At 47.5% G+C, this 288,358-nt stretch overlaps 3 protein-coding genes across 3 annotated transcripts; 2 read left to right on the forward strand and 1 right to left on the reverse strand.

Annotated features, from left to right (window-relative positions):
• Nucleotides 1–8,536: 8,536 nt before the first annotated feature.
• MTOR (mechanistic target of rapamycin kinase) lies at nt 8,537–183,465 on the reverse strand. Its single transcript, XM_038746139.1, has 57 exons — nt 183,304–183,465; nt 181,962–182,070; nt 180,942–181,174; nt 178,728–178,928; nt 177,342–177,476; nt 174,407–174,685; nt 174,175–174,283; nt 169,089–169,275; nt 164,521–164,649; nt 161,498–161,742; nt 158,155–158,370; nt 156,062–156,267; nt 154,928–155,050; nt 150,244–150,333; nt 149,948–150,040; nt 147,625–147,759; nt 146,952–147,081; nt 143,006–143,256; nt 138,461–138,547; nt 133,269–133,436; nt 132,949–133,061; nt 130,925–131,087; nt 127,178–127,270; nt 126,141–126,287; nt 118,682–118,824; nt 114,901–115,063; nt 114,641–114,786; nt 73,406–73,481; nt 64,573–64,712; nt 56,738–56,838; nt 53,697–53,812; nt 50,527–50,604; nt 49,213–49,320; nt 43,419–43,544; nt 42,518–42,649; nt 34,194–34,309; nt 32,368–32,485; nt 29,604–29,810; nt 28,975–29,075; nt 28,099–28,195; nt 27,487–27,585; nt 26,508–26,630; nt 26,119–26,301; nt 25,108–25,242; nt 24,544–24,718; nt 23,385–23,520; nt 22,155–22,302; nt 21,505–21,627; nt 21,075–21,157; nt 19,071–19,143; nt 17,436–17,510; nt 17,002–17,137; nt 16,149–16,214; nt 14,757–14,837; nt 13,902–13,982; nt 12,212–12,317; nt 8,537–9,500 (listed from the first exon to the last, which is right to left on the reverse strand). Exons 1-57 carry the CDS (start codon nt 183,421–183,423, stop codon nt 9,485–9,487), a joined length of 7,569 nt encoding a protein of 2,522 aa, XP_038602067.1. The 5' UTR covers nt 183,424–183,465; the 3' UTR covers nt 8,537–9,484.
• On the forward strand, nt 95,645–105,065 carry ANGPTL7 (angiopoietin like 7). The gene is made up of 5 exons (XM_038746140.1): nt 95,645–96,017; nt 101,380–101,480; nt 102,535–102,729; nt 103,539–103,737; nt 104,893–105,065. The coding sequence occupies exons 1-5, from the start codon at nt 95,645–95,647 to the stop codon at nt 105,060–105,062; spliced, it is 1,038 nt and encodes a 345-aa protein (XP_038602068.1). The 3' UTR covers nt 105,063–105,065.
• A 17,190-nt stretch (nt 183,466–200,655) lies between the features above and the next one.
• On the forward strand, nt 200,656–210,510 carry UBIAD1 (UbiA prenyltransferase domain containing 1). The gene is given in 4 exon segments (XM_038747239.1): nt 200,656–200,734; nt 202,823–202,898; nt 202,900–203,333; nt 209,952–210,510. Coding segments are annotated over 3 exon segments (978 nt in total). The 5' UTR covers nt 200,656–200,734; nt 202,823–202,842; the 3' UTR covers nt 210,440–210,510.
• The last annotated feature ends 77,848 nt before the right edge of the window (nt 210,511–288,358 follow it).

The following is a 288,358-nucleotide window of genomic DNA, read 5'->3' on the forward strand; positions in this document are numbered from 1 at the left end:
CTACCATCCATCCATCCATCCATCCATCCATCCATCCATCCATCTACTCATTCATTCATTATTCATTCATTCATTCATTCTATCGTATTTACTGAGCACTTACTGTGTGCAGAGCACTGGACTAAGCGCTTGGGAGGTACAAGTTGGCAACAGAGAGAGACGGTCCCTACCATCCATCCATCCATCCATCCATCTACTCATTCATTCATTATTCATTCATTCATTCATTCTATCGTATTTATTGAGCACTTACTGTGTGCAGAGCACTGGACTAAGCGCTTGGGAGGTACAAGTTGGCAACATAGTGAGATGGTCCCTACCATCCATCTATCCACCCATTCATTCATTCATTCTATCATATTTATTGAGCGCTTACTGTGTGCAGAGCACTGGACTAAGCGCTTGGGAGGTACAAGATGGTAACATAGAGAGACGGTCCCTACCATCCATCCATCCACCCATCCATTCATTCATTCATTCAGTCGTATTTATTGAGTGCTTACTGTGTGCAGAGCACTGGACTAAGCGCTTGGGAGGTACAAGTTGGCAACATAGACAGTCCCTACCATCCATCCATCCACCCACCCACCCATACATTCATTCATTCATTCATTCATTCATTCAATCGTATTTACTGAGTGCTTCCCGTGTGCAGAGCACTGGACTAAGCGCTTGGGAGGTACAAGTCGGCAACATAGAGAGACGGTCCCTACCATCCATCCATCCATCCATCCACCCATCCATCCATCCATTCATTCATTCATTCATTCTATCATATTTATTGATCGCTTACCATGTGCAGAGCACTGGACTAAGCGCTTGGGAGGTACAAGTTGGCAACATAGAGAGACGGTTCCTACCATCCATCCATCCATCCACCCATCCATCCATTCATTCATTCATTCATTCTATCATATTTATTGATCGCTTACCATGTGCAGAGCACTGGACTAAGCGCTTGGGAGGTACAAGTTGGCAACATAGAGAGACGGTCCCTACCATCCATCCATCCACCCATTCATTCATTCATTCATTCTATCGTATTTATTGAGCGCTTACTGTGTGCAGAGCACTGGACTAAGCGCTTGGGAGGTACAAGTTGGCAACATAGAGAGACGGTCCCTATCATCCATCTATCCACCCATTCATTCATTCATTCAATCATATTTATTGAGCACTTACTGTGTGCAGAGCACTGGACTAAGCGCTTGGGAGGTACAAGTTGGCAACATAGAGAGACGGTCCCTACCATCCATCCACCCACCCATCCATTCATTCATTCGTTCTATCGTATTTATTGAGCACCTACTGTGTGCAGAGCACTGGACTAAGCATTTGGGAGGTGCAAGTTGGTAACATATAGAGACGGTCCCTACCATCCATCCACCCACCCATTCATTCATTCAATCGTATTTATCGAGTGCTTACTGTGTGCAGAGCACTGTACTAAGCGGTTGGGATTTATGGAGCGCTTACTGTGTGCAGAGCACTATACTAAGCAGTTGGGATTTATGAAGCGCTAACTGTGTGCAGAGCACTGGACTAAGCGCTTGGGAGGTACAAGTTGGCAACATAGAGAGATTGTCCCTACCATCCATCCACTCATTCATCCATTCATTCATTCATTCATTCAATCATATTTATTGAGCGCTTACTGTGTGCAGAGCACTGCACTAAGTGCTTGGGAGATACAAGTTGGCAACATAAAGAGGCGGTCCCTACCATCCATCCATCCATCCATCCACCCACCCACCCATCCACCCATTCATTCATTCATTCAATCGTATTTATTGAGCGCTTACTGTGTGCAGAGCACTGGACTAAAGCGCTTGGGAGGTACAAGTTGGTAACATAGAGAGACGGTCCCTACCCAACAGCGGGCTCATTCATTCATTCACTCACTCACATTCATTCATTCGTATTCATTCGATCGTATTTATTGAGCACTTACTGTGTGCAGAGCACTGTTGAGCGCTTACTGTGTACTAAGCGCAGAAGCAGCATGGCTCAGTCGAAAGAGCCCGGGCTGTGGAGTCATGGGTTCAAATCCCGCTCCGCTGCTTGTCAGCTGTGTGACTTTGGGGAAGTCACTTCACTTCTCTGGGCCTCAGTTCCCTCATCTGGAAAATGGGGATGAAGACTGTGAGCCCCCCGGGGGACAACTTGATCACCCGTTAACCTCCCCAGTGCTTAGAACAGTGCTTTGCACATAGTAAGCGCTTAATAAATGCCATTATTATTATTATTATTATTGCAATTCAGCAACGGATAAAGATGGTCCCTACCCAACAGCAGGCTCACAGTCTAGAAGAGGGGAGACAGACAACAAAACAGAACAGGGGATGGCTCCAGCCCCTTTCAATCAATCGTATTTAATCAATCGTATTTATTGAGCGCTTACTGTGTGCAGAGCACTGTACTAAGCGCTTTCGGGTGGCTAATAATAATAATGATGGCATTTGTTAAGCGCTTAACAAATGTGCCAAGCACAATTCCAAGCGCCGGGGGAGATACAAGGTGATCAGGTTGTCCCACGTGGGCCTCACAGTCTTCATCCCCATTTTACAGATGAGGGAACTGAGGCCCGGAGAATTCATTCATTCATTCAATCCTACTTATTGAGTGCTTACTGTGTGCAGAGCACTGTACTAAGAGAAGCAGCGAGGCTTCGTGTAAAGAGCCCGGGCTTGGGAGTCACAGGTCATGGGTTCAAATCCCGGCTCCGCCACTTGTCTGCTGTGTGACTTTGGGCAAGTCACTTCACTTCTCTGGGCCTAAGTTACCTCATCTGTAAAATGGGGATTTAAGACTGTGAGCCCTACGTGGGAAAACCTGATAACACTGTATCTACCTCAGCGCTTAGAATAGAGCTTGGCACATAGTAAGCACTTAACAAATACCATTATTATTATTATTATTAAGCACTTGGAAAGTACAATTTGACAACAGAAGCAGCGTGGCTCAGTGGAAAGAGCACGGGCTTTGGAGTCAGAGGTCGTGGGTTCAAATCCCAGCTCCTCCAACTGTCAGCTGTGTGACTTCGGGCAAGTCACTTCACTTCTCTGTGCCTCAGTTACCTCATCTGTAAAATGGGGATTAAGACTGTGAGCCCCCTGTGGGACCACCTGATTACTTTGTAACTTCCCCAGTGCTTAGCACATAGTAAGCGCTTAATAAATGCCATCTTTATTATTATTATTGAGACAACCCCTACCCAACAACAGGCTCACAGTCTATTAGGGGGAGACAGACAACAAAACAAGTAGGGAAGTGAAGTGACTTGCCCAATGTCACACAGCTGATAAGTGATGGAGCCAGGATTAGAACCCACGACCTCTGACTCCCAAGCTTGTGTTCTTTCCACTAAGCCATGCCGCTTCTCATAATTATCGAGCTTGTTATGTGTCAAGCACTATTCTAGGCGCTGGGGAAGATACAAATTAATAAGGTTGGACACAGTCCCTGCCCCACATAATAATAACAATGATATTTGTTAAGCGTTTACTATGTACCAAGCACAGTTCCAAGCACTGGGGGAGATACAAGGTGATCAGGTTGTCCCACACGGGGCTCACAGTCTTAATCCCCATTTTACAGACGAGGCAACTGAGGCACAGAGAAGTTAAGTGACTTGCCCAAAGTCATACAGCTGGCAGGTGGCGGCGGCTGGACTAGAACCCACGACCTCTGACTCCCATTTTACAACTGAGGGAACTGAGGGACAGAGAAGCGATTTGCCCAAGGTTACCCAGCAGGCGGGCGGAGCTGGGATTAGTTGTTGTTATATGTTGCCAACTTGTACTTCCCAAGCGCTTAGTACAGTGCTTTGCACACAGTAAGCGCTCAATAAATACGATTGATTGATTGATTGATTGATAGTTCACTACATCAGCCTTCTTTCTGACCTCCCAACCGCCTGCCTCTTCCCAGTTCAGTCCATACTTCGCTACCTGGATTATCTTTCTACAGAAACGTTCAGGGCGTGCCACCCTCGCTCCTCAAAAATCTCCAGTGGTTGCCTATCAAGCTCCGTATTAAACAAAAACTCCTCACGATTGGCTTCAAGGCTCTCCATCTCCTTGCCCCCTCCTTCCTCACCTCCCTTTTCTCCTTTTCTCCGCACTCGGCTCCTCTGGTACCGCAGACCTTCTCACCGGGCCTCGTTCTCTCCTGTCCCACCTTCGACCCCTGGCCCACGTCCTACCGCTGGCCTGGAACGCCCTCCCTCCCTCATTCATTCGTATTTATTGAGCGCTTACCATGTGCAGAGCACTGGACTAAGCACTTGGGAATAAGTTGGCAACATAGAGAGACGGTCCCTACCCAACAGCGGGCTCACAGTCTAGAAGGGAGAGACAGACAACAAGACAATACATAGTAACAAAACAAAATAAATAGAATAGTAAATATGTACAAGTAAAATAGAGTAATAAATGTGTACAAACGTATTTGTACAAAATCCGCCAATCACTCTTCCCCTCTTCAAAGCCCTACTGAAGGCTCACCTCTTCCAAGAGGCCTTCCCAGATTAAGCCCCCTTTTCCTCTGCTCCCCTTCCCCTCCATGTCACCTTGACTCGCTCCCTTATAGCTTTTCCCCCCTCTCTCCCCACCCCACAGCACTTATGTATCTACGTATATAATTCTACTTATATTTATGTCTGTTTACTTGTTTTGATGTCTGTCTCCCTCCTTCTAAACTGGAAACCCAGTGAGGGCAGGGATTGTCTCTCTTTATTGCTGATTTGTATTTTCCAAGTACTTAGTATAGTGCTCTGCACACAGTAAGCGATCAATAAATATGATTGAATGAAAGAGTCTCACCAATCTCTTCTCAAACAGCTCTCCCTGATTTTTTAGGGAGAGATCTTCCCCTCTTCAAAGCCTTATTGAAGGCACATCTCCTCCAAGAGGTCTTCCTAGACTAAACCCCACTTTTCCTCATCTCCCACTTCCTTTTGCACGTCCCTTACTCCTTTTGCTTTCCCTCCCCTCCACCATCCCCACAGCACTTATATATATATATCTGTAATTTTATTTATTTGTATTGATGTCTATCTCCCCCCTCCCTAGACTGTATGCTCATTGTGGACAGGGAATGCCACTGTTTATTCATTCATTCAATCATATTTATTGAGCGCTTACTGTGTGCAGAGCACTGTACTAAGTGCTTGGGAAGTACAAGTTGGCAACATATAGAGACAGTCCCTACCCAACAACGGGCTCACAGTCTATTGTTGTATAACACTTTCCCAAGTACTTAGTACAGAGCTTAATATAGTAAGCACTTAATAAATATGCTTGAATGAATGAATATTAATTGATTACCGTGTGCTGAGCATTGTACTAAGCCCTTGGGAGAGTGCATTACAACAGCACTGGGAGGCACATTCCCTGCCCACAAGGGGCTTACAGTCTAGGGGGAAAGACAGACAATAAAATAAATTACTGATAGGTACGCATACATGCTGTGGGACTGAGGAAGGGGTGAATAATCACTGATCCAAATGCACAGGCAACGCAGAAGGGAGAGGGAATAAGGGAAATGAGGGCTTAGTTGGAGAAGGCCTCTTGGAAATGGGATTATACTAAGGCTTTGAAGGTGGGGAGAGTGGTGGTCTGTCATACAAGCGCTTAGTACAGTGCTCTGCACATAGTAAGCGCTCAATAAATACGATTGATGATGATACACGAAGGGGGAAAACGGACAAGGAGTCGGCGGCAAAATAGATGAGACTGAGGTATAGTGAGTAAGCTGGCAATAAAAGGAGCAAATTGTACGGGCTGGACTGTAATAAGAAATCAGTGGGTAAGGTAGGAGGGAGCGAATTGATTCAGTGTTTCAAAGCTGATGGAAAGGAGTTTTGGGGTTGCGGAGATGAATGGAGGCTCTTGAGTCAGGGGATGTGGACTGAGCTCTTTCCAGAAAAACGATCTGGGTAGCAGAGTGATGTAAAGGCTGGAGTGGGGAGAGAAGGAAGGCAGGGAGGTCAGCGAGGAGGCGGATGCAGTACTCAAGGCGAGATATAAGTGCTTAGATAATAATAATAATAATAATGATGGTATTTGTTAAGTGCTTACTATGTGCAAAGCACTGTGGAGGTTACAAGGTGATCAGGTTGTCCCACGGGGGGGCTCACAGTCGTCATCCCCATTTTACAGATGAGGGAACTGAGGCCCAGAGAAGTGAAGTGACTTGCCCAAAGTCACACAGCAGACAAGTGGCGGGGCCGGGATTCAAACCCATGACCTCTGACTCCAAAGCCCGGGCTCTTTCCACTGAGCCATGCTGCTTCTCCTTAGATCAGTTTGGTAGCAAGTTTGGATGGAGAGGAAAGGACTTTGGTCCTCAATCAATCAATGGTATTTATTGTGCGCTTACTGTATGCACTCTCCCTGGCATTCTGGGAAGACAACACTTAACTCCCTTCTCTCCTCAACTTTTACATCCAAATAATAATAATAATAATAATATTGATAGTATTTATTGGGTAGTTACTAGGTGCCAGGCACCATTCTAAGTGCTGGGATAGATACGAGGTAATCAGGTTGTCCCATGTGGGGCTCACGGTCTTAATCCCCATTTTACAGATGAGGGAACTGAGGCACAGAGAAGTGACTTGCCCAAAGTCACACAGCTGACAGGTGGCGGAGCAGGATTAAAACCCACAACCTCTGACACCCAAGCCCGGGTTCTTGTCACTAAGCCACGCTGCTTGGCTCTGCACGCAGTAAGCGCTCAATAAATACGATTGAATCAGTGGAACCTGAAACCTTTGCACTGAATGGGCCATTTTAAGTGGATTTGACAGTAGAATCACAGGGATCGATCAATCGTATTTATTGAATGCTTACTGTGAGCAGAGCACTGTATTAAGTACTTGGGAGAGTACACTATAATAATAATGGCTTTATTAAGCGCTTACTATGTGCAAAGCACTGTTCTAAGTGCTGGGGAGGTTACAAGGAGGTCAGGTTGTCTCAAGGGGCTCACAGTCTTAATCCCCATTTTACAGATGAGGTAACTGAGGCCCAGAGAAGTGAATTGACTTGCCCAAAGTCACACAGCTGACAAGTGGCGGAGCCGGGATTTGAACCCCTGACCTCTGACTCCAAAGCCCGGGCTCTTTCCACTGAGCCACGCTGCTTCTCCGCAGAGTCGGCAGACACGTTCCCTGCCCACAACGAGTTTACAGTCCAATTCATCCCCCCTGGTTTTGGGTTCAGAAGCAGCGTGGCTCAGTGGAAAGAGCCCGGAATTGGGAGTCAGGTCCTGGGTTCTAATCCCTGCTCTGTCACATATCTGCTGTGTGACTCTGGGCAAGTCACTTCACTTCTCTGTGCCCCCTTAATGGGGATTAAGGCTGTGAGCACCACTTGGGACAAACTGATTACCCTCTATCTACCCCAGCGCTTAGAAAAGTGCTTGGCACATAGTAAGCGTTTAAACACCAACATTATTATTATTATTTGGGTTCAGCCTGGAATGCCCTCCCTCTGCCCATCCGCCAATCTAGCTCTCTTCCTCCCTTCAAGGCCCTGCTGAGAGCTCACCTCCTCCAGGAGGCCTTCCCAGACGGAGCCCCTTCCTTCCTCTCCCCCTCGTCCCCCTCTCCATCCCCCCCATCTTACCTCCTTCCCTTCCCCACAGCACCTGTATATATGTATATATGTTTGTACATATTTATTACTCTATTTTATTTGTACATATCTATTCTATTTATTTTATTTTGTTAGTACGTTTGGTTTTGTTCTCTGTCTCCCCCTTTTAGACTGTGAGCCCACTGTTGGGTAGGGACTGTCTCTGTGTGTTGCCAATTTGTACTTCCCAAGCGCTTAGTACAGTGCTCTGCACATAGTAAGCACTCAATAAATATGATTGATGATGATGACTACCTCAGATTGATAGGTAGCTAAATCTTTTTAAAGCAACCCACACATTAATAGTATTCAAGAAGTTCCGCCTTTTGTCTACCAACACTCATTCTGCCTCTGCAGGATCCCAAGACTCACAGACTAGTCAACCAGTTTCAGGAACATCCGAGCTACACTGCGGGAATCAATATGGAAGTTTTTGACTCAATTCCCCAGCAATTTCTTTTTAATGCACCGAGGAAGGGAGTCACACCTTTTGGTCACCGCGATTTAATTAAACCAAGATGCTTAAATGTACACTAAATTAGGTCCGATAGGGGTTTGGGGATTTGCTCATTTACAAGGCTAAAATGCTCTCGGTATCACTGGTTGACATTTAAGCCCATCCCCGTTTTTAGTAAAGGGTCCTTACAGATGACAAAATCCTGGAACGGATTCCACTTTTCCTGTACAGCTGTAGCAACAAGAGTCCTGCAACTGAAAAACCAACTGAAATGCCCAAAAGGAAGGGAACAATTTGGAGGTCTCGAAAGCATCTTGTAGCTCTGATATTCCCCACAAAGCTGTGCTATTTACCCGCCTCACGTCTTCTCTGCGGTTTCTTCAGTTTCCAAAATGATCCTGATACGCAGGAGTAAGAAGCCATTCAGAGATGAATTTTCTTGAACTTTTGGTGTCATTTATTGGCACAGAATTATTGTTCAGCTACAACATGGCAATCTAGACATGGTTACATTTCATACCTTTTGTGCATTTAGTTGAATATTGGTTTTATTCATAAATCACCACTTTGTAGCAGGCCGTCTCTCCTCGAGTTTAACCTCCCCTTCTGGCGCTTACGACCCAGAGCGACCGCCTCTTGCTCTTTTACCTACTTGCCAATACTGCTCATTAGATCGTGCGGCAGTCACCAGGTCACGAGCGGACTCCAGCACGAACCCTCGTTGTCCTTGTCCCGGCATCCACAGGCCAGTGCCCCGGATGCCCTCTGCTCCTGATGGCCCAGGGCCTCGGGCCGGATTTGGATCGCGGGGGGCCAGCTGCGTCTTCCCTGGGGCGGGTCAGGAGGCAAACCTTTCCCTCCTTCTCTGACCTATTTGGTGCTATTTGGTGACCAGGGACCAACTGAGGTAATGGGATGAGCCAAGGTGATGATCTCTCCCTCTCCCTTAAAGGCCGGCATCCCGAATTTCTCTCCCGCCCTCCCGAGACCTCCTGGTTCAACCGAATTGGCGGAATCCACGGGTCCAGAGCCGGCGGAATCGCCCTTCCGTCAGCAGACATATTCGCGCTGACCGAGTCACGACAAACCCGTATTTCTCAATTTATGGATCGTCCGTCCCCAGAGACCAAGTGCTCTGTTTTACGTGGTATAGTTACCCTTCGCTGTCCCGGGAACCAAATCGAGTCTTATATTTCGTGTATGTTCTTCAACAGCAGCTATGAAGTTGGCTCAGACCAACTCTTAATATACAGTAGTTCTTTTCATTTACATTTCAAAACATTTGACAAAAAGTTCACGTTCGGTCCAGGGTTTTCAATCTAGCGGAAGTATACCGTGGAAGTGAAAAGCCTCCGGAGAAAAGCTCTGGGTATTTCAGGACCGTCTGTTACCAGAATGGGCACCTAAGAAAAAGGGAGAAAAAAAGGAGCTATTACTTTTCTGAACCAGAGTCATTAAGCCGGGAACCACCATGGTCTGAGGCAGCACCGATCGTCTTCCACGAGAAACCCATGTCCGTTCAAAAAACGAGCCTTGCTTGGTTTCCCAGAAGGATGTTCAGTTGTCAGTTCAGCCCGCCTTTGATCAATCATTGGTATCTATCATCATCAATCGTATTTACTGAGCGCTTACTGTGTGCAGAGCACTGTACTAAGCGCTTCAAGCAAGGCTGGGGCAAACAGAAGGAACAGGGCTGTCACTGTGACTCCAAAGACCTCAAACACTGACGAGGGGTTGGCTCTCGCCCCAACTTCTCCTGGTACTCTTCTGTTTCGGCTCTGCTCCCATTACAAATCAATATCAGTGGAAATCAATCAATCAGCAGTATATACTGAGCCTTTAACTGTGTGCAGAGCACTGTAATAAGCAATCCCCTTTCCGAAACTCTCCCCTAAAAATCCCTTTCAGTCAAAACTTGGTTACTCAAGGTACAATAATAATAATAATAATGGGATTTATTAAGCGCTATGTGCAAAGCACTGTTCTAAGCGCTGGAGAGGTTACAAGGTGATCAAGTTGTCCCACAGGGGGCTCACAGTCTTAATCCCCATTTCACAGATGAGGGAACTGAGGCACAGAGAAGTTAAGTGACCTGCCCAAAGTCACACAGCTGACATTTGGCGGAGCTGGGATTCGAACCCATGACCTCTGACTCCAAAGCCTGGGCTCTTTCCGCTGAGCCATGCTGCTTCTCTATGTGCCAAGGTCCATTAGAAGCTCCGAACCGATCTCTTTCTAGCATCTGTTACTCTTGTTACAGATTACTTCTTTCACTATTGAGAATGACAGAACTTAAATTTGAGAAGTTGAATTTTTCTCCCCTTAATTTAAAGTCTGGACTGGAATTGTTCCTCTTCTTTTACAGTTTCCTGAGTGCTTATTTCAATGCTCTGCCCTAAGAGAGTGCTCAACAAACACTTGTGAACAGGATATCAAGGATGCCTCTATTTTGCCACAGTAAACATGTACATCGCATAATAATGATAACAACAACAAGAACGGTAATAATAACAATATTTAAGCACTTTCCGTATGCAAAGCGCTGGGGTAGATACAAGATAATCCGAATGAACACAGTCCTCATCCCACAAGGGGCTCACAGTCGAAGTAGGAAGAAGAACAGGTATTGCATCCCCATTTTACAGATGAGCAGCACGGCCTATTGGGAAAAGCTCAGGCCTGGGAGTTGGAGGACCGGAGTTCTAATAATAATAATAATAATAATAATAATAATAATAATAATAATAATAATAATAATAGCATTTATTAAGCACTTACTATGTGCAAAGCACTGTTCTAAGCGCTGGGGAGGTTACAAGATGTTCAGGTAGCCCCCCGGGGGGCTCACAGTCTTCATCCCCATTTGACAGATGAGGGAACTGGGGCCCAGAGAAGTGAAGTGACTTGCCCAAAGTCACACAGATGACAACTGGCGGAACCGGGATTTGAACCCATGACCTCTGACTCCAAAGCCCGGGCTCTTTCCATTGAGCCACGCTGCTTCTAATCCCGGCTCCACCACTTGGCTGCTGTGTGACCTTGGGCAAATCCCTTAGTTTTTCTGTGCTTCATTTTCCTCCACTATAAAATGTGGATGAAACACCTGTTGTCTCTCATTCGTTCATTCACTCCATCGTATTTATTGAGCGCTTATTGTGTGCAGAGCACTGTACTAAGCGCTTGTGAAGTACAAGTCGGCAACATACAGAGACGGTCCCCACCCAACAACGGGCTCACAGTATCCTATTTATAATAATAATGGCATTTTATTAAGCGCTTACTATTCATTCATTCATTCAATCGTATTTATTGAGCGCTTACTGTGTGCAGATCACTGTACTAAGCGCTTGGGAAGTACAAGTTGCACATAGTAAGCGCTTAATAAATGCTATTGTACAAGTTGGCAACAACTTTACTATGTGCAAAGCACTGATGTAAGCCCTGTGTTGCACAGGGGCTGCGTCCGACCCGATAAACTTGTATCTACCCCAGCGCTTAGAAGAGTGCCGGACACATAGAAAGCGCTTACCAAACAGCATAAAAAAGGAGGAAACTGAGGCACATGCTCAAGAGCAACGGCAGTCAATGGCAGAGTCAAGATTAGAACCCAAGTCCTCTGGTTCCCAGGCTCGGGTTCTTTCCACCACACTTCTTCTCCAAAATAAAAAAAAAAAAGACTACTTAAGGCAGACGGCAGTATTAAGAAAGCAACCCTTGGGGTGCCTCAAGGGAATTTCTCCCTTCACTTGTCCCAGAGAAGCAGCGTGGCTCAGTGGAAAGAGCACGGGCTTTGGAGTCAGAAGTCATGGGTTCGAATCCCGGCTCCCCCACATGTCTGCTGTGTGACCTTGGCCAAGTCACCTAACTTCTCGGAGCCTCAGTTACCTCATCTGTAAAATGGGGATGATGACTGTGAGCCCCACGCGGGACAAGCTGGTCACCTTGTATCCCCCCCCAGTGCTTAGAACAGTGCTTTGCACATAGTAAGCGCTTAACAAATGCCATCATTATTATTATTATCATTATCTTTGCGCCCGCTGCAGTTTCTGTGTTTCCCAGCTCTAGCCTGAGTGTTTGTCTTTGAGAAGGAGCCCTTCCATGGGCGCCCACTTACCAGCCAATGTAGCACTGGCACAGGTTCTCGTGGGACGTCGCCTGCTTGATCAACAGCTCGACTTGGGTGGGAACATCCAGGGTTTCGTCGTGAGAGAAATCCCGACCTGTGAGAGTTGCATCAGTCATCATCATCATCAATCGTATTTATTGAGCGCTTACTGTGTGCAGAGCACTGTACTAAGCGCTTGGGAAGTACAAATTGGCTACATATAGAGACGGTCCCTACCCAACAGTGGGCTCACAGTCTAAAAGGGGGGGACAGACAACAAAACCAGTCAGACATTTAGACTGGGGCCATATTCATTCATTCATTCAATCGTGTTTATCGAGCGCTTACTGTGTGCAGAGCACTGGACTAAGCGCTTGGGAAGTACAAGTTGGCAGCATAAGGTCATATAAGGTCAGTAAAGAATTCCTGGGCGGCTCCCCGGTGTCACTTTGAGAAGGAGCGTGGCTCAGTGGAAAGAGTCAGAGGTCACATGGGTTCGAACCCCGGCTCCGCCACTTGTCAGCTGTGTGACCTTGGGCAAGCCACTTAACTTCTCTGGGCCTCAATTCCCTCATCTGGAAAATGGGGATTAAGACTGTGAGCCCCCTGTGGGACAACCTGATCACCTTGTACCCTCCCCAGCGCTTAGAACAGTGCTTTGCACATAGTAAGCGCTTAATAAATGCCATCATTATTATTATTATTAAAATGGGGATTAAGACTGTGAGCCCCAAGTGGGACAACCTGATCACCTTGCATCCCCCCCTGCGCTTAGAACAGTGCTTTGCACACAGTAAGCGCTTAACAAATACCACCATTATTATTACTATTATTATTATTACTTTTGGGGGCACTGATGACAAAAAAAATCCTCATTTTGGTTCAAAGTACAAGACTGCAGGATAGTTGCTGGTTAGGGAGTTTTGAACTCCCTTAAGTGTCTTGGATTATGTGACGGTACATAATCTGCACATACAGTGTGACGGTACAGTGCTCTGCACATAGTAAGCGCTCAATAAATACGATTGATTGATTGATTGACGGTAATGTATTTTGAAGCTACAAAGAGATGCGAATCTTCCCACCACCTGCCTTAGGCTTCTTCTTTGGGTTCAATTCTGTGGTGAGTCCACTGTTGGGTAGGGACCGTCTCTATATGTTGCCAACTTCCCAAGCGCTTAGTACAGTGCTCTGCACACAGTAAGCGCTCAATAAATACGATTGAATGAATGAATGAATGAATGGTGGTGTTTATTTTGTTCATTTGTGGCTCCCAGAAGTATCTTGGTTAATTTGCTTCCGGGGATAGTATCTCTTACCTTCCCCCTTCCCTTCTACCCCTCCAAAAGCACACAAACCTCCACCTGAATTAAGCTGAGGAAGGAAACAATATGGCCATGATTCAGTGTTTAAGGAACACCTTTTCTGTATTTGATAAAATATCAAAGGGGCCAAACCGCAGACAAGTTGTCCAAATATTATTGGGCACTATTGTTGTTTCAGGTTTGCGGTTGGCAAAAAAGGCCAGAGAAGATTCTCAAGCGCTAACCCCAGGGAAACAGGATAGGGCTGCCAATTAGATCGGTCGTAAAAGTCTAAGTCCCATCAGCGAGGTTGAAGATGGAGCCAGCCGCCTACTTGAAAATATTCTATTTACTCTGCAAAGTTTATATTTCCCGGAACACGCACAAGTACTCACCGGTGAGTTTATCTCGAACCCTATTAATAATCTGAATGGCTTTCTTATTCAGAGCTTCTGGTTTCACCAAACCGTCACCAACTGGAAAAGAAAATGGAACGTAACTCTTATATGCCTAATAATCACTGCGGGTTCCACTGATTCTTTTCTGTTCTTCCTAAAAGGATACAGCGTCAACCAATGCTTAATAGCTGTATGCAGCAGGACAGCAGAGCGGAGGGTGGGTTAGTTTGACCCAAGACCATCAGGAATGGGCTTGCTTTTTGTGAATCGAAGAGGCAGAGCTGAAAGAAGTACCCAAGTGCTGGCAATGGTGACTACAATCAGAAACCCAAGCGTGTTCCCCCCAGGGACAGGGGACTGTGTCTAATTCCCTCCCAGCTCTACCACTTGTCTGCTGTGTGACCTTGGGCAAGTCGCTTTACTTCTCTGTGCCTCAGTTAACTCATCTGTCAAATGGTGATTAAGACTGGGAGCCCCATGTGGGACGGGGACTGTGTCCAACCCGATTAGCTTGTATCGATCCCAGCGCTTAGTACAGTGCTTGGCACATAGTAAACGCTTAACAAACAACACCGTTGTGATCTTTACATGAACTCAGGGTTGGTCACACACCTGTCTTAAGCCGTACCCATATGGCTTAGTGAGCTCAATAATCTTTTCTTCTAAAAACGAGTAGTTGGCATTTTGGAGGGTCATTTATCTTGGATACTTTTGTCACTAGAAGGTGAAGACAAACTCATGGGATGTTTCTGTTCCAAGTGGACGGGTGACTCACCCTGGCCGCTGCCCACAGGATGACTGATGCTGTTTGTGGGATTTCCCACAGTGAAACATTTTAAGGGCTGGACTTACTGAAAGAATGGATGGATTCAGGCACTGTGGTCCCAGTTTTCTTGTGGGAGGTTTCGCCAAGCTCCACACTATCCAACATTTCTAAAGGGAAATGAAATAGCATGAATAGAGTCGGACAATAAGAACACAGTGGGGGCATAAGAGTTTCATCTCCTGCTGCTCTGTTCCTAATCCTGAAGAACGGGCCTTCTTCTCACTGGGGTGGGGGAAAATCTTATCATATTCTCAGCCCCCCCTGTTAATGACCCAACTGGGGTGGAACAACAAAGAAGATTTTTTGGCTGAGGATGAAAAAAGTGAGTGGCTTTGCCTGATCAGGCAATTCTCTTTAGCTTGCTCCAGGGGTGTCTCTCTGGAAGGAAGCACAACACTCTGAAGGGCCCAAGGTTTTCACCAAAATCACCCCAAATGAGAGTAAGAAGATCAGGTTAAGGCCACAACTGCCCTTTTCCATTTAGAAAGAAGCGGTGACCTCAATGTCTCATTCAAATAATAAGGGAATTTGGCAGATGAGGGGAGAATACACAGAATTCCATAAAAGGTGTTAAAAGCCATAACCTTTGCTATTACACCGTGTCAAACAGCATCATCAAAAACTCTCCGGTTCCCTGACGCGCCGATTCAGTATTATTACTACTGCTGAACGGCAAAATCTTCTGAACTGTGTCACACAAAAGAACACTAGTCTGGAAGACTGAGGACCGTGACAAGATTCATCGAAGAGTGATTGATATTAAGACTTAATTAGATGAGTATGCTCTTCCCCTGACAGCTGAAATAAACTGGCCTGAATGGGCTCTACACAGAGTGGGCACTCAAACACTGGTGGCTAGGACAATGGCGAAGTCACAGTTTTAATTGGTTTTTAAAATTAAAGAGGTGCAGGTTCCCTTTGGGAGGGAGAACAGAAATGACAGATGATTTCTGAGACTTGGAGTTTTCAATATCATGAGAAGCCCTAAGACGTGTACGTCTGAGTACCCCCACCAAGAGCCACCAGAATCATCTTTTGGTAATGATTCAGCACAGATGTTACCTAGGAAGAACCAAAATCTCAACTGCTTTCTGGAAAACTCTGGGCAGTACTTTAAAATTCAATTTTGATGCAGTTTCTGATTAGACTAAGCTCGTGGTAGTTATAGTGTACTTTCCCAAACGCTTACTACAGTCCAACGCTTAAAGTGCCTGGCACATAGTAAGCGCTTAACAAATACCATAATTATTATTATTATTACAGTGCACTGCACACAGAAAGCACTCAATAAATATGACTGATTGATTGATACAGGGCTGACAAAGGATTCCAAACTATTTAAATGGCTATGAAAATGCTTGCCCTTCTTCAGAAATGCCGAAGAATGAAATCCAAATCTTCTCGTACGATACACTCACCTACAGACTGGCCAGCTGAGTAGGAGTCTGTCCTTGTTCGTGATCGCTTATTGCCTTTTGTGTTTGCTGAAGAAAGAAATAAACTAGAGTTAAAGAGAGTTTAGAGCTCTGTCGAGGCTACGGAAACTCTGGTGTATGTTCTCTCAGAATTGGGAGGACATTAAGCCTTCAGAGAGCAATTGTGGTACTTAGGACGAGGGGGGCATCCAATTTCAAAGAATTTCATTCTTAATAGACTGGCATTCCACAGTCTGGGCAAAACTTAGAAACAGAGGAAAGGGTTGATGCTTGTCTACTGGTTTTGTTTTGTTGTCTGTCTTTCCTTTCTAGATTGTGAGCCCATTATTGGGTAGGGACCATCTCTGTTGCTGAACTGTACTTTCCAAGTGCTTAGTACAGTGCTCTGCACACAGTAAGTGGTCAATAAATACAACTGAATGAATGAATCGAATCCCCTATCTTTGGGAGGTACATGGAATCGAAAAAGTGGTGCTTTTTTTCCTTTTCTTTCTTTTAGTGCTGTCCAGGGTTGAAAAAGCCCTCCAACTTTCTCAAAGGTTTACGTGGAGAGTCACCGAGTAACTTACCGATAGTCATTAGTATTAATAAAACAAACCACGCAAATGTTTTTGGTGGTGATTAATAACTGATGAACAGCAGTTCCAGTTGCGTTCAGTGCTTTCACTCTGGTCAAAGACACATACGAGACCTTGAGATACACAGCATAGGGCTGTACCTTTGAAAGTACTCCTTTCAGCCGGGTGAACCCGTTTGACGGAACGGACAGGCTTGAGGTGTGAGGATAGTGAGACCAAGTCAGGCCTCTTGGTTCCAAGCACTGTCTCATACTCACTATCCATCAGCCTCCAGTTCAATAAGGGATCGTAAACGAAGGCTTCCAGCACTGCCATCACACTGTCTTTGTGCTCGCGGAGAACCTCCATTACGGTGTGACAGGTGATTCTGTAGTTTCCGTCGAGGCCAGTCACCTTGAGAAAAGATAAAGAACCGGGTCGGCAGGGGTAATGAAGACACCAGGTTCAAACTTTCTCCAGAACAGAAGCTCCTCCAAAATACCTCTGGCCACATCACTGGTGCTTGGGGGACACAGAGTGTTGGGAGGCGAGGAATCAGGACCCCACCTACCCAAACAAGGAGCATCTGGGTGAGTATTTCCTTCCCCACAGTAAGAAATGCATCGGACAGCAACGAGAGAGATGCTTCACTTTTCCAAGTTCTTTCCCAGTAAATCCCAGTCTGACCAGTAAATCAGCATCAACTCCTTACCTCCATTGCATTGGTCAACATTCTCGTCAGTCTAAATGGAATCTTCTCTGGGAACTTCTCTCTGGTCATCGCGACCTATGAAGTAATGGGGAGAAACATACTTGACTCCCTCCTTTTAAGGCAGAAATCAGGTCCTGAGGGGTAGCTTTCTTGGGCTTATTCTGAAATGAGGCCATAAATCTCCATTAGGCCAGAAGCAACCTGGATTTAGTGAGGGAGACACCGTAGGAGATTAGGACAGGAATTCAGATTGGATTTGTAAATCTTCTTGCAAGTTGCCAGGGATCAACCAACAGAGATAGGTAAAGGCACAGAGCCTCAACTCCCTTTTCTCAGTACTTTAAAACAGGCTGGCAAATAGCCACTCGTCCACGGCAAGTCATAATTAATTCCAACTGAGTGACAGAGAATGTGAATTCCATCAATCTTTTCATTTATGTAGCTTCTTTAATGATAGGGGTGGAGGGGACTAGTTAAAATAAAAAAAAATGGACTGTCCGGTCAACTCTTGGTTTAAGGGCTTTGACAGATTTAACAGCTAGAGGAGAGTTGGCAAGAATGAAAACACTACTGCATAAACCGTGAGGGCGTTCCACATCTGTATGACAGAAATAGGAAGCTGAATAATAACAGTAATGATAATTGTGGTGTTTTCTAAGTGCAAAGTATATGGCGGGCTCTGTACTAAGTATGGGAGTAGATACAAGATAATTGGGTTGGATAATTAGAGAAGCGGTGTGGTCTTCTCTTCTCTAGTGATTAGCGTATAGGTCAGGAGTCAGAAGGACCTGAGTTCTAATCCCAGCTCTGCCACTTGTCTGCTGTGTGGCCTTGTGCAAATCACTTCACTATTCTGGACCTCAGTTACCCCATCTGTAAAATGGGGATGAAGACAGGGAGCTCTATGTGGGACAGGGACCGATTAACTTGAATCTATGCCAGAGCTTAGTATAGCGCCTGGCACACAGTAAGCACGTAACAAATACCATAATAATAATAATAATATAATAATAATAATAATAGTCTTACAGCCCTTGTCCCATATGGGACTCACAGTCTTAATCTTCATTTTACAGGTGAGGAAACTGAAGCCCAGGGAAGTTAAATGACTTGCCCAAGGTCATACAGCAGACAAGTGGCGGAGCCAGGATTAGAACCCAGGTCCTTCTGACTCCCAAGCCCATGCTCTTTCCACTAGGCCATGCTTCTCTAATAATATTTGATCGCTTCTTTAATTCTGGGGTGGGAGGACAGAGGAAAAACGGTGCTTTTCTGCCTAATCTCACAGGGTAAGAATCACCCTCCTGGAGGGGCTCTGTGGGGGAGGGCAATGGGCTTCAAGGGTCTGGATCATTCAGACTGAAAATTCCTCCAGGAACTATACTTCTCTCCCACGGGGCTTCTGCTCGGAGTTCTGTGGGGCTCAGAACAAGGAGAAGAAGGGAGATGGAGGAAGGGAGAAGAGAAGGAGCCCCACTTGCAACTGAACCCAGGGTTATTCCAACCAATCCGGCCCCAGGATCTCGGGAAGGAAATGGAAAACTGATGTCCTGTCAGTTTGTCGGACAGCTCTATCCCCCTGAGGTGAGATTAAGGAAGAGAGCACTGGAGATGTATTTCCATCTGGGGGCTCACCTCAAAACAGTCTCCAAAGTCAATGTGCAGGATCTTTCCGCTGAGCCTGTCCAGCATCAGGTTGGATGGGTGCCTTTAGTCACAGGGCAGAGGAGAAAGCCCGAGAGACAGGTGATTAGAGTGGCCCAGGTAAATGAATCAACAAGTACATGACAGCTAAGAACTGAAATGAGCATTTATCTCAGAGAGCCAGGAGGCACCCAGTAGTAATCTGCTTTCCAGAGGTCTTTGGTCTCATAATAAACAGCCTTCCAGCGGGGCTTCCATCTTGGAGTGACAAGGCCCTGTAATTGCTGGTAGGCAGTTACTCACGAGGGCTCCTTATCCTCGGGCCTGAGGCCTCTCATATCAGCTCTGTGTAAACAGGCACTTGCTAATTTTTTTGGCAGGTGAAAAGAGAATTAATCGCTTACTCCAGGAAAAGATTATTTTTCAGCCTGGGAGAAAAATGCCCATGGAATTCAGAGTGAGGAGGTAAGACACTAGGAAGAGAAACAAATGAGGTATCTCTGCTTCTGTTTATCTACTCAGGCAATCCTAAAAAAAACTATAAATTCTCATTTTGGGTGAAATTTATCAAAGTGACTGGAAAATCCAGGATGACTAGTTTTAATTCTAGATGGTTAGAATTAAAGATGGGGGGGAAAAAGGAAACAATTACTTTTAAATGTGATTTTCAGTGAGCTTTACCAGCTGACTTGAGTGGTTCATAAGTCACCTGCAAATTTCTTTCTCTGGAAGACTCTGTGGCATGTACTCTTTTTGAAGTTACTTCACTCACCAAGGAAGTTTAAGAGTCTGTGGATATCCACTGAACTCGAGTAATTGTGATTAGACCTAGGATCTGCAACTTAATATCCCCTGTCATCCCTGACTCTGAGCAAAACTTAGCATTTATTTGTGTCTACAGGAGGCCCGTTATTTTGTTGCTATGCTGCTATGTATACCTTTTTAACATTTACAGCAAGGAAAAAAAAATCCTTTGGATTTTTTTAAAGCATTTGTTAAGTGTTGACTACGTGTCAAGAACTAAGCCCTGGGGAATATACAAGTTGTTCCTCAGATTGGACACAGTCCCTGGCTCACAGTCAAAGTAGGAAACAGAATCCCCATTTTACAGTTGAGGAAACTGGGGCCCAGAGGAGTGAAGTGACTTGCCCACGGTCACACAGTAAGCAAACTGGCAGACTCCCGGGTCTGGGTTCTTTCCATTAGGCCATGCTGCTTCCCTTTAGGCCTGAATTTTGTGAGATCATGCTGCGAGATTCATTTCAGTGGGACAACTCCAAGCTAAGGAGGCTGTCTTGTAAAGCTGGGAACAGCAAACCAATCACAACTAATTATGAAGCAGTACGACATAGAGGAAAGGGCACAGGATGGGAATAGGGAAACCTGGGTTCTAGTCAGGGCTCCACCACCTACCTGTTGGAGAGTTTGGGCAAGTCAATTCACTTCTCTGTGCTTCAGCTTCCTCACTGTAAAATGGGGATTAAATACACGTTCTCTTTCTCCCATAGCCTGCGAGCCCTCTGTGGGACACAGATTTGTGTCTGAACTTATTATCCTATACCTGCCTCAGCACTTAGTCCAGTGCTTGGTACTTAATGCTTAACAAACATAATTCTTCTTCTCACTATGATTACTATTACTTTTATCCAATCACAAATGCCCTCAGGGGAGTCAAAGGAGATGTATTCAGTCTCAAACTGGGATGGAAAAAGTATGGCGTTGACAACACAGCGGGGCTCAGAGAAGCCGCGTGGCTTGGTGGAAAGAGCCCGGGCTTTGGAGTCAGAGGTCGTGGGTCCAAATCCTGGCTCCGCCAATTGTTCAGCTGTGTGACTTTGGGCAAGTCAGTTCACTTCTCTGGGCCTCAGTTCCCTCATCTGTAAAATGGGGATGAAGACTGTGAGCCCCCCGCGGGACAACCTGATCACCTTGTAACCGCTTAATAATAATAATGATGGCATTTATGAATACAGGAAACAAAATTGATTCACTCACCTGTCTCCCAAGCCCAAAATATACCCAACCATCGACATGACAGCTAAAGAACGGGTGTAATTAGTTCTTCGGTCAAACCACACCTAAAAACAATACAGAGAGTCAGTGAACCAAAGCCCTCAGAGAGGTGCAGCCTCCTTTTTAAACCCACTCAGGATGGCAGGGGAAGCTTAGAACCCAAACTTCCAAGTAAGCCCAAAGAAGGAGGCCCCTCTTACTTCTCCCCACTGAGCCCAAACACTATCTTCACGGAAGCGCAGGGATGGGGCGAAAAACAGGAAAGTGCTAATGGAAGTTCCTTTCTTTGGAAGACCCAAACTAGGCAAATCCATAACCTAGCACATACACACACACAAACCTATTCAGAGAAAAACAGGGATCAGAGAGGGAGAGAAAAGGGCAGCTCAATCCCCAAAGCAGCCTGATGTACCTCAGAGCTGGGGCTTTTTAGCCAGAGCAGTTTGGCTAGATCATCTCCTGCAGTGTTATTGACGGCATGTTCAAATACCTCCACCTTCTGCATCAGAGTCAAGTGGTCGTAATCTGGAGCCATCTAAATCAAGACACACATGCCATTCAGTGGGGGCCGAGCTTCTTGACCCATATTCCACGAGACCTATTCAAAATGAACCCCCTCGGGAGAATTCCATTTTGGTGAAATGTATATCCCATGGGGGCAAAACACAAGACCCCATCTGAAATGGAAGATTGGTCTCAGAAGACTTCTGATGTAACAGCATAGACCATTTTACGCTACAGTCAACCAAGCAAACACGATCCTAAATGTTAGCCTTTATTACTCATCCTTGGGAGTGGAAAGTCATTTTTTGATCTCACTCAAAGCAAATCAAGAGGATCTTTGCGGCCGTAGGTTTCCTGAGGGTTTTTTTTTCCCCCTTTTGTTTTAGTTTTCATTAGGCAGATTACACTTCACTAATATTTCTTCAACTGCTAATAACAGCAAGGTAGGTTTTCAAGACACAGAAGCGCAAGGTGAGTTGAAAAGGACTTTGCCTACTCCCTGGCTTTTAAGTTCTGTCTATTATAACCCCAAATAGGATTGGTGGTCGGATCCTTTACCCGCAACATGATGCGATGCTCGATGTTAAGAAGGATCTTCTTCTTCTCCCTGTAATCCCGGATGAGAGCGTGCAAAGTGTCGCAGTGGGGGACCCAGCCAATTAGTCCTGAATTGGTCGATAAGGGAATGACGGCATATCTCTGGATGCTAAAAAGACAAACAGAGATGGGAAGGGCCACAGCAGAGCAGAGCATAGCAGCCTCCCACCCCCACAAAAAATGCAATCCAAACAATTATTTTGTTTCTGGCCTGCTCTTTCCCAGGAGATGCTCTCGAAACAAAATGAATGGAAGTAGCAGATGCTTCTACCTGCCCAGTGTATACTGTTACCTGGCTTGGAGAAATAGGTGAGTAGCAAGTTGCTGAGTTGCTATAGCAACCAGGCGACAGATAATATCCAAAATTAGGAGATTTTTTTTAAATGGCATTTATTAAACGCTTACTAATGTGCAAAGCACTGTTCCAAGCGCTGAGATTAGTGAGGGTGAACTGAGTCTTAATTTAGCAGGGGAAGAAATGAAAAAATGTTCTAATAATAATTATGGCATTTGTTTAGCACTTACTATGTGCCAGGCACTCCTCTAAGCGCTGGACTAGATACAAGATAATCAAGTTGGACGCAGTCCCTGTCCCACATAGGGCTCACAGTCTTAATCCCCATTTTACAGATAAGGGAACTGAGGCCTAGAGAAGTGAAGTGACTTGCCCAAGGTCACACAGTAGACTAGTGGGGGAGCCAGTATTAGAACCCATGACCTTCTGGCTCCTGGGACTGTGTTCTATCCACTAGGCCATGTTGCTTACCGTTATGTTATGTTCCCTCAAGGGGTTTCTACTTTTCAGGTCTGGAGGACATACTCTGTGTAGAGCACTAAGATCTTGGGACTCTATAATAGAGTTGGTAGACATGATTCCTCCCCTCGAGGAGTTTACAGTCTAATGTGGAAGACAGGCATTAAGGTAAGTTATAGGTCAGGGAAGCAAATGAGTACAAGGAAATGTACGGAAGTGCTGCAGGGGTGGGCTGGACACTCCAAGGATTGGTAGAGACAGCCCGCCCATGGGATTCCATCACACTAACGATGTTTGGCGAGTTTATACTCACCACACTATGTCAACAACTCCACCTGTTTATTCTGAGCACTTAATGCCTGCCCAGAAATGGGGGCTGACTGGAAACTCTCTCAGTTTTTTTGCTATTTTCCACCCCCTTCTCTTGACCCAGGTACCTCAGATTTTTCCGCAGAGAGGTCGGGTCGTTGGCCAGAAGGGTGTTGACCAGACCAAACAGCTGCATCACCCGTTCATCCTGTCGGAGGTCCTCGTGGCCCTTCAGAAGGAAGACAAACTCATGGCCGTTGCTGCCTGTAATGGAAAGGAGGGAAGGGGGAGGTTTGGAAGTAGGATCTGGTTATGTGGGCAACGGACGATATGAGCACGATGGGCAGGGACAGCATCACGGGTCTGGGAAGGGGCACCTAGTCCAGTTCCCAGCTTCTACAGAGGGCCACGCTCAATCCATTTCACTCAGATAAAAGTCTACAAAACATATCCAGAGAAGAACTCACAGCCACCTTTGGCCACCCATTCCAGCATTTAACTACCTTCACTGCCAAGACATTTCCCTTTGTGTCAAATCAAAAGCTGCCATCGTAAAGCTTACATTTATTTTTCAGGGGAATTTCCAGAGAGAAACAAAAAACATATATGAAGACTTACTAGAGCCTGGAAATTTTGAGAGCACCTCAGGTACTTAATAATAATTATGATGGCATTTATTAAGCACTTACTATGTGCAAATCACTGTTCTAAGGACTGGGGAGGTTACAAGGTGATCAGGTTGTCCCACAGGGGGCTCACAGTCAATCCCCATTTTACAGATGAGGTAACTGAGGCACAGAAAAGTGAAGTGACTTGCCCAAAGTCACACAGCTGACAACTGTCGGAGCCGGGATTTGAACCCATGATCTCTGACTCCAAAGCCCGTGCTCTTGCCACTGAGCCACGCTGTACTTCTCTGTGGCTTTCTCACCCTCCCTCCCTTCTGGCCCATAAGTCTTACCCCTCCCCTATCCCATTAGGTGATTCTCCTCCACTCTCATTTCTCCATTTTGACTGTTCTTCCTGTACTTCCAGATCCAAAACTGAGTGGGTTAATGAACTGAGACCAGGAGGAGACTCGGGCCTCGGGCTCATAATAAGGCACAATGGGGTGATGAGGGGTGAGAGTGTTTGGGAAGAGGTTCCTTCTCGGCTTCCCAATAGCCATTTTCCAGTGAGCTCATTAATCTTCCCTGAAGGAAGCAGAGGAGGGGCACATCAGGATGTTTTTGCACCTGAATCATCTTGAGTCAGCAGGCGAGGGGATCCGCTTACAATGATTCTTACCCATTAGTGTCAACTTCCTGGGCCTTTGTTTGGATGTGATGACCTGTAACGACGGTGCTATGGACTGAATGCGGATGATGGGCTGGTTGGGATCGTAGGTTCCTGGAACAGCTAATTCAAGGTCCCGGCACATCAGAAGTTTGGGGGACACGTACTGCAACTCCAAGGAAGTAAGCTGAGGAGGAACACAGAAGAAGATTTCGTTTCATCCCTGCCCAGAAGAAATTCACATGGCCAGTGGAAAGTCCACTATCTGAATTAACTGGGACTCAGGCCAGTCTAGATAATTGAAAGTTTGGATGGCAGAAGAAAATGGCTTGACTTGGGTCGGAAGTACCTGGCCAGTTTTGTTGAGTTATTTGACCTTGGTCGTTTGATGACCTGTACTAGCCTCAATTTGGATAATTTGTCATTTGGATGATTCATTTTTACTGTAATTAAAATAAAGGTCTGTGTTCACTTCCCAGTTACCGGTCAGTACTTGCACTGGGGCTAATTAAATGTCTCCGGAATGCTGCCAGCTCACTCTAGTAGATTCCCTGGCAAAGCTCGAGCTCCTTTTACCTGAGGTAGCTGTTTTGAGATCCTCCTGAACACGTGATAATAGAGATCCCACGCCTGGGTTAGGTCCTTGACGTTCCCAGATTTCATGTACTTCCGGCACCACTCTTGAGCCTCCATCAAATCCCGACCATATGCCTGGGAGAAAGTTGAGGGAAAATAATGTCCTGCCAATCATCTGGGGACTTTCCAAAGCAATTTGCAGACCCACAGACTCTCCCCAGGTATTAGAGTGATATTGTCTGATGGACAGATGGTATTAAGATGGACAGATTCTCTCCCCGTTCTAGACTGTGGGCCCGTTGTTGGGTAGGGACCATCTCTATGTGTTGCCAAATGGCACGTCCCAAGCCCTTAGTATAGTGCTCTGCACACAGTAAGTGCTCAATAAATACGACTGAATGAATGAATGAATATTATTAAAGCACAGAATGGATCAAGAAGGGAAATTAATGAATCCCCATTCCTGAAGAGCTTCAAGAACCATAAACCAACCCAACTGCTTGGATTTCTTAGGTTAAATAGACCTAGAGGCGGGGGATGGATTACATCAATTAGTTTATTCATTCAGTCATATTTACTGAGCGCTTACTATCTGCAGAACACCGTACTAGGCGGTTGGGAGAGTAAAATACAACAATAAACAGTGACATTCATTGCCCATAACAAGCTTACAGCTTACAGTGGGGAAGGCAGACATCGATCAGTGGTATTTCTTGAGCGTTTAACTAGTGCAAAGCACTTTATTAAGTGCTTTGAAGAGTACAGTGCAACAGAATTGGTACATATGTTTCCTACTCACTGGGTGGCTTACGGGCTAGATGGTCCTTATGGGCTAGATGACCCTGTGATTTGGACAACGAGTAGCTCAAGAACAAGAACAGCGATGAATCTACGTTTGGTGAGATAGACTCCTTGAGCTCAGTCTGAGACCGTTTTAACGAATCGGGGATCAGAGCAGAGAAACTACGGGACGGCTCCGGTTAGCTCCCTCCATTCCCTCCGGGCCCGTACCTGATTGAATGACGTTTCCTTCAGGGTCTGGGGTCCCCGCTCCATCATAGCGTGCAGTGGCTCCAGCACCTCAAACATCCCTTTCACGTTCCTCTCCCCGAAGTATAAGCGGGAAGCCTCTTCCAGGCCTTCGTGCCACATTTCGTGCCACAGGATGGCCACCCGGATCAGCTCCTCACTCACCTGGGTCAAAAGAAGGGGGGCTATGGATGCTTAATGGGAAGGGACACGCTTACCAGCTCTCCGAGGCAAATATATCCAGTTTGTCAAACACTCCACTCTTTCTGCAGAGAGAGGCAACCCCTTCTGTGGCTGCTGGACGGAGCACGTGGCCCTTAGCGAGGGAAGCAGTCCCTTCCTGGGAGCTCCAGAAATCCCCTAGGACTCACCATCATGGCCTGCTGGACTAGGGTGTTGCTGTGTTCACACATGTTTTTCAGGATCTTGTTGGCCGCATTGTGACGGGCAGTGGTGGTGGACTTGGATGCCACGGTCAGTGGATAGATCAGAGCCTAGGGCAGATGAAGAGGAACGGACCGTGACCAGATGCCGGCAGACAGGCTATCGGTACAGTTGGAATGGGGGAAGAATAACTGGAAGATCAAAACCACTTTAGTCCACCCTTATGGGTGGGGGGAAAACGGGGAGGAGGAAGAGTGGGTGAAAGAGCGGGCCCTTGAAGGAAAGAGACCATATTTAATTCCTATCTGTGTGTTCTTTCCCAGCGCTTGGCACAGGGAACATGTAAGAAATGTTATTGCTACTATCACTACTAAAATTAAGCCTCTCACAATTCCCGGGAAAGGGGGCTGAAGTTCAGAGCCTCTCTGTTTTGGATTGTTGCTCTCTGAAGAGGAGTCAGAGCACTTTCTCCTAATCTATCCACATCTTTGCCTTCCAAGCAGGGAGGGGTCACTGACTGTGCTCCTCTAATGCCAGTCTATTCACTGTACCTCAGTCTTGCTTATCACGCCGCCAACCCCTTGCCCACATCTTTCCTCTGGCCTGGAATTCCAGGCCATAACTCTTCCTACCTTAAAAGTCTTAATAAAATCACATTTCCTGCAAGATACCTTCCCCAACTAAGCCCTTGTTTCCCCTTCTCCCTCTTCCTACTTTGTTGCTTATGTGCTTGGATCTGTTTCCTTCAAACATTCAATAATCACTCCACCTTCAGCCCCACAGCACTTATGTCCACACCTGTACCTGGTTTTAATGTCTGCCTCCACCTCTCGACTGTAAGCTTCTTGTGGACAGGGAACATAGCTACCAACTGTCCCAAGTGCTTAATATAGTGCTCTTCTTGATCACTCACTACACCACTTACAAAGTCAACAGGCCAAGAGCTCTCAAAAGGACCCAACTTACCTGTGGATGGTATCGGCCAATATCCGTGAGGAGTTGATGAATTAGGCGTCCCACCAAGGGCCGGGGAGTATCGATTCTTGCAATGAGCTGGGGGATAACCTGGCATTGAAATGGGAAACACAGAATCGGCTGCAGTTATTCTTTTGGGCTACGACGGTGGGGCTCTTAATGCTGACTGCTTAGGCTTCGTCTTCAGATCTTTCACCACTTTCTTCTCTAGGAGCCGTCGGGTCAAGTTTAATAATAATAATAATGGCATTTGTTAAGCGCTTACTTTGTGCAAAGCACTGTTCTAAACGCTGGGGAGGTTACAAGGTGATCAGGTTGTCCCATGGGGGGCTCACAGTTTTAATCCCCATTTTACAGATGAGGTAACTGAGGCCCAAAGAAGTGAAGTGACTTGCTGAAAGTCACACAGCTGACAAGTGGTGGAGCCGGGATTTGAACCCCTGACCTCTGACTCCAAAGCCCGGGCTCTTTCCACTGAGCCACGCTGCTTCTCCAAGCTTAGCCTGAGACTCAGAGAACCGAGGCCTGTCTCGATTGTGAGCACACTCCGTTGGATGATTCCGAGAAGACCCACAAGAGACCGACGATTCGACCCACCCTTACCTGTAACCAAGTGTCGATCTGGATTGCCTTCACGCCTTCTACCAGGGCTTCATTGACATCTGGCCAGTGACCATAGTCAAACCACAAGGTGAGGACTCTGAAGGAAAAATGGGATGAGATGTTGGCTCAGAAGCCACATAAGTCTTCCCTTTCCTCAAGGATGTAGGGAAGGTCGGGGCCTGGGCTCATCGGACATAAGATGGAAGGGACCTCTGTTCTGACCAGGAGAAACAGGAAAACCCCATCTTTTCCTGGAATGGGAAATTTAAACTTGAAAGCAGATGGTGGGGGGCAGACAGGCGTCTCTGTCAATTTTAACCACTTCGGGGGGAGGGAACCTTCTTTAACTAGATCTCAGTCTTGCCTCTGTTGTCAAAGACAAAGGGATTCCTACAAGCCCCTGGGAAAGAAAGGGAAGGCTATCACTAATTAACTCTCTCCCCAGGGGGGTAAAAGCTTTTGTCTACCTCTCCCTTCTTTCTGGCAGCAGCCTGTATAGACAGATGGAATTAGATCAATTGTAACTTCCCATATGCCTCAGGACCTGACCTCGTGATCCCAGGGACGTGGCTACACACCGAACTTGGGTGGCTAACAGAAAAATGGAGACTTTCATTTGTAGTTCTCTCCCACTATTAATCTACATATCTGCAATTCATTTATATTAATGTCTATCTCCCCATTTAGGCTGTCATCTCACTGTGGGCAGGGAATGTGACTATTATAGTGTACTCTCCCAAGCGCTTAGTATAGTGCTCTGCTCACAGAAAGAGCTAAATGACAGAATGCTGACTGACCGACTAATCTGGCAAACTATGGTTTGATGGTTCCACGCCCCATTTTGTCACCACTTCAGAGGCTAGGATTATTGGGTACCTGAGTGTGTCCTGGAGATTGTTGCCCCGAGACAGAGAGATGGAGCGGAAGAAACCCTGGACGGCAGGAACGGTGTATAGCAACAGCGTCTTGGACAGATCCTGCTGGGACACAAGCGCGTTAGGAGGGTCTCAGGCTGAAGATGGGGCCTTAGCTGAGGGGACGGGGAGCCAGAAGTGGAGCTGTGAAAATACAGCACTCACAGCCCTCTGGATGCCTTGATGTGTTCTGAACAGACAGCGAGAGGAAAGGGGGGAGGCGGGGAAGGCCCCGCGGTTCGCATCACCCCACACTCCCAAAGTCCCGGAATTTCAGACCTGTGTTCCCACCCAATGTAGGTGCACTCCAAGAAAATGCTCATTCATCCGGGAAGGCCCAGGGGGCCAGAGGGAAGGGACGAGAGCTGATTTTTCAGTTCGGGGGCTGGGTTGCTTCCCAAAGCACATACGCAAACCTTTTTCGGGTAAATTACGGGCTCCCGAATGAGTGACACCCAGACCTTCTGGTTCAGGAGGGACTTCAGAACAAAGATTAGTTGGCGTTATCTTTGGCTGGAGTGTTACCTCCCTTCCCCACAGAGCTCGGTGACTAGGTTGGGCTCCACTGGGTTGAGACTGTGTCCTGGGTACCTCAGTGACTTTCTTTTGCACAGGAGATGGAATGGGGCTGTTCTCGGCGCTTTCTGCCTCGCTCTCGCTGTTACTCCCCTCCGTGTTGGCACTGGTGATGCTGGCTCCGCTGGCGTGGCGCAGTTTCTTCTTTTCATCTCGGGCCTGGTTTTGATGTTTGTAGTGCAGCACGGCCTCAAAGTTCATCACTGCCCATGCGTGCCAGGCCTGGGATTGGACGGGGGAGAGAGAAAGAGAAGGGAAAGAGGCGGAGAGGGAGAAAGAGAGAGAGAGAAACAGACAGACATGCTGAGCAGAGCCATCTGACAAACATACACCTCAGGCTTTGAGGGATTAAAGGATTCCGGCAGCAACACTGAACAGAGATCCTTTGTCTTGCCTCTTCTAACTGAGCAAGATACACATTTTTTGCTTAGTTGAGATATAAAGAAAATATTATGCATTTCTAAGCACTTTTATAATCACACCACTGCTCTTACGTAAATATCCTTATACTTTGTTGCTTCCCCTACTTTTTTTTAATGCTATTTGTTAAGCACTCACTCTGTTTCTGGCACCATACTAAGTGCTGGGGTAGATAAGAGCTAATAATAATAATAATAATAATGGCATTTGTTAAGCACTTACTGCGTGCAAAGCACTGTTCTAAGTATTGGGGAGGTTACAAGGTTATGAGGTTGTCCCAAGGGGGGCTCACAGTCTTAATCCAATTTAACACTTGTCAGCTGTGTGACTCTGGGCAAGTCACTTAACTTCTCTGTGCCTCAGTTACCTCATTTGTAAAATGGGGATTAAGACTGTGAGCCCCACGTGGGACAACCTGATAAGCTTGTATCTATCCCAGTGTCTAGAACAGTGCTCGGCACACAGTAAGCGCTTAACAGATACCATCATTAAGCCGACCAACTGTCAGATATGTGACTTTGGGCAAGTCACTTCTCTGTGCCTCAGTTACCTCATCTGGAAAAGGGGATTAAAACTGGGAGCCCCCCGTGGGACAACCTGATCACTTTGTAACCTCCCCAGCGCTTAGAACAGTGTTTTGCACATACTAAGTGCTCAATAAATGCTATTATTATTTGAATCCATGACCTCTGACTCCAAAACCCAGGCTCTTTCCACTGAGCCACGCTGCTTTTCACACGTTGGACATGGTCTCTCAAGTTGGACATGGTCCATGTCCCACATGGGGCTCACAGTCTTAATCCCCACTGTACAAATGTGGTAACTGAGGCACAGAGAAGTTAAATGACTTAGCCAAGTTCACATAGCAGACAAGTGGATTAGAACCCAGGTCCTCTGACTCCTAAACCCGTGTTTTTAACCTCTTGGCCGAGCGGTTACCTGCAATTTGCTTTAGTGCCTGTCTCCCCGTTTAGACTGTAAACTCCTTGAGGGCAGGGATCGTGCCTATAGACTCTAGTGCACTCCCCAAAGTGCTTACTACAGTGCCCTGCAAAGAGTAGCAGAGAAGCAGCATGGCTTAGTGGAAAGAGCATGGGCTTGGGAGTCAGAGGTTGTGAGTTCTAATCCCGGCTCCGCCACTTGTCAGCTGTGTGACTCTGGGCAAGTCACTTAACTTCTCTGTGCCTCAGTTACCTCATTTGTAAAATGGGGATTAAGACTGTGAGCCCCATGTGGGACAACCTGATAAGGTTGTATCTATCCCAGTGTCTAGAACAGTGCTTGGCGCATAGTAAGCGCTTAACAAATACCATCATTATTATTAGAGCAAGAGCGCAATAAATGCCATTGATTAACTGACTGATTGATCCAAGAGTGAATGTGGCTGCTAACATGTTTTTCTGACTTGAGGCCAGGCCGAGTAACAATCATTATCCTCGGTCTTCTTTGGCACCTTTTGAACTAGTAGCAAAGCATTTAGTATGTTCAGAACAATCTGGAAAGAGCACATGATCATCACCCTACTTTCTGCTCCTATAACTGCTATTTCTTCATCGAGATGGACTCCAGATGGATTTATAAACAAGAAATCAGCCTCCAGCTAAAGACAGAGAGACCACCCCCCACACACATTTTCTCCTATCACTCAGTGAATAACATCTCACACAGGTGCTCTGCCTCATTATTTCTCTTTTGAAAATATTTCCTGTGACACAACAGTTCGTTTCCCAGGCTCTTCCAAAACAAATACAGCAAGCTCAACTCTGAGACTGCAGGAGAGCGGGCGGGCCTGAGAATCAGAAAGGGGTAGGGGGAGGGAGAAGAACTGAAGGTTCTGGGGAAATGAAGTTCCAGAGGCTAAATGTGGAATTCATTCCAGCTCTTTGAGAGGGGACAGCTGCAACTCGGGAAAGCAAGTGTTTTAGATCAGACCAGACCCAATTCAGCCTCCTCTTTCACGTCCCCCAAGCCGGACAAGAGACACCTTCTCGTCCCTGATACGGAAGCCCATAAACTGGCCTTCGGAGCTCGGCAAAAATGAGCCACAAAAGCCAGCTGTGCTACTGCTCCGACATGAGTTCCTGGCACATTTGTATCAGAGGGCTCCATCACTTTGGTTCACACTGGCCTACTTTCGATCCACTCTGCCCAAGCAGTGTCAAGTCAGGGGACATGGTCCCATCCACTCCGCTGGACTTCTGGTTTTGAGGGAAAGTTGAGAGTGGGAGCCCCAGGTGCGACAGGGACTCTATCTAACCTGATTAACATATATCTACCCCAACACTTAGAAAAATGCTTAGCTCGTACTAAGCACTAGACAAGCACAATCATTTTTTTTTTTTGCTCTCGCGTTCGCTACCTTATACCAGTTGCGGTCATGCTCGGTGGAGGCACTGTAATACTGGAGGACTTTAGGGATTGTGCTTTCGTTGATGCCTTGCAGGTTCAGCTGCCATTCTCCCAGTTTCAGGAAACAGCTAGGAAAGCAGAAACAAGTAGAAAGTTATCCCCTCCCCACAGTAGGCCACTCAATGGGAGAGATGATTAATGTTGGGAAAAGATCAAAATCTTTCCAGCGAACTCCTCTGCATTCAAGAAATAAAAGAACTCTGCAATTAAAGCACTTATTCATCCACACATCCTTCTTTCCAATCTCTTTTCCCCCCATTCTTTAATTTTTTTGCATCTGTCTTCCCCACTAGATTATAAGCACTTTGAGGGCAGGGTTTACATCTAACTCGACTGTAGTGCGCTGGGCACACAGTATAATTCTCTGCACACAGCAGGCATTCACTAAACACTACTGATTTACTGACTGACTTGCAGGAGCTTCAGAAACTCAGGAAGGAAAGAGACATGCTTGCTGGAGGGAATTTTAATGCTCCTCTCTTCCTCCTTTTCTGCCCCCTTTAAATGACAGTGCAAGCCGGGTGCCCGGCTGCTGGAGTGAATTCAAATCCAACTGCCAAATGTCCAGCAGTAGTTTGAGGTGAGGAAGAAAATGCTGATTCCTGCAGACATCCCATTCAGAAACAGGCACTCTCCCCTTCCCTTAAGAAGCAGGACTTGAATCGGGCTTTCGGATTTCTCCATCCAAGGCAACTGGACACTTGAGAGATGCAAGAACAAGCAGCCTGGCATAGTAATAATAATAATAACAATAATAATAGTATTTGTTAAGAGCTTACTATGTGCAAAGCACAGTTCTAAGCGCTGGGGAGGTTACAAGGTGATCAGGTTGTCCCACACGGGGCTCCCAGTTTTAATCCCCATTTTCCAGATGAGGTAACTGAGCCCTACTGAGAGCTCACCTCCTCTAGGAGGCCTTCCCAGAGTGAGCCCCCTCCCCATCCCCCCTGCCTTACCTCCTTCCCCTCCCCACATCACCTGTATATATATATATATATATATATATATATACACACATATATGTATACATATATTTGTACATATTACTCTATTTATTTATTTATTTTACTTGTACATATTTATTCTATTTATTTTATTTTGTTAATATGTGTTGTTTTGTTGTCTGTCTCCCCCTTCTAGACTGCGAGCCCGCTGTTGGGTAGGGACCGTCTCTAGATGTTGCCAACTTGCACTTCCCAAGTGCTTAGTACGGTGCTCTGCACACAGTAAGTGCTCAATAAATACGACTGAATGAATGAATAACTGAGGCCCAGAGAAGTTAAGTGACTTGCCCAAAGTCACACAACTGACAGTTGGCGGAGTCGGAATTTGAACCCATGACCTCTGACTCCAAAGCCCGGGCTCTTTCCACTGAGCCACGCTGCTTCTCTTAAGCACAGAACTGGGAGTCAGAAGGACCCGGGTTCAAATCCCGGCTCCGCCAATTGTCAGCTGTGTGACTTCGGGCAAGTCACTTCACTTCTCTGGGCCTCAGTCACCTCATCCGCAAAATGGGGACCGTGACCGGGAGTCCCACGTGGGACGTAGACTGTGTCCAACCTGATTCGCTGGCTGCTACCCCAGCGCTTGGGGTATAGTGCTTCGCACACAGTAAGCGCTCAACAAATACCATTAGAATAAAAAACGTAGCCGCTAGTGAGGAACTGCCTTTGAGTTGCCTGCGGGGAGGAGCTCTGCAGAGCGTCGGGGAGGGTGGACGGCGGCGGCTCCTGCAGCCTCAAACGGGCCAGCGGGCCCTCGGACCCACTAACTCACCGGGCCATGAGCTTGTGGAGCTCCTGCTTGTGCTGCTGGTCCTCGGCGGCGATGGCGTGCTGGGCCTGCTGCTGCATCGTCTGGACAAAGTGCTGCATGTGCTGGAAGGCGTCGATCTGCAGGGTGAAGGAGTGGGGCCGCGTCGGCCTTTCAACGTCCCGGCGCTTACAATCGTCTATTCGTCAGCCGACCTCGCCCTCAAAGTTACTGCCCTAGAGCCCGGCCCGTGGAACGCCCAAACAGAAGGCTTGAGCCTCGAGTCTAGCAAGCATTATGATTTTCCAGAAGGTGAAGAATTACGCGAAATCCCTGCCATGTGGTTAACGGCGCTTAGAAGTTTAACCCAGCCTTGTAAACTGCCAGGGGGCCTAGTTATCCAGTAAATCTATGCCAGCATGCAGAAAAATAATAATGATAGCATTTATTAAGCGCTATGTGCAAAGCACTGTTCTAAGCGCTGGGGAGGTTACAAGGTGATCAGGTTGTCCCACGGGGGGCTCACAGTCTTTATCCCCATTTTACAGTTGAGGGAACTGAGGCCCAGAGAAGTTAAGTGACTTGCCCAAAGTCACACAGCTGACAAGTGGCGGAGCCGGGATTCAAACCCATGACCTCCGACTCCAAAGCCCGGGCTCTTTCCACTGAGCCACACTGCTTCATTTCATTCCCTTGGTCCTCAGTGATGCTGCTAAGGGGAGGGGGCTGCTAAGGGCTTTGTCCTTGTTAATAAGGTCACCCTGCCCACTCCTGAGCACTACCCCAGACACTCAAATGAAACGGGGACCATGGACTTTACAATCATGGAGACTTGTGTCAGGGTCCAAATGAAAGCTGAGGGGCTGAAGCCTCTAGACCACAAGCTCCTTGGGGGCAGGAGACGCATAATAATAATGATGGCATTTGTTAAGCACTTACTATGTGCAAAGCACTGTTCTAAGCACTGGGGAGAATACAAGGTGATCAGGTTGTCCCATGCGAGGCTCACAGTTTTAATCCCCATTTTACAGATGAGGTAACTGAGGCACGGAGAATTTAAGTGACGTGCCCAAAGACACACAGCTGACAAGCGGCGGAGCCGGGATTTGAACCCATGACCTCTGACTCCCAAGCAGGTGCTCTTTCCACTCAGCCACACTGCTGCATCTTCCAACTCTGTTACACTGTCCTTTCCGAAAAGCTCAGTACAGTGCTCTGCACACACTAAGTACTCAAGAACCGATGACTTACTGAAGTCCCGCCAAGGTCGTAATTCAATTGGAGTAGAGAGGCTGTGTGGCTTAGTGGAACTGGGAGTCAGAGGATCTGGGTTCTAATCCCAGCTCTGCTACTGGCCAGCTGTGGGACCTTGGGCAAGTCGTCCACCTCCGTGCTTCGGCCTCCTTAGCTGAAAAATGAAGGTACCAGGTCTGTCCTTCCTCTCCCGTAGATTGTGAGCCCTTTGTGGGTTGGGGGACTGTTTCCAATCTGACTATAATGTTCTTACTCTTAATGTCGTGCTTAGCCTAGTTCTTGGCACTCAAGAGCTTAATAGACACAATAGCTAGCTACTTGTAAGAACGGAGTAGGGGAGAGAGTCTAGCCAAGAAGCTCTGCCTCTTGGAATGAAGATTTCTAAGGTTTTCCGAGATATCTTCCCCACAGCACCTGTATATATGTTTGTACGTATTTTTTTTTACTCTATTTACTTATTTAATTTATTTGTACATATCTATTATATTTATTTTATTTTGTTAGTATGTTTGGTTTTGTTCTCTGTCTCCCCCTTTTAGACTGTGAGCCCACTGTTGGGTAGGGACTGTCTCTATATGTTGCCAATTTATACTTCCCAAGTGCTTAGTACAGTGCTCTGCACATAGTAAGCGCTCAATAAATACGATTGATGATGATGATGATGATATCTAACCTCACGACAAAATTCCATCGTAAGACTCGCCAAATCCTTTTTGGGAGGAGAGAGAGTGGGCGTCAGAGACACCTGCTCTACAGGAGGCAAGCACAGAACAGGGGAGGAAAAAAATGATGCCACTGGTGGGTAGGGACTGTCTCTATATGTTGTCAACTTGTACTTCCCAAGCGCTTAGTACAGTGCTCTGCACACAGTAAGCGTTCAATAAATACGATTGATGATGATGATGCTAAACGAGGAAAAGAGGGGGCTTCACTGGAAGAGGAAGTATCGGCTTCAGAAATATTGCATACTCTCCCAGCTCTGGACCATGGAGCCAAAAAGTGGCCAATTTGTTTACATCCTATGGGGACCCAAGCTCACCTCACTAATGAAGGTCTTAAGGAGAGAGAAAAGGGGATCACGTGCTTGGGAATAACTCCCCGGCACGGGGGGCAAACATCAATTACTTTCCGACATGATGAATTAATTAGCAACGGGAGACGGGGCTTTAAACCCAGAGCCGGATCGACGACGTGGCATCCGATTCATCACGCGGCTAATCCGTGCCCGAGGGCAGGGCAGAGACCCAGATGTTTCAACGACTAACAAGGCACCTGTCTCCCTTCATCCATTTGCCTTCAAGACCAGAATCCCACCGTTTGCAACCCGCACCTGCCGTGAGCGTTGGCAAGGCGGCTTTGAAAAATGGTTGCCATTAGCATCCTATACCTGGGTGGCTGACAAACATTTCTCTGGGCTCTCCAACGTGAAGGGCCCTGGGACAGCTCAAATCGGAGGTGACTGATACGAACTGAGACCCAAAGCACGTGAAATGCTGAAGGAGTTGAGCTCCAAATCGTTGAATTTGTAAATTAACTTGTACTTCTAGCAAAGCCGCTAATGCCAAATGGTCTTCAGGGCTTATTTCGGGGCTGGGGAAGACCTGTGATTCTAACTTTCTGGGAAGAGCTCTTAAGCTATAGTACTTTCTTCTCAGTAATCCGGACGAGGTAACAGAGGAGAAATAGATGCTAATGGGAAGAGACGGGTGTGGGTTTGGCTGGGTTTGGTTCTTAAGATGAAACTTTTCTGGTGCAAATGCAATTTCTCCCTTAAGAAGTCTGCACTCAAGATAAAAGACACTAGTACTTAGCTCAAAGGTTCCAATTGTTTATCTGAGCGCTGCGACTTGTTACCTGGACTTGCAGCCTGTGTGATCAATGAAGGGAGAAGGAAAAGCTGCACCTTTAAAGACTAACAAATTCAGATTGAAAAATGATAGACTTATTATTACATATTTCATGGGGTTACTGCGTAGATGGTTTTTTCCCCCCCAAGGAACTCACAACATTCCTAGAGTTATTCTCGATTTACATTTTCATCATTGCCCACTGGGAAAATGAGACCAAGGGCAAGTGCTTTCTCCAAGATTCCTAGCCGTCTGCGGTGGAGTTGGGTTTAGCTTTCTCCCTAAAGACCTGGAGGAAATAGGAGATTACTTATTGGAGGTGCTGTTTACATTGGAGATGGTCATTGGTTTGTAAACAATTTAAGGGCAGGGTTTGGCTAATCTTTAGTCCTATAACAAGCCCGATTCAAGGCCTTGTACAGGAGGAGCCTCTCTTTATATTACTACATCTGGCCAGTTCTCCCTTGTTAACATTGTTTTTTCATTCAATCGTATTTACTAACCAATACTAGCACTAATACTAATCGTATTTGTTTTTTCTGTCCTTATCCCATTATTTTTCTCCCTGGGTGTTTGTACTTTCAGCCTTCTGGGGGTCGGAGACCTGAGGCTGATTCAGTGTCCTTATAACCTCTCCCCCATGCTTAGGGTAGGTGTTTTCCCAAGGTCGGCACTCAATACATATCATCAGTAACTACAGTGACAACCGTTATCTGTGCCCCAAGGAAATGCACAGCAGCTCCTGGCTCCGGGAAAGAGCTCTTGCAGTGGGCATGGGAGTCAAAAGGAGCTGAATTCTAATTCCGGCTCCGCCATCCGTCCGCTGTGTGATCCGGGGTAAGTCATTTTACTTCTCCTCTGTGCCTGTTACCTCATCTGTAAAATGAACCCAATGTCCAACCCAACTACTCTGAACCTACCCCAGCGCTTAGTACAGTGCCTGACACACAGTAAGCGCTTTACAAATACCACAATTATTATTATTACGTTAATTCACTGGAGACTTGGATGCACATTTAGGTTCCCCAGTGGTTTACTCAAAGTGAGGAGTGAGTGGGTCCCCAGCAGCCTGCATATTAAATCCAAGCACCCAGTCTTAGGCCGCTTCGATGGAGGTGGGTGATTTCAGACTCATTCACTCATTCAATCGTATTTACTGAGCGCTTACTGTGTGCAGAGCACTGTACTAAGTGCTGAGACTTGCACCCATGAGAAACCCAGCAGGGCGGTGCTGGCCTCTTTTTGGATGAGATCTTCACCACAAAACCCCCCGCTCGCTCCCCAGAGAGAAGTCCAAGCGCTCACTCGGCACGGTGGGATAAAAAAAAATAATCACGTGGCAGATTTTGCCCAAACACGACCCCGCGCTGTAATAATGTATTTATTACTCTATTTATTTATTTTACTTGTACATATCTATTCTATTTAATTTTGCTAATATGTTTCGTTTTGTTCTCTGTCTCCCCCTTCTAGACTGTGAGCCCACTGCTGGGTAGGGACAGTCTCTATATGTTGCCAACTTGGACTTCCCAAGCACTTAGTACAGTGCTCTGCACACAGTAAGCGCTCAATAAATACGATTGATTGATAACGTTGAGTCTGGCCACGGCCTGTTGGCAGCTCCCTCTGTTTTTTCCATCCAGCTGGGACGGCAGGCTCCCAATCCCAACAGCCCAGGGCTGGCACGCCCAGCGGAGGGTGAAAACAAAAGACCGGATTCCTAAGCAGGAATCCCGGAGCTCTGGCGACTGCAAACCCAGACAAGTGGCCAGGGGCTTCTGGGGTGGAGCGGTCAGGTCCCGCCTTGGGGCCGGCTGGGCAATCCTGATTCAAACGCCCACGGGCATCTCCCGGCGGGCCCTGGGGACTTACCAGTCGCACCTCCTTGGGTGGACGGCGAGGATCGGTGACGCCCCATAACACTTATTCTTGCCCTTTTACAAGCCCATGGGCAACCGAGCCCACTGTCGGGTAGGGACTGTCTCTATACGTTGCCAATTTGCACTTCCCAAGTGCTTAGTACAGTGCTCTGCACATAGTAAGCGCTCAATAAATACAACTGATTGATGATGATGATGTCTCCATTCCTCTGTGTCACCACTCAGGGAATCCGGGCAGGGATGGAGAGGGGGTGGCCCGCGGGTGACAACACGAGTCCTCCTCTCCCACGTCCTCACCAAACAGCCAACAGGATGGCTGGGCGTGCCAGGGCAGAGGCCGAAGCGCGCCAGAGGAAAAGCTGATCTCACACTGGGCTATTTTTCGTCAACCGTGTGCTCATCACCTAATGAAAGCTTAAAGTAAACCCGAGGCTGCATTTTTTCCAGAAGGCCTCTCTCTGAAGGGAGCCGGAGGAATTCCAGCCTGCATCCGGAAATGCTTTCCTGCCCTGGTTTCTGAATTACTACAGACTGGGTGGTACTGCCTTAGAATTCCAGCTTGAGAAGGGAAAGGAGCATGAGGTCCTGAGAAACGGTTGTTGGGTAGGGACTGTCTCTATCTGTTGCCGAACTGTACTTTCCAAGTGCTTAGTACAGTGCTCTGCACACAGTAAGCGCTCAATAAATACGACTGATTGAATAAATGAATGTAGAAACCAAATCCAACCTTTTGGAAAGCAGCTTAGTATAATGGATAAAGCCTGGGCCTAGGAGTAAGAAGGACCTGGGTTATAATAATAATAATGGCATCTATTAAGCGCTCACTATGTGTAAAGCACTATTCTAACTGCTGGGGAGATTACAAGGTGATCAGGTTGTCCCACAAGGGGCTCACAGTCTTCATTCCCATTTTACAGATGAGAACTGAGGCCCAGAGAAGTTAAGTGACTTGCCCAAAGTCACACAGCTGACAACTGGCGGAGCCGGGATTTGACCCCACGACCTCTGACTCCAAAACCCGGGCTCTTTCCACTGAGCCACACCGCTTCTCGTGCGTAAACCCGGCTCCCGGGTTGTAATCCCGGCTCCACCCTTGTCTGCTGTGTGACCTTGGGCAAGTCACTTTTAACTTTTCTGTAACTCGGTTACCTCATCTGTAAAATGGGAATGAAGACTGTGAGCCCCTTGTGGGACAACCTGATCACCTTGTAACCTCCCCAGCAGTTAGAACGGTGCTTGACATATAGTGAGCGTTTAACAAATACCATCATCACTCATTCATTCATAGTTGCTGGAGCCAGTGGAAACTTAGACAACAGACAATGGGAGCACTTAACAACCTAACTGTCATGAAGAGCAAGCCGTAGAGGGGAGGGTCTGTGCTTACTGTACAGAGAAGCAGCGTGGCTCAGTGGCAAGGACCCGGGCTTTGGAGTTGGGGGTCATGGATTCAAATCCCAGCTCCGCCAACTGTCACTCATCCATTCAATTGTATTTATTGAGCGCTTACTGTGTGCAGAGCACTGTACGAAGCGCTTGGGAAGTCCAAGTTGGCAACATATAGAGACGGTCCCTACCCAACAACGGGCTCACAGTCTAGAAGGGGGAGACGGACGACAAAACAGAACAAGTAGTTGTGTGACTTTGGGCAAGTCACTTCACTTGTCTGGGCCTCAGTTCCCTCATCTGTAAAATGGGGATGAAGACTGTGAGCCCCCCGTGGGACAACCTGATCACCCTCTAACCTCCCCAGTGCTTAGAACAGTGCATTGCACATAGTAAGCGCTTAATAAATGCCATCATTATTATCCCACCACATTTGGGCTGGGAAGCCCAACCAAAATATCTGTTGACAATGACGACCAATAAAGGATGTGTGGTATGCTCTCCCCACTCCAGTCCATACGTCGCTCTGCCGCCTGGATCATTTTTCTACAAAAACATTCAGCCCATGTTTCCCACCCCTTTAGAACTTGCAGCTGTTGCCCATCCACCTCTGCATTCATTCAATCGTATTTATTGAGCGCTTACTGTGTGCAGAGCACTGTACTAAGCGCTTGGGAAGTACAAGTTGGCAACATATAGAGACGGTCCCTACCCAACAGCAGGCTCACAGCGGGCTCTCTCTGCATCAAAGAGAAATTCCTTACCATTGGCTTTAAAGCACTCAATCACCTTGCCTCCTCCTACATTACCTTGTTGCTTTCCTGCTACAACCCAGCCTGCACATGTGTGTATGTAGCTTTAATTCTATTTATTTTGACGATTTTGACACCTGTCTCCATGTTTTGTTTTGTTGTCTGTCTCCCCCTTCTAGACTGTGAGCCCGTTGTTGGGTAGGGACCCTCTCCATCTGTTGCCGACTTGTACTTCCCAAGCGCTTAGTCCAGTGCTCCGCACACAGTAAGCGCTCAACAAATACGATTGAATAAATGAATGAATGCACACTTCGCTCCTCTAATGGCAACCTACTCACCGGACCTCTGGCTCATCTATCTCACCACTGCCCTCTCACCCAAATCCAGCCTCTGGCCTGGAATGCCCGCCCTCCTCATATCCAACAGACGATCACTCTCTCCACTTTCAAAGCCTTACTGAAAGCACATCTCTTTGTACAGATTTATTACTCTATTTATTTTACTTGTACATATTTACTATTCTATTTATTTTGTTAATGATGTGCATCTAGCTTTACTTTTATTTATTCTGATGACTCGACACCTGTCCACATGTTTTGTTTTGTTGTCTGTCTCCCCCTTCTAGACTGTGAGCCTGTTGTTGGGTAGCGACCGTCTCTATATGTTGCCAACTTGTACTTCCCAAGTGCTCAGTACAGTGCTCTGCACACAGTAAGCGCTCAATAAATTCATTCATTCATTCAGTTGTATTTATTGAGCGCTTACGACTGAATGAACGAATGAATACATCACCCTTGCACTTGGATTTCCACCCTTTATTCACCCTTCCCTCACACTCAAAGCAGTTATGTACACATTCGTAATGTATTTATACCGATGCTCCTCTCCCCCTCTAGACAAGCTTGTTGTGGGCAAGGAACGTGTCTAGAAATCCCGTGACACTGTACTCTCCCGTGTTAAGTACAGTGCTCTGCACACAGTAAGTGCTCAAGAAATATCACTGATTGTTCAAGGGCCGGCGCGAAGGGGTAGATCGTGCATCTCCGGGCCTGGAGTCCCTCCCCAAAGTCAGGGAGACATCAGGAACAAACTCTGGGTGAGATTTAAGATCCCAGGATGGCCTTTTCGCCGTCCTCAGAAAAAGAGGATGTGAGGATAGGACAGAGAAGGGTTCTAGCCAGCATGGCCAGCAAAGAAGTAGCCCTGAGGGTAGGGTTGGGGATGCAGACCTTGCGAGCGCTCTTCCACATGTGCTTCATGTACGCGTAGGTCACTTGCGGGTGAACCGTTGGCAACGGATGATCCAGCTGTCGAGAAGGGTCAACTCCCAGGAGCAAGACCAGGGTTTTATGAGCGAGAGCCTAGAACACAGGGCAGAGGGTAGGTTAGAAAGGGTATTCCTTCTCCTTCCCGCACCTTCATGCCCCTAGCTTCAAATCAGTCCGTTGTAGGAAGCAGTGTCCTCATGGAAAGAGCGCAGGAAGCCGTGAGACCCGGGTTCCCAGCTCAGCTCTGCCACCAGCCTGCTGGGGAATCTTGGGCAAGTCTCTGGGCTTCAGTTTTCCCATCTGTAAAATGGGGATAAGATACCTGCAGCCCGTGGGCTCTGGGCAGGGCAGGGACTGTGTCCAATCTGATTATCTTTTATCTACTCTGGAACTCAGCACAGTGCTTGGTACCTACTCGGGGCTCAATAAATATAAAAATTGTAATGATGGATATCCTCTCAGGGTCGCACCTGGAGAGCTTCCAGTACTCCACCAGTCTTGACTACAGGAGGGAGAGTCAAGCAGGGGCATAGCCATTCCATTCCTAGCTTGGGTGGTGGCCAGCGAGTGGAAGGCAATCTGCTACGAGTCAAATCTCACCTGTGCTCGGCAGCAGCGGCATGGGAGAAAATCGAGGGCGGAGACTCAAGTTTACTATGCGGAAGGAGACAATGGTAAACCACTTCTGGATTTTTACCAAGAAAACTCTATGGATCCACTACCAGAACGACTGCAGGTGGAGGTGGGGCGTTCTGGGAGAGATGTGTCTGTGGTGTCGCTACGGGTCGGAAACAACTTGACGGCATAAGGCAAGACAGGACAATGATGGATACCATTCCCAGAAAAGGCACAAATCACTCACCAGTCTGCCGCTCTTGCCACACAGGCTGGCATATTTTAGCCAGGTTCTCATGTCCTCGTGCGGGTTGACGACCAGAGACCTGACCATGAGGATTCTCTGCCAGTCCTCGACAATCCGTTGGCAGCCCTGGGAGAGGCAGGGGATTTAGTCGGGTGTCTTGCCCCCACCCAAACCATCCCTCCGAGCCCGGAAAAAAGTCTTCCCTGAATCAGGGACCTGAATTTTTTCCATCTGGGACAACGAGAGCTATTGTACTGCTGCAAAGCCCAACCCAGGAGCAGATCCCGAGGCTTGAGATCAACTCGCCAAATTCCTCAGAGGTGGAGGTGGGTTTGGAGCTCTGCTTGAAATCACCTCCAAACCACGGCTCCCAAGTCATGGCGCTTCCTCCACAGAAACCCACCTTGCCAACCCAGACGTCACCCTTTATTTTGAGGCTTGGGCCACCGTGTCCTTCCAACCCGAGATGAACAACAACACAAGTGAGGAATGTTAGAAAAACACAACAAAAAAAAGAACGGAGGGATTTGGGGGGTTTATTGCTCTCTTCCTACTTGCCCGTTTCCTCCAGATGATGAAAGGGCTTGGCTGGCGCTACGACAGACAACCACCACCGGCTGCCAAGCCAGTGAAGCAGGTGCTGTGAAAGAAGTGACTCTGCAGGACATGCCCCAGTGGCTTAAACTCGGTGGACTGTGTCCAAGAGTCATAAGCCTCATCCACTGGGCCACCGAATCCAACTGCTCAATGTCTTTACCTTATATAACTGCAAAATACCCCTCATCAGGAGCGGAGGAGAAGCTAGGGATCTTTAATTTGGATTCTTCGTCATTTTACTTGTGGCATGCAAGCACTGGGGTGCATGCAAGTCAGTCAGGAAATACCAGCTCCAAGAAACCCATCCCCGAAGCCCAATAACTTTCCAGCCAACTATCCAGGGCATTTCATAATTACCAATGAAACACTCGAAAGTGCCCAAGAACTGTACGTGCTCTTTTTGCAGGACCAATACCAGCTATGTTCAGAGATGAGCCCCTCCCTGTTCTGCCCTTTTTCCTCTCCAGAGGAATGTGCTCTGCATTTCCCCGACAGGAATGCAGGTTGGAATAAAAAAAGCTTTGTCACAGTTTCCTGAAGGACTGAGAAAGTACAAGGCCTTCGCCAGGCCAACTGCTCACAGATAGGGGTGAGACCGGGGCGGGTGCCGTTGAAAGGGTGAGCGCTTCCTGTGGCACGTGACACCCTGCCTCAGTGTCCCGGGTCCAACCGATTCAGAAGCCAGGATAGGGTTTCTGGAGGGAGGATGGTTCCTCTTTTCATCCCCCAATCACGTTGGACACTCACTGCACCTTCCAAGTCCTCCTAAAATCACACCTCCTCCAAGAGGAGAAACTCCTCACCCTGGGCTTCAAAGCTGTCCATCACCTCGCCCCCTCCTACCTCACCTCCCTCCTATCCTTCTACTGCCCAGCCCGCAACCTCCGCTCCTCCACCGCTAATCTCCTCACTGTACCTCATTCTCGCCTGTCCCGCCATCGACCCCCGGCCCACGTCATCCCCCGGGCCTGGAATGCCCTCCCTCTGCCCCTCCGCCAAGCTAGCTCTCTTCCTCCCTTCAAGGCCCTGCTGAGAGCTCACCTCCTCCAGGAGGCCTTCCCAGACTGAGCCCCTTCCTTCCTCTCCCCCTCGTCCCCCTCTCCATCCCCCCATCTTACCTTCTTCTCTTCCCCACAGCACCTGTATATATGTATATATGGTTGTACATATTTATTACTCTATTTATTTATTTATTTATTTTACTTGTACATTTCTATCCTATTTATTTTATTTTGTTGGTATGTTTGGTTCTGTTCTCTGTCTCCCCCTTTTAGACTGTGAGCCCATTGTTGGGTAGGGACTGTCTCTATGTGTTGCCAATTTGTACTTCCCAAGCGCTTAGTACAGTACTCTGCACATAGTAAGCGCTCACTAAATACGACTGATTGATTGATTGATTGAGGTCTTCCCTGACTAGGCTCTCATTTCCCAACTTGTACTTCCCAAGCGCTTAGTACAGTGCTCTGCACACAGTAAGCGCTCAATAAATACGACTGAATGAATTAATTTCTCCTACTGGTCCTCCCTTCTGCACCTCCTATGCCTTTGAATCTGTACCCCTTCCCATCCCATTCATCCCATCCCCAGTTCCACAGCACTTCTGCATGTATCTTTAGTCTCTCTCATTCCCCTACCACCTCTTAAATATCCATCTCCCCCTCTACACTGTAAGCTCCTTGTGGGAAGGAAATGTGATAATCTACAGTATTGTGCTCTACCATGTGTCTAGTACAGTGCTCTGCCCATAGAAAGTGCTCGATAAATACCTTCAATTGATTAACGGGGAGTATTTTCTCTAAATAATTTTCTCCTAGATGTTGTGGTGCCAAGAGTCTTGTGTCCTTTGGGATGGGATAAGCTGAACAGTACTATCAAAAACATCAGTAATATACTAGAGTCAGAGGGAAGTTAAGTGATTTTGAGAGCTCTCTTCATCTAGGCCTTCCTAGACTGAGCTCCCCCTTATTCCTCTGCTCCTCCTCCCCTTCCCATTGCCCCCCACTCCCTCCCTCTGCCCTATATTTTACATATTTATTACTCTATTTTATTAATGATGTATATATATCTATAATTCTGTTTATCTATTTTGATGATATTGACACCTGTCTACTTGTTCTGCTTTGTTACCTGTCTCCCGCTTCTAGACTATGAGCCCATTGGTGGGTAGGGACTGTCTCTATCTGTTGCTGACTTGTACTTTCCAAGCGCTTAGTAAAGTGCTCTGCACACAGTAAGCGCTCAATAAATACGATTGATTGAATGAATGAATGATTCCTGCCAAGGAAGATTCTCTGAGGCATTACAACTGAAGGGCTGATAGACAGGAAAAATCACAGTGTGTGTACGCATGTGTGCATGTGGTCTTTGTATCTGAAGATGGCATCACTGATGGTGAAGCTCATTTAGACTGGGAGTCCCCTGAGGAACAGTGAAGGGTCAAATTCCCACCTACGTATTCTCTCCGAGTGCTTAATACAGCACTTCATAAATACTATTTTTCCTGTTCCCCACTCCAGTCCATACTTCACTCTCCTGCCCGGATCAATTTTCCGCAAATATGTTCAGTCCATGTATCCCCTTTCCTCTAGAACTCCCAGTGGTTGCTCAGCCACCTCTGCATCAAAAAGAAATTCCTTACCATTAGCTCTAGATTGTAAGCTTGTTATGGGGAGGGATGTGTCTGTTATACTGTACTCTCCCAAGTGCTTAGAACAGTGCTTTGCACACAGTAAGTGCTCAATAAATATGACTGATTGACAAGAGCACTCAGTCACCTTGCTCCCTCCTATCTAACCTTGCTACTCTCGTACTACTATCCAGCCTGCACACTTTGCTCGTCTAATGCCCACCTACTCACTGTATCTCAAGCTCATTTTATCTCACTGCCGACCTCTAGTATGTCCTGCCTCTGGCCTGGAACGCCCTCCCTCTTCATATCCAACAGACGACCACTCTCCCCACCTTCAAAGCCTCACTGAAGGCAGGCACATTATCGTCAAGAGATTTCCCTCAACTAGGCCCTTACTTTCATTCATTCATTCAGTTCATTCAATCACATTTATTGAGTGCTTGCTGTGTGCAGAGCACTGTACTAAGCGCTTGGAAGGTACAAGTTGGCAACATATAGAGACGGTCCCTACCCAACAACGGGCTCACAGTCTAGAAGGGGGAGACATAATAAAACAAAACATGTGGACAGGAGTCAAGTCATCCCAATGAATAGAAATAAAGCTAGATGCCACTCCTTTCTAACACTCCCTTCACCATTACACTCGGATTTGAACCCAGCAGTCACCCCTCCCTCAGCCCCACAGCACTTCTGTACATATCGTAACGTATTTACTTATATTAATGTCTGTCACCCCTCTAGACTGTAAGCTCATTGTGGGCAGGGAATGTGTCTACCAACTCTGTCATACTGAACTCTCCCAAGCGCTTAGTATAGTGCTCTGCACACAGTAAGGGCTCAATAAATTCAACTGCTTGATTGATACTACCCATGAGTGGTTGCGTGGCTGAAAAGGCCAACGCGGGATACAGAACCCCGGCCACAGTGGACACAAAAAAGGTTGTCTCTTGCTGCGCTGCTGTATTTAATGTTTGCAGTGGCTGTCACTGTTTCCTCTTTTGCTTCCTTATCTAGCTTTCCCGACGAAGTTGTTGCTCGAAGATAATCCTGCCTTCTTTGATAATCCTCAAAAATCTCCAGTGGCTACTAATCAACCTACGCATCGGGCAAAATCTCCTCACTCTCGGCTTCAAGGCTGTCCATCACCTCGCCCCCTCCTACCTCACACCTCCCTTCTCTCCTTCTCCAGCCCAGCCCACACCCTCCGCTCCTCTGCCGCTAATCTCCTCACCGTTAGGCCTCGTTCTCGCCTGTCCCGCCATCGACCCCCGGCCCACGTCATCCCCCGGGGCCTGGAATGCCCTCCCTCTGCCCATCCGCCAAGCTAGCTCTCTTCATCCCTTCAAGGCCCTACTGAGAGCTCACCTTCTCCAGGAGGCCTTCCCAGACTGAGCTCCCTCCTTCCTCTCCCCCTCCACATCCCCCCGACCCTACCCCGCCTTCCCCACCCCACAGTACCTGTATATGTTTGTACAGATTTATTACTCTATTTATTTTACTTGTACATATTTACATATTCTATTTATTTTATTAATATGTTTTGTTTTGTTGTCTATCTCCCCCTTCTAGACTGTGAGCCCGCTGTTGGGTAGGGACCGTCTCCATATGTTGCGAACTTGTACTTCCCAAGCGCTTAGTCCAGTGCTCTGCACACAGTAAGCGCTCAATAAATACGATTGAATGAATGAATGATGGCACTGTGCTACGCAGGTCTGTCCTCAGCCATGGATTCCCAGTTTTCTGCTGGGGTGCATCACTGTCCGAGGCTTTGTTTATGTTTTAGTGATTGCAGAAAGGAAGAGAACGGAGATGGGCAGAGACTATAAAAGGATTTTCCATATTTAGTGGTTATGATTATTAAACTGTTCTTCTATGCCTCATTTCTCAGTCAATTCCTGCGGATAGAGCATGGACTTGGGAGTCTAAAGGACCTGGATCCCAGATCTGCCACTTGGGCAACGTCTCTGGGCCTCAGCTATCCAATCTGTGAAATGGGGATTATGACCGTGAGATTCACGTGGGACAAGGGCTGTATCTCCCCAGTGCTTAGTACAGTGTCTGGCAAATAGTAACTACTTAAAAAGCATAAAAAAAGAAGTACGTCACCTGAGGATTTTGTCCTGGGATACTGCTATAATCCAGATCCCATTCCCACAACTGCACATATCATAGACTCATTCTCCCAGCTCTCCTTCCCAAACACCCTCCCAGTGCTAGAAAAGGATCATCGGCCACTTGGGTAAGACAATGGAGAACTGTGGAATCCACGTGGGATCTGTGCTACAGCGGAGCACACTCTAGAGCGGGATCCCAGTGTGAGATTCCATGTGGGAGAGTCACCAGGAGAGAATGGAAAAAGCACACACTCCTATTTCCAAATCCTCAGAGGTGAGGTGAAAGATCTTTCTGTACCCTTTGGATTTACATGAGGGTAGGATGTTTCTGGAGGGAGGGGAGAAAGAGGCTAGGGAGACATGTTGAAAGTGAGAAAGAGAAGAGAGAAAGAGAAGGGCTGTAAGTTGTCCCCCCGGGGGGCATGTGATCCCGAGCTTTCTGCGAGCCTCTCACCTGCAGCCTCTCCCACCAGATCTGGCGGATGATCTCCCGTCGCTCAGGGACAAGTTTATACTGGATAACCTCCTCCAGCTCCGACAGCATTTGGCAGGAAACCATTGCCTGAAGGAAACAAATCGCATTCCATCCTAATCACTATAGGATGGCTTCAGAATGCAGGATTAGCTTAAACCCGCCCTTTGGAAGCCCGGTTATCTGTTGATCAGAGAAAGCTCAAGCGAGCTTCCAGGAGTCTCCGAGAACCAAAAGACTCAGTTTACTGAAATGATTCAAATGACTCCACTTCCTCTCCTCCCAGTCTCTCCTTAACCCCCTGCAATCTGGCTTCCAGGGTTGTCCGTGCACCTCCACATCAATCAAAATTTCCTTACCATTGGCTTTCATTTATTTATATTAATGTCTGTCTCCTCCTCTCTAGACTGTAAGCTCGTTGTGGGCAGGGAATGTGTCGATCAACTCTGTGGTACTGTACTCTCCCAACTTTCTCCCTCCTACCTCACCTTGATGATCTCTTACTACAACCCAGCCCACACAACTTGCTCCTCTAACTCTAACCATACCCACTGTGATAATAATGACAGTATTTATTAAGCGCTTACTATGTGCAAAGCACTGTTCTAAGCGCTGGCAAGGTTACAAGGTGATCAGGTTGTCCCACGTGGGGCTCACAGTCTTAATCCCCATTTTACAGATGAGGTAACTGAGGCCCAGAGAAGTGACTTGCCCAAAGTCACACAGCTGACAGTTGGCGGAGCCGGGATTTTAACCCGTGACCTCTGACTCCAAAGCCCGGGCTCTTTCCGCTGAGCCATGCTGCTTCTCTAACTGAGGTCACTGTACCTCAATCTCATCTATCTTGCTGACGCCCCTTACCCATCTCCTCTCTCTGGCCTGGAATTCCCTCCCTCTTTATCCAACAGATTACAACTCTCCTTAAAAGCCCTCCTAAAATCACTCCAAGAGACCTTCCCTGACTAAGCCCTCATTTCCCCTACTCGCCCTCCCTCTGTGTCACCTCTGCATTTGGATCTGTACTCCCTAAGTAGTTATTCACTCCACCCTCTAAGCCCTTGATATTCACCCCACCCTCAGCCCCACAGCACTTATGTACATGTCCATACACTCCGCCATTTCCCCTATCTGTAATTTATTTTAATGTCTGTCTCCCCCTTCTAGACTGTAAACTCTTTGTGGGCAGGAATCGTGTCAACCACCTCTACTGTGTTACACTCTTCCAAGAGCTCAGTTCAGTGCTCGGCTCGCCGTAAGCATTCAATAAATAGCATACACCGACCGACTGAAACTTACCCCATACGCCCGACTGTAGCTCTCTCCCGCCATGGCAGTCAGCTCGGCATCCAATAAGTCTCTAGCTTTGTCTATGCACTGAGACAGAGAGAGAAAGAAGGACAAAAAGTGGGGCAGGACAGGGGAGAGCGAGAGACAGACATAGTTACTGGGATGGAACTCTGGATCTAGGCAAGTCCTGATCAATTTGGGGCTCTTTAACTGCAGGAGAGAGCAGTGCGTGCCACCCCTCGCCCTACCAGGGAGACGAGGCTACACAGAGGAGAGTTCACTCAACAGGGAAACAAATCATTTTGAGAGTGCTCTCCCGTTGTTCTCAAAAAAAGCACTGCCATTTAAAGGTGTTGGCTCTCATCAGCTCCCCTACTAGGTAGGCTCATTCTAGGGTTCCTAGAGGACTGGTGCCTTGCTGGGAGTTTATACAGTGAGGTAAGAAGAGATGACATTTGAGGTTTATTCAGAAAGACCAATTTCTTTGCAGAAAATTGTCAGGGACAGCAAACCTGGGGGATTAAGGATTATAATCTGGAGAGGCCAGCTACCTCTCTAACAGAGAGGACCCTCCAGTACACAGCAATAGAGAGCTGTTTCTATTCTTTGCTCCAACTTGTACTTCCCAAGCACTTAGTACAGTGCTCTGCACACAGTAAGTGCTCAATAAATACGACTGAATGAATGAATGCTAGGTTTCTTTCCCTGGACCCCCAGGGCCTTCCCTCATCACTGTCTTTGGAAAATCCAGGGCCTGATTCTCTCTCTGCCCCGAGCCACATGCAGCTATGAGACTGCAGCTTGGTCTGGCTCCTTTCCATTAATTTTAAAGCCTCTCATCTGTAGCTTTTCCTTTTTTCAATGGTTAAGGTTAATTACCAAGCCCTTGTCCCTTGTCCCTACTCCGATCGTTAACTTGTGCTGGGTCCTGACAGGGTTGATTAGATTCCACCATCATCTAATTCTGCAAATCAGCACCGAATCCTGAAATATGGGGTCGGCTCCTCCCAGAGAGTAATCCAAGTGAGAAACCCCTGCAGGGCTGAAAAAGACCTTGCGATAGAGACCTGCTGCAGTGTAATACTGCCCATTCGATTGTTCCCCTCTGAAATCCCACTCTGAAGAATGGCAGGCTCTCTTCCCGCTGCAGGGAAAAGCAGGGCAATGAAGAGCTACAGGAGGCTGGGAAGCAAATTCCAAAGCAAATTATATGGGTGGCATCTGGCCTACATTCGTTCTCTCAGAACAGGTGATGTCACTTTGCGTATCAGCAGAACACGATTGATTGAATGAATTAATCTAGCTTTACTTCTATTTATTCTGATGACTTGACACCTGTCCACATGTTTTGTTTTCTTTCTCCCCCTTCTAGACTGTGAGCCCGTTCTTGGGTAGGGACCGTCTCTAGATGTTGCCAACTTGTACTTCCAAAGTGCTTCGTACAGTGCTCTGCGCACAGTAAGCGCTCAATAAACACGACTGAATGATCTGTACAGATTTAGCACTCTACTTTATTAGTGATGTGCATGTAGCTATAATTCTATCTATTGCTTCCTTGTACAAGGAATTTATACCTTGTACATATTTACTACTCTATCTATTTTGTTAATGGTATGCATATGGCTTTAATTCTATTTGTTCTGACGATTTTGACACCTGTCCACATGTTTTAGTGTCTGTCTCCCCCTTCTACACTGTGACCCCGTTGGTGGGTAGGGATTGTCTCTATCTGTTGCCGATTTGTACTTCCCAAGCGCTTAGTACAGTGTGCTGCACACAGTAAGCGCTCAATAAATACCATTGTATGAATGAATGAACCTAGTTTTGGCAGGGTCCTGGGGTGGGGGGGTCTCCTGTGGGCAGGTCATGGTTCTGGGAGGATTCTGGAATGTTTCTCTTGCACTAGGTCTAATATGTATGAACACCTGCCCCAGGATGAATTTTACATATGGGAACGAGGCGCAAAAAGCTCCTAGTCCTTCGAGAAGAGGCATATCACTCCTCTGAGAACAAAGGCGACTGAATTGGAAGAACTGAAGGAGGAGGAGACATTTCCTCCAGCTGATGGACACAGTGCCTTCCGGCACTTTCGGTATTCTTCCTCCACAGCATAGACAAAATCGGGTGACGTAGTCAATCAATCAATCAATCATATTTATTGAGAGCTTACTTTGTGCAGAGCACTGTACTAAGCGCTTGGGAAGTACAAGCCGGCAACATATAGAGACAGTCCCTACCCAACAGTGGGCTCACAGTCTAGAAGGGGGAGACAGAGAACAAAACCAAACATACTAACAAAATAAAATAAATAGAATAGATATGTACAAGTAAAATAAATAGAGTAATAAATATGTACAAACATATATACATATATACATATATAGTCCCGTCAGGCAAATCGGGAAATCTAGAGGGAAATGGGAAATCCCCCTTCTAGACTGTGAGCCAGCTGTTGGGTAGGGACTGTCTCTATATGTTGCCAACTTGGACTTCCCAAGCGCTTAGTACAGTGCTCTGCACACAGTAAGTGCTCAATAAATACGACTGAATGAACGAATGGAGGGGGAGGAGCAAAAAAGAAGGATGAGGTGTATCCCACCTCCCTCGCAAGAGATCCCCAAGCTAAAAGCAAAGTTCTATTAAATACATTAAAAACGGGAAGCTATTAAGGAATGACTGAAGACCCCCAAACACGATGTAAAAGCAGATCAGAGAGGCTCAACAGATTCTCCGGTTCAGATTTTTCCTGAGAAAGACACTGAGGAGATTTCTAGACTGTGAGCCCACTGTTGGGTAGGGACTGTCTCTATATGTTGCCAACTTGTACTTCCCAAACGCTTAGTACAGTGCTCTGCACACAGTAAGCGCTCAATAAATACGATTGATTGATTTCCGAAACTAGATAGTTTTTCCAAGCAGTCAGGTCAGAGATAGAAGATCAAACTGTGGTCGACACAGAGGATGGTTCAGAGCAGACTGCTACAACTAAATGTGAACGGGTCACCAGGGCCGGATGGCACCCACCTACAAAGTGCGGAACGAACTTGGTAGTGAAACCGGGGAGCTCCTAGCCAGAGTGCATAGCTCACGGTGACTTCAGCCTCTGGGCTGGCAAGCCTGGTGGGGCTGGTGTAATTCTCGTTTATCTGGGGGCGGGGTGGGTTTAGGGGGTGTCTCACCTGCTGGGCCAACGAGAAGAGGTCCTGATGCAGCGCCAGCACGGCCCTGTAGAACGCCCCATCATGGGTGTCCCGGGGGATCATGCACGTGTACTCTTCCATACTGTCCCACTGACCTGTGCAGGCACACAGACACACGGTAGCCTTAGCTCTCTTTGAGGAAAAACCATTAATGTCTTCTGCTGCCCCTCTGATTCTGACTGGACCCACGACTTGGGCGAGGCCCAGAATTGGAACCTGAATATGCCTTGTCCCCAGAAAGGCACTCTCTAGAGGCACTTTAAAGCCCTCTCTAAAGAATGCCTTCTCCCCAAAATGCCACGGAGGGAAGTTCACTTTCCCCCTCCAATCCAGAGAGCCCCAGGATGCTGCCCTCAGAGGGCCCGTCTTCTAAAACGGGTAAAAAGACGGGGCTGCAAGCTCTGCCTTAGAAGCGTGGAACTCTCCGTGCCGAAGGATATATTCACATCCAAATCCCTTTTCCCAGCCTGGAGGAGTACTTCCCAGTTCAGGGCTAGAGGGAGGAATTACATTTTCCTCTTCACAGCCCAAACCAGGCATCCTGCCAACAGGGGACGGGATTAGAAAAATGGCTTTGCTTCAGTTTGGCTCTCTTTTTCCTCACTGGAGGAAAGAGTGAAATGTTTTAAGAGGCTCAATTACATCAACACAAAGAGCGGACTCAGCTGCTACCCAAGCAGTCCCATCTCAGGTGAAGCGGCTGATGGCTGAGGAGCATCAGCCCAGAAGAGTTATTGTCTTCCCCCAGGGCTGAGCGCACATCAAATTCTGGATGTCCAAGCCTCCCTCCCCTCCTAACCAAAAAGAGCTATCGGCTTCCTTAGCAGTCAACCCTAGGGCATCCCCTCTGACCAGGCATTCTTCCTGCCTTTAGCTTGTGCTCCTCAAATCTCCTGTTCGCCGACTCTCCCTGCTTCTGGGAAAAGGCACAGAGGGAAAATGGCTCTGCCAGAAGCGGTTTCATTTTGGAAAACGCCTTGGTGCTGATCAAAAGAAAAGTTCTGCAGCTTTTCTTTTCTTTTCTTTTCTTCAGATGAGGTAGGATGGAGGCAGTGGGTAGGCAGTCTTCCTCCGAGCAAAGAGAGGCAAAACATCTTACCTTTGGCCTACAGCACACTCATTTCTCCCTGCAAGAGCTGCTCCACAGCAGACACAGCTAATCCTCATTCCCCTGGAGGTGGTGTCGGAAACCAACAAGGAAAGCCCTGCTTCTGCTACAACAAAATCCCACCTTTACTCAATTCCCCAATCTACCAATTCATGGAAGGTCTAGGGCTTTGGTGACCTCTAGGCCGGGGGACGAGAGAGGAGAGAGAAAGAAAGAGACCTATCCTGAGGGGTTATAGCTGTTTCTATTCTTCTGGAGGCCTGATTTTTTTTTTAAAGATATTTGTTAAGCATTTACTATGTGCCAGACACTGCACTAAGCACTGGGGAAGATACAAGCTAATCAGGTAATAATAATAATGATGGTATTTGTTAAGCGCTTACTATGGGCCAAGCACTGTTCTAAGCGCTGGGGTAGATACAAGGTGATCAGGTTGTCCTACGTGGGGCTAACAGTCTTAATCCCCATTTTACAGATGAGGGAACTGAGGTCCAGAGAAGTTAAGCGACTTGCCCAAGGTCACAAGGCAGACAAGTGGAGGAGCCAGGATTAGAACCCATGCTCTCTGATTCCTAAGCCCACGCTCTTGCTACTAAGCCACACTGCTTCCAGGCTAAACACATGGACTGCTTACCGTCTGAATCCCCATTTCACATATGAGGTAACTGAGGCACAGAGAAGTGACTGGCTCAGGGTCGCACGGCGGTCAGGTTGCGGTGCCGGGATTAGAACCCAGGTCCTTCTGACTCCCAAGCCAGTGCTCTATCCAATAGGCCACCCTGCTTCTTTCATTCATTCATTCAATTGTATTTATTAAGTGCTTACTGTGTGCAGAGCACTGTACTAAGCGCTTGGAAAGTACAAGTTGGCAACACATAGAGATGGTCCCTACCCAACAGCGGGCTCACAGTCTAGAAGGAAAAAGTTGTCCCAGCTGGAAAACTTTTTTTTATGGCATCTATTAAGCACTTACTATATGCCAGGCACTGTACTAAGCCCTTGGGTAGATACAAACTACTAAGGTCAGACTCAGGCCCCCTTCCACACGGGGCTCACAGTAGGCTGTTCTAACCAGCGCTTAGAACAGTGCTTTGCACATAGTAAGTGCTTAACAAATGCCATCATTATTATTATTATTAATCCCCATTTTACAGATGAGGTAACTGAGGCCCAGAGAATAATAATAATAATGATGGTATTTGTTAAGCGCTTACTATGTGCAAAGCACTGTTTTAAGCGCTGGGGAGGTTACAAGGTGATCAGGTTGTCCCACAGGGGGCTCACAGTCTTCATCCCCATTTTACAGAGGAGGGAACTGAGGCTCAGAGAAGTTAAGTGACTTGCCCAAGGTCACACAGCTTACAATTGGCAGAGTCGGGATTTGAACCCACGACCTCTGACTCCAAAGCCCGGGCCCTTTCCACTGAGCCACGCTGCTTCTCCTGATTCTTCTTCTTCTGATTGCAGCCCTACTGAGAGCTCACCTCCTCCAGGAGGCCTTCCCAGACTGAGCCCCCTCCTTCCTCTCTCCCTCCTCCCCACCCCCCGCCTTACCTCCTTCCCCTCCCCACAGCACCTGTATATATGTTTGTACGTATTTATTACTGTATTTTACTTGTACATATTTATTCTATTTTGTTAATATGTTTTGTTTTGTTGTCTGTCTCCCCCTTCTAGCCTGTGAGCCCGCTGTTGGGTAGGGACCGTCTCTCTATGTTGCCAACTTGGACTTCCCAAGCGCTTAGTCCAGTGCTCTGCACACAGTAAGCGCTCAATAAATACGACTGACTGAATGAATGAATGAATGAATGAATGAACCCACCATGGCTTTCCCATCTGGTCCGGAACCTCGGCTTCCTTTCCTGCTTTCCCCACGGGTCCTCCCCACCGTCCCTGGAAAAGTTCACCTCACCTAATCCCCAGGCGGCAGCGGCGGCCATCCGGGCCATCTTGGCTTGGGTCTCGTCATTCACCAGGGTCCATTTTTCACAGCACTGTTGATGGAGCTGCCCCCTGGGCAAAGAGAAATGGCTGGGTTAGACGACAGAAGTCCTCTTTGGAGAACACCACCCTGCGACTGCTTCGTCGCTCGGGTGGGGCAAGCGGCCTCCACTCACTCATTCGTTCAATCGTATTTATTGAGCGCTTACTGTGTGCAGAGCACTGGACTAAGCGCTTGGGAAGTCCAAGCTGGCAACACAGAGAGACGGTCCCTAACCAACAGTGGGCTCACAGTCTAGACGGCAGACAGAGAGCAAAACAAAACGTATTAACAAAATAAAATAAATAGAATAGATATGTATTTTATTTTGTTCTCCAGAGGGGTTGCGGGAAAAGGGAACGGTGGATTTGGCCTTTGCAAAGACCCAGCTTCAAGGGCCTCTGCTAAGTGGCAGCACTTTCAAACTGTGGACTCCTTACAAAAAAAAAAAAAGGAAGAAAATATTGCCTTGATCATTTCTAGGGCCTCTGTGATCTTGACTTGGCTACGACTTCCTTGTCTGGGAGCGCATCAAGGGCAGACAGAGGTCATCATGCCTTTAAGTTCCTTACAGTGTCCTAAACACTGTAACAGCCCCCTGATTTTGAAGAGTTTTTTTTAAGTTTTCTCCTTTGCAAGCCAGCTGAGGAAGCCTGCTGAGGATGTATGTCTGAATTCATTCATTCATTCAATCATATTTATTGAGCACTTACTGTGTGCAGAGCACTGGACTAAGCGCTTGGGAAGTCCAAGTTGGCAACATATAGAGACGGTCCCTACCCAAAAGTGGGCTCACAGTCTAGAAGGGGGAGACAGAGAACAAAACAAAACATATTAACAAAATAAAATGAATAGATATGTATTTTATTTTGTTCTCCAGAGGGGCTGCCGGAAAACGGAACAGTGGATTGGGCCTTTGCAAAGACCCAACTTCAAGGGCCGCTGCTAAGTGGCAGCACTTTCAAACTGTGGACTCCTTACAAAAAAAAAAAGGAAGAAAATATTGTCTTGATCATTTCTAGGGCCTCTGTGATCTTGACTTGGCTACGACTTCCTTGGCTGGGAGCGCATCAAGGGCAGACAGAGGTCATCATGCCTTTAAGTTCCTTACAGTGTCCTAAACACTGTAACAGCCCCGCGATTTTGAAGAGGTTTTTTTTTAAGTTTTCTCCTTCGCAAGCCAGCTGAAGAAGCCTGCTGAGGATGTATGTCTGGATGTTCACTACCAGTTATCCTTCCAAGAGCTGGCTCATAACTTCTGCAAATAAGAGCATGGCACAAATTCTGGTTTGCTGCTGTCTAGGGAAAGGAAGTCACACCAGGAAATGGAAAAAATTCATACGCAATTAGGACACTGCAGATGTTAAATAGCTTCATCTACTGGGAACCAAAATCCTAAGGTTAAATAATAATAATAATAGTGGTATTTGTTAAGAGGTAACAATGTGAGAAGCACTGTTCTAAGTGCTGGGGGTAGATACAAGGTAATCAGGTTGGCCATAGTCCCTGTCCCAAATGGGACTCACAGTCTTAATCCCCATTTTACAGATGTGGGAACTGAGGCTCAGAGAAATGAAGTGAATTCCCTAAGGTCACACAGCAGACATATGGTGGATGTGGGATTAGAACCCAGGTTCTCTAGCTTCCAAAACTGGGCTCTTTGTACTAGGCCATGCTGCTTCCCCTGATAATAATCTGATAGGCAGGGTCCAACATGAAGAACTTTCAAGGGAAAGAGACCTACCATGCAACTACTTCTTGGGCACCTTCAATAGATTCTCTAAAATCCCATTCACTTCTATTCCATTTTGTTCAGAATGAGATAAAATAAAGCCAGGCTGAAGCCAAGACAGTGTGTTCGTATTCAAGGAAATCTTCAAGACTCCCCTACGGAATTCTTCACCAACTGTAGGGGCGAGGACTCCAGGGAGCCTCCATTGACCATGGTGGACCAGCTGATTAGACACCTTGTCCTTGGGTTTCTTAGTAATTAATCATTATGGTACTTGTTAAGCGCTTACTAGATGAGGTAACCGAGGCCCACAGAAGTGATGTGACTTGCCCAAAGTCACAAAGCAGACACATGGAGGAGGCGGAGGTCCTTCTGAATCCCAGGCTCGTGCTCTATCCACTAAACCACACTGCTTCTTCAGGCAGACTTCCAGCCCAGAATTCCTTGGCTCAGAAACCTTACACGTCTAGAGCACTCTGCCACCCCAAAGTGACCCAGGAATGCCTAATCATGGCCTAGTGGAAAGGGCATGAACCTGGGAGTTGGGAGACTCAGATTCTAGTACCGGCTCTGCCCCTGGATTGCTGTGTGACCTTGGGCAGGTCGTTAACCTCTCTGGGCCTCCATTTCCTCATCTAGGAAATGGTGAACATACCTCCCAGGGATGTTGTGAGGATAAAATGAGTTAGCTGCTGTGACAGTGCTTAGGAACAATAAAAGCGCTCTACAAAAAACATGGTATTATTTATGATTCCCATTCAACAAGGGCCTGGGATCAGCTAGGGTTGGGAACAGATGGATCCGTTATAGATCAGGCAAGGGCAACTTAACAGAAGGCTGGCCCACAAAAAGGAAATAAAAGACACCCCAGTGAGTAAGAAGGATCCATCTTCTCGGATGAGCTAATTGGGAACCTGGACGCTCCCAGACCCAGTTAGTTCATGAGGCAAATGGCCAATATGCCCTAGCAACCCACTCTGTTACTGCCCTGATCCACAGTGTGGCACACACCAACTTTCAAAGCTCTCTGCTATAAGGTCGACAGAAAAATCCAGGTCACACACACCAGGGTAGTGCTAAACCAAGACGAAAAAGTTATGGCCACTGGGGCGTGAAGGAATTGGCGCCAGTTTCCCACATCCTGGAGGATGAAGCTCAAGCCAAAAGTAGGCATCTCCGGTCAAAGAGGAGCTTCCATGACAGTCGGTGGGTTTCTTGAGGCATTTAGAACGGCCCATGGGCACGCTCTGGAAACATAGAGGGGTGAACTGTCTCGCTCGGGATTTTGCCACTTGGGCTATCTTTAAGAATAGGAAAAAAACCCTTTGCCTAGCAAGCTTTCAGAGTGTCCAGTCTAGAGGCAGGAGATAGGCCTAGATAACCCTAGAATCAGGTGGCTTTTCAAAGCAGAAATTCTTCTGATGATGGGCAGGGTCTGGCTAGTCCTTTCTTGTCTCCTTTGTCCGGCATACAATCTTTCTGTCTCTCCTCAGGCTTAAAGATCCTGGCATCAGGGCTAACAGCTGGTTCTTAGGCCTTCCCTGACTAATTTTGAATCTCCCCTGGTTTATATCCCCACTACTGCCCATTGGGCAATTCTGCACCACTTAAGTACACACAACTTTTTTTAGCACTTTGGTATATATTTTACATACTCTATTATTTGAGAAGTAGCGTGGCTAGGGGAAAGAGCATGGGACTCGAGTTTTAACCCTGGCTCTGCAACCCACCTGCTGTGTGACCTTGGGAAAGTTACTTCATTTATCTGTACCTCAGTTTCCTCTTCTGTAAAATGGGGATTCAAAATGTGTTCTCCCTTCTATTTAGAAATGTAAGCTCCCTGTAGGACAGGGACTGTGTCCGACTGGTTTATCTTGACTCAACCAGAGCAGCTGATACAGTGCTTGGCTAAGAGCATAATGCCACAGTTATTACTATCAATAAAAACAAACTCATGTACATATCCCCTTTTCCTTCTTCCTACGATCAGTAATTTAATTTAGTATCTGTTTCCCCCCACTAGACCGTAAGTTCCTTAAAAGCATGGATCATGTCTACTAATTCTACTGAACTCGCCTAAGGGCTTAGTACAGAGCTCTGCACACGAGAGACACTCAATAAATACTGCTGATTACTTATTTCTTCAGGGTGTCAAGTTCCACGGTTAAAGTTCTTTGGATATTACAAGGCATTCCCCCAGGAAGAGAAGTATTTCCTTCAGGAAGTGGTTTAACTTGAATTGTCGACTGGGTCTTTCTAATTTGAGCTAGAGTTGTGTCGGTGGTGGTGGTTGGGGGTGGGGAGAGGACAGAGGCTTTCTCCACAGACCTGTCAAAGGAAACGGAACAGTATTTTCGAAAACCCAAGGAGGGACTGAGTTCTGACTTGACTTAAAAGGAAAATGGAGAAGTTTTTTCATCAGAGCAAACCAAAGTTTCCCTTTTGCTGGAATGACATCTCACTGGTTCTACAGGAGATGAGCTGGGTGTATGGAGGCTGGCTTTGCCGAGAGCTGGATATGGGAGAGTCCCTCTTCTTGCTCTGAGGACCCAGGACAGATATGGGGAAAAGCTGCTCAGGAGGATCGATGTTGGCCTATGCCGCTGGGTCCCCAGAGGATCTCAAATCTGAGGAATCTCCTGTAAATAATTCTACTTATTTATACTGATGCTCTTGATGCCTGTCTACTTGTTTTGTTTTGTTGTCTGTCTCCCTGCTTCTAAATGCGAGCCCGTTGTTGGGTAGGGATTGTCTCTGTTGCTGAACTATACTCTCCAAGGGCATAGTACAGTGCTCTGCACACAGTAAGCACTCAACAAATACGACTAAATAAATGAATCTGTTCTTTCAAGACATGGGCCATGACAGAAACCATCATCCCAGAGGCCTGGTGACATAAAAACCTCCTCAAAAATCTCCAGTGGCTACCAATCAATCTGCGCATCAGGCAGAAACTCCTCACCCTGGGCTTCAAGGCTGTCCATCACCTCGCCCCCTCCCACCTCACCTCCCTTCTCTCCTTCTCCAGCCAAGCCCGCACCCTCCGCTCCTCTGCTGCTAATCTCCTCACTGTACCTCGTTCTTGCCTGTCCCGCCATCGACCCCCGGCCCACGTCCTCCCCCGGTCCTGGAATGCCCTCCCTCTGCCCATCCGCCGAGCTCGCTCTCTTCCTCCCTTCAAGGCCCTACTGAGAGCTCACCTCCTCCAGGAGGCCTTCCCAGACTGAGCCCCTTCCTTCCTCTCCCCCTCGTCCCCCCTCCATCCCCCCATCTTACCTCCTTCCCTTCCCCACAGCACCTGTATATATGTATATATGTTTGTACATATTTATTACTCTATTTATTTATTTATTTATTTTACTTGTACATATCTATTCTATTTTATTTTGTTAGTATGTTTGGTTTTGTTCTCTGTCTCCCCCTTTTAGACTGTGAGCCCACTGTTGGGTAGGGACTGTCTCTATATGTTGCCAATTTGTACTTCCCAAGCGCTTAGTACAGTGCTCTGCACGCAGTAAGTGCTCAATAAACACGGTTGATGATGATGATGATGATGAAAAGGGAAGGGAAGACTGGGACATGTCTGGATTTGTTCTGGCTGCAGGCAAAGCTCCACGGGGAAGGGCCTGTCTCTTACACTTAGTCTCCCGGGTGCACAGTAAGCACTGGGAAAGCTAGGACTCCTAGGCTCACTGATGGCTTCGGTTCCAAAGGCACTTGTTCAGCATGCCAAACAATCAGCACAGAAAATGCCAAACGAAAAAGAAAGTTACATTTATGGAACCGTCAGTTATTCCCCAAACAGAAATAGTCAATACACACTTCTGAGATTTAAATGCTTTTTCACACGGAGGGCTAACAGCTGAGTCTATCTCAAGGCTGAGTGCAGGAATTTAAAGATAGGGATATTTGATAAGTGGTTGCATCGATCTCTTCTCCCCTCAAAAGCCTTGGTTGGCTCCCCGTATCTCTTCACATCCCCGCAAAATTCCTCACAATCTGCTCCAAGGTTCTCTACTGGCTGGCCTCAGTCAATCAATCAGTGGCATTTATGAAGTGCTTGTGCGCAGAGCTCTGTATTAGGCCCCCAGCACAGTTGCTTCCTCTTTTCTCCCAGTACTCCCCTAAAACACCACCTCAAATCCCACCTCCTCCAACAACCACCCCCGATTAACAACATCGAGCTATAGCATCCCTTTAGCCGACTGACCTAATTAACTTGTACCTACTTAAAAAACTGCTTGACACAGGTAACACTTAACAAATGCCATTAAAACAAAAACCGCCCTCAATTAGGTAGTGATTTACACCATTCTTAGCCCTCATGTGCATATATATATGTCCTCCCATTTTATTTATTTTGACCCCTCTAGTTGCAATTATTTTTACGATTGTTTCTTCCCTTAGAGTTAAGCACATTGAGGCAAGGAACGTGTCACTGTTATTCTATATTTCCAAGCACTATTACAGTTCAGTACACTGAGTGTGCACTCCATAACTAACAGCTATTACTACTACTACTACTTGGCAGGGGGAAGGAGAAGAGAATATTGGGGATCAGAGGGACATCCCCTCTGGGAAAGCTAGGACTCCTAGGCTCACCGATGGCTTCGGTTCCAAAGGCACTCATTCAGCAGGCCAAACAATCAGCACAGAAAATGCCAAACAAAAAATGTAAGTGCAGAGACATCTGTACCGCTGCAGATTAAACAGTTTAAGAAATATTGTCCTAAAGCATTCCTGGATATTGCCGTGACTTCCTTCAGCAACCTGCCCTACGGAGGGGTCCAGACTAGCTCATTTCTCTCTCTTTTTTAATGATATATGTTAGGTGCTTACTATGTGCCAGGCACTGTAGTGACTGCTGGGATAGATACAAGATAATCAGGTTGGACACAGCCTGTGTGTCCCACATGGGGCTCACAGTCAATCTCCATTTTACAGACGAGGTAACTGAGGCACAAAGAAATTTGTTTTAAAACCTAAACTACATTCACAGTGCCTAAATTAACACAGTTGCAGAGAAAGGACATGGAAAAGTTAGCAAGCCAAATGGTTCCGATAAGGGGAAGAGAAGCAGGGTGGCTCAGTGGAAACAGCATGAGCTTTGGAGCCAGAGGTCATGGGTTCAAATCCCGGCACCGCCAATTGTCAGCTGTGTGACTTTGGCCAAGTCACTTCTCTGTGCCTCAGTTACCTCATCTGTAAAATGGGGATTAAGACTGTAAGTCCCCCATGGGGCAACCTGATCACCTTGTAACCTCCCCAGCACTTAGAACAGTGCTTTGCATATAGTAAGCGCTTAATAAATGCTATTATTATCATTACTACTACTGCCTTGCACTCTCCACCACCCCATTCAGGGGTTCCTGCTGCCTCATCAATCCAATCAATCAATGGTATTCATTGAGTGCTATGTGCAGAGCACTGTACAGAGAAGCAGCGTGGCAAGAGAAGCAGCGTGGCTCAGTGGAAAGAGCACGGGCTTTGGAGTCAGAGGTCATGGGTTCAAATCCCGACTCCGCCACGTCTGCTGTGTGACCTTGGGCAAGTCACTTAACTTCTCTGAGCCTCAATTACCTCATCTGTAAAATGGGGATTAAGACTGTGAACCCCACGTGGCAAAACTTGATCACCTTGTATCCCCCCCCAGCGCTTAGAACAGTGCTCTGCACATAGTAAGTGCTTAACAAACGCCATCATCATCATCATCATCGTCAAGTGCTTGGGGGACGACAATAGAATAAAGTTGGCAAATGTGACCTCTGTCCTCAAGGGACTTCCAAGAGAACCCAGAAGGGAAAAAGCTGACAATTGTTCCTCGAAAAGACAAGCATGTTGAGGGAAAGGGTCATTATCATCATCAATCGTATTTATTGAGCGCTTACTGTGTGCAGAGCACTGTACTAAGCGCTTGGGAAGTACAAGTTGGCAACATATAGTACAAGTTGGCAACATATAACATTTCAGAGCTGGGCCTCAGCAGGAGGAAACGAGTTCATTTCACTTTCATTATCATCCTCTCGAAACTTACCATTCTCCCAAGGCCTCAAGACAGCGCATTCGGCCCAGCATCAGTTCGGGGTCATCTTTGTTGGTATCCATTTTCTTATCGTAGGCCACCAAGGCATCTTCCCATTCATGCAGCTTCTCATACCAGGTGGCCTGGATCTCCTGCGGGTAAAGAAGGGCTAGTCACCCCTGTTTGAGCTGGGCGGAGTGAGTGCTCTTGATTTGAGGGGTGACTCTGGATCCTCTGCTCCCCACTGTGTTTCATAAAAGCCCACTGGAATCTTCCCTCCCGACTGACCTCTTGAAACAGATCTCCCGGGCCCATTCATTCAATCATATTTATTGAGCGCTTACTGTGTGCAGAGCACTGTACTAAGCGCTTGGGAAGTACAAGTTGGCAACACATAAGCTTACCGACATGCCCCGCCTGCTCACGCTGTTCTCTCCCCGATCTCAGCCCTCCCTCGATCCTAAGCCTTCCTAAAATTCCACCGCCTCCGATGCATCTTCCTTGACCATCAATCAATCAATCAACGGTACTTACTCATCATCATCATCAATCGTATTTATTGAGCGCTTACTATGTGCAGAGCACTGTACTAAGTGCTCGGGAAGTACAAATTGGCAACATATAGAGACAGTCCCTACCCAACAGTGGGCTCACAGTCTAAAAGGGGGAGACAGAGAACAAATCCAAACCATTAACAAAATAAATAGAATAGTAAATATGTACAAGTAAAACAAATAAATAAATAAATAGAGTAATAAATATGTACAAACATATATACATATATACAGGTGCTGTGGGGAAGGGAAGGAGGTAAGATGGGGGGGATGGAGAGGGGGACGAGGGGGAGAGGAAGGAAGGGGCTCAGTCTGGGAAGGCCTCCTGGAGGAGGTGAGCTCTCAGCAGGGCCTTGAAGGGAGGAAGAGAGCTAGCTTGGCGGATGGGCAGAGGGAGGGCATTCCAGGACTGGGGGAGGACGTGGGCCCGGGGGTCGATGGCAGGACAGGCGAGAACGAGGTACGGTGAGGAGATTAGCGGCAGAGGAGCGGAGGGTGTGGGCTGGGCTGTAGAAGGAGAGAAGGGAGGTGAGGTAGGAGGGGGTGAGGGGATGGACAGCCTTGAAGCCCAGGGTGAGGAGTTTCTGCCTGATGCGCAGATTGATTGGTAGCCACTGGAGATTTTTGAGTGCCTACTATGTGCTGAGTGCCGTACTAAGCACTTGGGAGAGACTAGTTACCAGAAAGCTGAAGCTCACCAATCCTTTAGTCACTTTCTTGCATTTATGTAATTGTCCGTGCGCACTCTCGGCACTCGGGTGTACGTTGGCCTCTTAGGCTGAAAGTTCTACTTGATTTATCTGGACTCCACGCTAAGGAGTATTTCTAAGTCTGCCTCCCCTCTGAAGAGTTTAAGCTGTCTGTGGGCAGGAACCAGGCCTGATGACTCTGGTGTACTTCCCAAGCTCTCAGTTCAGTGCACTGCACTCAGTAGGTGCCCAGTAAATCTGAGTACCACTACTACTACATCTTTGCTGCCATGGGAACAGACTCCAGAAACTCAGAAGTTATTTATTTGTCGCAGAAACAGAACATAGCATCTCTGAGCAAGGTCCGAAACACTGCCTATTTTATTTTGGGGCAATATTTATCCTCCTTCATGAAATGTCACACCATAGTTCAGATAGGTTGTTATCTGGGGGAAGGAAGAACCTCCTAACTAGATAATAATAATAATGTTGGCATTTATTAAGCGCTTATTATGTGCAAAGCACTGTTCTAAGTGCTGGGGTAGATACAAGGTAATCAGGTTGTCCCACGTGGGGCTCACAGTCTTAATCCCCATTTTACAGATGAGGTCACTGAGGCACAGCGAAGTCAAGTGACTTGCCCAAAGTCACACAGCTGGTCAGTGGCAGAGTCGGGATTAGAACCCACAACCTCTGACTCCCAAGCCTGGGCTGTTTCCACCATGCTAGATGTTCTCGTGATGAAGTCAGGGTCATGATCATGGCAGGGAGCTAAACTTTGCCAGATTGCCAGAATATTAGCTGCTTTCCCGATGTTATAATAATAATAATAATAATGGCCTTTATTAAGCACTTACTATGTGCATAGCACTGTTCTAAGCACTGGGAAGGTTACAAGGTGACCAGGGTATCCCACGTGGGGCTCACAGTCTTAATCCCCATTTTACAGATGAGGGAACTGAGGCACAGAGAAAAATAATAATAATAATGATGGCATTAGGCACTTACTATGTGCAAAGCACTGTTCTAAGCACTGGGGAGGTTACAAGGTGACCAGGTTATCTCACATGGGGCTCACAGTCTTAATCCCCATTTTACAGATGAGGGAATTGAGGCACAGAGAATAATAATAATAATAATGATGGCATTTATTAGCGCTTACTATGTGCAAAGCACTGTTCTAGGCGCTGAGGAGGTTACAAGGTGAACAGGTTGTCCCACGTGGGGCTCACAGTCATAATCCCCATTTTACAGATGAGGGAACTGAGGTCCAGAGAAGTGAAGTGACTAGCCCAAAGTCACACAGCTGACAATTGGCAGAGGCGGCATTTGAACCCATGACCTCTGACTCCAAAGCCCGGGCTCTTTCCACTGAGCCACGCTGCTTCTGGTCTCACCTCTAACCCCAGTGGGACACACCGTGGTTTGTCATACTGCAGGCTAGGGAAAGCATCAAAAACCTGGAGTTTCTGCTCCTGTGCTTAGTCACTCACTCCAACACCTTGAGTTCCTGGTGGAAATGGGAATTTTGAGGAAATAAAAATCTAACTCGGAGGTTTTTTTTACCTCCCTACCTTCCGGGCCTGGATTCTTCACTGATGTTTCCTCCTACTGGGCCCTGGACAGCCCAGATGGTGGCAGGGCCCTGGGGATGGATTCCATTTCAGCCTCCTGAGCTCTGGCTGGTCAGTGCCATGCTAATAATAATAATAATAATAATAATAATAATAATAATAATGGCATTTATTAAGCACTTACTATGTGCAAAGCACCGTTCTAAGCGCTGGGGAGGTTACAAGGTGATCAGGTTGTCCCACGGGGGGCTCACAGTCTTAATCCCCATTTTACAGATGAGGGAACTGGGGCACAGAGAAGTGAAGTGACTTGCCCAGAGTCACACAGCTGACAATTGGTGGAGCCGGGATTTGAACCCATGATCTCTGACTCCAAAGCCCGGGCTCTTTCCACTGAGCCACGCTGCTTCCCGCGAAGCAACCTAAGGTTGCTAACGCTCAAGGCCCTCCCCAGGAGTGAGTGAGGCCTCATGACCGGACCCTCAGCGCTTAGTACAGTGCTCTGCACACAGTAAGCGCTCAATAAATACGATTGATTGATTGACCCTGGCTGGTTCCCCAGAGGCACAACATCAGTTTGTGAGGCAGAGCTTTTTGACGGCCCTCTCTGCCTTCCTCAGATCCCATGAGTCTTCATTTCGGGCCCCTTGCTTTCCAAACTCAGTAGCCCGCCAGCCTGCTGCAGTCCATGGGTGTATTTAAAAAATAAAAAATATTTTTTTTTAAAAAAGATACTCTAGTCCAGAATCTGAATGATGCAACTGGGGCCTTGCATTCATTCATTCATTCAATCGTATTTATTGAGCGCTTACTGTGTGCAGAGCATCATCATCATCATCAATCATATTTATTGAGCATTTACTATGTGCAGAGCACTGTACTAAGCGCTTGGGAAGTACAAATTGGCAACATATACAGTCCCTACCCAGGCTTGCAGGCTTTTAGAGAAGCAGTGTGGCTCAGTGGAAAGAGAACGGGCTTTGGAGTCAGAGGTTAGAGGTTCTAATCCTGGCTCCGCCACGCCTGCTGTGTGACTTTGACCAAGTCACTTCTCTGTGCCTCAGTTCCTTCATCTGTAAAATGGGGATGAAGACTGTGAGCCCCCTCAGGGGACAACCTGATCACCTTGTAACTTGGAACAGTGCTTTGCATATAGTAAGCACTTAATGAATGCCATCATTGTTATTATTATTACTATTTTCAAAGAAGTTCAGGCTACAGAAGCTCTCTTTGGTTGCACTGCCTCCACATCAAGTAGGTCTCTGTTGAGGTCTTTTCCATTCCAGACCATCAGCAGCAGAGTGGTCTACTGAAAAGCTCAATCAATCAATCTTTAGCATTTATTGAGTGCTTCCTATGCAGAGCACCACGCTTAGCACAGTGCTCAGTACATAGAAAAACAGGACAACAGAAAAAGAGGGAAGGGAGTCAGGAGATGAAGACTCTATTTCCAGCTCTGTGGGCTCTTGAACAAGTCACTTGACTGCTTTATGCCTCAGTTTCCTCATCTGTAAAATGTGAATAAACTACCAGTTCTCCCTCTCTCAAATTGAGAGACGTGTGTGTGTTTATGCACGTATGTGGGACAAGGACTGAATCCCATCTTGTTATCCTTTATCTACCCCAGAGCTTATCACTAAACAAACACTATTATCATTATTTCTGTACTAGTAATATCAGCTTTAATCTGGATCAGTTTCAACTGAACCCAACGTATTCTTCCATGCTGCCAATTTCTTCCAATGTAATGGAATTGTAGCTAAAACAAGGATTGGCCAACTGAGGGGTGATGGGCACTCCAATTCATTCCCCGAGCTCTCCTCTACACTCTGCCAGGACACAGAAGGGAAGAAGAGCTGCAAGGAAAGAGCTAATTTGGAACACAAATAAGAAAACTGGCATTGTTTCCCTCAAAGCAGGGGACTGATTCCTACCTTAGGTTGATTCCTGCCTTTTAGACTGTGAGCCCACTGTTGGGTAGGGACTGTCTCTATATGTTGCCAACTTGTACTTCCCAAGCGCTTAGTACAGTGCTCTGCACACAGTAAGCGCTCAATAAATATGATTGATGATGATGATGATGATTGAATAAGAAGAGGGGACTCTTGACCAGATTATGCACATCTCTGCAGCTCTGAGTATATGGAGTTATTCCAGACTGAGCCCTCTCCTTCCTCTCCCCCTCCACCTTACCTCCTCCCTCCCTCCACAGCACCTGTATATACGTATATATAGCTGCAAGGAAAGAGCTAATTTGGAACACAAATAAGAAAACTGGCATTGTTTCCCTCAAAGCAGGGGACTGATTCCTACCTTAGGTTGAATAAGAAGAGGGGACTCTTGACCAGATTATGCACATCTCTGCAGCTCTGGGTATATGGAGTTATTCCAGACTGAGCCCTCTCCTTCCTCTCCCCCTCCGCCTTACCTCCTTCCCCTCCCCATAGCACCTGTATATACGTTTGTACGTATTTATTACTCTATTTATTTATTTTACTTGTACATATTTATTCTATTTATTTTATTTTGTTAATATGTTTTGTTTTGTTATCTGTCTCCCCCTTCTTGACTGTGAGCCCGCTGTTGGGTAGGGACCGTCCCTATATGTTGCCAACTTGTACTTCCCAAGCGCTTAGTACAGTGCTCTGCACACAGTAAGCGCTCAATCAATACGATTGAATGAATGAATGAATGCATTTGTACTTGAAAAAGTTGAGTGTCTTTTTGAGTATGTTTATGCATAGTTATTATTGATTATTATTATTATAGTACTTATTATATAGTATTATTTTATTATTATTATAGTAGACAGAACAGTGCTTGACTTATAATCAATAATAATAATAACTATATAATAACATAATATATTATAATAATAATACAATTATTATTATATTATATTATGTTATTATATAGTTATTATTATTATTATTATTGATTATAAGTCAAGCACTGTTCTAAGCTCTGGGGTAGAGACAAGATAATCCGGATGATGACAATTAATAATAATAATGGCATTTATTAAGCGCTTACTATGTGCAAAGCACTGTAATAACGCTAATAATAACGGTATTTGTTGAGTGCTTACTCCATGAAGCACTGTACTAAGCGCCGGGGTACACACAAGATAATCAGGTCCCACACAAGGTTCACAGTCTAAGTAATTCAGATAAGGCAGAAAGCCCAGAGAAGTGAAGCGACTTGCCCAAGGTCATTCAGCAGGTGAGTGGCAGAGCCAGAATTAGAACCCAGGTCCTCTGATTCCCAGGCACGTGCTCTTTCCACTAGGCCACGAAGCTCCTCATGGCGACTTGGGCTGGATATGGGATCAGCGGGGAGGACAGAGCTAGAGATCAGGACTAGGGGAGATATCGGGCTGTAGAAACCTTCGGTCTAAGCTGTGAATCATCCGAAAACATATCATGAAGGCAGCTGCAGAATTTATGCTGAGGAAACACGAGTTTTGCCAAGAAAAAATAGCGACGAGCTCTTGGTGAACTTGACAGACTTCAACTACCCAACTTGTACTTCCCAAGCGCTTAGTACAGTGCTCTGCACACAGTAAGCGCTCAATAAATATGATTGATTGATTGATTGATTTACAATTCAAACCACGGCCCATGGGGAATGAATTTAGAAGTACCTGTCTGCTCTGTAACCTTGGCCAAATCACTTCACTTCTCTGTGCCTGAGTTACCTCATCTTTAAAGTGGGGATTAAGACTGGGAGGCCGACGTGGACCTGGACTGTGTCCAACCTGATTAGCTTCAATAATAATAATAATGATGATGATGGTATTTGTTAAGTACTTACTATGTGCCAAGCACTGTTCTAAGCGCTAGGGGAGATACAAGGTGATCAGGTTGTCCCACGTGGGGCTCAAAGGCTTCACCCCCATTTTACAGATGAGGTAACTGAGGCCCAGGAAATTAAGTGACTTGTCCAAAGTCACACGGGGGACAAGCAACGGAGCCGGGATTAGAACCCACAAATTCCGTCTCCGAAGCCCGGGCTCCTGCCACTAAGCCATGCTGCTTCAATCTACTCCAGTGATTAGTAGAGTGCCTGGCACATAGTAAGTGCTTACCAAATACCATTTTTTTCTTTTAAAAAAGGCCACCTGTGGAATCCTAAGACTTGACAATTGATCGTTCCTTCATTTCTCCCCTCACAGTTGCTCTTCAGTGTCACTGGGATGTATGCAAACTATATCTACAGGCTTCATCTGGTATATCATCTGTACACCAGATGTCTTGCTGAAGAACACACTCCCCTCCCAAGACAGGGCTTTCCTAAATACACAAGCCAGAGTCCTTTGCTGCCTGCTGTCATGTGGAGAAGTGTTACAGATGATAAACTCTCAAGTTTCCTCCCAAAAAGTTCCAGATAGAACTCGCCACCTCTGAGGTCTGCTCAGGGCAGGTTTATCTGCCCCCAGTTCAAGCCCTGTCTGGTGTTTTCTGCATCTGCTACCGCGACATCCAGGTAGCTGATTAAACTGCGTGTTCAAGCTCAGGGACTGCTCTGGCTGGGAACAGACTCCTGACTAATCCTGGGAATAATAATGATAATTGTGGTAATCGTTAGGCACTTATCATGTGGCAAGCATCGTACTAAGTGCTGGGGGAGATACAAGAGAATCAGGTCCGACACAGGGTTAGGAGGCTAAGTAGGAGAGAGAACAGGTATTGAATCCCTAATTTGCAGATGAGGGGACTGAGGCATGAGAAGTGACTTGCCCAAGGTCATAGTCGACAAGCGGCGGAGCCAGGATTAGAACCCAGGTCCTCTGACTCCCAGTCCTGTGCTCTTTCCACTGGGCCACTCTGCTCCTTCCAGAGGAATTTCCCTTTGAAGTTAACCTCTGTTGTCTTCAGATTCTCCCTAACTCCAAAAGAGCTAACTATCCAGTTTTTTTAAGGCATTTGTTAAGCATTTACTATGTGTCCGGCACTGTACTAAATGCTTGACTGCATTCATTCATTCAATCGTATTTATTGAACGCTTACTGTGTGCAGCACACTATACTAAGCACTTTCTTTTTTTGATGGTATTTGTTAAGCGCTTACTATGAGCGAACCACTGTTCTAAGCACTTGGAAAGTATAACATGGCAATAAAGAGAGACAATCTCTGCCCACAACAGGCTTACAGTCTACAGGGCAGGGAACTAACCGCAGTTGACTGCATCAGTGCCTGAAGTGATGCTACAATGATTTCTCGCAATGGGCCCTTACAAAGAAATGGCAGCATTTGAAACCGGAAAAAACATCTGGAGCATGGGGAGGAATCTTTAAGAATAAAATGATACATCTAGTCCCCTAAATTTTCCTTTGCAGCAAGGTCATCATTCTTTACAAACAATCTCTCACTCACCCTCAGTAAACTGTGACATAGAGTGGAATCTAAATGACACCAGTGATTTGGGAGTTATTTCCAGTAGACGATCAGAGAGAATTTGAACTCGAACCCTCTGCCAGGAAAGCTCCATTTCGGTGATCAGATTCGGGAGGAGGATTTTAATTTGACCCAACTGACTGATGAGCAGTGAACAAATGGGTTAGCACTTGCCAATACCGGATAGACAACATTGTACCCTCCGCTTCCTTGAACTCCCACAGGTCCCCAAAACACGCACACGTGCCTCTCGAGTGCCCAAGCCAGTGTCCAGAGTTTTACAAATTACACACCCAAGATCCACAGTTTCCACTGAGAGGAAAAGATCTCAGACCCATAAACAATCCCCTCTCCCGTAACTACCCTGACTTAAGAGGTGCTGTTAACTCAATCTATTGTTTGTTTCAAGGAATCAAAGCAACTGGGAATGAAGGGGAATGAGTAAACCGTGTCGTGCCATGATAGGGGCACAGGCATTACACACTCCGTGAAATGGCACTACCTCACTGAGGCTGGGTGGCTTGCCAAAGGTCACCCGGGAAGTCAGGCCCGGGAATGAACCTGGAGAGCCTACCAGCTCCTGAGTCTAGTCTCCGGATGCGGCCGCTTTTCCAAGCCGCAAAAGGACTCACCAGCTCTCCGAAGTGCTTCATGGCATATTCCAGCACACCAGCAGCTGCTTCCGGTTGTTGTAGTTTATTATTAATACTGAGGAAACAGAAGAGAAAGTGGTTTGATTCAGTAAAGGCAGACACTGGGGGACACCGCGGACAGAAATGACACCAGTGATTCGGGAGTTATTTCCAGTAATAATAATAATGATGGCATTTATTAAGCGCTTACTATGTGCAAAGCACGGTTCTAAGCGCTGGGGAGGTCACAAGGTGATCAGGTTGTCCCACGGGGGGCTCACAGCCTTCATCCCCATTTGACAGATGAGGGAACTAAGGCCCAGAGAAGTGAAGTGACTTGCCCAATGTCACCCAGCTGACAAGTGGCGGAGCCCGGATTTGAACCCATGACCTCTGACTCCAAAGCCCGGGCTCTTTCCACTGAGCCACGCTGCTTCTGATGGTCAGTAGACGACCAGAGGGAATCTGAACTCTAACCCTCTGCCGGGAAAGCTCCATTTTGGTGATCTGATTCGGGAGGAGGATTTTAATTTGACCCATCTGACTGATGAGCAGTGAAAAAATGGGTTAGCACTTGCCAATACCAAACAGACAGACAACATTGTACCCTCTGCTTCCTTGAAGTCCCCAGGTCCCCCATACACACTCACATGCCTCTCAAGTGCCCAAGCCAGTGTCCAGAGTTTTACAAGTTACACACCCAAGATCCACAGTTTCCACTGAGAGGAAAAGATCTCGGACCCATAAACAATCCCCTCTCCTGTAACTACCCTGACTTAAGAGGTCCTGTTAATCTATCGTTTGTTTCAAGGAATCAAAGCAACAGAGAATAAAGGGGAATGAATAAACCGTGTAATGCCACGACATGGGTACAGGCATTACATACTCCGTGAAATGGCACTACCTCACTCTGAGGCTCTTTGGGTTGCGGCGGCCTGATAATCCCGATGACTTTTTTGGAGGAGAGGTCAAACCACATTGCAGAGTGGGAGCTGCAGTGATTTTGGGGGTTTTCCTCGCTCTTTCCCCTCTTTCAAATTCAGGCGCTTTCCCATCAGGGCTTCCTTCTATCATGGGTTACTCCTTAACAGAAGGGCTAACCTTTCTTTTTTCTTTTTAAATGGCACTTGGTAAGTGCTTACCATGTGCCAGGCACTGAAATAAGCGCTGGAGTGGATACAAGTAAATCTGGTTGGACAGAGTCCCTGTCCCCCGGGGGGCTCACAGTCTTAAGCCCCATTTGACAGATGAGGTAACTGAGAAGTGAAGTGATCGGCCCAAGGTCGCACAGCAGACAAGTGGCAGAGCTGGAATTAGAGGCACGGTCCTTCTAACTCCCAAGCCCATGCTCTATCAACTAGGCCACGCTGCTTCTCTAATTCAAAGAATTAGCATCCAAGAAAACCACCATTTGGGGTCTTTTCATTCCTGTTTGGGAAGTCTCAAATCTTGTCTGCGACTGGAGATGACCAAGGCTTGGAGGCCAGCTCAAAAAGGTGTGATGATGATGACGATATTTATTAAGCACTTACTATGTGCAAAGCACTGTTCTAAGCACTGGTGAGGTTACAAGGTGATCAGGTTGTCCCACATGGGGCTCACAGTCTTAATCCCCATTTTACAGTTGAGGTAACTGAGGCACAGAGAAGTTAAGTGACTTGCCCAAAGTCACACAGCCGACAATTGGTGAAGCCAGGATTTGAACCCATGACCTCTGACTCCAAAGCCCGTGGGAGCTGCCACCCCACCACCCTGAGGCAGAGGGCACCCATGTTAGCAACCAAAACCGGCTTGGAAAGCAAACCGGCTGCGGATTTGACAAACACCTTCTATTTCAAAGAAAATTTTGGTCAGGCCCAGTTCATTTTGGGGAGCCCCTGATTAGTTAATTTATCCAAACTGAGCTTGGAAAATAGATAAAGAAGTCTGAAAGGACTTCCTTTCTTTCAGGGCTTTGTTTCTCTTGGACATCTGCATTCCAGCTGGAACCAAAATATAGTCCCATGGAACAGGTCCAGGTACCAGTGGGTTCTGTTGAGGACTTCTATGAGGCAGAAAAGAGGAAAATCAGGCAAGTGACCCCACTTAGGACGCCCTGATTCTAACAGAGTTGATGGAATGACACTGCTGATGATTGCACAGATGAGGAAACTGAGGTGGTGATTTGCCTGAGCCAGAGACATTTTTGTCAGACACCAAATTAGGTCCAGGCTCTCAGACCTGTGTTCATTCCACGCTCCTTTTCACGAGATTGAACTGCAGATCCCAATAAAGTCTTCTCATCTGTGCAATTCTTTCTTCGGGAACAGATGTGAAGGCTGACAACGGGCGGTGTGCAATCTGGGTGCAAAATACTCAACTGGGACAGGAATCATATGTGGAAGGCATGGGAGAGGCAGTCCCCTTGAAGCCCCTATGTAGAGTGACCACCTCAGTTGTGGTACTGAGAAGGCAAAACTATCCAACCTTGCTTACCTCAAATTTCCCCCCACCAAAACACCCTCACTTCTGGCTCACTTAGTCATCGCTCCACGCCCTTGGGTACCTGGGGAAGTGGAGTTGGAGGGATCCTCTAATGGCACCGTTGCTCCTTTGATGGGCAGCATGGAGGATGACGGGCACAGGACTCATGGCAACTGGAGAAAGGCGGTAGCTACTGCCCTAATACTCTGAGTGGCTATCACGATCCCTGGCTACACATGAACCTATGACCATCTTTCCACCCCACTGTAAACCCCACCACAGGCACCCAACCAGCATGGAAAATGATTATGGGGACTGGTTAATAGTCGTGCATCTGTGACAAATGACTAGGTCTAAGTTGAAAGAGGACAGTTTTGCTTCTTGACCTCTAGTTTTTCCAAGACGACCATTTGAATGGGAGTAGGGGAAGGACATAGTAAGCGCTTAACAAATGCCATTATTATTATTATTAAAATGGGATTACACACACCCGGAATCTATTTGTTTTTTATTTCAGAGAGAATCGAAAAGGTCTTTTTTTTAAAAAAAAAAAAATGGTATTTGTTAAGTGCTCACTAAAGTGTCAAGCATGGTACTAAGAGCTGGGGTAGATACAAGATAATCAGGTTGGACACAGTCCATGACCCACATGGGGCTCACAGTCTTAATCCCCATTTTGCAGCTGAGGTACCTGAGGCACAGAGAAATTACTTGCCCAAGGTCACTCAGCAGACAAGTGGTAGAGCCAGGATTAGAACTCAAGTCCGCCAACGCCCAGGTCTGTGCTCTTTCCACTAGGCTATGCTGTTGTAACCAGAACCATGGCAACTGTGTGATTATTTCTTTTCTTTGATTTAATTTCCTCCAGGACTCTTTCTCCTTAACCTTTACTCTCTGGCCCTTTCCTCTGTGAGTTGGCTACCTATTTCAGGTAATTGGAGAATGCTAGCTGTAGGCACTGAGGCCTTGATAAATTTCAATAGAACCAGAATCACCAACAATGATTAATGGGGAGAGTCACTCTTTGGGGCTTTCAAATTGCTCTTGGATATTTTCTTAATAGGCACTGGGTAAGTGCTCAGCACTGTATCACTGGAGAACATCAATCCCAACAAAGTCTCTGACTTCAAAGAATGCACCTTCACCATCATCATCGATGATATTTATTAAAACACCTTCCGTGTGCAAAGCTCTGTGCTAACCTAAAGGAACCCAGAAGGATTACCTATCTAGAGAGCTGCTTCAATTACCTGATCTTTTTCCACAGGAGAAAGTCAAGACAACCCTCTAATTTCCTCCAAAATAACCATTCCTGCAGCTCCGTTTTATGATCTACTGTTTCTCACCCATTTCTAGACACTACAGAAAACGTTCCTTAAGGTTTCTGTTTTGGCTCTTGATACTGAGACAATGATATGGCTGAGAAGCTCTGCTCTGGCTGACAAGATGGATGTGGAGCTGCTGTACTATAAGTGATTAATACAGTGCTTTGCACGCAGAAAGTGCTCAATTGATGACTGATGATAATAATAATAATTGTTGTATTTGTTAAGCCCTTACTATATTGGATATTTTCTTAATAGCCATTGGGTTACGTGCTATATGCAAGCACTGTTCAAAGCACTGGGGTAGATACAAGGTAATCAGGTTGGACACAGACCCTTGTCCCATATAGAGCTCAACTATTAATCCCCATTTTACAGATGAGGTAACTGAGGCACAGAGAAGTGAAGTGACTTGCGTACAGTCAAATAGCAGACATGTGGCAGAGCCGAGATTAGAAGCCACATCCTCTGTTCTTTCCACTAAACCGATTGACGATATACAGCCTGGCACAGCCAAACTGTAAGAATCCAGGATTAATGAAAAGTTGTCTGATGGGCTTGAATTAGCATATAGTTCTGCTATTCACGGTGCAAGTCCCCTCTAGACTGTAAGCTCCTTGTTTACCAACTTGGTTGTAATGTACCCATCTAAGTGCTTAGTACACAGTACGTGCTCAATAAATATCATTGATCGATTGACTGAATGGAGAGAATCCATCTCGCTCCCTGAATTTTCGGAAACTCCGACTCCCAATGAACCCTAGCTTCTGCCTTTCTGGCTAACACATGGCACTCCTCTGAACTTTACCAGCTTCCTGCCAAGCTGTGATTCACGAGGTAAAGGGGAGAAGCTGAAGGCTTGGCTCGAGGGGAAAAATATCTCCTTTGCTCAAGTGCCTTCTCTGCAGGGAACTTTCATTTTATGGGAAAGCAGAGATTTTTTTTTACAACGCCCACGTCCTTGCCCGAACCTTCCCGTCTTTGTCTGTTAACGCCGGAGGGCTTATAAATGGCAAGGAGCTCAAAACAAGTCCCAGCAGCTGCGCAGTGTTGCCCAACACAAACCCGGTTGACACCAATAAGTGAGTTGTGGTCAGAAAGAAAAGTCAAGGGAGACAGACAAAGAAAGGAGCTCCGGGGTTTCCTTTGGCAGCAGAAACATGGCAGACTCATTTTCCAAAACGAAGTCAGTCTTCTCTTGTCTACTACGCATTCTAGGGTGAGGAGGGAAGCCAGTTGTTCGCCCAAGGACCTCCTAGTTAGCAGCCCCTGTGGAAAAATGGCAGCTTTCCAGGCAGGAACAGACTGGGAAGTGAAGACTACAAGAGAGAGAAGGAGCTCTCGGAGGCTCTTCGGTGAGACGTGGATTGTGTCTAACAAATACCATTAACCGTAACAACAACCTGATCCTGTTGTATCTACCCCAGCACCTATAACAGTGCCCGGTACATAATAATTGCTTAACGGGTACCATTAAAAAAAAGTTTCTTGCCAAAGTGTGTTTTCAGGGCTTTGTTCTACAAGACAGCAAAAAAGCAGAGTTCCCAAACTGGCATTACAAGGGAAGCTGAATAAATTTCAGGACCTGTATATGTGTATATATGTTTGTACGTATTTATTACTCCATTTATTTATTTACTTGTACATATCTATTCTATTTATTTTATTTTGTTAATATGTTTTGTTTTGTTCTCTGTCTCCCCCTCCTAGACTGTGAGCCCACTGTTGGGTAGGGGCCGTCTCTATATGTTGCCTCCCAAGCGCTTAGTACAGTGCTTTGCACACAGTAAGCACTCAATACGATTGATTGATTGATTGAGAGCAGACATCAAAGCTGGGGGAATATTTCTACCATTTATTTTCTGGCCACCAGCTCTACACCCCAGCTCCAACGTGCTCCAACTTCCGCATCCTGACTCAGAGCTACACTTCAACAGTTGACATTTTTAGACTTGTTCTGCTACTTTCAGCCCAGAATGTCCACCCAGTCCTGCAGGATAAGATTTAGAGTGTTTAATAGGAAAGAGATGCTGTAAGCCTTTCTTAGTGAGGTGTCCTAACAATTTAATTCTGGCAGCTGGAATTCTCTCCTTCTCCATAATTGCTGTTACTATATTTTATTAATGATGTGCATGTATCTATAATTCTATTTATTCATGTTGATGCTATTGATGCCTGTCTATTTGTTTTGTTTTCCGTCTCCCCCCTTCAACACTGTGAGCCCGGTTGTTGGGTAGGGATTGTCTCTATTTGTTGCCGAACTGTAATAATAATAATAATGCTGATATTTGTTAAGCACTTACTACTGTTCTAAGCGCTGGTGGGATACAAGGCAATCAAGGTTGTCCCACGTGGGGCTCACAGTCTTAATCCCCATTTTACAGATGAGGGAAGTGAGGCACAGAGAAGTTAAGTGACTTGCCCAAAGTCACACAGCTGACAAGTGGTGGAGCAGGGATTAGAACCCATGACCTCTGACTCCCAAGCCCGGGCTCTTTCCACTGAGCCACGCTGCTTCTCTGTAGGAACTGTACTTTCCAAGCGCTTAGTACAGTGTTCTGTACACAGTAAGTGCCTAATAAATATGACTGAATGAATGCTCTCCCAAGCGCTTAGTACAGTGCTCTGCACACTAAGTGCTCAATAAATACGAGTGAATAAATGAATGCTCTCCCAAGGGCTTAGTACGGTGCATTGCACACAATAAGCACTCAATAAATACGATTGATGGATTGTGGAATGGAGTGGTGCTCCTAGAGCTCAGATTTATATCAAATTTTATTATTAATAATAACAATAATAATAATTATGGCATCTGTTAAGCGCTATGTGCCAAGCACTGTTCTAAGCACTTGGGGTAGATACAAAGTAATCAGGTTGTCCCACGTGGGGCTCACGTTTTTAATCCCTATTTTACAGATGAGGTAACTGAGGCACAGAGAAGGTAAGGGACTTGACCAAGGTCACGCAGCAGACTACAAGTGGTGGAGACGGGATTAGAACCCACGTCCTCTGACGCTGCTTTTCAAGATCTCTTAGCACTTACCAAGTTGCTCCATTTTACAACACCTCTCCAGGTTCAGTGACTCTCTCTCAACTGGAAACAACACAAGACTTTTGACTTCCGGGGCCTAAAGACCACAAGGGATATCTTGAACTCAAGTGTGCAAGTTAACCGGACAGCCAAGAAGCGATTTTCGGGGAAAAGGGATTACTAAACTGTCAGGTAGGGGATTTCTGGGATTATGTTAAATCCGAGGGTAATGATTTCCACTGGTCATTTTCTTTCTATGGCTTTTTGGCTTTTTGAAAAGCCGCGCACAGGGTGCCCTTGGTTTTCTCGGTGACCTTCAGACTGTTGGAGAGCAAAGGGATGAAACTCTGCTTTACCCAAAGCTCCTGATCCCTCCTGCCTCCTCCTTCAACACTGGAAAGATGAATTTGTTACACGCACATCTGGGAGAGTGCTTGGCGCTTCCTGGAACTTCCACTGGACTTTTATGAGGACAATATAGGTTTGACCCAAACTCTCTTCGCTTCTACGGATGAAAATCTGCAACTCATCCGACAAGTGAGGATTCTCGGAATTCCCCTGGCACCAAAGTTGGAGCAAGTGCAATCCAGATGCTAGGGGACTGTCAGGTGAAATAGCTGATGATCTCAAACCTGCCAAGCTGGGGGAAAAGGCAACACTGATTGCTAATTTCTAGAGAATGCTTCAAGCAAATGGAAACTTCACAACCCAAACTCACCCTCTTCCCTTCCTTCTTCTGCATTACCTGAGATCCATGTCTGAGCTGAGACCCAAAAGGAGTTTATACCCCCCCACGAAAACAGGAGCAAACTGGCTGGGCTCTGTGGATTTATCTGCTTCCCGGGGTCTTCCACCGCTATTGTAATTTCCCAAGTAGTTAGCACAGTGCTTTGCACACAGCAGGAGCTTAATAATCACAAATGACTGATTTGGGCAAAGGGAGCAACAGAGGGCCCTATTTCCTTTCTTCTGGAGTGTTTTAAAACTGGAAAGTCTCTGAGAAAAAAAATGGGAACTGTTGAATGTAGCAGAGGCAAGGATTAAGCTAAACAAGGGAGAACCTGAAAGCTGTTTCTGCTATGACACGGTAGATCTTGTCATCTTAGTCTCTGCTTGGGCCACAACTTCATTAATCTGCTTCAACCATAAAAATGGGGATAAGATGCCTGTTCTCTCTCCCTCTCAGCCTGAGAGACCCATGTGGGACAGGGACTGTGTCCAATTTGATGATATTGTATCTTCCCCAGTGCTAAGCACAAAGAAATGCCAGTTTCTTTTATCAGCTCTAGAAAAGAAATCATTTCACTTCTTCATAGTTGCTATGAACTGGAGGGCAGTCTCCTCACCTCAAATTTCCTTGGTTGGGAAAGAGAGTTGGTAATTTAATTGAAACATGAGGGGCAAGATAACCATTTCAAAAAAGTCAGCTAGTTTTAGGCAAATCAAAATGGACTCCCATCTCCCAGGCGGAAGGAGAAAGGAAATCTAATTCCCTCAGGGTACGGACGATTCATAGTAATAATAATAATGACGGTATTTGTTAAAGCGCTTACTATGTGCAAAGCACTGTTCTAAGCGGTGGGGAGGTTACAAGGTGATCAGGTTGTCCCACGGGGGGGCTTACAGTTTTAATCCCCATTTTACAGATGATGTCACTGAGGCCCAGAGAAGTGAAATGACTTGCCCAAAGTCACACAGCTTTCAGTTGGTGGAGCCAGGATTTGAACCCATGACCCCCGACTCCAAAGCCCGGGCTCTTTCCACTAAGCCACGCTGCTTCGCTACTGGGGGCTGTCAATCAGCTTTCACATTTAGAGTTCTCCCTACTCTTCTGAGTCACGGTGCCATCCCTTAGAAGTTTAAAAGAAAAGCAGCGTGGCTCAGTGGAAAGAGCACGGGCTTTGGAGTCAGAGGTCATGGGATCAATCCCCGGCTCCGCTAATTGTCAGCTGTGTGACTTTGGGCAAGTCACTTAACTTCTCTGGGCCTCAGTTACCTCATCTGTAAAATGGGGATTAAGACTGTGAGCTCCCCGTGGGACAGCCTGATCACCTTGTAACCTTCCCAGCGCTTAGAACAGTGCTTTGCACATAGTAAGCGCTTAATAAATGCCATTATTATTATTATAAAAGGAATCCATCCTCAATGCAGCCTGGCCTGCCTTTTATTCCCCCTATCCTCCCCCCTTATGTACAACTCCATAATTTATTTATCCTGTCTCCCCCTCTAGACTGTTGAGTTCTTTGTGGGCAGGGAACATGGCTACCAACTCTGTTGTACTGTAGTCTCCCAAGCGCTTAGTACGGTGCTCTGCACACGGAAGACGCTTAATAAATACGATCGACTGACTGATTGACTGGCAAGGATGAAGGCTTCCTCAGATCCAGAGGAGAGGCAGGCAGTCCGAGGCTTCCCACACCCGACTTCTGCGCCTCGGGGCTGAGGGAAACCGCGTCCTGTTCACAGCACCCAGTGGCTGTGCGGCCCACAGGTGTCGAAGAACACAATTTGTGCTGGCCTGATTTCCAAGGGAGAGCCTGTCAGCGCTGTGTCCTAAAAATGATCAATGGCCCTCACATTTCCTAGGCTCTGGTTGAGTTAGGGAGCTATTGGCAGGGGCATCACTCCCAGCCGCCAGCCAGTTAATTACTTCCAACTTTATCTTTCTTGTCAACGCGACCTGACAAATTGGCCATTATCTTTTATTCTACCACAATGAACCCTACTACTTTGCTGATACTGCCTTTAATTTTTTTTTTCCTTTCGCTTCTCTACCCCCAGTCAAATGAAGTGTTCTAGGCTTGACAGAGGTTAGGCTGGCAGGAGTTGTGTTGTCAGGAAAAAGAAGAGAGAGGCTAACGGATTACCTGAACCAACATAAAAGCACCTGCAGATGTAAGACTTCTTTCCTCTTGTCTCTTTTTCTCAAAATCTCCTGCTAACACCCTTGTTCCTTCCCTCTTGGGCTAAAAAGAACTGGACATCAGTCAGTCTTGCTGAAGGGGAGACCTCACTCAACCGTATCTGGATGAAGTTAGAAAAGTGCTCAGGTCTAGAAGAGCTAGAGACCCGACTACTCCTTTCAAACTCTCCACGATCTACTCGGAATTCACAAACCAGAGAGACAGAATCGCTTATCCCCACTTCACGGACAGGAAACTGAGGTAGAGAAATGTTCAGTGACGTGCCCAAACTCACATAGCAAAGAGACTTGTGTTGATGTGCAGATATATCTATAATTCTATTTATTTATATTGATGCTACTGGTGCCTGTTTAGTTGTTTTGATGTCTGTCTCCCCCCCCGCTTCTAGAGTGTGAGCCTGTTGTGGGCAGGGATTCTCTCTCTCTGTTGCTGAATTGTACTTTCCAAGTGCTTAGTACAGTGCTCTGCACCCAGTAAGTGCTCAATAAATATGACTGAATGAATGAAAGACTTTGATTACCTCCACAGAATGCTTCTTCTGCTCCTGCGTGCTTTCTTCCCTCCCTGACTGCCAGTTTCAACAACTCATTCTCTGGTGACTTTTTTTTTAAATGGCATTTATTAAGCGCTTACTATGTGCAAAGCACTGTTCTAAGCACTGGGGAGGTTACAAGGTGATCAGGTTGTCCCATGGGGGGCTCACAGTCTTCATCCCCATTTTACAGATGAGGTAACTGAGGCACAGAGAAGTCAAGTGACTTGCCCAAAGTCACACAGCTGACAATCGGCAGAGCTGGGATTTGAACCCATGACCTCTGACTCCAAAGCCCGTGCTCTTTCCACTGAGCCATGCTGCCTTCAAACACAGCCTTGTATCCCCTATCTTAAGAAAAAAAAAAACCAAAACCCTTCTTGGGAACTCTCTGCACCATTCAGCTCTTGTCTCATTTCCCTCCTCCTATTCCTGCCCAACTCCTTGAATGGCCTGAATACGAACACAGGCTGCCTCTACTTCCTCTCCTCCAACTTGGCCCCCTACAATCCGGTTAGGCCCCCGTCTCTCCACTACAACTGCTCTCTCCGAAGTCAACAGTCACTTCCCTTTTGCCAAATCTACTGAACTTCATTCTGTCAGAATCCTTCTCTACTTCTCAGTCGCCTCCCACACTGTGGACCGCTTCCTTCTCCTGGAAACGTTATCTAACCGAGGATTTTCGAAGAGTCCTCCGTCTGGTTCTCTTCCTACTCCTCTGGCCAATCTTTCTCAGTTTCTCGCTGGCTCTTCCTCCACCTCCCATTCTCTAACTGTGGGTGTCCCTGAAGGCTTTCGTTCTGGGTCCCCTTCAATTCTCAATCATCACTTACTCCCCGGGGACTCCACAGCTTCAGCTACCCCCACTATAAGGTAAACAGTGAGATTCTTTCAGGTGCCATACTTCATACATAATTAAAACTTGTGTTTTAATTGCTTTTGGAGGCTTGGCTGGACTGCAGGTCCAAGCAGAAACACCTCACTATTGCCTTCAAAGCTCTCCATCACCTCGCCCCCTCTACCTCACCTCCCTTCTCTCCTTCTACAGCCCAGCCTGCACACTCCGCTCATCTGCCGCTAACCTTCTCACTGTTCCTCGTTCTCACCTGTCCCGCCTTCGACCCCTGGCCCACGTCCTCCCCCTGGCCTGGAATGCCCTCCCTCCTCACATCCGCCAAACTAACACACTTCTCCCCTTCAAAGCGCTACTGAAAACTCACCTTCTCCAGGAGGCCTTCCCAGACTGAGCCCCCCTTTCCCTCTGCTCTCCCTCCCCACCCCACCTACTCCCTCCCTCTGCTCTACCCCCCTCCCGCCTCACAGCACTTGTGTACATATGTATACTTATTATTCTATTAATTGCATTAATGATGTATACATATCTATAATTCTATTTATTTATATTGATGCCTGTTTACTTGTTTTGTTTTGTCTCTCCCACCTTCTAGACTGTGAGCATCGTGGGAGGGATTGTCTCTGTTGCTGAATTGTACTTTCCAAGCGCTTAGTACCGTGCTCTGCACACAGTAAGCGCTCAATAAATACGACTGAATTGAATGAATGACTGAGCAGTCTACCAGTCTGTATATGTTTGTACATATTTATTACTCTATTTTACCTGTACATATTTATTCTACTTATTTTATTTTGTTAATAGGTTTTGTTTTGTTGTCTGTCTCCCCCTTCTAGACTGTGAGCCTGCTGTTGGGTAGGGACCGTCTCTATATTTTGCCAGCTTGTTCTTCCCAAGCGCTTAGTACAGTGCTCTGCACACAGAAGGTGCTCAATAAATACGATTGAATGAATGAATGAATGAAGTCAAATGGGCTCTTGGTGAGTGACGGGGGGAAGAGGGAGCCCATACTGACAGCCTATAATAATGATGATGGCATTTATTAAGCGCTTACTATGTCCCAAGCACTGTTCTAAGCGCTGGGTAGGTTACAAGGTGATCAGGTTGTCCCAGGTGGGGCTCACAGTCTTAATCCCCATTTTACAGATGAGGTAACTGAGGCCCAGAGAAGTGAAGTGGCTTGCCCAAAGTCACCCAGCTGACAATTGGCGGAGCCGGGGTTTGAACCCATGACCTCTGACTCCAAAGCCCGGGCTCTTTTCCACTGAGCCACGCTGCTTCTCCTATGAAAGCAGAATGAGCACAGAGGGCTGGAATGTGTTTGGGGAGAAACGTGGCTCGGAACAGCTTCCCACCTCTCCGGACCAAACGCTCTCCCTTTCGGTAAGGGCCAGGGAGGGGGAAGGAGGCGGTGGCTGGGGGACGAGAATGGACCGGTGTGCTTTTTCCCGGAATGCAAAAAGCAGCCCTAAAAGCAGCGCTCTCGAATCCAAGCAGGCTGGTGACGGCTCCTTTGGGACATGTGCTTGAGATAATAATAATAATAATAATAATAATAATAATGGCATTTATTTAGCGCTTACTATGTGCCAAGCACTGTTCTAAGCGCTGGGGAGATTACAAGGTGATCGGGTTGTCCCACGGGGGGCTCACAGTCTTCATCCCCATTTTACAGATGAGGTAACTGAGGTAGGCTTTGTTCAGGGACCAAGCACCACAGATCCCAACTCGCTTGCCGCCTTTGCCCCTAATGGGTTACCCGGGCACAATCCGGCTCAGGTTCTCTCACATTCTTGAAGAATTACCGGGCTGTTTTTCTCCGATGGCCGCCTAAGTGGGGATGGCGGCTGCCCAGTCCATACAGAAGCAAGGTGGCCTGGAAGGACCCGGGAATAATAATAATAATAATAATAATAATAATAATAATGATGGCATTTGTTAAGCGCTTACTATGTGCCACAGCACTGTTCTAAGCGTTGGGGGGGATACAAGCTGATCAGGTTGTCCCACGTGGGGCTCACAGTCTTCACCCCCATTTTACAGATAAGGGAACTGAGGCTCAGAGAAGTGAAGTGACTTGCCCAAGGTCACACAGCAGACATGGGGCGGAGCCGGGATTTGAACCCATGACCCCTGACTCCAAAGCCCGGGCTCTTTCCACTGAGCCAAGCTGCTTCTCTTGACGACGGGAAACTCGTCGTCTAGTGGAAAGAGCACAGGCCTGGGAGTTGGAGGCCCAGGGTTCTAATCCCAGCTCTGCTACATGCCTGCTGTGTGACCTTGGACAAGTCACTTCACTTCTCTGGGTCTCAGTTCCCTTATCTGTAAAATGGGGATTTGATACCAGTTTCCCCTCCTACTTGGACTGTGAGCCCTGTGACGGAGACCGTGACTGCCTTATCTTGAATCTTTCCCAGCTCTTGAACAAAATAAGTGTTTAAATACCACAAAACCAACAACTGTGCAATGCTCCCCAGCCTGGCTTTCTGCCAGGGATCTGGTTGGGATTTACAGTGCCTTCCTGGGATTTTACAGTTACGCATTTGATCTCCACCTTGGGAGCAGGTGGTTCCAAAGAAATCTTTGGGCTAATGGAAGGAAACACAAAGCAGCACGGCTTAGTGGAAAGAGAACGGGCTTGGGAGTCAGAGGTCGTGGGTTCTAATCCCGGCTCCGGCACGTATCAGCTGTGTGGCTTTGGGCAAGTCACTTCACTTCTCTGTGCCTCAGTTATCTCATCTGGAAAATGGGGATTAAGACTGTGAGCCCCACGTGGGCTCAGTTCTGATGACTTGAAACCTGTCCACATGTTTTGTTTTGTTGTCTGTCTCCCCCTTCTAGACTGTGAGCCCGCTGTTGGGAAGGGACCGTCTCTATATGTTGCCGACTTGTACTTCCCAAGTGCTTAGTACAGTGCTCTGCACACAGTAAGCGCTCAATAAATATGATTGAATGAATGACAAGCTGATTACCCTGTATCTACCCCAGCGCTCAGAACACTGCTTGGCACATAGTAAGCGCTTAACAAATACTATCATTATTATTTATGGGGAAATTTCAGTTCTCTTGCTCTGCCACCAGAAGCAGAGTGGCCTAGTGGAAAGAGCAGGGGCCCGGGAGTCAAAGGACCTAAAAATAATAAGAATTATGGTATTTGTTAAGCGCTTACTATGTGCCAAGCACTGTTCTAAGCGCTGGAGTAGATACAAGGTAATCAGGTTGTCCCATGATGGGTTCACAATCTCCATTTTACAGATGAGGTAACTGAGGCACAGAGAAGTTAAGTGACTTGCCCAAAGTCACACGGCTAAGTGGCAGCTGGATTAGAACCCACGACCCCTGACTCCCAAGCCCGGGTTCCTTCCACTAAACCACGCTGCTTCAGGCACTGTGCTAAGCACTGGGGTGGATACAAGCAAATCTGGTTGGACCCGGGTTCCTGTCCCTCATGGGCCTCACGGTCTTAACCCCCATTTTACAGAAGAGGGAACTGAAGTCCTGAGAAGTGAAGCGGCTTATCCACGGTCACACAGCAAACAGGTGGCAGAGCCGGGATTAGAACACAGGTCCCGGGCCTGAGCTCTTTCCACTTGGCCTTGCTGCTTCTAATCTCGGCTCCATCGCTTGCTTGCTGTGTGACTTTAGGCAAGTCCCCACTTCTCCGAGTCTCACTTTTCTCATCGGGGAGCTGGGGATTCAATACCTGTTCTCCTTCCCTCTTAAACTGTCAGCCCCATGTTGGGTAGGGAGTTTATCCAACCGGATTAACTTCTATCTACCCCAGTGCTTAGTACAGTGCTCGGCACAGAGGAAGCGCTTAAAGACAGCGATTATCGTCCTTATGATTACACGCTCAATGCTTCATGGTCACTGATATCCTCGGTGTGATTAAAAGGGCAATACACCCTGAGAGAAATAGGGCATCTTCATTCAGTCATATTTATTGAGCGCTTCCTGTGTGCAGAGCGCTGTATTAAGCACTTGGAAAGCACAATTATGTAACAGATAAAGACAATCCCTACCTAATAACAGAAAGAAAGCAGGTGTAAACTGCACAGGTTACATTTCATCATTCTTTTGTGTGACAATCTTTTTCAAATCTGAAGATGACCGAAATTTAAGAAAGTTATCATCATCATCATCAATCATATTTATTGAGCGCTTAGTATGTGCAGAGCACTGTACTAAGCGCTTGGGAAGTACAAATTGGCAACATATAGAGACAGTCCCTACCCAACAGTGGGCTCACAGTCTGCATCTCTTATGAAAGTTCCATGGTATGTACTGCTAATTCACTTTCTGATTGAGATAGAAATTCTTGTGCCGTCCTAACAAGATGTGCCTCTCCAGCCCAAATTTTTGAAGGCTATGGTAAGTACAAAAGTTTTTTTTTTTCAATTTGGGGGTGGTGGGAGCTTGTGGCCAAGGCACATTTGAGGATTCAGCCCAAGCTAACAGTAAGTATTGGGCTCAAATTCCATAATGCACCATATGAGGGACATCTGCAAAGAGACTGCTGCCTCTAGTCACAAATCTTTAGCGGGAGCGGATTGTGAGGATGAGACAGAGATAAAATTAAAATCCCTCTATGGATTGTTTAGAATCACGGAAAAAAAACAACAAAGGAACACCATGCTGCAGGAAAAATAAAATGTAGATACCACTTAAGGAGGCCAACAGAATTGTGAAGGGAGCTAGGAGGAATAACGATGTATTCACAGTAGATGTTTGAAAGCTAGCAATAAGACAGGATGTCCTGAGCTTCTTGGTCTTAGCAGGCTCTAAATAATAACAATAATAATAATAATAATAATAATGGTATTTGTTAAGTGCTTACTATGTGCAAAGCACTGTTCTAAGCGCTGAGCACTGTTCTAAAATTTCTCTACATCAACTAAAGCATAGCAGAAAGCTGATTTTCTCAATATCTGTATCTGAACCAACTGTATACCAGACTGAAGACAGCTTGGATAATACTTCTAAAAGCCACTGGAAAAACATGGACCACTGAACAAAATCGGGTGTGGGCCTGTTTGAGGTAGCCCATGACTATTTTAGTTGGTTACTCGTACTACTGAAGATCTGAACTGGTTCCAATCAGTTCAGATGATCTATTTTCTACTGTTAGTGTTTTCTAAGGTTTCAGGGACGTAGGAAAGCTACCTAAAAAGTTCTAAGAAAATGGTAGCTAGTAATATTTCTGGGATGGTTTCAATGTCATCCTAGCCTCCAGCGAGGACGATGGCTTGGAGATCCCTTCTATGTCTCTACAAGCCCTGAAACCCTAAAATACTCCTTTATGTGTCATTCGCAGGACTCCCTTCTTCCCCCTTTCTCCACTCCACTTGAAGCAAAATCTGAGCTGCTCAATCCTTATGAAATAGCTGAGGGTTTTCACACTAAGTAAGAGCATTTTGGCTTTTCATTAAAATGCCAGCTTCTTTTTAGCTCCATTTCTTTCAGTACTTCGGGACAGAAAAATTACAGGGTAAAGTACACAGTAGTCTCAGCAAACTCATGGCTTCGGGAAAGGGCTGAGAAGGGATTGATTTCCTTAGGGGAGAAAAATAACATCCTTCCTCATCCTACATTTTCACAGCTGGTCTCACTGGCTTAACTGCTTTCAAAATAAGGACTTAATTTTTCCTCTTTAGAAATCAGGAAGCAGAGGCTGTTGCCGGCTTGTGGATGCTTTTGAGAACAGATAATCTTCTGGCACGGGGGAATTTCAGCGTGGGTCAGTGGAAAAAGCCCGGGCTTTGGAGTCAGAGGTTAGGGGTTCAAATCCCAGCTCCGCCAATTGTCAGCTGTGTGACTTTGGGCAAGTCACTTCACTTCTCTGGGCCTCAGTTACCTCATCTGTAAAATGGGGATTAAGACTGTGAGCCCCCCGTGGGACAACCTGATCACCTTGTAACCTCCCCAGTGCTTAGAACAATGCTTTACACATAGTAAGCGCTTAATAAATGCCATTATTACTGTTATTTCCTTCATTAGCCACTTTGCCAATCTTCCAGGATAGTTTACAGTCAGACACTTTGGAGTTCAGGCTTCAAACAGCCTAGGAAAGGCTTCTGGTGTAAAACTGCTGAGAGGAGCCTCAGGCTATGAAAAGATGGATGGGAAGAGGAGCTGTTACTCAAGGCCGCCTTGTTGGATGCTCAAAGGTCACGACCAACCCGTCACCTTTTCTGGAAAGGATCGCCCCATGACCAATAGGCATAAAGGTGAGATCGACTTCCAGCCGAATAAAACAGCTGGCACACGGCCCTCCGCTGACTCTGGTGGGGTGGCAGGGAAAACCAAACAGTGATTCAACGAGATTTAACCTTCCTTCCAAACCCCTCGCCTAAGCAGTGCTACCTGGAATTCCCAAAGGTGATAGCTCTAGCCCACAGTCAATGCTCCTGTAATGCAAACACTCTAGTAAGGAAAACTTGCATCGAAGCACATACGCCTCGAATCGAATCCGCATACGTGCCCACAACCATTTCTTCTGACGTCTTGTCGGGCGGTATCTGCACCGACCCGTGATGTCAGAAGTACGTCTCCTAATTTCCTGACAGTGTCCTAACCAAAAGGCCTAGTGAAAACATGTGCGAGGAGAGAACTGACTGTATTAAGAGTTTAGCTCTTCAAATGTTGCTCTTATAATAATAATGATGGTATTTGTTAAGCACTTATTATGTGCAAAGCACTGTTCAAAGTGCTGGAAGCACTGTCTTCAATGCCATCCTGTCTGAAGGCAGGGGGACATGACTCCTCAAAGTTGTTTTCCAGGTCTAGGATTCTGCTTTTCTTTCCCAGCTGAATATTTCTGGTTCTTGTGTGTCAGTGTGTATGTGAGGGGGTGGGGGAAGAGAAGGGTTAAAGAATGCTAGGACTAGAAGGAATCCTAGGGTCAAATTTGAGACGATCCCTTGCTTCCAGGCAGGCCTTCCTCAAGTCTTTCCCTAGCTACCTGGATCTCTTAGCTCACCGTGGACTGCATGGCAATCAGCTCCTCATCGCTGGTGCCAGCAGCACCATGTCTGGGAAGCACACACGGCCCTTGAGGAGATGGACGGAAGATAGATAAAAATTCCAAGTGGAAATTCTTTTTGATATGAAGATCCACCTCCTTGCACTTAGTCACCTCCTCCACATCAGATCCTTAATAGGAAGAACAATTTGCAGACACTGGGGGGTTTTCAAAAAAACCCAAAAAACCAAAAAAACAAACAACCCCCCCCAAACTAAAACCAAAATACAACCCATTTAAAAGGAATCATTTAAAGATCACAATCCACATGTGCCTAAGTACTAGACACTCAGCAAAGAACAATGGTAGTTTGAAGTATACTTGAACTTCACAGAGAAACAAGGCCACTCACAAACAACATGTGTATTTTTTTTTCTTTTTTAAGACAAGCAACTTGATTAGAGTTAGAGGGCCAAAAACTAAATTCTGCCCCTGCCATGTGATTTGTTTCCACTTGACCTATTCCCTGATAAATTGTAGCTCCCCCTGGGAGATTGAAGGAATCCTAAGCTGGAAGAATTGGGCTCTTCTGCTCCTCCTACTCCACATTCTCCAAAGAAAAAAGAATTATTTGGGGGCCAAGCTCTTGATGGTAAGAATGGACACCAAGGAGCTACTGCTAAATGGAAGAGTTGGACTGTAGTTCTGCCAGACAACGGGAGGGAGGGTGGAGGTCGATGCCTTTTTTTTTTTTATCACGAAGCTGAAAGGACCTAGATCAGACTACTCCCTTTATTTCCCTTATCCACCCTCGCTCTAGACCATAAGCTCACTGTGGGCACTTTTCGTGTCTACCAATTCTGTTGTACTATACTCCTTCAAGCACTCAGGACAGGGCTCTGCACACTGTAAGCCCTCAAAACCACTGATGATGACAACCAGAAACTGACAATAACCCTGGAGTAAGAAAGCCACTTGAAGCTTGCCACGCCATTGGCCATCAGCAGCTTTCTTGGGCTCCGATGGCAGGAATAAAGGATACAACAAAAATCTCCCTTGAAACCCAAACTCTGATCCACTGACCTCAATGCTCTCTACTAGCCATCTCTATCTTCCCTCTCAGCTCTTTTCACTTGCTACATCTCAACTTCAACTCGTCACTGCTCCCAAGTTATCCTAAATGTCCGCAACTTGTGACAACCATCTGACCCATCATTCAGTGCCCACCAAATAGCCAAATCAGCCCCCCTCCAGTTCCAAGCCCTCCCCAAAAGCCCCCTCCTCCAAATGGCACTCCCCATGCCCCACCTTCCTAGCCATCAAGATCATTAACCGCCTTAGCACTCATATACCGTCATCAATTATTACCTATTTGCTATACTTATGTTCATATCTTTAATTTATTTACATGGTCTGTCTCCCCCTCCAGACTGTAAGCTTGTTGTGGGAAGGGAATATGTCTGTTATATTGTACACTTCCAAGCACTTGATACAGTGCTCTGCACACAAAATGTGCTCAATAAATAGGACTAACTTTAGATTTTAATAGTAATTGTGGTATTTTTTAAGTGTTTATTATGCACCAGGCGCTGTACTAAACGCTGGAGTGGATACAAGCAAATCAGATTGGACAAAATCCCTGTCCCCCATGGGGCTCACAGTCTTAACTCCTATTTTACAGATGAGGTAAATGAGGCACAGAGAAGTGAAGTGACTTGCCTAAGGTCACCCAGCAGACAAGGTGGCAGAGCCGGCATTAGATTCCAGGTCCTTCAGACGCTCAGATTTGTATTCTATCCACTAGGCCATGTTGCTTCTCTTTACTATTCTGTCCAGCCAAAATGACATCTAAGCCATAGCTTTTCCCATTTTAAGCTACGCTCTCACTTCTTTGCCTAATATACACGTGACAAATTATGCCTGTTTGCTTTCCTGTTAAGACTGTACATTCCTTATGGACTGGGACCACGTCATTTACTTCTGCTGTATGTTACTAAGCACTCAGTAAAGAACTCAGTAAATGCTGTGGCTAGAAGTGGGACCAGTCTCGGCTTACTCCCCAGCTAGTCTTTATTCTAGATCAAATTAGGTTTCTCCCCTCAGGCCACCTGGTAAGAGTTGATTCCTTGGGAAAGACAGAGGCCCTGGCTTGACAGGAGCTCAGATGGGATTCTTCAGAGGCGGAGAGGTCAAGCTTGAGGCTACGCTTAAGGTAGCCAAAGATGGCCTCAGGAATGCGGGACGCTGAGATATGTGTGACGCTGGGTACGCAGGGAAAAATGCTGAATACAGTGTTCAATAAGAAGCACTGATTGATTAATTAACATGTCACATGCATCATTTTCCCCCAAGTCTGCTCGAGTCCGGAGCGTATCTCCGAGAGGAACAGGATCCCCCTGCTTGCTCCAGAGCCACTGCTGTCCCTTCCCAGGTTCCTCTTAAAACAGGTGCCCCTTCCAACGCACAGAAATCTGCGGCGGGAGCCAAGGTGGAGAGAAGCCGGAGGCGGAAAATTAAAATGTGGGATATAATTGCACCTGAGGCCTTATCCATTCCGGATGGAGGACACACCTGCTTAAATCCAGGCTGCCCACAATAAACCCAGATGAAGGGCCACCCCGGCTTTGACAGTTTGGAATCCAAAGCTATTCTACTCAATAAACCACAGGCAAGAGTATCAAGGGGAGTGGAGTCTGTCTTCCAAGATGAAGTGGGTGGAGGTTGCCTGGGGGGCATTTTCAGTAAACATTTTGGAGCTTTGGGGTGGCATACTAGATTAAGGAAAAGATTGTTGGCATGTTTATCATGGAGATGGCCAAAACAGCATCTCTATTTCCTTTGCCTTGAAAATTTCAGCCGGTCTTTACTGAAGCGCTGACCGAGTCTGCAGAGCATTCTGGATACCTGCTGCTGTCCATTTGTCAAATGACTACACTGCTGAGAAGCTTAACAACCTCCACCTCCCAGGGAAACACAGCAGCAATAAGCAACAAGGAAACAATAAGTTCTAATGAGTGCAGAAAGAGTGAGCCAAGGGAAAGTGAGGCCGGTTCCCGTAGCTACAATTCACGGGGAGTTTGGGGGGCGGGGGGAAGGAATATCGTTATTCCCAAATGCCCAACACTCCTCTAAATCGGTGAAAGAACCCAGCAGGATGCAAGCATCGTTGCTGCTCTCCAGATTGCTCTGAGGAACAGCAGAGGGATTTTTTTTAAAAGGCCTTTGAGACAGTGACAAGACCCTCCTGGAAACAGGCTTATTGCCGGGTTCTCGAAGGGGAGACGGCAGAGGGAGAACCGGTGAGAGCACTTAGCCCAAGTGTAAAATATGCACTGGACACCAAGTCACAGCTAAAGTGGAATATAGTACATTAAAAGAGCTCCCAGAGGGAGCTGGGGATAAAAGTCTCCTATTCCCCGGGTCCCTGCAGTTATATAATCTTTTTGGGAGTTGAAAACTCTTCTTGCTCATACCCTGCTGGCTGACTCTTTCAAGCCAGCCTCTGGCAGGACCCTGATTTAATAGAATGTGCTTACTGGAAACTCGCACTTTGCAGTCCTCTTTCCTAGCCTCCAGTCTGAGCTCCCAGGGGAGGGAAGTCTCCCTCCCCACCTTCTCTCGCTTGTCTTCTGGCCTGGCTTGTGCTGACTTCACCCTGGAGGCACCTGATCTTCCCAGATGAACTGGGAGGGGCTAGAGACCCAAGCATGGCCTCGGTCCGGGGGTGGGGGGGGAGGTACCGGGGAAGCGAACAATATTTAAGATGCTGAGCTTGACAGAGGACATAGGCTGAGGAGGGAGGGCTGCAGAAATGCCCAACTAGACTCCTCTTTGAGGAACTCTGAAAAAAGGGAAAGAGAAAAAGAGCAAGAACAACTCTAGGAAAAGAGAGAGAGAGGGAGAGAGGGAGAGAGGGAGAGAGAGAGCGAGCGCACAATAAATTCAGGGCTTGAGTTTGCAAGGGCGTTTTGCAAATTCGTCACAGATATTTCTCTCCGACTCCAGCAAAGGACCTCAGAACCCACAGGGCCAGATTCATTCGTTCATTCAATCGTATTTATTGAGCGCTTACTGTGTGCAGAGCACTGTACTAAGCGCTTGGGAAGTACAAGTTGGCCAGATCTGGCCCCACTTGGGCCCGAGGGAGATGCGGAGGAAGGGGCTCCCGTCCTGGCTTTGCATCTTAACCGTGGCCGCGGCCGTCTGTCCGGCATGGCCGCAGAAGCCCCCTAAGCGCAAGGGGCCCGGGGGGGCCGCCCCGTTCAAAGCCGCCGGCTGCTGCGAGGAGATGAGGGAGCTTACGGTCCAGGTGGCCAACCTGAGCGGCCTGCTACAGGACCTGACCAGGAGGCAGGAAGGGGATTGGGTCAACGTGGTCATGCAGGTGATGGAGCTGGAGGGCAGCGCCAAGAAGATGGAGACGCGTCTCCTGGACGCAGAGAGCAAGTACTCCGAAATGAACAACCGGCTCGGCATCATGCAGCTCCAGGCAGCCCAGACGGTCACCCAGACCTCGGCGGGTAAGGGGGAAGCTTCTGCGCTTCTCACGCCAACCTTAACCCCAAATGATCAAATAGCCCACCCCTCCTCTCGCCACTCCTTGCCCATGCTTCCTGTTTACGTGGCAGATTGACAATCCATAAGGGATTCGTCGGGCAGCGGGCTAGCTGACTAGTAATGAACCCCCCACCATACATTTTAAGGCTCAAATAGTAATAATAATAATAACAACAGTGGCATTTGTTAAGTGTTTACTATGTGCGAAGCACTGTTCTAAGCGCTGGGGGTATACAATAATACCCCACTGTTGGGTAGGGACCATCTCTATGTGTTGCCAACTTGTACTTCCCAAGCGCTTAGTACAGTGCTCTGCACACAGTAAGCGCTCAATAAATACGATTGAATGAGTGAATGAATAATAATGAGAATAATGGCATTTACTAAGCACTTACTATGTGCAAAGCACTGCTCTAAGCGCTGGGGAGTATACAATAATAATAATAATGGCATTTATTAAGCACTCACTATGTGCAAAGCACTGCTCTAAGCGCTGGGGAGCATATAAGGTGATCAGGTTGTCCCACGTGGGGCTTACAGTTTTAATCCCCATTTTCCAGATGAGGTAACTGAGGCCCAGAGAAGTTAGGTGACTTGCCCAAAGTCACACAGCTGACAAGTGGCGGGGAGCCGGGATTAGAACCCATGACCTCTGGCTCCCAAGCCCGGGCTCTTTCCACTGAAACAGTAGCTTTCTGTTGTGTTGCTAAGACTATTTTCCCCCCCCCAGGCACTACTTGAAAAGGCTGCGGACACCTCTTGCTCTTCCTTTTAGGAATTTGGGAGACTTGACTGTTGTTCTTGATGTCCTTGATGTTCTTGATGTGCTTGATGTCAAGCGCTTAGTACAGTGCTCTGCACACAGTAAGCGCTCAATAAATACGATTGATGATGATGATGTCCTGTGTGACCTTGGGCAACTCACCTAACTTTTCGGGGCTCCAGCTTTCCCAGGAGAAAAAGGTTCCTCTCTCTTGCTGCTGCTTTCCAAGTGGGCTCGAGCCCATTAACAATTAGCGCTGCAGCAGCAAGCAGACAATGATGCAGATAGACTGCTGTTTATACGCTGCGATCAATAAGTTTCTTCGGCGACAGACCTCTTGATGCCCTCATTGCCCGGGGGGAAGAGCCAGAAATAATGACAATTTGCACAGGCTTGGGAGTCAGAGGTCGTGGGTTCTAATTCCGGCTCTACCACTTATCATCTGTGTGACTTTGGGCAAGACAATTAACTTCTCTGCGCCTCAGTTACCTCATTTGTAAAGGGGGATTAAAACATGGGACAACCTGATCACCTTATATCCTCCCCAGCGCTTAGAACAGTGCTTTGCACACAGTAAGTGCTTAATAAATGCCGTTATTATTATTATTATTATTGTATCCCCCAGCGCTTAGAACAGTGCTTTGCACATAGTAAACGCTTAACAAATGCCACTGTTATTGTTACTATTTGAGCCTATTATTATTATTACTGTTATTATTATAATAATATATATTATATTATAATGAGCCTGTTATTATTACTATTTGAAGGGGGATTAAGACTATGAGCCCCACGTGGGACGACCTGATTACCTTGTACCTACCCCAGCGCTTAGAACAGTGTTTGGCACATAGTAAGTGCTTAAAAAATACCATTATTATTTTTATTATTATTATGTCCTCTCCAGGTTCTTACTGCTTTTAATAGCAGCTAAGAAAGAGAATCTCCCTAAAATCCTAAATTCCTTTGAAATCTAAGATCATAGAGGCTGGCCACAGTTCCCATCACTCCATCTCTCTCTTTTTAAGAAATAAAAACAATTTATTAGGAAGTGATTCCAATTTGCTTGGCTCAACCCAGCTGGCCTTCAGCGATTTAGCGCTCTCCTTTCGCGCTTCATTTCTCTTTCAGAGAAATTTAAGAAGCAGGTAGGAAGAGATGATTTACAAGCAAAAAATTCTACAGGTCTGTAATCTTTTACTGTCAACAAAGTAGCTTTCCTCATTACCAGTTGCGGAGAAAGTAATAATTAACACTCAGTGATGGAAGGCTAGCTTTAACCAGTGAGCTACTGGATACAGTTTAGTTTAAATAAAGATATACAGAATCTTCCAGGTGCTGAAATAAGAATCACAGCAGATAAAGAGCGCTTCTGGATCAGAAAAGCAACCTCAGGCCATTCTACAGAGGAGTTAGGTAACGAGATGAAATGAAAACTGGCATCCAGAAAACCTGCTGAGAAGCAGGAATTCAGAAATCAACATGTTATTTCTCCCCCAAATAGCTGAAACTAATTTTGCAGGACCTCTCCACTACCCTGGTCTGTCCCTTCTCCTAAAGAGCAGTCCCACCCAGCTAACCAGCTAAACTTTTAGACTGTGAGCCCGCTGTTGGGTAGGGACCGTCTCTATATGTTGCCAACTTGTACTTCCCAAGCGCTTAGTACAGTGCTCTGCACACAGTAAGCGCTCAATAAATGCGACTGAATGAACGAATGAACCTCGGTCTGTTCTGACCCCGAGAGAGAGCTATTGGACACTGCCAGTGGGGAGGATGGTGGCCAAAGAGGCGGAGCAGAAAGGCACTGCTGAAATTGAGAAAACAATGCCCGGTGAAGGGAGAAATGGTTAAGCTCAATAAACTTGCCGCCCAGCACAGTTCTCGTGGTAAAATCAATCAATCATATTTATTGAGCGCCTACTATGTGCAGAGCACTGTACTAAGCGCTTGGGAAGTACAAATTGGCAACATATAGAGACAGCCCCTACCCAACATTGGGCTCACAGTCTAAAAGGTAAAAGCTGAGGGAACCCAAAATGAGGCACTGCAGAATTCACAGGGAAAATCTGATTTGTAGCAAGAGCTTTTGGGCAACCTAATACATCCCTCCCACTGGGCCAATTGCTCTCCCCAGTCCAGGCTGGCTCCCTTCCCTAACCTTTTCCGACGGCGTCCTCCCACTCTAGGGAGTCAGCAGTTCATTAGGATCATTTTCTGTTGCCGCTTGTACTTCCCAAGAGCTTAGTACAGTGCTCTGCACACAGTAAGCGCTCAATAAATACGATTGATTGATTGATTGATTTTCTGGGATCCCAGAAGAGGAGAATGCACTGGGAGTTACAGCGAGGCCCTTCATGCGTTTGCCTAATGTGTCGGGGAGTAAAAGTTGACTAGAAGCCGGGGCAGGGACATCTGTTCTCAAGGTGGTCACTGATGCCGCTGGGCAATATTTCAACCCCTGGAGTCCAGGGTTTGGCCGTGTGGCAACAACCCGGAATCTAAAGCCAACGGGAGGGAATGGCGCTTCGGATTCTTTCCCTTGAGCGGTTCACCTGGGTGCTCTACATGGAAAAAGATCGGAGTGGTGTGGGGCGGGAATAATGGAATGGCCTCTGAATGGAGGCCACCGCACAGTCAACAAAATACTGGTCATGCGCTCATGGCCAAGCAGGGGCCATATTCTCAGTCCGGGCAGGCCCAACTGGCTGGGCAAGGCAAGCCGAAGGCTCAAGTCTGTCAAGGCTAGACACGGTGGGCTGCAGGCAGCCCCTAGGGCAGCCAGGAAATACATTTTATTAAGTCCAGAGAAGAAAGCCAAACTGTTCAAGGCAGCTCTGTTTTCCTGTTTTAATAATACTGTTTACTGCATTTGGGAGATCCCTAGAGGGTTAACTTGAAGCTATGTTCATTTGGATCTAGGTGTCTGGCATTATTAAAAATGCTAGAAAAATGAAGGTTTCAAGTAGTGGAAATAATAATAATAATGATGGCATTTATTAAGCGCTTACTATGTGCAAAGCACTGTTCTAAGCGCTGGGGAGGTTACAAGGTGATCAGGTTGTCCCACGTGGGGCTCACAGTCTCAATCCCCATTTTTACAGATGAGGTAACTGAGGCACAGAGAAGTTAAGTGACTTGCCCAAAATCACACAGCTGACAATTGGCAGAGCCGGGGTTTGAACCCATGACCTCTGACTCCAAAGCCCGTGCTCTTCTCCACTGAGCCACGCTGCTCAGTGTACAATATTACATTGTAAAAGAGTGTGAAATAATAATAATAATAATAATGGCATTTGTTAAACGCTTACTATGTGCAAAGCACTGTTCTAAGTGCTGGGGAGGATACAAGGTGATCAGGTTGTCCCATGTGGGGCTCACAGTCTTAACCCCCATTTTACAAATGAGGTAACTGAGGCCCAGAGAAGTGAAGTGACTTGCCCAAAGTCACACAGCTGACAAGTGGCAGAGCCGGGATTAGAACCCATGACCTCTGACTCCCAAGGCCGGGCTCTTTCCACTGAGCCACGCTGCTTCTCGACCTGTTCTGTTTTGTGCAACTCGAGTCCCCGTTTGCCTTCACCAAGTCCCCCCCACAAAGGACCCAGTTTGACTCCGTTTGGGCAAGTCACTTCACTTCTCTGTACCTCGGTTCCCTCATCTGTAAAATGGGGGTTAAGACTCTGAGCCCCGTGTGGGACAAGGGACTATGTCCAACCCGATTATCCTGTATCTCCGCAAGAGCTTAGACTAGGTGCCTGGACAAATACCATAATTATTATTACTATTATCCCAGTCTTGGGACATCTGGGGAGTTGTTAAATGAATCAAACCACAGATACCTTCCTCTACCAACGAGGCTACGATACCGTGTCTTTTAAAAATCAGCGCCTCTGAGCTGTCTCATTCGCTTTGCTATTAAATCGCCCCGGTAACGAGGTTTTTTTGTTTTCCCCCCTACTGGGGGATGGGGAGTTTGAAGTATGAGAGGACGACTACGGGGCCTGACAGTTTTGCTCTGACATGGGGGTGCTTCAAGGCCATGGATCAAAGTTGTAGAAACCAAAGAACTCCCCTGAACTACCTGGTTGCTGGTTCCACAACACAGTTCACACTCAGGCTCTGCAGCCCCTTTCCCTCCTTCTCCGGGAGTCCCAGCCCCATTTCTATGCCCACAGCCTGTCTGTTGCTTGAGCCGATTTGTTTCTGCAAGCAGGTAAGCGCCACAATCCTAAAGCCCCTCAGTCAGTCAAGACACATGGGGAGGGTCTTTGGCAGGGCCAGAATTCACTTCTTACCGCTGCCATTACGTGGGGGCTTCCTGCCCCTGCAGCCAAAGGGAGATTTTTTCCAGCAGAGAGTCTGAAAGACTCCCGCCCCTCATCAGGGACCCGTATAATATGGAGTGGTGATAAACACCCCCTCAGTTCCAGGTAATTAACAGGAAGGTGAATGCCCTCATTGTAAGTTTGGCTCTGGATTCGAGCCCAGTCAGCCCTAGACGGGCCCCGTGGGTGGTCTGACCCTGCTGCTTCACCCTGGATGTTGGTTCTTCTCCCAAACAGATGCTGTCTATGACTGCTCGTCCCTCTACCAGAAGAACTACCGGATCTCTGGGGTTTACAAGCTTCCTCCCGATGAGTTCCTGGGAAGTCCCGGGCTGGAGGTGAGGCTCTTCCCAAGATGGGATTTAAAAAGCAGCGCAGCCCTGGGACCTGTACGGGGACCTAGGAAACTAAAATGGAAATTCCTCCTGGCTCTCGCCAAACCTGAACTCTTGAACCTCTTTTGACATTCTCAGAGGGAGAAGGCTTAACACACATTACACGCAGTTTCTTTCTTTCTTTCAGTCAGGGACACAAGGCAGAGGCAAGATCATCCGCAGTTTAGCACCAGGGAAGTGAACACGCAGAACAGGAAACACTCAGAATCTCCAAAGGAGATCTTCAGTAATAATAATAATAATAATAATTACGGTATTTGTTAAGCTTTTACTATGCGCCAGGTGCTGTACTAAACGCTGGGGTGGATACAAGCAAATCAGATTGAACAAAATTCCCTGTCCCCCATGGAGCTAACAGTCTTAACTCCCATTTTACATATGGAGAAGCAGTGTTGCTCAGTGGAAAGAGCCCGGGCTTTGGAGTCAGAGGTCATGGGTTCAAATCCCGGCTTCGCCAACTGTCAGCTGTGTGACTTTGGGCAAGTCACTTCACTTCTCTGGGCCTCAGTTACCTCATCTGGAAAATGGGGATTAAAACTGTGAGCCCCCCCGTGGGAAAACCTGATCACCTCGTAACCTCCCCAGAGCTTAGAACAGTGCTTTGCATGTAGTAAGTGCTTAACAAATACCGTTATTATTATGAAGTAAATGAGGCACAGAGAAGTGAAGTGACTTGCCTAAGGTCACCCAGCAGACAAGTGGCAGAGCCGGGATAAGAACCCAGGTCCTTCGGACTCTCAGATTTGTGCTCTACCCACTAAGCCATGCTGCTTCTCTTTACTATTTTGTACAGCCAAAATGACATCTAAAACCACAGCTGGCTCGATTATATTGCTCCTTTAAATTAGCAGAATAAAGTTCTCTCACTACCACCGATAGGCAAACTCAACTCCCTAAACAAAAACATATTCTGGGGGATATCAGCGAGTCAAATAACTCGTTTGAAGCTAACCTGCCCCACGCTAGTCAAAGAGCATCACCATTCTCTTGCCTTCAGGTGTTCTGTGACATGGAGACCGAAGGCGGGGGTTGGACCATCATCCAGAGGAGGAAGATCGGTCTGATCTCCTTCCACCGGGACTGGAAGCAGTACAAGCACGGCTTCGGGAACATCCACGGGGACTTCTGGCTGGGGAATGAGCACATCCACCGGCTTTCCCGACGTCCCACCGTGCTCCGGGTAGAGATGGAGGTAATCGAACACCCCACGAGACGCAGTAAGGATGAGGCACAGAAACACCCTGGTCATACCAGTCGCTGGATGGTTAGGATGGAACTCTGACTGGCACTGGGTCCCATTCTGGGCATAGTTTGATAAATAATACCTCCACCTGTGCCCAGTTATATAAATAAAAAATTGATAAATAAAACCTCCATTTTTTCAAATGATACCAGCTAAGCACTTACTATGTGCCAAGCACCGGGGTAGATACAAGCTAATCAGATTGGACAAGTCTGTGTCGCACACGGGGCTCACAGTCTTAATCCCCATTTGACAGATTAGGTAACTGAGGTGCAGAGAAATGAAATGACTTGCCCAAGACCACACAGCAGACAACTGGCGGAGCTAGGACTAGAACTGACCTCCAGGACCGTGATCTTTCCATTAGGCTGTGCTGCTTCTCTGAGTGCCGGGGGCCCTTGCTAACCAGATACTTGCTTACTTTTGAATTCGTCACCAAAGAGTGCTTCAACCCAAGAAGCGCAAGGCACCCCCATCCATTTCTTTCATACCTACTCATGATATCCCCGACGGAGGTAGGGAAAGTAGCATCACTCACATTCTGCGGGGAAGAAATTGCGGACCAGATACCCACAGTTAATAAGCAGTGATGGAGCTGGGCCTAAAATCCAGGAAAAGCAGAGGAGGAGTGGACATGTTGGATCCCGAAATCCATCCCTCTCTCTCTCTCTCGAGGCAGATGGGGCCTCGGGAGAGGCCAATGAAGGCATCATGTCCGGTCATTCTTCTAACCAGAGTTGTTTCTGCCACTCCGGCAGGACTGGGACGGAGACAGCCGCTACGCTCACTACAGCCGCTTCACCCTGAGCAATGAACTGAACAGCTACCGGCTCTTCGTGGGGAACTACAGTGGTACTGCTGGGAGAGACGCTCTCCACTACCACAACGACACGGCCTTCAGCACCAAAGACAAGGACAACGACAAGTGTCTGGACAACTGCGTGAACTTCCGCAAAGGTGAAGCAGAGACGGGGAAAGGAGTGTAGGATGGGGCCAAAAGGCAGGCAGGAAACACAAGGAGCCACGTGACTCTTAAAAGGGAAAGAAGCAGGAGTCACTAAACAGCCAGAGACCAAACACAGAGCAAAAACTCGGGTTTTGGGATCTCGCGGCTCCTCAATCTGATCAATCGGATTTACTGAGCGCTTACTGTATGCAGCGCACTCTATTAAGCCCTTTAGTCGGTAATAATAACGATGGCATTTATTAAGCGCTTACTATGTGTAAGGCACTGTGCTAAGCACTGGAGAGGTTACAAGGTGATCAGGTTGTCCCCCATGGTAGACACGTTCCCTGCCCTCAGTGAGCTTACGGTCTAGAGGATCCAAAATCTTTTCCAAACCATCATTAACGATCCCTGACAGTTGAACAGCATCTAACCCCAAAGCAGTGAAATTCACCCAGCGTTTGACCGAGCTGATAATAATAATAAGAATAATAATAATAATGATGGCATTTGTTAAGCACTTTCTAGGAGCAAAGTACTGTTCTAAGCACTGGAGAGGTTACAAGGTGATCAGGTTGTCCCAGGGTGGAGGGGCTCACAGTTTTAATCCCCATTTTTCAGATAATAATAATAATAATGATGGCATTTATTAAGCGCTTACTATGTGCAAGGCACTGTGCTAAGCGCTGGAGCGGTTACAAGGTGATCAGGTTGTCCCCCATGGTAGACACGTTCCCTGCCCTCAGTGAGCTTACAGTCTAGAGGATCCAAAATCTTTTCCAAACCAGCATTACCGATCCCTGACAGTTGAACAGCATCTACCCCCAAAGCAGTGAAATTCACCCAGCGTTTGACCGAGCTGATAATAATAATAGTAATAATAATAATAATGGTATTTGTTAAGCACTTCCTATGAGCAAAGCACTGTTCTAAGCACCGGGGAGGTTACAAAGTGATCAGGTTGTCCTGGGGTGGGGGGGCTCACAGTTTTAATCCCCATTTTCCAGATGAGGTAACAGGCACAGAGAAGTGAAGTGACTTGCCCAAAGTGACTCAGCCGACAATTGGCGGAGTGGGGATTTGAACCCATGGCCTCTGACTCCAAAGCCCGGGCTCTTTCCACTGAGCCACGCTGCTGATGACTTCCTTTACGCTCTTCCCATTAGGTGGCTACTGGTACAATTGCTGCACAGACTCCAACCTCAATGGGATTTATTACCGCCAAGGTGACCACACAAAGCACACGGATGGCATCACTTGGTACGGTTGGCACGGTTCGAGTTATTCCCTCAAGAGGGTGGAAATGAAAATCCGGCCCGAAGACTTTAAGCCCTAGGGGGAAACCACGCTCCACGGTGGGACAAAGGAGGGTGGGTGGGGAGGAGCGAAAGGCGGCCCACAGAAAAAGAATCAATACCACTGATTATTTCACCCAAGGGGTGCACGCCTCTAGGGAGTTTAATTCAATCTTCACGGTACACATCGGCACCAACAGAGAATGCAGCAAACAAGAACAGACATTTCAATTCCACTGAGTTGGAATCGCTATAGTGGCCTTCTTCTCAGCAGATTAGATGGTTAGAATGGCTTGGTCAGTACTTCTGGGCGCAGAATATAATAATAATAATGGCATTTATTAAGCGCTTACTATGTGCAAAGCACTGTTCTAAGCACTGGCGACGTTACAAGGTGATGGGGTTGTCCCACAAGGGGCTCACAGTCTTAATCCCCATTTTACAGATGAGGTAACTGAGGCACAGAGAATCGTATTTTCAATCATATTTATTGAGCACTTACTATGTGCAGAGCACTGTACTAAGCGCTTGGGAAGTACAGATTGGCAACATATAGAGACAGTCCCTACCCAACAGTGGGCTCACAGTCTAAAAGAGTGGGCTCACAGTCTAAAAGAAAAGTTAAAGTTAACAGAGAAGTTAAGTGACTTGCCCAAAGTCACACAGCTGACAATGGGCACAGCTGGGATTTGAACCCATGACCTCTGACTCCAAAGCCCGGGCTCCTTCCACTGAGCCACGCTGCTTCTCTGAAGCAGCAACTCCAGTAAAAATGCCCTGCAGGTAAGGTGGCCCTTGCTTTTCAAGCATGATTCTTGTCAAGACGAAAGCAATTCATTCATTCATTCAATCAATCATATTTATCGAGCGCTTCCGGTGTGCAGAGCACTGTACTAAGCGCTTGGGAAGTAAAAGTTGGCAACATATAGAGACGGTCCCTACCCAACAGCAGGCTCACAGTCTAGAAGGGGGAGACTGTGTTTCCCTTTGTCCAAAGTCTCGCCTAAATAAGGGCAGAAAACAAGTCTTTTGCCAAGAAGAGCTATACTATTTCAGTCTCTCAGAGTTGGGGAGGCTGCAAGGGGGATATTTCTTACTTTAAAACCCCGGGAACTTCCCTCTTTAACAGAAGATCGTTCTGCTGGATGTTCATTAGCTGGCCTGTGCCAGAGCAGCCAGATAAAAACCCTTAGGGAACTAGTGATCCCAAGGGCTAAGATCTCATCTTTGAAACCCCAACCACCTAGTTCAAAGAGGAATTAGTTTGGCCCAGGAGTTTCATACAGGGATCAAAAGGAAGCTGGTCTAAATCACTCTTCACAGAATGTCTAGTGGACTGAGGTCATCATTAATTGGAGCTTAACAGTCGCTGAACTTCACAGCCGCTTCTATCAAAAACCCATTATGGAAATGTGGGCCAAACTATTCAATATTCTAAACTCTGGTTCTATAAGATGCCCGTTAAGTTTACAACGAAGACCCAGGAGAAAAGGAAAATCAGGCTTAGTGCAAGAAAAAGATATATTATCCCATAATGTGTTATTTAAGGCCATAAGACAGGGGAGGATTCTCTTGCAAAACAAAGTGGAAATAAGAGGATTTTTAAGATTGAAATGATGTGTACATCTGCCAGAACCCAGGATATTTTAAAGCCTTTCCCCATAGTTTCTACATACTTACTTTATAATCCTCTAATTCTGGCAGTTTCTTTTAACTTCTAGCAGTCACACATTCTTTGGAAGATACTTAATGCTTTGCTTTATATGTGGTTTAAGGACACTTCGGGGCAGTGAGGTTCACAGGAGGGTGGGGAAGTTTGGAGAAGCAATACTGGGGAAACCACAGAATACTGAACCAAAAAAAAAAAAATCAAAGCTTCGGTTACAGAGAGAGAAAGCTTCAGTCAGTGTCTGACACTTAGGACACCTATAAATAAATTTAGTTCTAGGATGGGTATTTTATTTTTATCTGCTTGGAATTTGCTATTCAATAACACATATTTTAGCGTGTTTTATTTCCTTAAATATGGGAGTCTAAAGAGCCACTTCTCCAGCAGATAGAGAAAATGTTAATATGCCTATTTTTATTCCCATAATAAGGGCAGAAGGGCTGATCTTAGCCTCAATTTAAGATCCAGCCTCGTCTGTAATGGTTACTGAAGGATCGACCACTCAATGGTATTTATTGAGAACTTACTGTGCGCAGAGCACTGAACTAAGCGCTTAGGAGAGTACAATACAAAAGAGTTGGAAGACACGTTCCCTGCCCACAGGGAACTTATAGTTTAGAGAATTGTGAGGAGGAGAGAAGAAAGCCTTCTGACCAATGCATACACTGTAAATAAGCACCTTGCTACGTGAAGGTATTTTTTAATGAAATGTTCCAACTTTTCTTTGTTTCTAAAATAAATTCTTTAACACTCAGACTTGTCCAATGCTGGTCAACCTTTTCTCTGCTTTATTGGGAGGTAAGGTAAGGCTTGGTGAGAGAGAGAGAGGGGGAGAGAGAGAATGCATAATAATAACTGTACTTGTTAAGTGTTTACTATGTGCCAAACATTGCTCTAAGCAATGGGGTAGATATAAGTTAATCAGGTTGGACCCAGTTCCTAACCCACATGGGGTTCACAGTCTTAATCCCCATTTTACAAATGAGGTAACTGAGGCCCAGAGAAGTTAAATGACTTGCCCAAGGTCACACACAGCAGACGTGTGGCAGAGCTGGGAGTAGAACCCAGGTCCTTTTGACTTCCAGGTTTGTGCTCTACCCACCAAGTCATGCTGTGCAGCGTGGCTCAGTGGAAAGAGCCCGGGCTTGGGAGCCAGAGGTCATGGGTTCTAACCCCGGCTTCGCCGCTTGTCAGCTGGGTGACTTTGGGCAAGTCACTTCACTTCTCTGGGCCCCATTATCTCATCTGTAAAATGGGGATTAAGACTGTGAGGCCCCACATGGGACAACCTGATCACCTTGTATCCTCCCCAGCGCTCAGAACAGTGCTTTGCACATAGTAAGCGCTTAAATACCAAAATTAAATTATTATTATTATTGGGGGGTGCGAAGGGAGATTCTCAGATCACTCTGCGACCTCTCCAGTGGACAGTGAAACCAAGAGGAGTTTTGAGCAGTGAAAGGCTGGAGATGGGACTGTCCACCTTAGTAGCCCTAAGCACAAGCACTAGCCAGCCAACAATAGCAGGAGAATAAACGCTAGCCCACCCTAGTACTAACTTTCAACTTCTACTGCTCCATTGTGGGCAGGGACCTTATAATGATGGTATTTTTTAAGTGCTTACTAGGTGCCAAGCACTGTTCTAAGCACTGGGGTAGATACAAGGTAATCAGGTCATCCCACATGGGGCTTATCTACCAACTCTTCTACTGTCCCCTCCCAAGTGTTCAGTATAGTGCTCTGAACACAGTAATCGCTCAATAAATACCACTGACTGACCACCTCTACTTTTCAGATGAGAAAATACAGGCAAAGAGTCTTGTTCCAAGCTATAGAGGTGAAAACCCAATCTAAGAGGGCTGATTGCCAGACACTTGTTCTAATTGTAGTATCCAATCCACCAAGGGTATTTTAGGGCCTGGGTGATGAACCTGCATCTACCCGAGTGCTTGGTACACAATTGCTTAATGAATACAGTAATAATAATAATTATGATAATATTAATAATCTCCTCGGACCTTCCAAAGCCACTTCCACCAGAATTGAGAGATCTGGAAGCTGAAGTTTCTCTGAACTTTACCAATCTGAGTGAGGTCTCTTTGTGCTCAGCTCGCTCCAATCAATCGTATTTGAGCGCTTACTGTGTGCAGAGCACTGTACTAAGCGCTTTGAAGGCCATAGTTCCATCCTCTAAAATGGCAGAGGAGAAGGTGCCCCCGGGCTGCCCCTGCCGCACACCCCATCGTCGATAGAAAGGCGTACAGCAGGTACTGCAGAGAGTCTTCCGAGCTGCATGCCTCCTTCCAGCTTCTCACAGCTGACACCCTGCAGAGCTGCAGCCTCTCTCATTTTGTTTTTAGTTGAGCCGACATCTCCATCAGGACAGCTTAGAGAGGATAATGTGGGTCCAGGGATGAGCCATTCCAATATCGCGAGTCTCCCGGATGTCTCCAAAGTTATTCCGCACTTCAGACCCTTTCCCAACACAACCCTTCCTGCTCTCTTGAGTGAGACTCGAGGGACTGTCCCCCCCAGACTGTGGCACGACTGCTAATAGATGCAGAGCTGCTGGGAAAAGAGAGAGGCACTTCTAGGGGCCACGTTTCCACTTTGCCATGGTCGGAGCAGATGAGGGTCGGCTCTGTCCCCGACCCAGTGTGTGAGAGGCCTCCATTCAGCTGCCCAGGAATAGTCTGGTTACGAACTGCTCCGTAAAACAATCAATCATATTTATTGAGTGTCACTGTGTGCACAGAACTGCGTTAAGCATTTGGGAGTGTACAATATAATAATAATAATTATGTCTCCCCCCTTTTAGACTGTGAGCCCACTGTTGGGTAGGGACTGTCTCTATATGTTGCCAATTTGTACTTCCCAAGCGCTTAGTACAGTGCTCTGCACATAGTAAGCGCTCAATAAATACGATTGATGATGATGATGATGATGATGATGATGATGAGTATACAATGTAATAATAATAATTACGGTATTTGTTAAGCACTTACTATGTGACAGGCACTGTTCTAAGTGCTGGGATGGATACAAGCAAGTTGGGTTGGACACAGTACCTGTCTCACACGGGGCTCACAGTCCAAATCCCCATTTTACAGATGAGGGAACTGAGGCCCAGAGAAGTGAAGTGACTTGCCCAAGGCCACTGAGTAGACAAGTGGCAGACCTGGGATTAGAACCTATGAACTTCTAACTCTCAGGCCCATGCTCTATTCACGACACCACTCTGCTTCTCTCTCTCTATAACATAGAATATATATATATATATAATTGTAATATAACAATATTACAGACACATTCCCTACCCACAACAAGTTCACAGTCTAGAGGACCACACACAGTCCAGGTCTCCAACTCATTTGCTAGAACACAAGCGCAACTGTGCAAACAAATGAAGAGGAACCTGGTAGATGATGATTTAACTGCTAGGACGGTGACCTCTGGAAGAGTTTAAAATTTGAACTAGGCACTAAAACCCTTGCAGAGCTGTTGCTTCAAGCTCTTTTTTTATGCTCAATGTCTCCGCACAGTCTCCGGAAGCCAAAATTCTCTCCAAGGCTGGATGGAAGGGTCAGAGTGCCCCTCCGTAGGTAGGGTCCACCTTTCACAGCAAGAGGACTGATAGATCGGGATCCACTCCAGCCTCTTTAGGGTATCAGTCAGACCAGAAATGGAATGGATTCTCAGAAGTTTTCACCTTTGTCTCCGGTACAAAAGCGTGGCTTTAGGTAAGGCCTTTTTTTTAAGTGAGCCAGCTTGTCTCAAAGAGCCTTCACGCTAGCCCGTTTAGGGCGCACAGGTGGGACTGAGTTCAAACAACAGTCACCGGGCCTGAATCCAAAGAGTCGCCCATTAAAAAGCCCCCTCTCATCTTGGAGGAGAAGGGGGTGCACCAGAACTCCAAGTCTTTCTGCCAGGCCTGAAGCCCCCACCATTTTTCAGGAGCAGGGACAACTCTCCCAAGGCCTGGCCTGCTTGCCATCGTCTCCACTCTGCCTCTGGTCCGACCCCTGGACAGTGAGTCCCGCCACCCTCGCCTGCTATTGAATCGGCTGGAAGACCTTTGCCCCAGAGAACGGGGTGGGAAGAGGAGTGAAAACCCGGAGAAAAGAAATAAATCAGACTCAAAATAACTGGGAAAACAGAAACCTTGTGCTTTTGAAAAATGGAAATGCACTTTAGTCCTCCCTCAAGAGAAGATGATTAGAAGCATGATTGCCGTTTTTTACCCACTTCACAGAATTGGAGGGCTGAAAGAAGCTCGGGTAGGGTTGAATTTAGATCACTTAAGACACAAGAGCCTAGCCAATTCTCGAACATCCCCAGGGTCGGAAATTCTCCAATCTCTTTAGCACCATTCCTGCATCTCATCACACCTTCAGCCACAAGGTCTTCACTATGTCCAGGCTCTAACTTTTTCCACCTGGCAAAAACTTCTACTTTTCCTCTCTTTCACCTGTAATGCACTCAACACTAGTCAATTAAGCTTTTCTGATTCATGTTTCTGTCTTTAAAGCATCTAATCGGAGGCCTGGGTTTGGGATTCAGCTCATCCTGGACATATAACTAAGAGACACCACTAAAAGACTGATGGATCAACAACCAGGACAGCTTATTAAAAATAAAATGAAATCAGCAATAAGGAGCAGCAGATTTTTACAAAATGATTTTGGAAGACTCCCTGCAGGCAAAGAGCTTATAAGGCAGATCAAACTGCAGACTGACTTTGGACGTGAACTTCACCGAGGTCAGAAGGGCTTACGACCCTGGCTTCAGCTGCACGCAGGAATGTGAAAGGACGGGAGCAATCTTCAGGGAGTTTTGACAAAATGTGAAGAAAACTGTTTGCCATTCTCCTTGTTCCGAGAAGCAGAAGGATCAATTAGATGGCTTTGCAGCCCACTTACAGTTCTACAACTCTATCGCAGGGATAAATGCGCACGTTCCAGTGAGCAGCTGGATGCCTTTCACATATCTACTCTATTTATTTTATTTTGTTAGTGTGTTTGGTTTTGTTCTCCGTCTCCCCCTTTTAGACCGTGAGCCCACTGTTGGGTAGGGACTGTCTCTATATGTTGCCAACTTGTACTTCCCAAGCGCTTAGTACAGTGCTCTGCACACAGTAAGCGCTCAATAAATACGATTGATGATGATGATGACCAGTCACCCCCTTGCCTCTCGTTGTACGGTGACAGGCGGCCGATCTCCTCTATCTCCCCATCGGCCCCTTGCCCACGTCCTTCCTCAATCCTGGAATTCCCACTCACTTCATATCAGAGGGTTCACCACTCTCTTCACCTTCAAAGCTGCTTAGAGAAGCAGCGTGGCTTAGTGGAAAGAGCACGGGCTTGAGAGTCTGAGGTCGTGGGTTTTAATCCCGGCTCTGCCACTGATGATCAGCTGTGTGACTTTAGGCAAGTCAACTTGACTTCTCTGTGCCTCACAGTTACCTCATCTGTAAAATGGGGATTAAGACTGTGAGCCCAACGTGGGACAACCTGATTATCTTGTATCTAATCCGGCGCTTAGAACAGTGCTCGGCACATAGTAAGCGCTTAACAAATACCATTATTATTATTATTCAAAACCTTCTTAAAAATCCCATCTCCTCCAAGAGGCCTTCCCTGATTAAGCCCTCATTTCCCCTTCCCTGCTCTCCCTCTGCATTGACTAATGGCACTTGGCTGGGCACCCCTTAAGCATTTTGATACTTGCTCCAATCCCCCAGTGTGTCCGTATCCTTACACTCTACTATTTTGCCATCTGTATTTTATTTTAATATCTGTCTCCCCTTGTAGACTACAAGCTCCTCTTTTTTAATAGTATTTGTTAAGCACTTACTATGTGCCCCAAGAGGCCTCCCCTAAACCCTCATTTCCTTTTCTTCCATTCCCTTCTGCATCACCCTGATTTGCTCCCTTTATTCACCCCCTCCAAACTCAGCCCTACAGCACTTATGTACATATCCATAATTTATTTATAATAATGCCCGTCTCCTCCTCTAGACTATAAAATCATTATGGGTAGGAAAAGTGTCTGTTATACTGTTCTCCCCCAAGTGCTTAGTACAGTGTTTTTCACCCAGCAAGCACTCAAATACAACTGCTTGACTGCTTTTTAAAAGGTGCAGTGTAGATACAAGATAAACAGGTTGGACAGTCCATGTCCCATGTAGGGCTCACAGTTTTAATTCCCATTTTACAGATGAAGTAAGGTGGCTTGCCCAAGACCACACAACAGACAAGTAGCAAAGCTGGGACTAGAACGTAACTCCCCCCGAGGCCTGTGCTCTTTCCACTAGGCTGCTCCTTGTGTTTATGCTGTACCAACAATATTATTTTATACTTTCCCAAGCACTTAGTACAGTGCTCTGCACAGAAAATACTCAATAAATACCACTGACTGATTTACTGCCCTGACTGCCCCTACCCTTAGAAATGCCAGGCATGTAGCCTGCCATATGTGCACCCATGAGAATTGATAATCCTTCTTCATTTGAGGGGAAAAATCCATCACCAACATTTACAGAGATTCAACTTCTTCCATGGAAAGAAAAGATTCTAAGTAGCACACGGGCAACTATTTTATTGCCCGGGATCAAATTATCCCATTTTCTTCATGGCAACTTGAATATAAACACTCTGAGTACAAAATAGGCTGTTTTTGGTGAGAGACAAGAAATAAGCATCTCACTATTCTACAAAAATCCAATACCCCTGGTAGAGATGTGATTCTATTGCCAATATTCTTCTTTCCTTTTGATAGGAACAACCTCTAGCTTCCCAACTGAGATCACCCCATGGATCTCATGACTTCTGAGGGTTCTCTCAAACAGAGGGAACTTCAGGGTCCAGCAGGCTTTTCCAGCCACAGGATGGGCTTTTTCACTGAACGATTTTGCTAACACTATCTGCTGTGAAATGATCAACAACATTAGCATTTAAACAAGATAATTACGCCACAAAGTTAATACCCTATGAAGATGACTGGTGGAAATTCAGATTTCCCCTCCGCGGACCTTTCATTCTGCTTGCGGCTCCTCAAAGACATCGGGGCCCCTGTTTGGGAACCAACGCTTCTTACAGCGTTCCCTTAAAAGAGGGAACCCAGATAAACAGGAGGGAAAGATCCCAAAATCCTCGAATCTGCCTGTCTTTCCACATGTGCCAAGTCCCCTAATGGTGCAAGACAGAGGCATCAGAGCAACTTAGAGCTGACACATTCATTCACTCAATCGTATTTATTGAGTGCTTACTGTGTGCTAAGCACTTGGGAAACATCCAACCAACCCTGTGAAGAACCCAAATGGCTGTGCTCTGTGCCTCCCTCCCAAAGTGAGTGCTTTGCTTTCTGGTTCGCCTTTGACAACAGGGCCTGATTCTCACATGAAACTCAGCTGCCTATCAGCCAGAGAAACCCCCGGAGTTTCTCTACCCCTTTGGTCCTGAAATGGCTGGGAAACTGTTTTTGGGGGGGTATTTGTTCAGCACTATGTGTCAGGCACTGTTCTAAGCGCTGGGATAGATGCAAAGTAATCAGGTTGGACACACACTCCATGTCCCACTTAATCCCTATTTTCTAGATGAGGTAACTGAGGCACAGAGAAGTGACTTGCCCATGGTCACACAGCAGCCGGGATCAGAATCCAAGTTCTCACTCCCAGGCTCGTGCTCTACGCCACTTCCAGATGTGTTTTGCCGGAGGCTAGTTAGCCGAGCCTGGGAAGGAGGCCGGAACTCAGGTGCCAAAAGACAACAACAAGGGGGGGATCCGAAGGGGGCCAGCTGCGACCCCGACTCCCGTCTAACTCAGCCAGAAGGGACCTTGGAGGGGCCTCCAAGTCGGCCAAGTCTCCTCTCTCACCCAGCCTGGCTCCCGGGAAGCGTGAGACGGACGATTTTGCAAGAGGAGAGCAGTTCAAGAGGGTTTATGGCCTACCTGATGAGCGATTCTAGGATGGCGGGGCTGGGGCCCTTCTGGAACTCCAGCTCTTTGTAGTGTAATGCCTTGGCATACGCTCGGCACTTGGCCGCTCTCTCCCCAAGCAGGACGATACCGTTGTCGTCTCTCAGTGGCAGCGGGCCCTGGAGAGGGGGAGATCCCAGGAAAGCGGTCGGTGGGGCAGGAAGAGGAATGGAACCGCTCCGCTCCCCAGTTCCTTCAGCCCCAGTCGGTGTAGTGGGAAAGGAGGGTCTTACCTTATCGCTGTGCTCCATGAATTCAGCCAGGTTCAGGAGGGTTTGCGTGACTTCTGCTATGTCCTGGGAGGTCAGGGCCAGCTCAATGCTCCGAATCAGCTCATCTTGCTGGTCTTCATTCAGCTCAGACCAACAGGACACAAATGCGGCATTGAAGAGGTCCCTGAGGGAAGACGGGGGAGGAAGTTGAGAGACCCGACCTGTCAGAGTATCTCCCTCCTCTGTGCGAATGGGAAGGACCAAATGAAAGGAAGGAAACTTCTGGAACAACAGCAGACTGTCGCGGCTAAGGAAAAATCAGACTGCTTGCCGAGTCTTCTGGCACGCTCCAAAGCAGGGAGAGGGTGGCAGAGCAGCTTCAGCTCCCGCAGTGGGCAGGACCCGCTCGGAACCCTTTCTGGCTTTCAAAAGTAAAATCACAACTCCTGGGTGGCCACCAGCAATTTATCAGCCGGAACTCAAGTCTTGCAGAGGTGCTACGAAGCGCGATCCAAATCCCCAGGACCCAAGGGGACTGAACGAGCTTCTTTGCCACAGACGAGGGCTCAGAAGACAAAGAGGTTCATTCAATCGTATTTAGTGAGCGCTTACTGCATGCAGAGCACTGTACTAAGCGCTTGGGAAGCACAAGTTGGCAACATATAGAGACGGTCCCTACCCAACAGTGGGCTCACAGTCTAGAAGGAGGTTCCATCTCTGAGGTCGTTTCAGTGGCTTACAATCACGACTTGGGCAGTGATGACTTCGGGATCTTCTGTTGCGGCTTTAATCCTACCGCTCTTTCTGCTGAAGGGAGAGCTGGAAACTGCTTTAAGCAGCACTTCATCCACAACAGTTGTGCATGACAGTGAGCCTGAGGGCTCAATATTACCCGGAAAATTTCTGGTATGTGTCGTTGCAAAAAAAAAAAAAAAAAAAAAGAATCCAACAGAAATGTCCTCCTGAGGGATGCGGGGAGGGCTGAGGTTTGCCATAGGATAGGTGAAGGTGGACTAAGGTATATGAGGTGTCTACCAACTCATTTGCATTATACTCTCCCAAGCACTTAATAAAGTGCTTAGCATTTGGTAAGCGCCCAATAAATACCATTGATTGGTTAATGGGGAATAAGCGTGGCTCAGTGGAAAGAGCCCGGGGTTTGGAGTCAGAGGTCAGGGGTTCAAATCCCGGCTCCGCCAACTGTCAGCTGTGTGACTTTGGGCAAGTCACTTCACTTCTCTGGGCCTCAGTTCCCTCATCTGTAAAATGGGGGTTAAGACTGTGAGACCCCGTGGGACAACTTCCCCAGTGCTTAGAACAGTGCTTTGCACATAGTAAGCGCTTAATAAATGCCATCATTATTATTATTATTATTATTATTAATGTACATTTTCTAGTTTCAAAGGTCAATTAGTTATAGTCTATATAGACATCACTGACCCACTGCAGATGAGTGTGTGTTCTGAAGACACAGGAAGTAGGAGTGTGGTTCCTTGGCTGAATATGTGAAGTCTGCACGTAGATGCTCCAGTTCTACGGCACTCCGGGCCAGGCAGCGACATTTAGATTGCATCTCCTTGAGGACAGGGATCATGTTCTAGACTGTGAGCCCGTTGTTGGGTAGGGACTGTCTCTAAATGTTGCCAACTTGTACTCCCCAAGCGCTTAGTACAGTGCTCTGCACACAGTAATTGCTCAATAAATACGATTGAATGAATGAATGTCTAACCCCACTGAAGTCTCCCAAGTGTTTAGCTCAAGATTTTGTACAAAGGAGATCAATCAATCAATCAATCATATTTATTGAGGGCTTACTGTGTGCGGAGCACTGTACTAAGCGCTTGGGAAGTACAAGTTGGCAACATATAGAGATGGCCCCTACCCAACAGGGGGCTCACAGTCTAGAAGGGAGAGAGATGCCCCACTGAAGTCTCCCCAAGTGTTTAACTCAATGTTTTGTACAAAGGAGATGCCCCACTGAAGTCTCCCAAGTGTTTAGCTCAATATTTTGTACAAAGGAGATGCTCAATAAATACTACTGATCGATTGATTGTAGTCTCTCTTGGAAACCTCAGGGTATCACAACCTTTCTGAAACTGAGGGGCTGGAAGTCCCACCCTTTTACTCTGCCTTGCAGGGGTGAGCCACCTTTTTCTAAATGGTATTTGTTAAGGGCTTACAGGCAGGTGCTGTACTAAGCACTGGGAGAGATACAAGCTAATCAGATTGGACACAGTCCATGTCCCACATGGGGCTCATAGTCTTAATCCCCATTTTCAGACGACGGAACGGAGTCCCAGAGCAGTGAAGTGGCTTGCCCAAGGTCACACAGCAGACAAGTGGCGGAGCCGAGATTAGAACTCAGGTCCTTCTGATTCCCAGGCCCGGGCTCTATCCGCTAGGCCACGCTCTTACTTGCAGCGTGGCTCAGTGGAAAGAGCCCGGGCTTGGGAGTGAGAAGTCATCATCATCAATCGTATTTATTGAGCGCTTACTATGTGCAGAGCACTGTACTAAGCGCTTGGGAAGTACAAATCGGCAACATATAGAGACAGTCCCTACCCAACAGTGGGCTCACAGTCTAAAAGGGGGAGACAGAGAACAAGACCAAACATACTAACAAAATAAAATAAATAGGATAGATATGTACAAGTAAAATAAATAGAGTAATAAATATGTACAAACATATATACATATATACAGGTGCTGTGGGGAAGGGAAGGAGGTAAGATGGGGGGGATGGAGAGGGGGACGAGGGGGAGAGGAAGGAAGGGGCTCAGTCTGGGAAGGCCTCCTGGAGGAGGTGAGCTCTCAGCAGGGCCTTGAAGGGAAGTCGTGGGTTCTCATCCCGACTCCGCCACTTGTCAGCTGTGTGACCTTGGGCAAGTCACTTTGCTTCTCTGTGCCTCAGTTACCTTATCCGTAAAATGGGGGTTCAGACTGTGAGCCCATGTGGGACAATGTGATCACCTTGTAACCTGCCCAGTGCTGAGAACAGTGCTTTGCACGTAGTAAGCGCTTAATAAATGCCGTTATTATTATTATTGTTATTATTACTCAGCGCTAGCAACATGACTTACTCTGTTACTGTCGCTCTTAAGATCTCAATCAATCAATCAATCGTATTTATTGAGCGCTTACTATGTGCAGAGCACTGTACTAAGCGCTTGGGAAGTACAAATTGGCAACATATAGAGACAGTCCCTACCCAACAGTGGGCTCACAGTCTAAAAGGGGGAGACAGAGAATAAAACCAAACATACTAACAAAATAAAATAAATAGAATAGATATGTACAAGTAAAATAAATAAATAAGTAAATAGAGTAATAAATATGTACAAACATATATACATATATACAGGTACTGTGGGGAAGGGAAGGAGGTAAGATGGGGGGGATGGAGAGGGGGAATGAGGGGGAGAGGAAGGAAGGGGCTCAGTCTGGGAAGGCCGCCTGGAGGAGGTGAGCTCTCAGCTCCAGTGTGGCACCAATGTGAAATTCTAATATACAGTACTGTTTTCCCAGAGCTGTATCTGACCTGAGTATCTTGTATCTACATCAATGATTAACTGCAGTGTTTGACACATAGTAAGTGCTTAAAAATGCATTATTGCTATTGCTATTATTATCATCCCTCCTTTTAACCTTAACTTGAGCAGGTTCCAAATCCACTAGAACAATCTAATGCATTTTGAGGTAGTAAGTCAATGATATTTTCATACAATGATCTGTTCATACAATTGCCCAATTTTCCACCCCCATCTTTGGGTGGGGAAGAAAGACCTGCGAAACTGTGTCGTACCTGGCCATGGGGTTGTAAGCCTGAGCCAGGGCCCAGCAGGAGCGCAGCGAAGGCGATGAGGAATCCTTCAGCAGTTCCAGGCTCAGCCGCCTCAGCCACTCCAACCAGTCATCCTTCGACACCCTCCTAGCCGCTCCCCAGGCCTGTAACACAACAAGCAACAGCGGAGGTCATCTTTCAGCACGAGTCTGGGAGTCAGAAGGTCAAGAGTTCTAATCTCAGCCCCGCCACTTGTCTGCTGTGTGGCCCTGGGCAGGTCATTTCGGTTCTCTGGGCCTCAGTTACCTCAGCTATCAAATGGGGATGAAGACTGTGAGCCCCACGTGGGACAACCTGATCACCTTGTATCCCCCCCAATGCTTAGTTTGTCAAGTTTCAGGTGTCTGTGGGACGGTCACGTACAGATGTCCTACAGAGAGGAGGAAATTCAAGACTGTAGAGAAGGAGAGGGGTCAGGGCTGAAGAGACAGACTGGGAATCATCTGTTTGGAGATGATAGTTGAAGCCATGGGAGTGAGTGAGTTCAACACTGTTACTACTATTAAAGGCCCTTACTCTCACTCTCCTTCCTTTCCTCACCTCTATCTTCAACTTCTCATTACTGATGGCTTCTTCCTTCAAGCACACTCAAGTCTCCCCTATATTTAAAAAGCCCTCTCTCGACTTTACGGTCCCCTCAAGATAGCGCTCCATCCCCCTAATCCCATTCCACTCTAATCTCTAGCGCTTAGAACTGTGCTTTGCACATAATAAGTGCTTAAATGCCATTATTATTATTATTGAAACCAGTTATATATATATACTTGCTGCCTTCAGTTCCTTTCCACAAAATCACTTTTGGACCGGCTTCAGTGAGGTTTTTGACCCCTTCAGCCTGAGAACGGTGCATCTCTTAAAATCACCAATGACATCCTTATGGGCAAGGCCAATGGGCCCTATTTTAATCCTCTTTAACCACTCAGGAACCTTTGGCATTATGGGACACTTCCTCCTTCTTGAAGGACCATCAGGCTTTGTTTTAGCCGACACGGTAATAATAATAATAATAATAATAATAATAATAATAATAATAATGATATTTATTAAGCATTTACTATGTGCAAAGCACTGTTCAAAGCACTGGGGAGGTTACAAGGTGATCGGGTTGTCCCACGGGGGCGCTCCCAGTCTTTATCCCCATTTTCCAGATGAGGGAACTGAGGCCCAGAGACGTGCAGTGACTTGCCCAAAGTCACACAGCTGACAGTTCAACGTACCTCGTTCTCGCCCGTCCCGCCATCGACCCCCGGCCCACGTCATCCCCCAAGTCTGGAATGCCCTCCCTCTGCCCATCCGCCAAGCTAGCTCTCTTCCTCCCTTCAAGGCCCTACTGAGAGCTCACCTCCTCCAGGAGGCCTTCCCACACTGAGCCCCTTCCTTCCTCTCCCCCTCGTCCCCCTCTCCATCCCCCCCATCTTACCTCCTTCCCTTCCCCACAGCACCTGTATATATGTATGTTTGTACATATTTATTACTCTATTTATTTATTTATTTTACTTGTACATATCTATTCTATTTATTTTATTTTGTTGGTATGTTTGGTTTTGTTCTCTGTCTCCCCCTTTTAGACTGTGAGCCCACTGTTGGGTAGGGACTGTCTCTATATGTTGCCAATTTGTACTTCCCAAGCGCTTAGTACAGTGCTCTGCACATAGTAAGCGCTCAATAAATACGATTGATGATGATGATGATGACAGTTGGCAGAGCCGGGATTTGAACCCATGACCTCTGACTCCCAAGCCCGGGCTCTTTCCACTGAGTCATGCTGCTTCTCACCTGATTCAGGTATTCACCTGATTCTTATCCTACCGCTCTGACCATTCTTCAGTCTCGTCTCCCACCTCCCAATCCCTACCTGTGGATGCCCCGGCCCGACTCCGCTCTGTACTCTCTCTCCCTGTCTCTCTCTCTCTTCCCACCCACTCTCAGGCTCATTCGCTCGCTCCGCTTCACCTACCACCTCTACGTGGACGACTTCCAAATCCTCTCTAGCCCCAAACTCTTGTCTAACCCACAAACCCAAACTTCCTCTTGCCTCCAGGATACCTCCACCGGATGCCCCACTGACACCTCAAGCTTAACATGCCCAAACTAAACTTCTCATCTTCCCTCCTACACTGTCTCTTCTTCCCAACTTTCCCATCTTTGTCATTCCTAATGCCAGAAGCCCACATCCTCGGCATCATCACTGACTTTTCATTCATTCAATCGTATTTACTAAGCGCTTACTGTGTGCAGAGCACTGTACTAAGCGCTTGGGGAGTACAAGTTGGCAACATATAGTGACTTCTCACTATCTCTCAACCTTCGCATTCAAACTACGGTTAAGCCCTGCCAGTTCTTTGTTAATAACATTTCCCACATCCAACCACCCATCTCCACCTTATACTGCTACTCCCCTGGTCCAGCTCTTTTCTATCATGGCTGGACTACTGTGTCAATCAATCGTATTTATGGAGCGCTTACTGTGTGCAGAGCACTGTACTAAGTGCTTGGGAAGTACAAGTTGGCAACATATAGAGACGGTCCCTACCCAACCGTCTCACTGGTCTCCTTGCCTCCAGCTTCTCTACCTTCCACTCTAAACGTTACGCTGCTGCAATAATCAGCTCCTGGAAGCATAACTCATCTCATTCCCCCCTCCTCAAAACCCTCCAAACGCTTCCCACTTCTCTCCACAGCTCGCAAAAATTCCTCACGGTCACCTTCAAGCCCTCGACCAACTCTCCCCGTTTTATACACCAACCCTCTCCACTCGATGTCCAGTTCACACTTCATTCTTCCCAAGCCCACCACCTTGCTGAACTTCATTCTAGATTCTCTCGCCTTCATTCCCTCACTCACGCTATTCCACCAGCCCGGAACTCCCTCCTTGCCCTAATCTGACAGATCACAGTCCTCCTCACCTTCGAATTCCTCAAAAAAAATTCCACCTCCCCCAACAAGCTTTCCCCACATCTCACAAGGCCCATCTGCCACTTCCAGCACTTATTTATTTATGCCTTCCCCCAGCACTTTGGCATATTTGCATGCTTGGTTGAGGCATCCATTTATTTATTCTGATTATCTCTTCTGTAAATATTTGTGTGCCTGTCTCCCCTGTTAGAATCTAAGCTCCTTGTGGGCATAGAACATAACTCATTCATTCATTCATTCAATCATATTTATTGAGCGCTATGTGCAGAACACTGTACTAAGCGCTTGGGAAGTACAAGTCAGCAACATATAGAGACGGTCCCTACCCAACAGTGGGCTCACAATCTCCTGTTGTATTTCCCAATTACTTAGAACAGTGCATTGCACCCAGGGGGTGTTCAACAAATACCTTGGCTAGTGGTATTTCTACTGCTACTACTACCACCACCTGCCCAATCCATCACCTACTCTCCTTATCAAATTACACTTTCAATTGTTCACTAGTTTGGGTATTTACCTTGATTTTATGGCTGACTCCTCTTTGTGGCTTATCAAATTACACCTTCAACTGTTCACTTGTATTGTCTGTTTGGGTATTTACATTGATTTTATGGCTGACTCCTCTTTCTCTAGATTCTCTGGATCAACAAGGACCGGAGAAGAAGCCTGGTTCAGTGGAAAGAGCCCGGGCTTTGGAGTCAGAGGTCATGGGTTCAAATCCTGGCTCTGCCAACTGTCAGCTGTATGACTTTGGGCAAGTCACTTCACTTCTCTGGGCCTCAGTTCCCTCATCTGTAAAATGGGGATTAAGCTGTGAGCCCCACACGGGACAACCTGATCACCTTGTAAACTCCCCAGCGCTTAGAACAGTGCTTTGCACATAGAAAGCGCTTAACAAATACCAACATTATTATTAGCCTCTGTTGGGTAGGGACCGTCTCTATATGTTGCCAACTTGTACTTCCCAGGCACTTAGTACAGTGCTCTGCACAACAGTAAGCGCTCAATAAATATGACAATGAATTAAGGACAAAGACAGCCCTTTTTCCTCTCCTCCTCCCCATCCCCCCTCCCCTACCTCCTTCCCCTCCCCACAGCATCTGTATATATGTTTGTACAGATTTATTTCTCTATTTTACTTACACATATTTACTATTCTATTTATTTTGTTAATGATGTGTACTTAGCTTAATTTTTATTTATTCTGGTGACTTGACACCTGTCCACATGCTTTGTTTTGTTGTCCGTCTCCCCCTTCTAGACTGCGAGCCTGTTCGTTGACAGGTAGGGACCGTCTCTATATGTTGCCAACCTGTACTTCCCAAGCGCTTAGTACAGTGCTCTGCACACAGTAAGCGCTCAATAAAGACGATTGAATTTGGTTTATATGTTTTGTTTTGTTGTCCGTCTCCCCCTCCTAGACTGCAAGCCCGTTCGTTGTTAGGTAGGGACCGTATCTAGATGTTGCCAACCTATACTTCCCAAGCGCTTAGTACAGTGCTCTGCACACAGTAAGCGCTCAATAAAGACGATTGAATGAATGAATTTAACCTGACTCTCAACTACCTATCCCTGCTACTGGTCCAACGGAAAGATCCCGGCTCTGGGAATCAGGAGACCTGGGTTCTAGAATTGGTTCTACCTGCTAAGGCCATCAAGTGGTGAAAATTTCATTCATTCAATCGCATTTATTGAGCGCTTACTGTGTGCAGAGCACTGTACTAAGCGCTTGGGAAGTACAAGTTGGCAACATATAGAGACGGTCCCTACCCAACAGTGGCCTCACAGTCTAGAATTTGTGATCGAAGACCCACCTGTGCTGTTCTACCAGGTGGACAGGTCAGTGGGATTCCTGAGAAATAACTACCCAAAGTGGATGGCAAAGACCTAATGGCAATAGCACAGGCTTCGGAGTCAGAGGTTGTGGGTTCTAATCCCGACTCTGCCACTTTCATTCATTCAATAGCATTTATTGAGCGCTTACTGTGTGCAGAGCACTGTACTAAGCGCTTGGGAAGTACAAGTTGGCAACATATAGAGACGGTAACTACCCAACAGCGGGCTCACAGTCTAGAAGGGGGAGACGGACAACAAAACAAAACATATAAACCAAATAAAATAAATAGAATAAATATGTACAAGTAAAATAGAGTAATAAATGTGTACAAACATATATACACATATACAGGTGCTGGGGGGAGAGGAAGGAGGTAAGCGTGGGGGGATGGGGAGGGCTCAGTCTGGGAATAATAATGGCATTTATTAAGCACTTACCATGTGCAAAGCACTGTTCCAAGCACTGGGAAGGTCACAAGGTGATCAGGTTGTCCCACATGGGGCTCACAGTCTTAATCCCCATTTTCCAGATGAGGTAACTGAGGCACAGAGAAGCTAACTGACTTGCCCAAAGTCACACAGCTGACAATTAGCGGAGTTGGGATTCGAACCCATGACCTCTGACTCCAAAGCCCGTGCTCTTTTCACTGAGCTACGCTGCCACTTGTCAGCTGTGTGACTTTGGGCCAGTCACTTCACTTCTCCGTGCCTCAGATACCTCATCTGCAAAATGGGGATTAAGACTGTGAGCCCCCCGTGGGACAACCTGATTACCTTGTATCTACCCCGGCGCTTAGAACAGTGCTTGAAACATAGTAAGTGCTTAGCAAATACAATAATTACTATTTTTATTATAGTAAGCGCTTAATAAATACGATGGGAAGAATGAATGAATGAAGGCCCCAAGAGGACCCACAACCGTCGGCCCTTCGGCAACACACCGCACTTGAGTATGACAGATTTGGTTCCGGGTCTTTAGCAGCTGATCTGATCTTCCTGGTGAGAAGGAACTGGCTACCTCTGAGGAACGGTGGGGAATTGCTCCTGAAAGTTGGGGGTTATTTTTCAGGCTCTCTCCAGACCTCTAAGGCAGCGGGAATATCCGCCTGGACCACTGGATGTTGCAACAGAGCCTGACACTGGGCATCCTGACAACCTCAGGTGGGATGGATCATTCCCTGGCTCGGAATTCCAGAGAGGGACAAACAGTGCAAGGGCTTCAGCCCAAGCCCCGGCTACGCCCCTCCTTCCTAGCAGCAAGGAAAATCGACGGCGGGAGGAACATCCCTTCTGACATCAGCCTCTTTTCCAAGTCCGCCTTCCTCTCTTAAGTGGCCAGATGACCCCAGCAGCGGTGTTTCACAGGGGTGAAGAACTTCAGTGCACACAGATGACTAACAGATTCACACGAATCTGTGGCCAACTGGGCGTCAGCGTGTTTCGAGCTCTCTGGCCTCGGCCAGAGGCGAGAGGACAATTCACTGGGGATAAAACCCTTGCCCGGACTATTAACTGGCTCTACCGCCACCCAAGAAGTACAGCTGCGAAAGGCTAATGAGAACATATTAATACCACACTGAAGCTGGAACTGGGGCTGCTTATACGGCAATATTTTTTTTTAAATGAAGCAAGAAACCACCCCTCCGTCGACCAACGCGCTGGTGACCCAGGCAAAGTGTTGAAATAAACAACTTTGGCCATTTGCTTAAAACCGGCAAAGCAGTGTGGTTGGTGCAACTGGATTCACTAGGGATAGGCTTTGAAACTGTCCGTCCTTAAGCAGTAAGGTAAAGATCTGGCCACAATGGTGGCTTACGCAGCAAAGGATTTGGTCATCACAAAGGTAATTCAGCACAGATCAACAAACACGCCAAAGAACACTGGCCTTCTTTCAGTGCTGACCCAGGGCTAGATCTTTCCATTATGCTCATCTCCAGACCAGGAATGTTATTTGTAACAGAGGAGTCTCCGGTCGTATTCTGGTAAGAGAGTGAGGAAAGGACACTTTGTTTTTAAAGTCCCGTTAGACTTTGTTAGAAATGGAGGGTTGGCACCATTTGATACTCCAGGAGGACGTGCGCCGGATGACTAAAGTGTGGGGTGCCTTGGCGGGGTTGGTTTCTAGCAGTTTCGATCTCAAAGCGGCTGACAATTGGAGGCCTATTCCGGGGCCAGGGATGGGAAGGTTAGCTGCTCCTAAGCCCCCAAACTCCCTCTCAGGGTCGCACCTGGAGAGTTTCCAGTATCTCCAGTCTCGGCTACGGGAGGGAGAGTCAAGCAGAGACATACCCATTCCATTCCTAGCTTGGCCAGGGGCTAGCGAATGGAAGTACTTCCCAAGTGCTCAGTACAGTGCTCTGCACACAGTAAGCGCTCAATAAGAATGAATGAATGAATGGAAGGCAATCTGCTACAAGTCAAAACTCACCCATGCTGGGCAGCAGCAGCATGGGAGGGAGTTGACTCAAGTTTACTGTGCGGAAGGAGGTAATAGTAAACCACTTCCACATTTTATAGCAAGAAAACTCTACGGATACACTACCAGAACGACTGCAGATGGAGAGTGGGGCGTCCTGGGAGAGATGTGTCCGTGGTGTTGCTATGGGTCAGAAACAAGTCGACGGCATAAGAAGAGACAAGTTCTCAAACACTGAGGCGCTGCACCTACCTTCTGCAGGTTGATGGTACTGACGTGCAGTTTCTTCATGGGGCCGGTCTCCACTGGCCCGCTGGCCAGAGTCTCCCCTTGGCTAGTCCTCAGCATCCGATGCTGATAAATCAAAGGGTCCTCCTCCTCGTCAGCCAGGGTGTAGCCCTGAAACCAATCATCGGGCATGGGGATTATTGTAATGCGGTTCCACGTATACTGCCCTTGGAGTCCGGCAAGCTGGAGGCCCCCAACCGAATGGAAGAACTTGTTTTTCTTTTGGGATTGGGACTCCGACAGCCAGGGTGGAACGTTTGAAAGCCCCGAAAGGCTGGTTTCTGCGCCAAGCCAAGTAATTTTTTATAATGAAGCAAGAAACCACCCCTCCGTCAACCAACGGGCTGGGGATCCAGGCGACGTGTTGAAATAAACAACTTTGGCCATTTGCTTACTGGCCACTGGTAGTAAGTCAGGACAAATCAAGTCCTCTGCCAGTCCTCTGAAGGGGCTAAGAGAAGCAGCGTGGCTCAGTGGAAAGAGCACGGGTCATCGGTTCAAACCCCGGCTCTGCCAATTGTCAGCTGTGTGACTTTGGGCAAGTCACTTAACTTCTCTGGGCCTCAGTTACCTCATCTGTAAAATGGGGATTAAGACTGTGAGCCCCACGTGGGACAACCTGATCGCCTTGTAACCTCCCCAGCGCTTAGAACAGTGCTGTGCACATAGTAAGCGCTTAATAAATGCTATTATTTTTTTCCAACAACTCGCCCATTCCTGACAAGCAAAGGGAAAAGAAATGATAATGGAACGAACATTGCCAAAATGGGAAAACTGGAGTGGGCCGGACTAGACCGTAAGCCCATTGCTGGGTAGGGACCGTCTCTATATGTTGCCAATTTGTACTTCCCAAGCGCTTAGTACAGTGCTCTGCACACAGTAAATGCTCAATATGAATGAATGAATGAATGAATGAATGAAGGCAGAGCAGTTATTGCCAGCTAAGGGCCTGGTGACGGAGTGAGAGAGAAAATGAACTCAAGACTCACACACTCACTCACCTTAACGATCCTGCAGATGAGCACGTCATAGCGTTGGTGGGTGATTCGATGCCGCACTAGGACTTTGTTGACCATTGGGATAAAAATCTGGTACTGAAACAGAGAGGAGAAAAAGTCGTGAACCATTTCCACAATTGGGTACTGCCTATTTGCTCCTGTTTCATTCTAGTTCATAAAAGAACTGCAGGTCATTTGGTAGTGCCTTAGGATTATGGGTTGATTAATACTTCAGGCTGCAGAAGGAAATCAACCCATAGGCCCAGAGCTCCTTCCCAAATCCTCTTCCCAAACTCGCTTTCCCATCACAGTTGACACCGTCACCATCCTCCCCCTTCTGAAGCCCACAGTCTTGGTGGGATCGCCGAGTCCTCCCTCTTTTTCAACTCTCACATTCAGTCTGCCACCAAATTCTGTTGGCTTCTCCTCCACATCATTTCTGGAATCTGCCCCCTTGCTCGCCATCCGAATGGTCACCACTTGTCAAATCCCGTCTCATTGCTCTCCGGTCCATACTTCACTCTGTGATCCTGTTAATTTTTCTAAACCATCATTCTGCAACACATCTCCTAGACACGTCTTTCTAGACTGTGAGCCCACTGTTGGGTAGGGACCGTCTCGATACGCTGCCAATTTGTACTTCCCAAACGCTTAGGACAGTGCTCTGCACACAGTAAGCGCTCAATAAATATGACTGAATGAATGAATGAATCTCCCCATTCCTTAAAAACCTCAAAATGGTCCCCATTCCTTTCCACATCAAACAGAACCTCCTGGTCATTGGTTCCCTCCCTCTTATTTACCCACAGTTTTCCCACCATTTACTCTCCGTTCTTCTCCAAACTCCCTGAGCCAGTTGTCAGCACCTGCTGACTCCACTTCCTCTTCTCCAGTTCTCTTCTTGACCCCCTCCCATCTGACTTCTGCCCCCTTCACTCTACAGTAACTGCCCCCCTCTAAATTCATCAGTGATCTTCTTCTTGCCAAATCCAAGGGCCTCTACTCCATCCTAATCCTCCTTGACCTCTCAGCTGCCTCTGACAATGGGGACCACCCCCTTCTCCTGGAAACCTTTTCTAACTTTGGCTTCACTGATACTATCCTCTCCTGGTTCTCTTCTTCCCTCTCTTTCTGACAGCCCATTCTCAGTCTCTTTCGTGGGCTCCTCCTCTACCTCCCACCCTCTAACTGTGGGAGGTCCTCAAGGCTAGGTTGTGTGTCCCCTTTTCTCCATCTACACCCACTTCCTTGGAGAACTCATTCGCTCCCATGGCTTCAACTACCATCTCTGCAGGGGATAATTCCCAAATCTACCTCTCCCCCTCTCTGCAGTCTGGCATTTCCTCCAGCCTTCAGGACATTTCTACTTGGATGTTCCTCCAACACTTCTGGTTAAACATGTCCAACACAGAACTCCTTATCTTCCCACCCCAATTCCAGCGTTTGTCTTTCCCCATCACTGTACATAACACTACTATCCTCCCTGTCTCACAAGCCTGTAACCTTATTGATATGCTTCAATCACCTCCCTTACTCAATCCACATAATCAAATTGTCCACAAATCCTGTTGGTTCTTCCTTCTTAACATTACAAAAATCCACCCTTTTCTCTCCATCCAAACTATCACTGTGCTAATCCACTTATATCCTGCCGTGACCCCTGCATCAGCCTCCCATCTCTTCCCACTCCAGTTCACATTTCATTCTGCTGCATTGATCGTTTTTCTAAAAAAAAGTTCAGTCCCCGTCTCCCCATTCCTCAAGAACGTCCACTGGTTCCCCATCCCATCCACCTCAAACAGAAAATCCATACCATATGCTTCAAATCACTAAATATGTGCTCCACCATATGCTTCAAATCACTTAATATGCACTCCCTGACCAACCTTACCTCAACGAACTCTTACTGCAACCGAGTCTGTGACACTTGGCTCCTCTAATGTCAACCTACTCAATGTACCCTGATCTCATCCTCCTCCCTCTGGAGTGGAACTCCCTCTCCCCAGTGTGGCTCAGTGGAAACAGCCCGGGCTTTGGAGTCAGAGGTCATGGATTCCAATCCCAGCTCCGCCAGTTGTCAGCTGTGTGACTTCGGGCAAGTCACTTAACTTCTTTGGGCCTCAGTTCCCTCATCTGTAAAATGAGGATTAAGACTGAGCCCTCTCCCCAGCGTGGCTCACTGGAAAGAGCCCGGGCTTTGGAGTCAGAGGTCATGGATTCCAATCCCAGCTCCGCCAGTTGTCAGCTGTGTGACTTTGGGCAAGTCACTTCACTTCTTTGGGCCTCAGTTCCCTCACCTGTAAAATGGGGATTAAGACTGTGAGCCCCCCCCGTGGGACAACCTGATCACCTTGTAACCTCCCCGGTGCTTAGAACAGTGCTCTGCACATAGTAAGCGCTTAATAAATGTCATTATTATTATTATTAGTACACTACAGACCACACCTCTCCCCATCTTCAAAGCCTTATTAAAAATCACATTTCCTCCAAGATGCCTTTCCCAAAGCCCTCATTTCTTCTACTCCCTCTCCCTTCTGCATTGCCTATGCACTTAGATCTGTACCCCTTAGGCACTTCACAGTCACCATCCTCAACCCCACAGTACTTACGTATATATCCATAATTTATTTTAATGTCTGTCTTCCCCCTCTACAGTGTAAGCTCCTAGTAGACAGATAATATGTCTACCAATTCTGTTATATTCTACTCACCCAAGAGCTTAGTAATGATGGCATTAAGTGCTTACTATGTGCAAAGCCCTGTTCTAAGTGCCGGGGAGGTTACAAGGTGATCAGGTTGTCCCATGGGGGCTCACAGTCTTCATCCCCATTTTACAGATGAGGTAAATGAGGCACAGAGAATCAATCAATCCATCAAATCGTATTTATTGAGCACTTACTGTGTGCAGAGCACTGTACTAAGTGCTTGGGAAGAACAAGTTGGCAACATATACAGATGGTCCCTACCCAACAGTAGGCTCACAGTCCAGAAAAAGTTAAGTGACTTGCCCAAAGTCACACAGCTGACAGTTGGCGGAGCCAGGATTTGAACTCATAAGTATAGTGCTCTGCTCACAGTAAGTGCTCAATATTCATTCATTCAATGGTATTCATTGAGCGCTGTGTGCACAGCACTGTGTTAAGCGCTTGGGAGAACACAACACAACGATAAACAGACAGGTTCTCTGCCCACAATTAGCTTACAGTCTAAAGGATGATAAGATTCAGTGATTGAGCCGTGTTGTCTTCGCTTTTCCCATCTCTGAGCCCTTTTCACCTGGAACTCTCTCCCACTTCTTATTCACTGTTCCACAGCTCTCCCCATCTTCAGAGTCCTTCTGATATCACACGTCCTCCAGGAGGCCTTCCCAGACAAATTTTTCCATTTCCCCAGGTCACATCCCCCTTCGGCCACCTTAGTCCAGTGCTCCGCACCCGGTAAGCGCTCGATAAATATAACTGATTGACCACTCGTGTACCAAGTATATTCACGCATCCCTAGCACTTCTGTACATATCCATTTACATACCCTCCTATTGAAGGATTTACCTACAAATCCATTTTTCCTTTCTCTTCCTCTTTCTGTAATTTATTTGGCACCTGTCTTGAGTGAAAGGATCTTGTCTAATGACTCTGCTGTATTTTCCCAAGAGCTTTGTATAGTACAGTGTTCCACCCACAGCACCTGCGAAACAAATCCAACTAAATGTCTGATTTTGGAAACCGGGTCTCCCTAGGAGTCCTTCAATACCTTCTTCCCCAGCTGGAAGACGAGCGAAGACAGAGTGTCCATGGCAGTGGGCCGCAGCTCTGGGCTCAGATCCAACGTCCGCACTATGGGATGAATAATCCGGGAGGCGTAATCGGTGAAATCCAGGGACTCTGTCAAACGGTCTACGGTCTCTAGGGCGGCCCTGCGATCGGGAGGAGAGGCAACGTGATGTGGGGTTGAAGGAGGGATTGAGGACACTGCACTGTTTTGCCTCGTTGTTCCTCGATCTCATTGCACTGTCGACCTCTCACCCAGATCCTGCCTCTAGCCTGGCATGCCCTCCCTCCTCAAATCTGACAGATAATTACTCTCCCCACATTTGAAGCATTACTGAAGGCACATCTCTTCCAAGAAGCCTTTCCTAAGACCTCCTGTCCCACTCCCTTCTGCTTCCAAGACTTGCTCCCTTTGTTCATCTCCCCTCCCAGCCCCACAGCACTTAGGTACATATCTGTCATTTTTTAATTTATCATCATCATCATCATCATCATCAATCGTATTTATTGAGCACTTACTGTGTGCAGAACACTGTACTAAGCGCTTGGGAAGTACAAATTGGCAACATATAGAGACAGTCCCTACCCAACAGTGGGCTCACAGTCTAAAAGGGGGAGAGAGAGAACAAAACCAAACATACTAACAAAATAAAATAAATAGAATAGACATGTACAAGTAAAATAAATAAATAGAGCAATAAATATGTACAAACATATATACATATATACAGGTGCTGTGGGGAAGGGAAGGAGGTAAGATGGGGGGGATGGAGAGGGGGACGAGGGGGAGAGGAAGGAAGGGGCTCAGTCTGGGAAGGCCTCCTGGAGGAGGTGAGCTCTCAGTAGGGCCTTGAAGGGAGGAAGAGAGCTAGCTTGGCGGATGGGCAGAGGGAGGGCATTCCAGGCCCGGGGGAGGACGTGGGCCGGGGGTCGATGGCGGGACAGGCGAGAACGAGGTACGGTGAGGACAGACATAATTTATATGTCTGTCTCTCCCTCTAGACTGTAACCTCGTTGTGTGCAGGGAATGTGTCCGCTTATTGTTATGTTGTACTCTCCCAAAAACTTAGCACAATGCTCTGCATACAGTAAGCGCTCAATAAATACGATCTAATGAATGAAGGAACACTCAGCACATTCGATCTACGGAACTTAATTAAAATACATCTAGCTTCTGTGAAAGTGGGGTTGGAAGGAGCGAAGAATCCTGTAACCATGGAAATTCTTCAGTGCCATTTGCTTATGCATTTAAGAGCTCACAGTCTTTAGAAGCAGCTGGCGCAGTGGAAAGAGCCCGGGCTTTGGAGTCAGAGGTCATGGGTTCAAATCCCAGCTCTGCCAACTGTCAGCTGTGTGACTTTGGGCAAGTCACTTAACTTATCTGAGCCTCAGTTACCTCATCCGTAAAATGGGGATTGACTGTGAGCCCCCCGTGGGACAACCTGATCACCTTGTAACCTCCCTAGCGCTTAGAACAGTGCTTTGCACATAGTAAGCACTTAATAAATGCTGCTATTATTATGCATGCCAGTAGGAAGGGGTCACAACGATCAGACCGAAATGATTCAAAGTCAACGGCACCATGGTTTCCGAACTGAGCGCCACCCCTCATTCTCGAAGGGAGTCGGCCTTCGTGTTAAAAAAATGCCGACGCTCTTGGGTATCGAGGTGGACATTATCATCAAGCGAAGGGGATATCTATTCTATTTATTTTATTTTGTTAACATGTTTTGTTTTGTTCTCTGTCTCCCCCTTCTAGACTGTGAGCCCGCTGTTGGGTAGGGACCGTCTCTATATGTTGCCAACTTGGACTTCCCAAGCGCTTAGTCCAGTGCTCTGCACACAGTAAGTGCTCAATAAATACGATTGATTGATTGATTGATTGATTGATAGAAGCCTGGCTCCTAGAGGAGATGGAGCAAGTTACTGCCCAGGGACAGCGGATGCACTTAGAGTGAGGTGACTGGCCTATCGTCCCACTGCTGGGCCCACCGCGAAGCTCCTTACTTGCGAGCCGCTAAGGGAGCATCGGGGGCATCGAACAGCTTGACGATTGGAGGCAGCAGCAAATGCAGGTAGTCGTCCAAGTTGGCCCCGAACAGCTGGATGGCGTTCAACAACTGGGGTGGGAAACCAAACGATCGCCTTTGGACAAGTGTGCCTTCCTCGGCCCGTGCCGCTCAGAGCCAGCCCCGACTCTGCAAAGGCTCTCTTCTTCCTCCCAACCCAACCGGCTCAGTCCACACGAAGTCACCCGGTGCTTAGGACGGCGCTCGGTACACTCAACCGATCGACGGCTGACGGACCGACTGAGCGACGTCACTAACCTTGATGGAAACGGCGCGTCCTGGGCTGCTGTCGTGCATGAAGACCCGTAACATGTGGGGGATCAGCTGGGGCAAGTAAAGCTTGAACTCACCCCCGAGGGCAACCACTATCTGCTCGATGAGTAGGATGATTGTGCTCTGGATTGAGCTGTTCATGACCCAGAACTCCTGAAAAGGCAGGGGACGAAATTAGGCACCACCCCGTTGCCCCTTTTGTGAGAGACTAGGGAAGGTCGTGGGAAGGGAAGTGGCAGCGGGTATGTCCCATCTCAAACGGACTCCTTCTACAAAGCCCATCCCGATCCCGGGACAAACTTCAGAAGAGGACCAGGTAAGAGTCCTTGCGGCGGAAACCATCTGGCGCTGCCGAGGGACCGGTCCGTGTCTTTTCTGATCGTTCTAGATTCACAGCCCGCAAGGGCAGGCTCTTACAGAGTCCTAGATGGGTCGGAAATCAGAGGCCTGGTCCACCCCATCACCATCATCATCATCAATCGTATTTATTGAGCGCTTACTATGTGCAGAGCACGGTACTAGGCGCTTGGGATGTACAAATTGGCAACATGTAGAGCTCCCAAGAACCAAACGGACTAGCAACGAGCTCAGACCAGACACTGATTCCGAGCCCCACCGACCCACTATCCCCCGCGTCTTCCAATCCCCAGATGCTGGACTGATACAGAGGGGCAGACGGAATTCACCAAAACAACCGGGTCGAAAGGCTGCCGGATCACAAGAGGTCACGGAGGTGGCCTTTTTGGCAAGCAGGGAAATGGAGTCACCAGAGGCGCCCCCCTGGGTGCTCCTCCAGAAAACACTATAGTTCATTCATTCATTCAATCGTATTTATTGAGCGCTTGCTGTGTGCAGAGCACCGTACTAAGCACTTGGGAAGTCCAAGTTGGCAACATATAGAGACGGTCCCTACCCAACAGTGGGCTCACAGTCTAGAAGGGGGAGACAGACAACAAAACAAAACACGTTAACAAAATAAACGTCAGCAAAGAGGGTCGAGGCAGTCCAAGGTTAGATCGGAGTTGGGCTTGACGCTAGCTTTGCCAGCTCAGAGCAAGAAGCTCAAGGGGATGGAGGTAATATTTGGGTCCCGTTTCTGCCCCTGGGATGGCATCCTCCACCCACAGGGTCACCGGAACCAGACAGCCCTTGCTACGGCTCAGCAGCTAAACACGAGGTGGCCTATCTTGGCCGTTCCTGCTCCCGCTAGACTCTCCCAAGGGCTCCAGCACCGATCCACCGAGCCCACTGTTGGGTAGGGACTGTCTCTATATGTTGCCAATTTGTACTTCCCAAGTGCTTAGTACAGTGCTCTGCACATAGTAAGCGCTCAATAAATACGATTGATGATGATGATGATGACTCAGGAGGCGTTCTATAGCTATGCCATTGACTGTCTCCCAGACCCATATTACAGCTGAAATACGCCATCAGAAAGAACAATCAAATGTTCCCATCCTTGGCCCCTCGAACAAAGAGTGCCGTCTGGGAGAAAGACGGGTCCCTGGAGGCGAATGCTCTTTTCCGGAGCTGCATAATTTAGACTGTGAGCCCACTGTTGGGCAGGGACTGTCTCTATATGTTGCCAACTTGTACTTCCCAAGCGCTTAGTACAGTGCTCTGCACACAGTAAGCGCTCAATACGAGCGATTGATTGATTAATAATGATGATGACATTTATTAAGCGCTTACTATGTGCCAAGCACCGTTCTAAGCGCTGGGGAGGTTACAAGGTGATCAGGTTGTCCCACGGGGGGGGCTCACAGTCTTCATCCCCATTTTTACAGAGGAGGGAACTGAGGCCCAGAGACGTCAAGTGACTTGCCCAAAGTCACACAGCTGGCAATTGGCGGAGCCGGGATTTGAACCCACGACCTCTGACTCCAAAGGCTGGGCTCTTTCCACTGAGCCAGGAGCTCAGCAATGAAATCACCATGGGCTTCAGAGCTGCCACAGCTCTTTGGCTGCTCATTTACGCGGCGCTCATTCTGCCTTCCAGAGGGAACAGTCCTCAGCCTTCCGCCCTCTCGGTGCCTTGCTCCCGTCCTTTTCCATGGGTGAGGCCAGGGGGGATGCCCAGGGATTACTGGGAGGACTACACAAAGAGGGCCATTCTCTTCCCAGTCCAGGGAAAATGTCAAATGGGGATTAAGACTGTGAGCCCCCCGTGGGACAACTTGTAACCTCCTCAGCACTTAGAACAGTGCTTTGCACATAGTAAGCGCTTAATAAATGCCATTATTATTATTACTGATCTCAGTAGAACGCTCCGGATCCCCCGCCCCTGCTCGGGCATTATTTAAAGCAGTGACTTCTCCGTGTGGGGCTCTGGCTCGGCGGCACTCCCATCTCCCGCTCTTCCAGGATTTCTGTGACAAATCCCGGCTGGCCTTTCGATCTCACGTCCCCCGTCTCTCTGCCTTACGCTAACAGGCGCCTGAGGCACAGGGACGTCCTGTCCTAGAGATCCAGGCGGCCCTGGCCCCGTTGGCTAGGCTCATTCCGGTGAGACGTCGGGAGAAAGTGAGGAAGGAGGGAAGAGGAAGAAATTCCATCATTTATTCACGCGCCAGTTAATGATCCGGAGCCATGGCTGCCAAGGACAGTAGGTGCCTGGAAGCAGCTGTTTGGCTTTAGCTCAACTGACTCTTTAAGTGCCACTGCACCAAGCCCTTCAGTGGAATAATAATAATAATAATGGCATTTATTAAGCTCTTACTATGTGCAAAGCACCGTTCTAAGCGCTGAGGAGGCTACAAGGTGATCAGGTTGTCCCATGGGGGGCTCACAGTCTTAATCCCCATTTTACAGATGAGGTCACTGAGGCACAGAGGAGTGAAGTGGCTTGCCCAAAGTCACCCAGCTGACAACTGGCGGAGCTGGGATTTGAACCCATGAACTCTGACTCCAAAGCCCGGGCCCTTTCCACTGAGCCACGCTGCTTCTCGAAGAGAATGACAGTACAGTCCCCTCAGGGCGGCTCAGCTCCAGTAATCACACGGCCAATTTATACTTTTGAATGATGCAGCGGAAAAAGGGAGAGTGCAATTTTGGGTACCCAGAAAGGGGGTTGGAATCAGACATCTCCCAGATAACAGAGAAATAACACCCAAATAGAAAATAGAGAAGCAGCGTGGCTCAGTGGAAAGAGCCCGGGCTTTGGAGTCAGAGGTCATGGGTTCAAATCCCGGCTCCTCCGTCAGCTGTGTGACTTTGGACAAGTCAGTTCACTTCTCCGTGCCTCAGTTCCCTCATCTGTAAAATGGGGATTAAAAGTGTGAGCCTCACAGGGGACAACCTGATCACCTTGTAGCCTCGCCAGAGCTTAGAACAGTGCTTTGCACATAGTAAGCACTTAATAAATCCCATCATTATTATTATTATTATTATTATAATAGAGAAGCAGCGTGGCTCAGTGGAAAGAGTCCGGGCTTTGGAGTCAGAGGTCATGGGTTCAAATCCCGGCTCCGCCAACTGTCAGCTGTGTAACTTTGGGCAAGTCACTTCACTTCTCCGTGCCTCAGTTCCCTCATCTGTCAAATGGAGAGTAAGACTGTGAGCCCCCCGTGGGACAACCTGATCACCTTGTGACCTCCCCGGGGCTTAGAACAGTGCTTTGTGCATAGTAAGCGCTTAATAAATGCCTTCATTATTATTATTAATAGAGAAGCAGCGTGGCTTAGTGGAAAGAGCCCGGGCTTTGGAGTCAGAGGTCATGGGTTCAAATCCCGGCTCCGCCAACTGTCAGCTGTGTGACTTTGGGCAAGTCACTTCACTTCTCCTTGCCTCAGTTCCCTCATCTGTCAAACGGAGATTAAGACTGTGAGCCCCCCGTGGGACAACCTGATCACCTTGTAACCTCCACAGGGCTTAGAACAGTGCTTTGCACATAGTAATCGCTTAATAAGTGCTATTATTATTATTATTATTATTATTATTATTATTATTATTATTATTATTATACACCTGGGCTGTGCTGGCACCAGAGGGCACTGTTTGGTCATCACCACCGGCTAAATTTCCAGGCTAGAAATAAACCTCATTAAAATACTCTCTCCGCACAAGCACACTCAATTTCTGGGTAGAAGGGAAAGAACGGTCAGGTTAGGGGGATAGCGGGTCCCCGGGTGATGTGCTCAATTCCTTTACTAGGCCCTAGTCACTTCCCCCAAATACCAAACAGCTTTAATCATTACGGCCCTCATTAAACACCTGTTCATGCTGGGGGTAATAACAGTAATAATAAATGATGGCATTTATTAAGCGCTTACTAGGTGCAAAGCACTCTTCTAAGCACTGGGGAGGTTACAAGGTGATCAGGTTGTCCCCCGTGGGGCTCACACTTTTAATCCCCATTTTACAGATAGGCCCAGAGAAGTGAAGTGACTAGCCTAAGGTCACACAGCTGACAATTGGCGGAGCCGGGATTTGAACCCGTGACCTCTGACTCCAAAGCCCAGGCTCTTTTCACTGAGCCATGCTGCTTCTCTAATACTTATACGATGATAATAATAATAATAATGGCATTTGTTAAGCGCTTACTATGTGCAAAGCACTGTTCTAAGCGCTGGAGAGGATACAAGGTGATCAGGTTGTCCCACATGGGGCTCACAGTCTTAATCCCCATTTTACAGATGAGGTAACTGAGGCACAGAGAAGTGAAGCGACTTGCCCAAGGTCACACGGCTGACAGTTGTCGGAGCCGGGATTTGAGCCTGTGACCTCTGACTCCAAAGCCCGGGCTCTTTCCATCGAGCCACGCTGCTTCTCTAATACTTATACGACGATCAGATCGAACACAATCTAATTTATTCTCATTTTGCAGATGAAGGAACTGAGATCCAGAGAGCTTAGGTGACTCACCCAAGGTCCTACGGCAGACCCTTGGCACAGCTGGGATTAGAACCTAGGTCTCAGCCCCACACTCTTTCCACCAGACCAGGCGGCTCCATTTCGGGGAGACCGTTGCTGCTGGAAACCTACTTTCCCGACGCTTTTAATTCCACGGCCCTGGGGGCCCACTGATGCCCAGCTGGACCCTTCACTCGGACTATCCACTGAGGCCGTGATTCCTTCAAGACTGTCATGGAGGAGAATGCTACTTCCCACCCCAACCAGCTTCCGAGTTTCCTCCGGCCTTAACGCCCTGAAGCTGAAAGGACAAAAGCTCCACTCACTCTCATGAGGGTGACGATTTCATCCATGTAGGGTCTGATGTGGCTCCTCACGAAGGACACTAACATTCCCAGCTGCTGGAACAGGAACTGAAAAGCAAAAAAAAAAAAAAAAAAAAAAAAAAGAAAACCGACTTTCAAAATGTGGCTAAGCAGACATCGCGGAGGCGGGCTCCCTGCCCTCTTCCTACAGTTCCACGAAGGTGGGGATGACTGGAAAAATTTGGTTTCCATTACCGTCCCTCCGGCTGAGCAGAGCTCTCAACATCTGACACCCAGGTCCTGCGACACCGTGCCTTGTTCTCGCCCGTCCCAACGTCGACCCCCGTCCCACATCATCCCCGGGGCCTGGAATGCCCTCCCTCCCCACATCCGCCAAGCTAGCTCTCTTCCTCCCTTCAAGGCCCTACTGAGAGCTCATCTCCTCCAGAAGGCCTTCCCAGACTGAGCCCCCTCCTTCCTCTGCCCCTCCTCTCCCTCTCCATCCCTCCGCCTTACCTCCTTCCCTTCCCCGCAGCACCTGTATATATGTATATATGTTTGTACGCATTTATTACTCTATTTATTTATTTATTTTACTTGTACATATCTATTCTATTTATTTTATTTTGTTAATATGTTTTGTTTTGTTCTGTCTCCCCCTTCTAGACTGTGAGCCCACTGTTGGGTAGGGACCGTCTCTATGTGTTGCCAACTTGTGCTTCCCAAGCACTTAGTCCAGTGCTCTGCACACAGTAAGCGCTCAATAAATACGATTGATTGATTGATTGATTGAAAAGGCCATCTGTGACGATCAAAATCCTGGCTTGGGTGGCCGATGACTAGATCTGCTGCCTCTTAGGATTCAGGACAGGTTCCAGGGTTCACCAGGGCCCAAAACCTCTGGAGATGGCCTGGAAGTATTTCAACCAACCACATACAGATGACTATTCCATGCTGATGATCCCAATTCATCATCACTCTTTGTTAAAGTGACAGTTGCATCTCCTTCCCAGTACGGTCCTCACTGTTTACAGACAGTGTCTCCAGATTCATTCAATCGTATTTATTGAGCGCTTACTGTGTGCAGAGCACTGTACTAAGCGCTTGGGAAGTCCAAGTTGGCAACATCTAGAGACGATCCCTATCCAACAGTGGGCTCACAGTCTAGAAGGGGGAGACAGAGAACCAGAACAAAACATACTAACAAAATAAAATAAATAGAATATGTACAAATAAAATAGAGTAATAACAGTAATAGTACTAGCAGCAGCAGTAACAGTATTTATTCATTCAATCTAATTGTCTCAAAGAGACATTCTCAGATATATACCCATGGGGGTACTTGCTCCCCACCGGGCAGTCTGCTGTTTAGACCAAAATGCCCCTCACTGCTCCTTGCTCACGACCTCCCTTTCCCTAAATATGAGGGACCACCACTCTCCCCCCCTTCAAAGGGCTACTAAAATCATATCTCCTCCAGGAAGTCTTCTCTGACTAAATTCTCATCCCCCCCACCCAAACCCTGCTTCCCTTTCTTGCCTTACCCAAGCCCTTAATCCCACTCCCTCAAGGACTCACCCCGCCCCCACAGAACCTATATTGGAAGAATTTCAACCAACCGCATACAGATGACTATTCCATGTCAGCTTTTACTTCCCAAGTGCTTAGTACAGTGCTCTGCACACAGTAAGCGCTCAATAAATACGACTGAATGAATGAATGATCCCAATTCATCATCACTCTTTGTTAAAGTGACAGCTGCATCTCCCTCCCAGGACTTTCCTCACTGTTTACAGACGTCTCCAGATGAATCTAACTGTCTGGCCTCATATTCTTCCTTCCTTTACCTGTGATTTGATTTAATATCTTTCTCTCCCACTGGACTGAAAGCCTCTGTCGGTCAGCTGTACTGCATCCTTCCAAGTGCTAAGTACAAAGTCACCGCTCAGTAAATACCACGGACTGACTGAATGTTCACTTCGGACAGGCAAGGAAGCAAACACTCACTCAAATGTCCCCACTCTGCAGGACCGAACACTCAGTCAATTCATGGCTGGCTACGCTCGGTCATTTCATGTCTGGCGCATACCAAAAACCAGAAGTGACTCTGAATGAATGAATAATAATAATTCTGGTATTTGTTAAGTGCTTACTATGTGCCAAGCACTGTTCTAAGTGCTGGGGTGGATAAAGGTAATCACATTGTGGGGGTGGGGGGAGTCCTGAATGGAGGGGGGTTAAATGCTTGGGTTAGATAAGGAAGGGAAACAGGGTTGGGAGGATGAGAGTTTAGTTGGAGAAGACTTTCTGGAGGAGATATGATTTTAGTAGTCCTCTGAAGGTGGAAAGGGTGGTGATCTCGCTTACGTTGGGGAAGGGAGGTCACTGGCTCGTGAGGTGAGAGCCAGGGGCGGTGAGGGGCATTTTGGTCTAAGTTTAAGGAGATAAATGCCCGAGTGCTCCACGGACTGGAGAAAAGAGGGCCAAAATCTTGCTTTTTAACACTTCTAGGTCCCTCCTCCCAGTCTAACTTCCAACAGGGGCCAAATTCAACAGCACCGGTTTCCGAAGGCCCCCGGATTTGATCCGCTGATGGCGCTGAGTTATGCTAAGTGGGGGCCAGGCTGCTCCGGTCAGCCTTCACTCATGCGAACCATGAGGTGGGAACCGCAGAGTGCGTGCCAGGGTTGAAGCTGGAGGTACAGGGGGCGGATGGAGAGGGGAAGGGGAAGTGGTGGGGAGCTCGGGGAGATAAAGACTTCAGCTGAGTGAAAAACCAAGTGACTGAAGGAGGAACAAAGCCTGCTGCAAAGAGTGCGGTCAGACACGGATCGGGGACACCTCTTAAGTGGCCACATCCTCTCAGGAGTGGCGACTTGATGGTCAGAAACAGGCAACAGCCTCTTTCCTACTTTAAGGCCTTGTGTATCCAACTCATCTCTTCTCCCCTGTACTCTCTCACCAGGCTCTTCCACCTGAAAATTAACATTTGAAAAGAACGTGCCGCGGAGCTTGGGGCAAATTGGGCCAATTCTGGAAGAGCAAGAACTCACCAGAAGGAAATGCTTCCACTACGCCCCATATCTCAAGGGAGAGATGGTTTCTTGGTACAAAAACTGGAGCTAATTTTCATGCTTTGCGATTCGATCTAAAAGAATCCGCTCTTTCCCTCTGAGACCTCATCAACCCAGGGCAGGTACAAACAACCGTCAGATCCTCTTGCCTGCCACGGGCCCACCGTCCTCGGAATGGCGGCGAAGAGGCCTTGGGACGGGATGCGCTATAAACCGGTTTACTGGGATCCAATTTGCCATCGTGCTGGCAGATTGAGAGGCCGGCGTAACCTGAAGAAGAAGGGTTCGGCCCGGGGCCCTGGCCACTGACATCGAATGCCCCGCTTCATTCTGGACTGTGAGCCCGCTGATGGGTAGGGACCGTCTCTATATGTTGCCAACTTGTACTTCCCAAGGGCTTAGTACAGTGCTCTGCACACAGTAAGCGCTCAATAAATATGATTGAATGAATGAATGACAAAGGTCTGGGGGTCCCTCCCGACTGGGACGGACCTAGCGCTCAGATGTTTCCTGGAATCGAGGGCCGCTTTCTTGCCCCTTTCCTGGGGAGACAGGAGACTGGGTGAGGAAGTAAGTGGCTGGGGCTCGTCTCCAAATGGTCTCACTCTGACGACTGCCAAGGGAAACTGGATCCCTCTTGAGACAAATGCAAGAAAAGCTGGGGGCCAGAGCCATCGGAGGCCAGCTGAAAGACGTGAGACCACCGGGGCCAGCACTGGAAACGGGAAGAAAACCGAGTCCTTTAAGCCAATGATGGCCGCTGCTCTTTCAGGTGGATCAATCAATCAATCAATCGTATTTATTGAGCGCTTACTGTGTGCAGAGCACCGTACTAAGTGCTTGGGAAGTACAAGCTGGCAACATATAGAGACGGTCCCTACCCAACAGTGGGCTCACAGTCTAGAAGGGGGAGACGGAGAACAAAACCAAACATATTAACAAAATAAAATAAAATAAAATAGAATAGATATGTACAAGTAAAATAAATAAATAAATAAATAATAATAATAGATGAAGGTCAAAAGAGAGAACTCCTCTCTTGGCCGGTGTCCGGGCCAGTAGCCCAGAAAGAACAGAGTTGGAGGGGACAGGGTAGCAACGGCCAAATACGCATCACGCAGCAGAGAAGCAGCACGGCTCAGAGGAAAGAACACGGGCTTGGGAGCCAGAGGTCATGGGTTCAAATCCCGGCTCTGCTGCTCATCAGCTGTGTGACTTTGGGCAACTCACTTAACTTCTCTGTGCCTCAGTTACCTCAGCTGTAAAATGGGGATTAAGATTGTGAGCCCCACATGGGGCAACCTGATCACCTTGTATCCTCCCCAGCGCTCAGAACAGTGCTTTGCACATAGTAAGTGTGCTTAACAAATACCAAAATTATTATTATTATTATTATCACGCAAAGAGCCGGAGGCAGTGAGGCGTCACCTGAGGTTTGGGGGTCTGATATGGGCAGGGGAGGGCTAGGGGGATCGTGCCCCCATCTACTTACCTCCCGGATGGCCCCGTCGCAGACCCGGATCACGTTGAGGAACGTGGGCATGACCTGGGGCAAAAACTGCACGCATTTGAGCCCCAGAGATTTGAAGATGAAGGTGATGGCCTGGACCACCATCGTATGATGGTGAGACAGGGACTGGTCTCGGAAGATCCTCATCAGGGCCACCATGGACACAGCAGGGTAGAATTCATCCAGTGGCAGGTTGCCCATGTTCACCAACATCTCGCTGGTACTGTAGTCAGCTGGGGCAGGGCACAGCAAAGGAGAGTCAACTTCCCCCGCCTTCAAAACGCTCCGCCCTCCCAAATGAACCTTTCCTGGGTCCGGGGACTCCAACCACGCCAAGAGTCCCCGAGCTGATTTGATAAATGGTGCAAAGGGGCTTAATCCCGGCTCCGCCATCAGCTGTGTGACTTTGGGCAAGTCACTTAACTTCTCTGGGCCTCAGTTACCTCGTTTGCAAAATGGGGATTAAAACTGTGAGCCCCCCGTGGGACAAGCTGATCACCTTGTAACCGCCCCAGCGCTTAGAATAGTGCTTTGCACGTAGTAAGCGCTTAACAAAAACCATTATTATTATTATTATTATTGTGCTCTTGGGGTGTTTCTGAAACGTAGATGGATTTTTTTAAGTTTTCGCATTTGCGCTCGTCCCTTCAGTCCCAGTGGACTGTGAACTATTTGGGAGCAAGGGCTGGGCCTTCTCTTTTGGTAACTCTTCACAGTGTCTCAGGATACTGGGCACGGTCAACTCGGCCACCGAGAACCTAAAGTCAGCTTTCTACCACGCCATCCAAAAGATCACTCCCTGGCTTGCAAGCAGGCCTGATTTTTTCCCCCCGCCTTAGCCTTTCGATTAACAGCTTAGAAACTGGAATCTCTAATAAAAATAACCATTCTCTCAAATGAAAGCAAAGGAAGTCTGGTGGATTCATTTATGCCCACAGCTGGCCAACAGCTGCGGGGCCCCGGAGCCCTGGGGAACGCAGCCGAGTTCAGAGGGCACGGTCGGCTCTGCGAAACCGGGATCTCAGTGGTCGCAACCGAGGTTCGGTAACGGGGCCAGGAAGGGAAAGAAGAATTGGATAAGGAGGGGAGTTTCCGGATTCCGGGACTGCACTGAGGGTGGCAGGAGGGTGGTGGAAGAAATAGTCGGGTTCACCTGGCCCTGCCAACAGCGACAGCAGCGATGCAGACTCAGGCTTCTCCAACGCTTTTGGGGCAATCACTTTTGGGGGCTTACACTGTACCTAGCGCTTAGTACAGTGCTTTGCACATAGTAAGCGCTTAACAAACGCCATCATTATTATTGTTACCTCACTGCTGACCCCTCGGCCATGCTCGGCCTCTCTCTGGTCTGGAACTCCCCCCTCCCACCCCCGTTCATATCCAACAGATGACCGCTCCCCATTTTGTGTTATTAAAATCACATCTCCTCCAAGAGGCGTTCCCGACTAAACCCTCCTTCTCCTGGCTCCCTTCTGCGCCCAACCTTGCACTTGGATTTGTACCCTTTCTTCATCCCACCCTCACCCCCACAGCACTTATATAAATACCTGTAATTTATTTTATTAATAATAATCATTACTATTATTATTATGGTATTTGTAAAGCGCTTACTATGTGCCAGGCACTGTTCTACGCACCCGGGTAGATACAAGGTAATCAGGTTGTCCCACGTGGGGCTCACAGTCATTCATTCATTCAATCGTATTTATTGAGCGCTTACTGTGTGCAGAGCACTGGACTAAGCGCTGTTGGCAACATATAGAGACGGTCCCTACCTAACAGCGGGCTCACAGTCTTAATCCCCATTTTACAGATGAGGTAATGGAGGCGCAAAGAAGTCAAGTGACTTGCCCAAAGTCACACAGCTGATCAGTGGCGGAGCTGGGATTCTCAGGTTGTCCCACGTGGGGCTCACAGTCTTAATCCCCATTTTACCGATGAGGTAACGGAGGCGCAGAGAAGTCAAGTGACTTGCCCAAAGTCACACAGCTCATCAGTGGCGGAGCCGGGATTCTCCGGTTGCCCCACGTGGGGCTCACAGTCTTAATCCCCATTTTACCGATGAGGTAACGGAGGCGCAGAGAAGTCAAGTGACCTGCCCAAAGTCACACAGCTGATCAGTGGCGGAGCCTGGATTCGAACCCACGACCTCTGACTCCCAAGCCCGGGTTCTTTCCACTAAGCCACGCTGCTTCTCCATTTTAATGCCTCCCTCTCTACACTGTAAGCTCCTTGTGGGCAGGGAACGTGTCTACCAACTCTGTTATATTTTACTCTCCCCAGTACTTACTACAGTGCCGTGCACAAAGTAGGCGCTCAACAAATAAGACTGATTGAGGGCAGGGATCGTGTCACCTAACTCTACTGAAATCTCCTAATTTCTAAGGACAGTAGGCGCTCAAAAAACTATTGATTGACTGGGGGGAGCCAATCCTTTCTACAGAGGGTTAAAAAGGAGATGGTTCAGCGCTTAGAACAGTGCTTGGCACACAGTAAGCGCTTAACTGTGACCCCCCCATGGGACAACCTGATCACCTTGTAACCACCCCAGCGCTTAGAACAGAGTTTTGCACATAGTAAGCGCTTAATAAATGCCATCATTATTATCAACAAATGCCATCATAACTACTGGGAGTGGATTTTGCAGGAGGAGGACCCTACTTGGCAGTTATTATTCAATCGTATTTATTTAGCACTTACCGTGTGCAGAGCACTGTACTAAGCGCTTGTTATTGTTATTACCATGAAAAAAGGCCCAAACTGCTCTAGCCAAAATCATTCTTATGAGGAAGGGGCTCCGGGACTATGGGTTCGCAAATGTCCAGCACTTCACCAAACAAGAAATAGGGAAGGACGCTTAGAGCAGCGTGACTTATTCCGAAGAGCTCGGGCCCGGAAATTGGAGGACCTGGGTTGGAAACCCAGCTCTGCCCTTCATCTGCTGTGTGACCTTGGGCAAATCAATTCACTTCTCTGTGCCTCTGCTTCTTCAACTGCAATATGAAAATAAAATCCTTGTTCTCCCTCCTGTTTAGATGGTGAGTCTCATATGAGACAGGGACTGGGTCTGCCCTGATTAACCTGAATCTACTCCAGCACTTTGTACAACGCTTGGAACAGAGTAAGTGCTTAATATATACCACAATTATTATTATTCTTCTACTAAGCGCTTAGTACAGTGCTCTGCACACAGTAAGCGCTCAATAAATACGATTGAATGAATACTAAGGGTTCTGAGAAGAAACTTGGCCTGCTGATCTTTGGTGCCTAAAAGAGTGGCTCAGTGGAAAGGGCACAGGCTTTGGAGTCAGAGGTCATGGGTTCAAATCCCGGCTCCTCCAACTGTCAGCTGCGTGACTTTGGGCAAGTCACAACTTCTCTGTGGCTCAGTGGAAAGAGCACAGGCTTTGGAGTCAGAGGTCATGGGTTCAAAACCCGGCTCCTCCAACTGCCAGCTGTGTGACTTTGGGCAAGTCACAACTTCTCTGTGGCTCAGTGGAAAGAGCACAGGCTTTGGAGTCAGAGGTCATGGGTTCAAATCCCGGCTCCTCCAACTGTCAGCTGCGTGACTTTGGGCAAGTCACTTCACTTCTCTGTGCCTCAGTTACCTCATCTGTAAAATGGGGATTAAAATTCTGAGCCGCCTCCGTGGGACAACCTGATCACCTTGTAACCTCCCCAGTGCTTAGAACAGCGCTTTGCCCATAGTAAGCGCTTAACAAATACCATCATCATGAAGATCCTGGATGAAGTAGCATTGAAAAGGCCGGAAAAGACGGCACTTCTACTGGGAAATAGCCACCGTCCATAAAGGAGAATCGATCAAAATTTGCATTCAGCACTCAAAAGTGATCCAAGACCCTGCCCCGGGCTGGCTCCGGGGTTGAGGAACCTGGCCTGGATTTCCCCCCTCCTTCCCTCCGCTTACAGGAATCCTGGCTAGACTTGGACTCGGACAGGCTGACGGCAGAAGCATCTCGGGACTGGTCAATCATGCCGATGTTCACTTTGTGTTTGTAGGGATCCAGAGCGCCCAACAGCCCCAACACCCGGATGGCCTGGTGGGAGGGGGGAAACAAACAAAACACAACGTACACATCAGGGGGGTCTAACCAGGAGAATCCGAGTGACAGGAGAGATGCCCGAGAGGGAGGACAGAGGTTGATAACTTCCACTGCCTCCCTCTAGAGCGTAAGCTCACTGTGGGTAGGGAATGTGTGTTTACTGATATACTGTACTCTCCCAAGTGCTCAATAATACGACTGAATGAATCATCCCAATTAGGCCGACTGGGATCCTCTCTAAATCCCACCGACCCCAAATCGCGTGTTGGTTGGCGAGCTTTCTTGGGGCGTTGGAAAGCTGAAGCCACTGTGGCGAAAATGGGAAACCATAAAATAAGCGCTCAATGATACGACTGAATGAATCATCCCAATTAGGCCGACTGGGATCCTCTCTAAATCCCACCGACCCCAAATCGCGTGTTGGCTGGCGAGCTTTCATGGGGCGTTGGAAAGAGGAAGCCACTGCGGCGAAAATGGGAAACCATAAAATCCCTGCCCTCCCTCCCTCTCCAGGCCGGGTTTAGCTCACGTTCTTACCTCTCTGCGGGTTCCCTGGTTCTGCTCGGTCTTCAGGAAGTTTAGCAGCACCTCCAAGAGGGTAGGATATTTCCTGTACGGCTCCACCACATAGCCAGTACTGGCCACAAGCTGCCCCAGGGTCCAGAGAGCCACCTGGAATGGGCACATACACAAAGCAATTCAGGCCATCTGGAGCTTCACATCTTAGACAACAATAATAATAATGGCATTCATTAAGCGCTTACTATGTGCCAAGCAGTGTTCTAAGCGCCGGGGAGGTTACAAGGTGATCAGGTTGTCCCACGTGGGGCGCACAGTCTTAATCCCCATTTTACAGATGAGGGAACTGAGGCCCAGAGAGGTGAAGTGACTTGCCCAAAGTCACCCAGCGGACAAGTGGCGGAGCCGGGATTTGAACCCATGACCTCTGACTCCAAAGCCCGGGCTCGTTCCACTGAACCGCAGGGTCTCAAGCTGGGAGCTCAAGACCACATTTAATCATATCTTGGGCTACGGCTTCTCCGACCTGGTTCGGCCATACCGGCCAATCAATCGATCGTATTTATTGAGCGCTTACTGTGTGCAGAGCACTGGACTAAGCGCTTGGGAAGTACAAGCTGGCAACATTTAGAGACGGTCCCTACCCAACAGTGGGCTCACAGTCTAGAAGCGATAAGACACAGGGTCACGCAGGCTTGGATTAAGTTGGGTAGGGACCGTCTCTATATGTTGCCAACTTGGGCTTTCCAAGCGCTTAGTATAGTGCTCTGCACACAGTAAGTGCTCAATAAATACGATTGAATGAATGAATGAATGAACTTAGCTTCCTGGCACCCCAGGTGGCTCTCAGTCTAAGGTTTTGTCCAAAGCCCTCACCCTACTTTACAGAGAAAGTGACACCTGGAAACGAATGATGGTTCACAACTGGAAAGTGAGGCCTATGTTACTATTTCAGGTTGACAGCTGATTCTGGTCTCAAGGGCCCCCCTGCTCCCCTTCCAATCAATCAATCAATTGTATTTATTGAGCGCTTACTGTGTGCAGAGCACTGTACTAAGCGCTTGGGAAGTACAAGTCGGCAACACATAGAGAAAGTCCCTACCCAACAGTGGGCTCACAGTCTAGAAGCGCTAAGACACAGGGTCACGCAGGCTTGGATTAAGTTGGGTAAGGACCGGCTCTATATGTTGCCAACTTGTACTTCCCAAGCGCTTAGTACAGTGCTCTGCACACAGTAAGCACTCAATAAATACGGCTGAATGAACTTAGCTTCCTGGCACCCCAGGTGGCTCTCTGTCTAACGTTTCGTCCGAAGCCCTCACCCTACTTTACAGGGGAAGTGACAACTGGAAACAAATAATGGTTCACAACTGGAAAGTGAGGCCTATGTTACTATTTCAGGTTGACAGCTGATTCTGGTCTCAAGGGCCCCCCCCGCTCCCCTTCCAATCAATCAATCAATTGTATTTATTGAGCGCTCACTGCGTGCAGAGCACTGTACTAAGCGCTTGGGAAGTACAAGTCGGCAACACATAGAGACAGTCCCTACCCAACAGTGGGCTCACAGTCTAGAAGGGGGAGACAGACAACAAAACAAAACATACTAACAAAATAAAATAAATAGAATAGATATTTGTCAAGCATTTATTAGGCATCAAGCACTGTTCTAAGCACAAAAGATAATCAGGTGGGACACACTCCCGTGCCGCATCGGGCTCACCGGTGAGGTAACTGAAAACCTAAGTGACTAGCTCAGAGTCACACGACAGACAAGGGGTGGAGCCAGGATTATTCAATCGTATTTATTGAGCGCTTACTGTGTGCAGAGCACTGTACTAAGCGCTTGGGAAATACAAGGTGGAAACATATAGAGACGGTCCCTACCCAACAGTGGGCTCACAGTCTAGAAGTAGAACTGAGGTCATCTGACTTCTGAGCCCGTGCTCTTTCTACTAGCCATGCTGGTCCCGAGCCATTTCAGCGTGGCTCAGTGGAGAGAGCCCGGGCTTTGGAGTCAGAGGTCATGGGTTCGAATCCCGGCTCCACCAACTGTCAGCTGTGTGACTTTGGGCAAGTCACTTCGCTTCTCTGTGCCTCAGTTACCTCATCTGTAAAATGGGGATTAAGACTGTGAGTCCCACGTGGGACAACCTGATCACCTTGTAACCTCCCCAGCGCTTAGAACAGTGCTTTGCACATAATAAGCGTTTAACAAATACCAACATTATTATTATTTGCACATAGTAAGCGCTTAATAAATGCCATTATTATTATTATTATTATTATTGAGTCTTTTTTTTCCTCCCTGGAAATCTGGGGGTCCAGGAAGTGCTATACTCACCTGCCTTTTGGCCAATAGAGAGGAGTCCTGGAGCATATCCATGATGATGATGAAGAGCTCATCAACCCACTTCCTCATTTCCAGGCCACTCACCTGCAAGAAGGCAGAAGGAGGGGACTAGAATGAGAATGTTGTTTTACGGTACTCTCCCCAGCGCCTAGTCAGTGCTTTGCACACAGTATGCGCTCGATTAATGCGAATAAATGAATGGCCCAAAGGGCTGGCAGCGTTTTCGGTTCTTCAGCCAACACCAACTACCGCTCCAGCCCCCACAGGAGACGTAGACGTGTTCTTACCTGCGCCAGCTCCCCTATGGTGGCCAAGACGTTATTGATCACCCCCGGGTTCGGATCAGGGTCTGGATCTTTCAGCTTCAAAATTAAAGCCTGTGCGAAGACGACATGAGAAGAAGTAGAAATGATCGGCGTCTGAGCTCCAAAATCGTAGAAGAGTCAGAAAGGCAAATATGGACTGATTGCTTCCTGCCGCTCCCAATACCCAGACTTGAGAGCACCCGGGGAAGGTGGAAGGCGGTGGGCCCAACAATCAATCAATCAATCAATCGTATTTATTGAGCGCTTACTATGTGCAGAGCACTGTACTAAGCGCTTGGGAAGTACAAATTGGCAACATATAGAGACAGTCCCTACCCAACAGTGGGCTCACAGTCGAAAAGGAAAAGAACACCCAAAAGGAAAGACTTCACCCAGCCCATGCAAGCCTCTGAATCTGTTAGCCGTCGTGCAGGCTCAAAATAGCGGTGGATTCAAAAAGGGCCGGGCACCAGAATGGACAACGATGGGTTGGCAGAGAAAAATGTAGCATGGCTTAGTGGATAGAGCATAGGGAGTCCGGTCATGGCTTCTAATCCCTGCTCCATCACTTGGCTACTGTGGGATCATGGGCAGGACACTTCACTCCTCTTGGCCTCAATTACCACATCTGTAAAATGGGGATTGAGACTGAGACCCACATGGGACAGGGACTGTTTCCAACCCAATATCCTTGTAATTACAGTACTTAATAATAATAATAATAATTTTGGTATTTGTTAAGCGCTTACTATGTGCAAAGCACTGTTCTAAGCGCTGGAGAGGCTACAAGGTGACCAGGTTGTCCCATGTGGGGCTCATGCAGGCTGAAAATAGCGGTGGATTCAAAAAGGGCCGGGCACCAGAATGGACAACGATGGGTTGGCAGAGAAAAATGCAGCATGGCTTAGTGGATAGAGCATAGGGAGTCCGGTCATGGCTTCTAATCCCTGCTCCATCACTTATATACTGTGGGATCATGGGCAGGACACTTCACTCCTCTTTGCCTCAATTACCACATCTGTAAAATGGGGATTGAGACTGAGACCCACATGGGACAGGGACTGTTTCCAACCCAATATCCTTGTAAGCTTACGATGTGCAAAGCACTGTTCTAAGCGCTGGGGAGGCTACAAGGTGATCAGGTTGTCCCATGTGGGGCTCACAATCTTAATCCCCATTTTACTTAACTGAGGCACAGAGAATGTGTATATATATATATACACACACACACACACACATATATACACATATGTATATATGTACGTATGTACATATGTATGTATACATGTATATATGAGGTAACCTATATATATGTATATATGTTTGTACGTATTTACTACTATATTTATTTATTTTACTTGTACATATTTATTTTATTTATTTTATTTTGTTAATATGTTTTGTTTTGTTGTCTGTCTCCCCCTTCTAGACTGTGAGCCCGCTGCTGGGTAGGGACCGTCTCTCTATGTTGCCAACTTGTCCTTCCCAAGCGCTTAGTACAGTGCTCTGCACACAGTAAGCGCTCAATAAATACGAATGAATGAATGAATGAAAGTTACGTGACTTGCCCAAAGTCACACAGCTGACAAGTGGCGGAGCCGGGATTTGAACCCATGACCTCTGATTCCCAAGCCTGTGCTCTTTCCACTGAGCCCCGCTGGTACTTAAGTGCTTACTATGTGCCGAACACTGTTCTAAACACTGGGGTTGATACAAGGTCATCAGGTTGGACACAGTCCCTGTACCACATGGGGCTCACTCTCTTAACCCCCATTTTACAGATGAGGTAACTGAGGCTGAGAGACGTAAAGTGACCGCCCAGGGTCACACAGCAGATATGTGACTGTGAGCCTGCTGTTGGGTAGGGACCGTCTCTATATGTTGCCAACCTGTAATAATAATAACAATAATGATGGCATTTATTAAGCGCTTTCTATTGGGTAGGGACCGTCTCCATATGTTGCCTACTTCTAATAATAATAATAATAATAATGATGGCATTTATTAAGCGCTTTCTATGTGCAAAGCACTGTTCTAAGCACTGGGGAGGTTACAAGGTGATCAGGTTGTCCCACGGGGGGCTCACAGTCTTAATCCCCATTTTACAGACGAGGTAACTGAGGCACAGAGAAGTTAAGTGACTTGCCCAGAGTCACACAGCAGACAAGTGCCGGAGCCGGGATTTGAACCCACGGCCTCTGACTCCAAAGCCCGGGCTCTTTCCACTGAGCCACGCTGCTTCCCAAGCGCTTAGTCCAGTGCTCTGCACACAGTAAACGCTCAATAAATACGACTGAATGAATGAATGTGTCAGAGCCACGATTAGAACCCAGGTCCCTTTGACTCCAGGCTCGGGCTCTATCCACTAAGCCACGCTGCTTCTCACCACCCGCTACACTGCTTCTCACCACCCGCTACACTTACTACAGTGCCTGGCACATAGTAAGCGCTCAAATACCGCAATTATTATTACTATTGTTACGACTACCATTGGAAAAAGAGCACGGGCCCGGGAATCAGAAGTTCCAGGTTCTAATCCCAGCTCTGCCACACGCCTACTGTGTGACTCCGGATGAGTCACTTCATGTGCGCGGGCTCTGTAAAATGGGGATTCAATACCTGGTCTCCTTCTTGCTTAAAATGTGAGCCCTATGGGGATGGGGACTGATTCCAACCTCAGTGTCTTGACTCTACCCCGGCGCTCAGTACAGTGTTTGGCACAACTGCTAAGCAAATAAGATTGAACTGTCTCCCCCTTCTAGACTGTGAGCCCACTGTTGGGTAGGGACCGTCTTTATATGTTGCCAACTTGTACTTCCCAAGCGCTTAGTATAGTGCTCTGCACACAGTAAGCGCTCAATAAATACGATTGACTGATTGAATAAATGAAATACCACCTTTATCAGGGAACAATCCTACCCACGCGGTTGGATGCTCGGGAGGGCCAACATCCTACTCTCCCTCCACACATTCATTCAATCGTATTTATTGAGCGCTTACTGTGTGCAGAGCACTGTACACATCACCCAGCGCTTAGAACAGTGCTTTGCACATAGTAAGCGCTTAATAAATGCTATCATTAGCACTGGACTAAGCGCTTGGGAAGTACAAGTTGGCAACATCTAGAGACGGTCCCTACCCAACAGCGGGCTCACAGTCTAGAAGGGCGAGACAGACAACAAAACAAAACATATTAACGAAATAAAATAAATAGAATGAAAATGTACAAGAAAAATAAATCCTATAATTGAGCCAATTCCAATGCTCCCTTAAGGCTTCTCCATCCTGCACCCATCTGGACCAAAGGTTATCAACCTTCCTTTGAAGGTTGGTGTGAAACTAACGTTAGTCGGTGAGGAGCAGCAGTATCTGCAAATGGAGTCTCGGCTCACTCTCTGTTACCATTAAAAGAGTTTGCTTAGATTAAGAGACCAAGCTTCTTAGGTTTAAATCGAGTCTTGAAAATTGTCCCGAAAAAGAGCCCCTTTCCCCCACACATCACGACCAATTCCATTTCCTCTGCTTATTTCCCAGTCTTCTAGACTGTGAGCCCGCTGTTGGGTAGGGACCGTCTCTCTATGTTGCCAACTTGGACTTCCCAAGCACTTAGTCCAGTGCTCTGCACACAGTAAGCGCTCAATAAATACGATTGAATGAATGAATGAATTCAGAGCAAACCGGCACCGTGAGGGCACCGCTAACAGCAGGGTGGGTGGTGATAGCAGCAGTTTGGGCCCGGGCTCCTGGCTACCAAGATCAGAGAGTAGGGAAGGCCAGCAGGGTGGCCCAACGGTCAGGAAAATACCCTCAATCAATCAATCAATGGTATTTATTGAGCGCTTACTGTGTGCAGAGCACTGTACTAAGCACTTGGGAAGTACAAGTTGGGAACATATAGCGACAGTCCCTACCCAACAGTGGGCTCACAGTCTAACCTCCACCTCACCCTGCTGAAAAAGCTCCCCTCAGGTCCTGGGAAGACGGACACTCCACATGACCCAGACTGCAAGCTCCTTGAGAGCAGCGGCCACGTCTGAATTGTACTCTCCTGAGCGCTTAGTACAGTGCTCGGCACTCAGTAAATATCACCAACTGATTGACTCCTAGCTGCCTCACAGACACTGCACTTTTCTGAAGTTCCCAAGCGATCATCATCATCATCATCAATCGTATTTACTGAGTGCTTACTGTGTGCAGAGCACTGTACTAAGCACTTGGGAAGTCCAAGTTGGCAACATATAGAGACGGTCCCTACCCAACAGTGGGCTCACAGTCTAAAAGGGGGAGACAGACAACAAAACCAAACATACTAACAAAATAAAATAGAATAGATATGTACAAGTAAAATAGAGTAATAAATATGTACAAACATATATACATATATACAGGTGCTGCGGGGAAGTGAAGGAGGTAAGATGGGGGGATGGAGAGGGGGATGAGGGGGAGAGGAAGGAAGGGGCTCAGTCTGGGAAGCCGTGTGCGTGGACTACAGGCCGACGGACGCGATCTGGACCCTGTCTTTGTTGCCGGGCCTGGAGGGCTTCCCTGGGAGACTTTCCCTCCGACACTGAGCACTGAAACCACTTCATTACCCTTCGATAGCCCACAAGAACCATACCACCCCAGCGGCAGAAACCATCCCCATAAAGTTCCCTCCGCCCCGTACCTTCAGAATGGGCTCCATGTACGGGCGGATAAGACGGGGGGCATTGGAGACCAAGTGGCCCAGCATGCGAGCGCTCTGCTCCTTGATTCTGCCCACCCCGCTGTGCTCCAGCTCCGTCAGGATCTGCAGGAAGGAAGCAGCAGCTGAGTAAAGGCGGAGGGAAGTCCGGAAGATGGGCCTTCCTCCGATGGACGGCCTGGCACGAGAAATCCCCCTGGCCATCGTGGGTCACTTTGAACAACGGGCAGTCAGGGGGGCTTACGACGCCAAGACTGGAATTGCAACTGGAAGAGAAAAATCTGACCACCATCTCGTCGTATTTCTAGAGCACCCGGGGCCAAAGAATTTCAATGATACATCACACACCTACCCATCAATCGCTCCTTGAGCAGACTGGGGTAAATCTGATCTTACAACTCGGAGGAGAAGGAACTGGGGTACGAGGAGATCAAGCAGATTGTCCACAACTCTTCCTTTATTCATATTAAATGGCTGTCTCCCCTTCTAGAACGTAAGCTTGTTATGGGCAGGAAACAAGTCTGCTAATTCTGTTGTAGTAATCTCTTCCAAGCGTTTAATAGAGTGCTCTGTACCTAGTAAGCATTCCATAAATATGATCGCTTTGGGACTTCATCGGGCGCAGGTAAGACGCCAGTCCCAACAAGAATAATGGCTCTGGAGCCGCTGTGTATGCCTGAAACGCCAAGCGCGAACACATAACCTTGGCACCTGATGAGACTCCCAGGAGCTCTTAGGTACGAGGGGACATGAGAAGGGAGATGGGGTCCAGGTGGATTCTGATTGGATTTCAAGCTCCAATTTCTTTGGGCTTAAATCCGGCTGCAGAGGTTCAGCAGATCAGTGGCGATTAGGGACGCTGATTCCTAGGCTTAGCAATCACCCTGCTAGGCTCTACTGTCTTCTAGCCACAATCCTCATGAAGAAACCCTGTTAACCATCCAAATCCCTCAGAGCCTGAACCGTCAACTCCCAGCAGGCACGTTTAAGGTTCTCCCTAATGCCTCGGAGAATTGTTCCTCTCTTTTGGCTTAGCTTCCTTGAGAGGAATGAAGCCTCGAACGCGGGCGACCTCATCTCGGAGTGGGGGAGCCCCTCCCTTGCCCCGGCCGTTACCTGAATGAGCATCTTGCGCAGGAAGGGCATGACGAAGGCCGGATTCATGCTGCTCAGCCGGCCCACGGTGCAGATGGCCAACTCTCGGATCTCAAACACCTGGTCGTTCAAGGCCACGAACAGGGCCTGCAGGTTCTCCGCCTGGGCCAGGTGGGCGTCGAACCGCTCGTCCAGGGAGGCCAGGACGCAGTAACGGATGTCGGGGTCTGTCAAAGCGGGCGGGCAGCCGGGCAGGTGAGCCTGCCGAGCCCCCGCCCGACACTGCCTTCCCACCGCCAGCCCGGGTGATAAGGCCACAAAAGCCCTCTTCTCCCTCCATCCTGCCATTCCCCTCCCTGCGGGAGAGGCGGGGAAACAGCGTGCCGGGGAAGACCATCTAACCTCTACCACCTGGACTGAAGTGGGGTCAATCAATACTGTGTGCACAGTAATCCACTGCATTTATTTAGCTCTTACTGTGTGCAGAGCATGTACTAAGCACTTGGGAGAGTACAGCATAACAGAGTTAGTAGACATGTTCCCTCCGCACAACGAGCTTAAGTGCTTGGGAGAGTCAAGTCGGGTCGATGAATTCTACTTTTTCTTTTTTAAACTCTTTTAAATAAGACTTTTTTGGACCTTACAACTCAGAGGAGAAGGAATTGGGGTACGAGGAGATCAAAGAGATCGTCGACAACTCTTCCTTTACTCATATTAAATGTCTGTCTCCCTTCTAGACTCTAAGTGTACTATAGGCAGGGAACGTGTCTGCTGATTCTGTTGTAGTAAACTCTTCCAAGCGCTTAATAGAGTGCCTCCCTGTTTACAATCTCACTGTTATAAATATAATCTCATACTTATAACTGTTATAAATAATCCCATTGTTATAAACCTCATTATATACAATATACCTCATTGTTTACAATTGTTTATAAAAAGTCGCCTCATTGCTTATAATCAACCACAAAAGGTGATGAAAAGTATCTAAGTCCTTCTTCCACCAGGAAGACTTCACAGGACATGTTGATGTAAGAAAGAAAGCGAGAGGAATTCTCAGAGAGCCCAGGGGCTGGCGTTACGGGGTCTCTGTTTGGTCCGAAACAAGGTGTGATGGCCCTCTATAGGATCAAATCCTGGGGTCTGGACTTGCCCACAACTTGAATTTCAAATGCTGTATCTGGCCAGGATAATAATAATAACAATGCCATTTATTAAGTGCTTAAGTGCCAATCCCTGTAGTAGATGCTGGGGTTGATAGACTATAACCAGGCTGGAAACAGTCCCTGTCCCACATGGGGCTCACGGTCTAAGAGGGAGGGAGAACAGGTAGTGAATCCCCATTTGACAGTTGAGGTAACTGAGGCACAGAGAGGTTTAAGTCATTTGCCCCAGGTTCCACAGCAGAATTGTGGCAGAGCCAGGACTAGAAGGGGGCCCAGGTATTACTTCTGGGAGCCACGCGTGACCTCACCTGCACATACCAAGGGGTTTCTAAGGGCTGCTGGGCCTGGAAGTTCAGGAATTATAGAAACCAGCTCATGTGTGTGAACATACTACCTACAGAGAGCCCCCCTGGACTGTGGCTCTCCAACCTTTGGAGAGGCTAAAAAAGGATACAGGGGGTGGTGAGGGGCAGGTAAGTCTTTGCCTAAGCTTGGGCCCCAGATAATAATGATAATAATGGCATTTATTAAGCACTTACTATGTGCTGTTACTAAGTACTTACTACTTACATAGTAACTTACTATGTTAGGCACTGTTCTAAGCGCTGGGGAGGTTACAAGGTGATCAGGTTGTCCCAGTCTTAATCCCCATTTTACCGATGAGGTGACTGAGGCCCAGAGAAGTGAAGTGCCTTGCCCAAAGTCACACAGCGGACGATCGGCAGGGCCGGGATTTGAACCCACGACCTCTGACTCCAAAGCCCGGGCTCTTTCCACTGAGCCACGCAACGAAGAGCTCTACGGGGGATGGAAAGGGAATTGAGGTTCTCCTTCCTCCTACAAGTTCAGCTGCTTCGAAGCTTCATTAATATAAAACCAAGGCAAGGAGGCCGCTGGGCAACGCCGGGGGCGGCCCCCTCCTGCCCCAGGCTCTTCGAGGCGCCGCCTTACCTGGGTCGGTGATGCCAACCACGAGCAGTTTGCTGAGCACGTCGGCCACCACCTGGACTGCGGTCTGGCTGACCACGTGGGCGTGGCCGCTGATGAGATGGATGGAGGGGGTGAGCAGGCGGGAGCACGTGCGAGCCGCCTCCATGCGGATCTCTTTGTGCTCACTGTTCAGGAAGTGGTCCGCGCAGTGGCGGACAAACTGGGTCAGAGAGTGGCCTGAGGGAACGAGGAGAACAGCGCCTTTGACCCAGATTTGGTGGTGGTACGATGATAAGAATAAGAACAGTGGCAATTGTTCATCGCTTACTAGGTGCCAGGCACCGTGCTAAGTGCTGGCCTGGAATAATACTACTACTACTAATAATAATAATAATGGCATTTATTAAGCGCTTACTATGTGCAAAGCACTGTTCTAAGCGCTGGGGAGGTTACAAGGTGATCAGGTTGTCCCACGTGAGGCTCACAGTCTTAATCCCCATTTTACAGATGAGGTAACTTAGGCTCAGAGAAGTTAAGTGACTTGCCCAAGGTCACACAGCAGACATGTGGTGGAGTCGGGATTCGAACCCATGACCTCTGACTCCAAAGCCCGTGCTCTTTCCACTGAGCCACGCTGCTTCTCTAATGAGGAATGCCCTCCCTCTGCCCACCCACCAAGCTAGCTCTCTTCCTCCCTTCAAGGCCCTACTGAGAGCTCACCTCCTCCAGGAGGCCTTCCCAGACTGAGCCCCTTCCTTCCTCTCCCCCTCATCCCCTTCTCCACCCCCCCATCTTACCTCCTTCCCCTTCCCACACCACCTGTATATATGTATATATGTTTGCATATTTATTACTCTATTTTATTTGTACATATTTATTCTATTTATTTTATTTTATTTTGTTAATATGTTTTGTCTTGTCTGTCTCCCCCTTCTAGACTGTGAGCCCACTGTTGGGTAGGGACTGTCACTATATGTTGCCAGCTTATACTTCCCAAGCGCTTAGTCCAGTGCTCTGCACACAGTAAGCGCTCAATAAATACGATTGATTGATTGATTGCTGGGGTGGATCCGAGCAAATCGGGCTGGACGCAGTCCCTGTCCCACGTGGGGCTCCCAGTCTCAATCCCCATTTTACAGATGAGGTAACTGAGACACTGAGGTGTAGAGAAGCGTACGATGCAAGCTGGGCATTCTGCTTCAGGGCAACCCAATTTTCAACGAGGAAGTGGTCTATCATCATTCATTCAATCATATTTACTGAGTGCTTACCGTGTGGAGAGCACTGTACTAAGCGCTTGGGAAGTACAAGTTGGCAACATATAGAGACGGTCCCTACCCAACTCTCCATCTGGATCCCTCCAGATGGAGGGAGGAATACAGGAGGTCCGGGTCACCAAGCTTCACCTGTTCCAGTAAAGGGGAAATTACCCCATAGCTCCCAACCAAATATTTTAACTCTTACACCTCAACTAAGATCTCACGTGCCCGCGTTTTAAAGCCCACTGGCACGGACCAACTTTCGATCCACCAGGAACAAAATGACCCTGGATGTTCACCGACTCGCCTGGAGTATCTGGACAGAGCTAGAGTCCGCAGGTCGCTTCCCGGCCCACAGGCAGACTTTGAGGAGTCGGTACATTTCAAAACCGAGTGTTCCTTTCCCTAGAAAGATCTCCCCTGAGGAATAACTTGGGTTCATCAAGGCCTGGGAATTTATTTACCTAACAGCAAGGACAAATCTAAAAGACCAAAACCTTTGGAAACTAGAAAGCTGAGAGGGGAAAGGCTATTTGGAGAGCCACAGGAGAGAAATTTTGCCGAATGGATTCGGGCAGCAGTGAACAGGTAGCTAATAATAATAATAATAATAATAATTACGGTACTTGCTAGGCATTACTAGCTCTAGTGCCAAGCACCGGGGGTAGATACAAGTTAATCAGGTTGGACACAGTCCCTATCCCACATGGGGCTCACACTCTTATCCCCATTTTCTACAGATGAGGTAACTGAGGCCCAGAGAAGTGAATTGACTTTCCCAAGGCTATTAAGCATTCATTCATTCATTCAATCTTAGTTATTGAGCGCTTACTGTGTGCAGAGCACTGTACTAAGCGCTTGGGAAGTACAAGTTGGCAACATAGAGAGACGGTCCCTACCCAACAGCAGGCTGACAGTCTAGAAGACACGTGGCAGAGCCCGAATTAGAACCCAGACCCGTGCTCTATCCACTAAGCCCCGCTGCAGTCCCTGCTGAGCATCCATTTCCCGCTAACCGGTATCCGAGAGGGAAGGACAGAGGGACAAGCTAGGGGAAGGGGCAGAGAGCCGGCCGTCGGACAGCTTGGATTTCGGGGCCGGTGCCCAGTGGACTCGGCCATCTCCATCTCCATTATATATTGGTCATCTCCAATATTATTATTGGATAATAATAATAATAATGGCATTTATTAATCGCTTACTATGTGCCTGTTCTAAGCGCTGGGGAGGATACAAGGTGATCAGGTTGTCCCACGGGGGCTCACAGTCAATCCTCATTTCCCAGATTTAGGCTAAAGACCACAGGTGGTTCGTTCTGAGGAACTTCTTCTTCAGAATCAGTTCAGCCTAGAAAGCGTCACTATGCTTCCTGGCCAACCGGCTTTTATTTTAATAACGATAATAATAATGATGGCATTTATTAAGCGCTTACTATGTGCAAAGCACTGTTCTAAGCGCTGGGGAGGTTACAGCACGATCAGGTCGTCCCACGTGGGGCTCACAGCCTTAACCCCCATTTTACAGATGAGGTAACCGAGGCCCAGAGAAGTGAAGCGACTTGCCCAAAGTCACACAGCTGGCAATTGACGGAGCCGGGATTTGAGCCCATGAACTCTGACTCCAAAGCCCGGGCTCTTTCCAGTGAGCTACGCTGCTTCTATGTATTTTCAACTTTATTTTAAGTTGCAGGCTTTTCTGCTTGGCAGATAAGGACGGCAGCAGGCCCATCAACTTTCAATCAGTCAAATCAAGGGCATTAACTGAGCACTTACTTTGTGCAGGGCACTGCTCTGAGCACTTGGGAGAGTACTACACATGGCACTTGCAGTCTATCTGTATCATTTCAGTTTGCTTTGATCCGCGCCCCTACCTAACCAGTTTCTCTTTCACTTCATCTCTAGATTTTTCACAGGTGTGTAACAAATATGACGACTCCGAGGCCCGTCAATTGAATATGATCTTTGAAACTGGATCTGCCTCAATCTTGTAGCTACAAGCGCGCAGTCCAGTGCTCCGCACCCGGTAAGCGCTCAATAAATACGGCTGGATGACTGAATGTAATCCGGGCCCCGGTTCCCAGGCTCGCCGCCCGCTCCGCCGCTCACCTTCGAACTCGAAGCTGCCAAGGGTGCGGAGGGCCAGGGTGATGCTGCCTACGTCGCCGGCCTCGGGCAGGTTGGTGAGGCTGGGCGAGGCCAGCTGGTGGGCCAGGCCCTTGGGCATGCCCGGGTGCCGCAGGGGTTTGTGCATCAGGACGAGGGACAGCATCTTCAGCAGCCCGTCCTGGATGTCCTTCTTCAGCTGCGGGATCTGGCGGCTCAGGTCATACAGCACGGCCGTCAGGGCGGGGCTGAGAAGAAGAGGCCGTCGGTTACGTCCGCCCCGCAGGTCCAGCGCTTAGTACGGTGCTCTGCGTCCATTCAATCGGATGTGTGCGGAGCACTGGACTAAGCGCTCGGCAACATAGAGAGACGGTCCCTACCCAACAGCGGGCTCACAGTCTAGAAGGGGGAGACGGACGACAAAACATGGGGACGGGTGTCATCGGAACAAACAGAATTAAAGCTAAATGCACACCATTAACAAAATCAATAGAACAGTAAATATGGACAAGTAAAATAAATAGAGCGATAAATCGGTACAAACAGATATACAGGTGCTGCGGGGAGGGGAAGGAGGTAGGGCGGAGGGGATGGGGGGGGAGGAGAGGGAAAAGGGGGCTCAGTCTGGGAAGGCCTCCCGGAGGAGGTGAGCTCTCAGTAGGGCTCTGAAGGGAGGAAGAGAGCTAGCTTGGCGGATGGGCAGCATGGCTCAGTGGAAAGAGCCCGGGCTTTGGAGTCAGAGGTCATGGGTTCGAATCCCGGCTCCACCAACATGTCTGCTGTGCGACCTTGGACAAGTCACTTCACTTCTCGGAGCCTCAGTTACCTCATCTGTAAAATGGGGATGATGACTGAGCCGCTCGCGGGACAACCTGATCACCTTGTATCCCCCCCAGCGCTTCGAACAGTGCTTTGCACATAGTATGTGCTTAACAAATGCCATTATTATTATTATTATTATGTGCGGAGGGAGGGCATTCCAGGCCAGGGGGAGGACGTGGGCCAGGGGTCTGCAGTGAGCGCTCAATAAATACGATTGAATGAATGAATGAGCAGGACGCCGGAGAGGCACCTGTCTTCCTTCTGGAAACAGCTCTGCTCCCCAGTGAGGTGTCTGTGGGCCTGCCACTCCCCCTGTACCCTTCGCTTCAATCACTCAATCCATCGTATTTACTGAGCGCCTATTAGGTGCAGAGCACTGTACTAAGTGCTCGGGAGAGTACGATACCAGAGAAGTAGCAGCCTCCTTAGGGAGGGGGCAGATTCTCCTAGCAGAAACTTCCCAGCCCCCTCTAGATTAGCCCCCATTCGATCGTATTTATGGAGCGCTTACTGTGTGCGACAGTCCGTGTACCCAGGGAACAAGTACTTCCCAAGCGCTTAGTCCAGTGCTCTGCACACAGTAAGCGCTCAATAAATACGACTGAATGAATGAAAGTCACCTGGCTCCCTCCAAGGTTGGTGGAGGCGGGCTTAAAGCATTTCAGCATCTCTGCCGCACTCTGAAGAGCGCCTAATCTTTACGGGATATTCTAGGCCGGAAGAGCCGACAGTCGATTCTCTAAACTAATTGGGAGCAAGATTAACTCAGACCGTTGCAAGTTCGGATACCTGAACAATCAATCAATCAATTGTATTTATGGAGCGCTTACTGTGTGCAGAGCACTGAACAAAATGGGGTTTGTTACCTAGGATAACTGAGCTGCCTAGTTTAGAGAGCAGCTGAAGCCTAGAGAGTAAGCTTTCTATTGTTCTCTTATCCCTATTTCACTGGATAACAGCCTTTTATGATCCTATAATTCCCATTTCATTGGGGAACAAGCTTTTTAGTGCTCTGTTATCCCTCATTTACAAAGGATATAAAGGCTGGGAATGTGAAGCAACTTGCTACCGGTCACCCAGCGAGGGCCAACTCACAGATCGGAAGGTACCGACTTGTTTAATCACCCCGCTAGGGTTTCGGTTCCTCGGGTTTGCCCTTTCGTTCCTTCATTCAATAGCATTTATTGAGCGCTTACTGTGTGCAGAGCACTGTACTAAGCGCTTGGGAAGTACAAGTTGGCAACATATAGAGACGGTCCCTACCCAACAGTGGGCTCACAGTCTAGAAGGGGGAGACAGACAACAAAACATATTAACAGAAAAAAATAAATAGAATTCATTCATTCATTCAATCGCAATTATTGAGCGCTTACTGTGTGCAGAGCACTGTACTAAGTGCTTGGGAAGTACAAGTTGGCAACATATAGAGACGGTCCCTACCCAACAGTGGCCTCACAGTCTAGAAGGGGGAGACAGACGACAAAACAAAACATATTAACAGAATAAAATAAACAGAATAAATGTGTACAAATAAAATAGAGTAATAAATATGTACAAACATATACATATATATGGGTGCTGTGGGGAGGGGAAGGAGGTAAGGCGGGGGATGGAGAGGGGGGCAAGGGGGAGAGGAAGGAGGGGGCTCAGTGTGGGAAGGCCTCCTGGAGGAGGTGAGCTCTCAGTAGGGCCCTGAAGGGAGCAAGAGAGCTAGTTTGGTGGATGTGTGGAGGGAGGGCATTCCGGGCCAGGGGGATGACATGGGCCGGGGGTCGACGGCGGGACAGGCGAGAACGAGGCCTAACGGTGAGGAGATTAGCGGTAGCAGAGGAGCGGAGGGTGCGGGGTGGGCTGCAGAAGGACAGAAGGGAGGTGAGGTAGGAGGGGGCGAGGGGATGGAGAGACTTGAAGCCCAGGGTGAGGAGTTTCTGCCTGATGCGCAGATTGATTGGTAGCCAGTGGAGATTTTTGAGGAGGGGAGTAACATGCCCAGAGCGTTTCTGGACAAAGGCAATCCGGGCAGCGGCATGAAGTATGGATTGAAGTGGGGAGAGACAGGAGGATGGGAGATCGGAGAGGAGGCTGATGCAGTAATCCAGTCGGGATAGGATGAGGGACTGAACGAGCAGGGAGATGCCCTTACGAACTCTGGCCATCAGAACAAGTTCGGGCCAAACTGGAGGCGGGCCTCTCCTCACACCTACCTGAGCCCCACGGCCAGCATGGGCTCCAGCAGCTCTTTGATGTCCTGTTGAATGCCAGGTCCCATGGCTCGGGCCAACATGCTGATGCAAGTGAACACGGTGGCGTCCACCTGAATGGCCTTCTGCCTCCTGGGAAGGAACGACAAGACGGATGGACAGCCTGGAGAGCGGCACGGCCCCTCCTCCCACCTCAGCCACTCCTCCCGTTAGTACTCAGCACTACTTATTAATAATAATAATAATGATGATGGATTTATTAAGCGCTTACTATGTGCAAAGCACTGTTCTGAGCACTGTTAATAATAATAATAATAATGATGGCATTTCTTAAGCACTTACTACGTGCAATGCACTCTTCTAAGCGCTCAGGGGATATATATATATATATGCATATATGTTTGTACATAATTATTACTCTATTTTATTTGTACATATTTATTCTATTTATTTTATTTTGTTAATATGTTTTGCTTTGTTGTCTGTCTCCCCCTTCTAGACTGTGAGCCCACTGTTGGGGAGGGACCGTCTCTATATGTTGCCAACTTGTACTTCCCAAGCACTTAGTACAGTGCTCTGCACACAGTAAGCGCTCAATAAATACGATTGAATGAATGAATGAATGACCGTCTCTATATGTTCCCAACTTGTACTTCCCAAGCACTTAGTACAGTGCTCTGCACACAGTAAGCGCTCAATAAATACGATTGAATGAATGAATGACCGTCTCCTATATGTTGCCAACTTGTACTTCCCAAGCGCTTAGTACAGTGCTCTGCACACAGTAAGCGCTCAATAAATACGATTGAATGAATGAATGAACGAATACGAGGTGATCAGGTTGTCCCATGGGGGGCTCACAGTCTTCATCCCCATTTTACAGATGAGGTAACTGAGGCTCTGAGAAGTTAAGTGACTTGCCCAAGGTCACACAGCAGACATGTGGCGGAGCTGGGATTTGAACCCATGACATCTGACTCCAAAGCCCATGCTCTTTCCACTGAGCCACACTGCTAGTAGTAATAATAACGGCATTTATTAAGCGCTTACGATGTGCAGAGCACTGTTCTAAGCGCTGGGGAGGTTAGAAGGTGATCAGGTTGTCCCACGTGGGGGCTCACAGTCTTCATCCCCATTTTACAAATGAGGGAACCGAGGCACAGAGAAGTTAAGTGACTTGTCCAAAGTCACACAGCTGACAATTGGCGGAGCCGGGATTTGGACCCATGACCTCTGACTCCAAAGCCCGGGCTCTTTCCACTGAGCCATGCTGCTCAGTGGAAATTAGTACTCGGTAATGCTCAGTAATTAGTGCTCAGTAATTAGTAGAGAAGCAGCGTGGCTTAGTGGAAAGAGCCCGGGCTTGGGAGTCAGAGGATGTGGATTCTAATCCCGGCTCCGCCACTCGTCTACTGGATGTGTGAGCCCACTCTTTTAGACTGTGAGGCCACTGTTGGGTAGGGACTGTCTCTATATGTTGCCAACTTGTACTTCCCAAGCGCTTAGTACAGTGCTCTGCACACAGTAAGCGCTCAATACGATTGATTGACTGATTGATTGATTGACCTTGGGCAAGTCATTTAACAGCACTTAGAAAAGTGCTTTGCACATAGTAAGAGCTTAACAAATGCCATCATCTTTATTATGATTATTCTCGGTGCCTCAGTTCCCTCATCTGGAAAATGGGGATTTAGACTGGGAGCCCCACGTGGGACAACCTGATCACCTTGTATCCACCCCAGTGCTTAGAACAGTGCTTTTCATTCATTCAATCGTATTTATTGAGCGCTTACTGTGTTCAGAGCACTGCACTAAGCGCTTGGGAAGTACAAGTTGGCAACATATGGAGACGGTCCCTACCCAACAGTGGGCTCACAGTCTAGAAGATAATAATGATGGCATTAATTAAGCGCTTACTATGTGCAAAGCACCGTTCTAAGCGTGGGGGAGGCTACAAGGTGATCAGGTTGTCCCACGGGGGGCTCACACTCTTCATCCCCATTTTACAGATGAAGGAACTGAGGCTCAGAGAAGTGAAGTGACTTGCCCAAAGTCCCACAGCTGACAAGGGGCGGAGCCGGGATTTGAACCCACGACCTCTGACTCCAAAGCCCGGGCTCTTTCCACTGAGCCACGCTGCTTCTCTACACGCTGCTTGGCACACAGCAAGCGCTGAAATACCATCATTATTACTTACTGAGCTCCTACTGATATCTGATATCTGCCTTTGGGGAGTTTAGGGAGAGGCCAGCTGACCCAAAGTGCCACAGGGCGGGAGGGGAATATGTGAAGCAGCGTGGCTCAGTGGAAAGAGCACGGGTTTTAGAGTCAGGGGTCATGGGTTCAAATCCCGGCTCTGCCACATGTCTGCTGTGTGACCTTGGGCAAGTCACTTCACTTCTCGGAGCCTCAGTTACCTCATCTGTAAAATGGGGATGATGACCGTGAGCCCCACGCGGGACAACCTGATCACCTTGTATCCCCCCCCAGCGCTTAGAACAGTGCTTTGCACATAGTAAGCGCTTAACAAATGTCATTATTATTGTTATTATTAATATGTAGATCTGTATCGCGGCTGCCATATTGAAACCCCTGAATAACTATTAGAAAAGAAAAGTTGGCCCTGAATGCCTTATAATTATTGCGCTCATCAACGCTTGAGTCTCCAGGCATTTTATGGGCACCATCTGAGCCCCCTCCTTCCTGTCCCCCTCTCCATCCCCCTGCGCCTTACCTCCTTCCCTTCCCCACAGCACCTGTATATATGTTTGTACGTATTTATTACTCTATTTATTTTACTTGTACATATCTATTCTATTGATTTTATTTTGTTAATATGTTTGGTTTTGTTCTCTGTTTCCCCCTTCTAGACTGTGAGCCCACTGCTGGGTAGGGACCGTCGCTCTATGTTGCTAACTTGGACTTCCCAAGTGCTTAGTCCAGTGCTCTGCACACAGTAAGCGCTCAATAAATACGATTGATTGATTGATTGATTGATCTCAGCGTGGCTCAGTGGAAACAGCACAGGCTTTGGAGTCAGAGGTCATGGGTTCAAATTCCGGCTCCGCCAACTGTCAGCTGTGTGACTTTGGGCAAGTCACTTAACTTCTCTGTGCCTCAGTTACCTCATCTGTAAAATGGGGATTAAAACTGTGAGCCCCCCGTGGGACAACCTGGTCACCTTATAATCAATCAATCAATCATATTTATTGAGCGCTTACTGCGTGCAGAGCACTGTACTAAGCGCTTGGGAAGTACAAGCTGGCAACATATAGAGACGGTCCCTACCCAACAGTGGACTCACAGTCTAGAAGGGGGAGACAGAGAACAAAACCAGACATACTAACAAAATAAAATAAAACCTCCCCAGCGCTTAGAACAGTGCTTTGCACATAGTAAGTGCTTAATAAATGCCATTATTATTATTATTATTGTTATTATTGTCAGCTGTGTGACTTTGGGCAAGTCACTTCACTCCTCTGGGCCTCAGTTCCCTCATCTGGAAAATGGCGATGAAGACTGCAAGCCCCCAACCTGATCACCTTGTAACCTCCCCAGCGCTTAGAACAGTGCTTTGCACACAGTCAGCGCTTAATAAATGCCACCATCATTATGATCTCCAGCCTCTCAACATGGAACATTATTTTGTTGGTATGTTTGGTTCTGTTCTCTGTCTTCCCCTTTTAGACTGTGAGCCCACTGTTGGGTAGGGACTGTCTCTATGTGTTGCCAATTTGTACTTCCCAAGCGCTTAGTACAGTGCTCTGCACATAGTAAGCGCTCAATAAATACGATTGATTGATTGATTGATTGGAAGAAAATGGAGCCAAAGGGCAGAGAGGTTGAGCGACTTGCCCCAGCTTGCTCCGGGAGGCTGCGATGAGGCAGGGAACGGATCTCTCCGAGAGCGCAAGGGCCTTCTCCTCTGGATCCCAAACCCAGCTCTCAGTGGAAAGAGCCCGGGCTTGGGAGCCAGAGGTCTGGGTTCTAATCCCGGCTCCGCCACATGTCTGCTGTGGGACCCTGGGCAAAGTCACTTCACTTCTCTGAGCCTCAGTGACCTCACCTGTAAAATGGGGGTTAAGACTGTGAGCCCCCCGTGGGACAACCTGATCACCTTGCATCCCCCCCGGCGCTTAGAACAGTGCTCTGCACGTAGTAAGCACTTAACAAATACTACTACTATTATTATTATTATTATTAAAATGGGGATTAAGGCTGTGAGCCCCATGTGGGACATGAACTGGGTCCAATCTGATTAATTTGTATCAGTCAGAAAATCAGTGGTATCTTTTGAGCATTTACTATGTGCACAGCACTGTACTAAGAACTTGCGAGAGTACAATATGACGGAATTAGCAGATACGTTCCCCTTGTGTTGCAGACTTGTACTTCCCAAGCGCTTAGTACAGTGCTCTGCACACAGTAAGCACTCAATAAATACGATTGATTGATTGATTGAGTCTACAGCTTATCCCACCACTTACTACAGTGCCTGGCACATGGTAAGCACCTATCACATACCAATGAAAAAAGGGTGAGCTAGAGAGAAGCACTTTAGAGAGGCTCACTTATGGGCAAAGTCCTTCGGAGGAAGAGCCGCTCGAATGATGTCCAGAACTCGGGGTAAGTAGACCTTGAACTCGGATCTCACGGCTACAGAGAGCAGCCCCAGGGCCTGGAATGCTGCCGTACGCTCTTTCTCCTTCTTGACGCAGCTCAGTACGTGGTTCATGGTGTCTTGGAGATACTGCGTGTCTGAACAAAGAAGAGACGCAGAGCTCGTGGGCCCCAGGGTCAGGGCTGCCCTGGACCACTGAGGCCTGACCCAGGGCTCCCAAACTTTGACGTACCCCCGACGGATTGGGTGGGGAGGGGAGGAGGAGCGACTGACTGTATGCTATTTCAGCTAGACGCTCACCAATGGGGAACGACTGGATTACTGCATCAGCCTCCTCTCTGATCTCCCATCCTCCCGTCTCTCCCCACTTCGGTCTATACTTTACGCTGCTGCCCGGATCACCTTTGTGCAGAAACGCTCTGGGCATGTTACTCCCCTCCTCAAAGATCTCCAGTGGCTGCCTGTCAACCTACTCATCAGGCAGAAGCTCCCCACCCTCGGCTTCAAAGCTCTCCATCACCTCGCCCCCTCCTACCTCACCTCCCTTCTCTCCTTCTACTGCCAGCCCGCACCCTCCGCTCCTCTGCCGCTAACCTCCTCACTGGGCCTCGTTCTCGCCTGTCCCGCCGTCGACCCCCGGCCCACATCCTCCCCGTCCCAGAATGCCCTCCCTCCGCACATCCGCCAAGCTAGCTCTCATCCTCCCTTCAAAGCCCTGAGAGCTCACCTCCTCCAGGAGGCCTTCCCAGACTGAGCCCCCTTTTTCCTCTCCTCCTCCCCAGCCCCTCCGCCCTACCTCCTTCCCCTCCCCACAGCACCTGTATATACGTTTGTACAGATTTATTACTCTATTTTACTTGTACATATTTACTATTCTATTGATTTTGTTAATGATGTGCATTTAGCTTTAATTCTACTTGTTCTGACGTCTTGACACCTGTCCACTTGTTCTGTTTTGTTGTCTGTCTCCCCCTTCTAGACTGTGAGCCCGCTGTTGGGTAGGGACCGTTTCTGTTGCCAACTTGTACTTCCCAAGCGTTTAGTCCAGTGCTCTGCACGCAGTAAGCGCTCAATAAATACGATTGAATGAATGAATGAATGAGTGAACCAACTGCTGCCACGGCCACTTGAGACCACAGCAGCTTTCACACCCGGAATCCTGAAATCCATGTCTGGGAAACCTCTTGACAGTTTGGTGCAGAGAAGCAGCATGGCTCAGTGGAAAGAACCCGGGCTTGGGAGTCAGAGGTCATGGGTTCTAATCCCGGCCCCGCCACCTGTCTGCTTGGGCAAGTCACTTCACTTCTCTGGGTCTCAGTTACCTCATCTGTAAAATGGGGATGAAGACTGTGAGCCCCATGTGGGACAACCTGATCACTTTGTATCCTCCACAGCGCTTAGAACAGTGCTTTGCACATAATAAGTGCTTAACAAATGCCATGATGATGATTATTATTATTATTACCCCAGTGCTTCGAACAGTACGTAGTAAGTGCTTAACAAACACCACAATTATTACTACTGGGATTTCAAGGTTCTCCGCCAGAATTCAGTGTCACCAAAACAATCATTTGGCTTAAATCACCCTCACGAGAATTTTCCCAAAGGTCTCTTTTGGGGGGAGCAAAACGGCTGGGTTAGCGTGTAATTACAATGCAGCCATAGGACTAAGCTCATGTAACTGTAAGGGCAGTGCTCAAACAATTCAAGTTTCAATAAGACAGTTCCTCTGCAAGTTATTTTTCCATTGCTCTCCCTTTCTGGCGGGGAGCGGTACAGATCACCTTCGGAAGCATGAGAGTCAAGGCGCAAGCATGGAGGTGGACTCAGTGCTCATGAGGATAATAATAATACTATTTGTTAAGAGCTTACTATGTGTCAATCACTGTTTTAAGCACCAGGGTGGATGCAAGGTAATCAGGTTGTCCCACGTTGGGCTCACAGTCTTAATCCCCATTTTACAGATAACCGAGGCCCAGAGAAGTGAAGTGACTTGCCCGAAGTCACCCAGCTGACAAGTGGAGGGGCCGGAATTAGATCCCACGACCTCTGACTCCCAAGCCCGGGATCTTTCCACTAAGCCACCCTGCTTCTCACCCACCTCCTCCACATTGAGGCCGCCTCACCCGTTATCGGCAAGCGCGGCTCCTCCCGAATCTGACCAGGTGAGTGGGGCAAGGTGGGTTGGAGGATGACGGGGGGACTGAACCAAGACAGGAGAAGCGCTGACCACGGGGACAAAACCAATCAGAGGCAATTAGCTAATGAAGGAGCTGCAAAATCTGCAGTGTGCATTCTCCTGGGGCACTCTGAAAGCTGCACGTGGCTCATAATTATCAATCGTATTTATTGAGCGCTTACTGTGTGCAGAGCACTGTACTAAGCGCTTGGGAAGTACAGTTGGCTCAGCGAGAACAGTCTTAGTTATCCACCCTGGCAAAATAGGAACAGACAGTATTATTCTTAAGGGATTTAAGTGCTTACTATGTGTAAAGTACCGTTCTAAGCGCTGGAATTATTCCCATTCCACGGGAGGGAAAATGGGTTCTTCAGTTATTTATTTTACTTGTACATATCTATTCTATTTATTTGATTTTGTTAATATGTTTTGTTCTCTGTCTCCCCCTTCTAGACTGTGAGCCCACTGTTGGGTAGGGACCGTCTCTATATGTTGCCAACTTGGACTTCCCAAGCACTTAGTACAGTGCTCTGCACACAGTAAGCGCTCAATAAATACGATTGATTGATTGACTGATTGATTCAGTTCCCTGCAGTTCCTCGCCCCATGCCAAACTGGGGTTTGGGGAGGTTGTTGTATATAATAATAATAATAATAATAATAATGGCAGTTATTAAGCACTTACTATGTGCAAAGCACTGTTCTAATCGCTGGGGTGGTTACAAGGTAATCAGGTTGTCCCATGGGGGGCTCACAGTCTTCATCCCCATTTTACAGGCACAGAGAAGTGAAGTGACTTGCCGAAAGTCACACAGCTGACAATTGGTGGAGCCGGGATTTGAACCCATGACTCCAGAGCCGCTGAGCCACGCTGCTTCTCGGCGTTAGTACAGCGCCGCACACATAGTAAGCACTCGGTAAACACCAGTAATGGCTTGATTCCAGCACCAGGTACTCTAATGCAAAATCTGGCTGAAAACAGGGTGATGTTCAGAGGCCACAGCAATAGCCGAATGCCTCGGCCTTCAGTCGACTGTGGCGATTTGGCTGCTCTTGGCATTTAGGCTCGAAGTTAGCCTTGGAAAAAAATCCAAAAGGAAGAACAGAGTTTCCTCCTCCTCCAGGTCCCGGAACGAACGTGTCCGAAAAGGAGAGGCCTGCTGGCAACTCCAAGATGATAACCCCCAGGGATGGGAGGTGGGATAGGGCAAACAGCCGAAAGCTTGCCCGGCCAGTCCAGGGAACTTGGGGACTGACGAGATAACTTTCAAGCAGCAGGGCTTGGCCAAGTGACGGGTTGCCACGCGATGAGGCGCAATTGTCAGCTGTGTGACTTTGGGGAAGTCACTTCACTTCTCTGTGCCTCAGTACCTCATCTGTAAAACGGGGATGAAGACTATGAGCCCCCCATGGGACAAGCTGATCCCCAACGCTCAGAACAGTGCTTTGCACATAGTAAGCGTTTAATAAATGCCACCATCATCATCGAGGAGTTCTATCCACGGCAGATTTTAATTACATATCTTAATAAATTATTTAATAAAACCACCAGGAAAAAAGCCAGATCAAAAGAATGAATCTGGAGGGATTCGGTGTCCTCCGTGTCCCGCTGCTAGGCAGCCGCTGGGGCTTAGCGGGGCTACTGCTACTACAAAGCGCCCGGCTGATCAAACGGAGCCCGGTTATTAGGTCTTTTGAACCGCAGGCGCCGATGCTGGGATCATTTACAGCTCAGCTGAACCAGGGCCCTCTCGGTTATTAAACAGGGAAAAAAAAAACCCAAAACTGCAGCACATCAGGCGCGGGGGGGGGATAGTGAAAACTGAAAAAATATGGACCGTTTTCCCTGAAATCATCTCCCTCCGGCTTGCTGGACTGACGCGGCTAATTGACTCACTCTCAATCGATATGCCCCCGTTCCTTCTCACGCCACATTTAACACTTCCACCGCTCTATTTATCCTGCCGTTTGGTCCGGGCCAGGCGGCGTGAAACGGATCGGTGTATCTGAGGCCGGGTATCTACTGGGGAACCGGCCGGCTCGCCGCGCGCTGTGTATTTGCTTCTGAATTGACTGAAAACTCTGAGAGCACCAGGGAGCGATTCCTTTGGACTGATGTGTTGCCGACTTGTACTTCCCAAGCGCTTAGTCCAGTGCTCTGCACACAGTGAGCGCTCAATAAACACCACTGAATGAATCGTGGCTCAGTGGAAAGAGCCCGGGCTTTGGAGTCCGAGGTCATGGGTTCAAATCCCGGCCCCACCAACTGTCAGCTGTGTGACTTTGGGCAAGTCACTTCATCATCATCATCAGCAATCGTATTTATTGAGCGCTTACTGTGTGCAGAGCACTGGACTAAGCGCTTGGGAAGTACAAGTTGGTAACATATAGAGACGGTCCCTACCCAACAGCGGGCTCACAGTCTAAAAGGGGGAGACAGAGAACAAAACCAAACATACTAACACAATAAAATAAGTAGAATAGATATGTACAAGTAAAATAAATAAATAAATAGAGTAACAAATATGTACAGGTACATATGTATAACTTCTCTGGGCCTCGGTTACCTCATCTGGAAAACAGGGATTAAGACTGCGAGCCCTCCGTGGGACAACCTCATCACCTTGTAGCCTCCCCAGTGCTTAGAACAGTGCTTTGCACATAGTAAGCACTTAATATCATCCTCATTATTATTATTATTATGAATGAAACAGCAGCTGGTGGGACACCGACCCTAGCACCCTCTTCTCCACCGAGCACCCTGGCCCTCGTAACTGGGGGGCTTTACAGGGGGTTTGTGGTCATCTCCGTTCGCGGGCCCGGGCGGCGCCTAAGGCAAAGCGGGCAGAAATCTCACCTGTGAAGGCGGAAGGCCGGAAGGCAGCCAGGCGAGGCAGCAAGTTGAGGATGGTCATCTGGATGAGGGAGTTCTTGCTGTTTCTGCACTTGAGCACCCAGATGCACACCTGCGAGGGGCGGGGCGGGGGGGGGGGGTCCGCGGACGGGAGCGAGGAGGGGGTGCCCGGCGGCGGCGCGACATCGCTCAGGGAGCGATGGAGGGGAGGGAGAGAGGGCCTCCGGCGACCCACCTGATTGAACTTCTCTTCCATCAGATCTCGGCAACAGCGACTCTCCACCAGGGTTGACTTGACCGGGAGGGGCGAGGCCCCGAATCCCACGATGCCCTGGTGGGCGCTGTACCCCAACAGCCCCACCAAGGCGTTCGACTGCTGCTGGGGCTGTACGGCCTGGAAGCTGGCGAAGGGGGTGATGTGGCGCGGCTTGGTCCCGAAGCCCATCAGGTCTTTGCAGTATTTGTCGTGGACCAGCTGCTGCTGCGTGATTTCCTCCATCTCCTCCCGCAGGCGCTGGGCACGGGAGGGGGGGAAAACGGCAGCTTTGCTGGTCGGTACCCGGCGACCCTCTTTGGCCCCCTCCCCTCCACCGCTGCCCGCACCCACTACGTGGCTCAGTGGCAAGAGCCCGGGCTTTGGAGGTTCAAATCCCGGCTCTGCGATTTGGGGCAAGTCACTTCGCTTCTCTAGGCCTCAGTTACCTCATCTGCAAATTGGGGATGAGGACTGTGAGCCCCCCGTGGGACAACCTGATCACCTTGTAACTTCCCCAGTGCTTAGAACAGTGCTTTGCACATAGTAAGCACTTAATAAATGCCATTATTATTATTATTATTATTATTACCAGGCCTGGATCTTGGCTGGGGCCGATGCAGGGGGAAGAGAACCCCCTACCGAAATAGTAATAATAATAATCATGGCATTTGTTAAGCGCTTACTATGTGCAAAGCACTGTTCTAAGCACTGGGGAGGATACAAGGTGATCGGATTGTCCCACGTGGGGCTCCCGGTCTTCATCCCCATTTTACAGATGAGGTAACTTAGGCCCAGAGAAGTGAAGTGACTTGCCCAAAGTCACACAGCTGACAATAATAATAATAATAATGGCATTTGTTAAGTGCTTACTATGTGCAAAGCACTGTTCTAAGCGCTGGGGAGGTAACAAGGTGATCGGATTGTCCCACGTGGGGCTCCCGATCTTCATCCCCATTTTATAGATGAGGTAACTGAGGCCCAGAGAAGTGAAGTGACTTGACCAAAGTCACACAGCTAACAATAATAATAATAATAATGGCATTTGTTAAGTGCTTACTATGTGCAAAGCACTGTTCTAGGCGCTGGGGAGGTAACAAGGTGATAAGGTTGTCCCACGGGGGGCTCACAGTTTTAATCCCCATTTTGTAGATGAGGTAACTGAGGCCCAGAGAAGTGGAGTGACTTGCCCCAAGTCACACAGCTGACGGTTGGCGGAGCCAGGATTTGAACCCATGACCTCTGACTCCAAAGCCCGTACTCTTTTCTCTGAGCCACACTGCTTCTCTATGTGCAAAGCACTGTTCTAAGCGTTGGAGGGGAATACAGGATCAGGCTGTTCCACATGTGGCTCACAGTCTTAATCCCCATTTTACAGATGAGGGAACTGAGGCCCAGAGAAGTGACTTGCCCAAGGTCACACAGCTGACAACTGGCAGAGCCGGGATTTGAACCGGTGACCTCTGACTCACAAGTCCGCGCTCGTTCCATTGAGCCGCGCTGCTTCTCTAGAAACTCCAGGGCTTCTGCTGCCAGGGCTCTCACATTTATAAACATTTATAGTTGATCTACACTCACTCCCTTGGTGAGCTCATTCGCTCCCACGGCTTCAACTGTCATCTCTACACTGACGACACCCAAATCTACATCTCTGCCCCTGCTCTCTCCCCCTCCCTCCAGGCTCGCATCTCCTCCTGCCTTCAGGACATCTCCATCTGGATGTCTGCCCGCCACCTAAAACTCAACATGTCCAAGACTGAGCTCCTTGTCTTCCCTCCCGAACCCTGCCCTCTCCCTGACTTTCCCATCTCTGTTGACGGCACTACCATCCTTCCCGTCTCACGAGCCCGCAAACTTGGTGTCATCCTCGACTCCGCTCTCTCATTCACCCCTCACATCCAAGCCGTCACCAAAACCTGCCGGTCTCAGCTCTGCAACATCGCCAAGATCCGCCCTTTCCTCTCCATCCAAACCGCTACCCTGCTCGTTCAGTCTCTCATCCATCCCGTCTGGATTACTGCATCAGCCTCCTCTCTGATCTCCCATCGTCCTGTCTCTCCCCACTTCAATCCATACTTCACGCCGCTGCCCGGATTGTCTTTGTCCAGAAACGCTCTGGGCATGCTACTCCCCTTCTCAAAAATCTCCAGTGGCTACCAATCAATCTGCGCATCAGGCAGAAACTCCTCACCCTGGGCTTCCAGGCTGTCCATCCCCTCGCCCCCTCCTACCTCACCCCCCTTCTCTCCTTCTCCAGCCCAGCCCGCACCCTCCGCTCCTCTGCCGCTAATCTCCTCCCCGTACCTCGTTCTCGCCTGTCCCGCCATCGACCCCCGGCCCACGTCATCCCCTGGGCCTGGAATGCCCTCCCTCTGCCCATCCGCCAAGCTCGCTCTCTTCGTCCCTTCAAGGCCCTACTGAGAGCTCACCTCCTCCAGGAGGCCTTCCCAGACTGAGCCCCTTCCTTCCTCTCCCCCTCATCCCCCTCTCCATCCCCCCCATCTTACCTCCTTCCCTTCCCCACAGCACCTGTATATATGTTTGTACATATTTATTACTCTATTTATTTTACTTGTACATATCTATTCTATTTTATTTTGTTAGTATGTTTGGTTTTGTTCTCTGTCTCCCCCTTTTAGACTGTGAGCCCACTGTTGGGTAGGGACTGTCTCCATGTGTTGCCAACTTGGACTTCCCAAGCGCTTAGTCCAGTGCTCTGCACACAGTAAGCGCTCAATAAATACGATTGATTGATTGAGGCCCGGAGGCGGCCCTCCCCGTCACGTCTGGATCCGCGCCGAACCCAAGCGCGAATCCCAGGGCTCTTGCGGACCGCGGTTTGCGGGGGACCCGTGGGGCCCGTCATGGGGTCACTCACCTCACTGCGGGAGGCCCCGAGGGGGTCGGCGGCACTCACCTCTCCCTCCATACTGCTGATTCGCACCAGTTCGTTGAGGATCAGCAAGGCCCCGTGGATTCGATCATCCCGGTTCATGCCCTTCTCCTTGGCCAGCGTCTCATCAAAGCCCTTCTCCGCTTCTTCATACGTGTGCTGTGCAGAGAGACGGACGGGCCCTTAGCACCTGGTCTCCGCGTGGCACCCACAGAGGGACAACCAAACACGCCAGGGCTCGGCCTGCGCCGAAAACAAACGCGGACCTGGATTCGGGGTGACGGCGTCGAACCATCGAGCCCCGATATTACACCCTGAAGTCCCGGCTCGCCCCTCGGCCTCCTCAGCACTTCCACCCGAGAAGCAGCGCGGCTCAGTGGGAAGAGCCCGGGCTTTGGAGTCAGAGGTCATGGGTTCAAAGCCCGACTCTGCCAATTGTCAGCTGTGGGACTTTGGGCAAGTCACTTCACTTCTCTGGGCCGCAGTTCCCTCATCTGGAAAATGGGGATGAAGACTGTGAGCCCCCCGTGGGACAACCTGATCACCTTGTAACCTCCCCAGCGCTTAGAACAGTGCTTTGAACATAGTAAGCACTTAAGAAATGTCATCATTATTATTATTATTAACACCTTTCTCCCTCTGTAGACTGTAAGTTCGCCATGGGCACGGAACGTATCTGCTCATTCTGATGTATCGTACTCTCCCGAGTGCTTAGTACAGCGTTCTGAACATATTAAGTGCTTGATAAATAATAATAATACTAATAATACTAATAATGGTATTTGTTAAGCACTTTCTATGTGCAAATCGGGAGATACAAGGCAATCACGTTGTCCCCACGGGGCTCAGTCTTCAGCGTGGCTCAGTGGAAAGAGCACGGGCTTTGGAGTCAGAGGCCATGGGTTCGAATTCCGGCTCCGCCACGTCTGCCGTGTAACCTCGGGCAAGTCACTTCACTTCCCGGAGCCTGTTACCTTATCTGCAAAATGGGGATGAAGACTGTGAGCCCCACATGGGCCAACCTGATCACCTTGTATCCCCCCCAGCACTTTGCACATAGTAAGCGCTTAATTTTGTTGTCTGTCTCCCCCTTCTAGACCGTGAGCCCGCTGTTGGCTGGGGGGCCGTCTCTATATGTTGCTGACTTGTCCTTCCCAACCGCTTAGTACAGTGCTCTGCACACAGTAAGCGCTCAATACGATTGAACAAATGCCGTTATTATTATTATAATTATTAATCCCCATTTGACAGATGAGGTCACTGAGGCTCAGAGGAGTGAAGTGCCTCGCCCGAAGTCACTCAGCTGACAGGTGGCGGAGCCGGGATTCGAACCCACAATAAATCCCACCGATTGACGGACGGGCCCCGGCGGAGGACCCCGCTAGAAGAAAGCATCTCATCATCCCTCACCCTGTACCACTGTGGCTTCTGCATCTCTTTGGGCTCCCGTTGGGTGGTGAGGATCAGGCACGCCCGCAGGGCGGACACCGCGCCCTCGCGAATGGCCTGCTTAGGGTCCCACACGGCCACGAAGATGTTGTCGAAGAAGGGCTGTACTTGCTGGAAGAAGAACGTGGGGACGCTGATCGCCAGCTCCCGCAGGACCAGAACCTACGGAGGGGAAAAAATCCGTGAGGACCCACCACCAGGCGCGGGCAACGTGGAATGAGGGCCCTCCTTCCGGGGATAAGACGGCCCTCGCACAAAAGGGACCTCCGGGAGCTGGACGGAGGCTCGACTGCAGCGGCTCAGAATAATAATAATAATAATAATAATGGCATTTATTAATGATGATGATGGCATTTGTTAAGCGCTTACTACGTGCAGAGCACTGTTCTAAGCGCTGGGGGGGGGGGGGGGATACAAGGTGATCACGTTGCCCCACGTGGGGCTCACAATCTTAATCCCCATTTTCCAGATGAGGGAACTGAGGCTCAGAGAAGTTAAGTGACTTGCCCAAGGTCATACAGCAGTCATGTGACGGAGTCGGGATTCGAACCCATGACCTCTGACTCCAAAGCCCGGGCTCTTTCCACTGAGCCACGCTGCTTCGAGCACTTACTAAGCACTTACTATGCACTTATTAAGCACTTTATTAAGCACTTACTATGTGCAAAGCACTGCCCTAAGAACCAGGCATGACTGCGGTTCCGCAGCCGTGGGTTCGAGTTCCGGCTCCGCCACATCTCTGCTGTGTGACCTTGGGGAAGTCACTTAACTTCTCCGAGCCTCGGTCACCTCATCTGTCAAATGGGGATTAATCAATCAATCGTATTTATTGAGCGCTTACTGTGTGCAGAGCACTGTACTAAGCGCTTGGGAAGTACAAGTTGGCAACATATAGAGACGGTCCCTACCCAACAGTGGGCTCACAGTCTAAAACTAAAGACTGTGAGCCCCACGTGGGACGACCTGATCATCTTGTATCCCCCCCAGGGCTGATAACAGTGCTTTGCACACAGTAAGCGCTTAACAAATGCCATCATTAGTTATGAGAAGCAGCGTAGCCCAGTGGAAAGAGCCCGGGCTTTGGAGTCAGAGATCAGGGGTTCAAATCCCAGCTCCGCCACTTAGCTGTGTGACTTTGGGCAAGTCACTTCACTTCTCTGGGCCTCAGTGACCTCACCTGTCAAATGGGGATTAAGACTGTGAGCCCCACATGGGATGACCTGATCATCTTGTATCCCCCCCAGAGCTTATAACAGTGCTTTGCACACAGTAAGCGCTTAACAAATGCCATCATTAGTTATGAGAAGCAGCGTGGCTCAGTGGAAAGGGCCCGGGCTTTGGAGTCAGAGGTCAGGGGTTCAAATCCTGGCTCCGCCACTTGTCAGCTGTGTGACTTTGGGCAAGTCACTTCTCCGGGCCTCAGTGACCTCACCTGTCGAATGGGGATTAAGACTGTGAGCCCCACGTGGGACGACCTGATCTTCTTGTATCCCCCCCAGAGCTTATAAGTGCTTTGCACACAGTAAGCGCTTAACAAATGCCATCATTATTTATAAGCAGCAGCGTGGCTCAGTGGAAAGAGTCCAGGCTTTGGAGTCAGAGGTCAAGGGTTCAAATCCCGGCTCTGCCACTTGTCAGCTGTGTGACTTTGGGCAAGTCACTTCACTTCTCCAGGCCTCAGTAACCTCACCTGTCAAATGGGGATTAAGACTGTGAGCCCCACGTGGGACGACCTGATCATCCTGTATCCCCCCCAGTGCTTATAACAGTGCTTTGCACACAGTAAGCGCTTAACAAATGCCATCATTATTTATGAGAGGCAGCGTGGCTCAGCAGAAAGAGCCCAGACTTTGGAGTCAGAGGTCAGGGGTTCAAATCCCGGCTCCGCCACTTGTCAGCTGTGTGACTTTGGGCAAGTCAGTTCACTTCTCTGGGCCTCAGTGACCTCACCTGTCAAATGGGGATTAAGACTGTGAGCCCCCCCTGGGACAACTTGATCACCCTGTATCCTCCCCAGCGCTTAGAACAGTGACATAGTAAGCGCTTAACAAATGCCATCATCATTATTATGATGATTATTATTCTAGCCTTATTCTAGCCGCAGCCCCGAAACCCACCGCGCCCCCCCTCCGCCTCGTGCCCCTGATCTGGGCCCGCCCCGGCCAGGGCACTCACGGCTGCGTGTCTCCGGCCTTCGTTCCGGTCCGCCCCCAGCCACTCCAGGGCCCGCTTCACTTCAAACTCCACATACTCGGCGGTGAAGGTGTCCCCCGCCATAGCCAGCCGGCCGATGGCCTTGGACGCCATCTCCATGACGACGGGGTCGTTGGAAGGCAGGAGGTTGCGCAGGTAGTTGGCGAACCTGCCAATCCGGGTGGAATTGCCGCCTTCCACTCCTATGAGGCTGGCTGCGGGGGGAGAGGAGGGGAGCCCAGTTCAGTCAAGGAACCAGACACCCCGGTCAGCGTAGGCTCCCCTTCTTTTCAATCCAGCCAGCCATCAATTTATGTAGTTCCCTAGAGTCCAGGAAGGCATGGAATTGAAATTCCGCCACAATCCAAAAAAACGCTTGCTGGCCCGTTGGCTTCACCTGCCTTCCCCGTCAAATCCCGCCTCAGAGCTACGACGATTTACAATGCAGACTGATCTGAATTGCAGCTTTCCCTTATCCTTTGCCAGAAGGGCTAGTGAAGAGGGAAATGCTTAAAATGAAAGGGGGACGGGGGTTGTGTGTGTGGAGAAATCACCTCTTAAGTCAACCCATCCTGCACACTGGCTAGACAAACCCTTTTCAACTCATTCAAACAATTATTGCACCTAATCCTACTTTGGCTGATGAAATGGTTGCCCGTCTCCCCTTGTTAATACGACTCCCTTTACTCATCCTTGAGGACAGGACCAACACCAGACGAATACCCCAAACCCTCTGCCGTGCTACGTACCCTGAGGGGGCTCACTGTGGGCTTGCTGGCTGAAGAGAAAACACCCGGACAACTCGTAACCCGGGCATTATAAACCCCACAACCATCAAATGTTGGTTTCGTCTCCTCAAACTTCATCCCACACCCTCCGCCCAGAAGAGACAAGTGTTTTATCCCGGGCGACCCCGTCAGATACGGACTGCCGCTCCCAGCTAGGGCTCAAAAGGCTCCCCCAGGACCCAGCGCCTGAAGGATCTGGCAGCTCCTCTCTCACCAATGGCCAGGATGCCACCTTTCCTCTCGTTGGCATCTGAGCTGGAGACCAGTTCAAATATGTGATGGTTCAGTTGGTCGTAGAAGCGGGTTGACTCCTCCTGACTCATCTGCGAAAGTGAGGGCCGGGGGAAGAGGTCAGAACAACTCACAATACACTCGAGGCCAGGTTCGTAGAGAAGTGGCACGGGCTAGTAGAAAGACCGTAGGCTGGGAGTCAGAAGACGCGAGTTCAGATCCCAGTTCCACCACGTACCTGCTGTGTGACACTGGACAAGTCATTTGGCTTCTCTGTGCCTCAGTTCCCTCATCTTCAAAATGGAGATCTGATGCCTGTTCTCCCTCCTACTTAGAACCCCATGTGGGACCTGATTATCTTGTATTACCCCAGCGTTTAGTACAGGGCTTGGCACATAGTAAGTGCTTAATATCACAATTATTATTATTCCTTCTGGCCAATGGCGGACACAGCCCAAACTAAAAGAGACATTGCCACTGTCCGTTCCCCAGCTTCAGATACAATCCTTTATGATCCCAATAAGGGCATCCCTAAGATGCCACCCCACCCATTAACCCAGCCCTGTCTCTCTACATCTGTCCGTCATATTTGAGGAAGACACCACTGATGGTGAAACTCACCTCTGAGGGTGTTTATGCCCGAGAATAATAATAACGATGGCATCTATTAAGCCCTTACTATGTGCAAAGCACTGTCTGAGAAGCAGCCCGGCGTAGTGGAGAAAGCACAGGCCTGGGAATCAGAAGGACCGGGATTCTAATCCTGGCTCCACCACTTGCTTGCTTTATAACCTTGGGCAAGTCACTTCGTTTCTCCGTGCCTCAGTTACCGCATCTGGAAGATGGGGATTAAGACTGTGAGCCCCATGTGGGACGGCCTGATCACCCTGTATCCCCCCCAGAGCTTATAACAGTGCTCTGCACACAGTAAGCGCTTAACAAATGCCATCATTATTTAGCTGTGAGTCCTATGTGGGACAGGGACTGTGCCAACCTGATTATCTTGTAGCAGTACGGCGTCTGCCACAGAGTAAGAGCTTAATTCCATTACAAGAAAGACAACGTGGGACCACATTGGGCACGCAAAGAGGTTATCCCTCGTTGAGTTGTACTAAATGTCTGTCGCACCGGGGGCTGTTTTCTCTCCCGCTTGCCTCGGTGACCTGAAACCAGAGCCTCGGAACCGCGACCCCGCTCTGCCGAATCATCCGGAATTTGGTTCTCTAACGGTGACAGTCCTTTAAGCCTCACAGTCCCACAGGACATGGCTTTGGGTAAATGCCGCCTTGGCCTCCCCGGGAACGGGGAGAAACTCTGGCACTGACCTCGCGGAGCTCCATGGTGACATAATGCTGCAATTCCTTGGCAGCTTTGGCTCGGGTTTCTTCACTCCGGCTCTTCAGGCCGCTGGCAAACTGCTGTAGTATCATCACGGTGCCCGACATGGTGGCAGAGGCTTGGGGCTCCGCGCATCAAGCCCTGTGGGTCTTTCGTCAAAAAGTCCCGGTTACTCCTCTATCCCCAACCCCGGACACCCGTCATCATCTCTGCGTAGAGCTCAAGGAGAAGAGTGCCTTGGTAACACAATTTCTAACAAGACCGGGCTCAAAATGTCAGTGAACAAGACCCCTCAATGCCAACAGAAAGCCCAAACGACCCTCTTCAAGGACTGTAGAGTTTTGAACCTTCAAGCAATCTGATGTAGACGCCAAGACGGGTTTCCTAGAAAGTCTGTGAACACCGAAGGTTTAAACCCGGGGTCTCACGGAGCAGGGGCGGTGGCGGGACAGCCAAAGCACCTGAATCTTGATGAATTGTACTTTCTAATCACTCAGTACAGTGCTCCGCACACAGTTTAAGCGCTCAATAAATACAGCTGAAGGAACTGAATGAATCAAACCAAACGTTTGATTTAAAAGGGTTTTCAGACACCTGCTGCGGACACAGACCAAAGGTGGCATCTCTTCCTGAAAAGCCATTCTAGGAAACCAAAAGGCCCTGAAAGAATTCATCGCCATGGGGTGGGATCCACACGTAGAGTCATAAAATGAAAAGCCAAGTTATTAATGGATCTGGCCAAAGAACCGCCTAACCCGGCCTTCCGTCTTGGTGTGTGGCCATGGGATGCTCGGAGGAAGCTGACCACCACGGATGCCCTCCGGATGGCCTGGGTTCTCGGACCGGCGTCTCCGACTGACAGGAATTCCCGGGATACCGGCAGGCCTTGTCCCGCTAAGAGCCGCTCTCCCTCGGAGCTAATCAGGGAACAGGGAACCTCCTACAGCCCCTAATTCATTCATTCATTCAAGCGTATTTAATAATAATTTATAATTTAATAATTATTATAATAATTATATTAATATTTAATAATATTTAATAATAATAAATCAATCAATCGTATTTATTGAGCGCTTAATGTGTGCAGCGCACCGTACTAAGCGGTTGGGAAGTACAAGCTGGCAACATAGAGAGACGGTCCCTACCCAACAGTGGGCTCACAGCCTAGCAGAATAATGATAGCATTTATTAAGCGCTTACTATGCGCAAAGCACCGTTCTAAGCGCTGGGGAGGTTACAAGGTGACCAGGTTGTCCCACGGGGGGGCTCACAGTCTTCATCCCCATTTTACAGCTGAGGGAACTGAGGCCCAGAGAAGTGAAGCGACTTGCCCAAAGTCACACAGCTGACAGTTGGCGGAGCCGGGATTGGAACCCACGACCTCTGGCTCCAAAGCCCGGGCTCTTTCCACTGAGCCATGCTAATAATAGTAATGATGGCATTTATTAAACGCTTACTATGTGCAAAGCAATCAGTCAATCAATCAGTCGTATTTATTGAGCGCTTACTGTGTGCAGAGCACTGTACTAAGCGCTTGGGAAGTACAAGTCGGCAACATCTAGAGACGGCCCCTACCCAACAGTGGGCTCACAGTCTAGAAGGGGGAGACAGAGAACAAAACCAAACATACTAAAAAAATAAAATAGAACAGATATGTACAAGTAAGATAGAGTAATAAAAATACACAAACATATATACAGGTTCTAAGCACTGTTCTAAGCGCTGCAGCACTGTATTTACCGAGCGCTCAGTGTGCAGAGCACTGTACTAAGCGCTTGGAAAGTACAAATCGGCAACAGATAGAGACTGTCGCTACCCAACAATGGGTTCACAGTCTAGCAGGGGGAGACAGACAACAAAACAAAACAAGGAGACAGGTGTTAATACCATCAGAATAAACAAATAGAATAGAATTTAGATTGTGAGCCCACTGTTGGGTAGGGACTGTCTCTCTATGTTGCCAACTTGTACTTCCCAAGCGCTTAGTACAGTGCTCTGCACACAGTAAGCGCTCAATAAATACGATTGATTGATTGATAGAATTATAAGTATATACAAGAACCCCCTTACTTCACCCCTGAAGACATCGAGGGCGGAGAAACAGCGAGGCTTAGTGGCAAGAGCCCGGGCTTGGGACTCAGAGGCCGTGGGTTCTAATCCCGCCTCTGCCACTTGTTGGCTGTGTGACTTTGGGCACACAAAGTCACTTCACTTCTCTGTGCCTCAGTTACCTCATCTGTACGGGATTAAGCCATTTAATCCCCGCGTGGGACACCCTGATTACCTCGTATCTACCCGAGCGCTTAGAACAGTGCTTGGCACACAGTAGGAGCTTAACAAATGCCATCATCATCATTATTATTCTTTGGGCCTCAGTTACCTCATCTGTAAAATGGGGGTGAATAATAATAATAATAATGATGGCACTTATTAAGCACTTAACAAATGCCATCATCATTATTATTATTCTCTGGGCCTCAGTTCCCTCATCTGTAAAATGGGGCTTGAGACTGTGAGCCCCACGTGGGACACCCTGATTACCTCGTATCTACCCGAGCGCTTAGAACAGTGCTCGGCACATAGTAGGCGCTTAACAAATGCCATCATCATCATTATTATTCTTTGGGCCTCAGTTACCTCATCCGTAAAATGGGGGTGAATAATAATAATAATGATGGCATTTATTAAGCACTTAACAAATGCCATCATCATTGTTATTATTCTCTGGGCCTCAGTTCCCTCATCTGTAAAATGGGGCTTGAGATTGTGAGCCCCATGTGGGACACCCTGATTACCTCGTATCTACCCGAGCGCTTAGAACAGTGCTTGGCACATAGTAGGTGCTTAACAAATGCCATCATCATCATTATTATTCTTTGGGCCTCAGTTACCTCATCTGTAAAATGGGGGTGAATAATAATAATAATGATGGCATTTATTAAGCGCTTAACAAATGCCATCATCATTATTATTACTATTCTCTGGGCCTCAGTTCCCTCATCTGTAAAATGGGGATGGAGACTGGGGGCCCCACGTGGGACAACCTGATTACCCTGTATCTACCCCAGCACTTGGCACATAGTAAGCGCTTAACAAATGCCACCATCATTATTATTATTCTCTGACCTCAGTTCCCTCATCTGTAAAATGGGGATGGGGACTGGGAGCCCCACGTGGGACAACCTGATTACCTTGTATCTACCCCAGCGCTTGGCACATAGTAAGCGCTTATCAAATGCCACCATCATTATTATTATTCTCTGGGCCTCAGTTCCCTCACCTGTAAAATGGGGATGGAGACTGGGAACCCCACGTGGGACAACATGATCACCTTGTATCTACCCCAGCGCTTAGAACAGTGCTTTGCAAATAGTAAGCAACTACCAAATGCCACCATCGTTATTATTATTCTCTGGGCCTCAGTTCCCTCAGCTGTAAAATGGGGCTGGGGACTGGGAGCCCCACATGGAATGCCCTGATTACCTTGTATCTACCCCAGCGCTTAGAGCAGTGCTGGGCACGTAGTAAGTGCCTAACAAATGCCACCATCGTTATTATCATTCTCTGGGCCTCAGTTCCCTCAGCTGTAAAATGGGGATGAAGCCTGTGAGCTCCACATGGAACACCCTGATTACCTTGTATCTACCCCAGCGCTTAGAGCAGTGCGTGGCACATAATAAGCACTTAACAAATGCCACCATCATTATTATTATTCTCTGACCTCAGTTCCCTCAGCTGTAAAATGGGGATGGAGACTGGGAGACCCACGTGGGACAACCTGATTACCTTGTATCCCCCCCCCCACCACCCCCAGCGCTTAGGACAGTGCTGGGCATGTAGTAAGCGCTTAACAAATGCCATAACCATTATTACTATTTTCTGGGCCTCGGTTTCCTCATCTGTAAAATGGGGATGAAGCCTGTGAGCCCCACATGGAACACCCTGATTACCTTGAATCTACCCCAGCGCTTAGAACAGTGCGTGGCACATAATAAGCACTTAACAAATACCACCATCATTATTATTATTCTCTGGGCCTCAGTTCCCTCATCTGTAAAATGGGGGTGGGGACTGTGAGCCCCAGGTGGGACAACCTGATTATCATGTATCCCCCCGCCCAGCGCTTACAACAGTGCTGGGCACATAATAAGCGCTTAGCAAATGCCACCATCATTATTATTATTCCCTGGGCCTCAGTTTCCTCATCTGTAAAATGGGGATGGGGAGTGTGAGCCCCACATGGAACACCCTGATTACCTTGCACCTACCCCAGCGCTTAGAACAGTGCTGGGCACGTAGTAAGCGCTTAACAAATGCCACCATCGTTATTATCATTCTCTGGGCCTCAGTTCCCTCAGCTGTAAAATGGGGATGGGGACTGGGAGCCCCACGTGGAACAACCTGATTATTCTGTATCCCCCCCCCGCCAGAGCTTAGAACAGTGCTTGGCACATAGTAAGTGCTTAATAAATGCCATCATTATTATTATTATTATCCGGGCCTCAGTTCCCTCATCTGTAAAATGGGAATGGGGACTGGGAGCCCCACGTGGGACAACCTGATTATCATGTATCCCCCGACCACCAGCGCTTAGAACAGTGCTGGGCACATAGTAAGCGCTTAGCAAATGCCACCATCATTATTCTTCTTCTGTGGGCTCAGTTCCCTCATCTGTAAAATGGGGATGGGGATTGCGAGCCCCACATGGGACAACCTGATTATCCTGTATCCCCCCAGCGCTTAGAACAGTGCTTGGCACATAGTAAGCGCTTAATAAATGCCATCATTATTATTATTATTCTCTGGGCCTCAGTTCCCTCATCTGTAAAATGGGGATGGGGACTGGGAGCCCCACGTGGGACAACCTGATTATCCTGTATCCCCCCCCCCCGCCCCCCCAGCGCTTAGAACAGTGCTGGGCACATAGTAAGCGCTTAGCAAATGCCACCATCATTATTATTCTTCTCTGGGCCTCAGTTCCCTCAGCTGTAAAATGGGGGTGGGGATTGGGAGCCCCACGTGGGACAACCTGATTATCATGTATCAATCAATTATATTTATTGAGCGCTTACTCATCATCATCAATCGGATTTATTGGGCGCTTACTGTGTGCAGAGCACTGGACTAAGCGCTTGGGAAGTACAAATTGGCAACATATAGAGATGGTCCCTACCCAACAGTGGGCTCACAGTCTAAAAGGGGGAGACAGAGCGCTTAGAACAGTGCTGGGCACATAAGAAGCGCTTAGCAAATGCCACCATCATTATTATTAGCCTCTGGGCCTCAGTTCCCTCAGCTGTAAAATGGGGGTGGGGATTGGGAGCCCCACGTGGGACAACCTGATTATCATGTATCAATCAATCGTATTTATTAAGCGCTTACTCATCATCATCAATCGGATTTATTGAGCACGTACTGTGTGCAGAGCACTGTACTAAGCGCTTGGGAAGTACAAATTGGCAACATATAGAGACAGTCCCTACCCAACAGTGGGCTCACAGTCTAAAAGGGGGAGACAGAGTGCTTAGAACAGTGCTGGGCACATAGGAAGCGCTTAGCAAATGCCACCATCATTGTTATTATTCTCTGGGCCTCAGTTCCCTCATCTGTAAAATGGTGACGGGGATTGGGAGCCCCACGTGGGACAACCTCATCACCTTGTATCCCCCCCAGCGCTTAGGACAGTGCTGGGCACGTAGTAAGCGCTTAGCAAATACCACCATCATTATTATTATTCTCTGGGTCTCAGTTCCCTCATCTGTAAAATGGGGATGGGGATTGTGAGCCCCAAGGGGGGCAACCTGATCACCCTGTATCCCCCCCAGCGCTTAGAACAGTGCTGGGCACATAATAAGCACTTACCAAATGCCACCATCATTATTATTAGCCTCTGGGCCTCAGTTCCCTCATCTGTAAAATGGGGATGGGGACTGGGAGCCCCACGTGGGACAACCTGATCACCTTGTCTCCCCCCCCAGCGCTTAGAACAGTGCTGGGCACATAGTAAGCGCTTAGCAAATGCCACCATCATTATTCTTCTTCTCTGGGGCTCAGTTCCCTCATCTGTAAAATGGGGATGGGGATTGGGAGCCCCAAGGGGGGCAACCTGATCACCTTGTCTCCCCCCCAGCGCTTAGAACAGTGCTGGGCACATAGTAAGCGCTTAACAAATGTCACCATCATTATTCTTCTTCTCTGGGCTCAGTTCCCTCATCTGTAAAATGGGGATGGGGACTGGGAGCCCCACGTGGGACAACCTGATCACCTTGTCTCCCCCCCAGCGCTTAGAACAGTGCTGGGCACGTAGTAAGCGCTTAGCAAATGCTACCATCATTATTATTATTCTCTGGGGCTCAGTTCCCTCATCTGTAAAATGGGGATGGGGACTGGGAGCCCCACGTGGGACAACCTGATCACCTTGTCTCCCCCCCAACGCTTAGAACAGTGCTGGGCACATAATAAGCACTTAGCAAATGCCACCATCATTATTATTATTCTCTGGGGCTCAGTTCCCTCATCTGTAAAATGGGGATGGGGACTGGGAGCCCCACGTGGGACAACCTGATCACCTTGTCTCCCCCCCAGCGCTTAGAACAGTGCTGGGCACGTAGTAAGCGCTTAGCAAATGCCACCATCATTATTATTATTCTCTGGGGCTCAGTTCCCTCATCTGTAAAATGGGGATGGGGATTGGGAGCCCCACGTGGGACAACCTGATCACCTTGTCTCCCCCCCAGCGCTTAGAACAGTGCTGGGCACATAGTAAGCGCTTAACAAATGTCACCATCATTATTCTTCTTCTCTGGGCTCAGTTCCCTCATCTGTAAAATGGGGATGGGGATTGGGAGCCCCACGTGGGACAACCTGATCACCTTGTCTCCCCCCCAGCGCTTAGAACAGTGCTGGGCACGTAGTAAGCGCTTAGCAAATGCCACCATCATTATTCTTCTTCTCTGGGGCTCAGTTCCCTCATCTGTAAAATGGGGATGGGGATTGTGAGCCCCACGTGGGACAACCTGATCACCTTGTATCCCCTCCAGCGCTTAGAACAGTGCTGGGCACGTAGTAAGCGCTTAACAGATGCCATTATGGCTGTTTTGGGGGAAGCCGAAGGGGGGCGACCCTGGAGGTCGGTCGGTCGGTCCCCCGTCGGCCGGGCAACCTGGAGGGCTTCCCGGAGGCGGAGGGCGCCCCGGGCCCCCGACTCACCCTGCGGCCTCCGCTGCCCTCGAAGCCGGAGCGCGGGGGAGACGAGGGCGGGCCCCCAACCCGGCCCAGCCAATAGGAAGGCCGCCCTGGAGGATGGACGGGGGCGCGGACCAATGGCAGCTGGGGCGGCCCGGCCCGTCGGAGCCCCGCCCTCCAGGGTGGGCGGGGGCTCCCCTAATGGACAGGCCCCGCGGCCAATGGGGAGCGTGCGTCCGGCTGAGCCGCTCCGAGCTGGCCAATCAGAGCTGGTGCGGCCAGGCCCGTCGGAGCCCCGCCCTCCAGGGTGGGCGGGGACTCCTCTAATAGACAGGCCCCGCGGCCAATGGAGAGCGTGAATCCGGCTGAGCCGCTCTGAGCTGGCCAATCAGAGCTGGCGCGGCGCCCTCCCTCCCTACACACTTCCGGTTCAATTTCCCGTGCGGCGCCCCCCCCCGCTACCGTATTTAACGGTGTAGTCCCGCCGCAGAGGCCTGCTCAATCAATCAATCGTATTTATTGAGCGCTTACTGTGTGCAGAGCACTGTACTAAGCGCTTGGGAAGTACAAGTTGGCAACATAGAGAGACGGTCCCTACCCAACAGTGGGCTCACAGTCTAGAAGGGGAAGAGAGACGACAAAACAAAACATATTCATCATCATCATCATCGTCAATCGTATTTATTGAGCGCTTACTGTGTGCAGAGCACTGGACTAAGCGCTTGGGAAGTACAAGTTGGCAACATATAGAGACAGTCCCTACCCAACAGGGGGTTCACAGTCTAAAAGGGGGAGACAGACAACAAAACAAAACATATTAACAGAATAGAATAAATATGTATAAGTAAAATAAACAAATAAATAGAGTGATAAATATGTACAAACATATATACATATATACAGGTGCTGTGGGGTAGGGAAGGAGGGAAGGTGGGGGGGATGGAGAGGAGGAGGAGGGGGAGAGGAAGGAGGGGGCTCAGTCTGGGAAGGCCTCATGGTTCCCTGCCCATAACAAGTTTACAGTCTAAAGGACTGTACTCTCCTAAACTTTTATTAATAATAATGGTATTTGTTAGGCGCTTACTATGTGCTAAGCACGGTTATAAGCGCTGGGGTAGATGCAAGGTAATCAGGTTGTCCCCCGTGGGGCTCACAGTCTTAATCCCCATTTTACAGATGAGGGAATTGAGGCCCAGAGAAGTTAAGTGTGGTGCCCAAAGTCACACAGTTGATGAGTGGGGGAGCCTGGATTAGAACCCACGACCTCCGACTCCCAGGCCAGGGCTCTTTCCATTAAGCCGCGGGAGGCAGCACCAGAAGTGGCCAAAGATAATAATAGTAATAATAACGGTATTTGTTAAGTGCTATGTGCCCAGCACTGTTCTAAGTGCTGGGGAGGTTACAAGGTGATCAGGTTGTCCCACGTGGGGCTCACAGTCTTCATCCCCATTTTACAGATGAGGTAACTGAGGCTCAGAGAAGTTAAGTGTGGTGCCCAAAGTCACACAGCCAACAAGTGGTGGAGTGGGGATTGGAACCCATGACCTCTGACTCCCAAGCCTGGGATCTTTCCACTGAGCCACGCCTGCGTCTCCCAGGAATGAAATGTGTGTGTGTGTGTGTTTGTGTGTGTGTGTGTAATAATAATAATAATAGTATTTGTTAAGCGCTTACTATGTGCAGAGCACTGTTCTAAGCGCTGGGGAGGTTACAAGGTGATCAGGTTGTCCCACGGAGGGGCTCACAGTCTTAATCCCCATTTAGAGACGAGGGAACTGAGGCCCAGAGAAGTGAGGTGACTTGCCCAAAGTCACACAGCTGACAGTTGGGGGAGCCGGCGTTTGAACCCATGATCTCTGACTCCAAAGCCCCTGCTCTTCACCTCATCTGCAAAATGGGGATTAAGACTGTGAGCCCCCGGTGGGACAACCTGATCACCTTGTGACCTCCCCAGCGCTTAGAACAGTGCTTGGCACGTAGTAAGAGCTTAATAAATGCCATTATTATTATTATTATTTGCACTGAGCCACGCTACTTCTACGAGTAGAGGAAAGAGGAGAAAGGAAGAGTTGATTGTTCCTGTACTTGTTTAGACTTTAGACTGTGAGCCCATTGATGGGTAGGGACTGTCTCTATATGTTCCCCTCCCCATCTCCCCCCCCCCCCCCGCCTTACCTCCTTCCCCTCCCCACAGCACCTGTACATATGTATATATGTTTGTATGTATTTATTACTCTATTTATTTTACTTGTACATATTTATTCTATTTATTTTATTATTTGTTTTATGTTTTGTTTTGTTGTCTGTCTCCCCCTTCTAGACTGTGAACCTGCTGTTGGGTAGGGGCCGTCTCTATATGTTCCCCTCCCCATCTCCCCCCCCCCCCCCCCGCCTTACCTCCTTCCCCTCCCCACAGCACCTGTACATATGTATATATGTTTGTACGTATTTATTACTCTATTTATTTTACTTGTACATATTTATTCTATTTATTTTATTATTTGGTTTATGTTTTGTTTTGTTGTCTGTCTCCCCCTTCTAGACTGAACCTGCTGTTGGGTAGGGGCCGTCTCTATATGTTCCCCTCCCCATCTCCCCCCCCCCCCCCCGCCTTACCTCCTTCCCCTCCCCACAGCACCTGTACATATGTATATATGTTTGTACGTATTTATTACTCTATTTATTTTACTTGTACATATTTATTTTATTTATTTTATTATTTGGTTTATGTTTTGTTTTGTTGCTTGTCTCTCCCTTCTAGACTGTGAGCCCGTTGTAGGGTAGCGACCGTCTCTATATGTTCCACTCCCCATCTCCCCACCCCCCGCCCGCCTTACCTCCTTCCCCACCCCACAGCACCTGTTTATATGTATATATGTTTGTGCGCATTTATTACTGTATTTATTTTACTTGTACATATTTATTCTATTTATTCTATTATTTGGTTTATGTTTTGTTTTGTTGTCTGTCTCCCCCTTCTAGACTGTGAGCCTGCTTTGGGTAGGGACCGTCTCTATATGTTCCCCTCCCCATCCCCCCACCCCACCTTACCTCCTTCCCCTCCCCACAGCACCTGTAATCAATCAATCAATCGTATTTATTGAACAATTACTGTGTGCAGAGCACTGTACTAAGCACTTGGGAAGTACAAGTCGGCAGCACATAGAGACAGTCCCTACCCAACAGAGGGCTCACAGTCTAGAACGGGAAGACAGAGAATAAAACCAAACATACTAACAAAATAAAATAAATAGAATAGATAGGTACAAGTAACATATGTATATATGTTTGTACATATTTATTACTCTATTTATTTTACTTGTACATATTTATTCTATTTATTTTATTTGGTTTATATGTTTTGTTTTGTCGTCTGTCTCCCCATTCTAGACTGTGGGCCCGCTGTTGGATAGGGACCGGCTCTATATGCTCCCTTCCCCATCCCTCCCCACAGCACCTGTATATATGTATATATGCTTGTACATATTTATTACTCTATTTTTGTACATATTTATTCTATTTATTTTATTAATATGTTTTGCTTTGTCGCCTGTCTCCCCCTTCTAGACTGTGAGCCCGCTGTTGGGTAGGGACCGTCTCTAGATGTTCCCCTCCCCATCCCCCCCCCCCCCCCCCCCCCCCGCCTTACCTCCTTCACCTCCCCACTGCACCTGTACATATGTATATATATTTGACATATTTATCACTCTATTTCACTTGTACATATTTATTCTATTTATTTTGTTTTGTTAATATGTTTTGTTTTGTTATCTGTCTCCCTCTTCTAGACTGTGAGCCCCCTGTTGGGTAGGGACCGTCTCTATATGTTACCAACTTGTACTTCCCAAGCGCTTAGTACAGTGCTCTGCACCCAGAAAGCGCTCAATAAGTACGATTTAATGAATATTGCCAACTTGTACTTCCCAAGCGCTTAATATAGTGCTCTGCACCCAGTAAGCGCTCAATAAATGCGATTGAATGAATGTTGCCACATTGTACTTCCCAAGCACTTAATACAGTGCTCTGCACACAGTAAGCGCTCAATAAATACGATTGAATGAATGTTGCCAAATTGTACTTCCCAAGTGCTTAATACAGTGGTCTGCACACAGTAAGCGCTCAATAAATACGATTGAATGAATGCTGCCAAATTGTACTTCCCAAGCGCTTAATACAGTGGTCTACACACAGCAAAAGCTCAATAAATACGATTGAATGAATGCTGCCAAATTGTACTTCCAAAGCGCTTAATACAGTGCTCTGTACACAGTAAGTGCTCAATAACTACGATTGAATGAATGTTGCCAAATTGTGCTTCCTAAGCGCTTAATACAGTGGTCTACACACAGTAAGCGCTCAATAAATACAATTGAATAAATGTTGCTAAGTTGTACTTCCCAAGTGCTTCATACAGTGGTCTGCACACAGTAAGTGCTCAATAATAATAATAATGATAACATTTATTAAGCGCTTAGTATGTGCAAAGCACTGTTCTAAGCGCTGGGGAGGATACAGAATGATCAGGTTGCCCCCGGGGGGGCTCACAGTGTTCATCCCCATTTTCCAGGTGAGGGAACTGAGGTCCAGAGAAGTGAAGTGACTTGTCCAAAGTCACACAGCTGACAGTTGGCAGAGCTGGGATTTGAACCCATGAACTCAATAAAATACGATTGAATGAATGCCCTCCCTCTGCCCATCCGCCAAGCTCGCTCTCTTCCTCCCTTCAAGGCCCTACTGAGCGCTCACCTCCTCCAGGAGGCCTTCCCAGACTGAGCCCCTTCCTTCGTCTCCTCCTCGTCCCCCTCTCCATCCCCCCCATCTTACCTCCTTCCCTTCCCCACAGCACCTGTATATATGTATATATGCTTGTACATATTTATTACTCTATTCGTTTATTTATTTATTTTACTTGTACCTATCTATTCTATTTATTTTATTTTGTTAGCATGTTTGGTTTTGTTCTCTGTCTCCCCCTTTTAGACTGTGAGCCCACTGTTGGGTAGGGACAGTCTCTCTATGTTGCCAACTTGTACTTCCCAAGCGCTTAGTACAGTGCTCTGCACTCAGTAAGTGCTCAATAAATATGATTGATTAATTGTACCTATCCTATTTATTTTATTTTGTTAGTATGTTTGGTTTTGTTCTCTGTCTCCCCATTTTAGACTGTGAGCCCGCTGTTGGGTAGGGACTGTCTCTCTATGTTGCCAACTTGTACTTCCCAAGCGCTTAGTACAGTGCTCTGCACTCAGTAAGTGCTCAATAAATATGATTGATTGATTGTACCTATCCTATTTATTTTATTTTGTTAGTATGTTTGGTTTTGTTCTCTGTCTCCCCCTTTAAGCCTGTGAGCCCACTGTTGGGTAGGGACTGTCTCTAGATGTTGCCAATTTGGACTTCCCAAGCGCTTAGTGCAGTGCTCTGCACACAGTAAGCGCTCAATAAATACGATTGACTGATTGATTGTTGCCAAATTGCGTTTCCCAAGCGCTTAATACAGGGCTCCGCACCCAGTAAGCGCTCAATAAATACGATGGAATGAATGTTGCCAACTTGTACTTCCCAAGCGCTTAATACAGTGCTCTGCACCCAGTAAGGGCTCAATAAATACGATTGAATGAATGCTGCCCAATTGTACTTCCCAAGCGCTTAATACAGTGCTCTGCACCCAGTAAGCGCTCAATAAATACGATTGAATGAATGTTGCCAACTTGTCCTTCCCAAGCGCTTAATACAGTGCTCTGCACCCAGTAAGCGCTCAATAAATATGATTGAATGAATGTTGCCAACTTGTCCTTCCCAAGCGCTTAATACAGTGGTCCGCACCCAGTAAGCGCTCAATAAATACGATGGAATGAATGCTGCCAACTTGTGCTTCCCAAGCGCTTAATACAGTGCTCTGCACCCAGTAAGCGCTCAATAAATACGATTGAATGAATGTTGCCAACTTGTCCTTCCCAAGCGCTTAATACAGTGGTCCGCACCCAGTAAGCGCTCAATAAATGCGATGGAATGAATGCTGCCAACTTGTGCTTCCCAAGTGCTTAATACAGTGCTCTGCACCCAGTAAGCGCTCAATAAATACGATTGAATGAATGTTGCCAACTTGTCCTTCCCAAGCGCTTAATACAGTGGTCCGCACCCAGTAAGCGCTCAATAAATATGTTGGAATGAATGCTGCCAAACTGTGCTTCCCAAGCGCTTAATAAAGTGCTCTGCACCCAGTAAGCGCTCAATAAATGCGATTGAATGAATGCTGCCAACTTGAACTTCCCAAGCGCTTAATACAGTGCTCTGCACCCAGTAAGCGCTCAATAAATACGATTGAATGAATGTTGCCAACTTGTCCTTCCCAAGCGCTTAGTCCAGTGCTCTGCACCCAGTAAGCGCTCAATAAATATGATGGAATGAATGCTGCCAAATTGTGCTTCCCAAGCACTTAATACAGTGCCCTGCACGCAGTAAGCGCTCAATAAATACGATTGAATGAATGCTGCCAACTTGTCCTTCCCAAGCACTTCATACAGTGCCCTGCACACAGTAAGTGCTCAATAAATACGATTGAATGAATGTTGCCAAATTGCGCTTCTCAAGCGCTTAATACAGTGCTCCGCACCCAGTAAGCGCTCAATAAATACGATTGAATGAATGTTGCCAACTTGTCCTTCCCAAGCGCTTAATACAGTGGTCTGCACCCAGTAAGCGCTCAATAAATACGATGGAATGAATGCTGCCAACTTGTCCTTCCCAAGCGCTTAGTCCAGTGCTCTGCACCCAGTAAGCGCTCAATAAATACGATGGAATGAATGCTGCCAAATTGTGCTTCCCAAGCGCTTAGTACAGTGCTCTGCACACAGTAAGCGCTCAATAAATACGATTGAATGAATGCTGCCAACTTGTCCTTCCCAAGCGCTTAATACAGTGCCCTGCACACAGTAAGTGCTCAATACGATTGAATGAATGTTGCCAAATTGCGCTTCTCAAGCGCTTAATACAGTGCTCTGCACCCAGTAAGCGCTCAATAAATACGATTGAATGAATGTTGCCAACTTGTCCTTCCCAAGCGCTTAATACAGTGGTCTGCACCCAGTAAGCGCTCAATAAATACGATGGAATGAATGCTGCCAACTTGTCCTTCCCAAGCGCTTAGTCCAGTGCTCTGCACCCAGTAAGCGCTCAATAAATACGATGGAATGAATGCTGCCAAATTGTGCTTCCCAAGCGCTTAATACAGTGCTCTGCACACAGTAAGCGCTCAATAAATACGATTGAATGAATGCTGCCAACTTGTCCTTCCCAAGCGCTTAATACAGTGCCCTGCACACAGTAAGTGCTCAATACGATTGAATGAATGTTGCCAAATTGCGCTTCTCAAGTGCTTAATACAGTGCTCTGCACCCAGTAAGCGCTCAATAAATACGATTGAATGAATGTTGCCAACTTGTCCTTCCCAAGCGCTTAGTCCAGTGCTCTGCACCCAGTAAGCGTTCAATAAATATGATGGAATGAATGTTGCCAAATTGTACTTCCCAAGCGCTTAGTACAGTGCTCTGCACCCAGTAAGTGCTCAATAAATACGATTGAATGAATGCTGCCAACTTGTACTTCCCAAGCGCTTAATACAGTGCTCTGCACCCAGTAAGTGCTCAATAAATACGATTGAACGAATGCTGCCAACTTGTACTTCCCAAGCGCTTAGTCCAGTGCTCTGCACCCAGTAAGCACTCAATAAATACGATTGAAGGAATGCTGCCAACTTGTCCTTCCCAAGCGCTTAATACAGTGCTCTGCACCCAGTAAGTGCTCAATAAATATGATTGAATGAATGCTGCCAACTTGTCCTTCCCAAGCGCTTAATACAGTGGTCCGCACCCAGTAAGCGCTCAATAAATATGATGGAATGAATGCTGCCAACTTGTGCTTCCCAAGCGCTTAATACAGTGCTCTGCACCCAGTAAGCGCTCAATAAATACGATTGAATGAATGTTGCCAACTTGTCCTTCCCAAGCGCTTAATACAGTGGTCCGCACCCAGTAAGCGCTCAATAAATATGTTGGAATGAATGCTGCCAAACTGTGCTTCCCAAGCGCTTAATAAAGTGCTCTGCACCCAGTAAGCGCTCAATAAATGCGATTGAATGAATGCTGCCAACTTGAACTTCCCAAGCGCTTAATACAGTGCTCTGCACCCAGTAAGCGCTCAATAAATACGATTGAATGAATGTTGCCAACTTGTCCTTCCCAAGCGCTTAGTCCAGTGCTCTGCACCCAGTAAGCGCTCAATAAATATGATGGAATGAATGCTGCCAAATTGTGCTTCCCAAGCGCTTAATACAGTGCCCTGCACGCAGTAAGCGCTCAATAAATACGATTGAATGAATGCTGCCAACTTGTCCTTCCCAAGCACTTAATACAGTGCCCTGCACACAGTAAGTGCTCAATAAATACGATTGAATGAATGTTGCCAAATTGCGCTTCTCAAGCGCTTAATACAGTGCTCCACACCCAGTAAGCGCTCAATAAATACGATTGAATGAATGTTGCCAACTTGTCCTTCCCAAGCGCTTAATACAGTGGTCTGCACCCAGTAAGCGCTCAATAAATACGATGGAATGAATGCTGCCAACTTGTCCTTCCCAAGCGCTTAGTCCAGTGCTCTGCACCCAGTAAGCGCTCAATAAATACGATGGAATGAATGCTGCCAAATTGTGCTTCCCAAGCGCTTAATACAGTGCTCTGCACACAGTAAGCGCTCAATAAATACGATTGAATGAATGCTGCCAACTTGTCCTTCCCAAGCGCTTAATACAGTGCCCTGCACACAGTAAGTGCTCAATACGATTGAATGAATGTTGCCAAATTGCGCTTCTCAAGTGCTTAATACAGTGCTCTGCACCCAGTAAGCGCTCAATAAATACGATTGAATGAATGTTGCCAACTTGTCCTTCCCAAGCGCTTAGTCCAGTGCTCTGCACCCAGTAAGCGTTCAATAAATACGATGGAATGAATGTTGCCAGATTGTACTTCCCAAGCGCTTAGTACAGTGCTCTGCACCCAGTAAGCGCTCAATAAATACGATTGAATGAATGCTGCCAACTTGTACTTCCCAAGCGCTTAATACAGTGCCCTGCACCCAGTAAGTGCTCAATAAATACGATTGAACGAATGCTGCCAACTTGTACTTCCCAAGCGCGTAGTCCAGTGCTCTGCACCCAGTAAGCGCTCAATAAATACGATTGAATGAATGTTGCCAACTTGTCCTTCCCAAGCGCTTAGTCCAGTGCTCTGCACCCAGTAAGCGTTCAATAAATACGATGGAATGAATGTTGCCAAATTGTACTTCCCAAGCGCTTAGTACAGTGCTCTGCACCCAGTAAGTGCTCAATAAATACGATTGAATGAATGCTGCCAACTTGTCCTTCCCAAGCGCTTAATACAGTGCTCTGCACCCAGTAAGCGCTCAATAAATACGATTGAATGAATGTTGCCAACTTGTCCTTCCCAAGCGCTTAATACAGTGGTCTGCACCCAGTAAGCGCTCAATAAATACGATGGAATGAATGCTGCCAAATTGTGCTTCCCAAGCGCTTCATACAGTGCTCTGCACCCAGTAAGTGCTCAATAAATATGATGGAATGAATGCTGCCAAATTGTGCTTCCCAAGCGCTTCATACAGTGCTCTGCACCCAGTAAGGGCTCAATAAATGCGATGGAATGAATGTTGCCAACTTGTGCTTCCCAAGCGCTTAGTACAGCGCTGTGCACCCAGTAAGCGCTCAATAAATTTTAGACTGTGAGCCCACTGTTGGGTAGGGACTGTCTCTATATGTTGCCAATTAGTACTTCCCAAGCGCTTAGTACAGTGCTCTGCACATAGTAAGCGCTCAATAAATACGATTGATGATGATCAATACGAGGGAATGAACAGTATGGAGGGGGTGTTGGCCGCCTGGCCTTCCAGGGGAGGGGCGGGGCCTGTCAGCGGCCAGGGGCGCGCTCTGCGCCTGCGCGCCCCCCCTCCGTCCAGCGCCCCCCGCGCATGCGCCCTGCGCCCCACCCTGCGCATGCGCCCTTGCCCCGCCCCGCGCGCCGCCCGTCCCGCCCCCTGGCGGTCGGAAGCGTGTCCGCGTGCGTTTCGTCGCCGGCGGCCGTCGGCGGCGGGCCGGGCCTGTGTTTCCGGGGAAACCAAGGAGGCCGTGGCTGAGGGCGGCCCTGTGAGGGAAGGGAAGGTCAGGTGAGCTGAGGGAAGCTGAGGGAACGGTTGGGGGGACCCCCCCCCCCCAACACAGTGAGTGACTCCCCGAGAAGCAGCGTGGCTCAGTGGAAAGAGCCCCGGCTTGGGAGTCGGAGGTCATGGGTTCTAATCCCGCCTCCTCCAACTGTCAGCAGGGTGACTCTGGGCAGGTCACTTCACTTCTCTGGGCCTCAGTGACCTCACCTGTAAACTGGGGATGAAGCCTGTGAGCCCCCCCCGTGGGACAACCGGATGACCTTGTCACCTCCCCAGCGCTTAGAGCAGTGCTTGGCACATAGTAAGCGCTTAATAAGTACCATCATTATTATTATTATTGTGACTCCCTGGGGACCCCCCCTCCCCAGGGTCTCCCTTGCCTCCCACCTTGTGACTCCCTGGGGATCCCCCCCCCCCTCCCCAGGGTCTCCCTTCCCTCCCATCAAGGCCCTGCTGAGAGCTCACCTCCTCCAGGAGGCCTTCCCAGACTGAGCCCCTTCCTTCCTCTCCCTCTCCATCCCCCCATCTTACCTCCTTCCCTTCCCCACAGCACCTGTGTATATGTTTGTACATATTTATTGCTCTATTTATTTATTTATTTACTTTATTTGTAAATATCTATTCTATTTATAGACTTTTTGCGCCCCCCCCCCCCCCCCCCCCGGAGTCTCCCTGCCTTCCTGGGTTTGAATCCCGGGTCTGGCACTTGCTGTGTGACCTTGAGCAAGTCACTTAACTTCTCTGCGCCTCAGTTCCCTCACCTGTAAAATGGGGGTTAGGACTGTGACACGTGGGACAATTTGATTACCTTGTATCTACCCCAGCGCTTAGAACAGTGCTTGGCACATAGCGCTAAACAAATACCAACGTTATTATTACCTTGTATCTACCTTAGAGCAGTGCTTGGCACATAGTAAGCACTTAACTTTTAGACTGTGAGCCCACTGTTGGGTAGGGATCATCTCTATATGTTGCCAACTTGTACTTCCCAAATGCTTAGTACAGTGCTCTGCACACAGTAAGTGCTCAATAAATACGATTGATTGATTAACAAATACTATAATTGTTGTTATTATTATTCCTGCCCCCCCACACATTGTGACTTTCTGATCACCCCCCTCCCCCACCTGGGGAGCAGGTAGAGAAGCAGCGTAGCTCAGTGAAAAGAGCCCGGGCTTTGGAGTCAGAGGTCATGGGTTCGAATGCCGACTCCACCAATTGTCAGCTGTGTGACTGTGGGCAAGTCACTTCACTTCTCTGGGCCTCAGTGACCTCATCTGGAAAATGAGGATTAAGGCTGGGAGCCCCACGTGGGATAACCTGGTCACCTTGTAACCTCCCCAGGGTTTAGAACAGTGCTTTGCACATAGTAAGCACTTAATAAATGCCATTATTATTCCCAGACTGAGCCCCCTCCTTCCTCTCCCCATCCCCACTGCCTTACCTCCTTCCCCTCCCCCCAGCACCTGTATATGTGTTTGTACGTATTTATTACCCTATTTTACCTGTACGTATTTATTTATTTTATTTGGTTTATATATTTCGTTTTGTTGTCCGGCTCCCCCTTCTAGACCGTGAGCCCGCTGTTGGATAGGGACCGTCTCTATATGTTGCCAAGGCCCTACTGAGAGCTCACCTCCTCCAGGAGGCCTTCCCAGACTGAGCCCCTTCCTTCCTCTCCCCCTCGTGCCCCTCTCCATCCCCCCATCTTACCTCCTTCCCTTCCCCACAGCACCTTTATATACGTATATATGTTTGTACATAGTTGTTACTCTATTTTACTTGTACCTATCTATTCTATTTCTTTTATTTTGTTAGTATGTTTGGTTTTGTTCTCCGTCTCCCCCTTTTAGACCGTGAGCCGGCTGTTGGGTAGGGACCGTCTCTAGATGTTGCCAACTTGTACATCCCAAGGGCTTAGTCCAGTGCTCTGCACCCAGTAAGCGCTCAATAAATACGATTGAGTGAATGACTCTCTGCCCTCCCCTGTGTCCCCTCCCACCGTGCCCGGCCCCCCCTGCGCCCCCGTTGCCGAGCGAGCGTGGGCACCTCTTCTTTAACCTCCACTTCACCTCCGCCTCTCCCCGGCAGCCCCGGCCCGCGCCGGCCCCATGGAGAAGATCAGCATCCAGGCCGGCGAAGGGGATGAGCCGGGCGGCGGGCCCCCCCGGCCCCGCCGAGGGCCCCCCGCGGTCCCGGCGGCAGAAATGTGCCGCCTACGTGCTGGCCCTGCGGCCGTGGAGCTTCAGCGCTTCCCTCACCCCCGTGGCCCTGGGCGCCGCCCTGGCCTACAGGTCCCGGGGGGTCCTCCACCCCGACCTGCTGCTGGGCAGTGCCGCCGCCGTCCTGGCCGTCCACGGGGCCGGCAACCTGGTCAACACCTACTATGACTTCTCCAAGGGCATCGACCACAAGAAGAGCGACGACCGGACCCTGGTGGACCACATCCTGGAACCCCGGGACGTGGTCCGATTCGGCGTCCTCCTCTACACTCTGGGCTGCGTCTGTGCCGCCGGCCTCTACTGCTTGTCCACGCTGAAGCTGGAGCATTTAGCCCTCATCTACTTCGGGGGCCTGTCCGGCTCCTTCCTCTACACCGGAGGTAAAGCTTCATTTTAATAACGATGACGATGGCGTTTATGAAGCGCCTACTGTGTGCGAAGCACCGTTCTGGGCGCTGGGGAGGTTACAAGGTGATGGGGGGCTCACAGTCTTAACCCTCATTTTCCAGATGAGGTCACTGGGGCCCAGAGAAGTGAAGTGACTTGCCCAAAGTCACACAGCTGACGATTGGCGGAGCCGGGACTCGAACCCCTGACCTCTCCAAAGCCTGGGCTCTTTCCACTGAGCCACGCTGCTTCTCTGATCCCCGTTTTGTCTGATGGGGATCGCCCGCCTTGCCTCGTCTCTGCAGGGTGAGGCCGGAGGGCGCCCACCTGAGAAGCAGCGGGGCCTAGTTCGTTCGACCGTATCTCCTTCAATCCTATTCCTTCGATCGGATTTATTAAGTGCTTATAATAATAATAATAATAATAATAATGGCATTTATTAAGCGCTTACTATTGTGCAAAGCACTGTTGTAAGCGCTGGGGTGGTTACAAGGTGATCAGGTTGTCCCACAGGGGGTTCATAGTCTTAATCCGCACTTTACAGGTGAGGTCACTGGGGCCCAGAGAAGTGAAGTGACTTGCCCAAAGTCACACAGCTGACGATTGGCGGAGCCAGGATTCGAACCCGTGACCTCTGACTCCAAAGCCCAGGCTCTTTCCACTGAGCCACGCTGCTTCTCTGATCCTCATTTTGTCCGGCGGGGATCGCCCGCCTTGCTTCGCCTCTGCAGGGTGAGCCCAAAAGGGCACCCACCTGAGAAGCAACGGGGCCTAGTTCGTTCAACCATATCTCCTTCAATCCTATTCCTTCGATCGGATTTATTAAGTGCTTATAATAATAATAATAATGGCATTTATTAAGCGCTTACTATTGTGCAAAGCACTGTTCTAAGCACTGGGGTGGTTACAAGGTGATCAGGTTGTCCCACAGGGGGCTCATAGTCTTAATCCCCACTTTACAGATGAGGTCACTGGGGCCCAGAGAAGTGAAATGAGTTGCCCAAAGTCACACAGCTGACGATTGGCGGAGCCAGGATTCGCACCCGTGACCTCTGACTCCAAAGCCCGGGCTCTTTCCACTGAGCCACGCTGCTTCTCTGCTCCCCGTTTTGTCCGGCGTGGATCGCCCGCCTTGCCTCGTCTTTGCAGGGTGAGGCCGGAGGGCGCCCACCTGAGAAGCAGCGGGGCCTAGTTCGGTCTACCGTATCTCCTTCAATCCTATTCCTTTGATCAGATTTATTAAGCACTTATAATAATAACAATAATAATGGCATTGATTAAGCGCTTACTATTGTGCAAAGCACTGTTGTAAGCGCTGGGGTGGTTACAAGGTGATCAGGTTGTCCCACAGGGGGCTCATAGTCTTAATCCGCACTTTACAGGTGAGGTCACTGGGGCCCAGAGAAGTGAAGTGACTTGCCCAAAGTCACACAGCTGATGATTGGCGGAGCCGGGATTCGAACCCGTGACCTCTGACTCCAAAGCCCGGGCTCTTTCCACTGAGCCACGCTGCTTCTCTGATCGCCGTTTTGTCCGGCGGGGATCGCCCGCCTTGCCTCGTCTCTGCAGGGTGAGCCCAAAAGGGCACCCACCTGAGAAGCAGCGGGGCCTAGTCCGTTCGACCGTATCTCCTTCAATCCTATTCCTTCGATCGGATTTATTAAGCGCTTATGACGGGCGGGGCGTCGTACCAAGTGCTCGGGGAAGGGCGGTACAACAGCGAGCGGGGACAGTCCCTGCCCACAACGAGCTCACAATCCAAAGGGGGACAAGAGCCTCTGTGAGCCCGTTGTTGGGCAGGGACCGTCTCTATATGTTGCCAACTTGGACTTCCCAAGCGCTTAGTCCAGTGCTCTGCACACAGTAAGCGCTCAATAAATACGATTGAATGAATGAGTGAATGAATGTTGCCGACTTGTACTTCCCAAGCGCTTAGTACAGTGCTCTGCGCACAGTAAGCGCTCCATAAATACGAATGAATGGGTCGAGCACAGGCCCCAGATGGAGCTGAGTTCTAATACTTCTAGACTGTGAGCCCACTGTTGGGTAGGGACCGTCTCTATATGTTGCCAACTTGTACTTCCCAAGCGCTTAATACAGTGCTCTGCACACAGTAAGCGCTCAATAAATACGATTGATTGATACTGGCTCCTCCGCTTGGCAAGGCACTTCTCTACACTTCAGTTACCTCATCTGTAAAATGGGGATGAAGACCGGGGGCCCCTTGTGGGACAGGGACCGTGTCCAACTTGATTTGTTTGTAGCCACCCCTGTGCTTAGTACAGTACCTGGCACCTATTACGTACTTAACACCACAGTTATTCATAACAGTAATAATAATAATAAAATAATTATCAGTTTCTGCGAACGACAGAGTTGGTGCTGCTTCCCTCAGGGTGTTTCGACTTGTAGGATGAAGGGGAATACAGGCACCGTCTCGCGGCTAGATGTCGGAATCCTCGAGTTGCCCGGGGAATTCGGGAATCTGGCCGTGCCTGGCCCGGAGTTGTGTCAGCCCTGGAGTTTGTCACTGAGGAAAACCGTGCGTTGAGTGGCGCACGCTGGAATCCTCAGCCGAGGACGGGGGAGCAGAGTGACCTTGAGCCGACTCCCGGAATTGGAGTGTGGAATTCTGGCAGGGGATATCTTTACCTGAGGGAAACTTGGGACGCAGAGGAAAGCTTACTGGGCCAAGCCAGGCGTTTTCCAGTGTTCGATTCTAGGAACCCTCCTTTGTGGGCAGGGAATGTGTCCGTTTATTGTTAAAACAGCTCTACCAGGCGCTTAGTACGGTTCTTTGCACACAGTAAGCGCTCAATAAGTACGATCGAATGTCGTTATTTACTACAATCCTCAAGACCCTCAGGGAAAGGAGTAATATAGGAAAGAACAAAGTTAAAAGCAGAACTGGTTAAAGTCGTAATTTGGGAGAGGTCCTCCACTTGAAGCAGCGTTGCCTAGTGGGTTGAGTTCAGGCCTGGGGATCAGAAGGACCTGGGTTCTAATCCCGGCACCGCCACTTGTTGCTGATGTGACCTGTATATATGTTTGTATGTATTTATTACTCTATTTATTTTACTTGTACATATTTATTCTATTTATTTTATTCTGTTAATATGTTTTGTTTTGTTCTCTGTCTCCCCCTTCTATTATTATTATTATTGGCATTTGTTAAGCGCTTACTGTTTGTAAAGCACTGTTCTAAGCGCTGGGGAGGATACAGGGTGATCAGGTTGTCCCACGTGGGGCTCACAGTCTTCACCCCCATTTTACAGATGAGGTAACTGAGGCTCAGAGAATTTAAGTGACTTGCCCAAGATCCCACAGCAGACATGTGGCGGAGCCGGGATTCGAACCCCGTGAGACTGAGCCCACTGTTGGGTAGGGACCGTCTCTATATGTTGCCAACTTGTACATCCCAAGCGCTTAGTACAGTGCTCTGCACACAGTGAGCGCTCAATAAATTCGATTGAATGAATGAATGGGACCGGAGGCAAGTCACTTCATTTCTCTGCACCCGTTACCTCATTTGTCAATGGAGATTGTGGCTGAGAGCCCCATGTGGGACGTGGACTGTGTCCAACCTGATTACGTTGTATCTACCCCAGCACTAAGCACAGTGCCTGGCACATAGTAAGCACTTGCCCAGTACCATTTTGAAAAATGGGCTTAGGAAGATGGAGTCGTAACCCACCTTGGGACTTTTAAATTAAAAAAATAATTTCTCTGGGGAGGTGGTATAGGTTTGGATTTCGCTTTGGTTCACGTCGGTGCTTTCCGAGCCAGGGAGCTTGTTTTGGAGATGGGGAATGAGAGAAAGCATCAGACTGTGGAGTTGGGACCCTGAGGGGATCGTTTCCAGGAAAAGGAGGGCTGACAGGTGTTTGCTGACAGACTAGGTGAAAAAACAGTCCATGTCTAGTTAAACAGAGAGACAGGAGAAGGAAAACATTGGTGTAGAGGTAAAAAAAAAAATGCTTTATATTGTAAATGCATACACATATACATGTTACGTAGAGTTGAGAGTCTAAAATGGTCATTGGTTTGTGAAAGAAAAAATGATCAGCAATCTCTTACCATCGTAGCAGTCCTTAGTAGTATTTCTTGAGTACCTTTATTTGTGCAGAGCATTGTATTAAACACTTTTTATGGTATTTGTTAAGCGCTTACTATGTCTTCTAAGCACTGGCGTAGATACAAGTTTTTCAGGCCGAATTCAGTCCCCGTCCTTCGTGGGGCTCACAGTCTAAGTAGGAAGGAGAACAGGTATTGAATCTCTATTTCGCGGTTGAAGGAACCAAGGCTCAGAGAAGTTAAGTGACTTGCCCAGAGTCACACAGCGGGGGAGTGGTGGAGCCGAGAGGAGAACCCAGCTCCTCTGGTCCCCAGGCCTGCTTTTTATCCTCAAGGCCACTCTGCTTCCCGTTGGCACTTAGGAAAGTACCGTCGGGGTAGGAGACACGATCTCTGCCTGCAAGGAGTTTGCAATCTAGCAAGGTAAGCAGACTCTTGGGAATTTACAGTTGAGGAAGAAATACTTAGTAGTAGAGAGAAATTAGTAATGTAAAAAAGTGTAATAGGCAACTAAAGGACTGAGGTTGTACAAAAATACTGAGATGAGAGTTGGGAGGACATAACCTGGAGAGAAGAATTATTTGGGGAAAGCTTCCTGGAGTAGGGGGAGGATTTCAGAAGAGCTCTGAAAAAGGAGATTGCAGAGGTCTGGTGCATTTGGTTGCAAACAAAGGGAAGGGTGTGAACCAGGGATTGATGGCAGGAGAATTGGGAACAAGGCAGGGGTGAAGGTGAGTTTGGTGTGTATGTATATGGGGGTGGAGGAGGGTAGTAGTAATATTAGTATTTACTGAGCACCCACTTCGCAGTTGGAAAATGCAAAACAAAATATTCACATTTTCTCCCCCACCAGGGAGCTTACCTTCTAATAGGGCAGATGGTCAGAAGAATATTTACAACTGGAGTAGTGAAAAGAAATTGACTGTACAAGTGAATACTGCTGAGGATGGATGAGGTTTAGGTTGCTGAGAAATCCTTTTGGGAAGGTTTGTTGGAGGAGTGGGATTTTAGAAAAGCTTGGCGTGGAGGAGAGCCAGTCTTCTCCGTCCAAACGCAGCGGAAAAACTGACCGTCTTTGGTGACTGACTGGAAGACAGTGAGGAGTCAAGGATAATCCCAAGGTTGCTCAGGGTTTGAGTTCAGGTTTCACCAAACTAAACTCGTGGAATTGTCCTGCAGGCAAGGGGAATTGCACGATTGTAGATGGGGAAAGGGTCCGGGCTTGCAAAATAGATTTGGGAGTCATTCATGTAGAGGTGATAGCTGAAGCCGTGGGAATAGAGTGAGAAAAATAAGGGATCCAGAGCAGAGCCCTGAGGGATCCCTGCAGGTATGGGGGGGAGACTCGGGAGAGGAGCTGGTGAAAGAGTGGCCAGCAAAGCAAACTTGGTGCAACTAAACTGAGATAACTTTCCCAAGATAAGGGAGTGATCCATGGTGCCACAGATAGCTCAGCAGTCAACGAGGATTAGGAAAGAGTAGATTCAGTAGATTGGGCAAGGAGAGGAGGTCATTGGTGACCTTGGAGAGAGCCATCTCAGTTTAGTGAAGGGGATAAAGTCCAGATTGTGGTGGGTCAAGAAGGGTACTGGAGGAGAGGAAGTGGAGGCACCAGGCTTTGGGTTTTGGGGGCCGGAAAAGAAACCATTTGAGAAATTTGGACCAGAATGGGAGCAGGGAAACGGGATGATGGTTGGAGGATGCAGGGGGATCTAGGGGAGTCTTATTTAGGAAGGGGGAGACTTGAGCATAACTGTTCTTCATTGTGCTAGTCCTCCACTGACATCTTTGCTGCAGAACTCGTGTGTTAGCGGGAAGGGGCTAAGTAGTGTATTAATTAATACACTAATCGCTAACTAATTAAACGCTTAGTACAGTGCTCTGCACATAGTAAGCGCTCAATAAATACGATTGAATGAATGACTTAGTGAAATTCTCCTGGAGGGGCACCTAGGCTAAGATTTTTGTTTTTCTTGTATCTGTTAAGCACCAACTCTGTGCAAGCACCGATACGAGTTTTGTCAGGCCCGATATAGTCCCTGTTCCACGAGGGGCTCACAATCAAGTAGGAGGGAGGATAGGTATTGAATCCCCATTTTGCAGCTGAGGGAACTGAGACACAGAGAAGTTAAGTGACTTGCCCAAGGTCACCCGGCGGGCAAGTGGCAGAGCTGGGATCCTCACCCAGGTCCTCTGGCCCATGTTTTATCCACTAGGCCACCCTCTGCCTTGGCTTTTCAGTTTGTTGCCAAAGGAGGGAGGGGTGGGAGGGAGAAGAGAAAGAGAGAGAGAGAGAGTATACATGTGAGTATATACCCATTCTCCTAGGCAGGTCAGTTGTGGAACACTGACATTCTCTCTCTCTCTCCCTCTCCCTCCCCATGTGGGAAATGGGAAGGGACCCTGGCTGAGGGCACATGGCTGTTGGGGGCAAGGCCAACCGACCACCAGCAAGAGGAAATGCCCTGTTAGAAATGATAGCAGACAGCTTCCGGGCCCTGGCGTCTCACCTTCTCTCCCTGGGTTCCCGACTCTAGGGATTGGCCTGAAATACGTGGCTCTGGGCGACCTGGTCATCCTGATCACCTTCGGGCCGCTGGCCGTCATGTTCGCCTACGCCGTCCAGGTGGGCTCCCTGGCCATCTTCCCTCTGGTGTACGCCATGCCCTTGGCCCTCAGCACCGAGGCCATCCTTCACTGCAACAACACCCGGGACATGGAGTCGGACCGGGCGGCCGGCATCGTCACCCTCGCCATCCTCATCGGCCCCACCCTCTCCTACGTCCTGTACAACACGCTGCTCTTCCTGCCCTATCTCATCTTCAGCCTCCTGGCCACCCGCTACACCCTCAGCATGGCGCTGCCCCTGCTCACCATTCCCATGGCCTTCTCCCTCGAGAGACAGTTCCGCAGCCAGAACTTCAACAAGCTGCCCCAGAGGACTGCCAAGCTCAACCTCTTGCTGGGCCTCTTCTACGTCTTCGGCATCATCCTGGCGCCCGCGGGCACTCTGCCCAAACTGTGAGCCCGCCCCATCCCCTCTTGCTTGGGGGCCTGGGGGGAAACCGAGCGTCCCGGCTCAGTGCTACGATCAGAGCACCTAAAGTCGGAGGCCGAATTTGAGGGTGGGGTTTCCGCGAGTAGATGTCCCCTTCCACCGGGGGTGGGATTTGGGGGATGCTGATCGGAAAACGTGAATGGGAAGGAGGGATGAATTGGGTGAACAAGGATCGTTTTACGGTTTTCACTGGAGGGCACTTGGAGGTCACCTGAAGTAATGGTGGTCATCCTTTCTCCTCCTCCTCCCTCCCTCAGGTGACACTCTCCAGAGCCGGGGTCTCTCCTTTAATAGCCACAGTTTCCAGTTCCTCCTAATCCCTGCCGGAGACTTCAGCTCCTCGTCCGTCCCAGATAGGGAGATGGCCTCTTTGAGCTCAGCTCGTTGTCCGTCCATCGTGCTCTGAGCTCTGGAGCTGAAGCGTTTCTGCTAGAGGGAGAGAAGCCCTTCTTAATGAACTCATCCGGATGCAGTCGGAGTCAGACATTGGGTCTTGGTTTTGTCCATCCTTCTTTTGGGCTACCTTTGTTGAGTGACAGATCCGGGTCAGTCCAGGGCAAGGAAATCTGGGCAGGGGGTGCCTAGAAGGGGAAAAAAAGGCGGGCTGAAATGACCTTCCTGGCTTTATTTGGGGGCTGGGAGGCTGAAGGTTTCCTTTGCAGAGTCTCTTAAGAAAAACAAGTATTGGATCCTGGAAGCGCTATTGGGAAGCTTGGAAGAGGGAATCTAGTGGACCCCGGGTGGGTCGATCCGGTTGTTTTCGGCAATGCAGTGCTGCTTTTCCCTAATCTCTCCCATTCCCACCTTTCCCGGAAGCCCAGGAAGGCGTGGTTAGAGTATTATTGTTATGATATCTAAGCGCTTACTATGGGTCGAGCATTGTTCTAAGCCCTGGGATAGATACTCATTCTGGTTGGATACAGTTGCTGTCCCACAGAGGGCTCATAGACCAAATTTTGTTTGTGAGCTGCAGTTGTCAAAGGCTCAGCAAGGAGCCCCATGACACCCGTCACCCCCAGATCCGCGGAGGCCCCCGGCGCTCAGACCGGATCTCTGTCACGGGGATGGTAGGAACCAGCCATCTCAGGGTCGGATTTCAGGTTTCCCATCTCCCGCCAGATTGGACTGCTCGCTCGACAAAGTGGGTTGCGGTAGCTGAACCCAGGACTGAAATCTTTTCACGTATAGGCCCCCTCATCCCGTAGGCTTGGCTGTACCTGTTTCCGTGGAAACTCCAAGGCCACGGGCCCCGGGGCATCGCCGTAGCCCTAGTTCTAGCGTGGGTTGAGCTACAAACTATCGATCGGTGCTTCGGGCCGACCCGAGGGGAAGTTCAAGAAGTTGCGAAGCCACGAGGAAAAGGATTTGGAAGCCACAGATTCCCCGTGACCCCCAAGATCCCCACACCTCCCGAAGATAGATACGCTCTTAGGGCTGGAGTTCTGCCTGTGCCCGGGAGTAAGAAAGGTAGATCGGAGGATGCCCGAGTATCCTTCCCCAAGAACCGGCGGACGTGAATGCCAAAGCTGGCGGGGTTCCAACTGCCCGAGGGGGTCGTCACGGCTCAGCGGGGCTTCGTCCGTCGCTAACCCTGAACGCTGAGACGTGAACCTGACAGCCCACCCGGCCCACCTGTGTGTCCAGGATTAGCCAGGGCACTGTGGTTTAGTGCTAGCTTGAATACATTTTCGATACGCACACGCCAAACTTGGTACCAGGTTTGCACCGCAGTTTACTGTGCATTTTACGGTCACTGCCCTTAGTTGGTTCGATGGAATTTTTCTCAGCCTTGATAATAAAATGAAAAAGTCGCTCATTTCTGTTGGTCTTGTCTCTGGCTGGTCGGTAACCACTCCTTTCTACGTGTTTCTTTTCTTTCTGAGCAAAGGTTCTGCAAGGGAAGAGAAACAAAGAACTGAAAGAGAAAACAACACCGCAAGCATTAAGCACAACAACACAAAAGGGACAACTTTTTTCTGTTCACAGTGGGGACCGTGGATCCTGCCTTGACCTTTACGGCTACAGACGCACTCGTAGTGAACTTCACCATCAGTGGTGTTTTCTTCAAATATGAAGGGATGTAAATGAAATAGAGATCTACAAACTCCTCAGTGGCAGGGATCGCGCCTTGTAGCGTGGCTCAGTGGAAAGAGCCCAGCCTTTGGAGTCGGAGGTCATGGGTTCAAATCCCACCTCCGCCAATTGTCAGCTGTGTGACTTTGGGCAAGTCACTTCACTTCTCTGGGCCTCAGTTCCCTCATCTATAAAATGGGGATTAAGACTGTGAGCCCCCCCCACGGGACAACCTGATCACCTTGTAACCTCCCCAGCGCTTAGAACAGTGCTTGGCACATAGTAAGTGCTTAATAAATGCTATTATTATTATTAGTATCCCCCCAAGCACATAGACCACTACTCTGCTCCTAGCAGGTGCCTGGATTGATGGGTAAAGTGGCTCTGGGGCCACTTTTTCCGAATCCACCATTCCCTGGATGCTCCTGCAGGGAAGTTTCCTGATGTGGCCTGGGGCTACGGCACAGGAGACACCCCTTTTCCCTCCCCAACGCTCCCCAATCACCACCCCGTCCTCCACATGTAGAGTACATATTGTACGTATTTATTCTATTTTATTTTGTTAATATGTTTTGTTGTCTGTCTCCCCCTTCTAGACTGTGAGCCCGCTGTTGGGTAGGGACCGTCTCTATATGTTGCCAAGTTGTACTTCCCAAGCGCTTAGTACAGTGCTCTGCACACAGTAAGTGCTCAATAAATACGATTGAATGAATGAATGAATGAGTCTTCCCCCAAATGCCTCAGCCATTTTCTAATCGGGGAAAGCGATTTTCCAACGCTCCTAATGAGTAGCCACTCCCGAGGGTGGAAGTGCTGTCCAAGTGAATCCACAGGCGCCAGGGATGACGCACGTGCCCGCAGCGGGCAACCCTTAATAATGATGACATTTATTAAGCACTTACTATGTGCAAAGCACTGTTCTAAGCGCTGTGGCGGTTACAAGGTGATCAGGTTGTCCCACGGGGGGCTCACAGTCTTAATCCCCATTTTACAGATGAGGTAACTGAGGCACAGAGAATAATAATAATAATGATGGTATTTGTTAAGCACTTACTATGTGCAAAGAACTGTTCTAAGCGCTGGGGTAGATACAAGGTGATTACCTTGTACTAAGTGATTACCACTTAGTGATTACACTAAGTGATTAGTGATTACTAATCACTAAGCGATCAGTGATTACGGTGATTACCACTGTACTAAGCGCTTGGGAAGTACAGGTTGGCAACATAGAGACAGTTGTCCCACGTGGGGCTCACAGACTTAATCCCCATTTTCCAGATGAGGTAACTGAGACCGAGAGAAGTGAAGTGACTTGCCCAAAGTCACCCAGCTGACAATCAATCAATCAATCGTATTTATTGAGCGCTTACTGTGTGCAGAGCACTGAACTAAGCGCTTGGGAAGTACAAGTTGGCAACACATAGAGACAGTTGTCCCACGTGGGGCTCACAGACTTAATCCCCATTTTCCAGATGAGGTAACTGAGGCCCAGAGAAGTGAAGTGACTTGCCCAAAGTCACCCAGCTGACAATCAATCAATCAATCAATTGTATTTATTGAGCGCTTACTGTGTGCAGAGCACTGTACTAAGTGCTTGGGAAGTACAAGTTGGCAACACATAGAGACAGTCCCTACCCAACAGTGGGCTCACGGTCTAAAATGTGGCGGAGCCGGGATTCGAACCCATGACCTCTGACTCCAAAGCCCGGGCTCTTTCCACTGAGCCACCCCCTCGAGGACCGAGCCGGGGACGGAACGACAGGTCGACCGACGTTCTCTCCATCAGGCAGGTGCCAGAGGTCTCAAGGTGGGCTGTTATATGACCAAGGGGTCCGGTTTTCAGCCGGCCCGTCGCTTTCGATCTGAACGCGAAGCCTTTGCGTCCATTTCAAAAAATTTTCACTCCCGCCCTGCCTCCCTCACAGCAGTTCCCGCCTCAGACGTCAAACCGGAGGACTTCACGTGGAGCCGTGAGGGGAACACGTCGGCTCTGGGCCGAGTGGGAGGTTCGGGGGCTCTCCGGGAGAAATGCTCTCAGATCACACAAAATCTAGTCACTGCCACAACAAAACGGCACCTGTGATGTCATCGTGTCCCTCTGAGTCCCTGTCATTCATTCATTCATTCAATCAATCGTATTTAGTGAGCGCTTACTGTGTGCAGAGCACTCTACTAAGCACTCGGAAAGTACAGCATAATAATAATGATGGCATTTCTTAAGTGCTCTGTCTCTATATATTGCCAATTTGTACTTCCCAAGCGCTTAGTACAGTGCTCTGCACATAGTAAGCGCTCAATAAATGTGATTGATGATGATGATGATGATGCAAAGCACTGTTCTAAGCGCTGGGAAGGTTACAAAGTAATCAGGTTGTCCCACGGGGGGCTCACAGTCTTCATCCCCATCTTACAGACGAGGGAACTGAGGCCCAGAGAAGTGAAGTGACTTGCCCAAAGTCACCCAGCTGACAAGTGGCAGAGCGGGGATTTGAACCCCTGACCTCTGACTCCAAAACCCGGGCTCTTTCCACTGAGCCACGCTGCTTCAAACGTGAGTTTTCGCATGACTGGGATCTGCAAGTGCTGTCCCTTCAAGCGCTTAGTACAGTGCTCTGCACACAGTGAGCACTCAATAAATACAATTGAATGAATGAACAGTCTCCCTACCGGGAGCGGGTGTTTGGGAGAGCAATCCCTGTGAATGTTCAGGTGGTGATTATTCCGAGTTTTGCCCCTAATAACTTGAGGTGAAAAATGGAATATTCTTCAGGAAAGTCTTCAAAATATTCCCAGTCTCTGCCCCGTTGTCAGCTCCTGTACTTTCCCAAGTGCTTACGACGGTGCTCAGCACACAGTAAGTGCTCAATAAATACGATTGAATGAATGAACGGCCTCCCTACCGGGAGCAGGTGTTTGGGAGAGCAATCCCTGCTAATGTTCAGGTGGTGATTATTCCGAGTTTTGCCTCTTATAACTTTAGGTGAAAAATGGAATATTCTTCAGGAAAGTCTTCAAAATATTCCCAGCCTCTGCCCCGTTGTCAGCTCCTGTACTTTCCCAAGTGCTTACGACAGTGCTCTGCGCACAGTAAGTGCTCAATAAATATATTTGAATGAATGAACGGCCTCCCTAGTGGGAGCAGGTGTTTGGGAGAGCAATCCCTGCTAATGTTCAGGTGGTGATTATGCCGAGTTTTGCCCCTTATAACTTTAGGTGAAAAATGGAATATTCTTCAGGAAACTCTTCAAACTATTCCCAGTCTCTGCCCCGTTGTCAGCTCCTGTACTTTCCCAAGTGCTTATTACAGTGCTCTGCGCACAGTAAGCGCTCAATAAATATATTTGAATGAATGAACAGCCTCCCTAGTGGGAGCGGGTGTTTGGGAGAGCAATCCGTGCTAATGTTCAGGTGGTGATTATTCCGAGTTTTGCCCCTTATAACTTTAGGTGAAAAATGGAATATTCTTCAGGAAAGCCTTCAAAATATTCCCAGCCTCTGCCCCGTTGTCAGCTCCTGTACTTTCCCAAGTGCTTACGACGGTGCTCTGCTCACAGTAAGTGCTCAATAAATATATTTGAATGAGTGAACGGCCTCCCTACCGGGAGCGGGTGTTTGGGAGAGCAATCCCTGCTAGTGTTCAGGTGGTGATTATTCCGAGATTTGCCCCTTATAACTTTAGGTGAAAAATGGAATATTCTTCAAGAAAGCCTTCAAAATATTCCCAGCCTCTGCCCCGTTGTCAGCTCCTGTACTTTCCCAAGTGCTTACGACGGTGCTCTGCTCACAGTAAGTGCTCAATAAATATATTTGAATGAGTGAACGGCCTCCCTACCGGGAGCGGGTGTTTGGGAGAGCAATCCCTGCTAGTGTTCAGGTGGTGATTATTCCGAGATTTGCCCCTTATAACTTTAGGTGAAAAATGGAATATTCTTCAAGAAAGCCTTCAAAATATTCCCAGCCTCTGCCCCGTTGTCAGCTCCTTTACTTTCCCAAGTGCTCTGCACACAGTAAGTGCTCAATAAATATATTTGAATGAATGAACGGCCTCCCTAGTGGGAGCGGGTGTTTGGGAGAGCAATCCGTGCTAATGTTCAGGTGGTGATTATTCCGAGTTTTGCCCCTTATAACTTTAGGTGAAAAATGGAATATTCTTCAGGAAAGCCTTCAAAATATTCCCAGCCTCTGCCCCGTTGTCAGCTCCTGTACTTTCCCAAGTGCTTACGACGGTGCTCTGCTCACAGTAAGTGCTCAATAAATATATTTGAATGAATGAACGGCCTCCCTACCGGGAGCGGGTGTTTGGGAGAGCAATCCCTGCTAGTGTTCAGGTGGTGATTATTCCGAGATTTGCCCCTTATAACTTTAGGTGAAAAATGGAATATTCTTCAAGAAAGCCTTCAAAATATTCCCAGCCTCTGCCCCGTTGTCAGCTCCTTTACTTTCCCAAGTGCTCTGCACACAGTAAGTGCTCAATAAATATATTTGAATGAATGAACGGCCTCCCTAGTGGGAGCGGGTGTTTGGGAGAGCAATCCGTGCTAATGTTCAGGTGGTGATTATTCCGAGTTTTGCCCCTTATAACTTTAGGTGAAAAATGGAATATTCTTCAGGAAAGCCTTCAAAATATTCCCAGCCTCTGCCCCGTTGTCAGCTCCTGTACTTTCCCAAGTGCTTACGATGGTGCTCTGCTCACAGTAAGTGCTCAATAAATATATTTGAATGAGTGAACGGCCTCCCTACCGGGAGCGGGTGTTTGGGAGAGCAATCCCTGCTAGTGTTCAGGTGGTGATTATTCCGAGATTTGCCCCTTATAACTTTAGGTGAAAAATGGAATATTCTTCAAGAAAGCCTTCAAAATATTCCCAGCCTCTGCCCCGTTGTCAGCTCCTTTACTTTCCCAAGTGCTCTGCACACAGTAAGTGCTCAATAAATATATTTGAATGAATGAACGGCCTCCCTAGTGGGAGCGGGTGTTTGGGAGAGCAATCCCTGCTAATGTTCAGGTGGTGATTATTCTGAGTTTTGTCCCTTATAACTTTAGGTGAAAAATGGAATATTCTTCAGGAAAGTCTTCAAAATATTCCCAGCCTCTGCCCCGTTGTCAGCTCCTGTATTTTCCCAAGTGCTTACGACGGTGCTCTGTGCACAGTAAGTGCTCAATAAATATATTTGAATGAATGAACGGCCTCCCTACCGTGAGCGGGTGTTTGGGAGAGCAATCCCTGCTAGTGTTCAGGTGGTGATTATTCCGAGTTTTGCCCCTTATAACTTTAGGTGAAAAATGGAATATTCTTCAGGAAAGCCTTCAAAATATTCCCAGCCTCTGCCCCGTTGTCAGCTCCTGTACTTTCCCAAGTGCTTACGACGGTGCTCTGCTCACAGTAAGTGCTCAATAAATATATTTGAATGAATGAACGGCCTCCCTACCGGGAGCGGGTGTTTGGGAGAGCAATCCCTGCTAGTGTTCAGGTGGTGATTATTCCGAGATTTGCCCCTTATAACTTTAGGTGAAAAATGGAATATTCTTCAAGAAAGCCTTCAAAATATTCCCAGCCTCTGCCCCGTTGTCAGCTCCTTTACTTTCCCAAGTGCTCTGCACACAGTAAGTGCTCAATAAATATATTTGAATGAATGAACGGCCTCCCTAGTGGGAGCGGGTGTTTGGGAGAGCAATCCGTGCTAATGTTCAGGTGGTGATTATTCCGAGTTTTGCCCCTTATAACTTTAGGTGAAAAATGGAATATTCTTCAGGAAAGCCTTCAAAATATTCCCAGCCTCTGCCCCGTTGTCAGCTCCTGTACTTTCCCAAGTGCTTACGATGGTGCTCTGCTCACAGTAAGTGCTCAATAAATATATTTGAATGAGTGAACGGCCTCCCTACCGGGAGCGGGTGTTTGGGAGAGCAATCCCTGCTAGTGTTCAGGTGGTGATTATTCCGAGATTTGCCCCTTATAACTTTAGGTGAAAAATGGAATATTCTTCAAGAAAGCCTTCAAAATATTCCCAGCCTCTGCCCCGTTGTCAGCTCCTTTACTTTCCCAAGTGCTCTGCACACAGTAAGTGCTCAATAAATATATTTGAATGAATGAACGGCCTCCCTAGTGGGAGCGGGTGTTTGGGAGAGCAATCCCTGCTAATGTTCAGGTGGTGATTATTCTGAGTTTTGTCCCTTATAACTTTAGGTGAAAAATGGAATATTCTTCAGGAAAGTCTTCAAAATATTCCCAGCCTCTGCCCCGTTGTCAGCTCCTGTATTTTCCCAAGTGCTTACGACGGTGCTCTGTGCACAGTAAGTGCTCAATAAATATATTTGAATGAATGAACGGCCTCCCTACCGTGAGCGGGTGTTTGGGAGAGCAATCCCTGCTAGTGTTCAGGTGGTGATTATTCCGAGTTTTGCCCCTTATAACTTTAGGTGAAAAATGGAATATTCTTCAGGAAAGCCTTCAAAATATTCCCAGCCTCTGCCCCGTTGTCAGCTCCTGTACTTTCCCAAGTGCTTACGACGGTGCTCTGCTCACAGTAAGTGCTCAATAAATATATTTGAATGAATGAACGGCCTCCCTACCGGGAGCGGGTGTTTGGGAGAGCAATCCCTGCTAGTGTTCAGGTGGTGATTATTCCGAGATTTGCCCCTTATAACTTTAGGTGAAAAATGGAATATTCTTCAAGAAAGCCTTCAAAATATTCCCAGCCTCTGCCCCGTTGTCAGCTCCTTTACTTTCCCAAGTGCTCTGCACACAGTAAGTGCTCAATAAATATATTTGAATGAATGAACGGCCTCCCTAGTGGGAGCGGGTGTTTGGGAGAGCAATCCGTGCTAATGTTCAGGTGGTGATTATTCCGAGTTTTGCCCCTTATAACTTTAGGTGAAAAATGGAATATTCTTCAGGAAAGCCTTCAAAATATTCCCAGCCTCTGCCCCGTTGTCAGCTCCTGTACTTTCCCAAGTGCTTACGATGGTGCTCTGCTCACAGTAAGTGCTCAATAAATATATTTGAATGAGTGAACGGCCTCCCTACCGGGAGCGGGTGTTTGGGAGAGCAATCCCTGCTAGTGTTCAGGTGGTGATTATTCCGAGATTTGCCCCTTATAACTTTAGGTGAAAAATGGAATATTCTTCAAGAAAGCCTTCAAAATATTCCCAGCCTCTGCCCCGTTGTCAGCTCCTTTACTTTCCCAAGTGCTCTGCACACAGTAAGTGCTCAATAAATATATTTGAATGAATGAACGGCCTCCCTAGTGGGAGCGGGTGTTTGGGAGAGCAATCCCTGCTAATGTTCAGGTGGTGATTATTCTGAGTTTTGTCCCTTATAACTTTAGGTGAAAAATGGAATATTCTTCAGGAAAGTCTTCAAAATATTCCCAGCCTCTGCCCCGTTGTCAGCTCCTGTATTTTCCCAAGTGCTTACGACGGTGCTCTGTGCACAGTAAGTGCTCAATAAATATATTTGAATGAATGAACGGCCTCCCTACCGTGAGCGGGTGTTTGGGAGAGCAATCCCTGCTAGTGTTCAGGTGGTGATTATTCCGAGTTTTGCCCCTTATAACTTTAGGTGAAAAATGGAATATTCTTCAGGAAAGCCTTCAAAATATTCCCAGCCTCTGCCCCGTTGTCAGCTCCTGTACTTTCCCAAGTGCTTATGACGGTGCTCTGCACACAGTAAGTGCTCAATAAATATGATTGAATGAATGAACAGCCTTCCTACCGGGAAGCAAGTGCCATCTGAGGATTCGCAAAGCCGTACACTTCCAGTGTCATTTCCTCCTCACCCCAGGGCTCGGCTGAGACCAGAGCGCCGGGGCCCGGACAATGGTAGAGAATTCCAAAGCGAGGCCAGGACTGAAACCGTTTCGGGAAGATTGGGCCTCCTTTCCGAGCCGGGTCCTGGCAGATGGGCAACACCATCTGGTCTGGATCAGTCCCGGCTGGGCCGAGAGGGCAAGCGGGCACCAGTGCCGCACTCGGTTCCCGCCTCTGCGGATGCCAACGCGGAGTCTCCTCCGTTTGAACCACAGCAGAGACCAGGAGGCCGAAGTGGGGCAGCTCTGCTCCGGGGAGGGGATGAGGCTGCCAGAGCGTGGGGATCATCTCTATCTGTTGCTGAATTGGACTTTCCCATCAATCAATCAATCAATCAATCAATCAATCGTATTTATTGAGCGCTTACTGTGTGCAGAGCACTGGACAGCCTTGGGAAGTAGAAGTTGGCAACATATAGAGACGGTCCCTGCCCAACAGTGGGTTTCCAAGCACTTAGTACAGTGCTCTGCACACAGTAAGTGCTCAATAAAAACGATTGAATGAATGAATGACCCTACAGCACTTGTGTATATAGACACACACGGAGAATTGTACATATTTACTATTCTATTTAATTTTCTTAATATGTTTTGTTGTCTGTCTCCCCCTTCTAGACTGTGAGCCCGCTGCTGCTTAAGGACCGTCTCTATTTGTTGCCGACTTGTACTTCCCAAGCACTTACAACACTGTAAGCGCTCAATAAATATGATCGAATGAATGATTGAATGAATGAATGAATTCTGTTTATTTGTATTAGCGCCTGTTTATTTGTTCTCGTGTATATATATCTCTAATTCCGTCTATTTATATTGATGCTATTGATGCCTTTTTCTTTGCTTTGTTGTCTGTCTCCCCACTTCGAGACTGCGAGCCCGGTGTTGGGCAGGGATCGTCTCTATTTCTTGCTGAATTTTACTTTCCAAGAGCTTAGTACAGTGCTCTGCACACAGTAAGTGCTCAATAAATACGATTGAATGAATGAATGACCCCACAGCACTTGTGTATATAGGCACACACCGAGAATTGTACATCTTTACTTTTCTATTTATTTTATTTTCTTAATACGTTTTGTTTTGTTGTCTGTCTCCCCCTTCTAGACTGTGAGCCCGCTGTTGGGTAGGGACCGTCTCTATATGTTGCCAACTTGTACTTCCAAGCGCTTACAACACTGTAAGTGCTCAGTAAATACGATCGAATGAATGAATTCTATTTATTTGTATTAGCGCCTGTTTGTTCTCATGTGCACATATATCTCTAATTCCATCTATTTATATTGATGCTATTGATACCTGTTTCTTTGCTTTGTTGTCTGTCTTCCCACTTTGAGACTGCGAGCCCGGTGTTGGGCAGGGATCGTCTCTATTTCTTGCTGAATTTTACTTTCCAAGCGCTTAGTACAGTGCACTGCACACAGTAAGTGCACAATAAATACGATTGAATGAATGAATGACGCCACAGCACTTGTGTATATAGGCACATACCGAGAATTGTACATGTTTACTATTTTATTTATTTTATTTTCTTAATATGTTTTGTTTTGTTGTCTGTCTCCCCCTTCTAGACTGTGAGCCTGCTGTTGGGTAGGGACCGTCTCTCTATGTTGCCGACTTGTACTTCCCAAGCGCTTACAGCACTGTAAGTGCTCAATAAATACGATCGAATGAATGAATTCTATTTATTTGTATTAGCGCCTGTTTGTTCTCATGTGCACATATATCTCTAATTCCACCTATTTATATTGATGCTATTGATACCTGTTTCTTTGCTTTGTTGTCTGTCTTCCCACTTTGAGACTGCGAGCCCGGTGTTGGGCAGGGATCGTCCCTATTTCTTGCTGAATTTTACTTTCCAAGCGCTTAGTACAGTGCTCTGCACACTGTAAGCGCTCAATAAGTACGATTGAGTGAGAGTGAGTGAGCAGGTGTGTCAGGCCAGAGGAGGCTTAGGAAAGGCAGCCGTGAGCAGCAGGCAAAGATGGACATGGAGGTGAGATACGCGTCTTGACCCAATTGGGCTTTGCTGTGCGCTTTGTCCCTTCCGTTGGTTCCTTCTTCCCTCTTCTTCGGCTGAAGAGACTTGCCGCTCATTCATTCACTCATTCATTCATTCATTCAATCGTATTTATTGAGCGCTTACTGTGTGCAGAGCACTGGACTGAGCGCTTGGGAAGTACGAGTTGGTAACATATAGAGACGGTCCCTACCCAACAGCGGGCTCACAGTCTAGAAGGGGGAGACAGAGAACAAAACAAAACGTATTAACCAAATAAAATAAACAGAATAAATAGGCACAAATAAAATAAATAGAGTAATAAATTCGTACAAACCAATACACATATATACAGCAGGAGAGGGTGGAAGGGAGCCAGAAGGGGTAAGTGGGGAGGGAGAGAGAAAGACAAAACACGCACTAAATAGGGACGACAAAGAGTGACAGAATTCATAAGCAGCAGGGGCAGTGGGAGATGGAGAGAGAGAGTGCCGCAGTTCCAAGGACGGAGAGGGAGGGAGAATAATAATAATAATAATAATAATAATAATAATAATAATAATAATAATAATAATAATGCCATTTGTTAAGCGCTTACTATGTGCAAAGCCCTGTTCTAAGCGCTGGGGAGGTTACAAGGTGATCAAGTTGTCCCACAGAGGGCTTACAGTCTTTATCCCCATTTTCCAGATGAGGTAACTGAGGCCCAGAGAATAATAATTTTAATAATTTTGGTATTTGTTAAGCGCTTACTATGTGCAAAGCCCTGTTCTAAGCGCTGGGGAGGTTACAAGGTGATCAGGTTGTCCCCCAGAGGGCTTACAGTCTTTATCCCCATTTTTCAGATGAGGTAACTGAGGCCCAGAGAAGTGAAGTGACTTGCCCAAAGTCACACAGCTGACAGTTGGCGGAGCCGGGATTTGAACCCACGACCTCTGACTCCAAAGCCCCAGCTCTTTCCACTGAGCCACGCTGGGACAGTGCAGCACAGGGAGACTTTAATATTAACAAGACAGATATTAGTATTAATTAATATCCCTTTACTCATCCCCCATCCCAGCCCCATGGCACTTATGTCCATATGTGTAATCCATTTATTTATTTATTTTTATTTATCTATCTATTTATTTATTTATATTAATACCCGTCTCCCCTTTATTTATTTATTTATTTATTTTTATTTATTTACATTGATACCTGTCCATTTATTTATTTATTTATTTATGTTAATACCTGTCTCCCCTTTATTTATTTACTTATTTATTTATTTATATTGATATCCGTCTCCATTTATTTATTTATTTATTTTAATATTCATATCTGTCTCCCCCTCTATGCTGTAAGGTCTCTGTGGGCAGGGAATGTGTCTGTACTGTCTGTACAGTACCCTCCCAAGGAGCTGGGATTAGAACCCAGGTCCTCTGACTCCCAGCCTTCGCTTTTTCCCCTAGACCATACTACTGTTTTCGGAAACTCTGCAGTCTGATCTCTTTCCACAGGATGAGGTGGGAATGTCCACCCCGGGCTTAAAGCAAAAAAATTGAGGACTTTTCCCCATTTCCACCCCAAGCCTAGCTCTGGGGGAAGGAGCAGCAGGACTGAGTGGCTCAGCGAAGGGTCCCTGGGAGATCCAGCCCAGATCCGGGTCTTCCCCGGACCACAAAACCCGGGGAGCCGGACGTTGGACGGGGGATTTGGGAAGGTCCCAGGAGAGGCCGGGGACTCAGTGCCAGACTGGTCCCCCGTCACACCGCGGGCTGAGACCAAGGCCCGTCTCCTCCAAGAGGCCTTCCCTAACTAAGCCCTCCTTTCCTCTCCTCCCATTCCCTTCTGCATCAATTTGACTTGTTCCCTTTACTCATCCCTCATCCCAGCCCCATGGCACTCATGTCCATATCTGTAATCCATTTATTCATTTATTTATTTATTTATTTATTCATTCATTCATTTATTCATTCATTCATTCACTCATTCATTTATTTATTTATATTAATATCCGTCTCCCCTCATTCATTGATTCATTCATTCATTTATTTATTTATTTATTCATTCATCCATCCATTTATTTATTTATATTAATATCCGCCTCCCCTTATTTATTTATTTATTTATTTATTTATGTTGATATCTGCCTTCCCCTTATTTATTTATTTATTTATGTATTTATGTATTTATTTATTCATTTATTTATATTAATATCGGTCTCCCCCTTATTTATTTATTTATTTGTGTGTTTATTTATTTATTTATATTAATATCTGTCTCCCCCTTATTTATGCATTCATGTATTTATTTATTTATTTATATTAATATCGGTCTTCCCCTTATTTATTTATTTATATTAATATCTGTCTCCCTTTATTTATTTATTTATTTATTTATATTAATGCCTGTCTCCCCTTATTTATCCATGTATTTATTTATTTATTTATATTAATATCTGTCTCCCCCTTATTTATTTATGTATTTATGTATTTATGTATTTATATTAATATCTGTCTTCCCCTTATTTATTTATTTATATTAATATCCGTCTCCCCCTTATGTATTTATGTATTTATGTATTTATATTAATATCTGCCTCCCCCTTATTTATTTATTTATATTAATATCTCTCTCCCCCTTATTTATTTATTTATTTATTTATGTTAATATCTGCCTCCCCCTCTACACTGTAAGTTCTCTGTGGGCAGGGAATGCGTCTGTTTATTGTTGTACGGTACCCTCCCGAGGGCTTAGTCCAGTGCCCTGCACACAGTTCATTCATTCATTCATTCATTCATTCAGTCGTATTTATTGAGCGCTTACTGTGTGCAGAGCACTGGACTAAGCGCTTGGGAAGTTGGCAACATCTAGAGCCGGTCCGTACCCAACAGCGGGCTCACAGTCTAGAAGGGGGAGACAGGCAACAAAACAAAACATTTTAACAAAATATAATAAGTAGAATAAATATGTACAAATAAAATAGAGTAATAAATACGTACAAACATATATACATACATACAGGTGCTGTGACGAGGGGAAGGAGGTAAGGCGGGGGGGATGGGGAGGGGATCCTGGAGCGCTTAGAACAGTGCTTTTTGCACATGGTAAGTGCTTAACAAATGCCATCATTAATTAATTAATCACCTTGTATCCCCCCCAGCGCTTAGAACAGCGCTTTGCAGGTAGTAAGTGCTTAACAAATACCATCATTATTATTGTTCTTCCCTGGGCCTCAGTGACCTCACCTGTCAAATGGGGATGAATACTGTGAGCCCCCCGTGGGACGACCTGATGGCTGAGTGGAAAGGGCATGGGCTTTGGAGTCAGAGGTCATGGGTTCAAATCCCAGCTCCATCAACTGTCAGCTGTGTGACTTTGGGCAAGTCACTTCACTTCTCTGGGCCTCAGTTCCCTCATCTGGAAAATGGGGATGAAGACTGTGAGCCCCCCGTGGGACAACCTGATCACCTTGTAACCTCCCCAGCGCTTAGAACAGTGCTTTGCACATAATAAGCGCTTAATAAATGCCATTAAAAAAATACAACTGACCACAGTGGACATATCCTGGAGCTGGGACGAAAGTGGATGAGGGTTGGGGGAAGGAATGTAGGGGTGAGGTGCAGGGTTTATGGAGACTGGCCTCGCTATATTTTTTTTTCAATGTCAGCCTGTTTCCCTGCCAGCTTTAATAGGTGAAAAAGTGATTGATTTCTCCCTTGATTAAAAAAAAAACCCAAAATGACAGTTGATTTCACCCTCGAAAGTCCTTGAAGTGAGAGAGATGACAGCTCCTCCCCGCACAGTCCTGCGGATGGCTCCGCCGCTAATGGATTGTCATCCTCTTTCATTACAGAGAAGCAGTGTGGCTCAGTGGAAAGAGCCCGGGCTTTGGAGTCAGAGGTCATGGGTTTGAATCCCGGCTCCACCAATTGTCAGCTGTGTGACTTTGGGCAAGTCACTTCACTTCTCTGGGCCTCAGTTCCCTCATCTGTAAAATGGGGATGAAGACTGTGAGCCCCCCGTGGGACAACCTGATCACCTTGTAACCTCCCCGGCGCTTAGAACAGTGCTTTGCACATAGTAAGCGCTTAATAAATGCCATTATTATTATTATTATAGGCTTGGGATGGCGCCGGCTGATGTCAGAGTGACGTCTCTGGCTTCAAACTGGCGCTCAACAATCTCATTTGGTTGAGGTTTGTTATTCTCTCCCTCCCACCCCCTGCCCCGTTCTTCAAGTGGAACCAACCTTCCGACCTTTACTTCCATCCCGAGAGTGAGTGGCCATCTCTCATTCATTCACTCAGTCAATCGTATTTATTGAGCGCTTACTGTGTGCAGAGCACTGGACTAAGCGCTTGGGAAGTACAAGCTGGCAACAGATAGAGACGGTCCCTGCCCAAGAATGGGCTCACAGTCTAGAGGGGGGGAGACAGGAAACAAAACAAACCATGTGGACAGGTGTCAAGTCATCAGAACAAATAAAAATAAAGCTAGATGCACATCATTAACAAAATAAATAGAATAGTAAATATTATTACTAATAATAATTTTATTATTATTATTATTATTATTCAGCTGTGTGACTTTGGGCAAGTCACTTAACTTCTCTGGGCCTCAGTTCCCTCATCTGTAAAATGGGGATTAAGACTGTGAGCCCTACGTGGGACAACCTGCTCACCTTGTAACCTTCCCAGTGCTTAGAACAGTGCTTTGCACATAGAAGCACTTAACAAATGCCATTATTATTATTATTACAAGTAAAATAGAGTAATAAATCTGTACAAACATATATACAGGTGCTGTGGGGAGGGGAAGGAGGTAGGGCGGGGGGGATGGGGAGGAGAACAAAACAACAAACAATGCAACAACAAAACAAAACGTGGACAGGTGTCAAGTTAATATGTTTTGTTTTGTTCTCTGTCTCCCCCTTCTAGACTGTGAGCCCGTTGTTGGGTAGGGACCGTCTCTAGATGTTGCCGACTTGTACTTCCCAAGCGCTTAGCACAGTGCTCTGCACACAGTAAGCGCTCAATAAATATGATTGAATGAATAATAATAATAATAATAATAATAATGTTGGTATTTGTTAAGTGCTTATTATGTGCCAAGCACTGTTCTAAGCGCTGGGGGGGATACAAGGTGATCAGTTTGTCCCACGTGGGGCTCACAGTCTTCATCCCCATTTTCCAGATGAGGTAACTGAGGCCCGGAGACGTTAAGTGACTTGCCCAAGGTCACACAGCAGACGTGGCGGAGCCAGGATTCAAACCCATGACCTCTGACTCCAAAGCCCGTGTTCTTTCCACTGAGCCACGCTGCTTCTCCAGCAGAATGAATGAATCAAAATAAATAGAAATAAAGCTATATGCACATCATTAACAAAATAAATAGAATAGTAGATATGTACAAGTAAAATAGAGTAATAAATCTGTACAAACATATATACAGGTGCTGTGGGGAGAGGAAGGAGGTAGGGCGGGGGAGATGGGGAGGAAGAGAGGGAAAAGGGGGCTCAGTCTGGGAAGGCCTCTTGGAGGAGGTGAGCTCTCGGTAGGGCTTTGAAGGGAGGAAGAGAGCTAGCTTGGCGGACATATCTATTCTATTTATTTTATTTTGTTAGTATGTTTGGTTTTGTTCTCTGTCTCCCCCTTTCAGACTGTGAGCCCACTGTCGGGTAGGGACCGTCTCTATATGTTGCCAACTTGTACTTCCCAAGCGCTTAGTCCAGTGCTCTGCACACAGTAAGTGCTCAATAAATACGATTGATTGATTGATTGATTGATTCCCGGCCAGGGGGAGGACGTGGGCCGGGGGTCGACGACGGGACGGGCGAGAACGAGGCCCGGTGAGGAGGTTAGCGGCAGAGGAGCCGACGCTTCTGTCGACATTTCTGTTCCGCTCAGGTGATGGGACTCCTATCTAGCGGCCCTCACTCTCCGACCGAGAACCAAGTGTCCATCCCCCACGAAGAAGGAGAGGGAAAGAGCAGCGGGAACACGAAACGGGGGTGATGGGCTGGATCCCAGTTGGGCCGCCTTGGGAGGAACAGCCTCAGGAGTTGCGGAGTAGTGGGTGTGCCACCAAGGATTGGAGGAGCCCAGCGTCGCCCGGGCCGGTGTGGGAGAAGGGCGGAAAGAAAACACATTTGCCGCAGATGAGAGTTTTAAAATCCGCAGGGTGAAAAGGCAGAACGTGGATGATGAAGCCCACAGATCTAGCTTTATTGCTATTTATTCCGATGACTTGACACCTGTCCACGTGTTTCGTTTTGTTGTCTGTCTCCCCCTTCTAGACTGTGAGCCCGTTGGTGGGTAGGGGCCGTCTCTATATGTTGCCAACTTGGACTTCCCAAGCGCTTAGTACAGTGCTCTGCACACAGTAAGCGCTCAATAAATACGATTAAATGAATGAATGAATAGGGACCATCTCTGTATGTTGCCAACTTGTACTTCCCAAGCACTTAGTCCAGTGCTCTGCACACAGTAAGCACTCAATAAATACAATTGAATGAATGAATGTCACTGGAATTCAACGCTACACACTCTCCCAAGCGCTCAGTACAGTGCTCTACATACAGTAAGCACTCAAATACCTCTGATGATGATGATGATGAAGCTCGTTGTGGGCAGGGAATGTGTCTGTTTATTGCTATTTGGTACCCTCCCAAGCACTTAGTACAGTGCTCTGCACACAGTAAGCGCTCAATAAATACAATTAAATGAATGAATGAATAGGGACCGTCTCTATATGTTGCCAACTTGTAGTTCCCAAGCGCTTAGTCCAGTGCTCTGCACACAGTAAGCACTCAATAAATACGATTGAATGAATGAATGTCACTGGAATTCAATGGTACACACTCTCCCAAGCGCTCAGTACAATGCTCTACACACAGTAAGCACTCAAATACCTCTGATGATGATGATGATGAAGCTCGTTGTGGGCAGGGAATGTCTCTGTTAATTGCTATTTTGTACCCTCCCAAGCGCTTAGTACAGTGCTCTGCACACAGTAAGCGCTCAATAAGTACGATTGAATGCATGAATGAATAGGGACCGTCTCTATATGTTGCCAACTTGTACTTCCCAAGCGCTTAGTCCAGTGCTCTGCACACAGTAAGCCCTCAATAAATACGATTGAATGAAGGAATGTCACTGGAATTCGACGGAACACACTCTCCCAAGCGCTCAGTACAGTGCTCTACACACAGTAAGCACTCAAATACCTCTGATGATGATGATGATGAAGCTCATTGTGGGCAGGGAATGTGTCTGTTTATTGCTATTTTGTACCCTCCCAAGCACTTAGTACAGTGCTCTGCACACAGTAAACGCTCAATAAGTACGATTGAATGCATGAATGAATAGGGACCGTCTCTATATGTTGCCAACTTGTACTTCCCAAGCGCTTAGTCCAGTGCTCTGCACACAGTAAGCGCTCAATAAATATGATTGAATGAATGAATGTCACTGGAATTCAACGGTACACACTCTCCCAAGCGCTCGGTACAGTGCTCTACATACAGTAAGCACTCAAATACCTCTGTTGATGATGATGATGAAGCTCGTTGTGGGCAGGAAATGTATCTGTTTATTGCTATTTTGTACCCTCCCAAGCACTTAGTACAGTGCTTCGCACACAGTAAGTGCCCAGTAAATAATAACGATGGTATTTGTTAAGCGCTTACTATGTGCCAAGCACCGTTCTGTGATCGAACGAATGAGTGATATCCAGTCCTTTCAACAGCAGATTGCTATAGTCTAGAGCTCCCCTTCATACTATAATCAGTCATATTTATTGAGCGCTTACTGTGTGCACAGCATTTGTACTAAGCGCTTGGGAGAGTACAACAGAGTTGGTAGACCATTACAAGCTTACAAGCTTAAAGGGAGCTTAAGGCCCCACGGAGATATGAACTCAGATCACTGGACTCAGATCCAGAGTGCTAACCATGACACCAGGGGCCCGAAGACACCACTAATGGTCAAATTCATCCCCGAGCACGCGCGCGCCGCCGACAATCCGGTCTTCAATAAAAAACGATCACCCAAATCCGTCTGAAGCCTTAGATCCAACTCCGGCCCCAGCCCTAATGAGGATTTTGGCAACTGAGGTTGTCAGCGGCGATTTGGATTTCTATTATGTCGATGATTGGAGTTGAGTTGTCCGAGGTGATTTTTCACTCCCACCTTGTGTCATGAAATATCTGGGGCAGAGGACGCCGCTTAGATCACTCACCGAGCTAACTCAATATTTGCAGCCCCAGGGACTCCCTGTGGGATGTACTGAGATAAAAACCGAGGATTATTTATAAAAGCTCAAGGTGCCCTGCTAATTAGGGAAGCCTGTCACAACCAGGAAAAGGTTCCCGGGAAGCACACATTTCCTTTCCCAGCTCAGGGGTTTGGCTCCCGAATGATCTATCGGTTGGCAAAACTCTGGTGAAGACCAAAGGCTGATGGAATAAATAAGGTCAAGGTATCAGTGGCTTCAGGAACCCTGAGTAACAATCTCAGAGGCATTCGTTCATTCAATCGTATTTATTGAGCGCTTACTGTGTGCAGAGCACTGTATCAAGCGCTTGGGAAGTACAAGTCGGCAACATACAGAGACGGTCCCTACCCAACAACGGGTTCACGGTCTAGAAGGGGGGGGGCGGGCTACAAAACAAAACAAGTTGACAGGTGTCAATACCGTCAGATAAATAGAATTTTAGCTATATTCACATCATTAATAAAATAGAGTAGTAAATATGTACAAATAAAATAAATAGAGCAATCAATATGTACAGATATATACAAGTGCTGTGGGGAGGGGAAAGAGGTAGGGTGCGGGGGCTCTAAAATAAGAACTCTAAGCCTACAGTAGTGTGATAAATACAAATGCTAAAGGAACATAAAGTCAATCTGCCAATCGCATCTATTGAATGCTTACTGTGTGCAGAGCACTGTACTAAGCGCCTGCCTTCAAGGACAATTAGCAGATTAGACAAACCAAAATAAATTACCAATAGGAGGAAGTGTTAGAATGCACAGTGAATCGTATCTATTGAGCATTACTAGGTACAGAGCACTGTACTAAGCATTTGGAAGAGCACAATACAACAGAATTCATTCATTCATTCAATCGTATTTATTGAGTGCTTACTGTGTGCATAGCACTGTACTAAGCGCTTGGGAAGTACAAGTTGGCAACATAGAGAGACGGTCCCTACCCAACAACGGGCTCACAGTCTAGAATTTAATGGATATACTCCCTGCCCACAATGAGCTTGCAGTCTAGAGGGGGAGAAAGACATTAATGAGTTACGTAGATGCGCGCTACAGGGGTTGTGAATACTTAAGTGCTCTGGTAGTGCCGCCTTGGCAGTTGGGGAATGTAACCTGGAGATTAGAAATTAATTAGGGAAGACTACCTGGAGGAGATGTGATTTCAGGAAGACTTTGAGGTCTGTTCAATGTGAAGTGGAAGGAAGTGAGTTCCAGAAAGTGGACAGGGTATGACTGAGCGATGTAGCATAGCTCAGTGGAAAGAGCACGGGCTTTGGAGTCAGAGGTCATGGGTTCAAATCTTGGCTCCGCCACTTGTCAGCTGGGTGACTTTGGGCAAGTCACTTCACTTCCCTGGGCCTCAGTTATCTCATCTGGAAAATGGGGATTAAATCTGTGAGCCCCACGTGGGACTACTGTCTCTATGTGTTGCCAACTTGTACTTCCCAAGCACTTAGTACAGCACTCTGCACACAGTAAGCGCTCAATAAATACGACTGATTGATTGATTGTCAGCTGGGTGACTTTGGGCAAGTCACTTCACTTCTCTGGGCCTCAGTTATCTGGAAAATGGGGATTAAGTCTGTGAGCCCCATGTGGGGCTACTTGATTACTTTGTATCTACCCCAGCGCTTAGAACAGTGCTTTGCACATAGTAAGCACTTAATAAATGCCATTATTATTATTATTATTATCTGTGGCAAGAGAGATGAGAATGAGGTACAATAAATAGATTGGCTTGAGAGGAATGAAGAGTGTGAGCCTGGGTGTAGTGGAAGAAGACAGACTTCTAGACTGAGAGCCCACTGTTGCGTAGGGACCGTCTCTATATGTTGCCAACTTGTACTTCCCAAGCGCTTAGTAGAGTGCTCTGCACACAGTAAGTGCTCAATAAATACGATTGAATGAATGAATTAAAGGAAGAAGTGTGGAGTGAGTAGTGGGGAGAGCAGCTGATTGAGTTCCTTAAAGCCAGTGGTCAGGGGTTTCTGCTTTATATGGAGAGATATGGGCCACTTTTTGAGGTTGTGAGGAATGGGGAGAAATGCACAGAAAGATATTTTGGAAAAATGATCAGGGCAGCAGAACGAAGTGTGGACTGGAGAGGGGAGAGGCCGGAGGTAGGGAGGTCAGCGATGTCCCAAGCACCTGGCCCAGCATGGTAACCATTTGGATGGAGAGGAAGGGGGCAGATCCTGAAAATGGACTGGATTTGGCAACAGAATGACATTGTGATGGAAAGAAAGGAAGGAGTCAAAATTAATGCCAAGGTGGCCACATCGAGAGATGGGGCAGATGGTGGTGGTGGTATCACCAGGATTGGGAAAACTCACTGGAAGAGAGGGTTTGGGAGTGGGGTTTGAAGCCTGAAGAAAATGCCACCGTGAACAGTTCCCCAGAGACGGAGAAGGAGTCAGGGGTCGACAATATCTAGGACGGTTATCAAAGTGAAAGGACAATTTCCCACAGCAACTGGAGATCAGCCGTGGAGAGAATCCCTCGAGGCACCGCGGCTTTCAGAACGGCTAGAGCCCCGGTGGCTTCCATGGCAAGGTGAGATTTTGCCCATAGACATATAATAGGAACATGATTTTGGGGGAAACTGTTGTCGCAGAAGGAAATTGAGTAGATTAAAGGTTCCCTAAATGGTTGTCCCTGGGCGTAATGACTTCTGTAATGTTCATAGGGCACTTAACCTAATGGAAACACATTTATCTCTTCCGAGTTTTGCCCTGACAATTGGCATCTGGCCCAGTCCCAGCATGCACGGGGCAATGATAATGTGCGTGGGGGGTTGGACTTGATTCTGGGCTATCGGCCGTGAAACTTTTGTACCAAGCAAATAGCTTCCTGCTGAAAGAACCACTCAGAAGGCAGGTGGGATTAGCTACAATTCCTCCATGGCAACCGTACCTATGGAGACCATCTGTGATGGGGTTACACCTTTCCATGGGAGACATTACTTGATGCAAGCACATCCACACGCAGACACACACATACACACAACCCTAGCCTTTGCCAAAGAGTCACACAGTCGGACTCTAAAGGCCCACGGCAGTCTCGCATCGACAGACCCTCCATTACTAATAATCTCACCAATGCTCACCACCCGGATTTCACCGTTTGACTCGCGTCTCGTTCGTAATACAGATCGAAACGTTCAGTCTCCAACCCGGCGCCTCCATCGTTCGCTACCTATTGGTATGACATGAGCTTGAGAACAGAAGTAATGTCCTAGAGGGTCAGATCGATCATCCCTCCAGTCTGGCATTCTTTGACAGAAGCACCCAAAGATGCTGGGAGGGGCAGGGTGATAGTTACCCTCCAGGATATCCAACCATCGTGGTTATAAATGGGCCATCCAATATCCCTAAGTTTTCCCTCCTATAACCCACTATAAGTAGGCTAAATCCTTCTCGATCCTTCTAACTCCTCTGGGATAAAGCTCTCTTTGTGTGTTCTTTGATTTTAGGATTTCTAGCCCACTCTGTCTATAATCCACCTGATGTGTGTGTCTCTCTCTCCCCCGGCTGATGTCGGCCCAGAATACCGTCCCTCTGTAGACCGAGTGCGATCCAAGACCTCACAGGGAGAGGGTTTGCCTAACCAGGGGACCCTGTGATGTGGGTGCCCACAGTTGGAAAAGACTGTTTTCTGTCTACTTACTTTCTGTCTCCCCGCTTCTTGACCGTGAGCCCATTGTTGGGTAGGGATTGTCTCTCCCTGTTGCCGAATTGTGTTTTCCAAGCACTTAGTTCAGTGTTCTGCATACGCTTAGTACAGTGCTCTGCATACAGTAAGCACTCAATAAATACGACTGAACAAATGAATGCTCAGGCAATGGTTGTTTCAGTGTGGTTGCTGCTCCTGTTGACTTTTCTCTTCATTCGTATGAACTCAGATCCCCGCTAATGTGATTTCTGAGGGGACCAGTGAGAGTGACTGGAAAACTCTACTGGGTTACCTCTCATGGCCTAGTGGAAAGGAACAGACCTAGGAGTCAGAGGACCTGGGTTCTAATTCTACTCCTCCCCGTACCTGCTGTGTGATTGTGGACAAGTCACTGGATTTCCCTGTGCCTCGGTTCCCTCATCTGCAAAATGGGGATTCAATGCCTGGGCTCCCTCCTACTTAGAGTGTGAGCCCCACGTGGGACCTGATTATCTTGCATCGACCCCCAGCCCTTAGTACAGTGCTCGGCACAAAGTAAGCTCTTAACAAATACCATGATTATTAAGGGAGGGCGGAGGGGTACCCCGGAACCGGGGCTCAGCTGTTCAACCTTACTCAACCCCACCCAACCCTACTCCCTCCCCGCCATCCTCACTGCCTCTCACTTAGCCCCTCCCAAGGATCATGCTTGTGGTCCCAGCACTCAGATTATTCATTTATTCAATCGTATTTATTGCACGCTTACTGTGTGCAGAGCACTGTACTAAGCGCTTGGGAAGTACAAGTTGGCAACATATAGAGACGGTATTATCTTCACCATCCTCCCCAACCCTCATCTGTGTACCGCTTTGGGCGCAGCAATCAGGGCAGGCAGCAACAACAGGCAGGTTGGAAATCAACCATCAATCATTCATTCATTCATTCAATTGTATTTATTGAGTGCTTACTGTGTACAGAGCACTGGACTAAGCGCTTGGGAAGTACAAGTTGGCAACATATAGAGACGGTCCCTACCCAACAGCGGGCTCACAGCCATCATCATCATCATCATCAATCGTATTTATTGAGCGCTTACTATGTGCAGAGCACCGGACTAAGCGCTTGGGAAGTACAAGTTGGCAACATATAGAGACGGTCCCTACCCAACAGCGGGCTCACAGCCATCATCATCATCATCAGCAATCGTATTTATTGAGCGCTTACTATGTGCAGAGCACCGGACTAAGCGCTTGGGAAGTACAAATTGGCAACACATAGAGACGGTCCCTACCCAACAGTGGGCGCACAGTCTAAAAGGGGGAGACAGAGAACAAAACCAAACATACCAACAAAATAAAATAAATAGGATAGATATGTACAAGTAAAATAAATAAATAAATAGAGTAATAAATATGTACAACCATGAAAATCTACAAGTCTAGAAAGCGGCAGTAATGGGTTCTCGGTAGCCTAAGTCAGGACCCTCCAGTTTTAGCCTAGGGGGAGGACGGGACTTCCACTCCAGCTCCGGGAGGACTAAGAAAAGAGCAGGGACCGGGCTACCGAAAAAACCGCGCGGGACTCTGCCGCCATGGCAAACGCTATCGGTGTAGACGGCCGTTCACCATCCAAGGCCTTCCAGAGCGGGGACGGGGAGGGGTAGTTACACGAAAGAGAACACAGCCAATCAATCAGTGGTATAATAATAATAATGATAATAATGGCATTTGTTAAGCGCTTACTATATGCGAAGAGCTGTTCTAAGCACTGGGGGATCAGGTTGTCCCACGTGGGGCTCACAGTCTTACTCCCCATTTTACAGGTGAGGGAACTGAGGCACAGAGAAGTGGTGACTTGCCCAAAGTCGACAAGTGGCGGAGCCGGGATTCGAACCCATGCGCTCACTGTGTGCAGAGCACTGTACTGAGCAGTATGTACAGTTGCTAGTGAGCAGAAGGCAATCTGCTACAAGGCAAGACTCCCCTGTGCTGGGCAGCGGCGGAATGAGAGAGAGTTGAGGGCGGAGACTCAAGTTGACTGCGCGGAAGGCGAAAATGGCAAACCGCTTCCCTATTTTTACCAAGAAAATTCTGGATCAGCTACCGGAACGGGAGAGATGTGTTCACGTTGTTGATGGCATAATCAATCAATCAATCAATCAATCGTATTTATTGAGTGCTTACTGTGTGCAGAGCACTGTACTAAGCACTTGGGAAGTACAAGTTGGCAACATATAGAGACAGTCCCTACCCAACAGCGGGCTCACAATCTAGAAGGGGGAGACAGAGAACAAAACAAAACATATGAACAAAATAAAATAAATAGAATAGATATGTACAAGTAAAATAAATAAATGGAGTAATAAATACTTACAAACATAAGACAAGACAAGATGTGATCGGAAGCTTCCAGACTACGGAAAGGAAAATAAATTACTGATAAAGGAAGTATAGATCATCAGGATATCACAGATGTGCTGTGGAGCTGCAGTGAGTATCAAAGTGCTTAAGGGCTACACAGCCCATTCGTTCAATCGTATTTATTGAGCTCTTACTGCGTGCAAAGTAGTGTACTAAGCACTTGGGAGAGTACGATACAACAATGGACAGACACATTCCCTGCCCACAGTGAGCTCAAAGTCTAGTGCTCCTGTGGGTCAGAGCTTGTTCTGTTGATTAACACTGTTAAACTCTTGAGCAGGGCTTCAGTGAGGCAGCTGGCTGCAGCAATATAATAATAATAATGATGGAATTCGTTAAGCGCTTACCAAGTGCCAGGCACTGTTCGAGGCATTGGATCTTTTTTCACCTGCTTCCGGGGGCCTAGAGCTGAGTGAGTGATTTGATTATTGTAAGCTCATTGCTTTATGCTATAATAATAGTCATGATGGCATTTGTCAAGCGCTTACTATGTGCAAAGCACTGGGGAGGATACAAGGTGATCAGACTGTGAGCCCATTGTTGGGTAGGGACCGTCTCTATATGTTGCCGACTTGTACTTCCCAAGTGCTTAGTACAGTGCTCTGCACACAGTAAGTGCTCAATAAACATGATTGAATGAATGAATGAATCAGGTTGTCCCACGTGGGGCTCACAGTCTTAATCCCCATTTTACAGATGAGGCAACTGAGGCACAGAGAAGCTAAGTGACTTGCCCAAAGTCACACAGCTGACAATTGGCGGAGCCAGGATTAGAACCCATGACTTCTGACCCCCAAGCCTGGGCTCTTTCCACTGAGCCATGCTGCTTCTCAAGCTATAAGCTTGTTGTGGGCAGGGAATGTGTCTGTCGTATTGCTGTGTCGTACTCTCCCAAGTGCTTAATACAGTGCCCTGCACACAGTAAGCACTAAATAAATATTCATTCATTCATTCATTCAATCATATTTATTCATTCATTCATTCAATCGTATTTATTGAGCACTTACTGCGTGCAGAGTGCTGTACTAAGCGCTTGGGAAGTACAAGTCGGCAACATATAGAGACGGTCCCTACCCAACAGCGGGCTCACAGTCTAGAAGGGGGAGACAGACAACAAAACAAAACATATTAACAAAATAAAATAAATAGAATAAATATGTACAAATAAAATAGAGTAGTAAATACGTACCAACATATATACATATATACAATAAATATGATTGATTGATTGACTGACGGTTAGCTAAGTCATCCAGGGAAGGCCCCGCACCCCAGATGTGTAACTGTATATGTGCCCTGGAGATGATGATAATAAGAACTGTGGTATTTGTTAAGCACTTACTATGTGCCAAGCACTGTTCTAAGCGCTGGGGTTGTACATAGTCCCTCTCCCACTTAGGGCTCACAGTCTTTACAGATTTTACGGAAGAGGGAACTGAGGAACGGAGAAGTGAAGTGACTCGCCGATGGTCACTCAGCAGACAGGTAGTGGAGCCAGGATTAGAACCCAGGTCATTCAGACTCCCAGAGCCGTGCTCTATCTACTAGGGTCACGCGGAGAAAACTTCCAGAAGGACGTTCCCGGGTTGGTCAGTGTGGGCCTGGTTTTCCGAGGTCTGATCGGTTAGAGGCTAGAGCTCCAGGGACAGGGCTGTTGTCTCATTCATAATAATAATAACGACGACAACAACATCAACAACAAGAATTATGGCGTTTGTTAAGTGCCTACTATGTGCCAGGCACTTTTCTAAGTGCTGAGGTTGGCCACAGTCCCTGTCCCACATTGGGTTTACAGTCTGAATCCCCGTTTACAGAGGAAGGAACGGAGGCATAGAGAAGTGAAGTAACTTGCCTAAGGTCACACTGAGATCTCCCCAACCGGTGATCCCATTCTCCTCCGGTACTGAGACTTTTCCAGGGGAGAAGGTCAGCTTTTCCCACCCAGTTCCTCTCCCCAGCAAGGAGGGTGATGGCTGGAGCACTTAGTACAGTGCTCTGCACACAGTAAGCTCTCAATAAATACGATTAATTGATTGATTGATTGGAGACCGTCTGCGGCCTGCTAAATCCCGTCACTTCCTCATTCAGTGCGGAGGTTCCCTTGTAAATAGAGGCAGCTCCGAGTGGCGGTCCCCGATTCCCCTGGCCACTGGCAGCCTTGTAATTGCCGCCTGGGGACTCGGCTGGCAGATTTCCTTCCTTTAATCGGCCTCTCCCGAGGCCCGGAGCATCGACCCGAGAACGTCGGCCGGCGATGTTCCGGGCTCTCCTGCTGCCGTCCCCGCCTCCGAGGTCAGAGCCATCTGAGCGATTAAAAATCCACGACACTGCCCCCGCTCCCCCAGCCCCGGGGACCCAAGGAGGAGGGGATGGCGGGGCACTGAGCCAGCCGGGACTGCCGATAACCGATCAAGATGAATGGTGGGCTGGAGGGACACCAGAAAGGGTTTTGTCAAGTGGTAGAACGGGACCGGGAATCTCTCCACCGCTTCGCCCCCTCCTCCCTCACCTCCCTTCTGTCCTTCTCCAGCCCAGCCCACACCCTCTGCTCCTCTGCCGCTAACCTCCTCACTGTACCTCATTCTCGCCTGTCCCGTCGTCGACCCCCGGCCCACGTCATCCCCCATCCCGGAACGCCCTCCCTCCACACATCCACCAAGCTAGCTCTCTTCCTCCCTTCAAAGCCCTACCGAGAGCACACCTCCTCTAAGAGGCCTTCCCAGACTGAGCCCCCTTTTTCCTCTCCTCCTCCCCATCCCCTCCACCCTATCTCCTTCCCCTCCCCACAGCACCTGTATATATATATTTGTACAGATTTATTACTCTATTTTACTTGTCCATATTTACTATTCTATTGATTTTGTTAATGTTGTGCATCTTGCTTTAATTCTATTTGTTCTGACGACTTGACACCTGTCCACATGTTTTGTTGTCTGTCTCCCCCTTCTAGACCGGGAGCCCGTTGTTGGGTAGGGACCGTCTCTATATGTTGCCGACTTGTACTTCCCAAGCGCTTAGTCCAGTGCTCTGCACACAGTAAGCGCTCCATAAATACGTTTGAATAAATGAATGAATGAATGGGGCCAGCTTGTTTGGGAGGGACTGAGGAGGGGGGGAAGGAGGACTGGTCACTGGGTGAGGGCCGACTGCTGTTGCTGCTGCTGCTGGGGGAGGTTTCCAAGGAGCCCGTCTGGAATTCTTCTAGACTGTGAACCCGCTGTTGGGTAGGGACCGTCTCTATATGTTGCCGACTTGTACTTCCCAAGCACTTAGTACAGTGCTCTGTACACAGTAAGTGCTCAATAAATACGATTGAATGAACGAATGAATGAATGAACTCAGGTACACGTGCAGTTTTGGCGGGAGGAGGACCATCCCAGCCCCCATTCCCTCCTCTCACAGTCCCCGTGACCCAAATGGGCTTTTCCCTTTGTTGGGCCTCAGGGTCCCTAAATGAAAAATAGGGAGAAGAATCCCCGATTCTTTTCCAGCCTACATCCTCATCCGACTCCCAGGGCTTCCTCAGAGGGGGAGAGCTGACATCTGGAACACAGCAGGTGCTTGGCTGGACAGGTGCAGCCAGCACAAAGCCTCCAATTGTTATCCCAGGGGAATCAATAGAAACAGAAAATTAATGGAATCAAAAGAAATGAGCGACACATTGTAAAACAATTCTCAATTACTAGATAACCAATCTCCTTGCCATTCAAGAGTGGATAAAAGAAAACCCCAGGCTGGGCCATCTCTCCTGGCAGCCCAGGGCAGTTCCAGCCAGAGTCAAGGATACGGGGTTCTCTCGTATTCTGCTTTTATAGTCTTGGGGGTGACTACAGGGGGGTGGGAGCATCCAATAAATACCACTGATTGATTGATTGATCTAGTCCAAAGGTGAAAGAATTGGCAGTGGCTTTGTGACGTGAACTTAGGCAGTCCCAGGGAACCGATCCCCGTTTCATTTTTCATTTTCTGGAGGGAGGATCCTGGCTCCTGAGGACTTTAAGGATCCCCAAAGGTGCTTCCTAAAGGCAATGAGGCTGTTCCATGCCATTTCTACCTGCAGAGATAATAGGTTGTAAACTTGTTATGGGCAGGAGAAAGTATCTGCTAATTCGGATGTATTGCACTCTCCCAAGCCCCTACATAGTAAGTGCTTGATAACTTCATGCATTCAATCGTATTTATTGAGCCCTTACTTTGTGCAGAGCACTGTACTAAGCACTTGGGAGGTACAATTCTTCCACTGATTTTTTTTCCGCATTTATTGAGTGCTTACTGTGTGCAGAGCACTGTACTAAGCGCTTGGGAAGTACAAGTTGGCAACATATAGAGACAGTCCCTACCCAACAGTGGGCTCACAGTCTAGAAAGTGGGCTCACTGATTGATTGATAATAATATTTGTTAAGCCCTATGTGCCAAGAACTGACCTAAGCATTATTGTAATCCCTGTCCCACATGGGGCTCACAGTCTAAGGGGGAGGGAAACAGGTATCAAATCCCCATTTTATAGATGAAGAAACTGAGGCACGAAGACTCACCCAAAGTCACCCAAAAGGCAAGTAGCAGAAATGGGCTCGGAACCCAGGTCCCCGGCTGGCAGGGCTTTTGTATGTAGAAGCAGCGTGGCTCAGTGGAAAGAGCCCGGACTTTGGAGTCAGTGGCCATGGGTTCAAATCCCGGCTCCGTCAGCTGTGTGACTTTGGGCAAGTCACTTAACTTCTCTGTGCTTCAGTAACCTCATCTGTAAAATGGGGATTAAAACTGTGAGCCCCCAGTGGGACAACCTGATTACCTTGTAACCTCCCCAACGCTTAGAACAGTGCTTTGCACGTAGTAAGCGCTTAACAAATACCATTATTATTATCATTATTCCCACTAGGCCCTGCTGCTTCTCAGATATCACTGAGGCCTCTCCAGAATGCCCTCTTTCCAGACCCTGGGAAGAGGTGGCCAAAACAAAGTCCTATTCCCATTTTACCCTCTGTGCTGCAGCGGGGAGCACAAATGGTATATGTTGTCAACTTGTACTTCCCAAGTGCTTAGTACAGTGCTCTGCATACGGTAAGCGCTCAATAAATACGATTGAAGGAATGAATGAATGAAATGGTAGGCATGGATGCCAGCATGTGAGTGATGCTGTCGGCCATTTTTTTTTAAATTGTATTTAAGTGCTTACTATGCATCAGGCACTGTGCTAAACTCTGGGGTAGCTACGAGATACTCAGGTCGGACACAGTCTCTGTCCCACACAGGGCTCCCGGTCTTAATCCTTCTTTTACGGATGAAGTCAACCGAGAAGTGAAGTGACTTGCTCAAAGTCACGCAGCATACAAGAGGCAGCGCCAGGATTAGAACCCGGTCCTTTGACTCCCAAGCTCGTGCTCTATCCTCTGGGCCATGCTGCTTCTCTTCTGATAAACCATCTATTCCTTGATGCTGATTTGTGCTCTCCCAAGTGCATAGTACAGTGCTCTGCACACAATAAGTGCTCAATAAAAACGATTGAATGAATGATGCTTTCTAGTGCTTGAAATAATAATAATAATAATAATGCCATTTATTAAGCGCTTACTATGTACCAAGCACTGTTCTAAGCACTGGGGAGGTTACAAGGTGGGGCTCACATTAATCCTCATTTTAGAGGAGGGAACTGAGGCCCAGAGAAGTGAAGTATATATATGTATATATGTGTGTACGTATTTATTACTCTATTTATTTTATTTGTACATATTTATTCTATTTATTTTATTTTGTTAAGATGTTTTGTCTTGTTGTCTGTCTCCCCCTTCTAGACTGTGAGCCCGCTGTTGGGTAGGGACCGTCTCTATATGTTGCCAACTTGTACTTCCCAAGCGCTTAGTACAATGCTCTGCACACAGTAAGCGCTCAATAAATCAATCAATCAATCAATCAATCAATCGTATTTATTGAGCGCTTACTATGTGCAGAGCACTGTACTAAGCGCTTGGGAAGTACAAATTGGCATCACATAGAGACAGTCCCTACCCAACAGTGGGCTCACAGTCTAAAAGGGGGAGACAGAGAACTGAACCAAACATACCAACAAAATAAAATAAGTAGGATAGAAATGTACAAGTAAAATAAATAAATAAATAGAGTAATAAATATGTACAACCATATATACATATATACAGGTGCTGTGGGGAAGGGAAGGAGGTAAGATGGGGGGATGGAGAGGGGGACGAGGGGGAGAGGAAAGAAGGGGCTCAGTCTGGGAAGGCCTCCTGGAGGAGGTGAGCTCTCAGCAGGGCCTTGAAGGGAGGAAGAGAGCTAGCTTGGCGGATGGGCAGAGGGAGGGCATTCCAGGCCCGGGGGATGACGTGGGCCGGGGGTCGATGGCGGGACAGGCGAGAGCGAGGTACGGTGAGGAGATTAGTGGTGGAGGAGCGGAGGGTGCGGGCTGGGCAGTAGAAGGAGAGAAGGGAGGTGAGGTAGGAGGGGGCGAGGTGATGGACAGCCTTGAAGCCCAGGGTGAGGAGTTTCTGCTTGATGCGCAGATTGATCGGTAGCCATTGGAAGTTTTTGAGGAGGGGAGTGATCTGTCCAGAGCGTTTCTGGACAAAGATAATCCGGGCAGCAGCATGAAGTATGGATTGAAGTGGAGAGAGACACGACGATGGGAGATCAGAGAGAAGGCTAGTGCAGTAGTCCAGACGGGATAGGATGAGAGCTTGAATTAGCAGGGTAGCGGTTTGGATGGAGAGGAAAGGGCGGATCTTGGCAATGTTGCGGAGCTGAGACCGGCAGGTTTTGGTGACGGCTTGGATGTGAGGGGTGAATGAGAGAGCGGAGTCGAGGATGACACCAAGGTTGCGGGCTTGTGAGACGGGAAGGATGGTAGTGCCGTCAACAGAGATGGGAAAGTCAGGGAGAGGACAAGGTTTGGGAGGGAAGACAAGGAGCTCAGTCTTCGACATGTTGAGCTTTAGGTGGCGGGCGGACATCCAGATGGAGATGTCCTGAAGGCAGGAGGAGATGCGAGCCTGGAGGGAGGGGGAGAGAGCAGGGGCAGAGATGTAGATCTGGGTGTCATCAGCGTAGAGATGATAGTTGAAGCCGTGGGAGCGAATGAGGTCACCAAGGGAGTGAGTGTAGATTGAGAACAGAAGGGGACCAAGCACTGAACCTTGGGGAACCCCCACAGTAAGAGGATGGGAGGGGGAGGAGGAGCCTGCAAAAGAGACTGAGAAAGAACGACCGGAGAGATAAGAGGAGAACCAGGAGAGGACGGAGTCTGTGAAGCCAAGGTCAGATAACGTGTTGAGGAGAAGGGGGTGGTCCACAGTGTCAAAGGCAGCTGAGAGGTCGAGGAGGATTAGGACAGAGTATGAGCCGTTGGATTTGGCAAGCAGGAGGTCATTGGTGACCTTTGAGAGCGCAGTTTCCGTGGAATGAAGGGGACGGAAGCCAGACTGGAGGGGGTCGAGGAGAGAGTTGTTGTTGAGGAATTCTAGGCAGCGCGTGTAGACAACTCGTTCAAGGAGTTTGGAAAGGAATGGTGATTGAATGAATGAATGAATGAATAAATGAATGAAGTGACTTGCCCAAAGTCACACAGCTGACAATGGGCGGAGTCGGGATTTGAACCCATGACCTCTGACTCCAAAGCCTCTGCTCCTTCCACTGAGCCACACTGCTAGGGTAGGGCTTGGGGCAGAAGGCAGGCAACTTGGGGCTTTGGGCATTTCCTAGAAAACAGCTCCCAGGCCCCCAAGAGAAACCTAACAAGGACCACTTGATCATGTCAGGCAACAGCTGATGGTTCCCTGGGCGAAAATAAATGTAAACAAGCGAGGCACTGCGGACTGGGAGAGAATATCCCGGAGAAATGATAGAGCGTCGCTCGCTCCTCCAGCTGCAGGGTTGCATCTGGGCAGGCGAAACGCTGATGCGCCACGACGCCTCTCAAAGCCACATTGCGGGAGCTTTTTATTTGAAAAACAGATGTAATTGTTTTTTGTTCCCTCTTGGTTGTCCCTAATAAGCACTTAGGAGCAGGAGTGAGAAGACAAAAAAGAAAATAATCACGTTTCCATTTCTATCACTCTCCTTTTCAGCTTGGCCACCGGGCTGAAATCGCCTCAATCCCCCGGTCCTCTCCCTCTCTCTGCCCTTCCTAGGCAGGGGGTCCTGGGATGCTCTGTGGGAAGGCCGGAGACAGAAAAGGGGGCTTCCAGACCCTAGATCCCACTGACTGCATCCTCTGAGGTCCATTCAGTCCCTGGTTACTGCAGCACCGTGGTTTACTCAAGGGCCTGAAAACCACCCCACCCTCAGACGATCCATCGTCAGTCCATCAGTGGTATTTATTGAATGCTAACAGTGTGCAGAGAACTGCACTTTTAGACTGTGAGCCCACTGTTGGGTAGGGACTGTCTCTATACGTTGCCAACTTGTACTACCCAAGCGCTTAGTGCAGTGCTCTGCACACAGTAAGCGCTCAATAAGTATGATTGATGATGATGATGCACTAAGGGCTTGGGAGAATACAATATGAGTTGATAGACACCTCTTCCCCCTCACCCCAACATACACACCTGCCTCTCCACACAAACAGGGGGAAGCAGCCTGGCTGAGTGGATTGAGCACGGACCTGGGAATCAGGAGGACCTGGGTTCTAATTCCAGCTCCGCCACATGTCTGCTGTGTGGCCTGGGGAAAATCACTTAACTTCTCTGTGACTCAGTTACCTCATTTGTGAAACGGGGATAAGAGTGCAGCCCCATGTGGAACAGGGGCTGTTTACTTGCTTTTTTTCATTTTGCTATCTACCCTCTTCAATCAATCAATCAATCAATCGTATTTATTGAGCGCTTACTGTGTGCAGAGCACTGTACTAAGCGCTTGGGAAGTACAAGCTGGCAACATATAAAAACAGTCCCTACCCAACAGTGGGCTCACAGCCTAGAAGGGGGAGACAGAGAACATAACCCTCTTCCAGACTGTGAGCCCATTGGTGGGTAGGGATTGTCTCTGTTGCTGAATTGTACTTTCCAAGTGCTTAGTACAGTGCTCTGCACACAGTAAGCGCTCAATAAATATGCTTGAATGAATGAATGAACAGGGATTGTGTCCAACCTGATTAACTTGCATCTACCTCAGGGCTTAGAACAGTGCTTGGCACATCTTCTAGACTGTGAGCCCACTGTTGGGTAGGGACCATCTCTTTATGTTGCCAACTTGTACTTCCCAAGCGCTTAGTCCAGTGCTCTGCACACAGTAAGCGTTCAATAAATACGACTGAATGAATGAATAATAAGTGCCATAACTATTACACATACACACTAGGCCCTTGCCATTCATTCTGCTGGACCCCCTGAGCTCAAGAACAACTCCATTTTCCTGCACAAAACTAAAGGTCCACAGTAGTGTTGTGGATGGGAAGTCTGTAGGTCCTAACGTCCTCATTATTCACTAAACGGCAAATTCCTCAAAGGGAGGGACTTTCCCAAATCGGCCCCTCCTCATTCATTCAATCGCATTTATTGAGCGCTTACTGCGTGCAGAGCATTGGACTAAGCGCTTGATCCTTAATCCTCCTGCCCACGGCCCCCAGACACCCTTCCCCTCCTCTCCCGGGGCACCGGCTAAATGCCCAAGTCTTCTGGAGGGAAGCCTGGCTCTGGAGGGTGTCCTCCAAGGGGGACAGGGAAGCCTGGGAGGGCTCAGAGGGAGAGAGGATGATCCACAGAGTCTTCCAGGCTCCCATCCCGAAGCCGCAGCTGCTGATCCGCTAACGGATCACATTATCCTTCCCTTAAGTTCCAATCAACTGAAAATTGCTGCCATCACTGTCAAGTGGGTAGCAGTCAAGAGAGGCTCCTGGCTGGGTGCCGGGCTGGTGGCTTTCTCTGCCAACAGAGCCTCAGGAGGGCTCCGGGCAGGAGCCGGGGGGTTGCGGGGAGGGACGCATCTCACTCCGCCAGTGATGATGATGATGATGATGATGTCCTCATGTCTCTCCCCACTTCAATCCATACTTCACGCTGCTGCCCGGATTATCTTTGTCGAGAAATGCTCTGGGCATGTTACTCCCCTCCTCAAAAATCTCCAGTGGCTACCAATCAATCTGCTCATCAGGCTGAAATAAATACGATGGATTGATTGATTGATTGATGGCATTTGTTAAGCGCTTACTATGTGCAAAGCACTGTTCTAAGCGCTGGGGAGGTTACAAGGTGATCAAGTTGTCCCACAGGGGGCTCACAGTTTTACTCCCCATTTTACAGATGAGGTCACTGAGGCACAGAGAAGTGAAGCGACTTGCCCGAAGTCACACGGCTGACAGTTGGCGGAGCTGGGATTTGAACCCATGATCTCTGACTCCAAAGCCCGGGCTCTTTCCACTGAGCCACGCTGCTTCTCCAGTGGCCACCTCTTCCAGGCCAAGTCCCGGCAGGGTTAGCGAGGGGATGCAGGAGGGGAGGGAAGACCACACCACTCTCTTCATAATAATAATAATAATAACAATAATAAATTATTATTATTATTATTATGGCATTTGTTTAGCACTTACTATTATACTTGTACATATTTATTATTCTATTTATTTTGTTAATGATGTGCATTTAGCTTTAATTCTATTTGTTCTGACGACTTGACACCTGTCCACATGTCTTCTTTTGTTGTCCGTCTCCCCCTTCTAGACCGTGAGCCCATTGTTGGGTAGGGACCGTCTCTATATGTTGCCGACTTGTACTTCCCAAGCACTTAGTACAGTGCCCTGCACACGGTAAGCGCTCAATAAATATGATTGATTGATTGATTGATTGTACATATTTATTATTCTATTTATTTTGTTAATGATGTGCATTTAGCTTTAATTCTATTTGTTCTGACGACTTGACACCTGTCCACATGTCTTATTTTGTTGTCCGTCTCCCCCTTCTAGACCGTGAGCCCGTTGTTGGGTAGGGACTGTCTCTCTATGTTGCCGACTTGTACTTCCCAAGCGCTTAGTTCAGTGCTCTGCACACAGTAAGCGCTCAATAAATACGATTGAATGAGTGAATGAATAAATATGATTGAATGAATGAATGTGCCAAGCACTGTTCTAAGCGCTGGGGTAGATACAAGGTAATCATCTTGTCCCACGTGGGGCTCACAGTCTTAATCCCCATTTTACAGATGAGGTAACTGAGGCCCAGAGAATAATAGTAATAAGAATGGCATTTATTAAGCGCTTACTATGTGCAAAGCACTGTTCTAAGCGCTGGGGAGGTTACAAGGTGATCAGGTTGTCCCACGGCGGGGGGCTCACATCTTCATCCCCTTTTTACAGATGAGGGAACTGAGGCCCAGAGAAGTTAAGTGACTTGCCCAAAGTCACACAGCAGGCAAGCGGTGGAGCCGGAATTTGAACCCATGACCTCTGACTCCAAACCCCATGTTCTTGTCACTAGGCCATGCTGCGTCTCATTTTTAAAGTGCTATGAAAATCTTTTCTCTACATCCACTCCCTTGGAGAACTCATTCGCTCCCGTGGCTTCAACTATCACCACTATGTGGGTGATTCCCAAATTTACATCTCCAGCTCTGATCTTTCTCTTTCTCCACATTCTCATATTTCCTCCTGCTTTCAGGATATCTATTCTTGGATGTCCCACTGATACCTCAAATGTAACATGTCCCAAACTGATCTCCTCATCTTCCCACCTAAGTCCTGACTTTCCCATCACTGTAGACACCGCCACCTTCCCTGCCTCACAAACCCATAGCTACTGTGTTCTCCTCGGCTCATCTTTCTCATTCAGCCCACATATTCCGTCTGTCACCCAATCCTGCCAGTTAAACCTCCAGAATATCGCTAAAATCTGCTCATTCTACTCCATCCGAACTAAATTCGTGAAGCGTTCCATATTTTTAATGATGTGCAGCTAGCTTTAATTCTATTTGTTCTGACGACTTGTCACCTGTCCACATGTTTTATTTTGTTGTCTGTCTCCCCCTTCTAGACTGTGAGCCCGTTGTTGGGTAGGGACTGTCTCTATATGTTGCCAATTTGTAGTAATAATAATAATAATAATAATTCTCATGACATTTATTAAGTGTTTACAATGTGCAAAGCACTGTTCTAAGCGCTGGGGAGGTTACAAGGTGATCAGGTTGTCATTCATTCATTCATTCAATCATATTTATTGAGCGCTTACTGTGTGCAGAGCACTGTACTAAGCGCTTGGGAAGTACAAGTTGGCAACATATAGAGACGGTCCCTACCCAACAGTGGGTTCACAGTCTAGAAGGGGGAGACAGACGACAGAACAAAACATATTAACAAAATAAAATCAACAGAATAAATATGTACAAGTAAAATAAATAGAGTAATAAATATGTACAAACATATATACAGGTGCTGTGGGGAGGGGAAGGAGGTAAGGCGGGGGGATGGGGAGGGGGGATGTCCCACGGGGGGCTCACAGTCTTAATCCCCATTTTACAGATGAGGTAACTGAGGCCCAGAGAAATGAAGTGGCTTGCCCAAAGTCACATGGCTGATAAGTGGCAGAGCCGGGATTTGAAACCATGACCTCTGGCTCCAAAGCTCATGCTCTTTCCACTACGCCACGCTGCTTCTCCCAAGCACTTAGTACTGTGTGCTCTGCACACAGTAAGCACTCAATAAATATGATGGAATGAATGAAGGAATGAATCCAGGCTCTTATCCTTTCCTGCCTTGATATTCATTCATTCATTCATTCATTCAATCGTATTTATTGAGCACTTACTATGTGCAGAGCACTGTACTAAGCGCTTGGGAAGTACAAGTTGGCAACATATAGAGACGGTCCCTAACCAACAGTGGGCTCACAGTTGAGAAGCAGCATGGCTCAGTGGAAAGAGCACGGGCTTTGGAGTTGGTGGTCGTGGGTTCAAATCCCGGCTCTGCCACTTGTCAGCTGTGTGACCTTGGGCAAGTCACTTAACTTCTCTGGGCCTCAGTTACCTCATCTGTAAAATGGGGGTTGACTGTGAGCCCCCGTGGGACAACCTGATCACCTTGTATCCTCCCAGCGCTTAGAACAGTGTGTTGCACATAGTAAGCGCTTAATAAATGGCATCATTATTAGAATCTGCATCAGCCTCTACACTGGCCTCCCTGCCTCCCGTCTCTCCCCTCTCCAATCAATCAATCAATCATATTTATTGAGCGCTTACTGTGTGCAGAGCACTGCACTAAGCACAGTCCACACTTCACTCTGCTGCCTGGATCATTTTTCTACCAAACCATTGGGTCCATGTTTCCCCACTCTTCAAGAAACTCTAGTGATTACCCATCCACGTCCAGATCCATCAGAAACTCCTTACCATTGGCTTTAAAGCACTCAATCACCTTGTCCCTTCCTACCTTATTTTCCTAATTTTCTACTACAACCCAGCCAGCGTGCTTCACTCTATTAATCCCAACGTCCTCACTGTACCTTGATCCCATCTATCTCACCGCCGACTCCTTGTCCATGTCCTCCCTCTAGCCTGGAACACCCTCCCTCTTCATATCCGACAGACGATCACTCTCCCCACCTTCAAAGTCTTATTGAAGGCAAACTTCCTCCAAGAGGCCTTCCCCTCCGAGGCCCTCATTTCTTCTTTCATTTCATTTCATTTCATCTTCGCCCACTCCCTTCTCCCACTCCCACTTGGATTTGTACCCTTCATTCACCCTCCCTCGGCCCCACAGCACTTATGGACATATCTGTAACAATTTATATATTTCTATTAATGTCTGTCTCGCCCTCTACATTGTAAGCTTGTTGTGGGCAGGGTATGGTGTAGAGGAGAGCACGTAGGCCCGGGAATCCGAAGGTCATGAATTCTAATCCCGGTTCTGCCATTTGTCTGCTGTGTGACCTTGGGTAAATCACTTCACTTCTCTTAGGGCGTGGCTTAGTGGAAAGAGCCCAGGCTTGGAAATCAGAGGGCGAGGGTTCTTGGATCTGCCACTTGTCAGCTGTGTGACTTTGGGCAAGTCACTTCACTTCTCTGGGCCTCAGTTACCTCATCTGTAAAATGGGGATGAAGACTGTGAGCCCCACGTGGGACAACCTGATGACCTTGCAAGTACCCCAGTGCTTAGAACAGTGCTTGTCACATAATAAGAACTTAACGAATACCATTATTATTATTATTATTATTATTATTCTCCATGCCTCAGTTACCTTTTCTGTAAAAAGGGGATTGAGATTATGAGCCCCACACAGAACAGGGACTGTGTCCAATTTGATTTACTTGTATCCACCCCAGCTCTTAGTGCAGTGCCTAGTAAATAATAATAATAATGATGGCATTTATTAAGCAATTACTATGTGCAAAGCACTGTTCTAAGTGCTGGGGAGGTTACAAGGTGATCAGGTTGTCCCACGGGGCGTTCACAGTCTTAATCCCCATTTTACGGATGAGGGAACTAAGGCACAGGGAAGTGAAGTGACTTGCCCAAATTCACACAGCTGACAATTGGCAGAGTTGGGATTTGAACCCATGACCTCTGACTCCAAAGCCCGGGCTCTTTCCACTGAGCCACACTGGTACATAGTAAGCTCTTAACAAACAGCATCATTATTATTATTAGTCTCCCAAGAGTTTAGGACAGTGCTCTGCACACAGTGAGTGCTCAATAAATATGATCGATGATTGAATCCAAGAAGACGCTTCTGTCTAACCTCTCATCTCCCTACCTTGGCCTCTCTCTCCTCTAGGTTGCCTCTGCATTTGGGTCTGCACCCCCTAAACACTTCGATATTCAGCCCACTTCCAACCCCACGGCACCTGGATACAAATCCTTATGTCCTGCTGCCTTCTTTCCTGTCATATACCGTAGCACCTGTCTCCCCGACTGGATTATAAACCTCTTGAGGACGGAGATCATATCTCCCAACTCGATTGGATTTTACTTTCCCAAGTGCTTAATGCAGTATGCTGGACTCAGTCAGCACTCCAGAAATGTCACTGATTGATTGATTGATAGATGGAGTATGGGGAGAGGGGGCGGGGGGACGGGATGAGGGAGCGAGATGGGTTTCTTGTGAGCATCCTCCTTGCTGGGGGCCGGGTGGGGGGTCTGGTGGGAGCACATAGCTCACTGTGGGCAGAGAGTGTGTCTATTTATGGTTATATTGTAATAATAATAATAATAATGGTATTTGTTAAGCACTTACTATATGCAAAGCACTGTTCTAAGAGCTGGGGGGGGATACAAGCTGATCAGGTTGTCCCACGTGGGGCTCACAGTCTTAATTCCCATTTTACAGATGAGGTAACTGAGGCAAAGAGAAGTGAAGTGACTTGCCCAAAGTCACACAGCTGACAAGTGATGGAGCCGGGACTTGAACCCATGACCTCTGACTCCAAAGACCGGGCTCTTTCCATCCCAAGTGCTTAGTACAGTGCTCTCTATGCAGTAAGCGCTCAATAAATACAATTGAATGAATGAATGAATAATAATAAAAATGATAGCATTTGTTAAGCGCTTACTATGTGCAAAGCACTGTTCTAAGCGCTGGGGGGGGGGTACAAGCTGATCAGGTTGTCCCACGTGGGGCTCACAGTCTTAATTCCCATTTTACAGATGAGGGAACTGAGGCCCAGAGAGGTGAAGTGACTTGCCCAAAGTCACACAGCTGACAAGTGATGGAGCCGGGATTTGAACCCATGACCTCTGACTCCAAAGCCCATGCTCTTTCCACTAAGCCACACATTGTACTCTCCCAAGTACTTAGTACAGTGCTCTCTACACAGTAAGCGCTCAATAAATACAATTGAATGAATGAATAAATAATAATAATAATAATAATGGCATTTGTTAAGTGCTTGCTATGTGCAAAGCACTGTTCTAAGTGCTGGGGGGTATACAAGCTGATCAGGTTGTCCCACGTGGGACTCACAGTCTTCATTCCCATTTTACAGATGAGGTAACTGAGGCAAAGAGAAGTGAAGTGACTTGTCCAAAGTCACACAGCTGACAATTGGTGGAGCCGGGATTGGAACCCATAACCTCTGACTCCCAAGCCCGGGCTCTTTCCACTGAGCCACGCTGCTTCCCCTGAATGGCCCATGTGTGTCCCCACCTCCAGCTCCCAACTGATTATGGGGAGGGAGGATGCAGGCTGTGCACACAGTAGGCGCTCAATAAATACGATTGAATGAATGAATGAATGAGGGAGGGGCCCCGGGGGTGTGGGGCGGGATGTTGGGGCCCTCGAACCGGGCAGGTTTAGTATTCTGAGCTGAGCGTCTCTCCCGTCACTGAAACTCTTGAAAAGTCACCTAATAAAAGCAGATTAGAATTCATCTTGTGTGGCTTCCATAAAGATGATTACTATTATCGGGCGATAATTCCATCTGAGGACCTGCTGCAGGTACTTCCTGAATGGGAATGATCTTGGGAGAACTGGCAACTGGTGCCTGTCACCTGGACCCAAGGACGTCTTCTGAGAACCACGGAGGAGCAGCGTGCCCTAGGGATTAGAGCACAGGCCTGGGGGCAGAATAAGTATAACAATAATAATTATGCTATTTGTTAAGAGCTTACCATGTGCCAAGCGCTGTTCTGCGAGGTCATCAGGTTGTCCCACGGGGGGCTCACAGTCTCAATCCCCATTTTATAGATGAGGGAACTGAGGCGCAGAGAAGTGAAGTGACTCACCCAAGGTCACACAGCAGACAAGTGGCAAAACTGGGATTAGAACACACAAACTCTAACTTCCAAGCCCGTGTCAATCAATCAATCAATCAATCGTATTTATTGAGCGCTTACTGTGTGCAGAGCACTGTACTAAGTGCTTGGGAAGTACAAGTTGGCAACATATAGAAACGGTCCCTACTCAACAGTGGGCTAGGTACACAAGGTAAATCCCTTGACGATGATGATGATGGCATTTATTAAGTGCTTACTTATGTGCAAAGCACTGTTCTAAGCGCTGGGGAGGTTACAAGGTGATCGGGTTGTCCCACAGGGGGCTCACATTAATCCCCATTTTACAGATGAGGGAACTGAGGCCCGGAGAAGTGAAGTGACTTACCCAAAGTCACACAGCTGACAAGTGGCGGAGCCGGGATTAGAACCCATGACCTCCTACTCCCAAGCCCGGGCTCTTTCCACTGAGCCACACTGCTTCTCTTAAGTGCTTACTAGCAGGGACCGTTTCCACCAACTCTGTTGGATTGTTCTCTTCCTAGTAACTTAGTAAAGTGCTCTGCACACAGTAAACGTTCAATAAATAAATACCATTCATTGATTGACTGGTAGGGAGAGCAGGTATCTCCCCACAAGGTGACCCATGAGGAAACCAAGGCATATCAAAGTTCATCCAGCTGGCTAGTGGCAGAACAGAGATTAGAACGTGGATCTTCCGACTCCCAGATAAATGATCTCTTCACGGGGCCATGCTGTCCCTACACAAACACACACACCCACCCCTCCATATCTTTCTGCCTTCAACCCACCCATGTCCCCAGGCTGAATATGAAAAAAAAAGATTATGATATTTGTTGAGCACTTTCTATGTGACAATCAATCAATCAATCGTATTTATTGAGCACTTACTGTGTGCACAGCACTGTACTAAGCGCTTGGGAAGCGTGGGTCTGGTCAGGGGAATCTCTCCACTCCACCCCTGGGTCCCATCCTCCTTCCTCTCCCCCTCCTCCCCCTCTCCATCCCCCCCGCCTTACCTCCTTCCCTTCCCCACAGCACCTGTATATATGTATATATGTTTGTACGTATTTATTACTCTATTTTACTTGTACATATCTATCCTACTTATTTTATTTTGTTAATGCGTTTTGTTTTGTTCTCTGTCTCCCCCTTCTATCAATCAATCATAGTTATTGAGCACTTACTATGTGCAGAGCACTTCTAGACTGTGAGCCCACTGTTGGGTAGGGACCGTCTCTCTATGTTGCCAACTTGTACTTCCCAAGCGCTTAGTACAGTGCTCTGCACACAGTAAGTGCTCAATAAATACGATTGATTGATTGGAAGTACAAGTTGGCAACATAGAGAGATGGTCCCTACCCAACAGTGGGCTCACGGTCTAGAAGGGGGAGACAGACAACAAAACAAAACATATTAACAAAATAAAATAAATAGAATAAATATGTACAAGTAAAATAAATAGAGTAATAAATACGTGCAAACATATATACAAGTACTCTACTAAGCACTGGGGTAGACCCAGGTGGGGCTCATGGTTTAAGTAGGTGGGAGAACAGGCTTTACCCTCCTAGGACTTTCAGCTCCTCTTCCAGATTTACATCCAGACCCGATTAATCTTCTCTGCATTTCATTTTGGGGATATCTCTGCCTTGGGGAATAGCAGTCATGTCACTATAAACAGATTATTTCTAAGTCAATCAAACTGAAGAACGTCTGGTCCAAATCAGAGTACCTCGGTCCTGATAAAACTTCCTATAGCTGTTTTCCACTGCATCCTGTTTTCCATCCTTACCCCATTCCCGGTTCCCTAGTGTAGATTCTCCAGAATCAGTGTGGCCTAGTGGATAGAGCCGGGCCTGGTTATCAGAAGGACCTGAATTCTAGTCCTGGCTCTGCCACTTGTCTGCTATGTGACCTTGGGCAAATCACTCAACTTCTCTCTGCTTCAGTCGCCTCATCTGAAACCCGGAGATTATGATCGTGAGCTCCATTTGAGACACGGACTGCACCCAACCTGATTACCTTGTCTCTACCCCAGCACTTCAAAAAGCGCCTGCTACATAGTAAGCGCTTAATAAATGCCATTAAAAATTAAATTAAATTAAAAAAAAGATCGAGTTCTTGCCTTATTCCCGTGACTGGTAGCATAGCCTGGAGCAGCAGCTGAGGTAGCCAAGTTATATATTCAGTCGTCTCGACTGGCCACTGAAAATGATCTGCCCTTAAAATAAAATAAAATAAAATAAAATAAAATAAAAAGATCGAGGTCTTGCCTTATTCCCGTGACTGGTAGCATAGCCTGGAGCAGTAGCTGAGGTAGCCAAGTTATATATTCAGTCGTCTCGACTGGCCACTGAAAATGATCTGCCCTCCTGATTATCGTTGTTTTGGGCTTCCTCTTAGCCCTGGAGGTCCTGGGGCCATCAAGAAGGTAGGAATCACAACCGTTATGACTAGTGAGCCTACTGTTGGGTAAGGACTGTCTCTATATGTTGCCAACTTGTACTTCCCAAGTGCTTAGTACAGTGCTCTGCACAAAGTAAGCGCTCAATAAATACGATTGATTGATTGATTGATAGTGGGGCCCGGAGAGGACCTCCAATTGGAGAGGGGCTGAGAAACAGCATGGCCTAATGGAAAGAGCACAGGCCTCGAAGTCAGAGGACCTGGGTTCTAATCCCGGCTCTGCCACTTGTCTGCTGTGTGACCCTGGGCAAGTCACTTAACTTCTGTGTGCCTCGGTTGCTTCATCTGTAAGATGGGGGTTGAGACTGTGAGCCCCACGTGGAACAGGGACTGGGTCCAACCCGATTTGCTTGTATCCACCTCAGCACTTGGTACAGTGCCTGGCTTAACAAATATCATAATTATTATCATTATTATTACGGTCACCGAGCCCTCGTCGATGGCCCCGGCTCTGGGCACCCGCAGTGGATCTGGGCAGTCCGAGCGCTGACTCCGCTCTCCTGGCTGGCAGCCCCCGGGAGCGGGCTTCTAGCTCGGCCGGGCCCCGGGGTTGCCCACGCCGACACGGCCGTGCCCATTGCTCTTTATTAGTTTAATATATGTTGAAGCCTCCAAATAGATGCCGGGGCCCAGGTGGAACAGATGAAATGTGACTAAGTTCCAGGGGATGATTGATAATGAGTAGGGACTGGAAAATCAATTGTGTTAATTCCTGGCCTGTCACCGGGACGGAGAATTAATGAGAAAATCTGTCTAACCTAATGGTATTTACACATTATACAGAGTGTGATAAAATTGTCTTCAGGTGCTGCCTGGCATCCCAATTACAGCACACAGCGTACTGGGAGGGGGAGAGAGGGTCAGAGAGGTCCTGGCTCCGCGGCTGTAGTTGGGCAGAGGTTCCCCAGAACTTGGCCGGACGGGAGCCCCTGGCCTCGGCCGCTGAGTCTGGCAGGGAGTCTCCAGGCTGTCTGGGGTGGTGTGAAGGAGTGGCAGAGACAGTGATAATAATAATAATAATAATGATGGTATTTGTTAAGCGCTTACTATGTGCAAAGCACTGTTCTAAGCGCTGGATGAGGAACAGTGTGGCCTATTGGATGGACCTGTGAATCAGAGAACCTAGTCACAACGGTGCCAGGATGGGGCTGCTATGTGACTGGCTACTACTGCGGTTGAGCCTGCGGACCCTGGGAGACGGAGAGACCAGAGTTGACTTCCTCTCTGTCCCTTGGGGTGGGGGTGGGGGGGTCAGTTTGGGTCGAATGGGCCCTAGTGTGGTGGGCTGGCATACTTCCTCAGCTTGTCTGGCTCTCTGCAGGTGTGTAGTAGTTACATGTCTGCTGAGTAACCTAAGTAACCTTGAGGCACTTCTCTGTGCCTCAGTTGCCTCATTTGCAGAATGGGGATTCAGACAGCCTCACAGGGGGACAAGGACTCTGTCCAACCCGATTACTTGTCATCTTACTTGGTATCTATCCCAGCGCTTACAGTGCTTGGCACATAGTAAGCGCTTAGATACCACAATTATTGTTATTATTCAGCAGGATCACTGAGACGTTCACACGCCTTTCTCCCTCCCCTCCTACACGCGGCAGGAAGTCCAGTTTCAGGGGAGAAGAAGTGTGTCCTAGTGTATGGAGCTCAGGACTGTGAGTCAGGAGACATGGGTTCTAATTCTGCTTCCACCCCGTGCCGTGCCCACAGGGTGACCTTAAGCATGTCATTAATACTAGCTCTACCACTTGTCTGCTGGGGACCTTGGGTGAGTCGCTTCACTGCTCTGGGCCTCAGTTTCCTCAGCTGCAAAATGAGGATTCAAAACCAGTACTCTTCTGTGGATCGCATGTAGGACGGGGACTGTCTCTGATCTCCCCCTTTTAGACTGTGAACCCACTGTTGGGTAGGGACCGTCTCTATATGTTGCCAACTTGTACTTCCCAAGCGCTTAGTACAGTGCTCTGCACACATTAAGCGCTCAATAAATACGATTGATGATGATGATGATTAAATGATCTCTACCCCAGTGCTTAGGATGGTGCTTCACACGGTAAGCGTTTAATAATAGTTATTATTATTATTGTACACCGGGTGGGTTGGGGGTACAAACTTTTAAAATCAATACGGGCAGGGAGAGGGAGGCAGGTGGCTGGGATGAAGGGAGCAAAGGAATGATAAGAGACACAGTCCTGTGAAGGCTGAGGAATGGCTAGGCATCCCTTTATGCCTTTTATGGGGCTACATGATGTGGCATGGTGGAAGATTAGCGACATTCATTCATTCATTCAATCGTATTTATTGAGCGCTTACTGTGTGCAGAGTGCTGGACTAAGCGCTTGGGAAGTCCAAGTCAGCAACATATAGAGACGGTCCCTACCCGACGACGGGCTCACAGTCTAGAAGGGGTGGACAGACGACAAAACAAAACATGTAGACAGGTGTCAAAATAGTCAGAATAAATAGAATTACAGCTATATACACACATCATTAATAAAAGAAGAGGATTCTGGGAGGTGGCAACCTGGCTTGATGGAAAGAGTTTGGGACTGGGATTCTGGTCCCGGTTCTACTTTCCTGCTACTCTCCTGCTCTGTGACCTTCGACAAGCCATTTAACCTCTCTCTGCCTTGATTGCCTCATCTGTAAAATGAGGATAAGATTCCTGATCTTCCTACCTCATAGATAGGCAGTGTGGCTTAGTGGGAAAAGCATGGAAGTCAGAGGTCATGGGTTCTAATCCTGCCTCTGCCACTTATCAGCTGTGTGACTGTGAGCCCGTTGTTGGGTAGGGACCGTCTCTATATGTTGCCAACTTGTACTTCCCAAGCGCTTAGTACAGTGCTCTGCACGCAGTAAGCTCTCAATAAATACAATTGAAAGAATGAATGAAAGTCACCTACCTTCTCTGTGCCTCAAACTGACTCAGTTACCTCATCTGTAAAATGGGGATAAAGACTGTGAGCCCCACATGGGACAAGCCTTGCATCTACCCCAGCGCTTAGAACAGTGCTCGGCACATAGTAAATGCTTAACAAATACCATTATTATTATTATTATTAGATTGTGAGCCCTGTATGGGAGGGGGGCTGTGTCTGATCTGATTCTCTTGTATCCACCTCAGTGCTTGGGAATGCTAAGTGTCTAATAAATACTAACATTATTATTATTCTGGGTCCCAGGGGGCCCAAGAGGTGCCTTTGATGGGAGGTGGCTGGAGGGTGGGGGTACATCTCTACTCTCTGGGCCTCGGTTATCTCATCTGTAAAATGGGGATGAAGACTATAAGCCCTACGTGGAACAACCTGATTACCTTGTATGTACCCCAGTGCTTAGAACAGTGCTTGGCACAAAGTAAGTGCTTAACAAATACCAGCATAATTATTATTATTATTATTAGTCTCTGGGTTCACGCATTAATTGTGCCTTGTTGTGCTGGACGAGGGCACTTTATACAGGTGTGGCCCCAAAGTGAGACTAGGCTCCCTGATGTTACCTAAAAGGCTGAGTGACCCCACCAAATGGCTGCAGACTTTGTCGCCCCTGAGTCTTGAACTTCAATCAATCAATCAATCAATGGAATTTATTGAGCACTTACTGCACACAGAGCACTCTACTAAGTGCTTGGGAAAGTACAGTATAGCAGAATTGGTAGACATGTTCCTTGCCAGCAAAACTTGTTGCGGGCTGGGAATGTGTCCGTTTATTGTTGTATTGTACTCTCCCAAGTGCTTAATACAGTGCTCTGCACACAGTAAGCACTCAATAAATACGGTTGAATGACCGAACAAATGAGCTTTGAGTCTAGAGGGGGAGGCAGACGTTAATATAAATAAATCAATTACGGTTATAGAGAAGCAGCGTGGCTCAGTGGAAAGAGCACGGGCTTGGGAGTCAGAGGTCATGGGTTCAAATCCTGGCTCTGCCAACTGTCAGCTGTGTGACTTTGGGCAAGTCACTTAACTTCTCTGTGCCTCAGTTACCTCATCTATAAAATGGGGATGAAGACTGTGAGCCCCCCGCGGGACAACCTGATCACCTTGTATCCTCCCCAGCGCTTTGAACAGTGCTTGGCACATAATTAGCGTTTAAGAAATACCAACATTATTATTATTATTAAGTCGGGTGGGGCCGAGGCACTTTACTTCTCTGTGCCTCAGTTACCTCAACTGTAAAATGGGGATGAAGACTGTGAGCCCCCCGCGGGACAACCTGATCACCTTGTATCCTCCCCAGTGCTTAGAACAGTGCTTGGCACATAGTAAGCGCTTAAGAAATACCAACATTATTATTATTATTAAGTCGGGTGGGGCCGAGGTGGGGTGAATAAAGGGTGCAGATCCGAGTCGCGGGTGAAGCAGAAGGGAGTAGGATTAGAGGAAGTGAGGGCTTAGTCAGAGAAGGCCTCATGGAGGAGAGGTGATTTTAATAACGTTTTGAAGGCGGGAGGAAGAGCAAATGTCTGTCAGATATGAAGAGGGAGCAAGTTCACGGTCAGAGGCAGAATGGGGGCGAGGGAATGATACCCCACCCTGGTCCAATCAGCCAATCCCTCCTCACCGCAGGCTCTTTCCCTCTTGCCTGGAAGGGGTTAAGCCCGTTGAACGAAGCAGCAGTAATTGATGGGGTATTAGAGCCCAAGCCATCCATAAAGTCTCTGTGTACGGGGACATCTGCGGCTCCACTGACAGCAGGGTCCCTTCCTCCTTACTGTCACCCACCTTGTCTGTCATTTCTCTCCCCCCTCCAGGTCCAAGTTCACTTTTCATGTCTGCAAAAATCCATCTTGGAGGGAGGGATGAGCTGTCACAAGGCCCCGATTGCCGCCACTCCTCATTTTTTCATCTTCCCACCCCGCAAGGACCCCAGGCTCCTTTCTCCTTCCTCCACCTTGAAGAGAACGAGGCAGCATCTCAGACCCTCAAATAATAATAATAATAATGATGGTATCTGTTAAGCACTTTCTATGTGCAAAGCACTGTTCTAAGCGCAGGGGGGAAACGAGATGATCAGGTTGTCCCACGGGGGGCTCACAGCCTTAATCCCCATTTTCCAGATGAGGTCACTGCGGTACAGAGAAGTGAAGTGACTTGCCCAAAGTTACACAGCTGACAAGCGGTGGAGCCGGGATTAGAACCCAGGACCTCTGACTCCCAAACCCGGGCTCTTTCCACTAAGCCATGTTGCTTCTCAAAGCACTGAGAGGGGAGAAGCAGAGGTGCAGATTTGTTTCAAGGGTTTGTGGTGGGTTTTTGTTTGTTAGGATTCTTCAAAGTTTAAACCGGGCTTCTCTTTCCCGCAGTGTTCATGAACGAAGCCCTGAGCTCGGCCTTGTGAAACTCCCTAAATTTTGTCCGGCCACCCACAGTGGGGAAACTGAGCCCACTCTTGGGTAGGGACTGTCTCTATATGTTGCCAACTTGTACTTCCCAAGTGCTTAGTACAGTGCTCTGCACACAGTAAGCGCTCAATAAATACGATTGATTGATTGATTGATTATTTACAGTGCCCGGCACTATAATCACTTAAGAAATGCCATCATCTTTATTCTTATTACTATTATTACAGTGCTCCATACGCAGTAAGTGTTCGTCAAATACCACTGATTGATTAAGTGATAAATCCAGAGTCACATGGCAGTTCAGAACGAGGGCTAGAACTCCCAAATCCCAACCATTCCCATTTAGTAACAGGCTGTGTTGTCTCCCTCCCATGCAGGATGCCCTGCTGCGTGCTATACAGGTACCATCCCTGTCCTCAAAGAGCTTACAGCCCAAGATGGGTAATGTTAGTCCATCCAACCCTAAAAGGCTCCACAGAGAGTCGCCTAGATGTTCCAAGGTGAATCTGGGCACCCACCATCTCAAGGTCAAACGCCAATTCGTAACTGCATGAGCCAGCAAAGTGGAACTCGGAAGCTTGGGAAAGACACGGCCTCCGCAATCAAAACTGCTGGATAGACATCCCGGGCCAGGAATAGTGAAGGTGTCCCTCGCCCCCGTGCCAACCAAGTAGGGTATACGTGGGGGAACGGGACGGCGACTGGACAAGCAGAAACCAGGAAGCCCGGCCAGGAAAGACATTCAGTCAACTAATTGCATTTATTGAGAGTTTGCTATAATAATAATAATAATTATGGTATTTGTTAAGCACTTGCTATATGCCAAGCACCATTCTAAGCGCTGGGGTAGATACAAGGTAACTAGGTTGCCCCACATGGGGCTCACAGTCTTAATCTCCATTTTCTAGTTGAGGTAACTGAGGCACAGAGAAATTAAATGTCTTGCCCAAAGCTACACAGCAGACAAGTGACAGTCAGAATTAGAACCCATATCCTCTGACTCCCAAGCTCTTGCTCTTTCCACTAAGCTAAACGGCAGAGCACTGTACTAAGTGCTTGGGAGAATGCAATGCAACAAAATTAGCAGGTGCGTTCCCTGCCCATGATGAGCTTACAGTCTAGAGAGATACGGGGAAATAGCTGATAAATACATGCCACCTCAGACATTCTGGGCAGCAGATTGAGACTTGTAACAGCCAGCTGCGTGCTACCTCTGCCTAGAATGTGGGATAATAATAATAATTATAATGGCATTTATTAAGCACTTACTATGTGCAAAGCACTGTTCTAAGCGCTGGGGAGGTTACAAGGTGATCAGGTTGTCCCACTTGGGGCTCACAGTCTTCATCTTCATTTTCCAGATGAGGGAACTGAGGCACAGAAAAGTGAAGTGACGTGCCCAAAGTCACACAGCTTACAGTTGGCAGAGTCAGGATTTGAACCCATGACCTGTGACTCCAAAGCCCGGGCTCTTTCCACTGACCCACGCTGCTTCTCTTAGGCAGTCTGCTCTGCTTAGGGATGCCTGCTCTGTCTGCACCAAATGAGAAGTTGTGGGACAGGTGAGTGTCCTACTGAATGATCATGGGGCTGGAAGCTAGGTGCTTCGCTACGTGCATGAAAGGCACAAGTGAATTCTTCCCGAGTGGGAATAATAATAATGGTATTTGTTAAGTGTTTACTATATTCCAAGCACTGTTCTAAGCACTGGGGTAGATACAAGGTAATCAGGTTGTCCCACGTGGGGCTCACAGTCTTCATCCCCATTTTACAGATGAGGTAACTGAAGCATTTGTGGGCGGGAGCTAGGCGCTTCACCATGTGCAAGTGACTCAATAAGTGTATGCCTCCTGAGAGGGAAGGCTTCAGTTTGAATGGATACAGGGTGTCGTAGGGCACAGGGTGCCAAACTAAAATAAGTCTCTTCTTCCTGGGAGAGAGGTTCAATTCCCCAGCTGTGAAAAACTAAATTAAATGTCCTCCCCTTGAAAAAGAAGGTCAATTCGCCATGTAGAATAGATTTTGCATGGCTCAGTCATATGTCAGATACATGAATAATAATGTATCATACCTATCTTTAAATGATATGGGATAAATAACTTGTTTATATTAATGCTGTCTCCCTCTCTAAACTAAGCTCGTTATGGGCAGGGAATGAGCCCACTAATTCTATCGTATTGTACCGTCCCAAGCATACAGTGCTCTGCACTTAGTACTCCTCACTATTGGCTTTTAAGCTTTCCGTCACCGCGGCCCTTCCTAACCTCACCTCCCTTCTCTCCATCTACATTCCCACCGGCACACTCTGCTCCTCTGGCGCGAACCTTCTCAGTGGGCCGCCATCTCACCTGCCTCGCCACCGACTCCTGGCCCACGTCAATCAATCAATCGTATTTACTGAGCGCTTACTGTGTACAGAGCACTGTACTAAGCGCTTGGGAAGTACAAGTTGGCAACATATAGAGACAGTCCCTACCCAACAGTGGGCTCACAGTCTACCTCTGGCATGGAAAGCCCTCTCTCCTCATCCGCCAAACAATCACTCTTCCCCCCTTCAAAGCCGTACTGAAGGCACACCTCCTCCAAGAGGCCTTCCCAGACTAAGCCTCCTCTTCCTCAGCTCCCCCTCCCTTCCGCGTCACCTCAACTCACTCCCTTTGCTTACCTCTGACCACCGCAGCACTTTTTCATTCATTCAATCGTATGTATTGAGCACTTACTGTGTGCAGAGCACTGTACTAAGTGCTTGGGAAGTACAAGTCGGCAACATAGAGAGACGGTCCCTACCCAACAACAGGCTCACAGTCTAGAAGGGGAAGACAGACATCAAAACAAAACACGGGGACAGGTGTCAAGTCATCAGAATAAATAGAAGTAAAGCTAGATTAGAAGAGTGCTTGGCACATAGTAAGCGCTTAACAAATACCAACATTATTATTAGATGCACATCATTAACAAAATAAATAGAATAGTAAATATAGTAAATAGTAAATATGTACAAGTAAAATAGAGTAATAAATCTGTACAAACATATATCTGTATATATCTATAATTCTATTTATTTATATTGATGCCTGTTTACTTGTTTACCCCCCTCTAGACTAGAAGCTGCGTGGCTCAGTGGAAAGAGCCCGGGCTTTGGAGTCAGAGGTCATGGGTTCGAATCCCCGCTCCTCCACTTGTCAGCTGTGTGACTTTGGGCAAGTCACTTCACTTCTCTGGGCCTCAGTTCCCTCATCTGTAAAATGGGGATGAAGACTGTGTGCCCCTCGTGGGACAACCTCATCACCTTGTATCCCCCCCAGTGCTTAGAACAATGCTTTGCACATAGTAAGTGCTTAATAAATGCCATTATTATTATTATTATAAGCCCATAGTGGGTGGGGATTGTCTCTCAATTGCTGCATTGTACTTTCCAGTAAGTACTAAAAAAACACGATTGAACGAACGTAGTAAGCGTTCAATAAATACGATTGATTGATGTTCTGCCCAACTCATGGGTCATGCAGGGATTTGATTCCCCTCTGCAGGGACTGCACCTTTCCCCAACTGGGAACAGGGGCAGGCGGGACAGCCACTAAGAAGGACGAGCAGTAGTAAAAGAGGAGAGTGAAAGGAGAAGAATTGCTGTGTCCCGCTTGCAGTGCATGGTGAAATCTGGGAGGAGGGGAAAAAAATAAAAGGAAGGACAGCATGGCCTAGTGGAAAGAGCATGGGCTTGGGAGTTAGAAGACCTGGGTTCAAATCCCGAGCCTGCCAAATGCTTAATGTGTGAAGTCACTTAACAGACTGGACTTTAGGCGCATAGTACGCTGAAAAGCAGCGTGGCTCAGTGGAAAGAGCCCGGGCTTTGGAGTCAGAGCTCATGGGTTCAAATCCCGCCTCTGCCAGTTGTCAGCTGTGTGACTTTGGGCAAGTCTCTGTGCCTCAGTTACCTCATCTGTAAAATGGAGATTAAGACTGTGAGCCCCACGTGGGACAACCTGATTACCTTGTAACCTCCCCAGCACGTAGAACAGTGTTTTAAGCGCTTAGTACAGTGCTCTGCACACAGTAAGTGCTCAATAAATATGATTGATGATAGTACAGTGCTCTGCACACAGTCAGCACTCAATAAATACGATTGATTGAATGAATGAATGAATGGACTAAGCGCTTGGAAAGAAGAATTCGGCAACAGATAGAGACAATCCCTACCCAACAACGGGCTCACAGTCCAGAATACCACAATTACTATTATTATTACTCTCCCAAGTGCTTAGACAGTGCTCTACACACAGTAAGCACTCAAAAACCACTGATGGATCAATTAGATTTCCAGAGCAAAAGAAAGTAGCCGCTCAAGTGTCTCCAGATTGATTTCCCTCAGGGGACCGTACTTCCCATGCAGGGACTGTGTGTAACCTAACTCATATCTACCGCAGAACTTAGAACAACTTATGACACATAGCGCTTAATAAATAATCAACCCCCACCCCCCCCCCCACTGAAAAAAAAACAGAAAGAGAGAGAGCAAGCACACTTACTCTCTTTGAAGGCTTTCCAGAAGCAAGATGCAATAAGGAGCTCTCTATAATAAGAAGGACTGACAGCAGGACTGATTCGATTCCCAAATAACCATTCTCCTGCTCACAGAAATTCCACCCTCTTCCCACCTGACTTCATTTCTCCACTAAATCCAGGCTGCTGCTCTGCCATGGGGAGTACGGGCCCTGAGGGAAATCAATCTGGAGGCACTTGAGCGGCTACTTTCTTTTGCTCTGGAAATCTAATCAATCCATCAATGGTTTTTGAGTGCTTACTGTGTGTAGAGCACTATCTAAGCACTTGGGAGAGTAATGATAATAATAATTGCGGTATTCTAGACTGTGAGCCGTTGTTGGGTAAGGATTGTCTCTATCTGTTGCCGAATTCTACTTTCCAAGCTCTTAGTCCATTCATTCATTCAATCATATTTATTAATAATATTAATAATAATGATGATGGTATTTATTAAGCGCTTACTGTGTGCAAAGCACTGTTCTAAGTGCTGCAGAGGTTACATAATAATAATAATAATAATAATAATGGCATTTATTAAGCACTTACTATGTGCAAAGCACTGTTCTAAGCGCTGCAGAGGTTACATGGTGATCAGGTTGTCCCACAGGGGACTCACAGTCTTCATCCCCATTTTCCAGATGAGGTAACTGAGGCCCCGAGAAGTAAAGTGACTTGCCCAAAGTCACACAGCTGACAAGTGGCGGAGCCAGGATTTGAACCCATGACCTCTGATTCCAAAGCCCGGGCTCTTTCCACTGAGCCACGCTGCTTCTCTCTATTCTTCTCTATTTATTGAGCGTTGACTGTGTGCAGAGCACTGTACTAAGCGCTTAAAGTCCAGTGCTCTGCACACAGTAAGCGCTCATGAGAAGCAGCATGGCTCAGTGGAAAGAGCACGGGCTTTGGAGTTAGAGGTCATGGGTTTGAATCCCGGCTCTGCCAATTGTATGCTGTGTGACTTTGGGCAAGTCATTTCACTTCCCTGTGCCTCAGTTACCTCATCTGTAAAATGGGGATTAAGACTGTGAACTACTGTGGGACAACCCGATCACCTTGTAACCTCCCCACTGCTTAGAACAGTGCTTTGCATGTAGTAAGCGCTTAATAAATGCCATTATTATTGTTATTATTAATAAATATGATTGAATGAATGAATGAATTTAAGTGCTGACGATGCACCATGCACTGTACTAAGCGCTGGGGTGGATTTAAGCAAATTGGGTTGACCCAATCCCCGTCCCACATGGGGCTTACAGTCTCAATCCCCATTTTACAGATGAGGTAACTGAGGCACGGGAAAGTGAAGAGACTTGCCCAAGGTCACACAGCAGACAAGTGGCAGAGGTTGGAGTCTCTTTCTAAGAAGATTTTTGGGGAAAGGACAGGGGGCAATCTATCTGGCCACTCTGCCTAAGTCAGGGGATGATGTTTTGTTTCATTTTTTATCAATCAGTCAGTGGCATTTAATGGTATTTGTTAAGCACTTACTTTGCAGCAGGCACTGTACTAAGCGCAAAGGTAGATACAAGCTACCCAGAATGGACACAGTGCATGTGCCACATGGGATTCACAATCAATCCCCATTTTACAGATGAGGTAACTGAGGCACCAAAGAAGTGATTTGCCCAAGGTCACACAGCAGACAAGTGGCAGAGCCTGGATTAGAGAAGCAGCTTGGCTTAGTGGAAAGAGCCCGGGCTTTGGAGTCAGAGGTCATGGGTTCAAATCCCGGCTCCGCCAACTGTCAGCTCTGTGACTTTGGGCAAGTCACTTCACTTCTCTGGGCCTCAGTTACCTCAGCTGTAAAATGGGGATGAAGACCGTGAGCCCTCCGTGGGACAACCTGATCACCTTGTAACCTTCTCAGCGCTTTGAACAGTACTTTGCACATAGTAAGCGCTTAATAAATGCCATTATTATTATTATTATTATTAGAATCCACATTCTTCTGACTCTTAGGCCTGTGCTCTATCCACTAGACCACACTATTGGGGAAGGATCCCCACCAACCAGGTAATTCCATGGTTTAACCTCTCCCAGGGTTTTCCCTCCCCTGTCTTAATAAGCTCTTATTGCGGCATGTTTGCCCGGCTCCCGAGCTGAAATGGCCCAGCAGAAAATGATGTATTTGACGAGGCAGCGTAACTAGGCCTTAATCTTCAGGAGGGAGATATTAAAATGATCCACCTTGGAGGCTCACTCTATGCTTCAAAGGCATATAATAGCTGAGGGGATGATGAGACGTAACCACGGAATAAAAAGGAGTTTATCAATAGTATCTGGAGCTCAGTAACTCATAAACCTTTCATTAATTCCCCACCAACGACGGCCGAAATCCTAGGAAGTAGATTTTAGCTGGGGGGACGTTTCTGTAAATCATTATCTCCCAAAATTAGGCAAATGTATGAATCTTCTTTATGTGCTTTCTCCACAGCCGCGGGAGCTATTGAATATTTTGTCTTCTTTGCTCCCTGCCTTCCAGGGAGCTGTACTTGCTTGCGCTTCCAGAGGTGAGGACATTAAAATGAAAGGGAAGGATTTACAGAAACACTGGGACGGAGAGGGGGCGGAGAATAAGAGGTAAACAAAACAGTCCTTGCGTTTCTTAAGGAACCTTAAAGATTTTAGGCCCCAATAAATAGTCTAATTTCTCTCTCTCGCTGCCTGCAGATGGCATCAGAAAATGTCTCAGGGAAATGGAAGGGCCAGCTGTCCCTGGAAAAAAGAGAAATAAGAGCGGAGCTGGGACTGGCGTGGAAGGGAGGGCGTTCATGGACTGGGAAGGGAGCGAAGGAAAGAGCGGAGGGAAGAAAGGAGGAAAAGAAGAAGAGAGGGAGCTGAGGGGAAGCAGTGTGGCCCAGGGAGAAGCAGCCTGGCCTAATGAGAAGCAGCATGCCTCAGTGGAAAGAGCACAGGCTTTGGAGTCAGAGGTCATGGGTTCAAATCCCAGCTCCGCCAACTGTCAGCTGTGTGACCTTGGGCAAGTCACAACTTCTCTGGGCCTCAGTTACCTCGCCTGTAAAATGGGGATTAAGACTGTGAGCCCCCTGGGGGACAACCTGATCACCTGGTAACCTCCCCGGCACTTAGAACAGTGCTTTGCACATAGTAAGTGCTTAATAAATGCCATTATTATTATTATGAGTCGTGGCGTGGCTTAGTGGGTAGAGCACGGGGCTGGGAGTCAGAAGGACCTGGCTCTGCCGCTTGCCTGCTGTGTGACCTTGGGCAAATCATCTAACTTCTCTGTGCCTCAGTTCCCTCATCTGTAAAATGGGGATTAAGATTGTGAGTCCCATGTGGGACAGGGACTGTATTCAACCTGATTAGCTTGGATCTACTCCAGTGCATAGTACAGTGCCTGGCCCATAGTAAGTGCTTAACAAATATCTTCTAGACTGTGAGCCCGCTGTTGGGTAGGGACTGTCTCTATAGGTTGCCAACTTGTACTTCCCAAGTGCTTAGTACAGTGCTCTGCACACAGTCAGCGCTCAATAAATACGATTGAATGAATGAATGAATGAAATATCATTAAAAAAACCCTGCTGAGATCTGACTTCTCCTCTTCCAGCTTTCTCTCCTAGTGACTGCAATCTTTCCAGGATCCCTTAGCTCTTCCATATGTCTCTGCAGATTATCTTGCTGCTTTCCCTTACCAGCCTTTACCACCTCTGGACTTGGGCATTGACTATTCCGGCAACCGCGACACGGAGACTGGGGGAAGCAGTGTCCTGGTGGAATGAGCCCTGGGCCTTGGAATGAGGGAACCTGGGTTCTGGCTCCACCACGCACCTGCTGCGTGACCTTGGGCAAGTCACTCAACTCTTCTGGGCCTCAATTTCCTCATTTCTGAAACAGGGATAATAACACTGATGATGGCATTTGTTAAGCGCTTACTATTTGCAAAGCACCATTCTAAGCGCTAGGCAGGGGGGATACAAGATGATCAGTTGTCCCATGTGGGGCTCACAGTCTATAATCATTATTATTCTAATCCTGGCTCTGCCACTTGTCTACTGGGTGATCTTGGGCAAGTTTGTTGTTGGGTGGGGATTGTCTCTGTTGCCGAATTGTATTTTCCAAGCACTTCGTACAGTGCTGCGCACACAGTAAGCACTCAATAAATACAATTGATTGATTGATTAATCCTAATTTTACAGATGCGTTAACAGGCTCAGAGAAGTTAAGTGACTTGCCTAAGGTCACACAGCAGACATGTGGCGGAGCTGGGATTAGAACCCATGACCTCTGACTCCCAAGCTTGGGCTCTTTCCACTGAGCCACACTGCTTCCCTAACTGGATGAAATGCCAGTTCTCCCTCCCCACTTCATTCATTCATTCAATTGTACTTATTCATTCATTCAGTCGTATTTATTGAGCGCTTACTGTGTGCAGAGCACTGTACTAAGCACTTGGGAAGTACAAGTTGGCAACATATAGAGACGGTCCCTACCCAACAACGGGCTCACAGTCTTTGAATCCCGTGTCAGGCAGGGATTGTGTCTGGTCTGACCTGATTGTACTGTGCCTATCCCAGGGCTTAATACAGTGCTGGCAAGTAGTAAGCACTCAACAAATGCAATTATTATTGTTAGCATGACTATAATTATTTTTAATGGTACCTATTAAGTGCTTACTAATATGCCCAGTCTTCCGTGGCCCTGCATCAGCCTGTTTCCTGCAGTTATCAACTGCTGCCCTCTTCTTTGGCAGCCTTGGTGCCCCCTTCCCGAGGGTCAGATGGGGCTGTCGCATCCAAATACCTGGTTCCCAGACCCCTCTGTTTAACTGTGAAGTTTTGTCATTTTTCTAGAGTCCACTGTATTTGTGTTTTATCAAAATAAATGAATTTACTACACCCTTTCTGCTCCTTTATCATTTATATAAATATATGTGTGTATATATATACACAGCTATATGTATATATATATCATGTATATATATATACACACACATATATATATGTATATGTATACTGATCAATTGGATCCCCATTTTTCCCCAATTGGGGAAACCCCAATCCCCAATTGGCAAGTAGTAAGCACTCAACAAATGCAATTATTATTGTTAGCATGACTATAATTATTTTTAATGGTACCTGTTAAGTGCTTACTAATAAGCCTGGGCTTCCGTGGCCCTGCGTCAGCCTGTTTCCTGCAGCTGCCTTCTTCTTTGGCAGTCTTGCTGCCCCTTTCCCGAGAGTCAAGATGGGGCTGTCACATCCACATGCCTGGTTCCCAGACCCCTCTGTTTAACTGTGAAGTTTTGGTCATTTTTCTAGAGCCCACTATATTTGTATTTTACAAAAATAAATGTTTTTACGACACCCTTTCTGCTCCTTTATCATTTATATATATATATATATATATATATACACACACATATATATGTGCATATAAGTATATCTATATATACACATATCATCATCAATCGTATTTATTGAGCACTTACTGTGTGCAGAGCACTGTACTAAGCGCTTGGGAAGTACAAGTTGGCAACATATAGAGACAGTCCCTACCCAGCAGTAGGCTCACAGTCTAAAAGAATGGGTATATCATGTATATGTATATTGATCAATTGGATCCCCATTTTTCCCCAATTGGGGAATCCCCAATCCCCAGTTGGCAAGTAGTAAGCCCTCAACAAATGCAATTATTATTGTTAGCATTACTATAATTATTTTTGATGGTACCTGTTAAGTGCTTACTAATAAGCCTGGTCTTCCATGGCTCTGCATCAGCTTGTTTCCTGCAGCTGCCAACTGGTGCCCTCTTCTTTGGCAGCCTTCCTGCCCCCTTCCCGAGGGTCAGATGGGGCTGTCGCATCCACATGCCTGGTTCCCAGATCCCTCTGTTTAACTGTGAAGTTTTGGTCATTTTTCTAGAGTCCACTGTATTTGTGTTTTACCAAAATAAATGAATTTACTACACCCTTTCTTCTCCTTTATCATACATATATATATATAATGATATGTGTACACATATATGTATAGATATCTCCGGCTTCATGCTGGTTTAGAATGCAGCTTTTTGATTGTTCTAAACCTTGAACGTTGCCCCGATGACTGAAGCAGCTGATTCCTTAACTCCTCTTTCTCCATAAACCTTTCGTCTTACCAATTGTGGCTTTGCCAACTCTAGGGGCTTTTTGGACCTAAGGAGCCTGTGTAAGGTTCTGGCCTTTGTGTTAATCAATCAGTGGCATCTACTGAGCTCTTAATGGGTGCAAAACACTGTACTTAGCGCTTGGGAAAGTACAATCCCATAGAGTTGGGATTGCCCACAAAGAACTTACAGTCTAGAGGAGGAGTTTAGAGTCTACATAGAATTGATTGATCAAACAAGTTTAGACCAGCATATGCCCCAGTGGTAGATCTGGCCTCTCCTTAGCAGTACAGTATTCCATTTTTTCACCAGCCACTCTTTATTTTTTAATGGCATTTGTTAAATAATAATAATAATAATAATGGCATTTGTTAAGCACTCACTATGTACGAAGCACTGTTCTAAGCGCTGGGGGCAAATACAAGGTGATTAGGTTGTCCCACGTAGGGCCCACAGGCTTAATCCCAATTTTACAGATGAGGTAACTGAGGCACAGAGAAGTTAAGTGACTTTCCCAAAGTCACACAGCAGACAGGTGGCAGACCCAGGATTAGAACCCATGACCTCTGACTCCCAAGCCCGGGCTCTTTCCAGTAAGCCACACTGCTTCTCTGAATATAGTATGTAAACTTACAATATTCAGACACTGTACTACGCCATGAGGTAGATGCAAGATAATTGGGTTCGACACAGTCCTTGTCCCACATAGGGCTCATAGTCTTAATCTCCATTTTACAGATGGGATAACTGAGGCACAGACAAGTTAAATGACTTGCCCATGGTCCTACAGCAGACACAGTTCATGGGCAAGCCAGTTAATTTTCCTATTCCTCTGTTTCCTCATCTGAAAAATGGGGATCCAACGCTAGTTCCCTCTCCCCTTTAGACTGTGAGCTCTACAAGCTTTGATTATCTTCTATCTACCCCAGTTTTGATCACATTGCTTGGCACATAGTAAATACTTAAAAATACCACAATTATCATCATCATTATTTATTATTGTTACCCGGTGAGCTCTACATGCTTTGATTATCTTCCATCTACCCCAGTTTTGAGCACATTGCTGGGCACATGGTAAACACTTAAAAATACCACAATTATCATTGTTGTTATTATTTATTATTGTTACCCGGTGAGCTCTACATGCTTTGATTATCTTCTATCTACCCCAGTTTTGAGCACTTTGCTTGGCACATAGTAAACACTTAAAAATACCACAATTATCATCGTCGTTATTATTTATTATTGTTACCCGGTGAACTCTACATGCTTTGATTATCTTCTATGTACCCCAGTTTTGAGCACATTGCTTGGCACATAGTAAACACTTAGAAATACCACAATTATCACCGTCGCTATTATTTATTATTGTTACCCGGTGAGCTCTACATGCTTTGATTATCTTCTATGTACCCCAGTTTTGAGCACATTGCTTGGCACATAGTAAACACTTAAAAATACCACAATTATCATCATCGTTATTATTTATTATTGTTGCCCGGTGAGCTCTACATACTTTGATTATCTTCTATCTACCCCAGTTTTGAGCACATTGCTTGGCACATAGTAGACACTTAAAAATACCACAATTATCATCATCGTTATTATTTATTATTGTTACCCGGTGAGCGCTACATACTATGATTATCTTCTATCTACCCCAGTTTTGAGCACATTGCTTGGCACATAGTAAACACTTAAAAATACCACAATTATCATCGTTGTTATTATTTATTATTGTTACCTGGTGAGCTCTACATGCTTTGATTATCTTCCATCTACCCCAGTTTTGAGCACATTGCTTGGCACATAGTAAACACTTAAAAATACCACAATTATCATCATCGTTATTATTTATTATTGTTGCCCGGTGAGCTCTACATACTTTGATTATCTTCTATCTACCCCAGTTTTGAGCACATTGCTTGGCACATAGTAGACACTTAAAAATACCACAATTATCATCATCGTTATTATTTATTATTGTTACCCGGTGAGCGCTACATACTTTGATTATCTTCTATCTACCCCAGTTTTGAGCACATTGCTTGGCACATAGTAAACACTTAAAAATACCACAATTATCATCGTTGTTATTATTTATTATTGTTACCTGGTGAGCTCTACATGCTTTGATTATCTTCCATCTACCCCAGTTTTGAGCACATTGCTTGGCACATAGTAAACACTTAAAAATACCACAATGATCATCATCGTTATTATTTATTATTGTTACCCGGTGAACTCTACATGCTTTGATTATCTTCTATCTACCCTAGTTTTGAGCATATTGCTTGGCACATAGTAAATACTTAAAAATACCACAATTATCATCATCATTATTTATTATTGTTACCCGGTGAGCTCTACATGCTTTGATTATCTTCCATCTACCCCAGTTTTGAGCACATTGCTTGGCACATAGTAAACACTTAAAAATACCACAATTATCATCGTCGTTATTATTTATTATTGTTACCTGGTGAGCTCTACATGCTTTGATTATCTTCTATCTACCCCAGTTTTGAGCACATTGCTTGGCACATAGTAAACACTGAAAAATACCACAATTATCATCGTCCTTATTATTTATTATTGTTGCCCGGTGATCTCTATATGCTTTGATTATCTTCTATCTACCCCAGTTTTGAGCACATTTCTTGGCACATAGTAAACACTTAAAAATACCACAATTATCATCGTCGTTATTATTTATTATTGTTACCTGGTGAGCTCTACATGCTTTGATTATCTTCTATCTACCCCAGTTTTGAGCACATTGCTTGGCACATAGTAAACACTTAAAAATACCACAATTATCATCGTCATTATTATTTATTATTGTTGCCCGGTGAACTCTACATGCTTTGATTATCTTCTATGTACCCCAGTTTTGAGCACATTGCTTGGTACATAGTAAACATTTAAATACCACAATTATCATCATTGTTATTATTTATTATTGTTACCCGGTGAGCTCTACATGCTTTGATTATCTTCCATCTACCCCAGTTTTGAGCACATTGCTTGGCACATAGTAGACACTTAAAAATACCACAATTATCATCATCGTTATTATTTATTATTGTTACCCGGTGAGCTCTACATGCTTTGATTATCTTCTATCTACCCCAATTTTGAGCACATTGCTTGGCACATAGTAAACACTTAAAAATACCACAATTATCATCGTTGTTATTATTTATTATTGTTACCCGGTGAACTCTACATGCTTTGATTATCTTCTATCTACCCCAGTTTTGAGCACATTGCTTGGGAAAGAAGTGAGCCATGTTGGAGGTGTGTGGGAGGCGGAGAAAAGTTGGGAACTATGACAAATTGCATGTGGTTGCCCTTGGAGGGCTTCTGGTCCTTAAAGTCCTAGCTGCCAACAATAAATGCAGTATTTAGCAGACGCTTACTACGCGCTCAGCACTGGACTAAACACTAAGCTAGATTTTTTAATTGCATTTGTTAAGTGCCTATCGTATTGTACTAACCGCTGGGATAGATACAAGCTAATCAAGTCCGACACAGTCCATCTCCCACATGGGGATCACGGTTTCTTAATTCCCATTTTACAGATGAGGGAACTAAGGCAGGGAGAAGTGTGAGCCCACTGTTGGGTAGGGACCGTCTCTATATGTTGCCAACTTGTACTTCCCAAGTGCTTAGTACAGTGCTCTGCACACAGTAAGCGCTCAATAAATACAATTGATTGATTGATCGATTGATTGACTGAAGTCGCTTGCCCAAGGTTACACAAAGCGGACAAGTGGCAGAGCCAGAATTAGAACTCAGGTCCTTCTGATTCCCAGGCCCATGCTCTAGCCACTGAGCCATGCTGCTGCTCAGGCTGCTGCCTGATGCACCATAAGAATATCAGAAATAGTCCCTGTCCCACATGGGGCTCACAATCAACTATTCTATTTATTTATTCTATTTATTTTATTTTGTTAATATGCTTTGTTTTGTCATCTGTCTTCCCCTTCTAGACTGTGAGCCCGCTGTCGGGTAGGGACCGTCTCTATATGTTGCCAACTTGTCCTTCCCAAGCGCTTAGTATAGTGCTCTGCACACAGTAAGCGCTCAAGAAATATGATTGAATGAATGAATGAAAGAGAGGATAATAGGAATAATGAAGCCGTGTGGACTGGTGGAAAAAGCAGGAGCCTGGGAGTCGGGGGACCTGGGTTCTAATCTTGGTTCTGCTGCTTGCCTGTCATGTGACTTTGGGCATGTCACTTAGCTTCTCTAGGCCTGTCACCTCACCTGTAAAATGGGTATTATTAATAATAATAATAATAATAATAGTACTTGTTAAGCACTTACTACGTGAAGTGGAGAAGCAGCGTGGCTCAATGGAAAGAGCCCGGGCTTTGGAGTCAGAGGTCATGGGTTCAAATCCTGGCTCCGCCAACTGTCAGCTGTGTGACTTTGGAAAAGTCACTTCACTTCTCTGGGCCTCAGTTACCTCATCTGTAAAATGGCGATTAAAACTGGGAGCTCCATGAGGGACAACCTGATCACCTTGTAAACTCCCCAGCGCTTAGAACAGTGCTTTGTACATAGTAAGTGCTTAACAAATACCATCATTATTATTACTATTATTATGTGACAAGCACTGTCCTAAGCGCTGGAAGAATGGGAGTCCCATCTGGGACAGGGACTGTGTCTAATCTGCTTAACTTGTATCTACCCCAGTGCTTAGAACAGTGCTTGGCACATAGTAAGCACCCAAGTACCACAATTATTATTATTATTCTCAAGTCCTCAGTTTCCTCTTCTGTGAAATGGGGATTCAATACCTGGGCTCGCAGTCATTATCCCCATTTTCAGGCTTGGGATGGACTTGAGGGTTGGGGCCTGACCCAATCTTGCTATCCCGAGGCCCAGGAATGTAGGAGAGATCAAATAAGGAAGGGGCATGGACCCTTCTTTTCCTCTCTCCCCAACCCCCAGCCTCTCAAACCCTGCTGTTGCCGGTAGCAGAAAGGGCAGGTGATAATAATAAAAAGCAATCACTGTTAATTATGTGTCAAGTGCTGTAGTGAGCACTGGCACAGATACAAGATAATCAGGTCAGACACAGTCCATCTCTCACATTGGGCTCCCAGTCTAAGTGGGGAGGGAGAACAGGTATTGAATCCCCATTTCAGAGGTGAGAAAACTGAGGCACAGAGAAGTTAAGCAGCTTGCCCAAAGGTCACTCGGCAGACAGCAGCATTAGAACTCAGGTCTTGTGACTCTCAGGTATGTGCTCTTTCTTCTAGGCCACAGTGCTTTCCAGTGAGGCAAGCAGCAAGCGATACCTGGGCAGGAGCGAAGAGGGACTAGCCGCTTTCTTCTCTTGCTTCATTCATTTATTCAGTCGTATTTATTGAGCACTTACTGTGTGCAGATCACTGTACTAAGCGCTCGGAAAGTACAGTTCGGCAACAGAGACGGTCCCTACCCCACGACTGGCTCACAGTCTAGAAAGGGGAGACAGACAATAAAACAAAACAAAACAAGTAGACAGACATGAGAAGCAGCCTGACCTACTGGATAGAGCCCAGGCCTGGGAACCAGAGGGACGTGGATTCTAATCCCGGCTCTGCCACTTGTCCGCTGTGTGACCTTGAGCAAGTCACTTCACTTCTCTGGGCCTCAGTTACCTCACCTGTAAAATGGGGATTAAGACTGTGAGCCCCATTTGGGACAGGGACTGTGCCTGATCCAATTTCCAAGTAGCGTGGCTCAGTGGAAAGAGCACGGGCTTGGGCGTCAGGGGACATGGGTTCGAATCCTGGATCTGCCACATGTCTGCTGTGTGACCTTGGGCAAGTCACTTAACTTCTCTGAGCCTCAGTTACCTCATCTGTAAAATGGGGATTAAGACTGTGAGCCCCACGTGGGACAACCTGATCACCTTGTACCCCCCCAGTGCTTAGAACAGTGCTTTGCACATAGTAAGTGCTTAACAAATGCTATTATTATTATTATGATTATTACAGTGCCTGCTTACCAAATATACCATAATTATTATTATTGCCCCACCTGTGGACCTCTCCCATCTATTTATGGTGGCAAGGTGTGGAACTGTCACGGGGCCAGTGGTGGACACAAGGAGAATTTGCCAGCCTGCTAATAGCCCAGCCTAATGACTATCTCTGTTAGCGTATCCCTGACACGTAGCATTGCTAATTACAATGATTAACGGGTTTAATTTACTTAGGAAGAATAATGTGCAATCATTCCTCTGTCAAGCCTTAAAACTGGAATTCCGCTTCCCCTTATCTGCCCTGTCCTGGGGTCTCCTACCTCCCTAAACTCAGAGTCCCTCCTCTTTTGGGTCCTGGGAGGGGATGTTTCAAGCACCCACACTGGACTGGCTCAGCCACCCATAATAATGACGGCATTTTTTAAGCACTTACTTTGTGCAAAGCACTGTTCTAAGCGCTGGGAGGAGGAATACAAGGTGATCAGGTTGTCCCGTGTGGGGCTCACAGTCTTCAGTCCATACTCTTTCCGCTGAGCCACACTGCTTCTCTATGTACCTGTGTACTGGGAGGGTGGGTGGCATCTACTTCTCCAGTTCTCTTGTCCCGGAGCTGGTACCCATTGGCAGGCAGTCAGTCAGTCAATTGCATTAAGTGCTTACTGTGTGCAGAGCACTGTACTAAGCGCTTGGTAGAGTACAATATAACAATGAACAGACACATTTCCTACTCTATTTTACTTGTACATATTTACTATTCTATTTATTTTGTTAATGATGTGCATTTAGCTTTACTTCTATTTCTTCTGATGACTTGACACCCGTCCACGTGTTTTGTTTCGTTGTCTGTCTCCCCCTTCTAGTCTGTGAGCCCGTTGTTGGACAGGAGGCATCTCTCTATGTTGCCGATTTGTACTTCCCGAGTGCTTAGTACAGTGCCCTGCACACAGTAAGTGCTCAATAAATATGATTGAACAAATGAATAAGGAGTGTACAGTCTAGAGGGGGAGACAGACATTAATATGAATAAATTACAGATATGTACATAAGTGTTGTGGGCCTGGGTGGGGGGGGGATGAATGAAAGGAGCAAGTCAGGGCGAGGCACAGGGGAGTGGGAGAGGAGGAAAATTGGGGCTTAGTCTGGGAAGGCCTCTTGGAGGAAATGTGCCTTCAATAAGGCTTTGAAGGGGGTGAGAGTGTGATGCATAGGTGGATGGACACTGTACTAAGTGCTTTAGACTGTGAGCCCACTGTTGGGTAGGGACTGTCTCTATATGTTGCCAATTTGTACTTCCCAAGCGCTTAGTACAGTGCTCTGCACATAGTAAGCGCTCAATAAATACGATTGATTGCTTGATTGATTTAGAGAGTACAATATAACAATGAACAGACAAATTCCCTGTCCGCAACAAGCTTACAGTCTACAGCCGTGCCATTGCTTCTTCTTTCCCTTTTTATGGTATTTTTTAAGCACTTACTATGTGCCAGACAATGTACTAACTGCTGGGGTGTACAAGTGAATCAGGTGGGACACAGTCCATGTCCCACATGGGCCTCGCAGTCTTCATCCCCACTTTACAGATGAGGTAACTGAAGCCAAGAGAAGTTACTACCTACTCACTGTTACCTGATCTGGTCTATCTCTGTCAACACCTTGCCCATATCTTCCCTCTGGTCTGTAACTCCCTCCCCCTTATATGACAGACCACCACTCTCCCCACCTTCAAAGCCCAACTAAAATCACACCTCCTCCAAGAAGCCTTCCCTTATTAAGCCCTCACTTCCCTGCCTAGCCCCTCCCTGCTGCGTCACCTATGTACTCAGGGCTGTTCCCCTTAAGCACTTGGATTTTCATCTCTCCCCCAACCCTACATCACTTATGTCCATAACCGTCTATATTTTATTTTAATGTCAGTCTCCCCTTATAACCTGTAAGCTCCTTGGGAGCAGGGATCTTTTCTACCAACTCTATCATATTGCTTAGTACAGGCCTTCCCAGACTGAGCCCCCTCCTTCGCCTCCCCCTCCTCCCCCTCCGCATCCCCTCCGCCTTACCTCCTTCCCCTTCCCGCAGCACCTGTATATATGTATATAAGTTTGTATGTATTTATTACTCTATTTTATTTGTACATATTTATTCAATTTATTTTATTTTGTTAATATGCTTTGTTTTGTTCTCTGTCTCCCTCTTCTAGACTGTGAGCCCACTGTTGGGTAGGGACTGTCTCTATATGTTGCCAACTTGTACTTCCCAAGCACTTAGTACAGTGCTCTGCACACAGTAAGCGCTCAATAAATACGATTGAATGAATGAATGAATGAAGATGTGTTGTGAGAACTATCTGGTTCTGATGGTAGATTGAATATGGAAGGTCTTGGATTTGGGGCAAAAAATCAAGGAGAGGAATGGTTGCTGGTTTCTTGGAGTGAGTGGAAAATGGGAAGCAGTTTGGAGTTCCAGAAACAGTCCATCAATTATATTTGAGTGCTTACTGTGTGGAGAGCATAGTACTAAGTGCTTGGAAGTACGATTTATTTTGTCAGTGATGTGCATCTAGCTTTACTTCTATTTATTCTGATGACTTGACACCTGACCACATGTTATGTTTTGTTGCCTGTCTCCCCCTTCTAGACCGTGAGCCCGTTGTTGGGTAGGGACCGTCTCTATATGTTGCCAACTTGTACTTCCCAAGCGCTTAGTACAGTGCTCTGCACACAGTAAGTGCTCAATAAATACAATTGATTGAATGAATGAATGCAGTGCTCTAAACAGAATAAGTGCTCATAAATACCACTGAATGATTGCTCTTTCCTCCAAAGACCATAAAAATTGTAAACATTTCATTTTCCTTCCCTGGATCTTTAGGAGGTTGGACATGTAAGTGTTGTCATTCTCGTTTCCTAGATGGAAAAATCAAGAACAAGAGAGTTAATGTTCTTATTCAAGGTCGCCCAGGAATCCAAGAGAAGCAGCGTGGCTCAGTGGAAAGAACACGGGCTTTGGAGTCAGAGGTCATGGGTTCAAATCCCGGCTCTGCCAATTGTCAGCTGTGTGACTTTGGGCAAGTCACTTCACTTCTCTGTGCCTCAGTTACCTCATCTGTAAAATGGGGATTAAGACTGTGAGCCCCCTTCGGGACAACCTGATCACCTTGTAACTTCCCCAGTGCTTGGAACAGTGCTTTGCACATAGTAAGCACTTAATGCTATTAAGTCAGGATTCCTAGCTTCTTCTACTAGACCAGGGGTGGCCTCCTAGCAACCCAGGAAGGTGATAACAATAATAATGGCATTTATTAAGCGCTTACTATGTGCAAAGCACTGTTCTAAGCGCTGAAGGTGATGAACATCTGGCCCACTTTTTGGAGCTTTTATATTGAGCCCTGGAGCTCAGGAAGTGCTGAGTTCTTCCTGCAGAGGAAGGAAAGCACATCCATAGGAGTTTCAACGCCGTGGTTTAACTCTTCCTCTCAGGGAGGTCTTTCTCGTGTCCTTCTGGTTTTGGGCTCATTTTAAATATGTGTGTGGTGGGTTTTCAGAGCAATCTGTGAGCTGGATGGGGATCTCAAGCTGGGACCAGTGACCTCCAGTGATCCAATAGCGTGTATCTCCCCCCTTTCCCACTGTCAAGGTCCCCATCATCCTGGCACCCCCAGAGTGGTGGGGTCTGAGCCCCTGGCCACCCTCCCTCCCACTCCATCCCCACACCCAGCTTCTGCTCAGCTTCTCTGCAAAGCTTGATTGAGTTGATTGGCACAGCTGGGGAGGAGAGAGACCATACTCCCCACCTCCCCATCACCCCCCAACCCTACCTCCTTCCCCTCCCCACAGCACCTGTATATATATTTGTACAGATTTATTACTCTATTTTACTTGTACATATTTACTATTCTATTAATTTTGTTAATAATGTGCATCTAGCTTTATTTCTATTTATTCTGATGACTTGACACCTGTCCACACATTTTGTTTTGCCGCCTGTCTCCCCCTTCTAGACTGTGAGCCCGTTGTTGGGTAGGGACCGTCTCTAGATGTTGCCACCTTGTACTTCCCAAGCGCTTAGTACAGTGTTCTGCACACAGTAAGCGCTCAGTAAATGCGATTGATTGAGTGAATGTTTGTTTAGCACCATGCTCTGTGAAGCAGGTGGTGGGCTGACTTGGAAGCCTGGGCGAGCGCTTCTCCAAACCTAGCTGAGCATGGCCTGCTGATTGAGCAGGCTCCCGCAGGAGAGAGAGAGAGACCCTTAGCACATCAAAATTCTGAGATGGCATGATAAAATCGCTGCAGCAGGAGGGACGTAGGTTAGACACCGGCAGGGAGGATTCAGGGAGCAAAGCAAGAGCCTGTAAGTCAGAGGACCTGGGTTCTAATTCTGGCTCTGCCACTTGCTTGCTATGTGACCTTAGGCAAGTCTCCTAACTTCTCTGTGCTTCAGTTTCTTCAGCTGTAAAATGGGGATTCAAGTAGCGTTCCGGGATGCCAGGGCTCTCGGGTGGAGCTCTGTGGGATGTTCAGGGATCGGTGATTTTGGTCTGTCCGGTCCCTGAGGGGTGGATGGGGTGGGACAGTGATTCATTCATTCATTCAATCGTATTTATTGAGCACTTACTGTGTGCAGAGCACTGTACTAAGCGCTAGGGAAGTACAAGTTGGCAACATAGTGATGAAAGATGAGGCTTCCCCCACCTCCCAACTGTGCTGCAGAGCCACTGAGAAAATGTCCCCATATTCTCTGAGGTGGGCTGACCTGGACTTCTTGTAAATAATAATAATAATAACTATGGTATTTGTTAAGTGCTTACTGTGTGCCAGGCACTGTAATAAGCTCTGGTGTGGATCCAAGCAAATCAGGTTGGACACAATCCCTGTCCTACATGGGACTCACAGTCTTAGCATGGCTCAGTGGAAAGAGCACGGGCTTTGGAGTCAGAGGTCATGGGTTCAAATCCCGGCTCTGCCAATTGTCAGTTGTGTGACTTTGGGCGAGTCACTTCACTTCTCTGTACCTCAGTTACCTCATCTGTAAAATGGGGATGAAGACTGTGAGCCCCCCGTGGGACAACCTGATCACCTTGTAACCTCCCCAGCACTTAGAACTAGTGCTTTGCACATAGTAAGCGCTTAATAAATGCCATCATTCTTATTATTAGTTCCCATTTTACAGATGAGGTCATCGAAGCACAGAGAAGTGAAGTGACTTACCCAGGGTCACATAACAGACAAGTGGTGGAGCCAGGATTAGAACCCAGGTCCTTCTGACTCCCAGGCTCATACTCTAAAGATTTGGCCACACTGCTTTTCCATAAATGATTTTTCATATCTTCCTCCATTAGATTTTAAACTTCTCGAGGGCAGGGACTGTGTGTCTTGCTATTGTTGTACTCTCCCAAATTCTTGGTTCAGTGCCAAGTACTTGGTAATATGAGTGATAAAGGCAACAATTATGATAATTATAATAATAATTGTGGTATTTGTTAAGCACTCACTGTATGTCAAGCACTGTACTAAGTTTTGGGATAGAGCCATTTGTCAGCTGTGTGACTTTGGGCAAGTCACTTCACTTCTCTGGGCCTCAGTTCCCTCATCTGTAAAATGGGAATGTAGACTGTGAGCCCACCCGTGGGACAACCTGATCACCTTTTAACCTCCCCAGTGCTTAGAACAGTGCTTTGCACATAGTAAGCGCTTAATAAATGCCATCATTATTATTATACAAGATAATCAGGTCTCACATGGAGCTCACAGTCTAAGAATGATGACATTAATTAAATGCTTATCATGTATCAAGCACTGTGCCGAGTGCTGGGGTACATTTAAAAAAAGCAGCACTGCCTAGTGGAAAAAGCAAGGGCCTGTAGGTCAGAGGATCTGGGTTCTAATTCTGACTCTACCACTTGCTTGCTATGTGACCTTAGGCAAGTCTCTTAACTTCTTTGTGCTTCAGTTTCTTCAACTGTGAAATGGGGATTCAGTACCTGGTCTCCCTCCTACTTAGACTGTGAGCCCCATGTGGGACAGGGACCATATTCAACCTGATGAACCTGTATCAACCTCAGCATTTAGAACAGTGCTTGATAATAATAATAATAATAATGATAGCATTTATTAAGCACTTAGTATGTGCAAAGCACTGTTCTAAGTGCTGGGGGGGTACAAGGTAATCAGGTTATCCCATGGGGGGCTCACAGGGTTCATCCCCATTTTAAAGATGAGGTAACTGAGGCCCGCAGAAGTGAAGTGACTTGCCCAAAGTCACACAAAGAAGCATGGCTCAGTGGAAAGAGCACGGATTTTGTAGTCAGTGATCAGGGATTCAAATCCCAGCTCTGCCAATTGTCAGCTGTGTGCCTTTGGGCAAGTCACTTAACTTCTCTGTGCCTCAGTTCCCTCATCTGTAAAATGGGGATGAAGACTGTGAGCCCCACGTGGGACAACCGGATCACCTTGTATCTCCCCAGTGCTTAGAACTGTGCTTTGCACATAGTAAGCGCTTAACAAATACTATCATTATTATTATTAATTGGTGGAGCCAGGATTTGAACCCACGACCTCTGACTCCAAAGCCCAGGCTCTTTCCATTGAGCCACGCTGCTTCTCCATAGCAAACACTTAATACATTTGATGCATACTTGATTGATAGCAAACACTTAACAAATACCACAAAAAAAGATAATCAGATCAGACACAGTGTGTTCCACCTGAGATTTTCAGCCTAAGGATGATGAGCCGTGAATAACGCTCTTATCCCCATTTAATGAATAAAGAAACCGAGGCACAGAGTGGTTAAAAATGACTTGCCCAAGGTCACACAACAGACAAGTGGTGGAGCCAGGACTAGAAAGTTTTATAAATGCTGCTGATGGATTGATTGATCAGGGCTGCTGGGGGCCTTCTGCTGCTATGGAGGAGAGGTGAGGAGGGAAGGGGTGGCAGCAGCAATTGAAAGAAGCATCCATGATCCCAGCAGGATAATTTCATTCCTCCGGGTCCCTCCGGCCACCTGGAGCCCGAGTCCCTCATGAGGCCTCCAACTCCATCGATCCAGAAACAGCTGCAACTGGGAAAGTCGGAGAAAAGGGGTTGGTAATTGAATCCCACCTCCGGGGGAAGCCGGCTCTGAGCCTGATCGGTATGCAGGCCCAGTGCGAAGTGCTTAAGAAAAACTTATTAATTTGCCTTCCACAAAGAGTAAGACTACGACAGTAATCACAGTATCAAGTCATAATAATAATACAAAAAGCCCTCCATTGGAAAGAGCAGTTAGGACTCCAGAGGGTTCAGCAGAACAAGATCATATTAAGATAAAGTGGATTATGACACAACGGACATTAAAGGCTGTCGTTGTCTAGTAAATCACCTCAGGATGTCCCCGAGGCACCTTTTCACCTGGGAAGGGACAGAAGACTCTATTTTTGACCTGGAATTGCCAGGGATTTCTGGTCTTCTCCTCCTTCCCGCCAGGGAAGAGGGTTGGGCCAGGTCTCAGAGGAGCAGGGCCTGGGGACCAGTTTCCATTCCAACTCTTTACCTCCTGATCTCTTGTCCGGGCTGACGTCTGTTCGGTGCTCTCAGAATGGGAGCAGAGAGCTGTGACTTCTCCCATCCTGGCTTTCTCCCTATCAGGCCCTGGGGTTATCTCCATCCCACTTTAGCCCTCCATCAGACCCTGGGGTTGTCACCATCCCACACTATCCCTAGACTGTGAGCCCACTGTTAGGTAGGGACTGTCTCTATACGTTGCCAACTTGTGCTTCCCAAGCACTTAGTATAGTGCTGTGCACACAGTGAGCGCTCAATAAATACGATTGAATGAATGAATGAATGAATGAATGAATCCCTCCCATCAGCTCCTGGGATTTTCTCCATCCCACCCTAGCCCTCCCATCAGGCCCGGGGGTCGTTCCCACCCAACCCTAACCCTCTCATCAGGCCCTGGGGTAGTCTTCATCCCATCCTAATCCTCTCATCAGAGCCTAGGCTTGTCTGATGCTGGGCTCCAAATGGAAGAGACTCTCCAGGGAATCTCCTGAACAATCCAGGGAAGCCCCCCTGACAGAAGCTGCCGCCGACTATCTGAGCCTGAAAAGGCAGAGGTAGGCACTTTCAGGGCATCTGGAATCTGCAGAGATTAATTGGGAAGCTGGAGAAGTAACTCAAGTGAGCCGTTTGCTCTGCTAATGTGCATATTTAAGAAAGAATTGGAGGATGTGAAAACGTTCAAAACATTTAAAATCAAATCAATCAAGGGTCTTGAGCTTTTACTCTGTGCAGAGCACTGTGCTAAGCATTTGGGAGACTACAGTAAAGTCGGTAGACAGGTTCCCTGCACTCAAGAAGCTTACATTCTAAACCCTTCAGAGGTCTTTATATTGACATATTAATTTATTAATCTGTGCCCCTCCTCAGCACTTGAACATAATAATGACAAGTATTTGTAAAGAGCTTACTGTGTGCCAGGCACCGTACTAAGCACTGGGGAGGATACAAGTAAATTGGGTCCCAGGCCCAACCGTTGCTGGGTGCTCTCAGTCTGAGATGAGGAGAAAAGATTAGAGGAGAAAAGCTGGCCGCCTCCCCTCCTACCCTGTCACTGACCAGGATCCGCCTGAGCCTGGGCTTCCCCTGCCCTCCAGTTCGGGCAGAGACACTATGAACAAACCCAGCCATCTCACTTTGCTCCGTCCCAGCTGCCCGGGAGAGAGGTTTAGCTAGGAGGCCAGAGTCTAGACCTGGGAGCTGGGAATACCTGAGTCCCAACACCTCATTTTCCTCCTACGACCTCAGTTTCCCCCTCTGGAAAACGAGCAGCACCAGCGACTTGGGAAGCTTTGAGTTAACTCATGCAAAATGAGTAAAGATGAAAAGCCTTTCTAAGTGCCGAGCCTGGTTATTAATAATGTCTCTGGGCTCCGAACGGCTCTTTAATTTCTCCTGCTTAAACCACTCTGGAATCCATAACAGTTGCCCCTTAGCCTGTGGTTATTTCTTTCCTTTAATGGTCTTTTATGGAGGGACCTTATTGAAAGCTTTTCCCCAGCCCAAGTAAATCATGTCCTTTGGGTCACTGTTGTCTGCGATTTTATTAACTTCTTACGAGAACTCGGCCGGGCCAGAGGGGGCCTGGGATTTCCCGGCCGCTCCGACCGTGGTGGGGTTCTCCGAGGCCCCGTTTTTGGCCCAGCCTGAGTTGGGTTTGATGTCAGTGGCGTCAGAGCCGGGAGCCGCTCCTGTCCGTGAATCTTCCAGCAAAAGAGTCGGCTTGAGTCCTGTGCCCTTCATCTTGAAGGATCTGAGCCCCGTGACTGCCTGACTCAAGCTCTCTCCTCCCTCCCACCTGACTAGGCCCCTTCCAGCCTCTCACAGTTCATTCCAAAGAGTTCCTCCTCCTCCTCCTTCTCTTCCTCCTCTTCCTCTTTTTCCTCCACCTCCTATCCCTCCTCTTTTTCCTTCTCCTATTCCTCCTTCTCCTCCTCCCTCCTCTTCTTTCAGAGTTTAGGTTTGGTTCCTATCCTCTAGTGAAGCAGCGTAGGCTAGTGGAAAAAGCACAGACTTGGGTTCTAACCCCACCTCTGCCATTTACTTCCTGTGTGACCTTGGGCAAGTCACTTAACTTCTCTATGCCTCAGTTTTCTCATCTATAGAAGTGGGAATTCAATACATTTTTTAATGATATTTGTTAAGCACTTACTATGTGCCAGGCACTGAGGTAGATACAGGGTAACAGGCTGGACACTATTATTATTATTATGGTATTTGTTAAGCGCTTACTATGGGCCAGATGCCGTAGTAAATGCTGGGGGACACAGCCTATGTCCCACAAGGGGCTCACAGTCTTAATCCCCATTTTGCAAGTGAGATAACTGAGGCAAAGAAAAGTTAAATGACTTGTCCAAGGTCACACAGCAGACAAGTGGCAGATTCAAGATATAACCCAAGTCCTTCTAACTCCCAGGCTTGTGCTCTTTCCACTAGGCAGAGACCCTATCAAATCTGCTTATGCTGTATCTACCCCATCACTTAGTACGACGCCCGTCACATAGAAAGTGCTTAACAAATACCACAGTTATTCTCAGTACTCTAGAAGAAAGACAGAACAGACTAATGACGGAAACATGTGCATAGATCACACAGAATAATCAGTCCATCCGTCTGTCAATAGTATTTATTGAGCGCTTACTGTGTGCAGAACAATGTACTAAGGACTTGGCAGAGTACAATATACCAATATAACAGACACGTTCCCTGTCTCCAGTGGCTGCCTGTCATCCTACGCATCAGGCAAAAACTCCTCACTCTCGGCTTCAAGGCTCTCCACTTTGTGACCTCGGGGAAGTTGGTTGACTTTTCTGATCCTCAGTTTCCTCATCTTTGTTTTGCGTGGCTCAATGGAAAGAGCCCGGGTTTTGGAGTCAGAGGTCATGGGTTCAAATCCCAGCCCCGCCAATTGTCAGCTGTATGACTTTGGGCAAGTCACTTCACTTCTCTGTGCCTCAGTTACCTCATCTGTAAAATGGGGATTAAGACTGTGAGCCCCCCGTGGGACAACCTGATCACCTTGTAACTTCCCCAGCGCTTAGAACAGTGCTTTGCA

Source organism: Tachyglossus aculeatus, chromosome 5 (assembly GCF_015852505.1).
Source record: "Tachyglossus aculeatus isolate mTacAcu1 chromosome 5, mTacAcu1.pri, whole genome shotgun sequence".
In the NCBI taxonomy this organism is placed as follows: Eukaryota; Metazoa; Chordata; class Mammalia; order Monotremata; family Tachyglossidae; genus Tachyglossus; species Tachyglossus aculeatus.

What these genes read in the sequence shown, in the direction of transcription:
- ANGPTL7 (XM_038746140.1), top strand. Translation starts at nt 95,645, where the DNA reads ATGCGGAGGAAGGGGCTCCCGTCCTGGCTTTGCATCTTAACCGTGGCC. An exon ending in GGTCACCCAGACCTCGGCGG is followed by an intron (nt 96,018 to 101,379) that starts GTAAGGGGGAAG and finishes TCTCCCAAACAG; the next exon opens with ATGCTGTCTATGACTGCTCG. An exon ending in TGCTCCGGGTAGAGATGGAG is followed by an intron (nt 102,730 to 103,538) that starts GTAATCGAACAC and finishes CCACTCCGGCAG; the next exon opens with GACTGGGACGGAGACAGCCG.
- MTOR (XM_038746139.1), bottom strand. Translation starts at nt 183,423, where the DNA reads ATGTCGGGCACCGTGATGATACTACAGCAGTTTGCCAGCGGCCTGAAG. An exon ending in GCTTACAACCCCATGGCCAG is followed by an intron (nt 115,064 to 118,681) that starts GTACGACACAGT and finishes GTCTTCCCTCAG; the next exon opens with GGACCTCTTCAATGCCGCAT. An exon ending in TGAAGCACTTCGGAGAGCTG is followed by an intron (nt 64,713 to 73,405) that starts GTGAGTCCTTTT and finishes CTTTACCCGCAG; the next exon opens with GAGATCCAGGCCACCTGGTA.